Raw genomic sequence first — 271,219 nt, 5'->3', positions numbered from 1 at the left:
GTAAGAAGAAAAAAAGTGAGAGGGGGAGAAAAGGGGGAGGAAATTGGAGGAGTCAGACAGAGAGGAGGAGGAGAGGAGGAGGCTGCGTCCCAAATACAGGAGGTGGAAGAAGAGAGGAAGAATTTGAAGTGAGGGGGAGGGAGGGGAGCAGGGTGGAAGGGGAGTAGGTGCTAAAAGGAGGAGAAGGAGAAGGGGTGTAGAGAGAAACGAGATGAGGAGGAGGTGAAGAAGAGTTGGAGGTGGAGTTTTTTTTTTTTAATGAGAGGGGGAGAAAAGAGGAGGAGGAGGTGTCAGACAGAGAGGAGGATGAAGAGGAGGAGGAGGAGGATGAAGAGGAGGAGGAGGATGAAGAGGAGGAGAGAGGAGGAGAGAGGAGGAGGAGGATGAAGAGGAGAAGGATGAAGAGGAGGAGAGAGGAGGAGGAAGAGGAGGAGGAGAATGAAGAGGAGGAGAGAGGAGGGGGAGGATGAAGAGGAGAAGGATGAAGAGGAGGAGGAGGAGGATGAAGAGGAGGAGGAGGATGAAGAGGAGGAGAGAGGAGGAGAGAGGAGGAGGAGGATGAAGAGGAGAAGGATGAAGAGGAGGAGGAGGAGGATGAAGAGGAGGAGGAGGATGAAGAGGAGGAGAGAGGAGGAGGAGGAGAATGAAGAGGAGGAGAGAGGAGGAGAGAGGAGGAGGAGGATGAAGAGGAGAAGGATGAAGAGGAGAGAGGAGGAGGAGGAGGCGGCGTCCCAAATACAGGAGGTGGAAGAAGAGAGGAAGACTTTGAAATGAGGGAGGAGGGGGGAGGAGAGGAGGTGCTAAAAGGAGAAGGAGGAGGAGGAGAAGGGGTGAGGAGGTGTAGAGAGAAACGAGAAGAGGAGCAGAGCAGGAGGAGGTGAAGAAGAGTTTTTTTTAAAAAAGTGAGAGGGGGAGAAAAGAGGAGGAGAGGAGGAGGAGGAGGAGCAGAGCTGGTGCTGAGAGGAGGTGTTCAATTCTCCTTCTCTCTTTTTTGATTTCCTTTTGTTAAATATTTACTGATCGATCCATATTCCATCATTTATTGATCGATGTTTTTCCAGTTGAGTGAGTTAAACTTTTATTTTGTGAAACTGGGGGAATATTCCTCTGCCTTTCAGAATAAAAGCACAGCTGCAGCTGTTGGTTATGTAACCGTCAGTGCAATAACAAACCCATCACATCTCAATGATCCTGATCGGTATAAACTTACTGCATCATCTTCTTCACATATATAAGCTTATCAATATTATTATTATATAATCACCGGGTCACATGACTGGTCAGAAATGTAGCCGGTTTGTCTGTGAAGGGCAATCAGGTCGTCACGGAGACGAGCAGTTTTTAAACACAGCTCAGTCACCATGGTTACATCACATCAGAGCGTCATCACCTGGTGTCAGTCTGACCAGCTGACCTGTGACCTGCTCCAGTCGTCTGCACCGAGAAAATTCACTTTAGCAGAAACGTTAAGAGAAAAAAAAAACAGACGCATCGACCCACTGTGATGTCATCATGTGTGGGAAAGGGGGCGTGGCCTCATCCTCCTGTGATGTCATCATGTGTGGAAAAGGGGGCGTGGCCTCCTCCTCTGTGTCTCTAACCCTCCTCTCCTCCATGTGCGTTTGTTTCCAACAACGATGAAGAAGCCGGTGAGAAATCAATCCATGGAGCGGTGGACAAGGTTATTTATCATCAGAGATGGACAGAGTACTCCACCCCAGTACTTGAGTAAGAGTACAAATACTACTGGTCAAAATTTACTCCGTTACTCGAGTAACATGTCGACTGAGCTACTTTTACTTGTAACGCCAGGTTCACACCGGACGCGGAAGCGCCGTGAAGCGGAGCGGCCGCGGAAATCGCGCGCGAGCCGCGTCCCTCCAGTTCACACCAGACGCTGATTTCTCCGCGGCGGTCGCGAGCGCCTCTGCTCCTCAGCTGTTGTTCACTCACATTCAGAGCTGTGTTTTTTACATCATGGATAAGTAAATAACCTCATATAATTATAACACCATGTGCTGTGGGTCACACAACTCCCTGTACTTCACTTCCAAGATTAATTTCACGTCCTCCTTCACTTTACAACAACTCGTCTCTGCCTCTCTCTCTCTCTCTCTCTCTCTTTCCCTGTTTGTTTGTGTGTTTTGACCCCCCCTCCCCCCTGCAGCCAGCCCACCGTGTCTCCCTATCCCGTGTGTGTGTGTTTTCATCTCTCTTGCTCTCTGTTGAGAGTCTGTAAAATATAAATACGGTCGCATTTGTCAATCGCTGTATTTTATTTTGAAAAGTGTTTTATTTTGAAAATTGACCGGATTCTCTTGTTGTTTCATGTGTGACTTCCTGCCAAGATTGACGCGATTGCTCGCGGCTCGCGCACAAAATAGAACAGACGCCGAAACGATAAATGCACGGCGCGAGCAATCGCGGCGCTTCGCGGCGCGTCGCCTCTGGTCTGAACTACACAACCTGTTAACTTGGGCGCCGAAGGGAAGCGGTCTCCGTTCCGCGGCTATTCGCGGCGCTTCGGCGTCCGGTGTGAACCCGGCGTAAGAGTAAAAAAGTACTTGCTTATCCAAAAGTACATGCTTTTAAATTTACTTTAAAAGGGACAATGAGGAGTTTCTATTTGGTTATAAAAAAGTCTCACGTTAATGAGGATGAATCTACGCTACCCACACTAGTTAATGGGCCCATTTTAGATAAATCTATGGTTTTGTCTCTATCGTTATTTTGTTATTATTAGTGGTGGTGGAAATGCTGGGCGAGCCGACCAGCGTTTCTTTACTTTCGGTTTCGTGGCGAGTCATGAGAATAACGCCGCCGAATCTCCGTTTATGGTGGGAACTACGACGGTATGTGATCGTCTTCCAACCTCTGACTTTAATTCTTGATGAATGAAAACATGAGTCTGTCTTGCGCCGGTCAAAGAATTTCACGGTGCGGAGGCTCATAAATGTAGTGAGAAAACACTTCACTTTTCCAAAACTCCTCGTTGTCCCTTTAAGGTGGAAATGCTACAGAGTTAAGGTGGAAATCCTCTTTAAGGTTAGTAGCAGTTAGAGGTGGGTGGAGTTAGTTCATGATGGTTGTTCAGGGTTAAAGGTTTGATCTCAGTTAACGACAAACAGCAGACAGGTGTGTAACAAAAAGGCTTTTATTTATTTTTTATAAACAACAGAAAAAACAGTGTGTGTTTATGTGTGTGTGTGTGTGTGTATGTGTGTAGCTGTGTGTGTGTGTTTATGTGGGCTTTGTGAGCAGCTGACTGGAGAAATCGTACAAATCTTTGTTGATTTTCTTCAGAGTCTGAACTTCTTCTTCCAACTCCGCAACTCGAACCTTCGTGTTTTCACCGTCGCCGAACACGGACTAGAACCACACACACACACACACAGACAGACACACACACACACACACACACACACACAGATACACAGATACACAAACACACACACCATTAAAAACACCACAGAGATAAAAAACTTTCCAGATTTCTTTGACATTCTGTTTATGTTTTGGTCCAATTATAAACTAAAAGAAACTTAAAGGTGTTTAATGTCAAAATAAAAGACAGGTTCCTGACACTTCCCACAATGCAGTGCGTTTGGTTTCATGTCCTTGTTATGATGAACTCTGACCCAGTCTGAGGCATCAGCGCTAAAAACCGCTGCTGTGTCTGACATTTACAGAACTTTAGAGACACCCCTGAACGTAGCGCCGCAGTTTTAGACTTTATGACCCAAATGTTTTATTTTGAAGAGTTCACGTGGCAAATCTTTGTCATGTGACCTGTTGCATTGTGGGATTGAGATCACGCTGGACTCTAGAGTCCAACATGCTCTCACCTAAGGGTTTAAAGGGACAGTTCAACATATTGGCAAATCGGCCCATTGCCATAATCAATCAATCAATTTGTTTATTTCGGGCATGTCAATTAAATCATCACCATCACACTTCATGTTAGTTCAAGTAATACAATACACACAATCCCTATAGTCATAGCAGTAGGTTTGTTACCTTTAATTGTCGGTGCAAGCTATTTTTAGAACAGCGGAGCAGAGCCGTGAGCTGCTCAGAGCTACACTACGGAGGCTCATTATGGGATTTCTTGGTTTTTTCCTCATCAAACTCATCAAATGCACAATCCAACAACTCCACAACGCTCTGGTGGACAAGTTGTGAGCTGCACATTCACCACACTATGAGATAATAACACAACGTTACCACACAGAGTTGTTTTAGAGGGAAATACAGAGACAGCTTGATGAAAAACTGTCCCTGAAGGCAACGCGCATCAGCGGTTTTGCATGAATTTACCTCTAAAACAACTCTGCCGTTCTAAAAAATAGCTTGCACCGACAATTAAAGGTAATGAACCTACTGCTATGACTATAGGGATTATGGCAATGGGCCAATTTGCCAAAAATGTTGGAATATCCCTTTAAGCTCCGCCCCTTCTCACCTTGTCAGTCACAGCATTCATCAGCGAGTTCAGCCTCTCAGCTTTCTGCAGGTACGTGTCCTCTTCCACCTGAAATGGACACAAAAAAAAACAAAAAACCAATCAGCGACATTCTTCATATTCACGGACAAAACAACATCTTCACTCTGACATTTCAGAATAAAAACTCGACTACTTGAGCAGTCGCCTACGTGCAGAGGCGTTTCAGCAGGGCAAGCAGCCCAGGCAACTGCCTCAGGCCCCGAGCTGGAAGAGGGCTCCCAGAGAGAGCTGACATTTGGTCCATATCAATGACAACATGATGAAACCTTTAGACTAAGCTTGTTTGGCATAACGCTACTAAAATGGCACCGAGGTACTAAAGCCAGAGTTTTTTTTCCCCTCAGTGTACAGCCAGTGCCAGCACTTTTGAGGATTTCTACTACTTTTCACACAGCCACAGAATATGTTGTGCTGTGACTAAAATGAAACAGAATATCTTAAATGAAAGGAGAGACTCTCTACTTCCACCAGGGTTGAAAGTGAGTTCATAGCATTTTCCACTTTTTAGTTATCCTCATTTGAATACAGCATGTTTTCTCCGAATTCACCATTCTGGGAGGATAATTCTGAGGAAAAACAGGTTTAAAGTGAAGGAAGCAGAACTCTCTTTTGAACCTTTTATTTTTGACAGTTTTTGACTTTGTGATGATTCTCTCCATCTCCATGTCTGTCTCTCTCTCAAATGACCTGAAGAGGCTAATCTTTTTTTCTATTGATGGGATGGTGGATCAAAGAAAAAAATTGGCTTAGCCTTTGACAAGGGACAAGATGCATTTGCCAGTTTGTTTTGATATCGTGAATAACTGATGAAGATGATCATCCGCAAAGAGCAAATATGCAGATCTGAGGTTCACCCAAAACGGACACTATCCTCTTTGTATATATTTCGGCCCGAACCAGCCTGTCCAGTTGGGTTGGTCTGGCCAACCCAGACACTAATCCACTATCTTACAGAACCAAAATGTGGCACCATTTGATTTAACATGAATCGATACTTGGGATTACTGTGGGAATTCGGTTGGTACCAATAAAAGCACCAAATTCAGTACTCGTCCATAGTCGTACCCCGGCTGTCCTCTTGTCCCGGTTTGCTCCGTTTCCAACTCTTAACTCTTTGGATCCTGCCTTCAGGTCCAAACTCAGTCCTTTTGTACCTGGTGGACGGACCACAGTGTGGTTTTGACACAGCACACATTTAAATAACTCTAGTGAAAGAACAACACCACAACAGCCTCAGGACAGACCAGTGGGCGCTGTTGTCGGTGTGTTCTTAAAAATAGCAGGTTTGATTCTTGGCCAATCGGTATCGGCTCAACTCGCTTGGAACCTCGCCAAAGGTGATACCAAAAAAAGACCCAGGCACCAGGTACTATCCCTAGTGGTGATCTGGCAAACAATACAAAGCACTTGTATTGTTTGCCAGATCACACTGAGGAAGGGCTAGACCCGAAACGTCTGTGTGGCAAATAAATGTTTAAACTTGGAGTGCTGTTTCTTACATTTTCTGAACCTTATACCTCATTAGGAATTCAGAACCCAGTTTTTGTTTTTGTTCATGTGAGTTGAGCGCGTTGTCTCCCATTTATAACTAACCCTAATGGAAAATAGTAGAGCCAGTGGACCAACTAGTCCACCAACGCCGTCCCCTCCAGAAAGGACATGTTAGTCCGGTTCAGAGGTTCCTTCCACAAAGTGTTTTCTCTTCACTGCCAAACAACATTGTCAGTCCGGGTCAGCACTTTGTCTTCCTTGTACTGAGAACAGCTCTGCTTCCTGTTCCTGAGTCACCACCAAATGATTTGCCAGAACTTCCCTCGAGGCGAAGCGAAGCGCAGGCAGGTCGTCCTCCATCACCCCGCTGAACTCTGCCCACGCTGAGCTTCCGCAACAACAGAGAAAAGCACTGCAGTTTGTGACAGCGCTCATTTTTTATTAATGTAGATATTATTTATATTTCCTGTTGTACTTTGAAATGAGACCGGCAAATATATGAGACACCTCAGGAAACCTCATTCCAGACTTTATTATGCAGCTCTGTGAGTGTGTGTGTGTGTTGTAATAATCTCCGCTTTATTACTCTGTGTGCGTGAATATGTAAATATGCAAATATCCTCCAATGTGTTTGACTTCAATTTGATTCATGTGTTTTATTATCCAGAGCTGCGACTGTGACTTCGTGGATCAAGGAGGAGGAGGGGGGGTCAGACTCACTCGGAGAGACGCGGCTACGGCAGCGCGGAGCAAACAGCTGGATCCAGGTTTAACCCTTCACGCCTGCAGACTCACCTGTGTGTAGGGGCCGAGGCGGACGCACACCTCTCCCAGCTCGCCGCCGTCTCCCTCGGAGGCGTGGAGGTGTCGGCTGAAGCGCGGCAGCGGGGTGGAGGGCCGACTGTCCGGCAGGAACATGTTGGCCGGAGCCGGCGTGATGACCACGTTCATCACGGGACCTGAACACAAAAACAGGAGGTGATGTCATGATTACTTGTTTTCACAATTAATCACGGTATTAAACGCCACAATTGTTATTATTATCGTAAAGGTTACTACTGGGTTCTTACAGCTTAAGCCAAGTTAAATTACTTTTTTAAGTGTAGTGTTGTGTAGTTGGGCTGCAGCGTCATCTCCATGTGTGTTTATTGACAACAAGACATCGTGTAGTGAGAACATGCGGCTGAAGGAGAGGGGATGATCAACTAAAAAAGGACACGTTTGCTCGTCGGTACTGTTACCCGACTCCGAAGCAGCGGCGGCATTAATGACACAGCTGCCGTTCACCACCACTGAAACGCTCGATCGAAGCTCCAATTAAATACACTGAGCCGTGAGCGTTGTGTATCTCACTTGGTAGAGCACGCCTGCTGCAGCGAGCCTGGGTTGGATTGTGTCTCTTTCCATAATATAAATGCATAAAAAGACCGGGAAAAAAAACACTGACTCGGAGCTGGTGGCGGTGAGAAATGTAGCGGTGACGGCCGCCACTAACTTCTCTATGTCGGAATGTTACCAATTATTTTGAGATTTGAGACTAATTATAATCATAAAATCACACTTACCATGTGTTAAAGCTAACTTGATTTAAGACATTTTAATGCCAATGAAGGCCTTGTTTTTAGACTTTTTAAGTCCCCTGTACCAAATACCGTCACTTTCCAAAAAAGATGATGTCGGAACCATGTTAGAGCAACACGCACAGAAGTTACACAACAACCGCGTGCGTAACCTTGTTTACGTTCCGTGTCAGTTGCAGACAGAGACGTGGTACAAGTGGAAAAGTTTTGCCAGAGGAAACTGATTCCCTCCAAACAACCAAATTAAGTCAGAGACTTCAGACAGAGTTGTTTTAGAGGTAAATACAGAGACAAAAAATGTCCCTGAAGGCAACGTGCATCAGCGGTTTTGCATGAATTTCCCTCTAAAACAACTCTGTCTGGTAACGTTGTGTTATTATCTCATAGCGTGGTGAATGTGCAGGTCACAACTTGTCCACCAGAGCGTTGTGGAGTTGTTGGATTGTGTATTTGATGAGTTTGATGAGGGAAACCAAGAAATCCCATGAGACTCCGTAGCGTAGCTCTGAGCAGCTCACGGCCGTTCTAAAAATAGCTTGCACCGCTAAATGTTAGCGCGTCATTTGTTAAAAAAAAAAAAAAAAAATTTTAAAAACTTCAAACATCTCCTCTGAAGAATTAATAATTGGTCCTATATCAAGAGATACTTTAAATATTCAGTTTATATAATTAGTTATGCAGTTATATTTTGACTGTATTACACATTCATAGTGTTGTAACATTATTTAATATAATAATTGTGATTATTTCTCTGACAATAATCGTACCATCCCTAGTCAGAACTACAGGTATCAGTTTCACCTTGTATCAGTTGACAATCATGTGAAAATAAACTGACGACCTCAACATGGTGGACGGCCATGTTGACTCCTACTTCCCCTTTAAAACAGAATGAAACTGGTTCTGAATCAGTTTGAAGCTACGTCCCAGTTCAGTTCAGGGTCTCATCCTGCATCTGAAGAATGTTTGCGTCACAGCAGCACAGACTGTGGTTGCTAGGCGACAGGAACAAGGATGTTTATAATGCAATGGTACCGGTGGACACATGTGATGACGCACGGCTTAAATCCTCTGTAGACCATTGGCTGATTTCTATTCAGCCTTCGAGGTTCGTAGAGCGAGTTCCCTGAACGGACTCGATTCAAGTCTTGATGCTGAAACGAGGAATAAAAGACGAGCTACGAGAGGATTAACGAGAGTTTGTTTACCGAATCACAGGCAGGTCAAAAGGTCGTCAAGTCGTCAGCTCAGAAATGTGGTTGTGCTGTGTAGGTTAGGTGGAACTCCCATTTAGGTGGAACTAATTTTATTTTTGTGAAATCTTTAGAGGAACTTTTTTTTATTGTATGCTGCCAAAATGAAATAAATATCCAAGTCCAATGTACCTGCCAATAAAAATAAAAATACATCTTCAAAAATAATCTCATACAAAATAATCTTCGTACATTTACCCATAGAAAACTTTGTGCTAACATTTGGACCAAGACCAGCTGAGTTAAAGGAGAATTCTGGCCATTTTTGGCTCCTAAATCTTTGTAGAGAAATCATCACAACAAGGACAAAGTGTTAGTTTCTGTGGCGGGGAGAGCAGGCGCTCTGTGATGGGATAGTAATGTCTTTCAAGGACGTTCCAGAGTTCGGCTATCTGATGTCAGTGACTACATGCAAAAACACAAAGTTTATACTGTTTGTACTGTACACTATATGAGTTGAGCCGTGTCTCTAAGGATTTGAGTCATGTACCAGAGATATCTGATTGTTTTTTGAGTGTTTGTTGTGGTTGAAAGAATTGCCCCCATGGGTTAGCGTTGTCGCTATCCCTAGCGCCGTCCAGCCATGGTAACTCCGGTTTGCCTGCATCAATTTTAGTCGCGTGTTTTGCTCCAACGTACACTGGGTGACCATCAGGACAACGATTTAGGGGTTAAAAATGACCGGAATTCTCCTTTAACTAACTAACTAACTAACTAACTAACCATCCAACAATGAGTCATTAGGTTTGATTTTGTGTTTGTAGAACAATCAACGACCGATCACGATGTAAAGACAACAGAGATCCGACCACGTTAACAAACAGCCCTCAGGTTGGAGTGGCTGATCTCACCATGTCAAACATCTGGACAGATGTGTGACAAGAGAATCGCTGAATACTTGAGTCTGATTGGATATAGAGTCGTCGAGCTGAGACTTCTTCCATAGTGTCCGTTCATTCGGTTTTGGGCGGTTTGGACGGCGCACCAAAGTTTTTCCATGACAGGGAAACTCTGCACGTTCTCATCACACGGGGAAAATGAGATGAGATGAGATGCAAAGATCCATGTTGAGAGTGAAGCAGAGAAAATGTCAAAATGGGATTTGTGTCTAATCTGCGTCCAGATGAGCTGAGGGACGGTTGATCCTCCGTCAGACAGTAACGTTAAGACTTCAGGCTCATGACGACGGTGAACTCAGGTGTTGGGATCGTCCCCAGAAGCTTTAGAAAGTAAATCCTGCTGAAGGACTGTCTTGTAAAAACACGTGTACTCATTAGCGGGGAGATAACTGATGACCTCAGGGACACCACCTTATCAATACTTAATGATCAGTCCCTCAGACAGGCAGCGGTTCTCCTGAGACGCTGCTGCTGCTAATGCCTCGACATGTACAGTTTAATTCCTTACAAACGTAAACAACAGAGAATCAGATGTGAAGAAACAAAAGAAGCGAAGGCAGCAGCAGCGGCAGCGGCAGCGTCGATCTCAGCCACCGCTACGCCTCCGATCGGTAAATCAGAGCTGAGCTGATGAGGCGACGCTCTGCCAGACTCATCTCACGCCAACAAAAGCTTCGGATCACAGCGAGGAAACAACATGTGGGAGTCGATTTACTGCTGCTCACGGAGCAACAACCTCCAGCCCCTCAATCCCCTCCACTGAAACACTACTAGCACTTCAACAGCGGAGGATTTCCTGCGGCGCTGAGCCTCGGCCCGCTGTCACTCCAACTTCCTGTCTGGGGAATTTTCAAATTAATTTTCCCTCAGATTACCACAAGGATCAATTTAAGAGGCAGTGAGACAACAGAGCGCTGGGGAGCGGGAGGATGTAGCAGTAATGACTGAAGGAGCAGAGTCACGCCCGCTGACAAGACGTCGAATAATTAAAACAGGAGGCTTCTCATTTCCATACATCGGCCGAGAGAGAGAGCGGACCGTCGGCCAGACCACAGAGCTCAGATCAGCTGTAACGGGGTGAAGGCTTTATTAGCCTGCTGGAGCTGATCCTGTCCGGTATCTGGTTCTGGTTCTGACAGTTGCTTCTGTCTTCTGGTAGCTACGCATTGGGGGGGAAAAAAATGTGAAGCACCAAATGATAAATTATTCTCTCCTCGATCTTTTTGTGAATTCAGGAAGTTTCTGTTCACTGGTCGATAAAAGGAAAAGCAGACAGACGCCAGTGGAGCGTTCATGACCTCCAAAAAAGAAAAAGTGAAAACAAAGGAGAAATCCATCACAAACTTCATCCAGGTGGAGGAGTGTTAACGTCATTTACACCTTGGTTTTTCTGGTTCCTAATCTGGGGGCTTTTCTCGGATCTTTGTCTTTTGTTTTCCGTGACATTGGATAATTTCTCATCTTTGGCTCAAATCAATAATTTAAATTAAACCATCTGACAGGAACTCTGTCATTGATGGATCTGCATATCTTAAACTTTGGACAAGGCCCGCCCACTTCAATCTGTACTAATCCTCCAGTGCCACAGTTCAACTCGGCATCACTGCCGCTACCACAGCCGAGCACGATCTCCCCTCAGGTTTGTTTTCCACAGATCCCACGCCATGTGTGTGGGCGGTGACGTGGCGACAAAATCCTCTTTGTGAGGAAACAATGAAGTCACAGTTTGACTGTTTTAACAGAGTCAGATGAGTCTGTGAGAAATAAACAACAAAAAACCAGAGAGACCATCATCGTCATCCGCCTCCCCTTGACTCTATGTTGTTATTCTTCATATTCTCTGTTTGGACACTTGAGATCATTTTCAAAGAGAGAGTCCTGCGGCTTCAGAGATTCAAAATAAAAAGGAGATGTTGATTTCTTGTTTCAAAATAAAGCGCAGGCTGTGTTGACCGAGGACAGTGAAGTTTATCTAAAGAGTTTGATGGACGACAGCTCAGGTTGTTTCTGACAGCATCATCAGAGCAACGCCGCAGACATCATGTCCGTCCTCCGGTACAGGGTCAGTCACTCCGTCTTTGCCCTAATGATCTTTTAATGAGCATCTCCTGGACTGACCCCCCCTCGACCCCCCTGCAGCTCCTCACAGCTCAGTCTGATCTGATAAAAACAAAACACTCAGTACGTTTACATGCAGAGCTGAATCGAGCTATGCTCAAATTCGATTTTGGCGTCTAATCGGACTTCTGTCCTTGTCTCAATTTACATGCAACTGAGAAAACCGAATAACTGACGGGGTCCGCCCCCTCATGCGGCGTCACCCGTTGTTTCAGCGGGTTAATACGGCCCCTGTCCTGTTGACTTTTCTGTCACCTCGTAAAAAACTGAATATAAGCAACTTAGTAAACTTAATAATAAATTCCCGACCAGACGCGCCAGTCTGGGCCGGATTCGCGCTGAGAATAGGATACGGGCTTCCTTTTTTTCCTCTCTCTCTCTCTCTCTCTTTTTTTTTTTTTTTTTTTTTATAAAACACTCTTGCTGGTTGCGCTGTGTGAGTTCTCCAACTCCGATTTCAGTCGGACTAAGGTGTTTACATGCACTTCAGTTGTCCACTTATAGTCGGATTAAGGGAATAATCCGTTTTTTTCAAGTGTCATGTAAACGTACTGACTAACTGATAAACAGGTCCGGTTGTTCTGGACCGGACTCTGTTTTTGATGGACCACCACCACCCAGAGTCTGTCTCCGTGCCAACGTGTCCATCAGCAGTCGTGTGCCCTGCCGAGGTGTCCTTGAGCAGGACTCTGACCCTTAACCTGCCGCCTCATTAACAGTCTCAGAGGACGAGGCTGAGAGACTCAAATGTAAATGTGAAGAGACAAGAGGACATCGAGGACACTCCCCCTCCATTAACATCAGAGCGGGTCAATGGAACAATGCTTCGGTCGCCTCGGCGACACAAGAGGAATAATTAACAGAGATTGGACCGCAGCACAAAGACAGACATCGCCCCCTCGGTGCCGTCTCACAGTTACTGAGGTCATCGACGACATGGTTTGGCAGAACACAGAGGTCTCACTCTCTGACTCGGTCGACTTCCCACAGTGCATTTCTCATGAAGCAGCAGTGAGTCTGAGTATGAACTGCTGACTGACAGTAAAGTCTAACAGCTGGACCGGCTCCCAATCACAGCCCAAGGTCGTCAACCAGAGGAGTGTCTGTTCTGCAGGTGAGTCCAGGTGTGTTGTCCAGGTAAGTGGACCCAGTCTAACAGCCAGTTTAGGGCTGACTCAGAGTATCTGCAGTGTGCTGGCAGCTCTTCAGCCTCGAAGTCTCTCAGTCTGATTTACGTCTCAATGTTGGACCAGATTTGGACCATTAGTGTAATTCCAGCAGCCGCAGCCAAGCAGCCAATCAATATTTGTAATTGAGTGGGAGATAATTAGCCGGTTTCTATTACCACAACAAGCAGGAAATATACTTTCCCTATTCAGTACAAACCCTCCATCAGACTGTGGTTTTCCTCAGAGAGGAAGCTTTTACTGCTGATTTACAGCAGAGGACAGTTGGAGTGAGAAACCCTTTTAACAATGTGATAAAAACCAACCTGGACAAACCATAACGATCGTTTATCTTTAAAGTACTTTTCAAGCTCTTCGCGCCGTCTAAAACACCTCCATAAGTAAAAATCGGAGACACCAATTAAATGTTTTATTGAACCAGGTCAAACATAAACAGGTTTGGTTTTAAACACAAAAACCTGCAGCTCCACTGTGCAGCTTTCAGAAACCAGCTCCCAATCCTGGTCCAGGAGTCTAAAACTCAATCGACAATAAAGAACAGGCTTCAAATAAAACTGTTGATGATACTTAGAGTTAGAGCTGAATCAGATTCCTGAACAGCTGTTACAGTGATGCTGCCGTAGCGGTCTGAGAACCAATGAGAATCCTGGTGACAAGAGATTGGGATCCCTGGCATTGAGGGTCTGAGGACAAGTCCTAAAGGTCTGAGGACTAGTCTTAAGGGTCTGAGGACGAGTCCTAAGAGTCTGAGGACTAGTTTTAAGGGTCTGAGGACTAGTCCTAAGGGTCTGAGGTCTAGTCCTAAGGGTCTGAGGACAAGTCTTAAGGGTCTGAGGACTAGTGTTAACGATTTAAGGACTAGTCTTAAGGGTCTGAGGCCTAGTCCTAAGGGTCTGAGGTCTAGTCGTAAGGGTCTGAGGACGAGTTTTAAGGGTCAGAGTACAAGTCCAAATAGTCTGAGGACTAGTGTTAATGGTTTGAGGACTAGTCTTAAGGGTCTTATGCCTAGTCCTAAGGGTCTAATGCCTAGTCCTAAGGGTCTGAGTACGAGTCCTAAGGGTCTGAGGACTAGTGTTAACGGTTTGAGGACTAGTCCTAAGGCTCTAAGGACTAGTCTTCAATCAATCAATCAAACAACTTTATTTATCCCAAATAGGGCAATTCAGTTTGCAGCCTCCAGTCAGATAGCACATAAAAAACAGGACAACACATATCAACCAAACAATTCCCTCTGTCAGTGGCAACAAATTAGTGTGAGGGTAGCAATAATATCCAGTCTCCTAAAGACCATAGTGCAATGAATCACACAGGGATAAATGAAAGGAATAATAATAATAAACACATTTTCACATTATGGCTGGATTAAAATGTCTAATTGAGTCTAATTGCTGCTATCAGCAGCATTTAGCAGCATGATAGCTGAAGGAATAAACGAACTGGCGTATCTATTTGTTTTCCTTAGGGGGCCAGACACCGCCGTCCCGAAGGCATTAAACGAAACTCCTGGCTAAGGATATGGATGACCCGTGACCTATCTGGATTTCTGGACTCCTCGTTTTTATTAGAGGGAGTTAAGGTCTGTCACTTGAACTCCAATGATCTTGGAGCAAACTTTAACAATGCTGCTGAGACTATTCTTCTCCTTTACTGATAATCCATAAAACCAACTAATAAAATAAAAAGTCTAAAGACATTCAATAAACGAATGATAGAAGCTACACAAAATGCTCTTAGAAACATTAAAAGGATTCAGCTTACGCAACAGATCCTTTGTTGACCCCTTTTAACTCTGTGTTTATATCAAACTAAAGTTTGGAGTCAAACATGGTTCCCAAGTACTTATAGTATGTCTCAACGATCTGAACATCATCTCCATGGATGGTTCTAGAAACTGGCTTAGGGCAGTTCCTCCTGAAATCAATCACTAACTCCTTAGTTTTTGTCACATTTAGATCCTTAACAGTCGGAGGACTCTTTTTAAAGGTCTGAGGACGAGTCCTAAGGGTCTGAGGCCTAGTCTTAACAGTCTACTCAAGTGGTAGAGGTTTGAGGACTACTCGATTGTTCGTGAGGACTAAATGTAAGGACTAGTCTGGGGCTCTTAGCACTTGTCACACGATTCTGAGAACTACTTGTAAGTGGTTGAGGACTAATTTGATAAAGTCTGAGGACTAGTTTTATAGATTCTGAGGAGTACTGATGTGGGGATGTTCCACAGCCAGGTGTCCTGATGTGAAGGCACTAAATTAGTAGGAGTGAGTTCCTGTGTTTCCTCCCGCCCAGCTGGACATTTTAAGACAATACCACTGCCCTTTTCCCAAAGCAATAGGTGTGAACAGGCACAGGGAGGACCAGTTGTCTATTGTGATGCATTTAGGTGTCTTTGTGCCCTCGGTACTGTCCTCCTTACTCCAGAATGATGTGTTCAGGTCCCCTTGGAGCTGTCAGCGTCTCTCGCCCAGTCACGGGGAGTAATGAGCGCTGAGATGAGGAGCAGTTCAGTCGGTGTCAGAGCTGGTTTCTGAGTGAGGAGGTCTCGCTCTGATGCCTGCAGCAGAGCCGGATGTTTCTTAATAACAGTCGCACACATCTGACACGTCGGGACTCGACAGCCTCGAGGAGGGAGAAACATTCGGCTCTGCAGCGCTGCACAGATCAAACTGTGGAACTGATTCATATCTTCCACTCTGATGAACTGTGACTGAACCTCCCGCTTTACATGTGTTGATGAGCGTCACTGACGAGCAGTGATATTAACACACAGGCAGTTATCAAATCTATGATTCTGTTTCAGCAATTAATGAATAACGCGTTTGAAGATTCACTTTGTAATCAACAGGAAGCTGGAACCAGCGCAAGAAAGCGTGAAACTTTTGACGTGACTGGAGGTGTTTGTTGACTGACAGCTCCACGGTGCCGCCCACGCAGAGATGACATCAGGACAGACTGTCCATGTTTGGATTATTAGGGATGTTCTGGTGAACTGGGACATCAGAGAGCCAACAACAGTCAGACTGACAGCTACACTGATCTGATTCACACTCATCAAACATTCATACCACTCTCAATCTCAACGTCTTCCTGCTCGTTTGCTAAGGATACAAATAATCAGTCAGGGCTTCTGAGCTGAGACAATATTAAACAGCAGCTGAGCGCGAACAGATTGAAAGATCAGAGTTTGGTTTCTGGGTCTGTATCAAACACAGAAATCAGACATATTTTATTTATCAGCACTGATGTGTTTGAGTCCACGTGTCTGTGTCTCGGAGGAGTGAAGCCAAACACTGACATCACAACCAGACATTGACGTTTCATCACAGTCTGAGACAAAGGAAGGAATAATCAGCCTGTGGTTTTCATTCATGCACTCAAGTGAATCAGATTACGCATCTGAATCCGCTCGGCTCCAGCCGGTTCCTCTGGTATCTGCTGCTCTCATCTGATATTGGTTGGTGGTATTTGGAGACTCCTGATGGTATTTGATGATACGTGGTGGTATTTTCCCAACATTCAGACAGATGTGAAGCAGCTGAATCTGTTCCGCTGAGACGAATCAGTTTGAGGCGCCACTGTCATGGAGGATGAAGCTTTTCTTTTAACGCTCACTCTGCTTTTATTGTGAGAAGCGGCGGCGGCGTCAGGAAGAAAGTCTGAGAACGTGACGGAGGCGGGGGACAAGTCCGTTGGTCCAGCCAAAGGAGGGATTATCATCTCCTGACGGTCCGTTTGAAGTGAGACAGCGGCCTTCAGCACAGAGAGGATTTGGTTAATTACAAAGTGCCAGTCATGATCACGGCGGGGCGTTTCTTCTTCATGTTCCTGTCAGCTGCTGCACGATTGCTCATTATGAATGAGATGGGAAAGTAAAAGCTCCTCCGCAGAGACGACGCAGACGGGGGTCAGGAGATTCATTAATAAACCAGCAGCAACAGCAGAGGAGGACTTACCTCAACACCTTCACCTCTGATTCACACGGGCTTCAGTCTGTTCTACTGTCCCTCTGAAGGTCAAACCCCGACCCTCAAGGTCAAACGCTGACCTGGACCCAACTGCTGCTGCTGCACGGCTAAACAGATCCACTACAACAAACCAGTCAATCATCAAACTGGAGGTGACATGAGCTCTGATCAGTGAGCTCATCGTTTAATGAGTTTGTGATTGATGGATTGACGAGTTTAAAGCGAACACAGATCAAACCATGTGAACGTGATTGAAACACTTTCAGCCAGTCAGGGAAAAGACTCATCTGTTGAACACACATAGCTCAATGGGATAGTGCAATTTAAATCGATCCTGCACTTTATTGGGGCATCGTGCAATTCAATTCAATTCAATCTTGCACTTATGCACTCGTCACTTTAGCAAACAGCACTTTAGCACAAAGCACTTTGACCAAAGATGGTTAAAAGAGTGGGTAAGGGGACCAAAAGATTACTGAGAAGTTATAAAGTGCTACAGTGCTAGTTAGTTAACTGGTGGTTTACGTATGTCGTTCATATATGTTTTGTGTAAGATGTCAAGGTGTTTTGTTGTCCTAGTCCTGCCTCTTGTACTTTTTATCGTCATTGTTTTTTATGTCTAACATCAACCTGCCAATGGGACTGGGGATGGAAATTATCCACTTGGCTACAATCGCACATATTTACATGTCAATGTCCATCAATATGTACTGTTCCCATTTAAAAATAAAAATAAAAATAAATCTGAAATCTGAAATCAGTCTTGAGCTTTTATTTTGAAAGAGCTTCTAGTCTGAACAGCTGTGAGGACTTTCCTGCTGCTTTTATTGTGGCAAACTACAAGAAGTTTTTTTTTCTACTGGTGCAGATAGAGGGCTTTAAATTTGAAGCACTACAGGGACTTGTGAAGAAGCTCGAGGGCTTTTATTTTGATAGTTCGACAGATTTTCCTGGTGTACTGTATCTCTGTAACGACCATTTAGCGCTGCACTTTTGTTATACTGAGAGAACTTCAATAAAAAAAAAGAAGATTTTGCTGAGGTAGTGGGTTGGCTCTCTGTGAGGAAGCTCTAGGGCTCTTATTGTGAAGTAGTTGGAGAGCTACGACTGAGCCGAGTGGAGGCGGTTGGACGCTCGTTGGTTTTAGATAAAACCAGAACCTTGAGTACCAGGGTTCAGGGTATATGCCTGAGATAAATAATCAAATATTAAGGTTGCTGCATATTAACTATTCAGTTCCTGTGTATTTCTGAAAACAGTTAAATACACTGTATAGTCAACTGCTGTTGTTGTTATGTTGCGTATAGAGGTGTAGCTCAGGTTACAGGTTCGAGGTGTGTGAGTTGTACGAGTGTGAAGGAACGGTGTCTGGTAATAAAACATATTCTTTACATTTCAGGAAACATGTGTTGTGTTTGTTGTGCATTTTGACATCGCAATGACGATGAAAATAAGATTAATCAGTCAGCCCTATTTAACCCTCCTGTTGTCCACCTGGGTCAAGGAAGGAAGGAAGGAAGGATGAAGGGAAAGAAGGGAGGGAAAAAGGAAGGAAACAAAGATGGAGGAAGGGAACAGATTCATTCTAGGAAGGAAGAAGGAAGGAAGGAAGGAAGAAGGGAAAGAAGGAAGAGAAAAGGGAAGGAAACAAAGATGGAGGGTCAATTGGATCAAAAGAGGAAGGAAGAAGAAGTAAGGATGAAGGAAGGAAGGAAGGAAGGAAGGAAGGAAGGAAGGAAGGAAGGAAGGAAGGAAGGAAGGAAGGAAGGAAGGAAGGGAAAAAAGATTGTGGAAAGAAGGAAGGGAGAAAGGAAGGAAAGAAGGAAGGATGGAGGAAGGGAACAGATGAAGGACAACAGGAGGTTTAAAGACCCCCTCCCATGAAAATCGTGTTTTTCGTGCTTTTCACATGTTCCTGTGGCATTTTTCTTGTGTTAGAGGACATATCAGCAGAAAAGGAAGTGCAAAATTGCATTTCTGAGTTTTTCTGCCTTCAAATTGCTGTGAACCAAATGGCAGACAGCAAAATGAGCAAGGACTATACTCCAGTCTGGGATCGAATCCCAGTGTGCAGTTTTACGCTAAACGCGCTGAATCGGTCATTGTACAATGTCAGCGAGCGGGGAGGGGGTGGCTGGGCGGGGCAGCGTAGTCTCCGCCCACCCTCCAGAGGTGCATTGCTAATGAGCTGCTGGATTTAAAATAACCAAAAAGGGTCGCGGGAGGGGGACTTTAAGAGTCTCCGCTCCAGCTGTTTGATCAGGACTTTTCAGGACGATCTGACTTACCTTTGTGTGTGAGGCAGCGGATGCTCTGTTTACTCTGGATGTCCCAGAGTCGAACCGTCTCATCGTGAGACCCAGAGGCCAGCAGAGTCCCGTCCATGGACACGGAGAGACACGTCACCAGGTTCCTGAGGAGAAACACACACTTCAGATCATCGACCAACACCTACAACCCTCTGGAGAAAGACCCACAACACCACAACACCACAAAAACACAGCCCTACAGCCCTGCAGAGGCTGCTGCAGCCGAGCTGAGCTGGGAAAACCCACTGGACACACTGTTGCCTTTTAACTACCTGGACTGTAGCCACAGTTTGTTAATGACCTCAAAGTGTTTCCACTCTTCGTAATAACGTAGGAGCTCTGTCCCATGATGCTTCACTGCAGATCTCGCAGCGACCCAGTCTGACTCTTTTTGTTCTGCTCTCTTGGAAATGAGAAGCGAACATCCCTAATTCCCTAATCCTGAGTCCCCATTGTCTCTGTAACACTGCCTTTCCACAGGAGGCGTTCAGCTCTTCAGGATTTCCACCTTAACTCTTTAGGATTTCCACCTTAACTCAGCTCCATGTGTCCCTTGTCTCTAGTTCTGGTTAAACCAGTGACTAGTAACTAGTTCCAGGGAGAATCGAGCCTCTCTTGGCTGAAAACCAACCTTGTAAGATCAGAGCCTCCGACCCGGTGTCCCAGTTCTCGTCTCCATGGCGACACCACCACGCAAATATTTGTTCTGAGACTGAAGAACGTTACTTTACTTTTTTAGTTAACGTATATGTTCAGATTAGGGCCAATGGCGTGAATTTGTGGAAATGTTGTTGAGAAAATTCAGCAAATAAGACTTTTAGAAAAAAAGTGATAAAATTTTAAAAAAAAATGAAAAAAAAAGTTTTAAAAGAAATTCTAGGAAAAAGTGGTAAGATTTCTAAAAAAAAAAAAAAAAATTTAAGTAAAATATTTTCTCAAAAAAGTGGTAAAATTTTCGAAAAGTTTTTAGAATTTCTAGGAGAAACTGGTAAAATTTCTCAGAAACAGGTTGAAGAAAAAGTGGTTATATTTCTATTTTAAAAAAGTAAAATATTTTCTAGAAAATAGTGGTAAAATTTCTCAAAAAAAGTTTAAAGAAAAATCTAGTGGTTACATTTCTAATAAAAAAAAGGAAAAAAATAAAAAATAAATTAAAAAAAGTGGTAAAATTTCAAGAATAAGTTGGAGTAAAATGACATCCGGTTGGTTTGCCGGCGGCCGTCTGCCTGACTGCACCTGAATGCAACACCAGTGCCTCCGTCCTTCCTCACACTACACAGTGGTGACAGTTTTAACAGGCCGTTTCCGTGGTTACCTACGGTCACGATGCAACATGGCCGCCTCGGTTCGGTGCGTCGCCCACTTATGTATTTGTAACGACTTGTAACAACTCATTCTAAGGAACCAGAAAGCTTTCATTTGGATGCAGCTGTGATTCACCTTCAGTGAAATACGGATTTATGAAAGACAGATTTGATTTTTGCTAATAAAAAGCCAAATAAGTTACACACTGGGGCTTTAATATAAAGAGTGTAAAAGACAAATAATAAATAATAAACACTAAACTCAACACTAAAGGGGAGAATAACTTGCAGCACTGTGCAGACAAAGTCTTTTCTGCTGCAGCCTCTGGAATATCTGGATTTTCACTCTTTCCAAACACACTGTTGATTTCCTCCCTCAGTGGCTCAACACATTTGTCTGCTGTTTATTTCAGCCTGTGCCAGTCAGAGTGAGGAGGAAGGTCTTTTGTCTCTGAAGCCACCATGTGACCCAGAAACCGGCTGCAGAGCCAAGAGAAGATCCTCGCGGCTCTGCTCAGAGGAGGAGGCCGCTTAATGAACAAGAAGGAAACAAACTGCTTTCACATGTTTGAACTGAATGTTGTGTACAGGGTTCCTACAGCTTAAGTCAAGTTAAATGTAAGACTTTTTAAGACTTTTTTAAAAGCCACTTGAAATGAAATTTAAGACCGACTTCATAATAAACACAAATGCAGAAAAATAAAATATATATTACATAGGGTTAGGGACAATTTTACCCACTTCCAAGGTAAAGTGACTGCTACATGAACATTGGATTGTGTCTCTTTCCAGCTGTCCTTTCAAAATAAATGCATAAAAAGTCCAGAAAAAGAAAAAAACACTGACTCGGGAGCTGGTGGTGGTGAGAGATTTAGCGTTGACGGCCGCCACTAACTTCTCTATGTCGTAATGTTACCAATTATTTTGAGATTTGAGACTAATTACAACCATAAAATACCACTTACTATGTGTTAACATTTTTAAGACCTTTAAAAAATTGATTTAAGACATTTTAATGCCAATTAAGGCCTTGTTTTTAGATTAATGAATTCAATGCCTTTTAAGACTTTTTAAGGATCCGTAAGAACCCTGTGTGTAACTTGTGTGACTTGTTTCACCTGTGTCCCTTGAAGACCTGGTTCCCGTCGTTGTCGGACTGGAAGGACTTGTCCCGACTGAGAGTCTGCAGAGGAAACAAAACTGGTTGAACCGGTTCATCTTTATCGACAGCACACACAGAGACAGAGACAGAGACAGAGACAGAGGCAGCAGCTGCACTTCTTGTTCTTCTGCCGTTTAAAGTTTCTACTGACTCTGAGTATCTGAGCTGATCAATAACTGATGATCTGCTCTGGTCTCAAGACCTCGCTGGTTCTGGATTTGACCTGTATCACATTAGACATCACCATTAACAAATGATTACATTACAATATCATGGAAAAGTCCATTTCCAGTAGTTCAGCCCCAACCAAGTATTGATTGATTGATTGATTATAGATGGACATAGTTTTCAGAAGGCCAACATTTCTATATTAAAAATGCTTAAAAAAAAAAAGATCCTTTGCAATATTTCAATTTTGGAGATACTGAATTTTAGGTCTTCATTGAATTTTAGGTCTTCAACGTAGGGAACCGTGCATGTCCGCGACACACAGCTCCACGGACATGCACGGGGGGGAAAAAAAACGGCGTCACCGTCGCACCGAATGCACGCGGCTACGCAGCGCTTTGGGAAACGAGCGCACATGTCACGCATCTACATTGGAGGTCGGCTGTTATCAGTATAATCAGAGGCAAATCGCCTCAGTTTCACGTGATTGTCACTGTCAGCCTGTTAGAAAAACATTTTACTGACCCCAGTAGTCACCTAATTGGTCATGAAAAAAGCGAGTTTCGCTTTTCGGCGCACTGTTTGCATCCCTGTGAATATGATACATTGTGATTTATTAGGATACTGTAAACAGGGATGTGTATTGCATTTTTTTTTCTCCAAAAGTCTATTTTTAGAAAAACTCACAGCACCGCTCAGCTACGACACGGGATCCATAATAATAACACAAAACTTTTGCACATTTAGATTTGCACATTTGCACATTTCAATTGACCCTTTGTCAAGGCCCCGCCCCCCACGGTTACTGTTGCTAGGTTGGACAAACAATGGTCACGGAAGGGTTAACTCCCATTGGAAACCATTGAAAATTAGGCAGATTTAAATTGCTTGTAAGGAAAATTTGAATTAACTTATACATCAGAAAAATAGTGTCCATGATAGAGGACAGACGTGGCTCAATAGCGGTTGAACGGGCATTACCTGACTTTTCCGAAAAATGGGGGAAAATCATTGTTTTGGTCACTCACTAGCTAGTAGCTAACGACGCTAGCTAACGTTAGCTACAAGCTAATCTCCGCCGATCTCCCGTTTCTCCTCGTAAAACTTCACAAAGTTCAAAAGACATTAGTAGCGGTAATGTTACGTTTGCTAGATAACTTTGAAGGTATTAGATCTTCTCTGTCTATGAACACGACCTAGAGTGGACTGGAGAATGAATGAGCTTAGCACTTCAGTACAGCCAGGGAAAACGGCTCACTTCTCATGAGGACTGCACACAACAACAAACAAACCTATGCAATTAACCCCTGACCTATGCCTACAGCTCCCCCTAGTGGACCACCCCCAAACCCTATTATTAAGCTCAACTAAATACATAACAGAAGGTTAAAGTAATATGTATACAGTAGCCTACATGTTTATTGATGTCTTAGGTTTGGGGAATGGGATAAAAATGACTCCATGAATACGTTCCAGATATCGTGAGTTGCTACTGCAGGAACCCCAGGCACATTTTAACTATATTGAAAAATTATAAAGTAGTTTTTGCCGAAAAACTTGCTGTCTACCTATCTTGTTTCATAGGGTTTCATTCCAGGGTTGTCCAACCTTAGAATGTTGCGCAACACGTGACATGGGGAGGAGCGCTCTGATTGGTGGATCAGCAACCAATCAGAAGGCCAACAAAGGGTCAATTGTCTTTTCTATGTATTCTTTCTTTAGTATCTTATATATACATAACATTTGGATGTATAGTGTATATCTCTTTATCTTACTGCTCACAGGGTGTTCAAATGTGAGCTTGTGTTATATTGCATGTTTTTTTTGTTTGTTTTAAATTGAGGTATTGTTGTTACTTTATTATTTGCAAATGTGCATGTGTAATCACATCTGCTCTGGTCTCAACATTAGATCCAGGTTTACGTTTAGAAACTAGTCAACTAATTGTGATTTATTAGGATACTGTAATTTTTTTTTCCTCCAAAAGTCTATTTTTAGAAAAACTCACAACACCGCTCAGCTACGACACTGGATCCATAATAATAACACATTTATATTTGCACATTTGCACATTTCAATTGTCTTTTCTATTTATTCTTTCTTCAGTATCATATAACATTTGGATGTATATAGTGTATATCTCTTTATCTTACTGCTCATAGGGTGTTCAAATGTGAGCTTGTATGATATTGCATGTTTTTTTTGTTTGTTTTAAATTGAGGTATTGTTGCTACTTTATTATTTGCAAATGTGCATGTGTAATCACATTTGTAAATGTGTAAACTAATAAAATTTCTTATATGCGTATTCAGATTTGCAAGTGAAGACAAATCTACAAATGCACACAGATCTGTAAGTGTGCAGAAATCTGTAAATGTAATGTAATTTTTTTTTACACGTTTACAAATCTGATTATGCACATACACTGATTGTGAATTCACATTTGCGAATAATAGAGTAACAATAACACCTCCATATGTCTTTATATTTCTAATTTGACGTCTTGTTGCTGCTACTGGATGCTTGAATTCCTCTCGGGATCAATCTACTTTCTGTGTCACCGTCGCTCAATCTGTGCGTGCGTAATCATCAGATTTGTAAATGTGTAAAACAATCTGCAAATGTGTATTGAGAATCTGTGTGTTGAGTAATAATCAGATTTGTAAATGTGTAAAAACAAATACAATTTCTTATATCTGTATTCAGATTTGCAAGTGAAGACAAATCTACAAATGCACACTGATCTGTAACTGTGCATAAATCTGTAAATGTGTAAAAAGATATATAAATATATACAGATTTTCTTTTCTTTTTTTACACATTTGCAAATAATAGAGTAACAATAACACCTCCATATGTCTTTATATTTCTAATTTGACGTCTTGTTGCTGCTGCTGGATGCTTGAATTCCTCTCTCGGGGGATCAATCTACTTTCTGTGTCACCGTCGGTCAGAGGCTCAACCACGACACAGAACCGCCGTCACCATGGCAACATATGATGAAATATTAAACACGCTAAGATAAGATATTCCACTCCGTGATGTGACGGGCACAAATAAAGGAATAGATTTAAATTCTTCGTACATACACAAACACTTTTTTACTGTACTGATATTTTAATCTGTCAAGTCGCAGTCACACTGATCCTCCGTAAAGCTGGAACTTTGTAATTATAATAATAATAATAATAACCATAATAATTATAATAATGATAATAATAATGATGCGTTTGGGACTCAGGTCTTCAATTTTACAGTTTGTGAAGAGCCGAGACCAGAGACCGGATCAGTTCTGGTTCAGGTTCAATGAGACGTAGTCGGAGAAGCCTCAGTTCACAGAACAGAGGTTTAAACCACAGAGGAGTTTGTGCGTGTGTGTGTATGCGTGTGTGTGTGTGTGTGTGTGTGTGTGTAGACGAGCTCTGTGGTTTGTTTGGGGATTAACTCAGTGAAGCTTTAAAATGTAAATCTGCTGTGAAAAGAAACAACAGTGTCTGAGTCACAGAGGAGGAAGAAGAGGAAGAGACGGAGACGGATGAGTGGAGACACTGATCACCACCAACTCTCCTCTAATAGCAACGTCAATAATCGATCAATATCACACACACACACTCACTGATCTGTAGAGTAACAACCAGGATCGACGGTGTGTGTGTGTGTGTGTGTGTGTGTGTGTGTGTGAGACTCACCTGGCTGCACAGAGACACCTGGAAGATGTTCCCGTCGCTTCCTCCACAGAACAGGAAGTACTCGCAGGGGTCAAAGGTCACCGACATGATCTCCACGTCAAACAGGACGGAGAGGAGCAGCTCGCCTGAGGACAGCTCCCACACCTGGACACAGAACACAGACTCTTTATTCATCACGGTGTCGGTGTGTAAGGGTCTTGAGGTTGGACACCTAATGTTAGAGTTAGGGATGCAAACAATTAATCGACTATCGATAAATTGTCGATAAGAATTTAATCGATTAAATTAAATTACTTGCAATTAATTGTTCCTTTTCAATGGGAGTTTTACTGTGAAATGTAAACAAGCAAAGCCGACGTAATGTAGCGGATCTCTGTGTAAACGTGTGCAGCGCACTGCAGCACACAAGGGAGAGAGGGAGAGGAGGTGAAAAGAGACAACAACACCTGTTGTAGCTTTACGGGACTCAGGCTGCACCATCGCTAACACACAGACGACCAGTGAGTAACGAGTCAAAAAGCCGCCGACACGGAGCTGCCTGAGGAGTTGTAATGCAGCCTGAACGCAGCTCAAACCCACGGTGCCTCAGCACGGCGACCAAGCTTTGATAAACACACCGGATCCGCGCTGGTTTACAGTATCCTTCCATAGTTTAGCCGGTCGCTACCGGAGCTTAATTTAAAAAAAAAAGAAAAAGAAAAAAAAAGCGCTCGTTGCGGAGCCGCGGAGAACAGCGCGTGTGTCCACGCTGTGTTGGTTTATGTAACTTGAGGGGACAAATTAACCACATATTTATTGTCATGCATTGCTGACCTGGGCATTGTTTCTCATTAAATTAGAAAACCCTTTCCTATCATTCCCCTTTTCCGTGCATGGTTGAAGGAGACTGGCTCGCATCCACACTCCCACTCCCTCCTGCGCCGACATGTCACCTTAGGTCACATAAACCTGTACGGGTGTGTGGACACAACCACCTATATTGTTGTCAGCGCCTCATCACCGCTGGTGTTAAAAGGCTCCGTTCTTTCTGCAGTCAGGTTAAAGCGCACATCCGCCGTGTTGGTAAACAAATAGTCCCTCTGTATCAACGGAGGAAACCGTGCTTGAGCAGCTTGGGTTGGAGGTGGTGTGAGTGCGGGCCAGCGAGGGACAGAGGAGGGGGCATTAGAGCTTCAGCGCGGTACAGAACAACTGGCCCGTGTGAGTGCGCCCTTACCTGTGGCCGCTGCAGCGCCACACGGGCTTTGCCTTTCAGCAATCAAGCGCTGTTTTTGTCAATGTTAAAAACAATAACAGCAACAGCTGTCGGCAGCTGAGATCGCTGTGCCGTCACCATAGAAACGCAAGACGCATTACGGCTCATTAGCAAAATACCTTTCAATGGAAACACCCGCAAATGGCAATTGCACTTTTTCGAAGTTTCAGAAATATCGCTTTTATTTTGCAAAAATCTGTAATGGAAACGCAGCGGTGTCTCTCATCTCATCTCATTATGAAAGGACTTCAACCTCAGAGCTCTATGTCCCAATAACGTGCTACTTAAACATTTTCATTGTGCTGTGCTCTTAAAATAAACTAACAAATACTAGTGTAAGTCCATAAGGAATGTTGATCTTAAATTTTCCCCTAAAATTTAGGTTCTCAGGAAAATCGCCGCTTATCAATTAATCGATCATCGATCGATAAGGTCTATCAACTATCGATTAATGAATTACTCGATAATTTGCATCCCTAGTTAGAGTGCAAATTAATGAAGCAAAGGCCGTGGTGTAGGCTACTGTTAGTTGTATTTTATTGATCTATTAGGGACTAAGGATGTAAATTAGCGGCTCGGCTACAATCCGGCATATTTACTACAGTATTTTATACCAATGTTCATTAATATGCACTGTCCCTGCTCAAATAAAGTATTTATTATTATTATAATATTAAGGCTTCACTTTCAATGCACACTGTCCTTGACATGTTAACTGAATGCACAAGTTTCCGATCGTCATCTATGGTCAAAACTGGAAGCCGGTTTTGCATTTCCGGTTGCATTTCCATGGTTTTCAGTCGTTGTCATAGTTGCGGTAAACGCATGTGTGATATCCATTTGTTAAAAGCTGATGTGATGATCCATGCGTTTTACAGATTTTCAGTGAAAAAAAAAAAACTACTACTACTGAAGCCATGGAAACGTAAACATAAAATTCCACCGGAAGGGCAAAACCGGCACACGTTTTTGACATTTGGAAAAAGGTGGATAACATGCATCCACACACACACACACACTATTCTGCCTCTTTTTCCTACAAAATAAAAGTTTTTGTTGTGCTGCAATAATCACATCAAATTTAATTCTGTTTAGCTGCATTATGCAGATGAACATGATTTCTATTCTATTTCATGTACTACTACTACACTGTTAATGTGCAGGCTGCAGATTTAACAGTAGAGTAGGTTACACCACCATAATCTCTTTAACGCTTAGAAATTATGACAAATGTATCATAGAACAGCACAAACATGTTATTTTGAAATCCTCAGCAGGGTCTGAAAAAGTCCAGCTGAGCCGTGGAAGTTGATGTCATGATGTTACTCTCGTTACTGTATGAATGAATGAATGAATGAATATTTTATTTTCGTGTCATGCCACCACTGTGGCCCATCCCATATGGGATTACAAGACACAATAACAAATACAAAAAAACAAAAACTAGACAGTCCTTCCTGTTGGTGTTACTTGCCACACAGGTGTGACATAAATAAACAATTTCAGATTACTTTCAGTACTCAACAATATATCGCTCTTCGTCTCATTGCCCAAGCCTTTTCAAGAAATAAAGAAAATGCAAAAATATTCAAATAAAAAAGAAGTTTTAGCTTCTCAGCATCGTCCAACCACACAAATTCATTATTTGGATCTACTTTACTAAATAATTTTTGTCTTATAGAGTCATAGAAAGGACAGTAGAACACAAAATGCATTTCATTCTCCACCTCTTGGATGTCACATAAGTTACAAATTCTATCATCTTCTGCTGTGCCAACATATCTGCCTGTCTCGATATGAAGACCAAGAATACCAGCTCTCAATTGAGCACACAGGGATCTTTTCTTTTTAGACAAATTATACAAAACATAGTTTTCTGGGCCAAATACCTGTTTTATTTCACAGTAAGTACGCAGCTTTGGTTTACCCCAAGTATCTAATGCCCATCTATCTTTACTTTGTTGAAAAATAATTTCTTTTAATACGTTAATCTCAACTTTCTCTTTGTTATAATAATGGTCTTCATATCCAGCTCTCAGCAAGATGTCATATATGTCCCTATCCCAAGCCCCATTGGTCAGAGTGTCCCACTCAAAGATTTTTCTTGCAATCCTGTTACGATTTAATCCTAGTATCCTATTCCATAAACGCACCATATATACACTCCACCGTACCTCATTGGGTTCCCAGCCCATATCTCCCATAACGGCTAGTGTTGGTGTGAATTTATGTACGCCAAGAAAATACCGCATGGCTCTGTTTTGCACAGCCTCACATTTAGGGTACTGTTTGAATCCCCATACTCCTACTACATAATCTAACACTGGACACACACAACTCTGATATAATTTGGAGTAGGTGGAGTACCCAACATCCCTCAGAGTCTTTATTTTAGCTATAACACCCCCTAGTGCCCGATTTGCTGACTCAGCCAGTAGCGATGATCCCTTCATGAAAGTCATATGTTCATCCAAATAGAGACCCAAATATTTGTAGCTTCTTGAATAATTCAATTTTGACTCTCCAAAATGAAATTGGAAATCACTTGTTTGCTTAACAGGGTTCTTAAAATGCATAATTTCTGTTTTCTTTTCATTTATCAAGAGTCTCCACTTTTTACACCAATCGCTTGCACATGTCAACATTCTTTGTAAATCAACCTCTGTTTCTGCCATCAAAATAATGTCATCCGCATATAATAAAATACTAACTTCCTCTCCTCCACATTTTACTCCACAATGCAGATGTTTGATTTGCTTGGCTAGATCGTTAATGTACACAGCAAATAAAGTAGGAGACAGTGCATCTCCTTGCTTGACTCCTAATAGTGTGGGGAACCAGTTGGTATAGGTGTTGTTTACCTTCACACAGGCCTGGGGTGCACTATAGAGAGAGCAAATGGCCTGATAGAACTTCCCATCTATCCCTATTTCAGCCAGTCTATATGCAAGGAGGTCTCTGTTGATGAAATCAAAGGCTTTCTGAAAGTCAATGAAACATGCATATGTTGATTTGTTTTCCTTAAGTCTATTCCTTACAATAGTACATACTATATAAATATGATCAATACAAGCTCTGGCTTTACGGAACCCATTCTGCTCCTCTACCAATAATTGTTCTCTTTCCAAATATTCCATCAATCTCTCATTGAGTAAAGATGAATATAATGTATAGACTGTGCTCATTAGACTAATCCCCCTATAATTAAGTGGGACTCTGGGGTCTGTTTTCTGTGATTTTGGTATGGGGCTTATGATGGACTTAAGCCAAACTGATGGTATTATGCTATGTTCAAAACAGTGATAAAATAAATTAAACAAAATTTGAGCTAACTTAGGTGATTTCAACAATTCATTTGGTAAATCATCTATACCTGTAGCTTTGCCTGCCTTTGCCTTATCAATAGCCTTCCCCACTTCCCCCATATCAATCTCCACATTAAGCTCACTATTACTTTGAAAATTAACTTCTAGCATGTCTTTTTCCAGACTACCTTTTAATAAACACATATCTTGTAGGAATCCTTCATCAAATCCTTCCGCGTCATTTTCAAATAAACTAGCAAAATCCTTCTCCCATTTAACCAACACTTGTGTTGTCTCTCTAATTAAATGATCTCCTTCACCCCATATTTCCATTGGGATACATTTTTTACGTTTTGGCCCTAATTTATTTATTTCGCTCCAAAAACGCTGTGGATTGGATGATTGAATTTCCTCCAGATATAGTAGTTGTCCTCTTTGATATCTCCTTTTATACAACCGTAACCTCTTATCAAATACATGCTGACATTGTCTGAATTTCTCTAGAAGTTGCTGCTTGTCTCCTCTGGCTCCTTTACATCTTAAAAACAACTTTTCTGAGTTATGCATAGAATACCATAAGTCCTGTAACTCCTTGTTCCAATAAGGTTTGCTGATTTTATATTTTCTCTCTGTTCTCTTATTATAATGCTTGTTCTGTGAGTGTTTTCCCATTTCATCATACACCAACTGACAAAAATCTTCATACCATCCATCTAATAATTCTTGTGTTTCAAAACATAAGTTCTGCTTATCTGCCAGAGCCATCAGCTCCCTGTGACTCTTATCAGAACAAAAAAAATCATTTGGTAATTTTCTGCTTATCCCTCTTTTACATTGTTTTGGTTGATCACTCCCCCTCTCTACATCTAACCTAATCCCTTCCCCAACAGTGAAATTCAATTTTAACAGAGAGTGGTCAGGCAATTTACTACGTTCTCCCACAAGGTCCATACAACCTATTACTTCTACCATTTGGTTCGCTGTTATCACTTCAAACATGTTGCATGTTCTCAAACATTCATAAGAAGTTGCTATATAATCTACAACTGCCTTACCCCTTCTAGATACCGAGGTATAGTTATCATTAAGTGGACATATTCTCCCATTTACGAGACACATTTTAGAATCTTTAAGAAATTCTATAAATGCTTCTCCATGTTTATTTACCACCTCTTCTAGGGCGGCTCTCCTTGGTACCTCATCTATTTCCATAACATAATCTTCTAAATTACCCACCCTACTGTTTACATCTCCACATAGATATATAGCATCCACAACTGAATATAAATAAATCAAACTCAATAAATAACCAAAAAAGCTGGATGCATCTCTTCCCCATGTAGATGTCTCAGGTGGGAGGTAACATGAGAAAATAATAAAACAATATTGTGAAGACAAACTACTAAACTGTAGTCCAAGGATTCCGTCCACATCTTTACTTATTACTTTTATTTCATAGAGAGTTAGTAAGTCACACTTGACACAAATACCTACGCCCCCTGAGCCCTTGGGTGCTTTAACATGCTTCTCTCTGTTGTTACCATACCAGATGTACCCCTCAATGTCAATAGAACCCTCTCCAATCAGATGTGTTTCATTCAGTGAGATTACATCTGGTTTTAGGTGATTTAAAATCACAGTTCTCAACTCACAGTTGTTTTCAGTCCATCCGTTGACATTCCAGTGAATTAAAGATAGATTTAAGTCAACCTGTGTAGTTGTGGATGCAGCTCAGTCCTCTCCTCTCTCCTCCTCTCGGTGCCTGCCGCTGTGTCCTCCGCCCGCTGCAACACGTTCCGAATCCCGTCTCACCAGTCGGCCGTTCCCTGTAATGAAGAAGTCTTTTCCAGAAGGCATCTCTCCCAGGATGGTTTTGAAGTTGAGATCGATCAGGCGCTCCGTGTGTGATTTAGCGGATCTAATATAGACCCCGCGGAACATCTCACTATGCTTCAGCTCCTTCTTTTGCCTCAGCACTGTCACCTTCTCCTTTGTTGTGTTCAGTTCCACCTTTATCAGCCCCGGGCCCCGTCCTCTCGGTGCTAGGCGCTGCACAGCCACGGCTGTCGGTACCGGGTCGCATTTCAGTCCCTCTGCCAGCAGCCGTCTCGCTCGCCGCATCAAGTCCTCGCCGTCTTCAAAGGGGAGGCCCGAGATAATGATGGAAACATCAGGGTCAAACTCGGCCCGTTTAACTTTCTTGTTGAAGTTGGTTTCCATTCTGTCGATTCTCGCTGTCACATGTCCTATTTCCGTATCCACGTTGGCCAGAATTTCCGAGTGCTTCCTTTGCAACTCTGCTTTCATGTCCGCTTGATTTTGCGTAATCAGTTCAACCATTGAGTCTCGCATATTGTTGATTTTACCAACCATCGAGTCCCGCATGCTGTTGATTCTGCCATCCAGCTGTTTTTCCAGAGATGATTGTTCTTCTCTATTCGGTCTCTGAATGTTTTCTCCAAGGAGCAACGCGTCTCCTCCATTTTCTCATTGAGTTTTTTCAACTCTTCCATGACCGACGTCTCAGAAGTTTTTGCGCTCCTGAGTTCTCTACTGTTGTCCGTCATGCTTGGCGCTTAGTTAGACGTCAATTTAGTTTTGCTTTCTCAATTTATCTTAATTTGTTGTCTCAATTTGTTTGGAGCACGCCGCGAGGTGTGTCTCCCTCTCACCCGGAACAGGAAGTATCTGTAATTGAGTAGCTTTTTTGGGTAACACTTTACTTGAATAGGTATTCATAAGTTTGACATAACAGCTGTCATAACCATCAATGAATACTTATGACAGCTGTAGTTAAGTGTCATTCGGTAAGTTATGTCACTTTTAATGCAAAGTTGACATTGTTTGAGATGTTTTTGTTCTGACAACTTGACATAAAGACAATTTAAACTGTCATAGCAGACCTAATGGCCAAACTTTAAAAGTTATGTCAAGTTCTCATAACAAGGAACATCTCAAATAATGTCAACTTTGCATCAAAAGTGACATAACTTACCGAATGACACTTAACCACAGCTGTCATAAGTATTCACTGATGTTTATGACAGTTACCCTTTTTTGGTACTCTTTCCAGCCCTGGAGATAAATCATTTTCAACGACAACTCAAGCTTTTCCAGGACATTTGACTCATTTTCCAAAATTGGTCAACCATTTTCCAGGTTTTCCAGGTTTTCCAGGACACGTGGGAAACCTGAATTCAGAAAGAGAGAGGAGGAGGAGTGTGTGTTTGTCCGATCGATCGCCCGATGAGCTGCAGCACCGACTGTTTATTCACACTGCAAAAACTCAAAATCTTACCAAGAATATTTGTCTCATTTCTAGTCAAAACAAATCTCATTCTACTTAAAATAAGACTCATCACATAAAAAGTAGCTTGTTTCTAGACAGTTTTTCCTTCTTTCAAGCAGATTTTCACTTGAAATAAGTAGAAAAATCTGATAGTGGAGCAAGTTTTTCTTTCTTATTACAAGCACAAAAAACTTGCTTTCACTGGCAGATTTTTCTACTTATTTCAAGTGAAAATTTGTTTGTAACAAGTGAAAATGATCTAAAAACAAGTACATTTTTAGGTGATGAGTCTTATTTTAAGTGGAAAGAGACTGGAAAGTTTTGACTAGAAATGAGACATTTTGACAAGAAAAAGGACAAATATTCTTGGAAAGATTTTGAGTTTTTGCAGTGTAAAAACAAAGCGCGACCTGAAGGAAAGAAGGCAAGAAGGACGAAGGGAAAGAAGGAAGGAAGGAAGGAAGGAAGGAAGGAAGGACAAAGGGAAAGAAGGAAGGGGAAAAGGAAGGAAAGATAGATGGAGGGAGGGAACAGATTTGTTCTAGGAAGGAAGAAGGGAGGAAGAAGGGAAAGAAGGGAGGAAAGAAGGAAGGGAAAAAGGAAGGAAGATAGATAGATGGAGGGAGGGAACAGATTGGGTCAAAGGGAAGGAAGAAGGAAGGAAGGGAGGGAGGGAATAAGGAAAGAAAGATGGAGGGAGGGAACAGATTTGAAGGGAAAGAAGGGAGGAAAGAAGGAAGAGAAAAAAGGAAAGATAGATAGATGGCAGATTTTTCTACTTATTCAAGTGAATATTTGTTTGAAACAGGTGAAAATTATCTAAAAACAAGTACATTTTTAGGTGATGAGTCTTATTTTGTGAAAAGAGATTAGTTTTGACTAGAAATGAGACAAATATTCTTGGAAAGAGTTTGAGTTTTTGCAGTGTAAAAACGCGACCTGAACAGAGCCAATTGGTCCCGACTGGAGGTGTGTGTGTGTGTGTGTGTGTGTGTGTGTGTGTGTGTGTGTGTGTGTGTGTGTGTGTGTGTGTGTGTGTGTGTGTGTGTGTGTGTGTGTGTGTGTGTGTGTGTGTGTGTGTGTGTGTGGCTGCCAGCTGCCCCGTGACCCCGGCCGGTGCTGCTGGCGCTGCAGACGACCGGCCCATCGGACCATCATCCGTTATGATGTCACAGACGTGTCGTCGCCACGGAGACGACGGTGATTTACGCCGCCGGAGATTTTACTGAAATTAAAAACTGATCTGAGCAGAAGAAGAAGAAGAGGAAGAGGAGGAGACGATCAATCACTCTGATCGATGACGTCACCGCAGCAGATCCATCGATTATCTGCAACCGTCGGTTCAGACAAAAACAACAACACCTCCTCTTCTTCATCTTCATCATCATCTTCTTCTTCATCTTCATCAACTTCTTCTTCTTCATCATCCTCATCCTCCTCTTCATCATCATCCTCCTCCTCTTCTTCATCATCCTCATCCTCCTCCTCTTCTTCATCATCCTCATCCTCCTCCTCTTCATCAACTTCTTTTTCTTCTTCATCTTCATCATCCTCCTCTTCTTCATCTTCATCATCATCTTCTTCTTCATCTTCATCATCATCTTCTTCTTCATCTTCATCAACTTCTTCTTCATCATCATCCTCATCCTCTTCTTCATCATCCTCATCCTCCTCCTCTTCTTCATCATCCTCTTCATCAACTTCTTTTTCTTCTTCATCTTCATCATCATCTTCTTCTTCATCTTCATCATCATCTTCTTCTTCATCTTCATCATCTTCATCCTCCTCCTCTTCTTCATCATCCTCTTCATCAACTTCTTTTTCTTCTTCATCTTCATCATCATCATCATCATCATCATGATCTTCATTTTCATCGTCATCTTTTTCTTCTCTATCATCTTAATCATTTTCCTCTTCCTCCTCTTCTTCATCATCTTCTTCTTCATCTTCATCATCTTCATCCTCCTCTTCTTCTTCATCATCATTCTCTTCTTCATCATCATTCTCTTCTTCATCATCTTCATCATCTTCTTCCTCTTCATCATCATTTTCTTCTTCATCCTCCTCTTCTTCATCATCCCTCTTGTTCTTCTTCATCTTCATCATCATCCTCCTCTTCTTCATCATCATCATTCTTTTTCTTCATCTTCATCATCTTCTTCCTCTTCATCATCATTTTCTTCTTCATCCTCCTCTTCTTCATCATCTTCATCTTCATCATCACTGGACTGATGGCGGATCTGACCGTGTTAGCTTTAGCATTAGCTTTAGCATTAGCTTTAGCATTAGCTTTAGCGTTAGCGTTAGGTGTGTGTTGATCCGAGAGGACGCGACCTGCTCCACCTGTCTCCCATCGCCACGGTAACCGCCCCGTTATCTCCCGTCGCCACCCAGCGGCGCCGTAACGAGCTCATCCATCACCATGACGGAGACGCCGAGGTCGTCACGACGACGGCTCGACAGCGAGGTGGGAGGGGGGGGGGGAGGGGGGTCAAATAACGATCAGCTGTGGTGGAGTTCATCTGTGTTTCTACTGCACGACTGTTTGACTGACTCACACACACACACACGCACACACACACACACACACTAACACACACACGCAGACACACACATTGATCAGATAAACATTGAACAGTTTATCTGACTCGCACACGTGTGTTTGTTTTGTTCACAGGAAACAAACTGACCTCTAAAGGTCACCGTGAGCTTTTAATTTGAAGGATCTTTGAGATCAGTAACTTCTGTATTGTGTGTGTGTACTAGTGATGCGCGGGCTGACCCGGCGGAGGTGTGAGGGAACCGGATGAGACGACGGCTGGCCGCATCAGCAGAGCAGGGTTGGTTTCACAGAGAGCAGAGACTGGGGAGGACGAGAGGCGGCGGCCACCGCGGCTGCTACACGCTGCACTGTGACTCTCTCACTCCTCATGAGCTCCACAGTCCACACTGACAAGCTACCGGCAACACAGCACCTCTGTCTGCCCTTTCAAAGTAAAAAAGGCCGCTGTCTGACGTTTAATAGCAGCGGGGCGGGTTGGGGCGGGTTGTGAAAATAGATGCGGTGGTGCGGGGCGGGCTGGGGCGGGTCAGAATACTTCATAGATGCGGGACCCGCGGGTTGGAAAAAAACCCGGCCCGCGCATCACTAGTGTGTAGGTACTATCAACATTTTCCCTTATCTTTATTTCTTTTCTTTTCTTTTTCTGTTTCCTTTTTAATTTTGTTATTTCTCTACCTTGAACAAGGTATGTGATTATTATTTCTTTACTGTGCTTCAATTATTTGTTAGATCAAGGTGAGGTCATGTTAAGCCTTTCAGGTTTCAGACCTCACCTGCACATTTCTTTTGTCGTATCTTTCTTACTAGTAAGAGAGATAAGTAAATGTTTTGTTCTATTTTATATGTGCAAATAAATAAAGTCTAAAGAAAAAAAAAGTCTAAAGTGTGTGTGTCTGTATCTGCAGCAGCTTCACTGACTCTTTTTACCCACAATGCATGGAGGTAAAGGTAAATATTTCAAAATAAAAGCCAGGAGCAGAGGCCAAATTATATGTTATGTCCTATAATAATAATATTAATATAAATAAATAAATAAAAATAATAAGCTTAAAGATGCAGATATTGATTATGATCAATATGGCTGATCACATTTCAGAGTTCAGGTGAATAATATGAAGTGATGTGATGAGATTCTCTGTAACCACGGCGACCTCTGCTGGTCACTGTCTGAACTGATTTTTTTTTTTTTTTTTTTAATCTGTGCTGGAGGAGCTCACACACACACACACACACACACACACACACACACACACACACACAGACTCCACCCGTCCCAGCAGCTCAGGTGTGATGAACGTTGAACTCACCTTGACGGTCTGGTCTAAGGACGCCGTGGCGACGCGGGCCTGAGCTCCCATCAGGCCGCAGTGCAGGTCGGTGACGGGCAGAGAGTGGCGGGACAGGACGTGGCGAGGCTCGGGGGTGTGGCTTAAATCCAGCTGGATCACACTGACACACACACACACACACACACACACACACAGAGTCAGAAATGAGGAAGACATGTTCATGTTCAAATAATTTGAATTTGATATTAAAGCTGTTGGTCTGTCCAGGAGTCTCATTTATTAAACTGTGCGTAGGATCGTTACTAGAAGTGTGCGTGCATATGACAAAAAATATACAGATTTATAAAACCCTGCGTATGCACATCTAAATAAACATAAACTTCCCTTCATAGATCCCAGATCCACTCTAATGCTGAACTCGCTTCAGCACATAGGCTACTGTGTTTACACGGACACGATCTGAACAGAAAAGACAAAAGTGGTGTTGCGTTCTCACTTTTTATTTCACTTTTAGACGAGCGTTTTTCGGGGGAAATCTGCGTGCACACAAAGGTTTGTGGAATCCGACATGTTTGTTGTTATTGTCCTGTACTGGCGCCTTCCTGTGACGTAAACGTGTACGCAACGTGAGCAGATCGGAGCAGACTTTTGCGTTTTTAGACGGGAACGCGACGGTGGAGCGTTTTTTAAAATTCCACTCTGGAGGGTGGTTTCACTATTTTGCTTTTTGGGCCTTTTTCGCCTTTAAAGACCCACTCCCGTGAAAATCATGTTTTTTCGTGCTTTTCACATGTTCCTATGGCATCTTTCTTGTGTTAGAGCAAATATCAGCAGAAAAGGAAGTGCAAAATTGCATTTCTGAGTTTTTCTGCCTTCAAACTGCTGTGAACCAACAGCAGACACAAACTGTTTCAGGGAGACTGGAGCTGACGTGTCACAGCTCCAGGGGAGGGCACTAGTGCTACAAGCTCCCGCCCCGCTCTGCATCTGGCTCAGAGGTGAAAGGCTTCACAGCTCGGTGAAGTTGTCAAGGTATAACAGGTATAGCTCACCTGGTAGAGCAGCTTGCACCGAGAGCAAGGACTATGTTCCAGTCTAGGATCGAATCCCAGTGTGTAGTTTTACGCTAAACGCGCTGAATCTGTAATTGTACAATGTCCAGCTGTCAGCGAGCGGGGGGTGGGGTACGAGGAGGTGGCTGGGCAGCGCAGCGCAGTCTCCGCCCACCCTCCAGAGGTGCATTGCTAATGAGCTGGTTTTAAAATGACCAAAAAGGGTCGTGGGAGGGGGACTTTAATGGAAAGTCACAGTTGAGAGAGAGACAGGAAATGGGGAGGCAGAGAGGGGGGAATGACATGCAGGAAAGCACACACATGGGGCGGCTGCTCTACCAACTGAGCTAAACACCACCCCGCACTATTTTGCATTTTTAAGCCCCAAAAACGTCTAAATCTAAACGAAAGACGCATCCCATAAAATATTCTGTCATTTTCACCCGTGAGCGTTGTCATGTAAACAGAGCCTTAGTTCCAACCCAGAGCTCAACTCTAGGGAATCTGAAACGAGTTATTAACCAGTCGTCACCATCATGGGCCAGAAAGAAGATCCTCTGCCTCCATGGTGCAGCGTTACGCACGGGGCTCGCCGCTGCATTTATACATTTAGATGCCTCAATCAGTCATCCATCGACCGCCTTCAACTCATCCAAAACGCAGCAGCCAGACTTCTCACTAGGTCAAAAAAGTCCTGTCACATCACTCCCATACTCGCCGCTCTGCACTGGTTACCAATATCCTTCAGAATTCAATTTAAGGTTTTACTGCTCACATACAAAGCTTTCCATGGTCAAGCCCCCAGCTACATTATTTTCTATTTCTCTGGAGCGGCCTGGCAGAATAATTTCCTTCGAGATGAATAAAGTTTTATCTAATCTAATCTAATCTAATACATCTGTGACCTCATTCATCACCACACCCCCAGTCGTTCCCTCAGATCAGCAGACCAGGACCTCCTGTCAGTCCCTCGGACCCGTCTGAAAACCAAGGGGGACCGGGCCTTTGGGGCAGTGGCCCCGAAGATGTGGAACGTGCTCCCACTGGAGATGAGATTTGCCCAGTCGGCAGACTGTTACAAGGGTCAACTGAAGACTCTTTTGTTTAAAAGGGCTTTTGGGTGTTAGGTGTTGTGGGATGTGACTCACCTCTCATTTAATATTGTTTTGGCTTGATCCCTCGGGTCGGTCAAGTGCCACATGATGTTCTCCTGTGTTTTTATCTTTGCTGTTCCTTTGTAACATGCACAGTATTTTCTATTTTTATTTGCGTATTGCTATTTATTGTATTATGGTTTTTATGTACGCTGTGAAGCACTCTGGGAAGGGTGCTATATAAATAAAGTACTTACTAGAGTGATTAGACTGATCGATTAATTAAAATAATTAGCAGAATCAGTTAGATTCTGAAGAATGAATGAACATGACACTTTTCTTTATGTCGGTTTTTGTGATGAACGGCATAAAGTAGGACTGATAACAAGGAAACAGAGTGGAATGATTGTGTGAACAATTACTGGTTAATGCTTTATTCCGTCTTCTTCTCCTCCTGCGCTCCGGGAGTGGACAACATGACGGAGACACGGTGGTGATTAAATATAAATAAAAGAAGGAATTTTGATTTTGAAGTTCTAGTTTGATTCCAAGAAGATGTTTCTGAAACAATGACTCAGTCCAAAGCAAAATAACACTGTTGAATTAAATCATGGCTTTAACGCATGATACGGGTTGAAATTAACTGTGTGACGGGCGGAAATAAAAACATGATCGTTCAATCTGACGTCAGTTCACCACCACAACGCGTACGCATGGGGCAGAGTTTGCTTCTAGGCCCCGGTTTGTGCGAACAACACGTTTATAAATGAAGCCCCAGGTGTGTGTGTGTCCAGGTGTGTGTGTGTCCAGGTGTGTGTGTGTGTTACCTGCACAGACTCCACACCAGAGCCAGGTTGTCTTTGCCTCCAGACACAAAATGGCTGCTGTCGTCGGTGAACTTCAGACAGGTGACGTCCTGGTAGTGACGGCTGAGGACGGACAGCAGCTTCCCTGTGCACACCTGGACCAATCAGAGAGAGAGACAGTTTGACCCGACAGGTTGCCATGGAAACCAGACACCTCTAAGCAGAACATACCATAATCAAAAAGGGCAAAGAAGCCTGACCTCCCACAGGTAGACGGCCTCGGCCACGCCGGCCGCCAGGTAGTGGCCGCTGGGTGAAGCCGTCAGACACGTGACCACACCGGGACACATGATCTTCTGCTGCAGCTGGTCCTGCAACACACACACACACACACACACACACACACACACACACACACACACACACACACACACACACACACACACACACACACTGATCAATCATCAATATTGGTTTGCTCAGGTGTGATCAGGTTTCACTTCCTGACCACCAGGCCCTTTCAAAATAAAATGCTTAAATAAAAAATAGAAATCTAGAATTTTTTAACTTTTTTTTTAGATATTTTACCACTTTTTGACATTTTTAAACTTTTTTTTTTAATTGCATCACCTTTTTCTAGAATTTTTTATTTTTTTTCTTAGAAATGTTACCATTTTTTTCTAGACATTTATAAACTTTCTTTTTGAGATATTGTTACCACGTTTTTTCCAGAAATTTCACTAAAATGTTTCCAAAGATACCGTACATATTCAATCCAATTCCACTGGCCCTAATTTGAACATCCAACAATGTTCTTTAGTCTCAGAACAATAATTTGTGAATTTCTGGTGTTTGTTTCAAAATGTTGTCCAATGTGGGTCCATGATCTAATTTGTGTTAGTTCAGGGTCCTTGATGTAAAAAAGTTTGAGAACCACTGGTTTAGATAAACAGAAGATAGAATAACTTTATTGTCATTGCTCATGTAGGCTACAGTGAGAATTTGTCTGGCAGCTCTCTACAATCTCTAAATGCAACAAAAGAAAACAACATTAATAAATAGAAACTATAAACAATGGAGTATCAATCCATCTTGTGTAGTATAGGTGTATGTGTAGGCTAAACGGTGTAATCTCAACAATAGTGACCCCTGCTGTGAGTGCAGAGTCAAGATCAAGAATGTATAGACCCTTTCAGAGAGTATAAACAAATACAGGTGTGGCTCATTAGAAAACGCTCTGGTACACTAAATGTAATGGAGCCTTAATTAGTATCCTTGGTGACACCTGTCTTTGTTTATACTCTCTGAAAGGGTCTATATGCAAATGTGTGATTATTGTATATTTATTGTGGACCTATTATGGCTTTTATATCATGTCTGTAGGCTACTTTACTCTTATCCGTAAGTAGCTAATAAGTAATAACGGCTATTAATAATAACAATAATAACAACTAACAGTGAGCAGCAATGTGTGCAATATAGGCTACACATATTATTCAAATAACGCCAGGTAAACAGCAGGTCGCGTGCTGTTTTTAAAACGACAGCTTGTCTGAATGAATGAGGTCCACCTGTGACTCCACGCGCGCAAAGAGCGGTGTGTGAGTGTTATTACAGTTTTTCTCGATTGCTAAGACACATTTCTCTAAAGCTGCTCTCTCTCCTTTTCTCTAAACTGTGAACACAAACCCCAATTTTCAAGCTACATTCACAAAACCTCAGACTCTTCTTGCAAAATCAAACTTCAAAACAGTTCTATGTTGTCAAATCGTGCCCCGAGTCAATCAAAATTAAAAACACTAACTGAGCAGTCACTAAACACAACGCTCAGGACATGAAGCTGTAGAAATAAATGTTTATTGTTCACTGTAAAAAACCTGTGCATTTCGCACTTCTCTCCTTCCCTTTCTTTCACCCTCCTCCCTCCCTCCCCACGTCCATTTCATCCCCTTTTCCTTCCTTCTTTTTTCTTCCCAGTTCATCCCTCCCTCCCTCATCCTCTCTTCCTTCACCCTGTCGTCTCTCATCTTCTGCTCTTCCTCTCCTCCTCCTCTCCCTCCATAAATGCATGTTGCAAAACAAAAAAACTGTGCATTTAGCACTTTTACAGCACAAAAACAAACAGAAATCTTGTGCATTTAGCACTTGTATGAAGTAAGCCTACGTAAAAATAAAGTACAAAAATATAGAAATGAGAAGTGCAAAACTCAGCCACAGCATCATTTCTCTGTACTGGGTCAGGCTACAGGACTTCACCCTGAACTGGTTTATATATGTGCCCTCACATCATTGGACACAAGTGTTGTGTTCAACCGGTGAAACCTGTGCTTTAGTTGTGTTTGACTTTTGCCACCTGTGCTCAGCATTATGCAACACAGGTGCATCACAATGAAAATGTGTTGGTGAGTTGTGTCTAAACAGGTGAAAAGTGCTGATGGTTTTGTCAAAAGAGAGTGACTGGTTCAATCAGTGGGTTCAGACAACCGAGCACTTGGTTCAGACAACAGGTTTTTCAAAGGAGGTTAAATTAAATCGAAAGCAACTGGACTTAGTTAAATGTCCAGGAATATAACTAAGTCCAGTTGCTTTCGATTTAACCTCCTTTGAAATACGGTACTATGACCTGGACAAATGAGAATATGCACCGGCTTATTCAGACAACAGGGTTTAGTGTTTTAGCAGGTGAGAAAAGCTGTATTAGTGTGGTCATGTGCATGCAGCAGGTATGTCCACAGATGTGTCCAGATGTGTCCAGGTGTGTGTGTCCAGCTGTGCTCCCTCCTACCTTCCTCTGGATCTCCCACACGTTGATGAAGTTCTTCCCGAGCTGCGCGGACAGCAGGAACTCCCCGCGGAGCAGCGCCAGCGTGCGCGCGGAGCTGTTGCCCCCCCGGTAGGACAGCAGGCTGGAGCCGCTGTGGGGGTCGAACACGGTGCTGTTCCACAGCTGAGAGCCGCAGTCGCTGCTCAGCACCACCTCCAGAGGAGCCGCCATGTTCGGCTCAGTCAGACAGGCAGAACAACAGCACAGCAGCACCACGAGGAAACACGCCGGCTGTCCGCGCGGCGCAGCCCGACGTCACGTCCGGCTGGCTCCCGGTGCATTGTGGGAGATGTAGGAGCGGAGTCGCAGATGGATAAATAGGTGGTTTTTCTTCTCCAACTTCATTTACATTCAAATTAACAGTTAAGTTTTAGATTCTTTTTCATTATTCATATTTTATTTCATGTTAATAATATTCATATTGTATTTATTATTTTATTTTATTTTATTTTTTCTAGATGCAACAGTTTAGTTTTAGATTTTTCAGCCGTGACTGATCACAAACAGTAAATCACTTGTCCAATACTTCTATGCTACTGTTGCAAGTGAATTTTCCACATGTGAAATCAATAAAAAATAGTCTATTTATGTAGTTTTTTTTTGTTCTTCTTTGTTCATTTTATCCCTGACTTATCTTTATAGATAGATAGATAGATAGATAGATAGATAGATAGATAGATAGATAGATAGATAGATAGATAGATAGATAGATAGATAGATAGATTGACAGACACCTGAATATCCTTCGGGATTAATAAAGTCTATCTATCTATCTATCTATCTATCTATCTATCTATCTATCTATCTATCTATCTATCTATCTATCTATCTATCTATCTATCTATCTATCTATCTATCTATCAAATCATTGTGAAGTCAAATAAAAATAAGTAAGGGATAAAATGAACAAAGAAGAACAAAAAAAACTACATAAATAGACATTTTTTTAATTGATTTCACATGTGGAAAATTCACTTGCAACAGTAGCATAGAAGTATTGGACAAGTGAAGAAGTAAGGAATAAAAATATAAAAAACTTTACTATACAAAAATGTATATAAAACAAAAATATGTAGGCTACTGTTATGTACAAAAAAAATCGGATAGAGAAAAAACTAAAAAATATATACATGTTGTTTGATCGGAGATATTGCACAGCGGGGGTCGGCATGAACGTACAACCTGTAGGCTATGAACTGAGCAAAGTAAATTACACAAGGATAAATTATGCTGGAAAAAAGATAGACAAAACTACCATAATATTTAAAAAAAATTTAATAATACGACAGTTGTATGTGGGTGGTTGATAGTAAACTAATCTACAGTTGATTAAAGTGAGTATTACAACAGTGACGTCGTGTATATCAATCAATATCAGTATCAGATCATTATTAGAGTAGAAACACAATTTAAACAGAAATGTATTAAATCTATGAACAGAACCAGAACCAGGAAGTAAAGTCACAGCCGACTGAGCTCAACTCAACATCACACGTCAGCAGTTTGTTATGAGCAGCCGACTGTGTGTGTGTTTGACCAGGTGTGATGACTTACTGTTACCTGCTGTCGTCCAGGTGTCCAGGAGTCAGGTGTCTCTCTGGCTCCGCCCTTTGTTGGTGATGAAGACTTATTGGTAGTTTGGTAACACTTTACTTGACACCTATCTCTATAACACATTATAACCATACTTATAATGAGTTATAATGCAGTTATAGCGCTGTATAACTATAGTTATAAACACTCATAAATGATCATAATGCTTTATAACAATAATCATAACACACTATAAAGCATTTTATCATGACTTATAAGGTCAGGTATTATAATACATTATAATTGTTAGTAACTCACTGACAATGACCACATCGATAATGTATTATAAATATAGTTATAATGTGTTATAATTGGCTTATAAACGTGTATAACTATCATTATAAACACTCATTAATTATCATAAGGCTTTATAACAATAAGCATAAGACATCATAGAGCATTTTATAATGGCTTTTAAGGTCTTAGTATTATAATAGAGTTATAATGCTCTATGATGTGTTATGCTTATTGTTATAAAGTCTTATGTGATTTATGAGTGTTTATAATGATAGTTATACACGTTTATAAGCCAATTATAACACATTATTACTGTATTTATAATGCATTATAAATGTGGTCATTGTCAGTGAGTTACTAACAATTATAATGTATTATAATACCTGACCTTATAAGTCATGATAAAATGCTTTATAGTGTGTTGTGATTATTGTTATAAAGCATTATGATCATTTATGAGTGTTTATGTCAACAAAATAAAACAAGAATTTTGAAAGGGGCTTTATTGTTCAGACTTCAGTTCTGGAAATTAGCGCATATTTTATTAGATATTGCCTCATTTACATATTTAAAGCCCCAGTATGTAACTTATTTGTCTTTTTATGATCAAAAATCAAATATGTCTTTCATAAATACGTATTTCACTGAAGTGGAATCACAGCTGCATGAGTTGTTACAAGTCGTTACAAATACATAAGTGGGCGACGCACCGAACCGAGGCGGCCATGTTGCATCGTGACCGTAGGTAACCACGGAAACTGAGCGGAGCTGTCGGCTCGGCCTGTTAAAACTGTCACCACTGTGTAGTGTGAGGAAGGACGGAGGCACTGGTGTTGCATTCAGGTGCAGTCAGGCAGACGGCCGTCGGCAAAACCAACCGGATGTCATTTTACTCCACCAGAGAAAGACGGTAAAACAATACCACATCACCATGACAACATATTGTCAGGCCTGTATTGTTTTGCCTCGTGCTGGCGGACCACTTGTTTACATAGACGCTTGTTTATCCTGTTACATGCAGCGTCTGTTGTCTGTCTGACGTCTGCCCCATTTCACGTGAATGCAACATCAAGAATACGTTCAGATATGCAACAGCACCGCTAGATGGGGGGAATTCCTACATACTGGGGCTTTAAACATAAAATTTGACAAAACTTGTAATACAAAAAATATTTGTCTTAATGTGAGTAATAAATTTGGGAAGTTTCATGGTGAAATCTGTTAGTTAAAATTTTTACTTTATTTTTACATTAAAAAAAACCCATTGGACATTTTTGTCCAGCGAAGGGTCATGGGAGTGGTAAAAAATTCATTACGGGTCCAAAAATTTGACTTTCATTCTGAAACTCGGGACATCCAGAGTTTACCCAAAGATACACCTCCTACCCAAAAATGAGCCCCCAGTGACCTTACATTTGACCTGGGGGGGGAGTTGGGAAAGTGAGAGAGGTGAACGACAAAAACGGACAAAAAAGGACATTTCAACCTCTGACCTTTAAACTCTGAACCTGAGTTTTACCAGTGAACCTCTCAGTCGGTCGGTGTCCTCACAGAGCAGGAACAGCCTCACAGTGGTGGAGGCCAGCTCTCTCTCACACACACACACACACACACACACACACACACACACACACACTGAGTCAGTGTGCTGATGTAAACAGTCTGTGGTCTTGTCAGGTTAATTAGTCCTGACGAGCGGCTCTGTTTAATCCTCCTTCCTCTGTCAAAGCGACCAATCAGGAGCTGCCGATGTCATCCTCACCCCTCCCCCACCCCATGTGTGTGTGTCTGTGTGTCTGTGCATGTGCATGTGTGTGTGTGTGAGTGTTCAATCTCTTTGTGTCAGCCCGGTTGCCGCGGCAGCAGCAGTGTGAGGACGGAGCTCGTATGAAGCGTCGCTGTGTTCCTCTGAGAGGAGACCACAACCTGCTGACCCCCGACACACACACTCTGTGAGTAACACACAGACACACACTATTAAGTAACACACACACACACACACACACACACACACACACACACACACACACACACACACACACACACTATAAGTAACACAGACACACACACTATGAATAACACACACACCAGTTATCTGACCACTAGTAATAAGTAAATAAATACAAACTGTTTCCTCTCTGACTCTGTTTTACTCAGGGAAACGTTTTGTATTTTCCTTGATCCTGATGAAACACTTTGTCTTCTTGGCCAAACGCTGAGTCTCTGACTGTGTTCAGGTTCTGACAGGCTGAAGATTTTATTGTCATCATGTTGAACCAGAACCAGAGCCAAAGCTTGTACCACAGTTTCAGGAAGTGTGTTTGTTGTTGAGCTGACGTCATCCTCTGCCATGTGACGACTTGAATCCAGTTTGTTCTGACCGACGTGATGCCAACTGGACTGAACCGGTCTCATTGAACTGGACTGAACCGGTCTCATTGAACTGGACTGAACCGGTCTCATTGAACTGGACTGAACCGGTCTCAGGCTGCTTTCAGACAGACACGGTTCTGGTTCTGAGAGTCTCAGAGCCTCGGTCCTTTCTGTTGAACCAGCAGCAAAGTGGGAGGACGTTACTCTGTTTTTGTCGGCTCTGTAATCGTTTTTCAGGTTTTTTAAGTTTATAATTATTTGGTTTGGCGTTGGAGTTGAACAAACACTTTTTCCTTGTTGTGATGATTTGATTTCTTTATCACAACAAGGACAAAGTGTTAGTTTCTGTGGTGGGGAGAGCAGGCGCTCTGTGATGGGATAGTAATGTCTTTCCAGGATGTTTCAGAGTTGGGCTATCTGAGGTGAGTGGCTACATGCAAAAACACAAAGTTTACACTGTTTATACTCTACACTATATGAGCTCAGTGGTGTCTCTAAGGATTCCAGTCATGTACCAGAGATATTTGATTGTTTTCTGGGGATCATCCCTATATTCCCCAGGTCCTATGTTCCCCACTTTGTATGGGACAGGGGAACATAGAATCCTTTTTGTAAAAAAAGGTCCTATGTTCCCCGCTTTTCCCCAAAAGGACCCGGGGAACATGCAGTTTTTGGTCCCATACCTGGAAGTTGAGTTGTGACTTGGCATATTTTTGCCTATTTTTGAGTGAGAAGTTGAGTTGTGACTTTGAGTGAGAAGTGTAGGCTAATTGTCCCATTGGTTGGGTTTAGGCAAAGAAGAAAGGACTTGGTTAAGTTTAGTAAAAAGACCAGATAGAGGCTAGACAGGCCAGATAGAGAGAGAGTCCAGATAAGTAGAGAGAGTCCATCGACCAGCAACAGTGGGGAACATAGGACATTTTGGGGGTTCTGGAACATAGGTACACTCCCGTTTTCTGAGTGTGCGTTGTCGCTACCGCTAGCGCCGGGTAGCCATGGTCTAACTCCGGTTTGCCTGCATCAATTTTAGTCGCGTTTTTTGCTCCAACCAACACTGGGTGACCACCAGGACAACGATTTAGGGGTCAAAAATGACCGGAATTCTCCTTTAAAGGGATAGTTCAACATTTTGGCAAATTGGCCCATTGCCATAATCCCTATAGTCATAGCAGTAAGTTTGTTACCTTTAATTGTCGGTGCAAGCTATTTTTAGAATGGCGGAGCAGAGCCGTGAGCTGCTCAGAGCCATCAGGAAAAAGATTTAGGAGTCAAAAATGACCGGAATTCTCCTGGTTAGGGTTAGTGTGAATGCTACTGGTTCACTGGAAAGCACAGAGGTTCTGACACTGAACCAGAACCAGAGCCTGAAGCAGCTTCAGTGAACCAGACCCCGGTGACCTCTGACCTCTCTGTGTGTGTGTGTGTGTGTGTGTGTGTGTGTGTGTGTGTGTGTGTGTGTGTGTGTGTGTGTGTGTGTGTGTGTGTGTGTGTGTGTGTGTGTGTGTGTTGGCAGGTCGGGGGTCAGGCTGCCTCCCGTCTTCCAGGTGAGGTTGGAGGGTGTGGCCTCTCATCCTCATCATCATCATCTGAGCCTGAGCTCAGACTCGCTGGCCGTGGCCGCGGCGGCGGGGTTGCCGAGGCGACGTCATCATCATCACCACCAGGAGGCGTCGCCGACCCGGCGGCTGCGGTTCGAGGATGAGACGGAGACAGAGGCGGAGTCGCGCTACCTGGAGCGGCAGCGGCAGCGGCGGTGGGTCGGGCAGCGCGGCGGCACCGGCGGCGTGCTGCTCTCCAAACCGGACCTCAGCCTGTACGTCAGCGGCCGCGCGGAGGAGGCGGAGCTACAGCTGCAGGGGGCGGAGCTTGTTGAGCAGAGAGGACGAGCGCCGCCGCCGTGCGACACCTGCGTCGGAGTCGTTGATCTGAACCTACCTGACGGCCGGGGGCGGAGCCTGTACCGGCCCCACGTCAACCTGAGGACTGAGCCAATCAGAGAGACCTACATAGGCGCCATCACGCTGGGGGGCAAAGCCACGCCCCCTGGTGGCGGCGGAGGAGGAGGAGGAGGGGGCGGGGCCACGCAGGCGAGGAGGAGGAGGAGAAACAGCCAGGAGGGACTTAAAGCAGAAGTAAGTGGAATATTTGTGTTAAAGGGACAACGAGGAGTTTCTATTTGGTTATAAAAAAGTCTCACGTTAATGTGGATGAATCTACGCTACCCACACTTGTTAAAGGACAATTCCAGGCGAATTCACCTGGGGGCTGTATTTTCCTACATTTTAGGTCTAAAAGAAAGAATCTGAAGATTTTCAGTTTAATTGCTCCTGTTTTGCGGTAGTTGTGTCTGTCCCCGCATCGCCACGGCAACAATGAATGGGAGTGGATGCAAGTTCCGCTGGTTAGGCTGTTTACATCCCTCAAAGCCGCAATTTTTTCCACAGACAGCGTCAGATGGAGACTCAAACATGCACCCAGAAGATTATTCACTTCAAGCAAGTCCAGAGTTGATATTCCTGTGTTTATGACACCAACGGGAGCTTCCCACTGCACCTGAACACACCGAGCGTCAACTTGGGTCTCGACTCCGCCAGACTTTGAATTAGATCTAGTTTTACAAACATGTCGGCTTGTTGAAGTAAATAAACTTCTGGGTCTCCATCTGACACTGTCTGTGGAAAAAAATTGTGCCTTTTTGAGGGATGTAAACAGTCTAACCAGTGGAACTTCCATCCGCTCCCATTCATTGCTGCCGTGGCGATGCGGGGACAGACACAACTACCGCAAAACAGGAGACATTAAACTGAAAATCTTTAGATTCCTTCTTTTAGACTTAAAATGTTAGGAAAATACAGCCCCCAGTTGAATTCGCCTGGAATTGTCCTTTAATGGCTCCATTTTCTATAAATATATCGTTTTGTCTCTATCGTTATTATTATTTTGTTATTATTAGTGGTGGTGGAAATGCTGGGCGAGCCGACCAGCGTTTCTTTACTTTCGGTTTCGTGGCAAGTCATGAGAATAACGCCGCCGAATCTCCGTTTATGGTGGGAACTACGACGGTATGTGATCGTCTTCCAACCTCTGACTTCAATTCTTGATGAATGAAAACATGAGTCTGTCTTGCGCCGGTCAAAGAATTTCACAGTGCGCGGAGGCTCATAAATGTAGTGTGGAAACACTTCACTTTAACAAAACTCCTCGTTGTCCCTTTAATATAAGTCTTAAATAGTTGTATCTTCCGACAGCAATCACTTCTATAGAGTGTTTGGTCTGAAACACGGGTCTGTGAGTCACTCTGCTCTGCTGTAAGCCGAGGAGAAAACTTCATCGGCTGACAGAAAGTTAGCCAAAACCACCGGATCACGACTTACTTCTGCTTTAATGGTAACCAGGTAACGCCACCGCCACCGCCACCGCCATCGCCATCGCCATCGGACCTGCCAATCAACCCCTATGCCCCCGAGCAGCTGGCCACGCCCACCCCCAGATGCCCCTACTCCTCCTCCTCCTCCTCCTCCTCCTCTTCATCTTCTGCTCTGGTGACGTCATCAATGATGCCGCTAACACAGAGCGTGAAGCTCAACGGCACCAAGGCAGCACAGACTGTGACCACGCAGCACCAGGGGGAGCAGGGGAGAGCGGCAGCAGCCAAGCCCCACAGGGAGCTCCGAGCCGGGGCAGAGCGGCGGACGAGGAGCCCCGGTGTGGAGGAGGAGGCTGGAGCTCTGGAGCTCAGGATGAAGAACTCCTCCTCATCCTCTTTAGAGAGGAACGCAGACTCAACAGGTGAGAATATTTACACTGTCAACATGTTAATCATAACCCCTATAGTCACAGCAGTAGGTTCATCATCTTTAATTATCGGTGCATGTTGTTTTGAGATCGGCGGGGCAGAGACGTGAGCTGCTCAGTGAACTCAATGGAGGTGAACGGTACTTTCGCCTTTCCCTCATCAAACTCATCAAATACACAATCCAACAACTCCACAACGCTCTGGTGGACAAGTTGTGACCTGCACATTCACCACGCTATGAGATAATAATGTAATATTATGTAACATTACAACACATGAAGCAAATACTCTGAACTACTTGTGTTTTTTGAAATCCCTCCGCCCAGCAGCCGTGTCTGGAATGTAGTTCCAGCTGCATTTGCCTCTAAAACAACTCTGTCTCGTAATGATACATGATTATTTCATAGTGTGGTGAATCAAAAATTTCGTACAACTCGAGGTCCGAATCGAAATTTGGGAGAAATAGGAATAGTAAGAAGAAAAAATCCACCGTATAATAATAGTGCCTCGGTGCGTTTGCCCCGTGGCCCTAATAACGGCGTTACTAACGGCGCTACTTTTTTCAGTAACAAATAATCAAAAAAGTTACTGTTTCCCCGTTACAACGCCATTACCGTTACTGACAATAAAATGTGGCATTACTTGACTCAAAAAGTCCCGTCACAAAATAATAATACACCCATCATAGTGTACATTATATACCCATTTTTTTCAGTCCATCAACTGAAAAAAAATATGTCAACTCACTAGTAGTATTCCTGAATGTGTGAAGGAATACTACTAGTGAGTTGGGTTAGTTCCAGATAAATGGGGGGTTACAGGGGCATGTCCAAGTAAATTACATGACAATGTCAAGACATAGCCAAGAAATAACAATGAAAGGGACAACGAGGAGTTTCTCCAGCGGCAGAATGAAAAATTCCGCGACAATAAAAAAGTCTCATATTAATGTGGATGAATCTACGTTACCACTTGTTAATGGGCCCATTTTCGATAAATATATCGTTTTGTCTCTATCGTTATTTTGTTATGTTTACTAACTCAGTTACATTTTGGGGAAAGTAACAAGTACCTATTACCAATTACTTATTCTAATATTGTGATGTCATCTGCAGATTACGTAGGCTACGTAACATCAAATTAAATGTAAACACACTGACGTCGCCTCTTGTCTGATTGGTTTACAGCCGACTGCAGAGCCCCGCCCCCCTCAGAGAGCAGCAGTGACAGACAGGTCAAAGACCCAATCATAGCTGAGCTCCAGCGTGACGACGTTTCACTTCCTGAACGGTGAGTTGTTGTTGTTGTAGTATGGCAAGCGGATTTAACATTTAAAAGCAAAGTTTGACTATCCGGAATTAACATTGTAGATATCAACAACTTCTTTCTGACTAGTCGTAATTACATTTGGAGTAGTTGGATTTTTCATTCAAGATATCTGTAATTCAGTTTTGCCTCGTTAAAAAGAACATTTCAGATATCTGCAACTACATTCTTCCTAGGACAAATTACGTCACTTTAACCATTCATGTGTATGGGGTTTGTCATTACAGATATCTACAATTCAGTTACAGATATCCGCTATGTGAATTACGGATATCTGTAACTGAATTACGACTAGTACTAATTCCAGTTTGAGATATCTTCAACGTCATTCTGACTAGTCAAAACTTAATTTAAGATATCTGAACAGGGACATGAAGATATCTTTAATTGAGGTGAATTACCTTGAACTGGAATTATGACTAGTCAGAATCAAATTGTAGATATCTCAAACTGGAATTAGTACTAGTCATAATTCAGTTACACATATCCGTAATTCACATAGTGGATATCTGCAACTGAATTATAGATATCTGTAATGACAAACCCCATACACATGAATGGTTAAAGTGACATCATTTGTCCTAGGAAGAACGCAGTTGTGGATATCTGAGATGTTCTTTTTAACGATGCAAAACTGAATTACAGATATCTGCAAGACATATCTAGTCTGGCTTTTAAATGTTAAAATGGCTTGCCATAGACCGAATCGCCTTGTTGTTTACATTCTACTTCCGGGTAGAAAACCAGCACGTAACTTGAATGAGATCAATAGTAACGAACGAGAGTTTAGCTATAAATATCATATTTCTCACGCCCTATCACCGTTTAGACAAATCTGAAATGATTGAAGAAACATTACTATTTCTGTGTGTGTGTTTTGTGTTGCTATGTGTTGTATTTATTCAGTTTGGGGGAATCACAGTGTCTAGAAAGCATCAGTGGCTCAGCTGACAGGGACAGCTAACGGTAGCTAAGCTAACGGCGGTAGCTAAGCTAACATCAGGACGTCAGCTGTTAAAACCCTCCCGTTGTGGGACACGACATGAAACTACTCCAGTTAGCTCAGTCATGTTGTAACTCAGATATCCGCTGGAGAAAATATTTGTTCATGAACCGTTTATTGAGTCACTGAGTTATTAAAGTTAAACAGGTAGCTAACCGTTAGCCCGGCTAATCTATGATAACCATGACTAATTACAAAAATGTGCACACGTAAATAGTAATGTTTGTCCAATCATTGGTTTTATAAACTTTACAAACATCAGATTAGTCTAAACGGTGATATAGTAACGTGAAAAATTAGATAGGCTATACTAGCGAAACTCTCGTCCGTCACTATTGTTAGAATGCTGGTTTTCTACCCGGAAGTAGTTGTAAACAAAAAGGAGATTAGTGGCGACTCCCCTTATTGGACGTCTCCATAGCGACAGGTGTCTGATAATCTCTCTCTCTGTCTCTGTCGTCGTCCGACAGCTTCGGCAGCAGAGACGAGTCCTCGAGACTTTCTCTGCGTCGTCTCTTCTCCAACGTCAAACTGAGCCGGACTCGAACCCGCAGCCTGGACCGGCTCAGCAACAGGCCGCGCCCCTCGGCCTCAGACCCCGCCCCCTCCTCCGGCCTGCTGAAGAAATGTCCGTCAGTCCAGTCGCTGAACGAGGTGAGAAAACCTGCAGCGGTCACCGCTCCTCCTCTTCTTCTCCTCCTCCTCTTCCTCCTCCTCCTCCTCCTCCTCTTCTCCTTCTCCTCTTCTCCTCCTCTTCCTCCTTTTTTCTCCTTTCTACTTTTCTCCTCCTTCTCTCCTCCTCTTCTCCTTCTCTCCTCCTCTTCTCCTCCTCCTCCTCTTCATCTCCTCTTCTTCCTCCTCCTCCTCCTCCTCTTCTTCTTCCTCCTCCTCATCCTCTTCCTCCTCCTCCTCCTCCTCTTCTCCTCCTCCTCTCCTCCTCCTCTTCTCCTCCTCCTCCTCTCCTCCTCCTCTTCCTCCTCTTCTTCTCTTCTCCTCCTCCTCCTTCTCCTCCTCCTTTTTTCTCCTTTCTACTTTTCTCCTCCTCCTCCTCTTCTTCTCTTCTCCTCCTCCTCCTCTTCTTCTCTTCTCCTCCTCCTCCTCCTTCTCCTCCTCTTCTCCTCCTCCTCTTCTCCTTCTCCTCCTATCCTTCATCTCCTCCTCCTCCTCTTCTCCTCCTCCTCCTCCTCCTCCTCTTCTTCTTCTCCTCCTATCCTTCATCTCCTCCTCCTCCTCTTCTCCTCCTCCTCCTCCTCCTCCTCTTCATCTCCTCTTCTTCCTCCTCCTCCTCCTTCTCCTCCTCCTCCTTCTTCCTTTTTTCTCCGTTCTACTTTTCTCCTCCTCCTCCTCTTCATCTCCTTCTCTCCTCCTCCTCTTCCTCTCCTCTTCTTCTCCTCCTCCTCCTCCTCTTCATCTCCTCTTCTTCCTCCTCCTCCTCCTTCTCCTCCTTCTTCCTTTTTTCTCCTTTCTACTTTTCTCCTCCTCTTCCTCTTCTCCTCCTCCTCTTCATCTCCTCCTCTTCTTTTCCTCCTCCTCTTCTCCTCCTCCTCCTCTTCTTCTCCTCCTCCTCCTCCTCTCATCTCCTCTTCATGTTCTCCTTCTTCTTTTCTCCTCCTCCTCCTCCTCTTCTTCTCCTCCTCCTCCTCCTCTCATCTCCTCTTCATGTTCTCCTTCTTCTTTTCTCCTCCTCCTCCTCCTCTTCTTCTCCTCCTCCACCTCTTACTTTTTTCTCCTCCTGCTCTTCTTCTCCTCCTCCTCTTTTCCCCTTCTTTTTCTTTTTCTTTTTCTCTTCTCCCCTTTTCTCCTCTTCTTCTTCTCCTCATCTCCTTTTCCTTCTCCTTCATCTTCTTCCTCCTCCTCCTCCTCCTCCTCCTCTCTCCTCTTCTTCCTCCTCCTCCTCCTCCTTCATCTTCTCCTCCTCCTCCTCTTCCTCCTCCTCTCCTCCTCCTCCTCCTCCTCCTCTCCCTCTGTGACCGGTGTGTTTCCTGTCTGTCCAGCAGGTGTCGCCCTTCCTGCATCTGAAGAAGTTCTCGTCAGTGCAGAGTTTTGTGTCGGAGCAAAAGAGGAAGGATCGTTCCACCGACTACAGACCGGCGACCGACCGGTAACTCTCACCTGTTCCGGCTGTAACCGGTTCTTCACCTCCACCAGTCAGAGTGTCATCATGACCCACACTGGAAAAACCCCAAATCTTTCCAAGAATATTTGTCTTATTTCTTGTCAAAATGTCTCATTTCTACTCAAAACTAACCTCTTTCCACTTAAAATAAGACTCATCACCTAAAAATGTACTTGTTTTTATATCATTTTCATTTATTTCAAACAAATTTACACTTAAAATAAGTAGAAAAATCTGCCAGTGAAAGCAGGTTTTTTGTGCTTGTAATAAGAAAGAAAAACTTGCTCTAAATTTTTCTACTGATTTCAAGTGAAAATCTGCTTGAAAGAAGTAAAAAGTGTCTAAAAACAAGCTGCTTTTAATGTGATGAGTCTTATTTTAAGCATAATGAGATTGTTTTGACTAGAAATAAGACAAATGTTCTTGGTAAGATTTTGAGTTTTTACAGTGCATGTTCTCTCGTTTCTCTTCCAGGTTTCTGCGGCGGAGCCTCAGCGTCGAAGACGTCGGTCGTCCCTGTTCGTTACGCTCCGTCGGTCGAGTTCTCGAAGCCGGTTCAGACGGGACGTTTCTGCTGGAGCTGAGTCGACCCACGACCGGGAAGTACGGATTCGTCATCAGCCGAGGGAAAGGACGGCCCGACTCTGGTACCCAACTCCTTTAAATCTGTACAAGAAAAAGAAAATTGAATTTGAGCCCACTCTGGGTCATAAAATTAGTGTAATAACTCATCTATCAGACGATGTGGGCCAAACTTTGTGCAAAATTCTATAGGAGTAGTAATGTTTCTTCAATCATTTCAGATTTGTCTAAACGGTGATAGGGCGTGAAAAATATGAGCTAAACTCTTGTTCGTTACTATTGATCTCATTCAAGTTACGTGCTGGTTTTCTACCCGGAAGTAGAATGTAAACAACAAGGAGATTCGGTCTATTTTTGATTAAATCCAGGATGAAAGTGTGGTATTTTTTTTTCGCATTGGATAATGCAGGCGCACGGATTATACGTCAGCCTGCTCACGATTCATCAGCCACTGATATTGGATCCGTCATCCGTCAATCAAACGTCTGAGACACACACACACACACACACGGAGCTCGGTCTCGCCCCAAGCTTTGAATATCCCGCCCGCTTGATAACGACCAATCAAATTTGTTTTCCTTACTCGGGTAAACTCGTGTTGCAGCTCGTGACAACTCGGCACGACAAACAGGACAAACGGCCATTTCTGTACACCTTTAAATATTCCTGAACCGTGTACATTTCTCAGCTTTTCCCCAAAACTCCCAACACAAAACTCAATCGTCAAAACCTGTGACTCTTCCTGCAAAACTAAACTTCAAAACATTTCCATCTGTGCTCAAAACAAACAGTGTTGTCAAATCAAGTCTGGTGTCTCCTCCTCTGTGTCTCTAACCCTCCTCTCCTCCATGTGCATTTGTTTCCAATGACGAAGCCGGTGAGCCGACGAAGCCCGGTTTTACCTGAAAATAAATACACAGTTCCATTGTTCGCTATAATATAATTTTTTCCAGCCCTTCAAAGTGCAGGAAAAACACAGTTTTTATTTGGACCTAACCAACTGCTGATCGGCAGGCGCTAACCCTGGGCGGAGGGATACGTGAGTTGGTTAGGTCCAAATAAAAACTGTGTTTTTCCTGCACTTTGAAGGGCTGGAAAAAATTATATTATAGCGAACAATGGAACTGTGTATTTTTTTTCAGGTAAAACCTCTTTAAGGCTGTTTCTTTGGGTCCGTTCACAACAATGTATGTTGTAAATCTCTGGTCTATTATGGGCTGGCGTTGCTAACGGGAGGAGTGCAGAGAGTCTTCTACTGCAATTAAAGTACTTAGGGGCTATTTGTAGATCATACAACCACACTTTAAAAAAAAATGCTACTATCCCTTTAACTGTGTGTGTGTGTGTGTGTGTGTGTGTGTGTGTGTGTGTGTGTGTGTGTGTGTGTGTGTGTGTGTGTGTGTGTGTGTGTGTGTGTGTGTGCTGCAGGTGTGTATGTGGAGGACATGGTGGACAGCAGCACCGAGAAGCTCTACGCCGGTCTGCTCTCGGTCGGAGACGAGATCCTGGAGGTGAACGGGGAGAAGGTGGTCTGTCTCGGTCTGGACCAGGTGATGCAGCTGCTGAGCCAGAGCGCCACGGCAACGGTCCGAGTCCTCAGACACCTGAAGACGTTTCCACGGTGACGAGTCCACACCACCACCTGCTGACTGACCACGCCACCTGAGATTCTGGTCCAACCGGAACTTTTTTTTTTAAACTCAACACAACAACAACAACACACTGAACAGAAAACAGAACCGGTCCAGAGTTTAAAGGGATAGTTCACCCAAAATTCTAATTTCACTCGCTCAGTACGTTTACATGCAGAGCTTAAAGCAGAAGTAAGTGATATATTTGTGTTAATATAAGTCTTAAATAGTTATATCTTCCGACAGCAATCACTTACATAGAGTGTTTGGTCTGAAACACGGGTCTGTCAGTCCCTCTGCTCTGCTCTGAGCCGAGGAGAAAACTTTCCTTGTATCCTACAAGTTTTATCCAATGAGGAGAGAGAACGGCATGAAGGGCTGTGTGTGCAGCCAAGGGATGCGCCTGAATGTGGTGACGTAGGGACGAGGACCAATAGATCCATGACGAGGGCGGGGGCTGCTAACTCCATCGGCTGACAAGACGTTATGGTGCGTTCAAGGCAACCCGTAACTCGTGTTTTTCCGACCTGTGAAGTCGTACCAGTTCGATCTGGTGCGAGTTCACGGGTCAGAAGTTACGAGTGGCCGTTATAGTGACTTTCACAGGTAAAACAGGTCGGAAAAACACGAGTGGGTTGCCTGGAACGCTACAAAGTCGTAAGTCGTGACTTGAAGCTGTAATTTACGGTTTCAAAAGCCTGCCTGGAACGCAGCATTAGCCAAAACGACCGGATCGCTTACTTCTGCTTTAATCGAGCTCAAATGCTCAAAATTCGATTTTGGCGTCAAGTCGTCAAGACTTCTGTCCTTGTCTCAATTTACATGCAACTGAGAAAATGGAATAACTGACGGGGTCCGCCCCCTCATGCGGCATCATCCGTTGTTTCAGCGGGTTAATACGCCCCCTGTCCTGTTGACTTTTCTGTCACCTCGTAAAAAACTGAATATGAACAACTTAGTCAGCTTAATAATAAATTCTCAACTGCAGTTCCTGACCAGACGCGCCAGTCTGGGCCGGATTCACGCTGAGAATAGGATACGGGCTTCCTCTTTTCCTCTCTCTCTCTCTCTCTCTCTCTCTCTCTCTACTTGCTGGTCACGCTGTGTGAAATGCATTGAATCGGCGCTGATGTTGGGTTTGGTTTTCATTCGTTTTTATATGTTTTTTCTTGACATTTTAAGTTTAAAATGGTCAAACGGTGTGCATGGGGTACATGCAACTCCGCTGGGCGACGGGGTGTTTTTTTTTTTTACCTTTTCCTAAGCCACATCTCAACCAAGAGAAGTGTCTGCTCTGGATAAAGTTATGCAGTAGACCACAACACCAACTAAACGTGGATAAACTTAACAAGGATGTCTACATCTGTTCTAAGTTATACAGTTTTTATCCAATGAGGAGAGAGAATGGCATGCAGGGCTGTGTGTGCAGCCAAGGGACGCCGTGAATGTGGTGACGTAGGGACGAGGACTGTTATGGTGCGTTCAAGGAAACTCGTATTTTTCCGACCGTGAAGTCGTACCAGTTCGATCTGGTACGAGTTCACCGGTCGGAAGTTACGAGTGGCCGTTATAGTGACTTTCACAGGTAAAACAGGTCGGAAAAACACGAGTGTGTTGCCTGGAACGCTACAAAGTCGTAAGTTGTGACTTGAAGCTGTAATTTACGGTTTCAAAAGCCTGCCTGGAACGCAGCATTAGCGAAAACGACCGGACCACTTACTTCTGCTTTAAGTCAACAACGTATTTGAGGCAACATATTGTCAGAGATGTTTAGATGTTAGCCAGTATCACAACTAAGCAGGCTAGCAGCTTCTGTTAGCGACAGGCTAACTTCTGTCAGCCTGTCGCTATCGGCGTTTCGCGGCAACCAACAGCCATAGCAGTAAAGTTAAAGCAGAAGTAAGTGGTATATTTGTGTTAATATAAGTCTTAAATAGTTATATCTTCCAACAGCAATCACTTACATAGAGTGTTTGGTCTGAAACACGGGTCTCTCAGTCCCTCTGCTCTGCTCTGAGCCGAAGAGAAAACATTTATCGTATCCTACAGTTTTTATCCAATGAGGAGAGAGAACGGCATGCAGGGGTGTGTGTGCAGCCAAGGGACGCCGTGAATGTGGCGACGTAGGGACGAGGACTGTTATGGTGCGTTCAAGGAAACTCGTGTTTTTCCGACCTGTGAAGTCGTACCAGTTTGATCTGGTACGAGTTCACGGGTCAGAAGTTACGAGTGGCCGTTATAGTGACTTTCACCGGTAAAACAGGTCGGAAAAACACGAGTGGGTTGCCTGGAACGCTACAAAGTCGTAAGTTGTGACTTGAAGCTGTAATTTACGGTTTCAAAAGCCTGCCTGGAACGCAGCATTAGCGAAAACGACCGGACCACTTACTTCTGCTTTAAGTTAAGTTTTGGTGACTTCGAGGTGATATTTAATCTTTCTGTCTCCAAAAATCATCAATTGCCTCCTGTGAAATGTGACAGCTGCCATAGCAACTGTCACCGAATGTTGACTGTTTGTCCGAGTGAGTGGAGGGGGCGGGGCTTAGCCATAGGTCAATTTCTCATGTCAGGGCTTCAATACAAGAGGGACATTACAGACGAGCAGCATAGAGGTATTTGGATGTTTTTTGGTGTGTCTTTTTGGACGAAGAAAAGTGAGCACCATTCACAACCATTATATGGACAAATACTGCTGCGCGGAGCCCCGCTGTAACTCAGAGAAGCCACGGAGGACTCTGAAACTTCTCCCAGCCTTTAGTCGACATGAGGGTGACTAGATAATGAGTGAAATTTGAATTTCGGGTGAACTATCCCTTTAAACGTTGACACTGACGCTGGTTCCTTTTGCTGTGATCGACTCTTCCTGGTGAATATTTAATTATGTAACAAAAAATGATGTGCAGTCGCTTTGTCTGTTTCTGTCTGTACAGTTTTCGTATGTTTGTTTATATTTTCAGACATATTAAAGAAGAATGAACTGAGTTTTAGTTTCTCCGTTTTGGTTTTTCAGGGTTTATGCAGGAATCTTGAAGTTAATTCTAATACCTTTTTAAGACTTTTTCAAGACCTTCTCAATATTTTTCAGTACCTCACCACCACTTCAAGCTGTTACCATTTACATCCGTGACACTTTTAACTTAAAGGGATAGTTCAACATTTTGGCAAATTGGCCCATTGCCATAATCGCTATAGTCATAGCAGTAGGTTCGTTACCTTTAATTGTCGGTGCAAGCTATTTTTAGAACGGTGGAGCGGAGCGGCAGGCTGCTCAGAGCTACGCTATGGAGGCTAAGGGAATTTCTTGGTTTCCCTCATCAAACTCATGAAATACACAACCCAACAACTCAAAAACGCTGTCGTGGACAAGTTGTGAGCTGCACATTCACCACGCTATGAGATAATAACGGAACGTTACGAGACAGAGTTGTTTTAGAGGTAAATTCATGCAAAACCGCTGATGTGCGTTGCGTTCAGGGACAGTTTTTCAGCAAGCAGACTCTGTATTTACCCTGTATTTACCTCGAAAACGGCTCCGTTTCGTAACGTTCCATTATTATCTCATAGCGTGGTGAATGTGCAGGTCACACCTTGTCTACGAAAGCGTTTTGGAGTTTTGGGATTTTGTATTTGATGAGTCTGATGAGAGAAACCAAGAAATTCCATTAGCCTCCATAGCGTAGCTCTGAGCAGCCTGCCGCTCCACTCCACCGTTCTAAAAATAGGTTACACCGACAAATAAAGTTAACGAACCTACTGCTATGACTATAGCGATTATGGCAATGGGCCAATTTGCCAAAATGTTGAACTATCCCTTTAACAGTTTTAGTTTGTGATAAAGACTATAGACCACTATGATACAACAGTATTCAAAATAGGCTGGGATAATAAATAAAAGGCAAAGTTTATAATAAAAAATAAAAAAAATCTTCTTTTCTTTTTCATGTACCGGTTCATCTTTGTTTTTTAATAAAATGAATAAATTCACACACTTTCACAATGTTTTTTAGGACTCAAACTCTTGGACAGCTAATCCAGAAAAAATACCTTCAAAATTTAAGACTTTATAAAGTTGTGAAAAGACTTTTTAAGGGTCTTAATTTTCCCAAAATTGATTTATCACCTTTTAATACTTTTCAAGACCCCGCGGATACCCTGTTTTTTTAACTCGCTGACGTCAACAAGACAAAAATAAAGACAGACACAGTTTCACGGCATAATTCATTCATTCATGTTCAGTTTATACATCATCATCATCATCTGGATTATCGTTGTCTCAGTAACTGAAACGTGACACCTTCAGAAAAAACACTGAATGAATCAGATTAAAGAGAATAAAACAGTGTTTTCCTGTTTAAAGTCAAACAGGAAATAGTTTGACCTGCTGTTCTCATCTCCTGCTGCTGTCGGTTGTGTAACAGTTTGTGAAGCTGAGATTTTTCCCGCCGCCATGCGTACCGTACGTACACCTGATGATGAGGGGACGATGTGATTGGCTGCTTCGTCTATAAAAACAGCAACAACCGGTTTTTAACCCGTTCACCTGATTTCAGCCAATTCATATCAAACATGCAGTTCAGTCCGTCGCAACCGACCCTTTGGGATCACGTTCCCTTCACAATAAAAGCCTTGCAGATGTCATTACCTGCAGAGAGGCTTTTATTTTGAAGGCAGTGTGAGGTTTGTACTGTACTTTGTAACACTGATTGATTAAACTGTTGATCTCTGTCAGTCTGTTGATTGATATGGTAACAGGAAACAAACGAAAACAAAAAGTCTCAAACACGGCATCAGTCAATTAAAAACAAAAAACAAACTGTAAACGACAAAAACATAAACACAAAGTTTTAGTGTTATTAAACTGGAGTTTAAATAAGAGTTAAACCGGGATTGAACCGGGCTTTAACTGGAGTTTACGCGGACTTAAAAGTGCTGGTCGAGTCTAACACGGATTAAATGGAGAAGGTTAGACTGGTTCTACAGTAGCGTTTAAAGTAGAGTTATACAGGAAGTCAAACCAGTATTGAAGCTAAATGACAAAGTAGTCTTAAAGTAGAGTTAAACTTGTTTTTAAAGTAGTGTTAAACTGGAGTTGAACTGGTTTTTAAACTTGAGCTAAAACTGCAGGTAAAAGCGTTTTAAACTGGAGTCAAACCAGTATTGAAGTTAGATGCTGAAGTGGTCTCAAAGTGGAGTTAAAGTGGTTTCAAAGTAAAGTTAAACTGGACGTAAACCAGTATTGATCAAACTGGGTTTTTTTTTTCGTCACTGGGATTAATCCAAACAGAAACATCATTTCCTTCAAATGTTTCAGACACTAGAATAATACGACGTCGTCTCAGTAAGTCCCAACACAGCAGGAACAGAGCATCCAGTGGTTCTTCCAAGTCCAGTTTTAAGGTGATACCGAAGTCCAGGTGAGTCCAGAGTCCTTGGGGGGTTGAGGACAGACTGTGAGACATGTCTGGACTGGAGGAGGAGGAGGAAGATGATCACACCGATCAGAGAGTAGAGACTCCAGTAGAGTCCAGTAGACACACAGGTAAGATGATTTCGGTGCCGACAGGAGGAAAAGGAGGAGGAGGAGGAGGAGGAGGAGGAAGAGGAGGAGGAGGAGGCGTCGATCAGAGGATGAAGAAGAGGAGGAGGACGACGAAGAGGATGGCGAGCAGCACGCCGATCGCACACCACTGACGCCGATCTGTAACGACACACAGCGTTAACAAACTCTAACAACTCTCTAAACTATAAACACAGTTAACTAGAGCCACTGCTAACTACAATCAACTATAAATAACTACTAACTGTAACTGTCTCTATAAAAACCTAGAACTATAACTTTTATTACTACAATTAATTACAACTAAACTATAAAACATGACAACTAATATAAATTCTAACTACAGCTGACTATAACCAACTCTAACTACTTATAAAACTAATTACTACTAACTTTAACTCCAATAAACTGTAACTATAACTAACAATACCTACAACTGACTGGAATTACTAAACAATTACAACTAGAACTGACTAGAACTACAACAGAACTATAACTTCTATTACTACAATTAATTAACAACTAAACTATAAAACATGACAACTAATATAAATTGTAACTACAGCTGACAATAACCAACTATAACCAACTATAACTACAAACGACCATATTTAGCCTCAACTAGCTATAACTAATTACTACTCCAATAAACTGTAACTAACTATACCTACAACTGACTGGAATTACTATAAATTATAACTATAACTGACTGGAAAATACAACAGACTGGTAGTTAATATCTGGAGTTGCACATTAACTTTGACAAGAATTATAAACCATTACTATAACTATAATAAAAATAAACTCAAACCACTGACAATCATCTGTAATGAAAGAGCAACTAGATAGGTCCAGGTGTTGAACAGGTAACTGTGGTAAAACTCTACGGACATCACTGTTTCTCATTGGTTTTTAGTAGAAACGCTGTTGCCGGGCAGATTACCACTGGTCATGTGGGAAACTTTGGCCAGTTTCTTCATGACGTTGTCCAGTCTGGAGTGGGTGTTGTCCATCTCATGGCTGAAGTCGTCCAGCATCCTGTGGGAACATCAAACCACTCGAGTTAACACAGGTCGACTTTTACATATTTTCTTAAATGTATCTTTTTAAGATACTTGCAGATGTAACAATACTCAAGTGTTTAGTGTTTACCTCCGCTGTAAGCACACTGAGGCCAGTTTGTCCTAGAACACTGTATAAAGGAATAATTTAGGCCAATGCTGGAAATTTGAGGTCTGCTTTTTGAAAAATTTCAAATCCCTTGTGAAAACACTCCTTCAGTCTTGAGAACGAACTGTTTTTTGGTGCTTGAAATAGGATATGAATACAGTAATAGATAAGTGTAGAAAACAAGTCTAAAATGAAATTTTGTAAAATTGCTTTTTGAGCATAAATGTTGTCATTTATTTCTGCCGTTCTATTTTCACCAAATGTCTCAAATGTGAGATAAAGAAGCTGAATATTGACTTCACATTACATATAAAGCTCATAGCTGCACGTGCAGACCTCAGGATGTTTAAATGACTTGAATGAACCCCGGTACCTTTCTGATCATGTGGCCCCCCACGTAACGGCTGTGGCCCTAAACAACCGCATAGAGTGTTTATGCCAGCGGCCCGCCCTGAGAACCAGGACCAGGACCAGGACCAGGTTGAACCCCCCTAACCCCCTCAAAACTGGTTGAAGATGTGTTTGGCTCTCATTGAGTTCTTACACGGCCTGTTCGTCCAGCTCCATGCCGATCCTCTCCGACATGTTCTTCAACACTCCAATGGTTCCAGACACGAGCTCCAGCTGCTCATCCTGCTGGTCCGCCATCAGCTGGAACAAACATCTGGACGTTACAAGACTGGATTTTCTTTAATTTACCACAAAATATTATCACATCTGTGTAACTGTACCTGCTGCTGAACCTGCTGCTCCTCTATGAACTGAGAGTTGGCGGTCTGCAGCTGGCTGTCCAGGCGGGTGTATTTGTCCGGACCAGGCTGCCAGACTGGACCCTGAGCACCACGATCACCGAGCAGAGCCTGGACAGAGATATTCAATCAAGAGATATCTATTGTCCACAATGGACCTCCAAGAACCTACCATACCTTGACCCTGACCTCCAGGACTCTATCAAACATTCGCCCTGACCTCTAAGAACCTACCATACCCTCACTGTGACCGCCAGTGACCAACCATACCATCATCCTGACCTTCATGGACCAACCATACCCTCACTGTGACCTCTAAGAACCTACCATACCTTCACTCTGACCTCCATGGACCTACCATACCCTCATTGTGACCTCCAGTGACCAACCATACCCTCATCCTGACCTCCAGGAACCTACCATACTTGACCCTGGCCCCAAGGAACCAACCATACCCTCCCTGTGACCTCCAGGGATCTGCCATACCCTCATCCTGACCTCCAAGAACCTACCATATCTTCATCTAGACCTCCGGGACTGTACTATACCTTAACCCTGACCTCTAGGAACTTACCATACCCTCACTGTGACTTCCAGGAACCTACCATACCCTCATTCCAACCTCCAGGAACCCACCATACCATAACCCAAGGACATTAAAGTTTATTTTGATTGATTTGATTGATTTGAACCCTAACCTCCAGGGAGGTTCAATGTTCAACATCTGCCATACTCTCACTGTGACCTCCAGGGATCTGCCATACCCTCATCCCAACCTCCAAGGAACCTACCATACCTTAACCCTGGCCTCTAGGAACTTACCATACCCTCATCCTGGGATCTACATACCTTCATCCTGATCTCCATGTCTCTTCCATACCCTCACTGTGACTTCCAGGAACCTACCATATTGACTGTTATCTCCAGGAATCTGCCATACCTTCAACCTGACCTGCAGAGATCTACATACCTTCACCCTGATCTCCAGGAACCTACCATTCCCTCACTGTGACCTTCATGTGTCTCCCAGTGGTTCTTTTCATTCTCTGAAGAGATCTCAAGGATTTCAAAAGTCTTTCAATGTGTCCATCATCCTTGGATATCAAGATCTTCTCTGGGATATTCAGAAAGTCTCTGTGGTTCTCAGAACAAGGAACTTCAGGTGTTTTTAAGGAGGTCTCAAAAATAAATGAGCAGTTACCTGTTTGTTCTTTCTCTCAGTGGAGGCACCAGCTGGACTCGACATCAGTTCTTTCATTTCCTTGAAGAGAAAACAGTCGGCAGCCAGTCAGATCAGACCAGACCCAGTTTCACCTGAGCAGGTGAGCTATGAACTGAAACTTTACCTTGACTGTCTGTCTGGTGCTGGTGATGAAGGCTTTCCTCTTCGACAACTCGGCAGCATCTAGGTTGAACTTCTTTGGGTTCGATTCAACGATGCGTTCGCTGACCGTTAAGGCAATAAATTCATCTCTAAACATTCACACTTCAAATCACCACCAGACGTCTTCTCGGCTGACCAGCTGATCCCACCTATGTGTTGAAAGGATATTAATGGTCTCATCGAGGTCCTCCAGGTCCCACTCGATGGACCGCAGGCTGTTCCTCAGCTCATTGGTCGTCCAGTCCATTTCCTCCTTGGAGGCCCCGCCCCCTTCCTGCAGCAGCTCGCACCATCTGTGATGGAGGCTCTGTGCTGCATTCACTGCCTTCTGCACCTCCCTGTTAACAAAAATAAAAAGCTGTTGTTATCATTGTTGTTAAATTATCACTATAGTTTACTTTAGTTTAGTTTAGTTGAGTTTTTCCAAAGGGGGGAGGATCTACATTGCGTTTTCTCTTATGAGCCAGTCGATTATTAAAGAATTTGATTAGGTTGTCAAAACTCAAAAGTTTATATTTAGAGAGTATGTTTTAGTGATGGTGACGGTGCAGTTTCTTGGCCTGTCCATAGAGTTAGTGATGGCAGTCCGACACTGAAGCTTCGATACGTGCTTCAAACCAGTAACATCGAACCACTGTTTCAAAGCTTGTTTCGGTGCGGAAAAAAATCACGTGACATATGACGTCCGAAGCAGTAACTGCTTCACTGCCTGAATGAATCACCTGACTGGACCAAAGCTGGTTCACCGACTGACTGGTCTCGATTCTGAAAGCGTGTACCCTCATCCGTTTCAAACGCACACAAGCATCATCTGTTTCTTGCAAACGAGAATTGTGGAGAAATTGTGTACAAAAAACAAACACTCATCAAATCTTCATTTGTAAATAGTGTGTGCGCGCATGTAACGAAGGTCCGCGGATATAGCCACAGTTGCGAGGTACCAGTGAAGCAGAGAAATGATTTGGCGAAGCGGTTAGTATTGCCGCCTGCGGTGTGGGAAATCCAGGTTCGAGACCCGTGCAGGTCATATCAAATATAATCTAGCTAACGCAGCAGTACGTTTTTAAATAAAATATTCTTTAAATCCAAGGGTGATCGAAGCGAAGGCACTTTAGAACAATAGTGTTATCTACTAAAATAATTTCACCAACTCTGCTCATTGAGGTGTGTGCGCATGTGTGAGTGCGCAATTAAAACCCTCCAGTCCACCCACTAGACTGCCTAATTTTGACTGCAGCCTCGCACTTCGCCAGGAGAGGTCACTCTAAATTAAGCTTTGAGTAATGAACCCATTTTCGAAACAATTGGCTCAAGTGGTTCAGTGCTTCACAAAAGCTTCATTTGCCCATCACTACATAGAGTGATCCTACAGTGTTAAATACGGTTTTGTTTGCCTGTGGTCTTTGCAGCATCCGTTGTCAACGTGTTTCTGATGTGACGGAAATTGGCAATGTTAGATTTTAAGATATGACACATGTTTTTAATGTTTTTTATAGGTCAGAATGGAGTCTAGGATTACCCCTAGATATTTGAACTCATCAACATTGTTTTAAACCTACATAAACGTTGGGATAGTCTAATTCATATTTGAAGAACATGGTTACACAGTCTTCCCCATATTTAATGTTAGACAAGATGAATACAGCCATCGTGGTTTCTACAACGGACTAGTTGTAGATGAAACCAGAGGTTCTAATAGTAATAAATCACACATACGTTTTTAAAACATAAAAAATATTCTATAACCCACACCCACACAAAGCAGAATACCAACATTGATATTTATTTATCCGACATTTTTCCATCTCATGTAAGATGAATGGACAATAAAGTTTTTCTGAGTTCTGAGGTTCCCACATCAGCTATTTTAAATGTATTTATTTGCTTTTATTCTGTTTCAAATGTGTAAAAACGTATTTCATTATCGAGCCCTGATCTCTCTCTGTTTCTCTCTCATACTCAATATGAAAACAATGATGTAACTACTAAAGACAATGACGTAATGGAGAAGGAATAGTTATAGCCTAAACATATACTATATCATAAATGTGTCTTCTGTGATGTAGAGGAATCTATCACTCATGTGTTTTACAACTGTTGTGTTGTGCATGATTTTTGGATTGACCTGAGAAATCATTTTTCTAACTTTTCTTAGTGTCTCATACCTGTTCACCAAAAAAGATGTTCTTTGTTATTTTTCTCATAACAGCAAGTCTGTTGAATTCGTTACTTAGCCTAATTCTTTCCTGTAAATTCTTTATACACAAACACAGATTTCTCAAAACTAAACCGAAGTTTAAGGTGTTTCTACTTGAATTCAACTTTCATCTTAAGTCTCTCAGAATTATAAATGACAAAAAAATGATCTATTTCTGCAGTATTACGACAGACCAGCCTGATGAATGTCTAATCTTAATGTTATTTCTAATGACTTTATGGATTTTTGTTAAATCAATGATTATAGTCTCTGTGTACTCTGTATTCTATGCGTGACCAATGTATGTAGTATGTACCCTTTTTCTTTTTTCTGTTTGTTTCTCTCCTCTTCTAATTGTTATAGTTTTGGTTTTTTTATTACAGTCTCGCCTTATTATTACCTTGTTTCATATCTATTTTTTGTCTAAAAACATTATTGTACTCTACTTGCTTGTCAATAAAGAAAAAACACCACATAACAACATCACAGTACAAGCACATGACAACGACAGAACACCAATCGTACGATGACATACAGTAGCAGCGAAAGCAAGGAATAAAACTATTATCACATTGCCAAGAACATTATTATTAGTGTTGAAGATCTTCCCTAGATTTTATATAGAGCTTGTGTTTTATAATTGTTGCAATATTACAGAATGTTCCTAACATTTTTGAAAACACTTAAATTTCACCCTCAAAGGCCTCCTACAACAACATCTGAGTGGTTAAAAAAGTTTTCTTTTCTTTTCTTCCTTTCTTCTCTAGGTTTTACTATATTTGGGTTTGACGAAGTTAAATATATAATTACAAGACAGGGACAGAAGTGGGATATGTTTTGGGTTTTATATGCATTGCTATTTATATATCAAATGACTTGTTTTTACAGTCTATGGTTGCACTAACACAAACTCTTTTAATTCAACTACTCTGATCTCCATTTATAAGTTACTCATCATTAGACTTTACTTTGAACAGTGTAACTCCTGTTTACAGACCAGCTCTGTGCTAACATGCTAAGTTAATTAACCTGCTATAAAGTTTTCTTTTCTTTTCTTCCTTTCTTCTCTAGGTTTTACTATATTTGGGTTTGACGAAGTTAAATATATAATTACAAGATGGGGACAGAGAAGTGGGATATGTTTTGGGTTTTATATGCATTGCTATTTATATATCAAATACCTGTTTACAGACCAGCTCTGTGCTAACATGCTAATTAACCTGACAAGATTACCATCAAACATCAAAAATAGCACATCAGAGATGAGAGAAAGCTACTTGTCACTGAGCTGTTAGCATCCTGGGTAAGAGATCATGCAAACTCCTGTCAATCATGTCAAATCTGGGATGTACCATTGTCTTTCTAGGGTTTTTTGGTTAGGGTAACACGGTTGACATAAAATCAGGGGACACCGATAAATTGGTAAATATTTATAATAATTAATATATATTATTACCAAAAACACTGTTTTACAATAAGATCATACTTAAAACAATATGTAAATGTGAACATTTTAACATTTTGCCAACATTTTACATATTAAAAGTCCTGTTGATGTACAACAACAACAGTGAGGGACAGGCCAAAAACCTCACCCTCATCAGCATAAAAGTCATTTTAATTATTTAAAATTATATTTAATTGACTTGAATTTGATGTTATAGTAAGGAGAGAAGACATGGTAATGTTATTATTATTATTATTTTTACATATTAATTTGTTGTTATCATAATTTTATAACTGATTACTTCTTGGGGACGCAAAAGTTACCAATTTCATGGAATGACCCATATATCAAATGACGTGTTGCACTAACACAAACTCTTTTAATTCAACTACTCTGATCTCCATTGATAAGTTACTCATCATTAGACTTTACTCTGAACAGTGTAACTCCTGTTTACAGACCAGCTCTGTGCTAACATGCTAAGTTAATTAACCTGCTATAAAGTTTTCTTTTCTTTTCTTCCTTTCTTCTCTAGGTTTTACTATATTTGGGTTTGACGAAGTTAAATATATAATTACAAGACGGGGACAGAGAAGTGGGATATGTTTTGGGTTTTATATGCATTGCTATTTATATATCAAATATATCAAATGACGTGTTGCACTTATTTTTACAGTCTATGGTTGCACTAACACAAACTCTTTTAATTCAACTACTCTGATCTCCATTGATAAGTTACTCATCATTAGACTTTACTCTGAACAGTGTAACTCCTGTTTACAGACCAGCTCTGTGCTAACATGCTAATTAACCTGACAAGATTACCATCAAACATCAAAAATAGCACATCAGAGATGAGAGAAAGCTATTTGTTACTAAGCTGTTCGCATCCTGGGTAAGAGATCATGCAAACTCCTGTCAATCATGTGAAATCTGGGATGTACCATTGTTTTTCTAGGGTTTTTTGGTTAGGGTAACACGGTTGACATACAATCAGGGGACACCGATAAATTGGTAAATATTTATAATAATTAATATATATTATTACCAAAAACACTGTTTTACAATAAGATCATACTTAAAGGGATAGTTCACCCTAGAATGATATTTCGCTCATTATCTACTCACCCTCATGTTGACTAAGGGCTGGAAGAATTATCAGAGTCCACCGTCCCTTCTCTTAGTTACAGGGGGTCTCGGCGTAGCAGTGCATTTCAATGCAACGGTTGCAAAGGGACACCAGAGCTCTTCGTAAAAAAAACACACACAAAAAAACATCCAAATACCTCCATGATGCTCGTATGTAATGTCCGTCTTGTGCTGAAGCCCCAAATTGCGTAATTGTCCCGAAAAAAATTAAATAAGTCTATCTTTTAAGCTTGTTTGTAGCGGAAGCTTCTCGTCTTCTTCTTCTTCTCCTCTTCTCTGGTCCGTCCAAATATCGCGTGATTCGCAGTAACCGCAATGACGCCGGCGCAAATCACGCGATATTTGGACGGACCAGAGAAGAGGAGAAGAAGAAGAAGACGAGAAGCTTCCGCTACAAACAAGCTTAAAAGATAGACTTATTTAATTTTTTTCGGGACAATTACGCAATTTGGGGCTTCAGCACAAGACGGACATTACATACGAGCATCATGGAGGTATTTGGATGTTTTTTTGTGTGTGTTTTTTTTACGAAGAGCTCTGGTGTCCCTTTGCAACCGTTGCATTGAAATGCACTGCTACGCCGAGACCCCCTGTAACTAAGAGAAGGGACGGTGGACTCTGATAATTCTTCCAGCCCTTAGTCAACATGAGGGTGAGTAGATAATGAGCGAAATATCATTCTAGGGTGAACTATCCCTTTAAAACAATATGTAAATATGAACTTACATTTTGCCAACATTTTACATATTAAAAGTCCTGTTGATGTACAACAACAACAGTGAGGGACAGGCCAAAAACCTCACCCTCATCAGCATAAAAGTCATTTTAATTATTTAAAATTATATTTAATTGACTTGAATTTGATGTTATAGTAAGGAGAGAAGACATGGTAATGTTATTTTTTTTTTTATATATTTTTACATATTAATTTGTTGTTATCATAATTTTATGACTGATTACTTCTTGGGGACGCAAAAGTTACCAATTTCATGGAATTACCCATGTATCAAATGACGTGTTGCACTAACACAAACTCTTTTAATTCAACTACTGTGAACTCCATTGATAAGTTACTCATCATTAGACTTTACTCTGAACAGTGTAACTCCTGTTTACAGACCAGCTCTGTGCTAACATGCTAAGTTAATTAACCTGCTATAAAGTTTTCTTTTCTTTTCTTCCTTTCTTCTCTAGGTTTTACTATATTTGGGTTTGACGAAGTTAAATATATAATTACAAGATGGGGACAGAGAAGTGGGATATGTTTTGGGTTTTATATGCATTGCTATTTAGCCTATATATCAACTATATCAAATGACGTGTTGCACTAACACAAACTCTTTTAATTCAACTACTGTGATCTCCATTGATAAGTTACTCATCATTAGACTTTACTCTGAACAGTGTAACTCCTGTTTACAGATGCTAACATGCTAATTAACCTGCTATAAATACACCACACACACAAACAGCTTCCTAACGTTAACGTGGCTGTTAGCTTGTTAGCTCCCCGCTGGTCCGTCTACAACAGCCCCGGTGTTGTGTGTCTGTGTGCGGATGTATCGATCATGGATCAGCGCTGTAGCCGTTAGCAGCTGTTAGCCTGGTTAGCAGCTGTTAGCCTGGTTAGCTCGACGCTCTGACCCTTTGACGACGAAGAACGGGTCCTCCATCGACATGATGATGATTCTGGTTCTGGTTCTGGCTCTTGGATGATCTGGTTCAGTCCCCCCGGAGCTCCATAGCTTCACACTCTCGGGTCCCGGGTCCGTTTGGACAGATTTAGATCTTTTGGTGACTTTATATTTTAGTGATTTCCGACTTTATCTTCATCGCCGCTTTGTTTACATGCAGCTCCGACTTCCGCAGCGGAAACCACCGGTGACGTCACACGCACGTGGTCCTGACGTCACGAACTAGTGAAGAGAAGAGCAACAAAACAGAAGATATGTTTTTTGTCCATGAAAAAAAGGACATCACCTTTATTATAAACTTATTCATTTTGTATGGCAAATTTCACATACATAAATGTAAACACTCCAAAACTTCACCCAACTTCAGAGGTTTCTTGCATGAGTTCAAAGAGTACGGTACATGAAATCTCTTACACTAATTGACACTAAACAAAGCATCACATCCATAGATATTTATGAGAGATTTTTCAAAGAATAAGGAAGTAGAATAAAGCTTACACATTATATTTCCCTTTTTTTCCTTTTTGTTTCTTCCGTCATATTATGTTAAATTTATATATTATATTTTCCATGATTTTATGTTTTCTAACACTGCTTAAAATAACCTTATTTTATTTAAATGTATTTATTATTTATGTTTATTGATACATATTGGAGCACCTGTCTGATGTTTCATGATTGATTGTATGCACAACCTTGTTCTCTGTACATCCGTTTGTATGTACAATATTTTCAATAAAACTCATTGAAAAAAAAAACGAAAAAAAAAACAGAAGATATTCATTTGTTTTGGCTCTGCCCTATTGTGCAAAAACTATGGAGTGATATTTGTAATTTCGTTGCTATCAATGTTGATTTATTTTATTGTTGTTTTATTTTGTTTTGGAGGAATGTTCTGTTTGGGCTCCCTGACCTGAAAAAAAAAACAAGGAAAAAGCTAACATAACTTTTATTATCAACCTTATTATTTTAATGGCAAAATTTCATATTCACAAATGTAAGTTTATTTTTTTTAAAAACTTCCTTTACTGCTTTTAACGGTGAGCTCAAGCAATACATAACCTCCATCAAATTTTCAAACAACCAGAAAGCGATTAAGACTATCAATGTGAAAACTTGAAAATTTTGTTGTAAACTTATAAATTCCCCCTGCTGGCGTATAATATAAATGTGCTTTAGTAATTGCATTTTACCATGAAAAACTGTTTTTGTATTGTGATACAAAGTTTTGAATAAAAAAAAGAAAAGAAAAAAAAAACAGAAAATATTATTAAATATTACAATGCATAACCATCTAAGAAAAAGTAAATAACATAATATAACATAATATAATATAATAGGAGATGGAGTCCTACATTAAAACTCCATCTACCTCTTGTAGATAGAGAGGATGAAAACGTTAAATGTGCTCCAAATTTAAACACACACACACACACACAATATAATGTGTGTGTGTTATAATGAATACCTTTATTACCTTATTTTAGGTAAGGTAATAAAGGTATTTTTTATAACCTTATATTTATATACATATACACACATATATACATACAGCTCTGGAAAAAATGAAGGGACCACTTATAAACTACTGACAACAATTCTTTAAAAGTATTGTTTATTGGCAGAAAACAAAAACAAAACAAACAAAAAACAAATTGATCTGGAGAAGAAGATTGATCAATGATAAACTAATCAAATGTTGATTGAAATTAATTTATCATTTTCTGCTCATCACACCACACACAGTCATAACAACATACGTAATGTGAAATGACTCATAAATTTAAAAAGAGAGAGAAAAGATTTTACACATGAACTGTCGTTAAAAAAAAAGGAAAAGTGTAATAATGAGACAGCAGGAGGACAAGTGCAGTTTAACAGGTTACATTTAGGGCTGCAACTAACGATTATTGTCATTATCAATTAATCTGTCGATTATTTAAACGATTAGTTGTTTGGTCAACAAAATGTTAAAAAATATTGAAAAATAGGCTATCAACCAGTGTTTCCCAAACCACCAGATGACGTCCTCAAATGTCTTCTTTTGTCCACAAACCAAAGAGAGACTCAGTTAATTGTCATAAACGTACAAAGAAACCAGAAATATTCACATTGAAGAAGATGGAATCAGAGAATTTTGACTTTTTTTCTTATATAACTATTCAAACAATTCATTTAATAATCGATTATTGTTTGATTAATTGATTAGTCGTTGCGGCTCTAGTTACATTAACTGACTTTTCCCTTTAAATAACATGATAAATATGATCGTCCTCTTGATCTCTAACTGCTCTGCTCCACTGTCACTGACACCTTCACTGGCAACAGCTTCACTGGGAGGTTACTAGCAGTGTCAATCCATGGAAACATCTTCTGAGTGAAAGTGTGTGTGAAGGTGTGTATGTGTGTGTTAGTATCAGGATCAGAGAACGACAGTTTTCCTCTGTTCAAGTCCAGATTCACTCTGATCCTCTGGAGCTTCTTCTGCACTGGGAGAACAATGCCTGGACCTGATGGTGAAACTGCTCCGTATTTACCTTTATCAAACCCTATTCCCCATAATCCAGACACTATCTCAGCTCCCTTCCTCTGCACAGACTCTGTTAACACACCCAGTACCCAGTGTGTACTGTCTCCAACCTCGACATCCCAGCTGTGAGTCCCAGAGTTAAAACCCTCAGAGCCCAGGATAGAGGAGAAAGGATCAATCCTCTCTGGATTGTCAGGAAGCTGCTGTTTGTTTCCTCGTCCCACACTGGTCAGATCTTCAGACAGGATGAGTTCTGGATGAGCAGTGTTTGGGTCCAGAACCACAGGACTGTAGGAGACCATGTCCTTCATCTTGTTCCAGATGTTGAAGGTCAGGTTGCCCAGGTGTTTGGCCTGGTCTATCAGAGCTCCTGAGTCCAGCTGTGGATCCTCCAGCAGGGGGCGCTGCTGGACCCTTTCCACTGCAGCCTTGTAGTTGAGCAGGAATGAGACGTCTTCAGCTCTCAGCTCGTCCTCTGTGGCTCTGACTGTGTGTGAAAGAGCTGCTATCTCTCTGCTCAGAGCCTCCATCTTCTCCTTCATCCTCTGACTCTTCTGCTCCTCTTCCTCCCTCAGTGCAGCCATCCTGGCCTCCTCTTCCTCTTCTAGAAACTGGTGAAGCTTCTTAAACTGCTCCTTAATCTGCCTCTCTGTGTGTCGGGCCTGGACCTTAATGTGTTCTGCTGTTTGACCAAACTTCACGTCCAATAAAGTTGTTCATGGGACTTTGTCCTCACTATTAATAACTATCTTGGTTTATCTCAGGTGAAGCCAGGAGAGGGGGCAGAGCTTTGAAAAATGACTCAGTGTTGAACAACTCAGTCCAGATTCATTGTAGAAAGATTGTAGAAAAAAATTCAGGAAAAAGGTGGTTCAATTTCTCCAAAAATGTTTACACGTTTCTAATTCTACAAATGGGTGGTAAAATTTCGAAAAAAAGAAAAAAAGAAATGTATATAAGTATATAAAATAAATAATATTATATAATATATAAATATTATTGTTGTATACTGTGACAGTTCCCCCTGCCACCGGTGACACACCACACCAGCACCCCACACCACCATCCATTTCACATGCCACATGTTAGCCAGGTAGCACGCTACTGCTAGTTTGGTGGGTGGGGTCCTTCCATGGGGGTGGTGCTGGCTTTGTTAGACAGTGGGAGTACCATGTCACTGATTAAGAAAAGCCATCTGTCCGACAGTAACATTGACTATGGGAACAAAGCTGACATTGAATGTGTTCATGGCGACCAGAAACGTTACCCCACTTCTGAGGTTACCATAGCTGTAGATGGACAGGCATTTTTGCTTCAAGTGGGGGTCGTGGACCATCTGTCTGTTGATTGTGTAGTGGGTCCCATAAGGACCTTGAACGCACCCTATGAAGTCTCCTCCCTCCTCCAATCAGGGGTGGTATATAAGGCTCAAGATGGCTGAACTCAGTCTCAGCTGGTTGGCCTTCAAGGGTGGTGAGTGGGTCCCCCAGATTTTAACTTATTTGGATTTCAGTTGGTTTTCCTTTATTAATTTGTGTTTTCTGTTTTATAGGATCCCCTGCTGCTGTTCTGTTTTCATTTGTTTTGCTTAGGTTTGCTTTTGGTTTATTTCCTCTTTTACTTTTGGACCAGTGGTTTTGTTAGGCCTTTAACCTTTCTGTTTATTTGGTCATTTTTGCTCTTTGTAATCTTGATTTGTGTTTATGGTCCAGTTTGTTTCATTTAGTTTGTCAATTGGGTTGTTGGTTTGTTTAACTTTTTGTTTTATGTTCCAGGGCGATCCTTTTTCCTTTGTTCTTTGGTTTGCAGTGTGGCCTGGGTGCCATCAGCTGGGAGGCTAGGCACCGTGGTGAATACCTCACTTCCGTTGCATGCAAGTAGACACTGGGGCTCCTTAGTGCATGATTTTGTTGTGTTTGGTTTTATTTCTTTTGTGTTAACACCCCAGGCTAGTGGGAAGCATCACCTAGATAGTAGTCTGCCTCCCTCTGAGGCCCCAGCCCACTGATTTTAGTTTTCTGTTATAATTATTTTGAGTGATTGTTTAGCTCACTTTTTAGACTTATTTTCACCGTTAAAATTACTTTTAGATTTTTGTTAATAAAATTATTCTTCTACTTAACCTGTGTTCTCCCTCTTTTTACAGCCTCAGTTCCCTCAAGTTTATCATTAATTATTTTCACAATAAAAACATTTACTTTATTTACTTGTCTCTGCCTCCTCAGTCTTTTCGAACCTGTGTCCTTATAATTTGTTTATGTTCTGTTTCTTTATTTCCTGGGGTGCAATTCCCCAGGTGGCGTTGTTGGTCCCTCTTAGTTACTCCCCCTTCCCCTTTAAAGTTTGAGTTACAGTAAGCCCTCGTCACAATTGCATCCTGGGGAGGGATTTGCCAATCCTGCAAGACCTAATTGCAAAACAACCAAAAGCTGAAATGTGTGCTGTGGTAACGAGGTCCCAGGTAAAAGCTGGCCTGGAGCCCCTCCCAGATCTTGATGGTGATCTGTGTGAGGGTGGTTCCAAAGGCCCAAGAAAATCACGGCGACGTCGTCGCGCCGAGAAAATACAAGGCACCCTCACTAAGGCGGAAGCCTACCCTGAGCTTGGGGGTGTCATTTGGGACATTCCCAGTGACATTAGTCAACTGCAAATGTCTGATCCTTCTCTGTCTCTCTTGTATAAGATGGTTGAGGATGGGGAGGGGAAACAAGATTCTGGTCCAAGGTTTGTGGTTGAAAATGACATTCTGTATGCAGTGGGGGGTGCAGGGAAGCGCTTGGTGGTACCAACCAGTTGTAGGCCTCTTGTTTTACACCTAGCCCATACAATACCTTGGTCAGGCCATCTAGGTCAGCAGAAAACCTACTTGAGGTTGGGGTCAAGGTTTTACTGGCCCACAATGTTTAATGATGTCAAACATTTCTGCACTACATGCCCAGAGTGTCAGGTCACCACACACATCAAAACCAAGCCAGTTCCATTACATCCAGTACCTGTCATCAGTACCCCTTTCCGGCGCATAGCCATGGATGTGGTTGGTCCTCTGGAGAAGAGTAGCGCTGGTTACCAGTACATCCTTGTGATCTGTGACTATGCCACACGATTCCCCGAGGCCTTTCCCCTCCGAAGCATAAAGACACCAAAGATAATCGGTGCCCTTGTCCAGCTTTTCTCTCGTGTAGGAGTGCCCGATGAGATGATCACGGACCAAGGTAACAACTTCACTTCCGGCCTGATGAAACAGCTGCAGAAGGAACTAGGCATCAAAGGCATCCGGACGACCCCATACCATGCCCAGACTGATGGCCTGGTTGAGCGTTTCAACCAAACGCTAAAGCAGATGTTACGTAAGTTTGTCTCCAATACCGGCCGTGATTGGGACAAGTGGTTACCTTTTGTCCTGTTTGCCTACAGGGAGGTGCCTCAAGCATCCACTGGCTTCTCCCCATTCGAGCTCCTGTTTGGATGGCCGGTACAGGGACCACTGGATCTCCTGAGGAAGGAATGGGAGGCGACCACGAAGCCGTCACCTGACGGTATCCAGACCTACATCCTCCAAATGCGCGAACGCCTCGAGAGGTACCGTGAGGAGGCCCAAGTCCACCTGGAGAGGGCGCAGCGGTACCAGAAGTGCTGATATGACAAGTGGGCTCGGCAGAGGGAGCTGATTCCAGGTCAGCGGGTCCTGATTCTACTGCCAACCAGCAGCAACAAATTGCTAGCCAAATGGCAGGGGCCTTATGAGGTGCTGAAGAGGATGGGACCAGTGACGTACGAGGTGGCTCACCCAGACAAGGGGAAACCGTCCCAGGTCTACCACATCAACCTGCTCAAAGAGTGGAAGGAGCGTGAGCCTGCCAAGGTGTTACTGGTGCGCCAGGTTAAGGAGGAAGATGGTGAGTCCGGCTCTAACCTGCAACAACTCCTCCAGCCCAAAACCCCTCATCCGGAGCACCTGCCCCTACAACACCAACAAGAGTTGCAGAGGCCGTTTCAGGAGGTGCCGGAGCTATTCCGAGGTGGTCCAGGGCGGACGACACGAATCCAGCACACCATCCGACTCCAAAAGGCAGATACTCTTCCCATTCGTCAGATGCCATACCGCATCCCGGAACGGGTGGTGGGGTCTCTGAAGGATGAGGTCCAGAAGATGCTTGACCTCGGGGTGATAGAGCCATCTGAGAGTGAGTGGTCCAGTCCCCTGGTAATGGTGCCGAAGAAGGACGGCTCACAACGGCCCTGTGTTGACTTCCGGAAGGTTAATGCAGTCCCCTGCTTTGACGCCTACCCCATGCCTCGCATAGATGATCTGGTGGAACGTGTTGGGACTGCCACCTACATCACCACGCTGGACCTTTGCAAGGGGTATTGGCAGATTCCACTGGAGGAGACATCAAAGAGGTACACCGCTTTCCGTACACCAACAGGACTGTACCAGTTCACAGTAATGCCGTTTGGACTGGATGGAGCGCCGACGACCTTTCAAAGGTTGATGGATGCTTTTCTCACGGGCCTTGAATCCTTCAGTGCTGCTTACCTGGATGACGTCGTCATCTTTAGCCATTCCTGGGAGGACCATCTCCATCATCTGAGACAGGTCCTGAGCCGCATCGAGAGGGCAGGCCTGACCCTGAATGCTCAGAAGTGTGAGTGGGTCAAGAGGGAGGTCCAGTATCTGGGGTTCCAGCTTGGAGGAGGTCATATCTGCCCCCTAGTGGACAAAGTTGAAGCAATCCGTCATGCCCAGCGCCCACACACCAAGAAGCAGGTGAGGTCATTTGTAGGCCTTGTCGGGTGGTATTCCAACTTCATCCCTCACTACTCCACTCTTGCCACCCCCCTGAATGATCTGACTCGGAAAAGTGAACCTAACCCGGTACGATGGTCCCCAGAATGTGAACAGTCCTTTTCTGCTCTCAAGAATGCCATGTGTTCCTCTCCTGTTCTCTGTAGTCCTGATTTCCAGAAGCGCTTCCTGGTCCGGGTGGATGCCTCAGAAACAAGCATTGGAGCTGTGTTGACACAAGGGGACGAGGGGGAGGAGAGACCGGTGCTGTATCTCAGCCGTAAGTTGGAACCTCGGGAGACCAGGTATTCCACAATTGAAAAGGAGGCCTTGGCCATTAAATGTACTTTAGAGAGTCTGCGTTATTATCTCCTTGGAAGGGAGTTTGTTGTGGATCAACACAATGAATCGCAATGCTAGGATCACCCGGTGGTATCTCGATTTACAACCCTTCAGTTTCAGGATCCGGCACCGACCCGGCAAGACCAACCAGTTGGCGGACTACCTGTCTCGGCTGCTCACCACGGCTGCGCCAGGAGAGGGGGGAGGTAATATGACAGTTCCCCCTGCCACCAGTGACACACCACACCAGCACCCCACACCACCATCCATTTCACATGCCACATGTTAGCCAGGTAGCACGCTACTGCTAGTTTGGTGGGTGCACACACTAGACTACATTTAACAACGCTATTTCCTCCCATGAGGTTACAGAAACACAGACAAACACATGTTCTGAGTAACACACACTAACACAGTTTTGGGTTACCTTTTTTATTGTTTAAATATTGGAGATCATTGTCTGTTTCTTTTCACACCACAGCACTTCCTGGTTCTGGTCAGTGGCAAAGGACCTGAGCATTGTGTTTGGCCGGCTTTTGTGGTGCCTGAGTGGAGTGGAAGCCTGCTCGGTCCCTCCCCCTGCACCGAACCAACTGATGGGGGTGCTCAAATGTGGTTATAGGTTTATTCCTTGCTCTGTATATTATGTGAATGTTTTGATGATTCCTTTGATGTGTGTTTAGTAAGCGTATGATGACTTTGGGTGGGTTTCTGATGGGGAAACAGCCTGTGGGGTCGAATTGAGTACTTAATTGAATCCATTGAAGATGGTGTGGTCCAGTGGGAGGGGCCTGGTCTTCAAATGGTGGGAGAGCTGCACTGCCACGGCAGTTAGAGAAGGGTTGTGATGCTGGGCAGGCCTAACGAAGTTTCTGATCAGATAATTGTACATATATTTTTCCTGCTGAATGTTTGCTTATTTTTATTTGTCTCAAAGGACAATAAAAAAACTTTGTCTCGCTACCTGCCATTGACTTTTTCAGTCAGCCTTTCTGCCAAACTACCTTCACTCAGGTCAGAGTGTGACATATACTTTTAAAAAAGGAGATGGAGTTCTGCATTAAAACTCTATCTACCTCTTGTAACATAAAAGCTATGAAAACGTTAAATGTGCTCCAAATTTAATTAAATACACACACACACACACACACACACATAATATAATGTGTGTGTTTAATAATAAATACCTTACCTTATTTTAGGTAAGGTAATGAAGGTATTTTTACCTTATATTTACATATACACACATATACATACAGCTCTGGAAAAAATTTAGAGACCACTTGTTTTATTCTATAAACTACTGACAACAATTCTTTAAAAGTATTGTTTATTGGCAGAAATCAAAACAAACAAAAAACAAATTGATCTGGAGAAGAACTTAAAATAAAGATTAATCAATGATAAACTAATCAAATGTTGATTGAAATTAATTTATCATTTTCTGCTCATCACGCCACACACAGTCATAACAACATACGTAATGTGAAATGACTTGTATATTTAAAAAAAGAGAGAAAATATTTTACACATGAAATGTTGTAAAAAATAAAAAAAATAAAAAAATAAAAAGGAAAAGTGTAATAATGAGACAGCAGGAGGACAAGTGCAGTTTAACAGGTTACATCTAGGGCTGCAACTAACAATTATTGTCATTATCAGTTAATCTGTTGATTATTTAAACGATTAATCCATTAGTTTATTACTATTACTATTTAAACAATTCATTTAATAATGGATTATTGTTTGATTCATTGATTAGTCGTTGCGGCTCTAGTTAAATTCACCGACTTTTCCCTTTAAACAACATTATAAATATGATCGTCCTCTTTATCTCTAACTGCCCTGATCCACTGTCACTGACACCTTCACTGGTAACAGCTTCAATGGGAGGTTTCTACCAGTGTTAATGTATGGGAACATCTTCTGAGTGAAAGTGTGTGTGAAGGTGTGTATGTGTGTGTTAGTATCAGGATCAGAGAACGACAGTTTTCCTCTGTTCAAGTCCAGATTCACTCTGATCCTCTGGAGCTTCTTCTGCAATGGGAGATCAGTGAATGAAGCTGATGGTGAATGTGCATAGTATTTACCTTCATAGAACCATATTCCCCATAGTCCAGACAGTATCTCATCTCCCTTCCTCTGCACAGACTCTGTTAACACACCCAGTGTCCATTGTGTACTGTCTCCAACCTGGACATCCCAGCTGTGAGTCCCTGAGTTAAAACCCTCAGAGCCCAGGACAGCGCAGTATTCATCAATCCTCTCTGGATTGTCAGGAAGCTGCTGTTTGTCTCCTCCTCCTCTCACACTGGTCAGATCTTCAGACAGGATGAGTTCTGGATGAGCAGTGTTTGGGTCCAGAACCACAGGACTGTAGGAGACCATGTCCTTCATCTTGTTCCAGATGTTGAAGGTCAGGTTGCCCAGGTGTTTGGCCTGGGCTATCAGAGCTCCTGAGTCCAGCTGTGGATCCTCCAGCAGGGGGCGCTGCTGGACTCTTTCCACTGCAGCCTTGTAGTTGAGCAGGAATGAGACGTCTTCAGCTCTCAGCTCGTCCTCTGTGGCTCTGACTGTGTGTGAAAGAGCTGCTATCTCTCTGCTCAGAGCCTCCATCTTCTCCTTCATCCTCTGACTCTTCTGCTCCTCTTCCTCCATCAGTGCAGCCATCCTGGCCTCCTCTTCCTCTTCTAGAAACTGGTGAAGCTTCTTAAACTGCTCCTTAATCTGCCTCTCTGTGTGTCGGGCCTGGACCTTAATGTGTTCTGCTGTTTGACCAAACTCCTCTTTAACTTCTTCAAAACCCTTTAACTTCTTCTTTAAGGGCTTCAGAGTTTTCTTAAGTTCCTTCTTGAGTTTAGAAGCTGCTTCATCGATGGGTTTGAATCTGTGGTCGGTGTGTTTGTCTGAATCTCTGCAGATGAGACACACTGGCTGCTGATGGTCCAGACAGAAGAGTTTGAGTTTCTCAGAGTGCAGCCTGCAGAGAGCCTCTGAAGATCTCTGCTCTCTCTGCTGTAAGAAGCTCTCACACAGGTTCTTCAACACCAGGTTACAGAGTGGATGTTCCTTTGAAGATCTTCTCTTACAAACTGGACACAGTGGATCTTGTTTCTCCTTCCACCAGCTCTTCAGACAGTCTTTACAGAAGCTGTGGCTGCAGGACAGAACAACAGGATCTCTGAAGACCTCCGTACAGACCGGACAGCAGAGATCCTCCTCTAATCTGGAAGCCATTTAGTCTGTGAGTGGAGCTGAAAACACAGCAGACAGGAAGTAGAGTCAGTCATGGCTCCCCTCCCTCCTCTACTGACTTGACTGAAGTTTACTGTGACTCTGAGTCCAGGTTTTAGTCAAACTCACCTTCAGTGTGTGGAGTGTCAGCAGGTTGAAGCAGCAGTGTTGTAGCTGGACTCACTCACAGGAAGTTGTTGGTTTGGTCCGAAGCTGAATCTGATCGTCTCTTGTTCAGTCTGCGTCTCTGGGACTGAAGAGGAAGTGGCAGTGCAGCGGTTTCCTGGTTTTTGAGCCATGTGAGGGGGCGGAGCTTTGTCAAACTGAAAGTTCAGCAGGATGATGCAGCAGCTCTGTTTAGTTTCTCTGTGTGGATCATTTAACGTCTAAAGAGTCTTAATTCATTAGTGGAGAACTTCAAACACAGGAGAAGTTGGAAACACTGCAGTGAATAAATGAGTAAACTGATCAGAGAAACTGGTCAAATTTTTAAAAAAGTTAAAAGAAAAATTCTAGAGAAAATATGTAAGATTTCTGAAAAAGAAAATGTTAAACATTTGTAAAAACAAGTGGTAAAATTTCTTTTTAAAGGAAAATAAAAAAAGTTTAAAAAAATTCTAGAAAAAGTGATAACATTTCTAAAGAACAAAACAAAATTATAGTACTAAAAAGTGGCAAAAAAGTCTTTTAAAAAAACTTTATAAATTCTAGAGAAGACAGTGGTTAAATTACAAGAAAAAGCTGGGGACCCTGTTGAACCCTCTCAAGGACCCCTTGGCGTCCCCGGACCACACTTTGAGAACCACTGGTTTACAGCAAATGCATTGTCTATAACTGTAAAGCAGGCCAGATGACATTCACTATCCCACTTAGTACCATATCACCTTTCAATATTAAGTGTAAAAACTCACCTTCAGTGTGTGGAGTGTCAGCAGGTTGAAGCAGCAGTGTTGTAGCTGGACTGACTCACAGGAAGTTGTTGGTTTGGTCCGAAGCTGAATCTGATCGTCTCTTCTTCAGTCTTCGTCTCTGGGACTGACACAGTCCAATAAAGTTGTTCATGGGACTTTGTCCTCACTGTTAATAACTAACTTGGTTTATCTCAGGTGAAGCCAGGTGAGGGGGCGGATCTTTGAAAAATGACTCAGTGTTGAACAACTCAGTCCAGATTCATTGTAGAAAGGTGGTAGAAAAAAAATCAGGGAAAAAGTGGTTCAATTTCTCCAAAAATGTTTACACGTTTCTAATTCTACAAATGGGTGGTAAAATTTCTAAAAAAACAGCTACAACACCAACAAGAGTTGCAGAGGCTGTTTCAGGAGGTGCCGGAGCTATTCCGAGATGGTCCAGGGCGGACGACACGAATCCAGCACACCATCCAACTCCAAAAGGCAGATACTCCTCCCATTCGTCAGAGGCCATACCGCATCCCGGAACGGGTGGTGGGGTCTCTGAAGGATGAGGTCCAGAAGATGCTTGACCTCGGGGTGATAGAGCCATCTGAGAGTTAGTGGTCCAGTCCCCTGGTAATGGTGCCGAAGAAGGACGGCTCACAACGGCCCTGTGTTGACTTCCGGAAGGTTAATGCAGTCTCCTGCTTTGACGCCTACCCCATGCCTCGCATAGATGATCTGGTGGAACGTGTTGGGACTGCCACCTATATCACCACGCTGGACCTTTGCAAGGGGTATTGGCAGATTCCACTGGAGGAGACATCAAAGAGGTACACCGCTTTCCGTACACCAACAGGACTGTACCAGTTCACAGTAATGCTGTTTGGACTGCATGGAGCGCCGGCGACCTTTCAAAGGTTGATGGATGCTGTTCTCACGGGCCTTGAATCCTTCAGTGCTGCTTACCTGGATGACGTCGTCATCTTTAGCCATTCCTGGGAGGACCATCTCCATCATCTGAGACAGGTCCTGAGCCGCATAGAGAGGGCAGGCCTGACCCTGAATGCTCAGAAGTGTGAGTGGGTCAAGAGGGAGGTCCAATATCTGGGGTTCCAGCTTGGAGGAGGTCATATCCGCCCCCTAGTGGACAAAGTTGAAGCAATCTGTCATGCCCAGCGCCCACACACCAAGAAGCAGGTGAGGTCATTTGTCGGGTGGTATTCCAATTTCATTCCTCACTACTCCACTCTTGCCACCCCCCTGAATGATCTGACTCGGAAAAGTGAACCTAACCCGGTACGATGGTCCCCAGAATGTGAACAGTCCTTTTCTGCTCTCAAGAATGCCATGTGTTCCTCTCCTGTTCTCTGTAGTCCTGATTTCCAGAAGTGCTTCCTGGTCCGGGTGGATGCCTCAGAAACAGGCATTGGAGCTGTGTTGACACAAGGGGACGAGGGGGAGGAGAGACCGGTGCTGTATCTCAGCCGTAAGTTGGAACCTCGGGAGACCAGGTATTCCACAATTGAAAAGGAGGCCTTGGCCATTAAATGTACTTTAGAGAGTCTGCGTTATTATCTCCTTGGAAGGGAGTTTGATGTGGAAACCGATCACAGGGCTTTGTCGTGGATCAACACAATGAAGGATCGCAATGCTAGGATCACCCGGTGGTATCTCGATTTACAACCCTTCAGTTTCAGGATCCGGCACCGACCCGGCAAGACCAACCAGTTGGCGGACTACCTGTCTCGGCTGCTCACCATGGCTGCGCCAGGAGAGGGGGGAGGTAATGTGACAGTTCCCCCTGCCACCGGTGACATACCACACCAGCACCCCACACCACCATCCATTTCACATGCCACATGTTAGCCAGGTAGCACGCTACTGCTAGTTTGGTGGGTGCACACACTAGACTACATTTAACAACGCTATTTCCTCCCATGAGGTTACAGAAACACAGACAAACACATGTTCTGAGTAACACACACTAACACAGTTTTGGGTTACCTTTTTTATTGTTTAAATATTGGAGATCATTGTCTGTTTCTTTTCACACCACAGCACTTCCTAGTTCTGGTCAGTGGCAAAGGACCTGAGCATGGTGTTTGGCCGGCTTTTGTGGTGCCTGAGTGGAGTGGAAGCCTGCTCGGTCCCTCCCCCTGCACCGAACCAACTGATGGGGGTGCTCAAATGTGGTTATAGGTTTATTCCTTGCTCTGTATATTATGTGAATGTTTTGATGATTCCTTTGATGTGTGTTTAGTAAGCGTATGATGACTTTGGGTGGGTTTCTGATGGGGAAACAGCCTGTGGGGTCGAATTGAGTACTTAATTGAATCCATTGAAGATGGTGTGGTCCAGTGGGAGGGGCCTGGTCTTCAAATGGTGGGAGAGCTGCACTGCCACGGCAGTTAGAGAAGGGTTGTGATGCTGGGCAGGCCTAACGAAGTTTCTGATCAGATAATTGTACATATATTTTTCCTGCTGAATGTTTGCTTATTTTTATTTGTCTCAAAGGACAATAAAAAAACTTTGTCTCGCTACCTGCCATTGACTTTTTCAGTCAGCCTTTCTGCCAAACTACCTTCACTCAGGTCAGAGTGTGACATAGCCTACTTTTAAAAAAGGAGATGGAGTTCTACATTAAAACTTTATCTACCTCTTGTAACATAAAAGCTATGAAAACGTTAAATGTGCTCCAAATTTAATTAAATACACACACACACACACACACACACATAATATAATGTGTGTGTTTAATAATAAATACCTTACCTTATTTTAGGTAAGGTAATGAAGGTATTTTTACCTTATATTTACATATACACACATATACATACAGCTCTGGAAAAAATTTAGAGACCACTTTTTTTATTCTATAAACTACTGACAACAATTTTTTTAAAGTATTGTTTATTGGCAGAAATCAAAACAAACAAAAAACAAATTGATCTGGAGAAGAACTTAAAATAAAGATTATAGCTGCTGCGCAGCAATGGGTCGGGTCCGGGCTACTTTTGGGCAAATTTAGGCAATTCTGAGCAACAAACAGGAGAATAGGAAGACAAGACAGTTGTCCTTATAATGTTCAATTTGCATCAGTTGAGAATTGATCCCACAACCTCGGGAACCAAAGACCGTTGTCTATCGCACTGAGCTAATTGGCAAGTGGCATTCAACAGTGGCTTCACAAATTGAGTAAGCCATTCACTGTCGTGTAGGCAGATTTGAAACCACTGTAAAAAGAAAAATCTGTTTTTGAGGTAAAATAATGATATGTATTTGTCAAACATCTACTGTGAATCTAAGATATTAGGAGCCTTCGCACATGGTCCAGTCCAAGCTATTTGGATTTTTAAACTTAGAGGCTTGCTGTGAGACATTGTCTTGTGTTTCGTGTTGAGGACAACTGACATTTTGATCTGTCATCATCATCATCATCATCACCCTTGCTGGGTCTCGAACCTACAACCTCTGACACCAAGAACCAGCTCCTAACTCGCTGAGCTAATTGGCTGGTAGTGAGACCAGCTGTGTAGCTTAATTTATCGATTCAGGGGGTCAATGCCCGGGCAGCTGTTGTCAAGGCAGATTTCAAAAAGTCAGAAATTCTGTTATCTAAACAAAAATCTGTTAATACATAAATTGCATTTAGACAGCAAAACAGCTCAATGACATCTGACATTTTGGTCTGTCATCATCATCATCACCCTTGCTGGGTCTCGAACTTACAACCTCTGACACCAAGAACCAGCTCCTAACTCGCTGAGCTAATTGTCTGGTAGTGAGACCTGCTGTGTAGCTTCATTTATCCACTCAGGTGAGTCAGTGCCTGGGCAGCTGTTGTGATGAAATGGTCAAAATTTCAGAAATTCAGGTATCTAAACAAAAATCTGATAATACATAAATTGCATCTTGACAGCATGGAAATGTTGGTGATTTGTTTTTAATGATAAGTGTTTTGCTTCATAAGAGAAAATATGATGTTTATAAATTCCAGTCTCACATTGACTGCAGTTGTTCCCATGAGAGCAGAATTCAAAATGTTCTCAAAAATTCAGTTTTTGAGATAAAATTCTGATATTTGCCAAACTTCATCAACCATGAGTCCAGAATATTCTCATTTTTTTTCAGGAAGATTGAAAATGTATTTATCAAGAATTTGATGGTATATGTTTACAGTACTGTTTACAGTCAAACGTTTTCATGCACTGTAGGCTCAGTTTTTGCTTAATCAAAAATCCGAGAAACAAGTTTTGTGGAGGACGGTCTGGTTCAAGGTTCAAGGTTCAAGGTTTTTTATTTGTGTCCCCGTAGGGCAATTATTGTTGCAACAAGTAAAAAAGAACACAGATACAAACACACAATTAAAAAGGGGGGGGGTAAAATACAATGTGCTGAAACAACAACAGTGGCACGACTAAAAGAGTCCAATAAATAAATAAATGACCGAAAAAGTGCATCAGTGTGCGTCAGTGCAATCCTCCATATCTACATCAACATCAACATCACAAGAAACAAGAAACAGAGCCACAGAATATCATTCAAACAATCAGGTACGACTGAAACTTCCCTGGACAGAGTTCAAGAGGGAGATGGCTGTAGGGATCAAGGAGTGCTTGTACCTGTTACTTTTTATACAAGGAAGTCTGAATCTGGAACCAGAAGGCAAAAGCTGAAATTCAGAGTGCAAGGGATGGGAGCTGTCAGAAAGAATGGCATTAGCCTTCCTAATTATCTGCCTGTTGAACAGATCTGTTAGTGTACACTGTTGGACTCCCAAAATCTTGCTGCTTGTTTTTATCACTCTGCTTAGTGCATTTTTTGACTTGATGTTAAGGTTTCCAAACCAGCAGAGGAGAGAAAAGGTCAGCACAGATTCAATATATGATTTGTAAAATAAAATCATCAGGGACTTATCAATCTGAAACTTTGAAAGTTTCCTCAAACAAGACAATCGTTGCTGGCCTTTCTTTTGCAGGTTATCTGAGTGGCAAGTAAAGTTTAACTTATTATCCAGAATAGTTCCAAGATATTTATAAGTTTCAACGATGTCTACTGTCTGGCCTTTGATGATGGTTTTTTGGTTGATGTTTTGGGGCTTACGTCTAAAATCAATGCACATGTCCTTAGTTTTCTGTACATTTAATTGCAGAAAAGCGCTATCACACCACTCCACAAATTCATCGACCACCGGACCATGGGAATATTCACCATCATGAAGGAGGCTGACTATTACAGAATCATCAGCAAATTTTAACATGAATCTGTTGTCATGCCGACTGCGGCAATCATTTGTATACAGAATATAGAGGAGAGGGGAGAGGACGCAGCCTTGGGGAGACCCAGTGGATGATGACATCTCCCCTGACATGCATCCGTTCACCCTCACCCTCTGTGTTCTCACAGTCAAAAAATCAAGAATCCAGCCTGCAGTATTAAAATCTAGATTAAAGTTGTTCAAAAGTTTGTCGATTAAAATATGAGGCTGGATTGTGTTAAAAGCAGACGAGAAATCTGCGAATAGCAGCTTGACATGGTTTTTGTTACCTTCAAGGTGTTTAAAAACCCAGTTTAATAAAGTGGCGGTGGCGTCCTCAACTCCACGACCGGCCCTATAGGCAAATTGTAGGGGGTCGAGTAGGTGTTCAGTCTTATTAAGGAGATCTCTCTTTACCAATTTTTCAAGGGACTTCATAACAAGGGAAGTCAGTGCCACGGGTCTAAAGATGCTCTGGAGATGCATCTGGAGATGCTCTGTAGCAAGTTTGGTGTCAATTGAGCAAAAATTGTGGGAGGAGATACATTTTAAAAGTTTTACAGTTATTGAAAATAACAGAGTGATGGACTTCATAATTTGTAATGAGTTTAAGTGGACAAAAGTTTCAGCAGTATTGAGGCGACATTGTGGTGAAGTTTCAACACTGTAGCATCTACCGTTGGTTTGGTAGGAATTTTTTAATTTTTTTAATTTAAACGCTTATTGTGCCCCCCCTACGAGGGGGGGGCACATGTCCTTGGAGTTGAGTGAATCTGGCATGGGGTTGGATGTTTCTGTAAAGTTTGGTGAGTTTTCACCCATGGGAAGTATGACTTCCTTGGAAGAAGAAAGAAAGAAAGAAAGAAGAAGAATTCCTCGGAATACAATAGTGTCCCGGCAGCTTAGCTGCCCGGACCCTAATTAATCAATGATAAACTAATCAAATGTTGATTGAAATTAATTTATCATTTTCTGCTCATCACGCCACACACAGTAATAATAACATACGTAATGTGAAATGACTTGTATATTTTAAAAAAGAGAGAAAATATTTTACACATGAAATGTTGTAAAAAAAAAAAAAAAAAAAAGGAAAAGTGTAATAATGAGACAGCAGGAGGACAAGTGCAGTTTAACACGTTACATCTAGGGCTGCAACTAACAATTATTGTCATTATCAGTTAATCTGTTGATTATTTAAACGATTAATCCATTAGTTTATTACTATTACTATTTAAACAATTCATTTAATAATCGATTATTGTTTGATTAATTGATTAGTTGTTGCGGCTCAAGTTAAATTCACTGACTTTTCCCTTTAAACAACATGATAAATATGATCGTCCTCTTTATCTCTAACTGCTCTGCTCCACTGTCACTGACACATTCACTGGTAACAGCTTCACTGGGAGGTTAACAACAGTGTCAATGTATGGGAACATCTTCTGAGTGAAAGTGTGTGTGAATGTGTGTATGTGTGTGTTAGTATCAGGATCACAGAACGACAGTTTTCCTCTGTTAAAGTCCAGATTCACTCTGATCCTCTGGAACTTCTTCTGCTCTGTGAGATCAATGTCTGAACCTGGTGAAAATGCTTCATATTTACCTTCATAGAACAATATTCCCCATAATCCAGACCATATGTCGAATCCCTTCCTCTGCACAGACTCTGTCAACACACCCAGTCCCCAGTCTGTACTGTCTCCAACCTCGACATCCCAGCTGTGAGTCCCTGAGTTAAAACCCTCAGAGCCCAGGACAGACCAGAAAGAATCAATCCTCTCTGGATTGTCAGGAAGCTGCTGTTCATCTCCTACTCTCACACTGGTCAGATCTTCAGACAGGATGAGATATGGACCAGCAGTGTTTGGGTCCAGAACCACAGGACTGTAGGAGACCATGTCCTTCATCTTGTTCCAGATGTTGAAGGTCAGGTTGCCCAGGTGTTTGGCCTGGTCTATCAGAGCTCCTGAGTCCAGCTGTGGATCCTCCAGCAGGGGGCGCTGCTGGACTCTTTCCACTGCAGCCTTGTAGTTGAGCAGGAATGAGACGTCTTCAGCTCTCAGCTCGTCCTCTGTGGCTCTGACTGTGTGTGAAAGAGCTGCTATCTCTCTGCTCAGAGCCTCCATCTTCTCCTTCATCCTCTGACTCTTCTGCTCCTCTTCCTCCCTCAGTGCAGCCATCCTGGCCTCCTCTTCCTCTTCTAGAAACTGGTGAAGCTTCTTAAACTGCTCCTTAATCTGCCTCTCTGTGTGTCGGGCCTGGACCTTAATGTGTTCTGCTGTTTGACCAAACTCCACTTGAACTTCTTCAAAACCCTTTAACTTCTTCTTTAAGGGCTCCAGAGTTTCCTCAAGTTCCTTCTTCAGTTTCGAAGCAGCTTCATTGATGGGTCTGATTCTATGGTTGGTGTGTGTTTCTGAATCTCTGCAGACGAGACACACTGGCTGCTGATGGTCCAGACAGAAGAGTCTGAGTTTCTCAGAGTGCAGACTGCAGAGAGCCTCTGAAGATCTCTGCTCTCTCTGCTGTAAGAAGCTCTCACACAGGTTCTTCAATGCCAGACTAAAAGGTGGTAGTTCCTTTGAAGATCTTCTCTTACAAACTGGACACAGTGGATCTTGTTTCTCCTTCCACCAGCTCTTCAGACAGTCTTTACAGAAGCTGTGGCTGCAGGACAGAAGAACAGGATCTCTGAAGACCTCCGTACAGACCGGACAGCAGAGATCCTCCTCTAATCTGGAAGCCATTTAGTCTGTGAGTGGAGCTGAAAACACAGCAGACAGGAAGTAGAGTCAGTCATGGCTCCCCTCCCTCCTCTACCGACTAGACTGAAGTTTACTGTGACTCTGAGTCCAGGTTTTAGTCAAACTCACCTTCAGTGTGTGGAGTGTCAGCAGGTTGAAGCAGCAGTGTTGTAGCTGGACTCACTCACAGGAAGTTGTTGGTTTGGTCTGAAGCTGAATCTGATCGTCTCTTCTTCAGTCTGCGTTTCTGGGACTGACAAAGTCCAATAAAGTTGTTCATGGGACTTTGTCCTCACTGTTAATGACTAACCTGGTTTATCTCAGGTGAAGCCAGGTGAGGGGGCGGAGCTTTGAAAAATGACTCAGTGTTGAACAACTCAGTCCAGATTCATTGTAGAAAGATCGTAGAAAAAAATTCAGGAAAAAAGTGGTTCAATTTCTCCAAAAATGTTTACACGTTTCTAATTCTACAAATGGGTGGTAAAATTTCTAAAAAAAAAAATGTGGCAATATTTCTCAAATGTCTGTATGTATGTAGATTTTTTATTATATAATATATAAATATTATTGTTGTATACTTTAAAAGAGGAGATGGAGTTCTACATTAAAACTCTATCTACCTCTTGTAACATAAAAGCTATGAAAACGTTAAATGTGCTCCAAATTTAAACACACACACACACACACACACACACACACACACACACACACACACACACACACACACACACACACACACACACACACACACATATAACATAATGTGTGTGTTTAATAATAAATACCTTACCTTATTTTAGGTAAGGTAATGAAGGTATTTTTACCTTATATTTACATATAGACCCTTTCAGAGAGTATAAACAAAGACAGGTGTTACCAAGGATACTAATTAAGGCTCCATTCAATTTAGTGTAGCAGAGCGTTTTCTAATGAGCCACACCTGTCTTTGTTTATACTCTCTGAAAGGGTCTATACACACAGCTCTGGAAAAAATGAAGATACCACTTGTTTTATTCTATAAACTACTGACAACAATTCTTTAAAAAGTATTGTTTATTGGGAGAAAATGCCTTTAAAAAAAACAAAAAACAAATTGATCTGGAGAAGAACTTAAAATAAAGATTGATCAATGATAAACTAATCAAATGTTGATTGAAAGTAATTTATCATTTTCTGCTCATCACACCACACACAGTAATAACAACATACGTAATGTGAAATGACATGTAAAGTTTAAAAAAGAGAGAAAATATTTTACACATGAAAAGTCGTAAAAAAAAAAAAAAAAAAAAAAGGAAAAGTGTAATAATGAGACAGAAGGAGGACAAGTGCAGTTTAACAGGTTAAATTTAGGGCTGCAACTAACGATTATTGTCATTATCAGTTAATCTGTTGATTATTTAAACGATTAATCGATTAGTTATTTGGTCAACAAAATGTTAAAAAATATTGAAAAACATCAATCGGTGTTTCCCAAACCACCAGACGACGTCCTCAAATGTCTTGTTTTGTCCACAAACCAAAGAGAGACTCAGTTTATTGTCATAAAGGAACAAAGAAACCAGAAATATTCACATTGAAGAAGATGGAATCAGAGAATTTTGACTTTTTTTCTTATATAACTATTCAAACAATTAATTTAATAATCGATTATTGTTTGATTAATTGATTAGTTGTTGCGGCTCTAGTTAAATTAACTGACTTTTCCCTTTAAACAACATGATAAATATGATCGTCCTCTTTATCTCTAACTGCTCTGCTCCACTGTCACCGACACCTTCACTGGCAACAGCTTCACTGGGAGTTTATCAATAGTGTTAATGTATGGAAACATCTTCTGAGTGAAAGTGTGTGTGAAGGTGTGTATGTGTGTGTTAGTATCAGGATCAGAGAATGACAGTTTTCCTCTGTTCAAGTCCAGATTCACTCTGATCCTCTGGAGTTTCTTCTGCACTGGGAGAACAGTGTTTGGACCTGATGGTGAAACTGTTCCGTATTTACCTTCATTAAACCCTATTCCCCATAATCCAGACTCTATCTCTTCTCCCTTCCTCTGCACAGACTCTGTTAACACACCCAGGGTCCAGATGGTACTGTCTCCAACCTCGACATCCCAGCTGTGAGTCCCTGAGTTAAAACCCTCAGAGCCCAGGACAGAGCAGTATTCATCAATCCTCTCTGGATTGTCAGGAAGCTGCTGTTTGTCTCCTCCTCTCACACTGGTCAGATGTTCAGACAGGATGAGTCTGGGATAAGCAGTGTTTGGGTCCAGAACCACAGGACTGTAGGAGACCATGTCCTTCATCTTGTTCCAGATGTTGAAGGTCAGGTTGCCCAGGTGTTTGGCCTGGTCTATCAGAGCTCCTGAGTCCAGCTGTGGATCCTCCAGCAGGGGGCGCTGCTGGACTCTTTCCACTGCAGCCTTGTAGTTGAGCAGGAATGAGACGTCTTCAGCTCTCAGCTCGTCCTCTGTGGCTCTGACTGTGTGTGAAAGAGCTGCTATCTCTCTGCTCAGAGCCTCCATCTTCTCCTTCATCCTCTGACTCTTCTGCTCCTCTTCCTCCCTCAGTGCAGCCATCCTGGCCTCCTCTTCCTCTTCTAGAAACTGGTGAAGCTTCTTAAACTGCTCCTTAATCTGCCTCTCTGTGTGTCGGGCCTGGACCTTAATGTGTTCTGCTGTTTGACCAAACTCCACTTGAACTTCTTCAAAACCCTTTAACTTCTTCTTTAAGGGCTCCAGAGTTTCCTCAAGTTCCTTCTTGAGTTGTGAAGCAGCTTCATCGATGGGTTTGAATCTGTGGTTTTTGTGTGTGTCTGAATGGAGACAGACGAGACACACTGGCTGCTGATGGTCCAGACAGAAGAGCTTGAGTTTCTCAGAGTGCAGACTGCAGAGAGCCTCTGAAGATCTCTGCTCTCTCTGCTGTAAGAAGCTCTCACACAGGTTCTTCAACGCCAGACTAATAGGTGGATCAGCCTTTGAACATCTTCTCTTACAAACTGGACACAGTGGATCTTGTTTCTCCTTCCACCAGCTCTTCAGACAGTCTTTACAGAAGCTGTGGCTGCAGGACAGAGCAACAGGATCTCTGAAGACCTCCGTACAGACCGGACAGCAGAGATCCTCCTCTAATCTGGAAGCCATTTAGTCTGTGAGTGAAGCTGAAAACACAGCAGACAGGAAGTAGAGTCAGTCATGGCTCCCCTCCCTCCTCTACTGACTTGACTGAAGTTTACTGTGACTCTGAGTCCAGGTTTTAGTCAAACTCACCTTCAGTGTGTGGAGTGTCAGCAGGTTGAAGCAGCAGTGTTGTAGCTGGACTCACTCACAGGAAGTTGTTGGTTTGGTCTGAAGCTGAATCTGATCGTCTCTTCTTCAGTCTGCGTCTCTGCGACTGACAGAGTCCAATGCACTTTTTCCTGGTTTATCTCAGGTGAGTCATGTGAGGGGGCGGAGCTTTGAAAAATGACTAAATGTTGAACAGGTTAGTCCAGATTAATGTAGAGGAGCAGTTCTAGGCATGTGCCTCGTTTTAAAAAGGGTCCTTCTGTGTGTTTTTTGATGAATACATAATTTACTGTTGTTCATAGGGATGTAAAATAAAAAAAAAAAAAAGTTATCTACCATACACATTTCCTTGTCATACCATGTTGTCTGTGTGGGAGTTAAGACATATAAACTCATGTAGATTAATAACACAAGCTCTGACAGCTTTGAAACTTGACATAATTGTGGTCAGGAAGCTGCTTAAGTGTTTAAGTGCAGTACTTGTACCTGTGCAGAGTATTTGTACACAGTGTGGTGTCAGTACTTCATCTCAACACTTCCTCCTCCTCTGCTGCTAATTATAAAGAGAATGGGATGTTGTGTAGATGCAGGAGACGTTAAAGACGAAGCTGAATATTATGAATCCAAGTCAAGACAACATTTTATTATGTTGATGAAAAACAGGAACGAATCTACATTCAGCTTTTGTGATGAACTGACACGTTGATACATTTTAGATCATTTCATGTGAACAGATACAAACTTTTTACATATGTAATGAAACAAGAATCACTTTTCAACTTTTCATGTTCGGCATTTTTTCATCTGGAGAATAACCCCAGGTCTTCTTCTGGAGAAGAAGTATCAAATGTTCAGTAATTGACTGATAAGAGTGAAAATATTTTACACATGAAAAGTAGGGAAAAAAAGGATAAAAAAGAAAAGTGTAATAACGAGGCAGCAGGAGGACAGGTGAAGTTTAACAGGTTCAATTCACTGACTTTTCCCTTTAAACAACATGATAAATATGATCGTCCTCTTTATCTCTAACTGCTCTGCTCCACTGTCACTGACACATTCACTGGTAACAGCTTCAATGGGAGGTTTCTAGCAGTGTCAATGTATGGAAACATCTTCTGAGTGAAAGTGTGTGTGAAGGTGTGTATGTGTGTGTTAGTATCAGGATCAGAGAACGACAGTTTTCCTCTGTTCAAGTCCAGATTCACTCTGATCCTCTGGAACTTCTTCAGCTCTGGGAGAACAATGTCTGGAGGTGATGGTGAATATGCTTCGTATTTACCTTCATCAAACCCTATTCCCCATAATCCAGACCCTATGTTGAATGTGTTGAGATCCGCTCGTGTGGATCTCACCCAGGTCGGGAGGCAAGACACAAAGTGGAGGAGGCGAAGGTTGAATCAGATAAGTGTTTAATCGCAGTCTGCAGAGAGCGGAGATCATACAGTAACACATAGACAGTGTTACCAGGAAGAGCTGAGAACGATCTGGTCTGTGTATGTTTCTGTTCCGCCTTACCCACTGTGGGTTTGGTCCCTCCCAGCATGCAAGGCGTGTACTACTGTGATGGTCTATGTGAGCTCTGACGTGTGCTGATGTGCAGGCCTATGGTCACATGATCTATGTGTAGTGAAATTCTGTGTGTAGCTATCTTAGAGTCATGGTGACTCTCAGTTCTGCTCTTTCTGGTACATCCTGTTATGCACATGTCATTTTGTAACATAGTTATTATTATTATTGACAATCCCCCTTTTGATCTCTGAACAGAGATCACACAAATGAAAAGAAAAACATCTCAAACAACCTCAAAACCAACACCACTTATAAGGCACTCTGTGAAACTGAGCTGTAAGCAAAAAATCAACACTCATTCACTTTATTATTCCATTCAGATATATCACAGACCCCTTGGTAGAGCCACACATGCTATCTGTGTCCCAACAGAGGTTTCCATTTCCCATATTGTAACATTTTAGCAAGCAGTAAAAACCTTCAGTGACGAGAATTTTCCAACAAGTAGTCCAGGGCAGGGTTACTCCCAAGACAGATTCAAACTCTCTATGTATCTCAGTCACACAACTCTTTTAGCAATATGCGCAGTACTTTTAAAACATAATAAGGTAAAATATGACAAGAAGATAAAATGTACCCATCAAGATGTAATGCTATAGGTATTATAATGTAGTTGTTCCTGTGGTGTACAGGTGGTGGAGACTCCAAGCAAAAACCAACATTACCACAAACCAACAGATGATGAGGAAGGTGAGCGGCATGTTCTTCTGGGCGCCTCGACGATCCTGGTTGGTGGTTTGGCACACCACTTGTTGGAGAGGAACGCTATTTCACTTCCTCCCTAGGGGTATTGGTTAGACTACCTCACCCTTTTGCCACCAGGGGATTATTCTGCCCCTTGTTGATCGGTGGACTTTGCTCCTTTGTTCTGCTCACGCAGTGTTTCTCGGATTTCCCCCAGGGTTCTGGCGGGGGCTTCAGCTGCTGCACATTGGCTCCAGTGGAACCACGTGTCTCCTTTGCCGTTCAGCCGAACGGCGTGTGAGGTGCGCTCCTTTACCTGGAACGGACCTGTCCAGCGTGGCTCTGTCCACTTTCTCTTGGTCACTTTCAGCAGTACCCACTCGGAGTCGGGAGTTGTTGTTGTTTCTCCTCCAGTGTTTTCACCAACCTGCTTTGCGTATTCTGAAACAAGAGTCTGCAGAGCATGAAAGTACTGTTTTGGGGTTAGAGACTGATCATTCAAAGTTAACCCCACGAGCTTTGTTTGTGGCCCTGGAAACATTCTTCCAGTAGATAACTCGAATGGGGTGAACCTTGTACTCTGATTCACTGAGCTACGTACCGACATAAGTGCCAGTGGGAGTGCATCCAGCCAGTTCATCTTGGTCTGGGCACAGATTTTAGCTATTTTACTTTTAAGGGTCTGATTCATCCTTTCAACCTTTCCCTGTGACTGGGGATGATATACAGACCCAAATTTGTGTTTGAGTCCCAGTACCTCCTCCACCTTCTGCAGATCATGGTTTTTAAAGTGTGTGCCATTGTCAGACCTAATTCGTTCCGGAAAACCATGTCTTGGAATGTACTGATTAATGAGGAACTTTATCACCGTCTTACTGTCTTCCCTCCTTGTGGGAAGAACCTCTGGCCAACCTGTATATGCATCAACACATACCAACATATATCTACAACCTTGAACCGAGTTTACCATATCTGTGTAGTCTATGATAATTTCTCTTCCTGCTTTTGTTTCCAGAGGGTAACGTCCAGGGTGGGGTCTGACCGTTGGTCTGGCGTTGTACATCGTACATTCAGGACAAGTATTTACATGATATTTACACATTTGTTTCATAAAAGGGTGCCACCAATTTTCCAAATTTCTCACCATCTGTGCTGCTCCGACATGCCCCACCCCATGTGCTTCTTTTAGTGCTATTTCTCTGATTCCTGGCGGTAAAATGATCCTTCCATCAGGACCTCGCCACAAACCTTCTGTTTCTGTACAACCCCTACTTTTCCACATAGATTTCTCCTGTGGTGAGGCTTTTCTTTGCTCAGTTTTTATATGTTCGATTTCAGCATGTTCATTTATGTCTGTGTCAATGTCTTTCTCTGGACAGACCATCATCATACTATGTACATATCCTGCAGCTTGTTTGGCTGCTAGGTCCGCGGCGTCATTTCCGCGCTTTGTGGCTGTATTTAGCTTTTCATGCCCTCTACACTTTATTACTGCCACCTTCTGTGGCAACATCAAAGCTGCTGCGAGTTGCTTCATCTCTTCCTCATGTTTAATGGGTTTGTTGGATGCTGTGAGGTATCCTATTCTCTGCCACTGTGGTAGCTCTAGATGTACTGCGCCTACCGCATATGCTGAGTCTGTGTAGATGTTAACTACCTGTCCTGCTCCTAGTTTTAATGCTTCTATAACTGCCAATATTTCTGCTCTCTGAGCTGACTGTTGTCCTGAGACTCTTTCTGCTTTCAATGTGCGTGTGTTCTGTCCTATCTGTTCTATTACTGCATAGGCTGAGATTAATCCTTGCTTCTCATGTCTGTAGCAGCAACCATCTGTGTACAGTTCTCTAGCCTCAGTAAGAGGCTCTGCCTGTAGGTCTGGTCTGACTTTTTCTTCCTTCTGGACCTTATCTACACACTGGTGGGGCGTACCTGTTCCCATTTGATCTGCCATGTTGGTGCCTTCATGCGTGAATGTGAGGTTGGGTGCTTCTAAGATTTTTGACAGGCGTCTTTGTCTCAATGCTGTGAGTGTGAATGTGGCGGAATTGACGTACGCTACAACGCTGTGTGTTGTTAGTACATGTAGTGGGTGGTCCATCACTATGTGTGCTGTTTTTTGAATGACTTTTGCGATTCCGGCCACGTGCTGCGTGCATTTTTCCATGTTGTCAAGCATCGTACTGATGTACATTAATACTTTCCTCTCTCCCCCTTTTTTCTGGAACAACACCCCGTTAACACAGTGTGGTGTTCCAGAAACATCAAGGTAGAAAGTGCTGGAGTAGTCGGGAACCGCGAGTTCGGCGGCCGTGGATAACCTTCGTTTCAGATCAATGAAGGCTTTGTCTGCCTCTGTGGTCCATGTTAGTGGAGCTGTTAATTTACGCATGCCATGTTCACGAATGAGGTCACGAAGGGGCGTGGTGAGAGAGGTGTAGTCAGCGACGTAATTCCTGCTGAACCCCGTGAGGCCAAGGAAAGAAAGCATTTCCTTGACCAGATGAGGTTTTGGGTGGTGCAGGATGGTGTCTCTGTGTTGAGGGGAGAGGCTGGAGCCACTCTGAGATATCTGTCTGCCTAGGAAAGAGACGGCTCTTCTGGCTAACTGCAGCTTAGATTTACTAACCTTGAAGCCTTTCTGAGACAGATGTAGTAGGATCTGTTTGGTAGCTTGGAGGCACACAGCTGCCGTGGGTGCTGCTAATAGCAAATCATCAACATACTGCACTAAGGTGGTGTGTGGTGGCAGGGCACATTCTGACAGTATGTCTTTGAGTACTTGATTGAACAGACCTGGTGAGAGGGCGAAACCTTGGGGCATACGCGAGTACGTCAGCTGTCTACCGCGATAGGTAAATGAGAAGATGTCTCTGCAATCTTCAGCTAGAGGAAGACAGAAAAAGGCATTAGCCAGGTCAATGCAGGTGAACCACTGGTGCCGGGGGTCAAGATTGGTGAGAGCAACGTAGGGGTTTGGGACCGGTGTCGTGGCGGTACGTAATGCACTATTAATGGAACGCAGGTCTTGAACCATCCGATATTTGCCGGTACCTTTCTTTTCCGTAGGTAAGATGGGTGTGTTCCATTGAGAGTGTGAGTCAATCAACACCCCCTTTTTGTACAACCCCTCAATGGTGTCTGCAATACCGAGTTCGGCCTGTAGTTTATGCGGATATTGAGGAAGCCAGATTGGATCCGTGGTGTTCAAAGAAAATGTGACAGGTGGGCAGTCTACCAAACCCACATCAGTGGGACCAGTGGCCCACAGAGAGTTTGGGAGAGAGTCCAACATGGCGGCGGAATCTGGGTGATCTGTCTTTTCACGGCCGTGGTGACGGGAGATCTGAACATGTTCCATGAGTGCCTGATCTGTGCAAGAAACCTGTATTTTATATGTTTTAGCAGTAGAGGAATACATTATTTGTGGCGTCAGCTGTTTCCAATCTGTCTGTTGTTTTGCAGTTTTTACAATAGAACCTAATTCTTTAGCTTGGTGGTCAGGATGGAGAGCGAGGGAGACATGTGGTGCTGCCTCATCCTCCATCATGTACCATTGTAACTGTGCAGGTAGTAGGTTAACACTGGCTACTACACCTATGGGAGCAACATAGATGCTGTCTGTGGCTATACTCCAATCAGTACCCTCTATCTGACTGCTGAACTGTTCTTCATACCACTCTGTGTTTTGTCTATCATAAAACAATGTAACATGCGGAGGATCAGGAGGGGGTGTAGCTGGGCTATCCAGGGCTTCCACTGTAGGTAGGCCGACAGGATCCCGCCATGCTCTCGTGTTTCACTATGTAGTAAGCCCCAGTAGATGTCTGCCGACATGTCCACTACAGGAGACATGAGGTATTGTCCAGAGCGTGCTGTGTTGGTGCTGTTACAGTTCATCTGGGTACCATCAGGGAACGAGACAGTTAGACCATCAGGGGAGCATAGAATGTTAGCTCCCAGTCTGGTCAACAAATCTCGGCCCAGTAGGTTTGAAGGGACATCAGGAGAGACCACGAAGGGGTGCAGCACAGTCTGGTTCCCCAGCTGCGTGGTGAGAGGCTTGGTATATGGCAGAGTAGTAGGAACCCCAGAGAAACCCATGACTGTGATGACTTCAGATGAGAGCAAGTTCTTTTGTACAGTCTGTATAGTGGAGATAGTAGCACCTGTATCCACTAAAAATGGCAGCGTGTCGTGGTTGACCGCCACTGGCAACACTGGTTCTGCCGTTAAGTGTTGCTCAGGACTTCTCTGTGGGGTGTGTCACTCTTCGAATAGCTGGGGGAACTGCCCAGTAGCTCCCCCTGTGGTGGGTTGGGGATCTTGTCTACCCCTGCCTCCTCTGTTTTGAAAGCCTCCCCTCTGCTGACGGCCGCCCCTTTGCTGGTTGTCATTGTTTTGTGGACATTCCCTCGCCCAGTGGGACGGATCTCCACATAGGAAACAAGCAAGGCTTCTTCTCTGTGACCTCCCCCTGTAAGCTCCTCTCAGGCCCCCACCCCGTGAGCCTCCCCTTCCCCTACGCATGTTATTACCTCCCCTATGGTGCGGCTGTGACTCCCACGGGGGAGTAGGATTCATGTCAGGAAAAACAATATGATCATCCCATTCCGGTCCCTGTGCTGACTGCATCATTACTTTAACTTGCTCCTTTTTCTTTTTCTTATCATTGACGTCATCCCTAGCCTTGGCTAGTTGCAGTTTAAGTAGCTGAGCTTGGAGGTCAGAATGTTCTTCCTCCTCTTTCTGTGTTTTATCTTGAAAGATAGTGAGGTGGTGCACGAGGTGCTTCTCCCACGTGGAAGAGTCACATCCTAACATGTCAGGGTTATTTTTCATGATGTTTTGCACAGACTCAGGGAGGCCGTTCAATACAGCCTGTCGGTACCACTCAGTTTGGGAGCCCGAATTCTTAGGACAATGTCCTGTCTGGTTCGTCCACATATCTTTAGCGGCGTTCAGGAATTGACGTGGATTTTGTTTAGGATCCCAACGAATTTTGGGCATAGCTGTAGAGTTAGGCAGAGGGAATAGCGCGCGCATAGCTGTGCCTATGCTATTTATGTGGTTGGTGAGTGGGGAGTCGTCTGGGAGCCTGATGGTTTGAGCGTCCATTTCTATGTCTCGTTTGTTACTTAAGGTCATGCATCTACCGGCAACCGCGCGGAAATCACCTAAGGCCAATGTTTGTCCTGCTGTCAGGGAGTCCAATTTGCTGAGCCACAAACTGCCTCCATCTGTGACAGGGGGCAGTTTGTCGACCAGAGCCTGAAGGTCACCGAACGAGAACGACTTGTATTTTGGTTGTTGACTCCCCGGGACCGTGGTTAAAGGAAGAATGGTATGAGGAGGAGGGGGTAGGGTATAGAGCGTGCCTGAACGCGTAGCGCCGCGCTGGGCATCGGGAACATATTGCAATATTCTATCTCTGGCGGGGGACAGGGACTTCATTAATTTCTCTCTTACAGCTTGACGCTCTAACCGCTGAGCATCAAGGCATTCATTAGCCCGTTGTACGTTCTGATGGTCTTTTATCAGTAATTTTTCAAAGTAATCACGGGCCTCGAAGTCATTCACCGATTCCTCTTCTAATTTTGAGTATTCAGCTTCTAATTCAAGGAGCATGCCGAACTCGTTAGGGTCGTCATCTCTCTGGACTTCGGCTGCCATTGTGATTGTGTGTGGTGCACCAGGTGCCTTTTCCTGAGCTGGCTGTGACCTCCAAACACTCCTCTTACCGTTAGGGGATAGTTCCTCGACTGGTCTGCGGGCTGAGGGGGAGAACTGGCTAGCTAACTGCCCTGTAGCTGCTCCTGAAAGGGTCCTTAGCCTAGCTCCCTCAACCTCTCTTTCTAACAGCTCTGGAGTCGTAGCCTGTAGCTTAGCTGCGTGTTCCATCAGAATTTCATAGTGTTCTGTCTGTTCTGCCTCCAATAGCACTTTCTGCTCTCGTTCTACTCCTGCTCTGTCTACCCTATCTTGAAACGGTGGGGGCTGTGAACCGGCTGATGACGCCTGGGAGGGTGCAATCGATGCTGGGCAGACGGCGGTGGGTGCAGCCGACGCGGTGATGGACGGTGGAGACGAGTTAAAGGCGGAGGTAAAGACGGAGGGCGGAGCCGACTGTGGGTGTAATGGCGCAGCCGGTGAATGGGCGGATGTGAAAGGGTTAGTGTGTACGGCCTGGTGTGCATGCAACTCAGCAGTGGGGTATAACTGGGCCGTCCCCGTGCGTTGTTGGTCGGCGTCATCTAACTCATCTTCTAATGTGGGCCCACCTACGGGCATAATATGCATGGTACCTTTACCAATCCTATATGTGGGAAACATGCCAGGTGGGTTTAGTGCATATGGAGGTGGGCATGTGGGCGAGCATGAGAGGATGTCAGGTGCAGTTACCATTTTGGAGGGAGTTGGACTCCTGTGTTTGTGTTTCATCCCTTGCCAGCAGATAGCCAACTCAGACCAACCTCGACACTCCTCCTCCCACGCGTCCTCCTCCTTTTTCCACCCATTCCTGTGAAACCAATTTGCTGTCTTTCCCTGCTCTACAGCCTCTTTCTTTTTTTCTGTTGCTGCTTTTACTTTAGCTACTAAGAGAGTATGTAAAGGCTCTCGATGTTGCAATGTTTTCCCCATATCAGTGATTAATGTATGCATCTTTTGTTTGGCTTTTTCAACCTTCTTTTCTCTACTGCCCTGTTTTGTGAGGGCGCCTAGGGCGTCTGCAGTGGTGTCTACTTGGGCTAAGAGGGTCTGCCAGGGACCCCAACCACTGTCATTCATTTCTGTATCAAATTCTCCATCCATATTTTGTCTAGACTCTGAGCTCCACAGCTGGTACGTTTGCAGGGAATGAAGTGATAGCTGCGTTAGCCCCTTGCAAATCCTCAGGAGACAAGCTTCTAGATCACTCTATAGTGACCCGGTCTCACTCTGGGTGTTCTAATCACAAGGATTTTGCAAAGTTTACACTCATACCCCACACCGTTTATCAACTGGGTGTTTTAGCCTCCAAAGCGCACAGCTGGGCTGCAGAGTGGCTTTTACGCACTCGCTGCCCTAAACAACAGTGAACTGGTGGCGTTTGTTAACACCGCAAGGTTACCCCGCCACTGAGACCATACACTGCTGACGCTGAGCAAAATGGATATTCACACAACGAGTTTTCTCAGAGTCTTATTCTTCCCCACCCATATATTGCTCACAATAACTCCAACAACACAGACAAGTTAGAACTTTTTCATAGAAAAAAATAAATTTCAGTACTTTCACAAAGTCATATCAAACTGTGCATGCTTCAGAAGTATTTGTAAGAAATTATTTTGTTTTTCCTACGGGCCTCGCACCCTTTAATTTTAGACAGACAGACGTGCTTGGTTTGGAAGCCTGTTCTTCCTCCCCGGGCCTTTCACCCTTACCGCAATAATTTAACCAATAGATAATTTAAATATCTCCAAGATATTAAGGCCTTCAACCTACTTTTAAATGTTGATAATTCTCCAAGAATGATATCAACAAGTATAATTAGGGGACCTCACCCCCGGGAATCCAACCCAGCCGCGGTATCAACCGCTCCTGGACCCCGTCGGGTCGTCAGGTGGAGTTACGCCACTCTCAAGGTTTTATCGTCTGCTGTTTTATGTCTCTATTTTCTTTACCTTTGTCTTTAAGTTTTAAAATACTTTTCTGATTCTTTTGCTACTTTACTTACATGTACATTGGACAGGACACAGTTCTAGTGATAGTCAATATGCAGAATTCGTTATAACAGGTTTTCTGCTTACCTTTTATGTGCCGGCTTGTGTCCTTATCCTCTGTCCATGAAGAAAAGCTTTTAGGTCGAATGGCCCATCCACTGTCCTGCACCCCCTTCAGCGCGGACGAGCCCCCATTTGTTGAGATCCGCTCGTGTGGATCTCACCCAGGTCGGGAGGCAAGACACAAAGTGGAGGAGGCGAAGGTTGAATCAGATAAGTGTTTAATCGCAGTCTGCAGAGAGCGGAGATCATACAGTAACACATAGACAGTGTTACCAGGAAGAGCTGAGAACGATCTGGTCTGTGTATGTTTCTGTTCCGCCTTACCCACTGTGGGTTTGGTCCCTCCCAGCATGCAAGGCGTGTACTACTGTGATGGTCTATGTGAGCTCTGACGTGTGCTGATGTGCAGGCCTATGGTCACATGATCTATGTGTAGTGAAATTCTGTGTGTAGCTATCTTAGAGTCATGGTGACTCTCAGTTCTGCTCTTTCTGGTACATCCTGTTATGCACATGTCATTTTGTAACATAGTTATTATTATTATTGACAAATGCCTCCCTCTGCATAGACTCTGTTAACACACCCAGTCCCCACCATGTACTGTCTCCAACCTCGACATCCCAGCTGTGAGTCCCTGAGTTAAAACCCTCAGAGCCCAGGACAGAGTAATAACCACCAATCCTCTCTGGATTGTCAGGAAGCTGCTGTTTGTCTCCTTGTCTCACACTGGTCAGATCTTCAGACAGGATGAGACGTAGACCAGCAGTGTTTGGGTCCAGAACCACAGGACTGTAGGAGACCATGTCCTTCATCTTGTTCCAGATGTTGAAGGTCAGGTTGCCCAGGTGTTTGGCCTGGTCTATCAGAGCTCCTGAGTCCAGCTGTGGATCCTCCAGCAGGGGGCGCTGCTGGACTCTTTCCACTGCAGCCTTGTAGTTGAGCAGGAATGAGACGTCTTCAGCTCTCAGCTCGTCCTCTGTGGCTCTGACTGTGTGTGAAAGAGCTGCTATCTCTCTGCTCAGAGCCTCCATCTTCTCCTTCATCCTCTGACTCTTCTGCTCCTCTTCCTCCCTCAGTGCAGCCATCCTGGCCTTCTCTTCCTCTTCTAGAAACTGGTGAAGCTTCTTAAACTGCTCCTTAATCTGCCTCTCTGTGTGTCGGGCCTGGACCTTAATGTGTTCTGCTGTTTGACCAAACTTCACCTGAACTTCTTCAAAACCCTTTAACTTCTTCTTTGACTGCTCCAGAGTTTCCTCAAGTTCCTTCTTGAGTTTAGAAGCTGCTTCATCGATGGGTTTGAATCTGTGGTTTTTGTGTGTGTCTGAATGAAGACAGATGAGACACACTGGCTGCTGATGGTCCAGACAGAAGAGTTTGAGTTTCTCAGAGTGCAGACTGCAGAGAGCCTCTGAAGATCTCTGCTCTCTCTGCTGTAAGAAGCTCTCACACAGGTTCTTCAACACCAGACTAAGAGGTGGATTTGCCATTGAAGACCTTCTCTTACAAACTGGACACAGTGGATCTTGTTTCTCCTTCCACCAGCTCTTCAGACAGTCTTTACAGAAGCTGTGGCTGCAGGACAGAACAACAGGATCTCTGAAGACCTCCGTACAGACCGGACAGCAGAGATCCTCCTCTAATCTGGAAGCCATTTAGTCTGTGAGTGAAGCTGAAAACACAGCAGACAGGAAGTAGAGTCAGTCATGGCTCCCCTCCCTCCTCTACTGACTTGACTGAAGTTTACTGTGACTCTGAGTCCAGGTTTTAGTCAAACTCACCTTCAGTGTGTGGAGTGTCAGCAGGTTGAAGCAGCAGTGTTGTAGCTGGACTCACTCACAGGAAGTTGTTGGTTTGGTCCGAAGCTGAATCTGATCGTCTCTTCTTCAGTCTGCGTCTCTGGGGCTGACAGAGTCCAATAAAGTTATTCCTGGGACTTTGTCCTCACTGTTAATAACTAACCTGGTTTATCTCAGGTGAAGCCAGGTCAGGGGGCGGGGCTTTGAAAAATGACTCAATGTTGAACAACTCAGTCCAGATTCATTGTAGAAAGATTGTAGAAAAAAATTCAGGAAAAAAGTGGTTCAGTTTCTCCAAAAATGTTTACACGTTTCTAATTCTACAAATGGGTGGTAAAATTGCTAAAAAGAAAAAAAAAAAAGAAATGTGGCAATATTTCTCAAATTTTTTTAAAGTATATAAAATAAATAATATTATATAATATATAAATATTATTGTTGTATACTGTGACAGTTCCCCCTGCCACCGGTGACACACCACACCAGCACCCTACACCACCTTCCATTTCACATGCCACATGTTAGCCAGGTAGCACGCTACTGCTAGTTTGGTGGGTGGGGTCCTTCGTGCTGGCTTTGTTAGACAGTGGGAGTACCATGTCACTGATTAAGAAAAGCCATCTGTCTGACAGTAACATTGACTATGGGAACAAAGCTGACATTGAATGTGTTCATGGGGACCAGAAACGTTACCCCACATCTGAGGTTACCATAGCTGTAGATGGACAGGCATTTTTGCTTCAAGTGGGGGTCGTGGACCATCTGTCTGTTGATTGCATCCTGGGGAGGGATTTGCCAATCCTGCAAGACCTAATTGCAAAACAACCAAAAGCTGAAATGTGTGCTGTGGTAACGAGGTCCCAGGTAAAAGCTGGCCTGGAGCCCCTTCCAGATCCTGATGGTGATCTGTGTGAGGGTGGTTCCAAAGGCCCAAGAAAATACAAGGCGGAAGCCTACCCTGAGCCTGGGGGTGTCAGTTGGGACATTCCCAGTGACATTAGTCAACTGCAAATGTCTGATCCTTCTCTGTCTCTCTTGTATAAGATGGTTGAGGATGGGGAGGGGAAACAAGATTCTGGTCCAAGGTTTGTGGTTGAAAATGACATTCTGTATTGAATTGAATTGAATTGAAAGTCTTTATTCAGTCGCATCACACAATAACATTATCGACACAAAACATTATCGACAAAATAGTGACTGAAAAGGCACAGGCAGAAGCATAATGCTTATATTAATGCCTGTCCTACATACCAAATTAAGCTACCCAGCATTTTTTACCAAAGAAGACATAAAACACAAACATAAAACAACAACTAACAAACAAACAAGCTAATGAACAAACTAACCTAAACCAGAGGAAAAAAACAAACAGTGGGGGGTGCAGGGAAGCGCTTGGTGGTACCAACCAGTTGTAGGTCTCTTGTTTTACACCTAGCCCATACAATACCATACAATAAAGCCCATCTAGGTCAGCAGAAAACCTACTTGAGGTTGGGGTCAAAGTTTTACTGGCCCACAATGTTTAATGATGTCAAACATTTCTGCACTACATGCCCAGAGTGTCAGGTCACCACACACATCAAAACCAAGCCAGTTCCATTACATCCAGTACCTGTCATCAGTACCCCTTTCCGGCGCATAGCCATGGATGTGGTTGGTCCTCTGGAGAAGAGTAGCGCTGGTTACCAGTACATCCTTGTGATCTGTGACTATGCCACACGATTCCCCGAGGCCTTTCCCCTCCGAAGCATAAAGACACCAAAGATAATCGGTGCCCTTGTCCAGCTTTTCTCTCGTGTAGGAGTGCCCAATGAGATGATCACGGACCGATGATCACCGGCCGTGATTGGGACAAGTGGTTACCTTTTGTCCTGTTCGCCTACAGGGAGGTGCCTCAAGCATCCACTGGCTTCTCCCCATTCGAGCTCCTGTATGGATGGCCGGTACAGGCACCACTGAATCTCCTGAGGAAAGAATGGGAGGCGACCATGAAGCCGGCACCTGAAGGTATCCTGACCTACGTCCTCCAAATGCGCGAACGCCTCGAGAGGTACCGTGAGGAGGCCCAAGTCCACCTGGAGAGGGCGCAGCGGGACCAGAAGTGCTGGTATGACAAGTGGGCTCGGCAGAGGGAGCTGATTCCAGGTCAGCGGGTCCTGATTCTACTGCCAACCAGCAGCAACAAATTGCTAGCCAAATGGCAGGGGCCTTATGAGGTGCTGAAGAGGATGGGACCAGTGACGTACGAGGTGGCTCACTCAGACAAGGGGAAACCATCCCAGGTCTACCACATCAACCTGCTCAAAGAGTGGAAGGAGCGTGAGCCTGCCAAGGTGTTACTGGTGCGCCAGGTTAAGGAGGAAGATGGTGAGTCCGGCTCTAACCTGCAACAACTCCTCCAGCCCAAAACCCCTCATCCGGAGCACCTGTAGGGACAACACCAACAAGAGTTGCAGAGGCTGTTTCAGGAGGTGCCGGAGCTATTCCGAGGTGGTCCAGGGCGGACGACACGAATCCAGCACACCATCCGACTCCAAAAGGCAGATACTCCTCCCATTCGTCAGATGCCATACCGCATCCCGGAACGGGTGGTGGGGTCTCTGAAGGATGAGGTCCAGAAGATGCTTGACCTCGGGGTGATAGAGCCATCTGAGAGTGAGTGGTCCAGTCCCCTGGTAATGGTGCCGAAGAAGGACGGCTCACAACGGCCCTGTGTTGACTTCCGGAAGGCTAATGCAGTCTCCTGCTTTGACACCTACCCCATGCCTCGCATAGATGATCTGGTGGAACGTGTTGGGACTGCCACCTACATCACCACGCTGGACCTTTGCAAGGGGTATTGGCAGATTCCACTGGAGGAGACATCAAAGAGGTACACCGCTTTCCGTACACCAACAGGACTGTACCAGTTCACAGTAATGCCGTTTGGACTGCATGGCGCGCCGGCGACCTTTCAAAGGTTGATGGATGCTGTTCTCACGGGCCTTGAATCCTTCAGTGCTGCTTACCTGGATGATGTCGTCATCTTTAGCCATTCCTGGGAGGACCATCTCCATCATCTGAGACAGGTCCTGAGCCGCATCGAGAGGGCAGGCCTGACCCTGAATGCTCAGAAGTGTGAGTGGGTCAAGAGGGAGGTCCAATATCACGGGTTCCAGCTTGGAGGAGGTCATATCCACCCCCTAGTGGACAAAGTTGAAGCAATCCGTCATGCCCAGCAAGCAGGTGAGGTCATTTGTAGGCCTTGTCGGGTGGTATTCCAACTTCATCCCTCACTACTCCACTCTTGCCACCCCCCTGACTAATCTGACTCGGAAAAGTGAACCTAACCCGGTACGATGGTCCCCAGAATGTGAACAGTCCTTTTCTGCTCTCAAGAATGCCATGTGTTCCTCTCCTCTTCTCTGTAGTCCTAATTTCCAGAAGCGCTTCCTGGTCCGGGTGGATGCCTCAGAAACAGGCATTGGAGCTGTGTTGACACAAGGGGACGAGGGGGAGGAGAGACCGGTGCTGTATCTCAGCCGTAAGTTGGAACCTCGGGAGACCAGGTATTCCACAATTGAAAAGGAGGCCTTGGCCATTAAATGGGCTTTAGAGAGTCTGCGTTATTATTTCCTTGGAAGGGAGTTTGATGTGGAAACTGATCACAGGGCTTTGTCGTGGATCAACACAATGAAGGATCGCAATGCTAGGATCACCCGGTGGTATCTCGATTTACAACCCTTCAGTTTCAGGATCCGGCACCGACCCGGCAAGACCAACCAGTTGGCGGACTACCTGTCTCGGTTGCTCACCACGGCTACGCCAGGAGAGGGGGGAGGTAATGTGACAGTTCCCCCTGCCACCAGTGACACACCACACCAGCACCCCACACCACCATCCATTTCACATGCCACATGTTAGCCAGGTAGCACGCTACTGCTAGTTTGGTGGGTGCACACACTAGACTACATTTAACAACGCTATTTCCTCCCATGGGGTTACAGAAACACAGACAAACAAATGTTCTGAGTAACACACACTAACACAGTTTTGGGTTACCTTTTTTATTGTTTAAATATTGCAGATCATTGTCTGTTTCTTTTCACACCACAGCACTTCCTGGTTCTGGTCAGTGGCAAAGGACCTGAGCAACACAGTCTCACCCCTTTGCGTCAAACGGTTGACGCTTGGTCAAGGCCCCTTACGTCAATATACTGACATGGAGGGGGTACCCTCGAGGTCGTTTCTCGACGAATAGGGCCACTCATAGACTTGAATGCAAATCCCTCATCCTCGGATTTTGACGCAGGGGGGCGGGACCGTTTCTCCCTCGACGTTGCTCCAGAACGCAAAGGGCCACTCATAGACTTGAATGCGAATCCCTCATCCTCGGATTTTGACGAAGGGGGGCGGGACCGTTCGCGTTGTTTCCAGACGCTCAAGGTACCCCTCAGCGTGGGACCTGAACGCACAGGGATTTCAATTGATTTTAATGCAATCCCCTCCGCGGCGATATGTGACGCTCAGAGCAAGTGCTCCAGCCATCCATTCACTCCTATTCAGATCCGGCCGCGGTGCTGAAAGACGCCGTGAGCTCCCCTCCCATTGGATAACTGATCCTCGTACCATTTGCAGCTGAATTCGTATATTTATACAGCAATTTGGCCGCAAAAATAACATTTCAACATATTTTTATGACATTTCTAACGAGAAATGTGTGTTTTACTTTCAAAATCTATGTTGAACGAATTCAAATTATATTTTGTTTGGCAAATTGAATCTGTTAAAATGTGTACAATATGTTCATTCAGCTTTCTGGCCATAAAAACAACATTTCGGGATATATCTGGCATTGTTTGAGGACATTTCTAGCGAGAAATGTAAGTTTTACTCTCTAAATATATGTTGAATGAAAGCAGATTGTGTTTTATTTGTCCTGTAACGATATCACAGCTTGTGCTTGTGACTGTCGAGCCGCTTTGGGCGTCATGTTGCCATAACAACGGCCCGCAGACCTATTTCTCCAGCCGACAGGCGGACAGCTTCCGCGTTGTTGCCGAGGATGTGACGTCATTGCAACGGCGCCACCGGTCGCGACCATAGCCTGCGACACTGCCATCTACGGCGTCTGGACGGAACTACAACACCTTGTGTGTTTTGTTAGTCAGTTGTGATCATGAGGAGTGGAAATTAAGCGGGTTAATGTGAATAAACAGTGAGGAATCAGAACAGTTAGACAGCTCTTTTTCAACAAAGTCCAAATAATTCAAGTAACTCAAGTCATATAGGCCTTTTTTTTTTAAATTCCAGAAAACAACATTTCTCCCCCCTTCTCCCTCCTCCCGCCCAGGAACCTTAGTTTATAATATAGTGTAGAATGAACCCGTCCACTGTAGTAATGTTTATGCACAACTGCACCACTTTAGCCAGCTCCTTTATTTCTGGTTTTACATTGGACAAACTGATTAAGGCTCCATTTTCAGGAGACACAGCTATTCTTTAATAACTTCCACATTCGTTGGGTTACGTTCAGAGGTTTATCAGGGCAGGGCCTAGGGTCATCCAGTGTTAGCAATTACAGACCCATCTGACCTTCACAGGGGTCACAGGTCAACTTTTCATGTGAAATTTGACGATTTTTGCTATCAATTCAGGCATAAAACACCAATACTTTGAGCCGAGAAGCTGAAATGTTAGCTTCTAGTCCAGACCTTTGAGCAGATTGAGCGTGCCAAATATCAGGGCTGTGTTCCACTCAGAAGTGTCCAAAATGGCCAAAAAGCAGTGTTCATTTCTAATCCTTCATTGTGTACAAGACTAAATTCAACAGATATTCTTTAATAACTTCCACATGCTTTGAGCTGGAAGCCTGAAAGTTTCTGGGTTTTATCAGGGGCCTAGGGCCATTCATCATCTGCAATTTCAGACCAATCCCACATTCAGAAGGGGTCAAAGGTCAAGGTTTAATGTGAAATTTGACGATTTTTGCTATTATTTCAGGCATAAAACACCAATACTTTGAGCTGGGAAGCTGAAATCTTTAGATTCTAGTCCAGACCTTGGAGCAGATTGACGGTGCCAAATATCAGAGCTGTGCTCCACTCAGAAGTGTCCAAAATGGCCATGGTAAGTGTCAAAGGTCGCAGGGGTCAAACATCAAAGTGAGTCCTAACAAAACACACACGCTTTAAGTAATCATCATGAAATTTAGATGAGTTGTATATCAGAGAGTCCTCTATCAAAATATTGCGTTCCCGTTGCGCTGGGGGCCCCTGGAGGCCCCTGGGGGCCACTTGGCTTTCCCATGCTCCCATAGAGTTGGGTGTCGGGGTGATGGATAAGGGCCTCACAATGAGTCCACAGGCCAAGTTTCAAGTGATTCGGTTGGTTTCTATGGAAACAGCGGCCTCCTGGAGACAGAGGAATGCGGCTGTTTGAAGCCCCGCCTCTCGAAAAGTAATGGCTCAATCAGGACCGAACGCACATCAACGCGTTCGTCTTGGGCCCCCGGAACCACTGATATCAAATTCAGAACTGTACGACTTTTAGAAATATATTTCATCCATTTCAGCTTTTCTGACTCAGAAGGTCTCTCAGGCATTAAGTCTGAGAGGCTTGAGTTACTTGAATTATTTGGACTTTGTTGAAAAAGAGCTGTCTAACTGTTCTGATTCCTCACTGTTTATTCACATGTTGTTGAATTAAATCAACATGGCTTAATTTCCACTCCTCATGATCACAACTGACTGACAAAACACACAAGGTGTTGTAGTTCCGTCCAGACGCTGTAGATGGCAGTGTCGCAGGCTATGGTCGCGACCGGTGGCGCCGTTGCAATGACGTCACATCCTCGGCTACAACGCGGAAGCTGTCCGCCTGTCGGCTGGAGAAATAGGTCTGCGGGCCGTTGTTATGGCAACATGACGCCCAAAGCGGCTCGACAGTCACAAGCACAAGCTGTGATATCGTTACAGGACAAATAAAACACAATCTGCTTTCATTCAACATATATTTAGAGAGTAAAACATACATTTCTCGCTAGAAATGTCCTCAAACAATGCCAGATATATCCCGAAATGTTGTTTTTATGGCCAGAAAGCTGAATGAACATATTGTACACATTTTAACAGATTCAATTTGCCAAACAAAATATAATTTGAATTCGTTCAACATAGATTTTGAAAGTAAAACACACATTTCTCGTTAGAAATGTCATAAAAATATGTTGAAATGTTATTTTTGCGGCCAAATTGCTGTATAAATATACGAATTCAGCTGCAAATGGTACGAGGACCAGTTATCCAATGGGAGGGGAGCTCACGGCGTCTTTCAGCACCGCGGCCGGATCGGAATAGGAGTGAATGGATGGCTGGAGCACTTGCTCTGAGCGTCACATATCGCCGCGGAGGGGATTGCATTAAAATCAATTGAAATCCCTGTGCGTTCAGGTCCCACGCTGAGGGGTACCTTGAGCGTCTGGAAACAACGCGAACGGTCCCGCCCCCCTTCGTCAAAATCCGAGGATGAGGGATTCGCATTCAAGTCTATGAGTGGCCCTTTGCGTTCTGGAGCAACGTCGAGGGAGAAACGGTCCCGCCCCCCTGCGTCAAAATCCGAGGATGAGGGATTTGCATTCAAGTCTATGAGTGGCCCTATTCGTCGAGAAACGACCTCGAGGGTACCCCCTCCACGTCAGTATATTGACGTAAGGGGCCTTGACCAAGCGTCAACCGTTTGACGCAAAGGGGTGAGACTGTGTTGACCTGAGCATGGTGTTTGGCCGGCTTTTGTAGTGCCTGAGCGGAGTGGAAGCCTGCTCGGTCCCTCCCCCTGCACCGAACCAACTGATGGGGGTGCTCAAATGTGGTTATAGGTTTATTCCTTGCTCTGGATATTATGTGAATGTTTTGATGATTCCTTTGATGTGTGTTTAGTAAGTGTTTGATGACTTCGGGTGGGTTTCTGATGGGGAAACAGCCTGTGGGGTCGAATTGAGTACTTAATTGAATCCATTGAAGATGGTGTGGTCCAGTGGGAGGGGCCTGGTCTTCAAATGGTGGGAGAGCTGCACTGCCACGGCAGTTAGAGAAGGGCTGTGATGCTGGGCAGGCCTAACGAAGTTTCTGATCAGATAATTGTACATATATTTTTCCTGCTGAATGTTTTCTTATTTTTATTTGTCTCAAAGGACAATAAAAAAACTCTTTCTTTTTGCACCAACCCAACTTTGTCTCGCTACCCACCATTGACTTTTTCAGTCCGCCTTTCTGCCAAACTACCTTCACTCAGGTCAGAGTGTGACATATACTTTTAAAAAAGGAGATGGAGTTCTGCATTAAAACTCTATCGACCTCTTGTAACATAAAAGCTATGAAAACGTTAAATGTGCTCCAAATTTAATTAAATACACACACACACACACACACACACATAATATAATGTGTGTGTTTAATAATAAATACCTTACCTTATTTTACGTAAGGTAATGAAGGTATTTTACCTTATATTTACATATACACACAGCTCTGGAATAAATTTAGAGACCACTTGTTTTATTCTATAAACTACTGACAACAATTCTTTAAAAAGTATTGTTTATTGGGAGAAAAAAAAAATTGATCTGGAGAAGAACTTAAAATAAAGATTGATCAATGATAAACTAATCAAGTGTTGATTGAAATTAATTTATCATTTTCTGCTCATCACACCACACACAGTCATAACAACGTACGTAATGTGAAATGACTTGTAAATTTAAAAAAAAAGAGAGAAAATATTTTACACATGAAAAGTCGTAAAAAAAAAAAAAAAAAAAGGAAAAGTGTAATAATGAGACAACAGGAGGACAAGTGCAGTTTAACATGATAAATTGAGGGCTGCAACTAACAATTATTGTCATTATCAGTTAATCTGTTGATTATTTAAACGATTAATCGATTAGTTATTTGGTCAACAAAATGTTAAAAAATATTGAAAAACATCAACCAGTGTTTCACAAACCACCAGACGACGTCCTCAAATGTCTTCTTTTGTCCACAAACCAAAGAGAGACTCAGTTAATTGTCATAAAGGAACAAAGGAACCAGAAATATTCACATTTAAGAAGCTGGAATCAGAGAATTTTGACTTTTTTTCTTATAAAACTATTTAAACAATTCATTTAATAATTGATTATTGTTTGATTAATTGATTAGTTGTTGCGGCTCTAGTTAAATTAACCGACTTTTCCCTTTAAACAACATGATAAATATGATCGTCCTCTTTATCTCTAACTGCTCTGCTCCACTGTCACTGACACATTCACTGGTAACAGCTTCAATGGGAGGTTTCTACCAGTGTCAATGTACAGATGTTACTGGTTCAAATTTGCGGGGTTTGTCCTGCACTGCAGGATCGCGTGAACGCGTGTCTTTTCACCACAACTGTTTTCCTCTAGGTGGCAGCACCGTACTAAATACTGCTCAGACGTTTTGGGGACAATGATGACACGTCACACAATGTAGCCGCGATTAGGAGTGGCGCTGTTCATGATACAGAATACAAGAGGATGAAAGGAGAACTAGCTGCAGACAGTAAATAATATAGAAGCCTAGTTTTTCAATGACAAAATGTAACGACGGCAGCTACATAGCCCACGTCTCACTCTCTTTTTTCGGTCATCTGTCTCGTCATCTCCAAAATGTGTTTTTAAAATGAGCCAACTACAGTACTGTGCAGTAGTGCCGCAGATTTCTCACTCCGCACCTTGTTTGAGAGTGCAGCTGGATGATTTCTTGTGAATGAACGGGTCTGTGTCACTTTGGGGCTGGGCGATAAAACATAGGATAAATAACTTTCCCTCGATAGAAGACGCGGCCGATACAAAGTGACACCGTCAGCCATGCAGCCGGCCTGGACTTTTTATTTTTAATTATGAAGGATCATCTGCGCAAGGCAAAGATGATAGCATCAACAAAACACGGCGTAACACACGCGGCTGTATGGGACAGGCTTTTATTTAATTCAGAACAAACCGCTTAGCAAAAATGGAAAATATAGTCTATAATAATTAATTGATCTGTTGTTTGGCCACTGTTTGAAAATAACCCGAATTATGAGCAAATAATCTGATCCAGAACAGCAGTCATAATCAGACTTCTTCTAAATAAACCTAAACATTAAATAACTGGGTCAGGTCGGACCATGGGGTTCTTTTTTCTCTTCTTCTTCACAGGAGAAAATGAGGTGCGCTGCGCTCACGGACGCGTTGATGTTTTGTGAATTATCTGCTGCCTTGACTCTGCCCTTTATACATGTGCGTTCAGATTAACAATAAGACAAGCCATGGTTGAGTTTATTGAGTTTTAGCTGCTCAATCTCATTGTTTCAAAGAAAAGGGATTGATTTTTATAACGAAATGAAACGAAAACAATATTATATTGATACATTGTTGTAAAAAAAATCCAAAAGAAACGAAAATGAACTAAAGAAAATAACTTTCACACACACATTAAAACAGTGCGATTGGTTGAAAGCTGATAATTAGCCATGTGCTTATAAGCTGATTGGCCGAAACCAAGAACAAAGCCGCGTGAATGGCCAATCGCCATGTGTTAACGGCCGACATGTAAATCAGCTGTTTCGATGGGCGTTATATGAATAGAGATGTTAACGTGTCTCACAAGGTACTTTGCACATAGGCTACTTTCTGTAACTGGAAGAAAAACAGCCAGCTGGAAGAATGTGTTGCCTAAATCTTTTACTGTGTGGGAGATCTCCACCAACGTAGCCGGGGAGAAAGCAAGTGGGACCGTTCTGCTGCGGGGGGAGGGAGGGGGGCTGTCGGGGTGGAGGTGCTGAAATGGAGAGCTGTCCCCCACAAGGTGCTAAAGTGAGGGAGAGGAGTGGAGAGACTGGCCGTCCTAAGAAACGCCGGTTGATTTGAGCGATTTAAGCAAAGCAAAGCCTGGGCTTTTATTTGGTTTTATTATATGCTTGTGGTTTTTCTCTATTTTTGCCTGTTTTCACTCTGCACCTGCCCTAATGTGTGTCTCCCTTGTCTCTAGTAAATGAATATTTCCCACAATAAAATGAGTCTTTAGAACAAAGAACTGATTTTTTTTCTCTAGCTTTATAGAGCTTTATAGGCTATAATAACCTTGCTTACTGCTTTTTGAATCACTTGACAAAATAAGATGCCTTGAGCAAACTTGGATATGAAAACATTTTATTGAAGAAAAAACACACACACATTGTAGCATCAAGTACTGTAGGCTACTGTAGGCTACAGTAGGGTGAGGATAGGACCCTCAGATGATCTTCTCGGAGTTCGCAAGAACTCGTTGATCTTATCTATGCAGTATTTCAAGTCCTTTCTGTCCATGCCTGGAAACTCTGTTCTCAGTGACTGCACTACAAAGTTCTTCACATTTTGGGCAGTTCATGTTTCCCCCGGGATCCGTCCCAGTTTGTCGTTTTGGCCCAGGCTCGGTAATTGTCCTCTGAAATGACTCTCCGGAACAGTAGGCACCCAAAACGTCCCACCTGGCCGTGGCTCTGGTGACGGACTTGAGCATGGTCTTCAGGTCCGACATGCCTCAAGCTTACATCGGGGTGTTGGTGAGAGATGTTAATGCTGTCCGAGGTTGAAGATAGAACCAGCGGAGACATCAAGGCTTGCGACGAGGAAAGATCAGGAGTCGATGTGTGTCGTGGGATCGGCCTGACGGGGGTAAGGGGCGTAACCGGGATGCGAGTTCACTGCTCGCGGAAAGCATCTCGCAGTTCTCCGATCCCAGCTCGGATCTCCTCCATGAAAGCCTGCCCTCTTCCTTCGGAGTTCCCGCTCTCTCTGAGGTTTTGATTTTCCTGCCTCAGGGTTGCCAGTTCATCCTCCATCCGGGTAATTTTTGCGAGCAGGGTCTCTTTTTCTGCCAGAAGCTTGCCTTTTTCCTCTTTCTCGCGCTGCAGCTGCTGCGTTCTGTGGTCCAGGAGCATATTCAGAGCAACATCACCAGGAACACGAGGAGCCACCAAACGAGAAACCTCTGCCTGTGGTTTGAAAAACAAACAAGTAATGAGTCATGGTTTACGGTATAATAAACAAGGGAGATAGAGTAGTATACAGTACACGGTATAAAGTGTAGTCTAGGCCTATGACACTTACCGCTTTTTTTTGGATGAGACGCTTTGCTGGCGGGGCAGACGATTGTGCGGTTTTTGCTGCAACCTGTAACAAGGAAAAATAGCAAAGAAATTAGAGACTGAAAATTAAAAACGTTGATCTCTTCCATTAGGTTGACAAATGTTTGATTCTCGCTTGTAAATGTAATGGGAAAAAATACCTTTTTGCGCCCCCGTGCAGCAGGTGGTGAGTTCTCATCTCGGGGAAAGAGAGCCTTGCTGACCTTGGATGCTCCGTAGAAACGTGCGCTCTTCATCTTGAAGCAGTTGAATTCGGTCAGCTAAAGTAATCAGTAGGTCGAGTCGAGTCGAGTAATCAGCAGGGGGCCATATAGCCCATATGGTACAGAACTGAGGACGTGATTGAACAAGGCAGCAGAGTTACAGTAGGGTAGCCACGCCCATTAGGCGAATGTGAGACCCACAGTAAAAGAAAAAAAATCATTTTAGACCAGACACGCCCCTTGGGAGAGGCATCCTAATCAACGCCCACTCAGCAAGAATAAATTGTTGTAGCCTACATGGACTACATTTGGTTAGTCTTCATTGAGTTGGACTTCGATTTACTCAGAGATGGCTATGATCGACGCGAAAACGAGTGAACTCATCAAGACTCTGCGGAGGAAAGGCTGGACTGCACGAGCCATCGCTGCACATCTCAAGTCGGCCGGAGTCTCAGCCTCCCTGCGCACAATTCAGCATCATTTCCTGCATGCAACTGTGGAGAAAAGAGTCTGTAAACCACGTAAACTGACAAGGTATTGCCAATATAGTTTTTTCATTATTATTATTATTATTATTGTTATTGTTGTTGTTGTTATTACCCTAACAATGTCTCTCTATCAGTCAGGTGGTGGAAAGACTAGATGCCATCCTGAAAGCAAACGACGAGTTACTTGCAAGAAAATTGAAAGAGATTCTTTTGCGTGACCACAACATAAACATCAGTTTATGGTCGGTGCGGAAGGCGTTGCATCAGCTTGGCTGGAACTATGGGAAGTCAAGGTAAAACATTAGGCTCTTTTGCATCTTGCATTGAAATTTGAAATTATGTTACATTTATTAGTAATGAACTGCTCGCTTAAGCCTAATTTCTACATATTCTGCAGATTTGTTCCTATGACGAGGGACAAAAACAAAGAAGCACGTCTACTCCAGGCTGAGAAATGGAAAGCTGCTGGGGAGAAATTCGACGATGTCCTCTTCACCGACGAGTCGACTGTGGCCCTTGAGCGTTTTGCCTTGAAGTGCTGGAGGAGGAGCAACTTTGCAGGGACGCCAAAGCCTAAAGCTAAACACCCCCTCAAGCTTCATGTCTGGGGTGGAATTTCACGCTGTGGCCCTTGCCCGCTTCTCATTTTCGACGGTGAGTGGGGAAAAAACGTAGTTTGAATATATATAGACCTACCTAACAATTTAGTCTGAAACAGAGTTAAAATAAAAAAAATAAAAAAAATGAAGAATAAAAAATGTTGAAATTAAGCCCGTTATGTCACCCACAGGCATTATGGACCGACACTTTTACCAAGAGGAAATCATCCGAAAAGTTGCTGGTCCATACCTCAGAGAGCGGTATCCGATGCGCACACATCGATTCTTCCAAGGTATCATCTTAACACTTTTTTAAAACCATCCTTAACATTCTTAGGCTACAATAAAGGCAATGTAATGATGATTTAGTTGGTGAAATCTAATGTTTTCTTTATTTTCCCTCCACCAGACAATGATCCCAAACACACTGCAATCAGTGTCAGAGCCTGTATGAAGACAGAGGGAATCAACTGGGTGCCAACACCAGCAGAGTAAGTTAGTCATAAATTTGGCGTGATTACCTGCATTAATAATGATGCATTTATAATTGGGATAAATTAATAGCAGGAAATAAGTGCTAATCTATCATATTCTTCTGTTTAGGTCACCAGATCTAAACCCGATAGAGCTGGTCTGGGCTTCGATGAAGCACTACATCCGCTCTGAGGCGAAACCAACTAACAGGGAGGAGTTGGAAGCAGCGATCCAGACATTTTGGATGGAGAAGCTGACCATCAGCGTCTGTAATAAGTACATCGATCATCTGGACAGTGTCATTGAGAAAGTTATAGAACTGAAGGGAGGAGCGACTGGCATGTGACCGTAATCGATAACCTGTCCTGGGGGTGCTGTTTGTGTGCCTGCTGGTGACTGTAGCCTAATATAAAGCTGCTGTATATTTTAAATAAAGCTAGAGTGCAGTCACTGAGAACGGAGTTTCCAGGCATGGACAGAAAGGACTTGAAAGACTGCATAGATAAGATCAACGAGTTCTTGCGAACTCCGAGAAGATCATCTGAGGGTCCTATCCTCACCCTACTGTAGCCTACAGTAGCCTACAGTACTTGATGCTACAATGTGTGTGTGTTTTTTCTTCTTCAATAAAATGTTTTCATATCCAAGTTTGCTCGAGGCATCTTATTTTGTCAAGTGATTCAAAAAGCAGTAAGCAAGGTTATTATAGCCTATAAAGCTCTATAAAGCTAGAGAAAAAAATCAGTTCTTTGTTCTAAAGACTCATTTTATTGTGGGAAATATTCATTTACTAGAGACAAGGGAGACACACATTAGGGCAGGTGCAGAGTGAAAACAGGCAAAAATAGAGAAAAACCACAAGCATATAATAAAACCAAATAAAAGCCCAGGCTTTGCTTTGCTTAAATCGCTCAAATCAACCGGCGTTTCTTAGGACGGCCCGTCTCTCCACTCCTCTCCCTCACTTTAGCACCTTGTGGGGGACAGCTCTCCATTTCAGCACCTCCACCCCGACAGCCCCCCTCCCTCCCCCCGCAGCAGAACGGTCCCACTTGCTTTCTCCCCGGCTACGTTGGTGGAGATCTCCCACACAGTAAAAGATTTAGGCAACACATTCTTCCAGCTGGCTGTTTTTCTTCCAGTTACAGAAAGTAGCCTATGTGCAAAGTACCTTGTGAGACACGTTAACATCTCTATTCATATAACGCCCATCGAAACAGCTGATTTACATGTCGGCCGTTAACACATGGCGATTGGCCATTCACGCGGCTTTGTTCTTGGTTTCGGCCAATCAGCTTATAAGCACATGGCTAATTATCAGCTTTCAACCAATCGCACTGTTTTAATGTGTGTGTGAAAGTTATTTTCTTTAGTTCATTTTCGTTTCTTTTGGATTTTTTTTTTACAACAATGTATCAATATAATATTGTTTTCGTTTCATTTCGTTATAAAAATCAATCCCTTTTCTTTGAAACAATGAGATTGAGCAGCTAAAACTCAATAAACTCAACCATGGCTTGTCTTATTGTTAATCTGAACGCACATGTATAAAGGGCAGAGTCAAGGCAGCAGATAAATCACAAAACATCAATGCGTCCGTGAGCGCAGCGCACCTCATTTTCTCCTGTGAAGAAGAAGAGAAAAAAGAACCCCATGGTCCGACCTGACCCAGTTATTGAATGTTAAGGTTTATTTAGAAGAAGTCTGATTATGACTGCTGCTCTGGATCAGATTATTTGCTCATAATTCGGGTTATTTTCAAACAGTGGCCAAACAACAGATCAATTAATTATTATAGACTATATTTTCCATTTTTGCTAAGCGGTTTGTTCTGAATTAAATAAAAGCCTGTCCCATACAGCCGCGTGTGTTACGCCGTGTTTTGTTGATGCTATCATCTTTGCCTTGCGCAGATGATCCTTCATAATTTGTGATACATAATCATCAAGTCATAAAGCAAGACAGGCTTTATCATATTACAATAGTTTCTGTGATTTAGGCAGGGTATACAGTAGTTAGTTCTAGTTTAATAGCCTAGAGTTTAAGCTGTGGATTACTGCACAGATCACTGAGTCATCCGCCTGTCGTCCTCCGTTCTCACAGATGCCACCTGGCGGTTGTTTTGGCACATTGAGGCTTTTCATTAAAACCTCTTGTCTCGCCAAAGAAAAAAAATGCATGAGTCTTGTGCCGTCTCGCGTGGACCACGCGTGAAGTCCGCAAATTTGAACCAGTAACATCTGTATGGGAACATCTTCTGAGTGAAAGTGTGTGTGAAGGTGTGTATGTGTGTGTTAGTATCAGGATCAGAGAACGACAGTTTTCCTCTGTTCAAGTCCAGATTCACTCTGATCCTCTGGAACTTCTTCTGCACTGGGAGATCTATGACTGGACCTGATGGTGAAACTGTTCCGTAATTACCTTCATAGAACCCTATTCCCCATAATCCAGACCATATCTCCTTTCCCTTCCTCTGCACAGACTCTGTTAACACACCCAGTCCCCAGATGGCACTGTCTCCAACCTCGACATCCCAGCTGTGAGTCCCTGAGTTAAAACCCTCAGAGCCCAGGACAGAGGAGTAAGGATCAATCCTCTCTGGATTGTCAGGAAGCTGCTGTTTGTCTCCTCTTCTCACACTGGTCAGATCTTCAGACAGGATGAGTCCTGGACCAGCAGTGTTTGGGTCCAGAACCACAGGACTGTAGGAGACCATGTCCTTCATCTTGTTCCAGATGTTGAAGGTCAGGTTGCCCAGGTGTTTGGCCTGGTCTATCAGAGCTCCTGAGTCCAGCTGTGGATGCTCCAGCAGGGGGCGCTGCTGGACTCTTTCCACTGCAGCCTTGTAGTTGAGCAGGAATGAGACGTCTTCAGCTCTCAGCTCGTCCTCTGTGGCTCTGACTGTGTGTGAAAGAGCTGCTATCTCTCTGCTCAGAGCCTCCATCTTCTCCTTCATCCTCTGACTCTTCTGCTCCTCTTCCTCCCTCAGTGCAGCCATCCTGGCCTCCTCTTCCTCTTCTAGAAACTGGTGAAGCTTCTTAAACTGCTCCTTAATCTGCCTCTCTGTGTGTCGGGCCTGGACCTTAATGTGTTCTGCTGTTTGACCAAACTCCACCTGAACTTCTTCAAAACCCTTTAACTTCTTCTTTAAGGGTTTCAGAGTTTCCTCAAGTTCCTTCTTGAGTTTCGAAGCTGCTTCATTGATGGGTCTGATTCTGTGGTTGGTGTGTGTTTCTGAATCTCTGCAGATGAGACACACTGGCTGCTGATGGTCCAGACAGAAGAGTTTGAGTTTCTCAGAGTGCAGACTGCAGAGAGCCTCTGAAGATCTCTGATCTCTCTGCTGTAAGAAGCTCTCACACAGGTTCTTCAACACCAGGTTATTAAGTGGATGTTCCTTTGAAGATCTTCTCTTACAAACTGGACACAGTCGATCTTGTTTGTCCTTCCACCAGCTCTTCAGACAGTCTTTACAGAAGCTGTGGCTGCAGGACAGAACAACAGGATCTCTGAAGACCTCGGTACAGACCGAACAGTAGAAATCCTCCTCTAATCTGGAAGCCATTTAGTCTGTGAGTGAAGCTGAAAACACAGCAGACAGGAAGTAGAGTCAGTCATGGCTCCCCTCCCTCCTCTACTGACTTGACTGAAGTTTACTGTGACTCTGAGTCCAGGTTTTAGTCAAACTCACCTTCAGTGTGTGGAGTGTCAGCAGGTTGAAGCAGCAGTGTTGTAGCTGGACTCACTCACAGGAAGTTGTTGGTTTGGTCTGAAGCTGAATCTGATCGTCTCTTCTTCAGTCTGCGTCTCTGGGACTGACAGAGTCCAATGCACTGTTTCCTGGTTTATCTCAGGTGGGTCATGTGAGGGGGCGGAGCTTTGAAAAGTGACTGAATGTTGAACAGGTTAGTCCAGATTAATGTAGAGGAGCAGTTCTAGGTATGTGCCTCGTTTTAAAATGGGTCTTTTTGTGTGTTTTTTGATGAATAAATAATTTACTGTTGTTCATAGGGATGTAGAAAAAAAGAAAAAAGAAAAAAAAGGTTATCTACCGTACACATTTCTTTGTCATACCATGTTGTGTGTGTGGGAGTTAAGACATATAAACTCATGTAGATTAATAACACAAGCTCTGACAGCTTTGAAACTTGACATAATTGTGGTCAGGAAGCTGCTTAAGTGTTTAAGTGCAGTACTTGTACCTGTGCAGAGTACTTGTACACAGTGTGGTGTCAGTACTTCATCTCAACACTTCTGCTGCTAATTATAAAGAATATGGGATGTTGTGTAGATGCAGGAGACGTTAAAGATGAAGCTGAATATGAATCCAAGTCAAGACAACATTTTATTATGTTGATGAAAAACAGGAACAAATCTACGTTCAGCTTTTGTGATGAACTGACACATTGATACATTTTAGATCATTTCATATGAACAGATACAAACTTTTTACATCTGTAATTAAACAAGAATCACTTTCCAACTTTTCATGTTCGACATTTTTTCATCTGGAGAAGAACTCCAGATCTTCTTCTGGAGAAGAAGTATCAAATGTTCAGTAATTGACTGATAAGAGTGAAAATATTTTACACATGAAAAGTAGATAAAAAAGAAAAGTGTAATAATGACACAGCAGGAGGACAGGTGAAGTTTAACAGCTTCAATTAACTGTCTTTTCCCTTTAAACAACATGATAAATTTGATCGTCCTCTTTATCTCTAACTGCTCTGCTCCACTGTCACTGACACCTTCACTGGCAACAGCTTCACTGGGAGTTTATCAATAGTGTTAATGTATGGAAACATCTTCTGAGTGAAAGTGTGTGTGAAGGTGTGTATGTGTGTGTTAGTATCAGGATCAGAGAATGACAGTTTTCCTCTGTTCAAGTCCAGATTCACTCTGATCCTCTGGAGTTTCTTCTGCACTGGGAGAACAGTGTTTGGACCTGATGGTGAAACTGTTCCGTATTTACCTTCATTAAACCCTATTCCCCATAATCCAGACTCTATCTCTTCTCCCTTCCTCTGCACAGACTCTGTTAACACACCCAGGGTCCAGATGGTACTGTCTCCAACCTCGACATCCCAGCTGTGAGTCCCTGAGTTAAAACCCTCAGAGCCCAGGACAGAGAGGTAATTATCAAACCTCTCTGGATTGTCAGGAAGCTGCTGTTCATCTCCTCCATCTCTCACACTGGTCAGATCTTCAGACAGGATGAGATATGGACCAGTAGTGTTTGGGTCCAGAACCACAGGACTGTAGGAGACCATGTCCTTCATCTTGTTCCAGATGTTGAAGGTCAGGTTTCCCAGGTGTTTGGCCTGGTCTATCAGAGCTCCTGAGTCCAGCTGTGGATCCTCCAGCAGGGGGCGCTGCTGAACTCTTTCCACTGCAGCCTTGTAGTTGAGCAGGAATGAGACGTCTTCAGCTCTCAGCTCGTCCTCTGTGGCTCTGACTGTGTGTGAAAGAGCTGCTATCTCTCTGCTCAGAGCCTCCATCTTCTCCTTCATCCTCTGACTCTTCTGCTCCTCTTCCTCCCTCAGTGCAGCCACCCTGGCCTCCTCTTCCTCTTCTAGAAACTGGTGAAGCTTCTTAAACTGCTCCTTAATCTGCCTCTCTGTGTGTCGGGCCTGGACCTTAATGTGTTCTGCTGTTTGACCAAACTCCACTTGAACTTCTGCAAAACCCTTTAACTTCTCCTTTAAGGGCTCCAGAGTTTCCTCAAGTTCCTTCTTGAGTTTAGAAGCAGCTTCAATGATGGGTCTGATTCTATGGTTGGTGTGTGTTTCTGAATCTCTGCAGATGAGACACACTGGCTGCTGATGGTCCAGACAGAAGAGTTTGAGTTTCTCAGAGTGCAGACTGCAGAGAGCCTCTGAAGATCTCTGCTCTCTCTGCTGTAAGAAGCTCTCACACAGGTTCTTCAACACCAGACTAACAGGTGGTTCATCTCTTGAAGATCTTCTCTTACAAACTGGACACAGTTGATCTTGTTTCTCTCTCCACCAGCTCTTCAGACAGTCTTTACAGAAGCTGTGGCTGCAGGACAGAACAACAGGATCTCTGAAGACCTCCGTACAGACCGGACAGCAGAGATCCTCCTCTAATCTGGAAGCCATTTAGTCTGTGAGCGAAGCTGAAAACACAGCAGACAGGAAGTAGAGTCAGTCATGGCTCCCCTCCCTCCTCTACTGACTTGACTGAAGTTTACTGTGACTCTGAGTCCAGGTTTTAGTCAAACTCACCTTCAGTGTGTGGAGTGTCAGCAGGTTGAAGCAGCAGTGTTGTAGCTGGACTCACTCACAGGAAGTTGTTGGTTTGGTCTGAAGCTGAATCTGATCGTCTCTTCTTCAGTCTGCGGCTCTGGGACTGACAACGCCCAAATACAGTTGTTCCTGGTCTATCTCAGGTGAGTCATGTGAGGGGGCGCAGCTTTGAAAAGTGACTGAATGTTGAACAGGTTCAGTCTAGTTGAATGAAGAGGAGCAGTTCTAGACTAGTGCCTCGTTTTAGGGTATTTTCATGTGTTTTTTGATAAATACATAAATTACTGTTGTGCATAGGGATGTAGAAAAAAAAAAGGTTATCTACCGTACACATTTCCTTGTCATACCATGTTGTGTGTGTGGGAGTTAAGACATATAAACTCATGTAGATTAATAACACAAGCTCTGACAGCTTTGAAACTTGACATAATTGTGGTCAGGAAGCTGCTTAAGTGTTTAAGTGCAGTACTTGTAACTGTGCAGAGTACTTGTACACAGTGTGGTGTCAGTACTTCATCTCAACACTTCCTCCACATCTGCTGCTAATTATAAAGAGAATGTGATGTTGTGTAGATGCAGGAGACGTTAAAGATGAAGCTGAATATGAATCCAAGTCAAGACAACATTTTATTATGTTGATGAAAAACGAATGTAGAACGAATCTACATTCAGATTTTGTGACGAACTGACACGTTAATACATTTTAGATCATTTCATATGAACAGATACAAACTTTTTACATCTGTAATTAAACAACAATCACATTTCAACTTTTCATGTTCGACTTTTTTTCATCTAGAGAAGAACTCCAGATCTTCTTCTGGAGAATCAAAGAATCAAATGTTCAGTAATTGAGTGATAAGAGTGAAAATATTTTACACAAGAAAAGTAGATAAAAAAGAAAAGTGTAATAATGAGGCAGCAGGAGGACAGGTGAAGTTTAACAGGTTCAATTCACTGACTTTTCCCTTTAAGAAATAAACAACATGATAAATATGATCGTCCTCTTTATCTCTAGCTGCTCTGCTCCACTGTCACTGACACCTTCACTGGCAACAGCTTCACAGGGAGTTTATCAATAGTGTTAATGAATGGAAACATCTTCTGAGTGAAAGTGTGTGTGAAGGTGTGTATGTGTGTGTTAGTATCAGGATCAGAGTACGACAGTTTTCCTCTGTTCAAGTCCAGATTCACTCTGATCCTCTGGAGCTTCTTCTGCAATGGGAGAACAATGACTGGACCTGATGGTGAAACTGTTCCGTATTTACCTTCATAGAATTCTATTCCCCATAATCCAGACCATTTCTTCTTTCCCTTCCTCTGCACAGACTCTGTTAACACACCCAGTAACCAGTCTGTATTGTCTCCAACCTCGACATCCCAGTTGTGAGTCCCTGAGTTAAAACCCTCAGAGCCCAGGACAGAGCCGTAAGAATCAATCCTCTCTGGATTGTCAGGAAGCTGCTGTTCGTCTCCTAGTCTCACACTGGTCAGATCTTCAGACAGGATGAGTTTTGGACCAGCAGTGTTTGGGTCCAGAACCACAGGACTGTAGGAGACCATGTCCTTCATCTTGTTCCAGATGTTGAAGGTCAGGTTGCCCAGGTGTTTGGCCTGGTCTATCAGAGCTCCTGAGTCCAGCTGTGGATCCTCCAGCAGGGGGCGCTGCTGGACTCTTTCCACTGCAGCCTTGTAGTTGAGCAGGAATGAGACGTCTTCAGCTCTCAGCTCGTCCTCTGTGGCTCTGACTGTGTGTGAAAGAGCTGCTATCTCTCTGCTCAGAGCCTCCATCTTCTCCTTCATCCTCTGACTCTTCTGCTCCTCTTCCTCCCTCAGTGCAGCCATCCTGGCCTCCTCTTCCTCTTCTAGGAACTGGTGAAGCTTCTTAAACTGCTCCTTAATCTGCCTCTCTGTGTGTCGGGCCTGGACCTTAATGTGTTCTGCTGTTTGACCAAACTTCAAGTGGACCTTTTCAAAACCCTTTAACTTATTCTTTAAGGGCTCCAGAGTTTCCTCAAGTTCCTTCTTGAGTTTCGAAGCAGCTTCATCGATGGGTTTGAATCTGTGGTTGGTGTGTGTTTCTGAATCTCTGCAGACGAGACACACTGGCTGCTGATGGTCCAGACAGAAGAGTTTGAGTTTCTCAGAGTGCAGACTGCAGAGAGCCTCTGAAGATCTCTGCTCTCTCTGCTGTAAGAAGCTCTCACACAGGTTCTTCAACACCAGACTAACAGGTGGATGGTCTCTTGAAGATCTTCTCTTACAAACTGGACACAGTGGATCTTGTTTCTCCTTCCACCAGCTCTTCAGACAGTCTTTACAGAAGCTGTGGCTGCAGGACAGAACAACAGGATCTCTGAAGACCTCCGTACAGACCGGACAGCAGAGATCCTCCTCTAATCTGGAAGCCATTTAGTCTGAGAGTGAACCTGAAAACACAGCAGACAGGAAGTAGAGTCAGTCATGGCTCCCCTCCCTCCTCTACTGACTTGACTGAAGTTTACTGTGACTCTGAGTCCAGGTTTTAGTCAAACTCACCTTCAGTGTGTGGAGTGTCAGCAGGTTGAAGCAGCAGTGTTGTAGCTGGACTCACTCACAGGAAGTTGTTGGTTTGGTCCGAAGCTGAATCTGATCGTCTCTTCTTCAGTCTGCGTCTCTGGGGCTGAAGAGGAAGTGCAGCAGATTCCTGGTTTATGAGCCATGTGAGGGGGCGGAGCTTTGTCACACTGAAAGTTCAGCAGGATGATGCAGCAGCTCTGTTTAGTTTCTTTTTGTAGATCATTTAACGTCTAAAGAGTCTTAATTCATTAGTAGAGAACTTCACACACAGGCCTGCAGTGAAGAAATGAGTTCAAGACACCATGACGACAGAAACGCAGCATTTATTTAACTTTTGCAGGATGTGCTTCAGTTACTACTTAAAGGAACTAAATTTATACTAAATACAAACTTTCATTCCAGCTCAGTTTGGAGGAACTTGTACTGAAACTACTCCACAACATTTATTGTTGTGTAGCTGCAGGAGACGAAGCTGAATATGAATCCAAGTCAAGACAACATTTTATTATGTTAAAGGGACAACAAGGAGTTTCTACATCGGCAGAACGAAAAATTCTGCGACAATAAAAAAGTCTCATATTTGGTTATTTTTTATCACACCGGTGGTTTGGACGCAAAAACATTTTTAACCGGGGTCCATAAAAGTTCGGTTTCAAAATTACCCGTGTTCGTGTGGACTAGACCTTAATGTGGATGAATCTACGCTACCCACACTTGTTAATGGTCCCATTTTTGATAAATATATGGTTTTGTCTCTATGGTTATTTTGTTATTATTAGTGGTGGTGGAAATGCTGGTTGAGCCGACCAGCGTTTCTTTACTTTCGGTTTTGTGGCGAGTCATGAGAATAACGCCGCCGAATCGCCGTTTATGGTCAGGACTACGACGGTATGTGATCGTCTTCCAACCTCTGACTTTAATTCTTGATGAATGAAATGAGTCTGTCTTGCGCCGGTCAAAGAATTTCACGGTGCGGAGGCTCATAAATGTAGTGTGAAAACGCTTCGCTTTTCCAAAACTCCTCGTTGTCCCTTTAATGAAAAACAGGAACATTCAGCTGTTGTGATGAACTGACACGTAAATACATCTTGGATCATTCTCTCTGAGTCCAGGTTTTAGTCAAACTCACCTTCAGTGTGTGGAGTGTCGGCAGGTTGAAGCAGCAGTGTCTCGCGCAATTTGCATTGACACCGGTGCAAACGCGAGATTTGGACGGACCAGGAAGAGCAGTGCTGGGAGCTTCAGCTACAAACAAGCTTAAAATATAGACTTATTTAATTTTTTTCGGAACAATTTCTCATGTTGGGGCTTCAATACAAGAGGGACATTACAGACGAGCAGCATGGAGGTATTTGGATGTTTTTTGGTGTGTCTTTTTGTTACGAAGACAGTTGGTATCCATTTGCAACCGTTATATGGACATGCACTGCTACGCCGAGACCCCCTGTAACTCAGAGAAGCCACGGAGGACTCTGAAACTTCTCCCAGCCCTTAGTCCACATGAGGGGGAGGAGATCATGAGTGAAATTTGAATTTAGGGTGAACTATCCCCTTAATATTTTCCAGAGCTGTGTGTGTGTAATAATAAATACCTTTAGGCCGTATTACCTTATTTTAGGTAAGGCAATAAAGGTATTTTTTATAACCTTACATTTACATATACACACACATAATCACATACAGCTCTGGAAAAAATTAAGAGACCACTTGTTTTATTCTATAAACTACTGACAACAATTCTTTAAAAAGTATTGTTTATTGGGAGAAAATGCCTTAAAAAAACAAAAAAACAAATTGATCTGGAGAAGAACTTAAAATAAAGATTGATCAATGATAAACTAATCAAATGTTGATTGAAATTAATTTATCATTTTCTGCTCATCACACCACACACAGTCAAAACAACATACATAATGTGAAATGACTTGTACATTTTAAAAAAGAGAGAAAATATTTTACACATGAAAAGTCGTAAAAAGAAAAAAAAAAGGAAAAGTGTAATAATGAGACAACAGGAGAATGGGTGCAGTTTAACAGGTTACATTTAGGGCTGCAACTAACGATTATTGTCATTATCAATTAATCTGTCGATTATTTAAACGATTAATCCATTAGTTGTTTGGTCAACAAAATGTTAAAAAATATTGAAAAATATCAACCAGTGTTTCCCAAACCACCAGACGACGTCCTCAAATGTCTTGTTTTGTCCACAAACCAAAGAGAAACTCAGTTTATTGTCATAAAGGAACAAAGGAACCAGAAATATTCACATTTAAGAAGCTGAAATCAGAGAATCTGGACTTTTTTTCTTATAAAACTATTCAAACAATTCATCTAAAGCAGAAGTAAGCAATCCGGTCGTTTTGGCTAATGCTGCGTTCCAGGCAGGCTTTAGAAACCGTAAGTTACGGCTTCATGTCACGACTTACAACTTTGTAGCGTTCCAGGCAACCCACTCGTGTTTTTCTGACCTGTTTTACCTGTGAAAGTCACTATAACGGCCACTCGTAACTAAAAACACGAGTTACGGGTTGCCTTGAACGCACCATAACTTCCTGTCAGCCGATGGAGTTAGCAGCCCCCGCCCTCGTCATGGATCTATTGGTCCTCGTCCCTACGTCGTCACATTCACGCGCATCCCTTGGCTGCACAAACAGCCCTTCATGCCGTTCTCTCCCCTCATTGGATAAAACTTGTAGGATACGAGAAAAGTTTTCTTGTCGGCTCAGAGCAGAGCAGAGTGACTGACAGACCCGTGTTTCGGTCCAAACACTCTATGTAAGTGATTGCTGTCGGAAGATATAACTATTTAAGACTTATATTAACACTAAAATATCGCTTCCTTCTGCTTTAATAATCGATTATTGTTTGATTAATCGATTAGTCATTGCGGCTCTAGTTAAATTAACTAACTTTTCCCTTTAAACAACATGATAAATATGATCGTCCTCTTTATCTCTAACTGCTCTGCTCCACTGTCACTGACACATTCACTGGTAACAGCTTCACTGGGAGTTTATCAATAGTGGAAATGTATGGAAACATCTTCTGAGTGAAAGTGTGTGTGAAGGTGTGTATGTGTGTGTTAGTATCAGGATCAGAGTACGACAGTTTTCCTCTGTTCAAGTCCAGATTCACTCTGATCCTCTGGAGCTGCTTCTGCACTGGAAGATCTATGACTGGACCTGATGGTGAACGTGCTGAGTATTTACCTTCATAGAACAATATTCCCCATAATCCAGACCATATGTCGAATCCCTTCCTCTTCACAGACTCTGTCAACACACCCACTATCCAGTCTGTACTGTCTCCTACCTCGACATCCCAGCTGTGAGTCCCAGAGTTAAAACCCTCAGAGCCCAGGACAGAGCCGTAATAATCAATCCTCTCTGGATTGTCAGGAAGCTGCTGTTTGACTCCTCCATGTCTCCCACTGGTCAGATCTCCAGACAGGATGAGTACTGGATGAGCAGTGTTTGGGTCCAGAACCACAGGACTGTAGGAGACCATGTCCTTCATCTTGTTCCAGATGTTGAAGGTCAGGTTGCCCAGGTGTTTGGCCTGGTCTATCAGAGCTCCTGAGTCCAGCTGTGGATCCTCCAGCAGGGGGCGCTGCTGGACTCTTTCCACTGCAGCCTTGTAGTTGAGCAGGAATGAGACGTCTTCAGCTCTCAGCTCGTCCTCTGTGGCTCTGACTGTGTGTGAAAGAGCTGCTATCTCTCTGCTCAGAGCCTCCATCTTCTCCTTCATCCTCTGACTCTTCTGCTCCTCTTCCTCCCTCAGTGCAGCCATCCTGGCCTCCTCTTCCTCTTCTAGAAACTGGTGAAGCTTCTTAAACTGCTCCTTAATCTGCCTCTCTGTGTGTCGGGCCTGGACCTTAATGTGTTCTGCTGTTTGACCAAACTCCACTTGAACTTCTTCAAAACCCTTTAACTTCTCCTTTAAGGGCTCCAGAGTTTCCTCAAGTTCCTTCTTGAGTTTAGAAGCAGCTTCATTGATGGGTTTGATTCTGTGGTTGGTGTGTGTTTCTGAATCTCTGCAGATGAGACACACTGGCTGCTGATGGTCCAGACAGAAGAGTTTGAGTTTCTCAGAGTGCAGACTGCAGAGAGCCTCTGAAGATCTCTGCTCTCTCTGCTGCAAGAAGCTCTCACACAGGTTCTTCAACACCAGACTAAGAGGTGGATTTGCCATTGAAGACCTTCTCTTACAAACTGGACACAGTTGATCTTGTTTCTCTCTCCACCATCTCTTCAGACAGTCTTTACAGAAGCTGTGGCTGCAGGACAGAAGAACAGGATCTCTGAAGACCTCCGTACAGACCGGACAGCAGAGATCCTCCTCTAATCTGGAAGCCATTTAGTCTGTGAGTGAAGCTGAAAACACAGCAGACAGGAAGTAGAGTCAGTCATGGCTCCCCTCCCTCCTCTATTGTCTTGACTGAAGTTTACTGTGACTCTGAGTCCAGGTTTTAGTCAAACTCACCTTCAGTGTGTGGAGTGTCAGCAGGTTGAAGCAGCAGTGTTGTAGCTGGACTCACTCACAGGAAGTTGTTGGTTTGGTCTGAAGCTGAATCTGATCGTCTCTTCTTCAGTCTGCGTCTCTGGGACTGACAAAGTCCAATAAAGTTGTTCCTGGGACTTTGTCCTCAGTGTTAATAACTAACTTGGTTTATCTCAGGTGAAGCCAGGTGAGGGGGCGGAGCTTTGAAAAATGACTCAGTGTTGAACAACTCAGTCCAGATTCATTGTAGAAAGATTGTAGAAAAAAATCCAGGAAAAAAGTGGTTACATTTCTCCAAAAATGTTTACACGTTTCTAATTCTACAAATGGGTGGTAAAATTTCAACAACAAAAAAATGTGGCAATATTTCTCAAATGTCTGTATGTATGTAGATTTTTTTAAAGTATATAAAATAAATAATATGATATAATATATAAATATTATTGTTGTATACTTTAAAAGAGGAGATGGAGTTCTACATTAAAACTCTATCTACCTCTTGTAACATAAAAGCTATGAAAACGTTAAATGTGCTCCAAATTTAATTAAACACACACACACACACACACACACACACACACACACACACACACACACACACACACACACACACACACACACACACACATATAACATAATGTGTGTGTTTAATAATAAATACCTTACCTTATTTTAGGTAAGGTAATGAAGGTATTTTTACCTTATATTTACATATACACACACATACTGTATACATACAGCTCTGGAAAAAATTAGAGACCACTTGTTTTATTCTATAAACTACTGACAACAATTCTTTAAAAAGTATTGTTTATTGGGAGAAAATGCCTTAAAAAAACAAAAAAACAAATTGATCTGGAGAAGAACTTAAAATAAAGATTGATCAATGATAAACTAATCAAATGTTGATTGAAAGTAATTTATCATTTTCTGCTCATCACACCACACACAGTCATAACAACATACGTAATGTGAAATGACTCGTAAATTTAAAAAAAAGAGAGAAAATATTTTATACATGAAAAGTCGTAGAAAAAAAAGAAGGAAAAGTGTAATAATGAGACAACAGGAGAATGGGTGCAGTTTAACAGGTTAAATTTAGGGCTGCAACTAACGATTATTGTCATTATCAATTAATCTGTCGATTATTTAAACGATTAGTTGTTTGGTCAACAAAATGTTAAAAAATATTGAAAAATAGGCTATCAACCAGTGTTTCCCAAACCACCAGACGACGTCCTCAAATGTCTTGTTTTGTCCACAAACCAAAGAGAGACTCAGTATATTGTCATAAAGGAACAAAGGAACCAGAAATATTCACATTTAAGAAGCTGGAATCAGATAATTTTGACTTTTTTTCTTATACAACTATTCAAACAATTCATTTAATAATTGATTATTGTTTGATTAATTGATTAGTTGTTGCGGCTCTAGTTAAATTCACTGACTTTTCCCTTTAAACAACATGATAAATATGATCGTCCTCTTTATCTCTAACTGCTCTGCTCCACTGTCACTGACACATTCACTGGTAACAGCTTCAATGGGAGGTTTCTACCAGTGTCAATGTATGGAAACATCTTCTGAGTGAAAGTGTGTGTGAAGGTGTGTATGTGTGTGTTAGTATCAGGATCAGAGTACGACAGTTTTCCTCTGTTCAAGTCCAGATTCACTCTGATCCTCTGGAGCTGCTTCTGCACTGGAAGATCTATGACTGGACCTGATGGTGAACGTGCTGAGTATTTACCTTCATAGAACAATATTCCCCATAATCCAGACCATATGTCGAATCCCTTCCTCTTCACAGACTCTGTCAACACACCCACTATCCAGTCTGTACTGTCTCCTACCTCGACATCCCAGCTGTGAGTCCCTGAGTTAAAACCCTCAGAGCCCAGGACAGAGCCGTAATAATCAATCCTCTCTGGATTGTCAGGAAGCTGCTGTTTGACTCCTCCATGTCTCCCACTGGTCAGATCTCCAGACAGGATGAGTACTGGATGAGCAGTGTTTGGGTCCAGAACCACAGGACTGTAGGAGACCATGTCCTTCATCTTGTTCCAGATGTTGAAGGTCAGGTTGCCCAGGTGTTTGGCCTGGTCTATCAGAGCTCCTGAGTCCAGCTGTGGATCCTCCAGCAGGGGGCGCTGCTGGACTCTTTCCACTGCAGCCTTGTAGTTGAGCAGGAATGAGACGTCTTCAGCTCTCAGCTCGTCCTCTGTGGCTCTGACTGTGTGTGAAAGAACTGCTATCTCTCTGCTCAGAGCCTCCATCTTCTCCTTCATCCTCTGACTCTTCTGCTCCTCTTCCTCCCTCAGTGCAGCCATCCTGGCCTCCTCTTCCTCTTCTAGAAACTGGTGAAGCTTCTTAAACTGCTCCTTAATCTGCCTCTCTGTGTGTCGGGCCTGGACCTTAATGTGTTCTGCTGTTTGACCAAACTCCACTTGAACTTCTTCAAAACCCTTTAACTTCTCCTTTAAGGGCTCCAGAGTTTCCTCAAGTTCCTTCTTGAGTTTAGAAGCAGCTTCATTGATGGGTTTGATTCTGTGGTTGGTGTGTGTTTCTGAATCTCTGCAGATGAGACACACTGGCTGCTGATGGTCCAGACAGAAGAGTTTGAGTTTCTCAGAGTGCAGACTGCAGAGAGCCTCTGAAGATCTCTGCTCTCTCTGCTGCAAGAAGCTCTCACACAGGTTCTTCAACACCAGACTAAGAGGTGGATTTGCCATTGAAGACCTTCTCTTACAAACTGGACACAGTTGATCTTGTTTCTCTCTCCACCATCTCTTCAGACAGTCTTTACAGAAGCTGTGGCTGCAGGACAGAAGAACAGGATCTCTGAAGACCTCCGTACAGACCGGACAGCAGAGATCCTCCTCTAATCTGGAAGCCATTTAGTCTGTGAGTGGAGCTGAAAACACAGCAGACAGGAAGTAGAGTCAGTCATGGCTCCCCTCCCTCCTCTATTGTCTTGACTGAAGTTTACTGTGACTCTGAGTCCAGGTTTTAGTCAAACTCACCTTCAGTGTGTGGAGTGTCAGCAGGTTGAAACAGCAGTGTTGTAGCTGGACTCACTCACAGGAAGTTGTTGGTTTGGTCTGAAGCTGAATCTGATCGTCTCTTCTTCAGTCTGCGTCTCTGGGACTGACAAAGTCCAATAAAGTTGTTCCTGGGACTTTGTCCTCAGTGTTAATAACTAACTTGGTTTATCTCAGGTGAAGCCAGGTGAGGGGGCGGAGCTTTGAAAAATGACTCAGTGTTGAACAACTCAGTCCAGATTCATTGTAGAAAGATTGTAGAAAAAAATCCAGGAAAAAAGTGGTTACATTTCTCCAAAAATGTTTACACGTTTCTAATTCTACAAATGGGTGGTAAAATTTCAACAACAAAAAAATGTGGCAATATTTCTCAAATGTCTGTATGTATGTAGATTTTTTTAAAGTATATAAAATAAATAATATGATATAATATATAAATATTATTGTTGTATACTTTAAAAGAGGAGATGGAGTTCTACATTAAAACTCTATCTACCTCTTGTAACATAAAAGCTATGAAAACGTTAAATGTGCTCCAAATTTAATTAAACACACACACACACACACACACACACACACACACACACACACACACACACACACACACACACACACATATAACATAATGTGTGTGTTTAATAATAAATACCTTACCTTATTTTAGGTAAGGTAATGAAGGTATTTTTACCTTATATTTACATATACACACACATACTGTATACATACAGCTCTGGAAAAAATTAGAGACCACTTGTTTTATTCTATAAACTACTGACAACAATTCTTTAAAAAGTATTGTTTATTGGGAGAAAATGCCTTAAAAAAACAAAAAAACAAATTGATCTGGAGAAGAACTTAAAATAAAGATTGATCAATGATAAACTAATCAAATGTTGATTGAAAGTAATTTATCATTTTCTGCTCATCACACCACACACAGTCATAACAACATACGTAATGTGAAATGACTCGTAAATTTAAAAAAAAGAGAGAAAATATTTTATACATGAAAAGTCGTAGAAAAAAAAGAAGGAAAAGTGTAATAATGAGACAACAGGAGAATGGGTGCAGTTTAACAGGTTAAATTTAGGGCTGCAACTAACGATTATTGTCATTATCAATTAATCTGTCGATTATTTAAACGATTAGTTGTTTGGTCAACAAAATGTTAAAAAATATTGAAAAATAGGCTATCAACCAGTGTTTCCCAAACCACCAGACGACGTCCTCAAATGTCTTGTTTTGTCCACAAACCAAAGAGAGACTCAGTATATTGTCATAAAGGAACAAAGGAACCAGAAATATTCACATTTAAGAAGCTGGAATCAGATAATTTTGACTTTTTTTCTTATACAACTATTCAAACAATTCATTTAATAATTGATTATTGTTTGATTAATTGATTAGTTGTTGCGGCTCTAGTTAAATTCACTGACTTTTCCCTTTAAACAACATGATAAATATGATCGTCCTCTTTATCTCTAACTGCTCTGCTCCACTGTCACTGACACATTCACTGGTAACAGCTTCAATGGGAGGTTTCTACCAGTGTCAATGTATGGAAACATCTTCTGAGTGAAAGTGTGTGTGAAGGTGTGTATGTGTGTGTTAGTATCAGGATCAGAGAACGACAGTTTTCCTCTGTTCAAGTCCAGATTCACTCTGATCCTCTGGAGCTTCTTCTGCACTGGGAGAACAGTGTTTGGACCTGATGGTGAATATGCCGAGTATTTACCTTCATAGAACCATATTCCCCATAATCCAGACCATATCTCCTTTCCCTTCCTCTGCACAGACTCTGTTAACACACCCAGTCCCCACCATGTACTGTCTCCAACCTCGACATCCCAGCTGTGAGTCCCAGAGTTAAAACCCTCAGAGCCCAGGACACAGCAGTAAGGATCAATCCTCTCTGGATTGTCAGGAAGCTGCTGTTTGACTCCTCCTGGTCTCACACTGGTCAGATCTTCAGACAGGATGAGATGTGGCTGAGCAGTGTTTGGGTCCAGAACCACAGGACTGTAGGAGACCATGTCCTTCATCTTGTTCCAGATGTTGAAGGCCAGGTTGCCCAGGTGTTTGGCCTGGTCTATCAGAGCTCCTGAGTCCAGCTGTGGATCCTCCAGCAGGGGGCGCTGCTGGACTCTTTCCACTGCAGCCTTGTAGTTGAGCAGGAATGAGACGTCTTCAGCTCTCAGCTCGTCCTCTGTGGCTCTGACTGTGTGTGAAAGAGCTGCTATCTCTCTGCTCAGAGCCTCCATCTTCTCCTTCATCCTCTGACTCTTCTGCTCCTCTTCCTCCCTCAGTGCAGCCATCCTGGCCTCCTCTTCCTCTTCTAGAAACTGGTGAAGCTTCTTAAACTGCTCCTTAATCTGCCTCTCTGTGTGTCGGGCCTGCACCTTAATGTGTTCTGCTGTTTGACCAAACTCCACCTGAACTTCTTCAAAACCCTTTAACTTCTTCTTTAAGGGCTCCAGAGTTTCCTCAAGTTCCTTCTTGAGTTTCGAAGCAGCTTCATCGATGGGTTTGAATATGTGGTTTTTGTGTGTGTCTGAATGGAGACAGACAAGACACACTGGCTGCTGATGGTCCAGACAGAAGAGTTTGAGTTTCTCAGAGTGCAGACTGCAGAGAGCCTCTGGAGATCTCTGCTCTCTCTGCTGTAAGAAGCTCTCACACAGGTTCTTCAACGCCAGACTAATAGGTGGATCAGCCTTTGAACATCTTCTCTTACAAACTGGACACAGTTGATCTTGTTTCTCCTTCCACCAGCTCTTCAGACAGTCTTTACAGAAGCTGTGGCTGCAGGACAGAACAACAGGATCTCTGAAGACCTCCGTACAGACCGGACAGCAGAGATCCTCCTCTAGTCTGGAAGCCATTGAGTCTGTGAGCGAAGCTGAAAACACAGCAGACAGGAAGTAGAGTCAGTCATGGCTCCCCTCCCTCCTCTACTGACTTGACTGAAGTTTACTGTGACTCTGAGTCCAGGTTTTAGTCAAACTCACCTTCAGTGTGTGGAGTGTCAGCAGGTTGAAGCAGCAGTGTTGTAGCTGGACTCACTCACAGGAAGTTGTTGGTTTGGTCCGAAGCTGAATCTGATCGTCTCTTCTTCAGTCTTCGTCTCTGGGACTGACACAGTCCAATGCACTGTTTCCTGGTTTATCTCAGGTGAGTCTTGTGAGGGGGCGGAGCTTTGAAAAATGACTGAATGTTGAACAGGTTAGTCCAGATTAATGTAGAGGAGCAGTTCTAGGTATGTGCCTCGTTTTAAAAAGGGTCTTTTCATGTGTTTTTTGATGAATAAATAATTTACTGTTGTGCATAGGGATGTAAAATTAAAAAAAGAAAAAAAAGGTTATCTACCGTACACATTTCCTTGTCATACCATGTCGTGTGTGTGGGAGTTAAGACATATAAACTCATGTAGATTAATAACACAAGCTCTGACAGCTTTGAAACTTGACATAATTGTGGTCAGGAAGCTGCTTTACCTGTTAGAAAAACTTGGGTGTGAATATCTTAATTCTTTATGTAGAAGGAAGCAACTGTTTAAGTGCAGTACTTGTACCTGTGCCGAGTACTTGTACACAGTGTGGTGTCAGTACTTCATCTCAACACTTCCTCCACCTCTGCTGCTAATTATAAAGAGAATGGGATGTTGTGTAGATGCAGGAGACGTTAAAGACAAAGCTGAATTTGAATTCAAGTCAAGACAACATTTTATTATGTTGATGAAAAACAGGAACAAATCTACATTCAGCTTTTGTGATGAACTGACACGTTGATACATTTTAGATCATTTCATATGAACAGATACAAACTTTTTACACATGTAATTAAACAAGAATCACTTATCAACTTTTCATGTTCGACATTTTTTCATCTGGAGAAGAACTCCAGATCTTCTTCTAGAGAAGAAGAATCAAATAATGTTCAGTAATTGAGCGATAAGAGTGAAAATATTTTACACATGAAAAGTAGTAAAAAGGGAAAAGTGTAATAATGAGGCAGCAGGAGGACAGGTGAAGTTTAACAGGTTCAATTCACTGACTTTTCCCTTTAAGAAATAAACAACATTATAAATATGATCATCCTCTTTATCTCTAACTGCTCTGCTCCACTGTCACTGACACATTCACTGGCAACAGCTTCACTGGGAGTTTATCATAAATGTTAATGTATGGAAACATCTTCTGAGTGAAAGTGTGTGTGAAGGTGTGTATATGTGTGTTCGTATCAGGATCAGAGAACGACAGTTTTCTTCTGTTCAAGTCCAGATTCACTCTGATCCTCTGGAGCTTCTTCTGCACTGGGAGATCAATGACTGGAGCTGATGGTGAACATGCTCTGTATTTGTCTTCATAGAACACTATTCCCCATAATCCTGACCATATGTCGAATCCCTTCCTCTGCACAGACTCTGTTAACACACCCACTATCCAGGTACTGTCTCTAACTTCGACATCCCAGCTGTGAGTCCGTGAGTTAAAACCCTCAGATCCCAGGACAGAGATAAACCTATCAAACCTCTCTGGATTGTCAGGAAGCTGCTGTTTGACTCCTCCTGGTCTCACACTGGTCAGATCTTCAGACAGGATGAGATATGGATTAGCAGTGTTTGGGTCCAGAACCACAGGACTGTAGGAGACCATGTCCTTCATCTTGTTCCAGATGTTGAAGGTCAGGTTGCCCAGGTGTTTGGCCTGGTCTATCAGAGCTCCTGAGTCCAGCTGTGGATCCTCCAGCAGGGGGCGCTGCTGGACTCTTTCCACTGCAGCCTTGTAGTTGAGCAGGAATGAGACGTCTTCAGCTCTCAGCTCGTCCTCTGTGGCTCTGACTGTGTGTGAAAGAGCTGCTATCTCTCTGCTCAGAGCCTCCATCTTCTCCTTCATCCTCTGACTCTTCTGCTCCTCTTCCTCCCTCAGTGCAGCCATCCTGGCCTCCTCTTCCTCTTCTAGAAACTGGTGAAGCTTCTTAAACTGCTCCTTAATCTGCCTCTCTGTGTGTCGGGCCTGGACCTTAATGTGTTCTGCTGTTTGACCAAACTCCACTTGAACTTCTTCAAAACCCTTTAACTTCTTCTTTAAGGGCTCCAGAGTTTCCTCAAGTTCCTTCTTGAGTTTCGAAGCAGCTTCATCGATGGGTTTGAATATGTGGTTTTTGTGTGTGTCTGAATGGAGACAGACAAGACACACTGGCTGCTGATGGTCCAGACAGAAGAGTTTGAGTTTCTCAGAGTGCAGACTGCAGAGAGCCTCTGAAGATCTCTGCTCTCTCTGCTGTAAGAAGCTCTCACACAGGTTCTTCAACACCAGGTTATTAAGTGGATGTTCCTTTGAAGATCTTCTCTTACAAACTGGACACAGTGGATCTTGTTTCTCCTTCCACCAGCTCTTCAGACAGTCTTTACAGAAGCTGTGGCTGCAGGACAGAAGAACAGGATCTCTGAAGACCTCCTTACAGACCGGACAGCAGAGATCCTCCTCTAATCTGGAAGCCATTTAGTCTGTGAGTGAAGCTGAAAACACAGCAGACAGGAAGTAGAGTCAGTCGTGGCTCCCCTCCCTCCTCTATTGTCTTGACTGAAGTTTACTGTGACTCTGAGTCCAGGTTTTAGTCAAACTCACCTTCAGTGTGTGGAGTGTCAGCAGGTTGAAGCAGCAGTGTTGTAGCTGGACTCACTCACAGGAAGTTGTTGGTTTGGTCCGAAGCTGAATCTGATCGTCTCTTCTTCAGTCTGTGTCTCTGGGACTGAAGAGGAAGTGCAGCAGTTTCCTGGTTTTTGAGCCATGTGAGGGGGCGGAGCTTTGTCACACTGAAAGTTCTGCAGGATGATGCAGCAGCTCTGTTTAGTTTCTGTGTGTGGATCATTTAACATCTAAAGAGTCTTAATTCATTAGTGGAGAACTTCAAACACAGGAGAAGTTGGAAACACTGCAGTGAAGAAATTAGTTGAAGACACCATGACGACAGAAACGCAGCATTTATTTAACTTTTGCAGGATGTGCTTCAGTTACAACTTAAAGGAACTAAATTTATACTAAATACGAACTTTCATTCCAGCTCAGTTTAGAGGAACTTGTGCTGAAACTACTTCACAACATTTATTGTTGTGTAGCTGCAGGAGACGAAGCTGAATATGAATCCAAGTCAAGACAACATTTTATTATGTTAAAGGGACAACGAGGAGTTTCTACATCGGCAGAACGAAGAATTCTGCGACAATAAAAAAGTCTCATATTAGGTTATTTTTTATCACACCGGTGGTTTGGACGCAAAAACATTTTTAACCGGGGTCCATAAAAGTTCGGTTTCAAAAATACCCGTGTTCGTGTGGACTAGGTCTTAATGTGGATGAATCTCCGCTACCCACACTTGTTAATGAGCCCATTTTTGATAAATATATCATTTTGTCTCTATCGTTATTTTGTTATTATTAGTGGTGGTGGAAATGCTGGTTGAGCCGACCAGCGTTTCTTTACTTTCGGTTTCGTGGCGAGTCATGAGAATAACGCCGCCGAATCGCCGTTTATGGTCGGGACTACGACGGTATGTGATCGTCTTCCAACCTCTGACTTTAATTCTTGATGAATGAAAACATGAGTCTGTCTTGCGCCGGTCAAAGAATTTCACGGTGCGGAGGCTCATTAATGTAGTGTGAAAACACTTCGCTTTTCCAAAACTCCTCGTTGTCCCTTTAATGAAAAACAGGAACATTCAGCTGTTGTGATGAACTGACACGTTAATACATCTTGGATCATTCTCTCTGAGTCCAGGTTCACCTTCAGTGTGTGGAGTGTCGGCAGGTTGAAGCAGCAGTGTCTTGCGCGATTTGCATTGACACCGGTGAAACGCGAGATTTGGACGGACCAGGAAGAGCAGTGCTGGGAGCTCCCGCTACAAACAAGCTTAAAATATAGACTTATTTAATTTTTTCCGGAACAATTTCTCATGTTGGGGCTTCAATACAAGACGGACATTACAGGCAAGGCAAGGCAAGGCAATTTTATTTGTATAGCCCGTTTTTACAAACAGTTTGTCTCAAAGGGCTTTACATGGCATCGTAGCAACATCCTCTGTCCTTAGACCCTCACATCGACTGAGGAAAAACTCCATGGAAAACCCTTTTAACAGGGAAAAACAGGAGAAACCTCAGGGTGAGCAACAGAGGAGGGATCCCTCACCCAGGACGGACAGACGTGCAATAGATGTTGTTACAGACAAGAAAACAGTTTACAGTTTGTCACAGAATGTGCGGAATATGGAAATGTTAGCAGGGGTTGATGAGGGCAGTCTCTGGTGAGGGGGAGGGGGGGGGGGGGCAGGGAGCCCATCGAGCCGGTCAGCTCGATGGGAGGACTGGGTGGTAGGCTGGTCCATGGGAAGGGAGGGGAGGCCGGTCTAACAGCAGGCGAAGGGGTGGGAGGGGGGCGATGTAGGCGGCAGCTGGTGCAGAGAGATGGAGCTCCGGTGGATCTGCGGAAACACAGAGAGAGTGCGAGACACCAAGGCCAAACTACAAAGTACAACAGAAAATGACAGTTCAAAAATATACTGAGGAGAGGAGAGGAGGAGAGGAGAGGAGAGGAGAAGAGAGGAGGGGAGAGGAGGAGAGGAGAGGAGAGGAGAGGAGAGGAGAGGAGAGGAGAGGAGAGGAGAGGAGAGGAGAGGAGAGGAGAGGAGAGGAGGAGAGAGGAGGGGAGAGGAGGAGAGAGGAGGAGAGGAGAGGGCTCTGTGTATCCAGATGTGTTCCCAGCAGTCTAAGCCTATAGCAGCGTAGCTATAAAATGGTTCAGAGCTACCTGAACCAGCCCTAACTAAAAGCCCTGTCATAAAGGAAGGTCTTAAGTCTAGACTTAAATGTAGTTAGAGTGTCTGCCTCTTTGACCCATGGAGAGAGCTGGTTCCACAGTAAAGGAGCCCGGTAACTGAAGGCTCTACCTCCCAGTCTGTTTTTAGAGATACTGGGAGTCACTAACAGACCTGCGTTCTGGGAACGGAGTGCTCTGGTAGGACAGTAAGGAATGATTAGTTCTTTCAGATAGGTTGGAGCTTTATCATTAAGAGCCTTGTAAGTCAGCAGAAGGATTTTGAAGTCTATTCTAAATCCTACAGGAAGCCAGTGGAGAGAAGCTAAGGTGGGAGAGATGTGCTCTCTCTTCCTAACTCCTGTCAAAACTCTCGCTGCGGCATTCTGGACTAGCTGGAGACTCTTTGAGAGTTTTTCGGACATCCTGACAGGAGAGAGTTGCAGTAGTCTAGCCTAGAAGTGATAAATGCATGCACTAGTTTCTCAGCATCACTCTGGGAGAGGATATTCCTAATCTTAGTGATACTGCGCAGATGGAAGAAGGCGGTCCTAGTCACATGTTACAGATGAGCAGCATGGAGGTATTTGGGTGTTTTTTGGTGTGTCTTTTTGGATGAAGAAAATTGAGCCCCATTCGCAACCGTCATATGGACATGCAGTGCTGCACGGAGCCCCGCTGTAACTCAGAGAAGGCACAGAGGACTCTGAAACTTCTCCCAACCCTTAATCCACGTGAGGGTGAGTAGATAATGAGTGAAATTTGAATTTTGGGTGAACTATCCCTTTAATATTTTCCAGAGCTGTATGTATATACAAAAGGTTATAAAAAATACTTTACATATTTAACGTTTTCACAGCTTTTCTGCTGCAAGAGGCAGCAATGAGCCATTCTCATCTACAATAACCCTCCCTGGCGTTGTATATTTGCATTATTTATTCATTTTTCAATATTATCGTTTTTTTTTTAATTATTATTATCTTAGTATTCTTGTTTTTGTGTGTGTGTGTGTTTCCTCCCTTTCTATTGCTATCCCAGCACATTATTACTAATGTCATCTCGGCACTATGGTAGGCTATAATGTGCAACAAATAAAGTTTTTTTTTTTCTTTTTTTTAATCCTGTGTTATTAGAGTTTAGAGTTTATTTATTTAGCACACAAATTTCAATGGTGCAAGGAGGGAACGAAGCCGGTTGGCTTGTACATAGGTTCCACCCCTATAACAAATTACAGGAAGACAAATTTCAATGGCTAACAAATAAACATAGAGAAAAAAAAGAGACAAAGTGCATACATAATCAATGTTATATGAGCAAAATGAACAGAAATGAGAAAAAAATAAAGAGATAAAGTGCAAAGTGATTCGGTAACAAATAGAGACAATAGAGATAAGGTACACAAACATTTTTTTAAAATTAAACTCATAAAGAGACAAAATGAGGATGTGGGATATTATGTTTGTGTCCATAAATACACATGATCAAGTAAAATAATTGAATACACCGAAATAATAGTAGTGATGTACAACTAGTATAAAGATGAACCAGTAGGTGGCGTTGATGATTGAGCCACACGGACGGAAGAAGAGGAAGAAGAAACCCCGTCGGTTATCTCGCGATATTTCCCTCGACGAGAGTTCGTTCGTCCGTTTCCTTTGTGTGTGCGGTGTGAATGTGAAGCGAGGAGCCGCTAACAGCTAGCGTTTCATCTGCTGCTTCAATTAAAAAAAACAAACCCGGCGTGTTGTCACAGCATCGACACAGGTCATCCATCTGCTGGTCGACAGAAGACGGACCTGCGAAGAAACAAGTCCACCTGTCTGCCACCGTCACAGCCAGGTAAGAGAGAGAGAGAGACGTGACGTCGGTCAGCGGCGTTAGCATCGTTAGCTTAGCACAGCGAGGCCGCGCGAGCTAACACGCTAACACCGTTAGCATCAGCGGTTAGCGGCGAAAATAGTCTTTAATTCGTTGAAATCTGCTGCGGTTTTCACACACAGCGGGTTTACACGGCACAGTCCGCGGGATTCGGACCTGGTTCTGGTTCGGAACAGTTCTGGTTTTGGATTCTGAGTTCGGATCGTCGTTTTTTTTTTTTTTTTTTTTTTTCCCTCCCTCCTCAACGCGTTTGTAACGAGATGGTTTTAGCTCTAAACTCTGAGTGTAATCCAGATTGAAACGTTAAAGTTGTTCTGAACCAGACCTGATCCACATCTAAACCGAAACCAAACCACATTTTTATTTTATTCTTTATTTTTTTTACGTTGCTTGAAATTTTACGTATCCTCCTGTAACCCTAAAATAACCCCTCCCCCTCCTCCTCCCATCCCGCGCTCACCTGATCAATACTCAATCACCAGTCGATCATGATCAATAAATAACATAATAATTGGTTGTTTGGTTTTATTTTTATTCCAGACACAAGTCAAACCCCCACGTCGTCTCCATGGCACTGAGAAGAGGACACATCAGGTACCTGAAGGTGAGTCCAGTCAATCAATCACTCAATAAATCAATAACTGATCTGATCGATTACATCCAGAAACCTGTGTGGACGTGACGTCATCTTGTTGTGTTTAGATAGATAGATAGATAGATAGATAGATATACTTTATTGATCCCAAGCCTGGAAATTATAGTTTTTTTTATGTGTGTGTTACGTTTCAGGTGTTTTTTAGTTTTTTTTACTTTATCATCAAATAGTATGAACAATTGAAAAAGGAACAAAATAAAAAAGCGACAGACATCACAAAGGCACAAATCGAAATGATATAAGGACAAACATGATCAAAATATTTAAGTAAATAATATATAGTAGATAAATAATATACGAAATATAGAAATGATCAAATAAATAAGTGAATAAATTACATAAATAAATAGGTCCAATAAAAGAAATAAATTACAAAAAGGAAATTCAATTGTTTTTGTTGGATTCAACATATGACAGACTCAAAATATGTTTTTAATTCAATTAACCCATTTAGGCCTAAAACGCCTGGAAAAAATGCCTGTAAAACCTATGGACGATTTTAAAATAACCCCCTAAGACCTGAAGTTTTTCTGGAAATTCAACATAAGTGTCAACGCCTACTAAATAATTGATTTCTCAGGCTCTGTAGCAGATAGAAATGAAATTCAAAAAGTATTTGAGAGCTTATACCTGTGGCTTTCATGAGAAGTTGAGTTTATTTGTCCAAACCTTCAATAAAGTTTTTTAAAAAATCAACAAACTCAGCAAATTGAGAAAAAAAAGGCTTTTTCGCCTTTATTGAACAGGAGAGTTGACAGGAAATGGCAGTGAGAACCATAGCCTCAACACATGGGGCTAAACACTGCCCCAAGCAGCACTATTTTCAATCAAAAATGTAAAAAAAAATAAAGTGTCAGTACAAGAATAAGTGCCTGGGATTGGGCAGTGAGGTAGTTCAGGAACCAGCACATTTTCCAGAGCTTGTCATCTCTGTTCACATCTGCTGCCTGGTTGTTCTGGAGGTGTAGATACCTGAAAAAATATAGACACAGGTAAGCTACCTTGGATGAAAGCATAATATAAAACATAATATTTATATATTCATATAAAACATAATATTCATAATTCTCATGTGTTGTCGTGTGACTATGTGACATGTAGGCTACTGTCTATATTGTAAATTACATTGGACTGTAAGCTACTGTTTACAGTTGAATAAAAATCCTATGCATAATATAGGCCTACCATCTATATTGAAATTACATTGGACTGTAAGCTAACGTTACTGTTTATACTAGTACTGTATGTGATGATGACTGAATAAAAATCCTATGCATAATACGAATACATGCCCATTAGCAAGATGTAAACATGATACAACATAGAAAGAAATAGACATACGGTAGCTCTCATTAGCCTAGGCTACTGTAATAATAATAAACAATAATAAATACCTCCATCGGTGATCGGTGTTGCATCTGCAGGTGACTTTCGCCCCTGGGGTGCGGTTGAATCGCCTTCGAGGAGTAGTTACGTTAGGGTGGTAATTATTCGTCCTACTCGGTTTCAAAACCTACAAAATCATCGTCCTCATCTTCGTCGTCTAAAAACATATTCTTCGTCCATAAATACCGGTCAATTGGTTCCAAGGGTTCAAAGTCCGGATCAGCAATAAAACTGAGTGAATAGTTTTCATCAAGATCGCTTTTTTCACTCACTTCGGAGCTCCCTCCGTCTTCCGCCATGATTTCAAAGTTTTTTTTTTTTTTTTTTAAAGTCCCATGTGGCATTGCGACGCTCCTACGTGTATTCTGATGCATTTCATTGGCCAAGAGACCGGAAATAGGCGGAAAAAACTACAAAGACTACAAAATGACGTATCCGCTTTCCCGGTTTGAAAGGTAGAATGACGCAACAGCGCCCCCGGTTTTAATGGTAGAAATGCGGTAATGCTGTCCCGGTCTAAATGGGTTAAAGATAATGGGAACGAAGGTGTTGCCTTGGACATTTTGACTTTATGTATATGGAATTTACCTAGTAATATGAAGAGCCAAAAATAATAATTTTCTCATCGAAGTGATACCTAACTGTAGTTTTAGCGAAAAGAAAATTTTCCAAATCTTTCCACATAGTGATACAAAATGGACACTTATAAAATAAATGAATGATACTTTCTCTATCTTTTTTTTTTTTTTTTTTTACAAAAGGTACAGCTGTCATCAATGTCAGACAATCTGGAGATGTATGCACTAGTAGGATAGATGTTATGTAAATAGCTTGAGATGTAATTCTCTAATTTTGTTAGAGATTAAAACTTTAAACGGGACAAGCCAAGCTCTACTCCAGTTTCTATCACTGAAGAGGGAGCTCCAATAAGTCTCTCCATGTTACGTTTCAGGTGTGCGAGGTCCAGTCATCACAGAGTGACGTCAGAGATGGTCAGCACTCCTCCAAAGGATCGGTGAAGGTGAGTGCTGCGCTCTGATTGGCCCGAATATACTTACTTAGTTATTATCACGGATGACGTCACGGATAAGTAGGAAGTGATGTATTCTGTATATATCTTTATTCTGTCTTGTATGATGATGAATCTATTGCACATTTTATTTTTTCACTGTTTATATTGTCAAATGTTTTGGTTGAATGTACAAAATTTTATTGAAAAGAAAACTGGACATTCAGTAGGCTACATCTATCTGCATGAAAAGGACATTTTTCTTTACTTTGAAAACAACCAAATGGAAAATGATTTTAATTTATTTAGTACAACTTGTTTTATTTTTAGGTAAATTTCATATCCACAAAAAGAAATGGACTGACGGCAAACCAAATTTTACACTTTTTTTGAAGGAACTTAATCAATACAGCACCGACATCAATGGACTAAAAATGCCAAAGGCTTTAAAAACCAACTTTATTTTAATTAATATGATTTTCTTTACATTAATGCCTTTTGTATACATGATACTTCTATACTCTTTGTATATTTATACTTTTATATTTTTTTCTTCCCCTGGCTCAACAGTTTCGTTATGTGTATATAATTGTTAAAGGGACAATGAGGAGTTTAAGAAAAGCGAAGCGTTTTCACACTACATTTATGAGCCTCCGCACCGTGAAATTCTTTGACCGGCGCAAGACAGACTCATGTTTTCATTCATCAAGAATTAAAGTCAGAGGGGGGTGGTGCGTGGTGCAGTGGTTAAAGCGTCCCCGGTTCGAGTCCCGTGTCGGGCAGACCTTTCCTGCATGTCATTCCCCCTCTCTCTGCCTCCCCCTTTCCTGTCTATCTCTACTGTGCTATCCAATAAAAGGTGAAAAAGCCAAAAAATTTACTTAAAAAAAAAAAAGGAATTAAAGTCAGAGGTTGGAAGACGATCACATACCGTCGTAGTTCCCACCATAAACGGCGATTCGGCGGCGTTATTCTCATGACTCGCCACGAAACCGAAAGTAAAGAAACGCTGGTCGGCTCGCCCAGCATTTCCACCACCGCTAATAATAACAAAATAACCATAGAGACAAAACCATAGATTTATCTAAAATGGACCATTAACAAGTGGTAACGTAGATTCACCCACATTAATATGAGACTTTTTTATAACCAAATAGAAACTCCTCGTTGTCCCTTTTAATAAAGTTTAAAAAAAAATATATATATATATATATCTTTATTCTGTCGTATGTAAATCCTAAATTGTGTATGTTTTGCACTAGGAAACTTAATTATTTCTATTTTAACTCATTTTATTTAGTTTTTATTTAAAGCAGAAGTGAGTGATATATTTGTGTTAATATAAGTCTTAAATAGTTCTATCTTCCGACAGCAATCACTTACATAGAGTGTTTGGTCTGAAACACGGGTCTGTCAGTCACTCTGCTCTGCTCTGAGCCGAGGAGAAAACTTTTCTCGTATCCTACAGTTTTTATCCAATGAGGAGAGAGAACGGCATGCAGGGCTGTGTGTGCAGCCAAGGGATGCACGTGAATGTGGTGACGTAGCGACGAGGACTGTTATGGTGCGTTCAAGGCAACTCGTAACTCGTGTTTTTCCGACCTGTGAAGTGGTACCAGTTCGATCTGGTACGAGTTCACGGGTCAGAAGTTACGAGTGGCCGTTATAGTGACTTTCACCGGTAAAACAGGTCGGAAAAACACGAGTGGGTTGCCTGGAACGCTACAAAGTCGTAAGTTGTGACTTGAAGCTGTAATTTACGGTTTCAAAAGCCTGCCTGGAACGCAGCATTAGCCAAAACCACAACCACCGGATCGCTTACTTCTGCTTTAAATTTTATCGCTTTTATCGCTTCCTGGTGCTGTAAAGTGGTACTGGTTGTGATGATGATGATGATGATGATGATGATGATGATGATGATGATGATTATGTCGTCACGGGGTGCTGATGATGATGATGTCATTGTCCCCGTGCACCAGGAGCTGTACGACAACGGTTTCGCCGACCAGATGATGGAGGACGAGGACGCGCGGACGAACCTGATCGTCAACTACCTGCCTCAGAGCATGAGTCAGGACGAGCTGCGCAGCCTGTTCAGCAGCGTGGGCGACGTGGAGTCGGCCAAGCTCATCCGGGACAAAGTGGCAGGTAACTCCCCCGCCGCAGTACTACTCTCTCTCTCTCTCACTACTGCAGTACTACTACTATACTATACTATACTATACTATACCACTGCAGCAGTAGTAGTGCTCGACTCGTAGTGTAACACGGCGCTTCACTCACCAGCGTGTGTGTGTGTGTGTCGCTGTCGTAGCAACGCTCCTCTCTGTTGCTTGTTGCTTCGTTAACACCAGTTAATACTAATACTGCAAGTGACAGAGCTGGTGGTAGTTGTAGTTTTAGTCGTAGTAGTAGTAGTAGTAGTAGTAGTAGTAGTAGTACTTCCTGTGAACTCTCTTTCCAGCAGCTTTTCTGTTTGTTTTTTTGTTTTTTTCCTTAATTAAAATTTTTTTTTTTTTTTTTTTAATTTTTCTTTAAATTTGAATTTTTTTTTTTGTGTTTTCACTGCATTTCATTTTATTTTTTTCTTTGTTTTTTTAAATGAAGTGAAATGTTTTTTTTTCTCTCTTTTTGTTTTTCTTAAAATAACACAATGGTTCTTAAACTGTTTGGGCTGTGACCCCGCCCCCCTTGCCCCCCCCTCCCCCTTCCCCTTCCCCCTCCCGTTGTTGTTGTTGTTGTTGGCTAGCTTTAGCGCCCGCCGGCTGCTGATCCTCGGTCAGCGACGACGTCTCACTCTGACCAATTTTTTGTGTAAAAGATGTTTTCATGGATAAATAATTTATTATTAACCAAAAAAAATATTAATTTTTTTTTTTTTTTTTTTGGTAACTGCAGATGATGTCTCGACCCTGGGGGGGGGAGGAGGTGGGTTAACACTAGAACCGCCGACATTTCAACACCCCCTAGAACCGCCGAGGGGGTCATTTTTACCCCCCCGCCTCCACTCCGTCATCAATCACAAGGATGTCCTCTTTTTTTTTTAAAGCAGTAAAGTTGTTCATTTTCATCATTTCTTTTAACCCTCTATGGTACCATGTTGCCCTCAGGCAACATACCACTTTCTGGCCTCTCACATCTCCACAATTCATCCCATTTAATGCTGTAATACTTTAAAAAAAGAGAAGAGACCTTAGAGAACCAATAACAATGCTTTAATTTATCACATGACTTTCAAGAAGCCATACGACTGAAACCCTTTTTTGCAGACTTTTTCAAAGGAAACAGGTTTGCCATTTTGCTCCACTAAAACGGTCTGAAAACATACAGTAACTTCCTGGCCCTTTTTCATCTGGAAAAAAATATATTTACACTAATAGATTAGTAAAGTTTAATTTTTAATAGTTCCATGCAATTTATTTACTTATTAAATAATGGAAACTTGTTAAAATGCACCTGTTGCCCCAAAGCAACAACGTACCATTATAGAAAATTGCAAAAACACTGGACCATTATGGAATCAAAATTGCATTATGAGACTATGGTAGTGTGTGTTTAGGTGTAAATATAATGTTCAAAAACATATAATTCATCATAATTTTGTTTTTATCTTTAATAAATGTGATTTTGGATGCAGTAAAGTAAACATCAGGCTATTATGATGATGATGAGGAAGATGAGGGTGAAGCCAGTGAAGGTGAAAGTCTACAGAGACTGCTGTTTCTAATACAGTAGATGATGAACTGTAATGGTATAATGTTGCCTACAGTCAAAAAATCCCAAAAACGTCCAAAAATAAATATTAAAAAAAAAAATGTCTTTAGATTATGTTTATTTAGTCTATTTTGAGACATAAAAACACTCCAAACATTTTTCCCCCACTGGCATCATAATGCAGCGTACCATAGAGGGTTAAATAATAAGTAGTGCTTGATAAAAATACTTTTAAAATTTGAATCTGTGGGGATAGTTGTTAATTTTACAGTTGCTTTGGCCTAGAGACTATTTCGTTATGAATCGAAAAAAAACATCGTCAAAAATACATTTCGCCGTTTTTTCTCTCCCTCTTCCTCTCTCTCTCACTCACACACTCACACACGCAGGCACACACACACACGCAGGCACAGACTCAAACATTACCCCTCGGCGGTCCTAGGTATAAATGGTCATATTTTTTTTTCTTTTTTATCCCACAGACTTCAAAATTCACTAGATGATTAATGAACTCATTTTAGTTAAAGTCATGAACTGAGAGAAGTGGAGGTTTTTGTTTTAACAGAGTTACACATATTTAAAAACACCAGGGGGGTAAAAATGACGCCTTGGCGGTTCTAGTGTTAAAGGATGAGTCTGTGATTTTTCTCTGAATATTGTTTTATTTTCTGCACTGTTGTTGTTGTTGTTACTGTTGTTTTTTATTTTTCACACCAGGTTTAATGACAACTGTTTTAACAGGTATCTGATGACCAGAGCGACTTGATCAATAATCAGTAATCGATCACTTAACACAGTAAAAATATTTCAGAAATGCTAAATAGTAGAATAATAGATGATGATATTGATTAAGACGTAACAAGTCTGAGATGTCAATATGTTTATTTTCTTTTTCATGTGGCTCGACCTTTAATGAACTCTTTTTTTTCAGTTTTTCAGTCAGTAACTAATTTGACAAAATGTACAAATGTTTTAATTCTGTTTTATTTTTATTTTTCAGGTTTTGAAAATGTGTTTTTCTGTAAAGTTTGGTTAACAAATGTATGAAAAAAAAAAAAACCTGAACAAGTCCAGAAAACGCCACCAGCTCAGACCGGCGCCGTGAACCGGGTCCGACCCAGAGATCTCACTAGGGATGTCACGATTAACTTGTTTTCACAATTAATCACGGTATTAAACGCCATAAATAATTGATCGCAGATTTCTAAATACCGTCACTTTCCAAAAAAAAGATTATGTATGAACCGTGTCGGCAGATGTGGCGCCAAAGTAAAGGTGAATGCACACAACTGGTCCATTTAACTAACGTAACATTGAATTGATAGGAATTTAAATGCTAGAGTGTCATTTGTAATTTAAAAAAAAAAAGATTAATATTAACTTAAACATTTGGTATCGATGACACTTCCCCTGGCGGATTAATAATTGGTCAAATTTTAATAGATGTTTAAAATATTTTATAATTAGTAATGTATATGTATGTCCATTTACATAACGTTACATTGAATTGGTAGGAATTTAAATGCTAGAGTGTCATTTGTAATTAAAACATTTTTTTAAATTAACTTAAACATTTGGTATCGATGACAGTTAATGACTTCAATATTTCAAACGCTTCATCTGGCGAATTAATAGGTACAATTTTAATAAATGTTTAAAATGTTTTATAATTAGTAATGTATATTTTGACTATATTTGATTTTACGCATTAATAGTGTTGTGAAATTAATTAATGCATAATAATCGTGATAATCGTACCAAAGAAATCTCTTATCGTGACATCCCTAGGTCTCACTCTGTCCCAACTGTGTTGCACATCTCACACAGACACGACGCTCACCATGAATATTAATTAATTTAATTAAATTAAAGTCTGGATGGGTTCACGCTGGCGCTTAACGCTGAGTCTTCTGGGTTTGTTCAGTGCAGCGATGCGTTTGAGGCACTGTGGAGATTTGTGTTTCGACGGTGACTCTGTATGTTTGTTTGTTTGTTTCTATCTATCCAGAAATGTTGTGGCAGCTGCTCCACAGACAGTTTTGTTATTTTATTTTGTTGTTTTCCTTTGTGTTTCTCTAGGCCACAGTTTAGGTTACGGCTTTGTTAACTTTGTTAACCCTAGTGATGCAGAGAGGGCTATCAGTACCCTCAATGGCCTGAGGCTACAGTCTAAAACTATCAAGGTAAAGTGCCACAGGTGCTCTTTGATTTTCCTGTCTCACCTGATAGATGTGTTATGTTCCCTGGACAGTAGAGGGCGCTCTCTCTCTCTCCTGCAAACTGTCACACGGATGAAGGTATTTTTTTTAAACTCTGCTGTCATGTCGTTTGTTTGTTTTTTCCACATCGACACATGTCGACACTGAATCTGTGAGTTTCTTCAGTTCAGTGTGACGATGTGCTGAACCTTTTATTTTTTACAAATTGATGCTTTTTATTACTTTTAATACAAAAAGTGCCCAATGATCTTGAGCCTATTTGATGCTTTTTTTATTTTTAATTTTTTTATTTATTTATTTATTTGGGGCCAATTTGGATAAATGTTTAATGTTTATTTATTTTTAATGAGCATTTTAAACACATTTAAATATGTTTGGATTTTTACTGTGAGACTCGATGTAACTTGTATTTTTTATTTTGTTCAGTTGTTGCTTTTTATTTATTATTATTATTATAAAGAATCGTTCCGGTTGTTATGGCGACGGACTAAAGCCCTCTCCTCTGGCCTCCTCAGGTGTCGTACGCGCGGCCGAGCTCAGACATGATTAAAGATGCTAATCTGTACATCAGCGGGCTGCCGCGGACGCTGAGCCAGACGGAGCTGGAGGACATGTTCACGCGCTTCGGCCGCATCATCAACTCCAGAGTCCTGGTGGACCAGGCCTCGGGTGAGTGGCGCCGCCGCCCGGTGACCGCCCCCACCGCTGCATCCCAGTTCAGTGCTGCCGACTGAGCTTTTTAATTGTAGATCCTGCCGTTTCAGGGCTCTCCCGGGGCGTCGCCTTCATCAGGTTCGACAAGCGCTCCGAGGCCGAGGACGCCGTCAAGCACCTCAACGGCCACACCCCGCCCGGCAGCTCCGAGCCCATCACCGTCAAGTTCGCCGCCAACCCCAACCAGGCCAGGAACTCCCAGATGGTGTCGCAGATGTACCACGGCCAATCGCGGCGCTTCGGAGGACCGGTGCATCACCAGGCGCAGCGCTTCAGGTACCACAACCGTCTTAGATGTTATTTTAGACTTTATTTATTTGCAAAAACATTTACTTATCTCTCTTACTAGTGAGAAAGATACGAAAAGAAAACTAGCAAACCCGCTCTAAAAACTAATTAAAACCAATTGAATTAGAGGAAAAAGAGGCAAAACTAAACTATAACGAAAAATCCCAAACTAATATAACCTTGCTGTCCACCTGCGTCTTTCTGTTTTTACTCCTGTTGTGTCTTTGAAAGACGGAAATACGAAGCAGAATTGAAGTAAAACGTGATCGTGACTCACGTTTATCAGACAAAAAACTGTTTCCATCAGGATTTATCCGATAATAAGCTTTTTATTCATCAAGAAAAAATCCCATGAGATGGACAGGACAAACCTTTTATTGATATTCATAACATTTATACTTTTTCCATGAGATATTTTTTATTCAAGATGACTTAGAGCTGTCATTTTGTGGTGTTTTTGGCGCTCCCCTGTGGACAAAGGCGGTATTTTGTTTTTGCTGGAATGAAGACTACATTTCCCATGAGCTCTAGCGCATATTGTCGACACATCCAGTTACAGGGTTTCCGCGGGTCATTAAAAAGCATTAAAAGTCATTAAATATATTTTGCTAAAATTAAGAATTCATACAGTGAGATTTTGATATCATTACATCCCTATAGAGCACAAAGAGCAGAAAAATATGGGGATTATACAGTTAATCTAGTCAAATTAAACTTGGGTGAAGAAATGGAGAATTTTCTAAATTAATATTTTTAGGTGGTGGTTTTTGTTTTAATCGCTAATGGCAAAAATCCGAATTGGCAGGTCAGACTTTTTAAAAATCGGTGATAGGCCAGAAAATTGCAGTCGGTGCACCCCTATTGGTGTGATAAACATGCAGGACCAAGTAATTGGGTAATTGTGTATGTGTAGGTAAGTGTATCTACGCACACATATAGTATTTGCAGTCACGGCATTAAAAATGTTTGAAATGGCATTAAAAAGCATTAAATTAGATTTGCTGGTACCTGCAGAAACCCGAGTTAAAAGTTCTTTGTAGGTGCTTTAATGCAAATAATTAGTTAATTAGTTCTGACGGAGCTGAACCGGATCCTGTGGTTCTGGTCTGACATCTTGTTTCTTGTTCCCTTGTTTCCTGTTTGACTCCAGGTTTTCTCCGATGAGCGTCGACCACATGAGCGGCGGCGGCGGCGTCTCCGGGAACTCGAACTCGGGCTGGTGCATCTTCATCTACAACCTGGGCCAGGACGCGGACGAGTCCATCCTGTGGCAGATGTTCGGGCCGTTCGGCGCCGTCGTCAACGTGAAGGTGATCCGCGACTTCAACACCAACAAGTGCAAGGGCTTCGGCTTCGTCACCATGACGAACTACGAGGAGGCCGCCATGGCGATCCACAGCCTCAACGGGTACCGGCTGGGGGACAAAGTCCTGCAAGTGTCGTTCAAGACCAGCAAGGGACACAAGTAGAGAGGAGGAGGAGGAGGAAGGAGGAGGAGGAGGAGAGAGGAGGAGGAGGAAGGAGGAGGAGGGGGGGAGTGTCTCTGAAACAAACACGTAAATACTGTTTCTCAACTTTTGTTTTTCGTTTTTTCTGTCACTTGAGCCGAAGAGTTTCAGACAGTTCTGTTCGTGTCACCATCAGATTTCTGTTTTGTTTTTTTTGTTTCGTTTAGTTTTTTCCCAGCATGCCTGGCTCTCTCTGACATCATCACCCGTTTTTGTAAAAATGTTGTTTCTGTGTTAAAAAAAAAAAAAAAAAAAACCCGAGACGCTGGCGATGGCGACAGATCATTTTAATATTAAAGCGTTGAGTTATTAAAACGTATCACCGGAGCAATTTCTCATAATTTTCTTTCTTTTCTTTTTCTTTTTTTTTTTGCTGAGGTCCTCGGTTCAGTATTTGATAGATTGATTGACAGCTGACGTGTGGGCCAATGAGCACGCAGGAGGCGGGGCTTGGTCGCATACGAAGGTGTAGTTTGATTTCATGGAGAAGAGGAAAAAAAAAAAAGGATTTTATTTCAAATTTTTTTTTAAATAAAAAGCTTCCAGGCAAAAACCAACCACGCGTTTTATTGTAGTGATGAAACTTTTTTTTTTTTTTTTTTTTTTTTTTCATTTGTATTTTATTTTTGTATTTCAGCTTCTCAGTGATGTTGATGTTTATTCACTAATAAATCTGTTCTGGAAAACTTTAACATGATGGTCTGTACTCATCAATTTATACTTATCAACTCATTTAAAAAAGTCTTGTCTTTAAGAAATGCAGCGTCACATTTATTGTATTGTAGTGTATTACAACAACCGACTTACAGTAAAGATTTGCCATATTTACAGTATGGCACTGTACTACAGCATTTTACAAGTAGTAATTGTACACTACAGTATATGGGTTAATGTAGTATATGTATGTACTTAACATTACTGTAATTTTACTCTACACCACACATGATTGCAAGACAGAGGTGGAAGAGGACCCTTTTTACTCTGCAACAAGAAGCCATTTGTGCAATGGTGATTACAAACAATGACATAAGGTTGAGTTTAGTTTAGTTTTTTTTTAGTTTATAAGTTTATTTGAAAACAGGGACAGTGCACATTAATAACATCACTGTAAATGCGCCAGAATTAGCCAAGAGGTTATTTTTCATCTGTAGTCCCCAGACGGATGTTAAAAAGTCACCCTAAAAACAGAATATGAATATGATTAAAATTACAAAGTTATTAGCCAAGGCAATCTACAAACATGCACAGCAATTAACAACTTGACAAAAGAACATACAACATGACAAGAACATACAACATGACATACACATGACTCACACATTGAGAGATATACAAAGCAATATTGAATCAGTTTGTAGATGAAAACATGTGGTCAGACAGACAGGAACGTCTGGATATGCAGGAATGATTTACAGTACAGTAATATTGTTTACAGGGACTGAAACTGGACAATGTGCGCTGCTCCACAGACGGCACAAAGTAGAGCAGAGAAGCCGCAGAACCTGACGGGTAAAGAAAAACCCCGGCGTCAGCGCCCAGCGAGAGGATGTGTGTTTTACCAAAGTCTTTCTAGGACGTATCTGGTTTTACTAAAAAAGAAAAGAAAAGAGGAAGCCAGTGAACACGTCATTTCCCCGGTTACACCCCGCCTTTCCGAAGCCCCGCCTTTCCGACAATAGACTTCCATTCATCGTAATAGCGGGGTTTTCTATTTTTTCTAAAGACCCCGCTACTCCGAAAAGGCTATTGGGGGAAACCCCCAGTGCGCAGTGCGCATTGATCCTTTTTTCCTTTTTGGGGTCAAACGGATCATGTGCATAATTAACTGCAAAACAAGCAAATACTTCATATTAATGATAATGTTCATTATGCTTCTAGCCTGTCTAGCCTCTACCTGGTCTTTTTACTAAACTTAACCAACTCCTTTCTTCATTGCCTAAGCCCAACCAAAGCATCTCCCTCAGTCAGCTGTCAGCACGAGCGGCGGCTGCAGCAGCCTCGCGCCCGTGTGAGCTCAGGCCGGCTTCAGCCGCGCTCGAGCAGAGCAGGGGGGGAGAAAAAGAAAAAAAGTGTACCGGTATTTCTTTTACTGTGTGGGAGATCTCCAACAACGGAGTCGGGAAGAAAGCAAGTGGGACAGATCTGCCCAGTCCCTGAGCAGCGCACGTTTCACAGACAAGCCGCAACACAGAGTGTAAACAACGTCACGCGGTTCAGCACCTTGGACAGCTGCGGGGGGGTGTCGGAGTAGCGGTGTTTCGAAGTGGGGGTATTTCGGAACAGCGGGGTGTCGAAGTGGAGGTGTGTCGGAATGGAGAGCTGTCCCCCATTTCCCCCCCTCCCCTCCCTGTTTAAAGTTTACTTTCACTTTGACTGGGTGTGACCATAGACGGGAGTGACGCAGTTTATTTCCTTGTGCAGGGTGAAGGTAAGGTGAACAGTCTGAATGTTTTCCTCGTTAACGCCTGTTGTTACCTGAGCTCTCTGCCCTTCACCTTGTCCTTGTCGTTGTCGTTGTTGTTGTTGTTGTTGTGTTATTATAATGTTACTGTAGCTGCTGCTGAGTCAGAGCTGTCCGCCATGTTGTGTGGATGTTGTTGTTAGAAGAGCTGGAATAAGAGCAGAAGCTGAGTCAGTGGATGGTCAGTAGTTGAACACAGAGTGGTTGTTTGTGTGAATCAGCCTGGGGACGAGGCGGAGAGGAGCCGCTGCTCTGCCGCTGTCTGAGCCACTAAACGCGGCCTGAGCTCGGAGTCGTCCGGGACAGCCGCTGGAGAACAGCTGGGACTTTGTCTGTGGTGAGTGGTCTGTCATTAGAGTTACACTACAGGACTGATGTGGACTCAGTGTGGCGGGCTGAGGGGCTCACAGGGTTAGTTCTCCGTCAATGGGAAAAATGAGAGGGGTAAAAAAGGCTACATGTGTTTTTGTTGTGGTTTAGCCTACTAATGTTGCTCTCACCAATAGCCAAGACCGTTGTCTTTGCCCAGTGGTTATCAACCGGGGTGTGTGTGTGTGTGTGTGTGTGTGTGTGTGTGTGTGTGTGTGTGTGTGTGTGTGTGTGTGTGTGTGTGTGTGTGTGTGTGTGTGTGTGTGTGTGTGTGTGTGTGTGTGTGTGTGTGTGTGTGTGTTATGTGGCCAAGCGTGTGGGGGGAGATTTAAAAGCAATCGGGACAAACTTGACAAGTGCAGCCAGGCTGTGCCATTGCGCACAGTAGCACAACTACGACACACACACACACACACACACACACACACACACACACACACACACACACACACACACACACACACAGCAACAGTTTTAATAAACAGTGCTGCTGGATCACAGTCTCATCTACTCCAAAAGTGTCTCTATGCCAGGGGTGGATTGGCCATAGGGAGTACCGGGAGTTTTCCCGGTGGGCCGGTCACTAATGGGCCGATAGGCGGCCGTTTTTTATTTATTTATTTAACTTTTTTTTTCGCCATGCTTGCCTGTTGTAACGGGAGAGAGACATGCATCAGCTCGGCCCACAGTGCTCAGCTGCAGACACAGCAGAGAGGTGACGATTGGCCCAGTGGCTTGTCTACCTGGCCCAATGGCCCTATGAGAGGCTACAGAGGCCCAGGAGTCCCACCCACGCATGTTCTAGACCCCCCCTCGTCCAATCACGGAGTCATGATGAGAGAGCGAGAGAGAAAAAAAAAACACACCAGCGCACGAAAACGGAAAAGAAAAGTAAACAAACGCAAAGGTGCCGCGGAAAAATGGAGGAAAGTAACAGAAAAAGAACAGCTCTAGCAGCACAGACTGCTAAAAGTACAACAATTAAGCAGATGTTTGCTGCAGGGGCCGCCTGGCCTGCAGCTTCAGCAGCAGGTCCTTCACGTGAGTCCGAAGAGAGTGAGGCATTAACACTGCCCTTATGGTGCAGGAGGAGGCTGAAAAAATAAGTGTTGAGGAAGACTCTCCCCCATGTGAAGGAGGTAGTGATAACCGTGTTAAGCAGGTATGTGCTTTCCAGAATGGTGTTGTAAACATTCATTAAAATACTGTAAATGGTCCAGAACGGTTGCTATGAACTTTACTTGACATAATAAATAGCTATAGCTAACAACTCTGATGGTGTGGTGTGTTACAGCTAAATCTAGTTATCTAAAGTATTGGAAAACAATAACTATATTCATATAGCCTACTATCCTGATTAATTGATTAGTTGCTTTTATTAAAGGGCCCTCATTCAAATTTGGTCATGAAGGACATTGAGCTAACAACTTAACAAATGCTTTCCAAATTTTTTTCAGTTAGTGTTTATTGTCCTTTCAACAGTTTAACATTATACAGTTAAAATTAATAAAACACTGATTAACTACTGTTACAGTAAAACATCATTCTGCATACTTTCCTGTCATGCTTCATTGTCTATACATTATGTTGAGCTGTACTGTCTTTCTAAGATAAAATCAGTGTTTGTCCATTTTTCAGATCATTGTACTATTGTTTTCCATACTTTAGCCAACTAGCCAAAGTTCTGATTGCATGCAGACTGATTATGTGCATGTAATCTTGTCCAAACTTAACTTATTCCACACTATTCCTCTACTTTGTTGTATATTGTATATCGTTTAGTAGTGGTGTTATTAAGAGCTTGTGTGTTTGTACATCAACGGTGCTAGTTGGCAAAATATCTGCGCGCAGATAGTGGGCCGGTCTGGACCAAAAAGTCCAGGGCCAAATTTTTGTCCCAGTCCACCCCTGCTCTATGTGCAAGATTCAGATCATAAACATGTAAGCCCAACTCTGTAAGTAAATAAAACAAACAAGAAAAACGAAAAAATAAAAACATGAACAGAGCATGATGAATATAAAATATGACATTAAAAAGTCATAATTATGAGATAGAAAGTTAATTTCATTTTATTGAGATTACAGTTTTTTTCAATTGCTAACAAGCAGTGGTCGAAACTGAAGTCACATTTTCAAAACTCTTAACACAGTTTGCAAAACACAAGTCCATGTGGACCAAACTGTGAACCACTTTTCATTGCTTTCACACAAAATGCATTGAGTGACCACAGTCACCAAAACTCATGGACTCTTTTCTCAGTTACTAGTTCACCACCTGCAAAACACTAGACTTTTACAGCACATTTTTCAAATGCTAACACACTTTGTTCAAAACAGTTAAAAACACAATCAAAACAGAATGATGGGAGGGAGAGCATGGGGAATTTCTGTTGCAGGAACATTTGAAATCAAAAATAATTTATTGAATAAAATAAATAAAAATATTCTGCAACTCCAAACACAGGTGAGGTTAGTTTCCAGCTCAAAACCGATCCAGGTGATCTGTGTTTGGCCTCATTAGAAACCATATGAAAAGACGGGGGGGGGGGGGGGGGGGGGGGGCAAGGAGAGGGAGAAGAGGAAGGAGAGGAAGACCAGAGTTGTGTTGTTGTTGTTTTTACTTACATTATTCTACCTCTGGAGATTCTGCATTTTTCAGTTTACAGTAAACTTTTTATTTTTTGTAAGTCCACAGAGAAAATCCATTTTCTTGACGTAATTACAGTACTGCATTCCTGATTCATTCTTGTTGCAATATATTATCTAGAACACTCAAAGTGCAAAGATATTGCAGTATTTATTTTATAATAAAACTGATTTACTGATTTTGAAAAAAAAAATACAAACTTCAAAGATCAAATTTATTTGAAGTAATGTTCTTTGTTGTTAGTGTTTTGTAGTTCAGTGTGCCAAGAGTGACCGTGCTTGTTTCCACAGTGATACTATGTGCTAGTGTTGTGGTTGAATGAGCTTATTGTGAGACATGTATGAAGTGTTTTGTTGGTGAGGCACCGTTTTGGGGAAGAGATGAACTGTTTAGCTGAGATGCCTGATGGAAACGCTGGCTGTGTTAATAGTTTTGAACATGTGACTTCAGTTTTGACCACTGCTTGTTAGCAATCGAAAAAAACTGTAATTCAATCACATTTCCTAAACGGGCTTGTGGCTCCCGGTGACGGCGGACTTCACCGTGGTGCATTGTGGGATTTATACTTGGCCAAATACCGCTCGGATGCGGTCTTACCTTTAGTGTGGGTAAAGTGCAAATCAAGCGCACTGCACTTTCAGTCGTTGGAGAAACGGGACACACTGAACACTGACACTAAGAACATGAACACGCATGCCAAGTGGCCAAGTGTGTAAGTGTGATCGAGTGTGGCTGTATTCGAAACCGCATACTATACTGCTAGTACGTACTGATTTGGCCAAAATGTAGTATGCAGTATGCAGTATGCGAACAAAAGCTAAATCTGCAGTATGCGAAAAGTTCCCGGATGTCGTACTGATTCGGAAAATATCTCCAGTATCTGACCAGTCTACATCGCGTACTGTATCCCACAATGCAACACTCCCCTGACGTCCTAACCGTAACCAAAGACGGTAGTGTAGCCGTGTACCGTAACTATAGTTTAATAAAATAAAAGTTAATGCAGACTGATCGGTTCATTGTAAAATATTTATTTATTTTTTGTAAATGTGGTGATTTCTGTACGTAACGTTAGGCTCCAGAGCCCCGAGGCAGCGCTGCTCCTCTGTCCAATACACACAGGAAGCTTCACTTTACATTCAAACTAACTAATGCTACTGATACAGGTGTTAGATTTCATCAATGAGACCAACATTTATCTCCTGAAAATAATTTAACCAGCCGGTGGTAAACCTTTAAAAACCTGCGGGTAAGTTAAAGCAGAAGTAAGTGATATATTTGTGTTAATATAAGTCTTAAATAGTTATATCTTCCGACAGCAATCACTTACATAGAGTGTTTGGTCTGAAACACGGGTCTCTCAGTCCCTCTGCTCTGCTCTGAGCCGAAGAGAAAACAAACTCGTATCCTACAGTTTTTATCCAATGAGGAGAGAGAACGGCATGCAGGGCAGTGTGTGCAGCCAAGGAACGCCGTGAATGTGGTGACGTAGGGACGAGGACTGTTATGGTGCGTTCAAGGAAACTCGTATTTTTCCGACCGTGAAGTCGTACCAGTTCGATCTGGTACGAGTTCACCGGTCGGAAGTTACGAGTGGCCGTTATAGTGACTTTCACCGGTAAAACAGGTCGGAAAAACACGAGTGGGTTGCCTGGAACGCTACAAAGTCGTAAGTTGTGACTTGAAGCTGTAATTTACGATTTCAAAAGCCTGCCTGGAACGCAGCATTAGCGAAAACGACCGGATCACTTACTTCTGCTTTAATTAGCGTCCGTTTTCTCCTCCGGAATGACGTCGTAGTGCTGGCCGGCCGAGCACGTCAGGAGCCGGGCTGCTGCCTCTGTGATGTCCCGGTCGCTGCGGAGCTTCACTTCTCCGAAAAACATCGGAGCAAACTTTTAAACAGCCGTCATTTGGATAAACTGGCCGTATATTTGGGGTCTTAACAGTTACTTTCTCGCCTGAAAAAATATTAAAACTTAATAAAGTTACATAATAACAGTGCTAGAGCGAGAAATAAAACCGCTTTTAGCCTGTTTTACAGCTACTGCTGCCGGTTGCCGTGAAATGCATTCTGGGAAACTCGTATACTGCATACTGCGATGATAACGGCGTCGGTCTGCTGAAGTAGTATACTGAATCCCACATTCAGTATGCAGTATACAGTACATATAACGCAGTATGTAGTAGGCAGTACGGTAGTATGCGGTTTCGAAAACAGCCCTGAGTGTGCATATTGGGACAGGCCCTATGACTCAGTCACTCGCTGGAGGCAGTGATGCCGCTGTTGACGTCGGTACGAGCGGACCTGTTGTTCCGAGTGGTCGCGGTCTGAGTCCGAGCGGACGTGGCGGCGCGCATTCTGCTTTTTTTTTTTTTTTGTGCACGTCCGCGGTGCACCGCTACACGGACATGCCCCCCCCCCCCCCCCCATAGCAGAGGAAACGGGCCCTTGAATGGCTGGTCCAGTACCCTAGATTTAAAATATGAGATATGTTTTTGCTCCCCTAGACCAGTTCTGAGTTCAGGTTAAGTTTCATACACTCCAGCCATTCTTCCCTTGTTGCCTTACAATGATAGGAACCTACTCAATGTGCTTTTTTATCTGAAACAAATGTTCCCTTCATGTTCTTCTCAGAGTACACCAGAATGCTTCATTTATGTGTTAAAATCATAATTTTTTTCTGGGGGGGAATGCTCCCCCCCCATACAAGATCACACAGTTTATAAAAAACATTATGTTTTGATTTTAGTTTAAAGGAGTTTGAGGCAAGATCAAGGAATAAAACTCATTAGTGATACAACGGCCGTAGCGGCCGTCAGGGTTACTGCAGCCATCAGCCAAGCTGGTGCGGGAGCGCGCATCAACTCTCCACAGCAGCAGTTGATGCTGTGACAGTGACACTGTGGCTGAATTGGAAACGGCATAACGTTACTATACCAGTGTTTTCCACTAATCAGCCGCCACAGTTTCGTTTGGGTCCGCCGCAGCAGTCTCTCACAGAAAAAAAGAACAGCTTTCACTATCTCTCATCTCTGCCAGTCAGCCCCTCTACCTGCTGTCTCTCTCACGACACACACACAGACGTCGCGCTTGGCTGTTAATGAACAGTAATGCACCATGCCGCGCTCATTGTACAGTGCTCAATTTACCGCGACACCCGGAGGTTGACCGCCCAGGCATCAGGTCAGCACCGGCCGCCGCCGCCGCCTTTGTGAGCCGCTGGTGCCGCTCGGCTGCTTTAGTGGCTCTGCGCTCCTCCGAACACGTCGGAGAATTTCCTTACAGGCGTTGTTTGGATAAACTGGCCACGGATGAATCAATCGGCTCATTGTAAAACTATTTATTTATTTATTGAAGTAGCCTAAATATGGTGATTTTTGTACGTACAGAGCCCCAAGGCTGCGCTGCTCACACACACCTGAAGCTTCACTTTTCATTCAAATGAATTAATGTGACTGCCACAGTGCCACTGTTAGATTTCATCAATGAGACCAGCATTTATCTCCTAAAAACAATTCAACCAGCCGGCAGAAAACGTATAAAAACCTGTGGGGAAGTTACTCGGCTCGTTTTCTTTCCTGGGAGGAGGACAGAGGTTGCCCGGCCGATGAGCTCAGCTCCCCGGCTGCAGCCTCTGTGACGAGCCGCTGCTGCTGCTGCTGCGTGTGTGGCACTGCACTCCTCCGAAAAATGTCGGAGCAAATCTAGTACTTACAGACGTTATTTGGATAAACTGACAACAGATTGGGACTCTAAACTGTCACTTTCTCGCATGAAAAAATATTAAAATGTAAGAAAGTGACGTTATTTCTCTACTCGCTGCTCACATAACTGTTCAGGCTGCAAGACATCCGCCGACCGCTGGGCGCAAGCGCTGGAAAGCCGAAGCTGTCGAGGACGCGCATGCAGCGTCATTTGACGTCACATCCGCAGGACAGCGCGGGAAATTCGGACCCAGAATTGCAGCGCATTATGCAGCACACAGCCTGTTCAAGGCAACGGAGAGATACGCGAGTGGGCTCATTCTTTTTGGTTTTGAACGCTTCATCGCCCATTAGCAGTAAAAAACTTAAAACGCATGTGCATTTCTTGCCTCATGAACCTTTAAACAGTTTTACATATCAGAGGACTACCATATTCACACACAGGGTACCTGAGAGTGTCTATTATCGTAATCTGTAAAAAAAAAAAACGGTTTTGACGAGTTTACTCGTCAATGGTCGCGAAAGAGTTAAAGAGCAACTAAAAGGACATGGACATTAACTTTAAAGGAGGACGTGGATCAGCTGATCAAATGTAAGAGACAAAACTAAACTTCAAAGCTTTTGAGTTTCTGTTGAACGTTCTTCTTGTGGAGTCGATTTCAATGATTCTCCATAAAATCCGAGTTATAACTCATACACCTGTTGTTCAGCTGCAGTAAAGAGTCCCTGCCTGAACATCCACATCCACATCCAGTTCTAAGTTTTTCTATTAAAATCAAGCCAATAATGACATTTTTTGTGTTTTCTTTTTATTTGGAAAAGTATCGAAAAGTATCGAAAAACATGTTGGTACCGATACCGGTACCAAAATGTTGGTATCGTGACAACACTAACTGCTAATAGACGCTAAATCTCCTTAATCGCGCTAATTGTACAGCATTGAAATTACTGCGATCACCCCCCCCCCCCCCCCCCCTGCACACCATGGTCTCCTTTGGGAAATTCCTTTGGGAAACACTGATCATGGTTTACAGCTTTTATCTACAGGAATAAGGAAAAACAAGTCAAGGATTCTTTTTATTAAGGTATCAAGGTTCATGTTATTTCTGTGTTGTTTTTTTTGGAAACCTAAAACTAGTTAACTATTTATTCAGTTGTGTTGTTGTTTCAGGATCCAGCAGCAGAGACCAGACTCTCCTGAACCCAGCTGTCTGTCTTTAACGAGTGACTGGTCAAAGGACATTGACATTGACTTTAAAGGAGGATGTGGATCAGCTGATCAAATGTAAGAGACAAAACTAAATTTCAAAGCTTTTGAGTTTCTGTTGAACGTTCTTCTTGTGGAGTCGATTTCAATGATTCTCCATATAATCTGAGTTATAACTCATACACCTGTTGTTCAGCTGCAGTAAAGAGTCCCTGCCTGAACATCCACATGTTAATATTCAGTGATGCTCACAGTGCAGCCCAGTAGCAACAGGAAATATGTCAGCACCTTCTACTTAAAACAGGAAGTAACCACTAGGTTAAAATCATCATTTCATTTGCACTAAATGTTCACTGTGAAGCAAGTTTAGTGGGTTAGCGAGGTATGTTGAATCTAAAGCCAGGCTCTCCTGTACTACAAAGGTGGCTCTCTTTTAACCTGGCTAGATCTCCATGGTAATTTATGCTTAGCTCATAACCTGGTCCCGACCAGGTTATGTTCAGAGTTTCATCTTAAAATCGGCTATAAAAGCGCCGCTGTTTCACTATTTAACTCATTTTCAGCTGCCGTCACCTTTACTTTGAAAGTCCAGTGGAGTCCAGCGGTCCAGCGGAGCGTTTGACCGGAGGGAGAGACCGCGCTGATCCGCTGCTGTTGACTTTCTCTGTCCAACAGCTGCTGTTACAGTTCAGTTCAGTCTGTCCAACATGGATCTGATGTTTGGCTCCATGGTTTTAGTTTGATGCTGTCACTCATAGAGTTTCTATTCCAGTTGCTGGAGGTGAACATGGTCACCTTTGTCAAGAACGAGCTGAAGAAGATCCACAAGGCTCTGAGTCCAGATTACCCAGAATGTTCAGGGAGTCAGAGGGAGGATGAGGAGGTGTTGGACGGTGAGGATGAAGAGCAGAGGAGGAGCAGTAGAAAGCCATTAGTGAAGATCATAGTGAACTTCCTGAGGAGGATGAAGCAGGAGGAGCTGGCTGAGCGTCTGCAGAGGAGTAAGAGGATTTCTTTAAAGATTCAACACGTTCATTGACATCAACACATGGAGGGATACATTAATTAAAATGTTTTGTTTACTTATTGATCTTTTTTCTTGTGTTTTCATTCAGAATATTTTGCTACAGTTTGTGGACGTAAACTCAAATCTTCTCTGAAGGAGAAGTTCCAGTGTGTGTTTGAGGGGATCTCTAAAGCAGGAAACCCAACCCTTCTGAACCAGATCTACACAGAGCTCTACATCACAGAGGGAGGGGCTGGAGGGGTCAATGAGGAACATGAGGTCAGACAGATTGAAACAGCATTCAGGAAACCAGACAGACCAGAAACAACCATCAGACAAGAAGACATCTTTAAAGTCCCACCTGGTAGAGACCGACCAATCAGAACAGTGATAACAAAGGGAGTGGCTGGCATTGGGAAAACAGTCTTAACACAGAAGTTCACTCTGGACTGGGCTGAAGACAAAACCAACCAGGACATACACTTCACATTTCCCTTCACCTTCAGAGAGCTGAATGTGCTGAAAGAGAAAAAGTTCAGCTTGGTGGAACTTGTTCATCACTTCTTCACTAAAACCAAAGAAGCAGGAATCTGCAGCTTTGATCAGTTCCAGGTCGTCTTCATCTTTGACGGTCTGGACGAGTGTCGACTTCCTCTGGACTTCCACAACACTGAGATCCTGACTGATGTGACAGAGTCCACCTCAGTGGACGTGCTGCTGACCAACCTCTTCAGGGGGAACCTGCTTCCCTCTGCTCGCCTCTGGATAACTACACGACCTGCAGCAGCCAATCAGATCCCTCCTCAGTGTGTTGACATGGTGACAGAGGTCAGAGGGTTCACTGACCCACAGAAGGAGGAGTACTTCTGGAAGAGGTTCAGAGATGAGGAGCAGGCCAGAAAAATAATCTCCCACATCAAGAGCTCACGAAGCCTCCACATCATGTGCCACATCCCAGTCTTCTGCTGGATCACTGCTACAGTTCTGGAGGAGCTGTTGAAGACCAGAGAGGGAGGAGAGCTGCCCAAGACCCTGACTGAGATGTACATCCACTTCCTGGTGGTTCAGGCCAAAGTGAAGAAGGTCAAGTATGACGGAGGAACTGAGACAGATCCACACTGGAGTCCAGAGAGCAGGAAGATGATTGAGTCCCTGGGAAAACTGGCTTTTGAGCAGCTGCAGAAAGGAAACCTGATCTTCTATGAATCAGACCTGACAGAGTGTGGCATCGATATCAGAGCAGCCTCAGTGTACTCAGGAGTGTTCACAAAGATCTTTAAAGAGGAGAGAGGCCTGTACCTGTACCAGGACAACGTGTTCTGCTTTGTCCATCTGAGTGTTCAGGAGTTTCTGGCCGCTCTTCATGTCCATCTGACCTTCATCAACTCTGGACTCAACCTGATGTCACAACAACAAACAACATCCAAGAAGACTGAAACAACAGAAGTCAAATCTGCAGAGACAATCTTCTACCAGAGCGCTGTGGACGAGGCCTTACAGAGTCCAAATGGACACCTGGACTTGTTCCTCCGCTTCCTCCTGGGTCTTTCACTGAGGACCAATCAGACTCTCCTACGAGGTCTGATGACTCAAACAGGAAGTGATTCACGGTCCAATCAGGAAATAGTCCAGTACATCACAAACAAGATTGAAGAGATTCCCTCTGCAAAGAAAAGCATCAACCTGTTCCACTGTCTGAATGAGCTGAATGATCATTCTCTAGTGGAGGAGATCCAACAGGCCCTGAGATCAGGACGTCTCTCCACAGATAAACTGTCTCCTGCTCAATGGTCGGCTCTGGTCTTCATCTTACTGTCATCAGAAGAAGATCTGGACGAGTTTGACCTGAAGAAATACTCTGCTTCAGAGGAGGCTCTTCTGAGGCTGCTGCCAGTGGTCAAAGCCTCTAACAAAGCTCTGTAAGTGTAGAGATAGTTGGATTTATTCATTATTATATAAAAAGACTTGTGTCTTTTCAACACGATAGATCATAAAATCCCTTCTTCTTTAATTCCTCATGATCATCTCTTCAGACTGAGCAGCTGTAACCTTTCAGAGAGAAGCTGTGAAGCTCTGTCCTCAGTCCTCAGCTCCCAGTCCTCTAGTCTGAGACACCTGGACCTGAGTAACAACAACCTGCAGGACTCAGGAGTGAAGCTGCTGTCTGGTGGACTGGAGAGTCCACACTGTAGACTGGAGACTCTCAGGTGAGGATCCATCCAGCTGTTTATCTGATGACACTTAAACACAGCAGCAGGTGTTAACAGAGGGTTCCTGTGTGTTGTTGTGTGTGTTCAGTCTGTCAGGATGTCTGGTCACAGAGGAAGGCTGTGCTTCTCTGGCCTCAGCTCTGAGCTCCATCCCCTCCCATCTGAGAGAGCTGGACCTGAGCTACAACCATCCAAGAGCCTCAGGAGTGGAGCTGCTGTCTGCTGGACTGGAGGATCCAGACTGGAGACTGGACTCTCTCAGGTTTGGAGAGGCTGCTGCAGCCACACACACTGTCTGATAGAGGAGGAGGAGCTGGAACATTTTCTATGGCCCTGTTCACACCTGGTATTAACATCTGTATCAGGTGACTGATGCATTGATGACCTCAGATCCCATCACTCAGACCATATACAGAGGTGGTGTAGGCAGTGTTTCCCATACATTCATTTATTTGTGGCGCTCCTTCTGTTATTGGCATTCACACACACACACACACAGAAGCGCACATGCTGTTGTGGTTAACGAGGAACCAGGACACAGTTCTGGCAGGTTGAAGCCCAGGGGCACCTTTATTCAGAGAAACCCTCACGGCAGGGAAAGGTGGGGAAAACCTCACGGCAGGGACAGGTGGGGAAAAACCTCACGGCAGGGACAGGTGGGGGCGTGCGTGTGGGGGGAAATCCTGGCTGGGTTCGGCTCGAGGAGCAGTGTGGGGCAGAGGGAGAACGCCGAGGGCACCGACAGCCTGAGCCCAGGAAGCCGAGCGTCCTGGATCGTCTGGAGGAGAGAGGCTTTGATTAGATACAAAACTAGTCTCAGGGTCACAAGAGAGCAGAAAACACAATAGTCTTGCTATCACGAGTTACTACCGGGACTAGACGGCACAATCTGGCACTGATTGCACGGCAGCGTCTCCTCTTGTCACCTCTGGTGCGCTAATTGCAGATGCGTCTCTGGTGTGTCGCTGTGATTGTGACCGGACCACAACACATGCATGACAGCAGTGCACGGTAAAAGCCAAACTCATACGGTCCGATCCTCCCCCACCCCACCACCCCGCCAACCATCCGCCACAGTCTCCTTGCAAACCTGTGGGAAACACTGTTAGGCCACAGTGAAGCTCCGCTCACTCCTCTGTCTCAGTCTGACTCGTCCCAACACTGTTTATACTGAAGCCAAACAGCTGTGCAGCTTCCATCAGTCACAGTGATGTACTACTGGGATCAGGAGTTTCTCCTCATGATGACTTCAGTGTCAGTCATCATGAGTAATGACTCACTGTGTCATATTCAGGAGAAGAGATGTCAGTGATGAAAGCAGCTGTTGGCAGTTGTGCTCTGAGCTGCAGCTTCAGCTGCAGCTGGTTGAACTGCTCCTGAACCAACAGAGTGTTTGACCTGAACAGTCCCAGAGACTGTAGACACCTGTTGAGTGTGGACACACTAATAACAACACAGCAACAAGAATCAAACCATGTCCACTGCTCAGAGACATTCGTCTCCCAGCCTCTCCAACCAAGGAGGAAATAAGAGACAGAAATCAGGCGGCACCATCAGTTTTCTGTCTGGTCAGATATGGCTGCTTTATTCCACATGATGTGACTGATCACAGTGAGTCAGTGTGTTGCAGCTGATCTGTGTGAAGAGCAGAGAAGAACATAGTCATTAGGTGAGTTTCCATTACCCCTTGAAATGCGCAAAACCTAAATATCGAAATTAAAAACTGGTAATGGAAACACCTACATTTCGAAAAAACTCTCAAATATCGCAAAAAAGTTTTTACGCTCTCATGAGGTGGTTTTTGAGACGTATCGATACAAACGTGTATCGCAAAAGTGTAATGGAAACACTTTTTTCACTTTTCTACGCGTCACCAGCGTCAACGGAGTTGTGTGTGTCCACGCTGTGTAGGTTTATGTAACTTGAGGGGACAAATGAACCACATGTTTATTGTCATGCATTGCTGACCTGGGCATTGTTTCTCAATAAATTAGAAAAACCTTTCCTATCATTCCCCTTTTCCGTGCATGGTTGAAGGAGATTAGCTCCACGCTCCCACTCCCTCCTGTGCCGAAATGTCACCTTAAGTCACATAAACCAGTACGGGTGTGTGGACACAACCACCTATATTGTTGTCAGCGCCTCATCACCGCTGGTGTTAAAAGGCTCCGTTCTCTCTGCAGTCAGGTTAAAGCGCGCATCCGCCGTGTTGGTAAACAAATAATCCCTCTATATCAACGGAGGCAACCGTGCTTGATCAGCTTTGGTTCGAGGTGGTGTGAGTGCGGGCCAGCGGGGGACAGAGGAGGGGGCATTCGGGCTTCAGCACGGTACAACTGGCCCGTGTGAGTGCGTCCTTATTTGTGGCCGCTGCAGCGCCACACGGGCTTTGCCTTTCAGTAATCAAGCGCTGTTTTTGTCTTTGTTAAAAACAATAACAGCAACAGCTGTAGGCAGCTGAGATCGCTGTGCCGTCACCATAGAAACGCAAGACGCATTACAGCTCATTCGCAAAATACCTTTCAATGGAAACACCCGCAAATGGCAATTGCACTTTTTCGAAGTTTCAGAAATATCGCTTTTATTTTGCGAAAATCTGTAATGGAAACACAGCTAGTGATCATGAGATCCTGATCCGTCCTGTCACTGTGATCAGATGGTTTCTATTAGAGCTCCTTCATCCACTCACTGCTGCTGTACCTCCTATGGAAACCTGCTCACAGCCTCATTCTTCAGCTTCCTGTGGAGTTTTCTTCAAACAAACACAAGTTGTGTTCACACTCAGTGTTCCCCCTTAACTCACTGTGTTTCACTGAGCTCTAACAAACATGTTGAGTGTGTTTCCTTCCTCATCAAACATTGAAACCACCCACTGTTCACAGCTGCACTCTTCTTCTTCTTCATCTTCTTCTTCCTCTTCTTCTTCTCCTCCTCCTCTGTCTTTCTTGGTGCGTTGTGGGATATCTAGGCTGGTCAGCTCCACCTGTTGTGTCTTCATCTTATTTGCTGTGACGTGTGTTTGTGCAGCTTGAGAGTCAGAGAGTTAAAGTGTATGTCTCACACTGCAGTGACATCACATGGAGAAAAGACATGATGAAGTGTTTCCTCCTCGTCTCCTCCTGCTCTGTATCATCACTAGATAAAGACTCCAGCTCCTTCTTCTCTGTGCTCAGTGTTCATCCATACATACAAGCCTCCATGTGAACACAGTGATAAAACAGTGTGTGTGTGTGAGAGCCATGTAATGTCCATGTGTGCATGCTGACAGAGAACGTGCTGCTCTGACCCCCCTCCTCCTTTCAGGGTGGAGCCTGCTGGAGTCCCATGGTTGACACCAGGTCTGAGGAAGTGTAAGTCTGTTTTTACTTTGAGCAGCACATTCAACTTCTGTCTTCACACTGTCACATCACTGACCTCATGAGTCTTCATCAAACTGTCAATAACTGATCACATGATCAATAACTGCAGCTGTGTCTTGTTCTCTCCATCAGATTCCTGTCGACTCACAATCGACACAAACACAGTGCACACAGACATCAAACTGTCTGACAACAACAGGAAGGCGACACGTGTGGAGGAGCATCAGTCATATCCTGATCATCCAGACAGATTTGACCGGTGGTGTCAGCTGCTGTGTTCAACTGGTCTGACTGGTCGCTGCTACTGGGAGGTCGAGTGGAGAGGATGGGTTGATATATCAGTGAATTACAGAGGAATCAGCAGGAAAGGACGCAGTAGAGACTGTTGGTTTGGAAAGAACGATCAGTCCTGGAGTCTGGAGTGCTCTGATGGTGGTTACTACGTCGGGCACAATGGCAAAAAGAAACCTATCACCACCACCACCACCTCCTTCTCCTCCATCATCTCCCCCCTCCCCTCCTTCTTCCCCTTCCCCTTCCCCTTCCTCCCCCACTCCCCCTACTTATTCTCCTCCCCCTCTTTCCCCTCCTCCTCATCCTCTGTCTCTAACAGAGTAGCAGTGTTTGTGGACTGTCCTGCTGGCTCTCTGTCCTTCTACAGAGTCTCCTCTGACTCACTGATCCACCTCTACACTTTCAACACCACCTTCACTCAACCTCTATATCCTGGGTTTGGACTCTTCATGTCCAGTCCTTCCTCAGTGAGTCTGTGTTGAATGCATCAAGAGTCCTTCTGAACATTTGTGGGTGATGCTGTAAAGCAGGGGTGGCCAACCCGTGGCTCACAAGTCGCATGCGGCTCTTGGCCAATATGAATGCGGCTCTCCAACTTTCAGTAAAAAATTTAAAGAAATACGGCTCGCTCTAGCTAGAGCATCAGAACCTCTGCTGTTCCTCTTTCTTCAGCCTGATGTTTGGCTACTTTGTATAAAAAGAGTTCAACATGTGAAAATCTAACCTCCACCTGAGCACCGTCAAAATGGCTAAATGCAAAGCTAAGCGCAAATATGAAGACAAGAACAGGACACTTCTTGAGGACTGGGAGAATGCTTGGCACATGTCAAAGCTTCAAATCTTCAGCACCATTTCAGTACACTCCATTCAAACATAATAAACACAATACAATAAAACAGCAATTAGTTTAAAAAAAACAAAAAAAACTTTTCTCACACATTCTGTTTTCTGGATGCTATTGCAAATGTTAGGGAGGACTTGCAGTGTGATGTGAATCTGGCTGAGCAACATGTGTGCATGTATTGACAATAACTGGCCTGTAGTCTTGGGATGAGTTTAAGCCCTTTTCTGTAAATATCGTGTTTCATAGTGTTGGGACTCAGCCCAGTCAAAATGGAGGACAAGGCCGCATGGCTTCTTTGTCTCTCAGACAAAGGAAAACCATGGAACTCAATCCTTCACCTCTTCGCACCTAGGTGTGAAACCTCCACTACTGCCCCCCCATTGGTCAGGTATGGCCCCAGGACCTGTGAGGTCACAGGCCATATAAAAGCATAAGTGCTTTTCCTTTTCGCACTCTTCTCTTGCCCACTCTTCAGAAGGAGCTGCCGCTCCTCTCAGCTCCTCACCTGGAGCTACTGCTATAGCTCTCCAACCTCCGTGAGGCCTGCACAAGGCAGACGCCTACACTGGAGCAACCCTTGGCAGCGACGCGAGTGCCTACCAACGGATTAAAGAACAAGAACCAACTAACACAACACAAGGTCTGCTAGTTGAGTCAACAAGGAACGGAGCCACAACGCCAAGCGGAACAAAGAAAAGTAAAATAAAACTCACCACAACCATCTCAGAAACTCTAGATGCAGGCTAAATATATTCTGGCTCAACAACATGCTCTTTATTCATGTTGCTGGTCTCATCTAGTTGTGCTAATGTCATTGACATTAACAAAATAAAAAGTAAAAAAAAAAAAAATTAAAATCTGTATTAGCCTCTCTGATCAGTGGCATTGAAAATCACACACTGTCACTCTTGCAGGACAACTTGCAGAGCAAAAGTCGGATTTCACACACCCTCATATCACTGTCACCACTGTATCCAAGCAACATCCACTGCTGTCACATCGCTAGCATAAAATGCTAACATCAGAATAAACGTTAAGACTCTGTAATTAATAAAATAGCTGTAAATTGATCCTATTGCTTTGATCGGGACTGTAACTATGCATCCTTGATCGCTGATCCGAGCTGACATTTTCGTCTTATCTAAGTTACAGTTAATAAAGGTTATCTCGGATGATAACGCTAGCGCTAATGCTAACGCTAAAGTTATGCATCGATCTTTTCACATCCTATTTATGAAACAAAAGTACTGCTAACATTCCCACGAAACAAACTGGTAAAAGCTTGTTTAATAACCTCGGAGTGAACACCAGTTGGGTAACTGTTACAAAGATTAGATAAATGCTTACCTGATATTAAGAAATTATGTGCCAGTTGCAGAGGTCAAACTGCCACTCAGTGGTCTCCGGGGAACAATGACTCCGTCACTGACCTGGCTCCCTTAGAAAAATGACGGGGGTCTGGTAAAACGCGCTACAAGCAGGCAGCAGCCGTTAAAAAAATACAGTATCATACCAAATTAAAATACAGTATCATACGTATTTTTTTGAAATTACAGTACAGTACTGTATATTGTGAATGTTCCCACTAAAACTTCCCATGATGCACTGCAAATTACAGTAATTTACTACAAAAGGGGTTTACAGTATTATACTGGCTGATATATGGTAAATAACTGTATATATTACAGATCTGTCTAACAGTGCACTTCACACCTCACAGACACATGATCACCGACACATAGCCATACACTCTCACCAACACACACACACACACACACACACACACACACACACATGTGTACATAGTGTATGTAGCTTGTCTTAGTTTCATGTTTTGTTATCCCATTTTCTAGATGTGTCCAATAAACTTCCTTGAAACTTTGCTCGTCTGTTAATGTTGTACAATAGTGAGTCAGCGCGAGTTGTTTAGTAGAGCCGTGGAGTGAGGGACAAAGGAAAACTTATATTTGTTTTTCCAAAAGGAATAAAGAAGGAATAAAGTAATATTTCTTACATTCCTTTATTTCTTAAATTGTACTGTTAAACTGTTTTGATGGTGGTATGCTATGGTTATAATCATGTATGTTCAAAATGTATCTGAAATTAAAGGTGTACAGAAATGGCCGTTTGTCCTGTTTGTCGCGCCGAGTTGTCACGAGCTGCAACACGAGTTTACCCGAGTAAGGAAAACGAATTTGATTGGTCGTTATCGAGCGGGCGGGATATTCAAAGCTTGGGGCGAGACCGCAGTGTGTGTGTGTCTCAGACGTTTGAATGACGGATGACGGATCCAATATCAGTGGCTGATGAATCCTGAGCAGGCTGACGTATAATCCGTGCGCCTGCATTATCCAATGCGAAAAAAAATATACACACTTTCATCCCGGATTTACTCAAAAATAGAATTTTGCACAAAGTTTGGCCTCCACCGTCTGATAGATGAGTTATTACACTAATTTTATGATCCAGAGTGGGCTTGAATTCAGTTTTCTTTTCTGTACACCTTTAAACAAATAAAATTCCAAATCTGAAAAGTTTATTGCAAAACAACTGTCACAGTTGCGTGGCATACAACATTCAAATAAAACAGCATTTTTGTAGCAACATAAACAGCACCAAAATAAATTACTAAAATTAAAATGAAAACAAAATGGTGTCTGTAGTAGCCTACCAAAATAAAATTTCAACACACAAACAAAACATTCTCATCACCATGAGTCAACAAATAAATTGTCACCAAAATAACACCAACATCTTCTGAACATCAACTAAATCAAATGAACTAAGTCAATAACTGTGAAACTTAGCACAAAAATGAAACATAACTAACACAGTGGAAAGTCTGTTTACATGATTACTTGTACTTCAGAGTGAACAGCTTTCTCTGCTTGACCTCTTTCCATTTGGCCAGTGCCTCTTCAAAAGGGAACTCAGACCTTTTGGGCCCCAAGCTGACCTTGAGAAGCTGCTCTTGATGTTAGATGACAGCCTGTTCCTGTTCCTGTGAGGGGTGAGGATGAGGTTCTGAGCAGAGAACCCTCATTCACAGCCAGCTGACTTTCGGAGTTCCCGCTCGGAAATTTCATCTGGAACGCACCCTGAAGTCAGAAACCTCACCAGCCCCGACTTGACCACAACATCATAAAAACATCATCCAGAATGGCTGCGCCATACATCAACAATAGTGAGAGCTCTTATAATGTATTATTTATTAGCACGTCTGTTTTGTTTTTGTGAAATTAAACAAGTGGTAAATGTAGTACTGTCCAACGTCTATGTGGACATGGTACGGTTTAATAAATACCGTTCTATGCGTTGTTTTCAACTGGTATTGCTAACAACGGCTAACAACAACAACAGGAGGCGTTGATGATGTTTTCTGTTTTTTTGTTGAATACCGTCAACTCGGTTGTGACGTAATTCCCAGCTCCGACTTCCGAGGTAACTGGAACGCACCATATGCACAGGCAGGGTTGTGGCCAGCTGAGCAAGGATGGTGAGGTTGGGGAAATCTTTCAGGTGATATTTTGTCACCAATGCCCAAAGCTTCCACATGCTGTCTCTGGGGTAGTGCTGTGCTTTTCTAACCAAGGTGAGTTGGCACAAGAAGGAGGAGAAGGATTTGTGTGATTGAGTGTTCACATGCATTTATTTGGCCCAAACCTGCGGGCGACAATTCAGATACCACATTTGTCTTTTTTTCACACATGTACATTTTATCTACACAAACATACAGAACGACACTCATCACACACACACACACACACAAAAAAGAACCACAGTCTCTGTATGTAGCTCTAAACGAGGCAGCCGAGTGGCGCCGATATCTGTAATATAAAATAGTTTGTAAAACTTGTTATGAACGTAAAAACTACTGAAAACAACTGATAAACATATTTACATTCTCTGTTTACATCTTCCATCACACATTCAATAGGTTAAATCCACATTTACACCGAAAACAACATAAATTGTTGGTGGGATTTCCTGGCCGAACTCACCCTCAGCCATTGTAAACATCACTGAGGGGAAGAAGGGAGGACTACGGGGGCTCAGGAGGAACAAAAAGAAAGCAAAGTGCAGCAAAATGTCCTCTCACAGGTAAAAAGAAAAGAAAATTGATAACTATAGTAATGTGTCAGGATATAAACTAAATATACAGAAGTGTGAAGCAATGGTTCTAGGACTAGGAGCCCCAGTAAGCAGAGAGGTGAAGAGTAACTACCCATGGCAGTGGGACAGGGATAGAATTAAATACCTAGGAACTGTGCTACCAGAGAATAACAAATTATTGTATCAGTTGAATTACAAAGACTTGGAAGCACATGTTAGACAGGATATGCATAGGTGGAAATTAGCCATATGGTCTTTGGGTAGAAGAATAGATGCAATCAGAATGAATGTACTCCCTCGTTTTTTTTTATTTTATTTCAAACAATACCACTATATATATATATATGTGTGAACACTTTCAAGATCTGGGATACAATGATTGGTAAATTTATATGGGATGATAAGAAACCTAGAGTTAAGATGAAGACCATGAAAATGCCCAAAGAGAGGGGGGGACTTGCTCTCCCAAACTTGAAGCATGATGATTATATGGCAGCGCAAATGAAGCACATATGCACCTGGTTAAATGACAACTCAGAGGCAAAGTGGAGATCAATAGAGATGTTTATGTGTCATGGTTCAATAAAAACGATTCCTTTCTGTACAGAATACCAACGAAAAGTACCAGTAAAAGATAATATATCACTTAGAAACACTCTAGAAATTTGGGCTAGAATTAAAAATGTTGTTGAAATAAAGAAAGACTTACTGGCTCTGAGAGAGATAAAAAGAAGACCCTGAATTCATGCCTAACAAAACGGATGAAGCCTTCGACATCTGGGCACAAAAGGGACTGACCATTTTTGGGCAGTGTTTACATGAGAAGGGAATAATACAATTTGAATCTTTAAGTAAAGCGTATCATTTGCCGCATTCCCACTTCTTCCGATATTTACAAATAAGAAGTTATATCCAAAATAGTGAAATAAAAAATAAGACCAGCAGAAACTTACATCCACTGGTACAATTTTTGATAAAGAATTATGAAAAAAATTAAAGTCCCACATCAAACCTCGGCTGTATATACTATTTTGGAAAATAACTGTAAATATCAAGATAGAACGGCAAAACTGAAATGGGAAGAAGAATTGAATATAGACCTATCAGAGGAGAGTTGGAAGGAAATGAATCAACAACAACTGTATCGCCGTATTGGAGGGAATATGCATGGAAAATACAATCACGATACTTCATAACACCGGTGCAGCAAGCTAAATATAATAATAAAATATCAGCAAGCTGCTGCAGGGAATGTGGCGAACCATACGCTAATGTTCAACATATATTCTGGTCATGTCCCATTTTGCAAATATTCTGGGAAAAGGTACAGAAAGAAATCAGTCATATTTTAAGATGTGCTGTACAACTAAATATGGATGATATGCTATTGGGAAGGACCATAGACACACCCCATGAGGAAAATGATAACTATTTGCTCAGGGTGCTGCGTATAACTGCTCTAAAACAAATCACCAGAAACTGGCTTCAGAAAAGCCCTCCAAAAATAGAAAAATGGAGCGACACCATTCAACAGGTACATCAAATGGAGTATGTAACATATAAAATGAGGGGTAACCTCAGACTATATGAGATAAGATGGGCCAAGTGGTCAACCTACTACAATTCATTTAACCATAATGTTGTTGTAACTGTGATTATCCTGCTTGTTGTAATTTTTTATTTTTTTATTTTATTTACTGAGTGTTTGTTTATGTGGTTGTTGATGTTATATGTTTTCTTTCTTTTTTTTTCCATGTGTATGATGTTGTGACTGTTAAAAAACAAAACAATTATTGATTTATACTGATCGACTCATTTAAAAAAGTCTTGTCTTTAAGAAATGCAGCGTCAAATGTTCTGTATTGTAGTGTATTACAGCAGACTACTTACAGTAAAGAGTTGCTATATTTACAGTATGGCACTGTACTACAGCATTTTACAAGTGGGAAGCACTGTTATTGTGCACTACAGTAATATGGGTTGATGTAGTATACGTATGTACTTTACATTACTGTAATTTTACTCTGCACCACATAACAGGACTGCAACAGAACCTCCCACAAGTGGAAGAGGACCCATTTTACTTTGCAACAAGAGGAAGCCCTTTGTGCAATGGTGATTACAAACAATGACATAAGGTTGAGAGAGATACAAAGTGAGGATGACAATATCTTTGGGAATATTTAATCAGTTTGTAGATGAAAACATGTGTCCAGACACACAGGAACATCTGGATGTGCAGGAATGGTTTACAGTACACACTAATATTGTTTACAGTTGTGCACAGCTCTGCCCAAAGGGTGTTTCTTATGTTTGGTGTAAATAGGCAAGGCAAGGCAATTTTATTTGTATAGCCCGTTTTTACAAACAGTTTGTCTCAAAGGGCTTTACATGGCATCGTAACAACATCCTCTGTCCTTAGACCCTCACATCCACTGAGGAAAAACTCCATAGAAAACCCTTTTAACAGGGAAACGACTGGAGAAACCTCAGGGTGAGCAACAGAGGAGGGATCCCTCACCCAGGACGGACAGACGTGCAATAGATGTTGTCACAGACAAGAAAAATAGGTGACTGTAGTGTATCAAATTACTGTAGAACTGCAAAGAGTAAAGTAAAAAAAATATGAAACATATGTATTCAGCATCAGTTACTCCACTAAATACACTAATGTGTAACTTAACTATAGTTTTCACATGGCTGTACAACTAGTGTATAGTGCTGTCTAGAGCATTTCCAGCTAGTGTCACTGTAAATGACAGTAAAATTGTTGTGAGCTGCCATCTCAGCCTTCCTGTGTCTGCTGATTCCCCCTTTTTCCTTCACTCAAGTGCCTGTAAATGTCAGTGAATGAAATGACTGCCATCTAGTGGTCAGTCTTCTTGTTGAGGGAGCAGGATGTGAAAGGAGCAGACCATTGTCACATGTAAGCTCCACCTGTGTGTGTGTCTATGTGCCCACCTGTGCGCATCTCCATCATTTCTTCCTTTGTTCTCCTCTGGCTGGCGCAGCGGTTTGTGCTGCTGACCTTTTCTTTAGTTTGGACCATGTTCGTGGCACTTTGGGTGAGTTTCTCTGGAGTATTGTAATTATTTACAATCTTTGTGTTGGTGTGGTCTCCTCATAGTTTGGTATTGTTTATTGTTATTAGGAGACACAAGTAGAGACGGCACCTTCCATCCTGCATTAGCTCCCTTGGTTGAGTGGAACAAGGTATGTGTGACCTCAATTTTGGGTTATTATTTAAAGCAGAAGTGAGTGATCCGGTCGTTTAATGCTGCGTTCCAGGCAGGCTTTTGAAATCGTAAATTACAGCTTCAAGTCACAACTTACGACTTTGTAGCGTTCCAGGCAACCCACTCGTGTTTTTCCGACCTGTTTTACCGGTGAAAGTCACTATAACGGCCACTCGTAACTTCTGACCGGTGAACTCGTACCAGATCGAACTGTTACCACTTCACGGTCGGAAAAATACGAGTTTCCTTGAACGCACCATAACAGTCCTCGTCCCTACGTCACCACATTCACGGCGTTCCTTGGCTGCACACACAGCCCTGCATGCCGTTCTCTCTCCTCATTGGATAAAAACTGTAGGATACGATAAATGTTTTCTCTTCGGCTCAGAGCAGAGCAGAGGGACTGACAGACCCGTGTTTCAGACCAAACACTCTATGTAAGTGATTGCTGTCGGAAGATATAACTATTTAAGACTTATATTAACACAAATATATCACTCACTTCTGCTTTAACTCTTGATGTCTTGTTTTATTTTTTGTTTTGATAATCAGGTTTTAGTAATATTTTAATGGTTTAGTAAAAAAACAATTTTATTTTATTTTATTGGGATGGTGATAAGTTTGGCGCATTTTGAATCTGTAGGCTATTGGGGAATTCTAACTGAAGTGTTTAATGTGTTTAACTTTTTCTTATTCCTCTGCATAGTTTTCACGGTGCTACACTGAGGGCAATAAACTTAATCGGACTGAAACTGGACACTGCATGTGCGCTGCTCCAGAAACGGCACAAAGTAGAGCGGAGAAGCCGCACGAACAAGGAAAAACCCGGCGTCAGCGGCGATTCAGTGCATTTTTTTTTCACACAGTGCGACCAGCGAGAAGTTGTGTTTTATTAAAAAAAAAAGAAAAAAAAAGGAAGCCATCTGTTTCCGAATGAGACAAATGACGGTTCACTGGCTTCCTTTTTTTTTTAAGGAACACTGGCTTCCTTTTTTTTAACTGGACTGGAGTTGAGAATGTATTAAGTTATTAAATTGTTCATATCCAGGTTTTTACTCAGTGACAGAAAAGTCAACAGGACAGGGAAATACATAATGTGTAACTGGGGGCTGTATTAACCTGCTGAAACGACGCACAGCGCCGTCGTTGCATGTAAACTGGGACAATGACAAAGTCTGATGAGACGCTCAAATCGAGCTGAGAGCAGAGATCCATGAGGCTGTGACTGTTAACCTCCCTGAGACAGGTAGGTGCTTTTGTGATGTTAAACTCCCGCCCATCTTATCTTATCTGATCTTATCTATAATCATTTGCAATAAAAAGTCTAGGACTTCCAACTGGTTTTCCCCTGTGGTTTTCCCCTCCCCCTCCACTTCTTTATTGTGTAAAGTTACTTTCACTTTCATCCAGCGGGTGTGTCGCAGTTCATTTTCTCGTGTGAAGGTAAGGTGAACAGTCTGAATGTTTTCCTCGTTAACACCTGTCGTTACCTGAGTTCTCTGTCCTTCAACTTGTCGTTATGTTGTTGTTGTGTTGTGTTATTATAATGTTACTGTAGCTGAGTCGGAGCTGTAACTGTAAAGTCTGGACCGACAGAGCCGTGTCCGCCATGTCGTGTGGTTGTTGTCGGTAGACGCGCTGGAATAAGAGCAGAAGCAGAGTTAGTGGATGGTCAGTAGTTTGGTCTGTTACAGGACTGATGTGGACTCAGTGTGGCGGACTGATAGGTCACAGGGTTTTTAAGGCTCTAGATCACATTATGTCAAACTCCCGCGATGGATCTTTGGCCCGCGTGATAATATCAAATTACTATTAGAGCTGGTTGCACGTACCACTATACACTACAAATCCCACAATGCATTGCCAGTGCGTTGGCACCTTGTGTATGGTTGGCACATAGACTGTAGCGTTGGCACGTCTATCAGAGTCCTTGTCCAACTTGTTTTGTTTGTTTGTTTTATTATGGATCCCCATTAGTCCTCACCTTGGTAAGGACTATTCTTCCTGGGGTCCAGACACTCATATGTGACAATCAAAACATAATACAATAACTTACAGAATTAGATAAATGACAAACAACAAAATAAAACAAAATAATAAGAATAAAAAAATATTTTACAAATACAAACCAAATTTGACTTTTCAAAACCTTAAAAAAATGTGAGTTCTTTACTAATAATGGCCTCTTTTATTTTCTTTTTGAATCTCCATTTATTTTCAATGTTGGTCATATATGGTGGGAGCCTATTCCAATATGTCACTGCTCTGTACATTACAGTTCTCCTACTTACTACTTGTTCATCAGCATATTGATGATATTGTGTGATTCTATCTCTGAAACAAGATGTCTGCTCTTGGTGAATTTTTGACACAGATATAATATTTGCCTGACTAGTTTGTAAATGCACTTGTTTGCAATAAAGAGAAGGAAAAAAAACAACTTGTTCATCAGCACCAGCAACCTAGCAGCATGTGTCTGCAGACCCGGAGACCTGCAGTCAGTCCCCCTTCTTGCTGCGAAATGACTGATATGACTGAAGGCACGAGTGTAAGTCTGCACGTGTCGGCAAGGCCCCATGAGTTGACAGCATAAGTAGCTAAAAAAATATATTAATGATAGTCAAAGTTCTTGATATTGGTTAAAGCAGAAGTAAGTGATATATTTGTGTTAATATAAGTCTTAGGGTGTATTCACACCTGCAGTGTTAGTGCGCACTAAATCTGGTGCGCACTAAATTTGGTCCAGTTTGGGTTGGTGTGAAAGCACATCGCACTCTAATGCGCACCAAAACTAGTGCGGCCTGAGGAGGTGGTCTCGGTTCGGCTCCAGCCGAACTCTGGTGCGTACTAGTTTAGGTGTGAAAGCAACCGCACTCTGGTGCGAGCCAACTGCCAGGCCAACTCAACACGTTTGAGCTAAAAGGGCTCCCGTAGTCGCTGACAACGGGTTAACGCAGCGGGGAGACCGCCCGGTGCTCCGGTCCTCCTCCGGTCCTACGCAGCTCTGTCCCCACAAACGAAGCAGCAGCAGCAGGGCAGCCGGTTGGTGTGTGTCCGCTGAGTCCGCTCAGACACCGGACAGGTCGGCGTCCGTCCTTCGGGTCCGCGGAGCAGCTGATTACCGAGCTGCAGCAGCAGAGGTCCGCCGTGTTTAATGTTTAACCGGGAACTAACGGGACCGAGCTGGGTGAACGCAACCGGAAACCAGCCGGAAGTACCAAACAGAGTTATACATGCAAACAATATAGAAATAAATGACCAGAGCTACTAACAACCGGCTCTACTTGAGTCTCCATCATAAAAGTTTTATCAATCAGCGCTTCCAGATTCCAGCCGGTAGTCATGGAGACGTGACGTTCTCCAAGTTTGGTCCCGAGTGACAAAAAGCAGGTGTGAACGCAACCGCACTAACTGAAAAATGAAACAATGTATCATTTTAACATTTGGTGCGCACCAGGGTGCGCACTAAACAGATGTGAATACACCCTTAAATAGTTATATCTTCCGACAGCAATCACTTACATAGAGTGTTTGGTCTGAAACACGGGTCTGTCAGTCACTCTGCTCTGCTCTGAGCCCAGGAGAAAACTTTTCTCGTATCCTACAAGTTTTATCCAATGAGGATAGAGAACGGCATAAAGGGCTGTGTGTGCAGCCAAGGGACGCAGTGAATGTGGTGACGTAGGGACGAGGACTGTTATGGTGCGTTCAAGGCAGCCCGTAACTCGTGTTTTTCCGACCTGTGAAGTCGTACCAGTTCGATCTGGTACGAGTTCACGGGTCAGAAGTTACGAGTGGCCGTTATAGTGACTTTCACAGGTAAAACAGGTCGGAAAAACACGAGTGGGTTGCCTGGAACGCTACAAAGTCGTAAGTTGTGACTTGAAGCTGTAATTTACGGAATGCAGCATTAGCCAAAACGACCGGATCGCTTACTTCTGCTTTAATGGTTAATCACGTGCATCCCTAATTTAGAAATGACTATGTAAAGCTGCAGATAGAGCCATTAGAAATGAATGCAACTGATTAATGATGTTTTATAATATAACTTACAGGCTTTGTTAGTTTTAGGTTCAATATGTGCAAAAAAGTCATTTCAGTAAGTTCTCAATAAACAACCAGTCTGGCCCTCTACTTGTACCAATTTTTTAAATTTAAATTGGCGTATCAAAAAAAGGAAAAACCACACGCACATCCGTGCCAAAATCTTTGGGCAGGTGCTGAGCCGGTGACGTACAAAGATAAAAAAGAAAATAGAACGGCTCGCACACCACAGGGCCCCAAAATGCAGTCCATTTATTCACAGGAGATAATGTTTAACGTTTCGAGCAAAAACCGCTCTTCGTCAGACATGAGTCATGACATGACATTTAAATTGGCTCCTGCTTCAACAGCTACAGTCTATTGATGAACATTAGTCTGATCAACACTCAAATGACTGTATTGATTATTGATTTTCCAGTGTTGATCAGTGTTCAGTAACAGGTTCTTCACAGTAGTGAGTATATTTAGTGCAGTACAGTTGTGAGGTACTTGTACTTTACTTGAGTATTATATAGCATACTGCAGCTCATGTACCTGACAGGTGAAGCTACTTTCCAGCTGCAGGTTGTAGATGTAAAAACACCGGATGAGCTCAGAAACACATGATTAAAGATGAAACCACAGCATGTTTGTCCTGTGACTCTGTAGGTTACATCAGCTCACTGACTCATGTCTGTGTTTACACAGCAAACACTCTCTGGGTTAATCATTGGACACAAAACATCAATATTGTTGTGGAAAATATTTTAGAGCTGCAAGAGTTCAATCAACATTTTCAAGCAGAAAATGTCAGTTTTCAGCCTGAAAAACTGAAGATTTCCTTGTTTTCTCTGTTTGATTTGACTGTAAACTGAATATTTTTGTCTCTTTGATTGTTGCTGTGACAAAACGAGGCATTTGAAGACGTGGCCTCAGACTGAGAGGAACTTGAACGCATCATTTGTCTGTATTTTGTGACATTTGATGGAGCAGACGATGAATGGATGGACAAAGACAATAAGTGTCAGTGGCAGCTGGAGAGTGTTTTTCTCTCTTTGAATTTCCAGTGTGAGTGAAATGACTGAATGTTGTGATAGTGGAGCTGTGAGGTGAAATAAGTCTTGGCCCAGTTGTTGTGTGTGTAATAATCAACTGTAGCTTGTTTGATCCAGTGGTTTTCTACAGGGACGCTGTCCACACAGAGACTGTGTCACATCAACTCAGTGGATCTCAGTCCTTGTGTGTGTCAGTGGATGGAAACAGTGGTCCATGGATCATGTTGCTGGGCTGCAGCTTCATGACGCCATCTAGTGGACTGATAGTAGAAGTACAGCAGCTGATGGCAGCTTCCTCTTCCTCACTGCTGTGTGACTGCATTCAACTGACACTGATATAGTCTGGGGCCGTTGACTCGCTGTTTTTGTAGTAAACAGATCCAGGGCGAGAGAGACAGACCTTTCCTTCAAAATAAAAGCACCAAGCTAATAAAATGCGGTAAAAATCTTTAATTTAAGGAATATAATTTACAAGAAAGTCCCAGAGCCATTAAGTTAACATTTTGCTTTTATTGTATTACAAGTTCATGTTTATTTTATAAGTTTTATTTTGGTGAATCTGGTGATTTCGGTATCCGCTACAGACAAGAACCAGAATGCAGACTAATTCGGAGGTAACAGACACCAGGCTCTTCGCTTGTCTGAAGAGCCTGGTGATGCGAGGCTAACACTGATATGAAGCAGAGAAGAAGAGCCAATCAGTGGAGGAGCAGCTGGAGACATGATGGACATGTGAGCTGATGTGCAGATGAATGATGTGTGTTTCCTCTGCAGGTGAAGCTACAAAGTGTGTGTGAGCTGATGTGGATGTGACCTCAGCAGCATGGATCAGTGTGAGGACAGAGAGGAGGGAGCCCCTCCCTCTAAAACCAAAAGCCACACCACAGGTCAAAGGTCAGAATTAAAACTGTCAGACTTTTTCTCTTTGAAAGTTAGTTGTTGTGTTTATTAAAAGATTGAAGATATTTGTCATCAGTTTTTCTCCAACATGCACATTTATCATCAGTTGTGTTGTTGTTTCAGGATCCAGCAGCAGAGACCAGACTCTCCTGAACCCAGCTGTCTGTCTTTAAAGAGCAACAAATCAAAGGGCTTAGGTGCTGACTTTAAAGGAGGACGTGGATCAGCTGATCAGATGTAAGAGACAAAACTACATTTTAAAGCTTTTGAGTTTCTGTTGAACGTTCTTCCTGTGGAGTCAAATGTCAATGAGTCTCCATAAAATCTGAGTTATAACTCAGACACACGTTGTCCAGCTGCAGTAAAGAGTCCCTGCCTGAACATCCACATGTTAATATTCAGTGATGCTCACAGTGTAGCCCAGTAGCAACAGGAAATATGTCTTGATATTGGTTAATGGTTAATCATGTGCTTCCCTAATTAGAAATGACCAAGGAAAGCTGCAGATAGAGCCATTAGAAATGAATGCAACTGATTTTATTTATTTAAAGGTACATTGTGTAAGAATTACTCCCATCTAGCGGTGCAGTTGTAGATAGCAAGCAACTCAGTCGTATTTGTCATGCTGCATTCACGTGAAATCGGTTAGACGGCAGACGGACAACAGCCACTGCAGGTAATGGCTTAAACAAGCCTGTAAACAAGTGGTCCGTCAGCACGAGGCAAAACAATACACATGACAATATGTTGTCATGGCGTGTTTGAGTTTGACACCCCTGCTCTAAAACCACTCTGTATGGGGAACATCAGAACCAGACCACAGGTCAAAGGTCAGACTTTAAAACAGTCAGAAAGACTTTTCTCTCTAAAAGTCAGTTGTTGTGTTTATTAAAAGATTGAAGACATTTTTCATCAGTTTTTTTTCCAACATGCACATTTATCAGTTGTGTTGTTGTTTCAGGATCCAGCAGCAGAGACCAGACTCTCCTGAACCCAGCTGTCTGTCTTTAAAGAGCAACGAATCAAAGGACTGGTTCATTAACTTTAAAGGAGGACATGGATCAGCTGATCAGATGTAAGAGACAAAACAACATTTCAAAGCCTTTGAGTTTCTGTTGAACGTTCTTCCTTTGGAGTCAAATGTCAATGAGTCTCCATAAAATCTGAGTTATAACTCAGATACCTGTTGTCCAGTTGCAGTAAAGAGTCCCTGCCTGAACATCCACATGTTAATATTCAGTGATGCTCACAGTGTAGCCCAGTAGCAACAGGAAATATGTCTTGATATTGGTTAAAGCAGTACTAAAGAACTTTCAGTTTTGGTTGAGTTTGGCGGCGCCTGTGGACCAAAGCGGTAGTGTTTTGCCTGAAGGAAGACTCCATTTCCCATGAACACTAGCGTGAAGCCCTGTAAATATCCTGCATTGAAATTAACAGAAGACATCAAAACTAAGTTTCTGTTTCCAGTGGATCATTTCAAAGTGAAAACACAAACATAATCCATTGCTAAAGTGCCGTTTTGCCTGTTCCCTCCTTGTTGTGACTCGCAAAAGTGAAAGTAAAGTGAGCGCTGGGTTCCTACCATGCTCCTCAAAGCTGCTTAGTGCCAGAGAAAGAGATACAGACCCCCTCAGACCACGACAGAGGTGTCATTCAACTTGTTGTAAGTCGATGTATCATCACAAAAGTTATGAAAATATTTTATGAAGGTTGAAAAGTTACTTAGTGCTGCTTTAATGGTTAATCATGTGCTTCCCTAATTAGAAATGACCAAGGAAAGCTGCAGATAGAGCCATTAGAAATGAATGCAACTGATTTTATTTATTTATTTATTTATTTATTTAATGATCTATGTTGTTTTAAATGCAATAATGTACAGGCTTTGTTAGTTTTAGGTTCAATATGTGCAAAAAGGTCATTTCAATAAACAACCAGTCTGGCCCTCGACTTCTACCTATTTTTAAATTTTGGCCCACGGCATATTTGAGTTTGACACCCCTGATCTAAAACCACTCTGTATGGGGAACATCAGAGCCAGACCACAGGTCAAAGGTCAGAATTTAAAACAGTCAGAAAGACTTTTCTCTCTAAAAGTCAGTTGTTGTGTTTATTAAAAGATATTTTTCATCAGTTTTTCTCCAACATGCAAATTTATCAGTCTCAAACTTGGAGATAAAAAGAGGCTGGAACACATTGTCAAAGTGGCCAGTAAAATTATCGGGGTTACATTACCCGATCTGTCCATAATTTTTCACAGGAGGATAATGTCTAAGGCTCAGGACATCATTCAGTGTCCTGACCATCCTCTCCATGCCGAGTTTGAGCTCCTTCCCTCTGGCAGGAGATTTAGATTGCCAAAAGCCAAATCAAATAGACTGAAAAACTCATTCATAACACAAGCCATTACCCAACTTAATTCAAATTCTAAACAGTCATGATACACCCCACTTACTTATCTATTTATTTATTTACTTACTTATTTATTTTCGATTGTATGGAACAGCTCCCAGTTTGCCCTCTGGGATACTTGTCGTTTCACTGTTGTGTGGATGTACTCTATATGTTCTGTGTTTTTTTTTTTTTTTTTTTTTTACCTTTCTGCAACATGAATTTCCCCTAGGGGACAGTAAAGCTGAAGTTGAAGTTGAAGTTGAAGTTGAAGTTGAAGGATCAGTTGTGTTGTTGTTTCAGGATCCAGCAGCAGAGACCAGACTCTCCTGAACCCAGCTGTCTGTCTTTAAAGAGCAACGAATCAAAGGACTGGTTCATTAACTTTAAAGGAGGACGTGGATCAGCTGATCAGATGTAAGAGACAAAACTACATTTCAAAGCCTTTGAGTTTCTGTTGAACGTTCTTCCTTTGGAGTCAAATGTCAATGCTTCTCCATAAAATCTGAGTTATAACTGAGACACACGCTGCAGTAAAGAGTCCCTGCCTGAACATCCACATGTTAATATTCAGTGATGCTCACAGTGCAAACAGACCCTCACATTGACTCGGAAAAACTCCATAGAAAACCCTTTTAACAGGGAAAAATTGGAGAAACCTCAGGGTGAGCAACAGAGGAGGGATCCCTCACCCAGGACGGACAGACGTGCAATAGATGATGTTACCAGTGTTGGGAGTAAAGTGTTACAAAAGTAACGAAATTACACTAATGTATTACTATTTGCTGTAACAAGGTAATATAACGCATTGCAAATAAAATTTTGGTAATATTTTACCCGTTACAATCTAAGTAACGCACGTTACAACGCATTTTCATAAAAACGTGTGAAAACTTATGAGTCGTGGGGACTGTAGCTGTGTCCCAATTCAGGGGTTGCAGCCTTCGGAGGACCCAGCCTACGCGGTCTCCGGAGGCAACGGCTTCGGAGGCTCCTCCGTCGGCTGCATCAACGGTCGGTAAATGGGACGGTCTAGCCTTCAGAGCATTTCCTGATCTGAACGTAAACAACGGCCGAACGTAAACAACGGCCGGACATTAAACATTTAAAAGTGCCGCTTGTAACGGCTCAACCGCTCCTCCTCCTCCTCCTCTTTTTTTTTTTTTTTTTTTCAAGAAGTAGAATCAATACAAGGGCAGTTATCATTAATATACTAATAAACAAACCATTGAACAGCAGCCAGGGGGGGGGGGCTTCAGGCTATTAAGTGAATAGAGAATAAAGAGCACAAGTAATGTGTTTTCATAGCTTTCTTATTAAAAGTTGTCACACACACCTCCGCTCCTCACCTGTGCAGCCAGAGCAGAGCAGAGCAGAGCTCAGCAGCGGGCAGCCACCTCCGAGCTGGCCGCAGAGCCGGGTTACCGTGGCTACAGCACAGAGCTGCTCCGTTCGATAGCTAACGGCTAGGTTGCTAATAACAACAACGGTGCAGCAAAGCATCTTGGGATACGGGAGGCCGCGAAGGATGGTAGCGATGCATCCTCCGAATGCAGGGGAAAGGAGGACGCATTTGGAGGACCCTTCGAATTTGGACGAATTGGGACAGCCTTCGCGCAGCGCTGTGACGTAATCGGCCTTCAAATGCACCCTCCGAAGGATGCAGCCCCTGAATTGAGACACAGCTTGTGACTGCATCTGAATGTAATACTTTGTAAAGGAGGTGATAATCAGCGCAGCATTACAGGCAGTAGCAGAGTAGGATAAAACGCTTCTCACGTTTACAAAAAGAACACATAATACGAAAGGAAAACATATTTCATATCTACCGACAGGTCGGTTTGGAGCCACTACTCACACGAATGAGTTAATGCCGTGGCAAAAATTATTTCCTCACGTCTGGGTCACTCCAGCTGCTGTAGCACACTGGATGTTACAGACAAGAAAACAGACAAGAAAACAGTTTGGAACAGAGAATGTAGGAAACATGAAAATGTGATAATAAATTATTGCTCTGGAGCTTTTGCTGGTGTGCGGATTTTCGGTATGTGCGTGCTTTTACTATGTTTCCAAACATGGAAGTGTTGACAAGAGCTGATGGAGGCAGCTTCTGGTGGGAGGAAAGACAGGGAGAGCAGGCCAGCTTAATGGGAGGACTGGATGGCAGACTGGTTCATAGGAAGGGAGGGCAGGCCGGTCTAACAGCAGGGGAAAAGGGGGGGTAGGAGGGTGATGCAGGCGGCGGTTGGTGCAGAGAGATGGAGCTCCGGTGGATCTGTGGAAACACAGAGAGAGTGCGAGACACCAAGGCCAAACTACAAAGTGCAACAGATAATGATAATTCAAAATGTACTGAGAGGAGAGGAGAGGGCTCCATGTAACCAGATGTGTCCCCCAGTAGTTTAAGCCTATAGCAGCGTAGCTATTAAATGATTCAGAGCAACCTGAACCAGCCCTAACTAAAACCTCTGTCATACAGGAAGGTTTTAAGCCTGGACTTAAATGTAGTTAGAGTGTCTGCCTCTTTGACCCATGGAGGAGCAGTAATGTAAGCAGTAATGGCAAACAAACACTGCATATCTCCAAAAACAGGCAGGTTTCCAGGATGCCAAGTAGCCTAATCATTTTAATGTAACAATTGCCGATGAGAACCGGTGTCAAAAAGGAAAAAAAAAAAATCGATCACGGACTTCACGATCGATTACCATGGCAATGAACGAAGCTTCAACTTTTTTGGGTCAGGCCTAATCTGGGTCATCCCTAATCTGAACGTTGGAAAAGGACATATGCCACGTTTTTGTGCGTACGCAACCTTCATACATGAGGCCCCTGGATCTAAGCCATGATGTTTTACCAGTTGAGAGGGCTCTTGGCATACAGTGGGACACAGAAACAGACACTTTCACCTACAGCATGAAACTACAAGACAGACCGATGACAAGAAGGGGCATTTTATCCATTGTCAACTCAATCTACGACCCTCTTGGTCTTGTCTGCTAAACTCCTGCTGAAAGAGCTCTGCTCTGGGGGGTCGATTAGTCGACTAATCACTATAAATGAAGACCACTGGTCAACCAAGAAAATCTTTGGTCGGGGGCAGCCCTAGTCGCCTCTTCAGCCGTGTTGTAAACGCGGATCTCTCCCTCATAGAACACCCTTAGCTTTGCTGGAAATGGTGTTTGGAAGCGTATTTTCTTCTCTCTCAAAACTTTTTTTGCCTCTGTATATTCTTTGCGTTTTTTCAGTACGTCCGGAGCTTAATCATGGTCGAGAAACACCTTTCTCCCCTCGTACTCAAAACCTCTTTTCTGGAACGCGATTTTTATGATCTCTTTGTTTCTGAAGCTCATAAATCTCACCATTATGGATCTCGGCGGAGAATCCGGGGGGGTGGGGGGGGGGGGGGGGGGGGGCGTGACGCTAGAGCCCGGTGAGAGAGCTCACCACGGTGACGGTGGCATCACCAGCTTTTCCTGTGGAAGCGTTTCAGTGAAATCAATCATAGAGCTGGCGTTGTCCTCCGCTCCTTCCTTCACCCCATGAATCCTGATGTTTTCCCTCCTTGACCGTCCCTCCTGATCCACCAACCTGTTTTTGAACTGTCTCTGTAGCTCCAGCAGTTCAAATGTGGCGTCCTCAATGTGCTGCAGGCGCTGCTCAGCTTCCACTATCCACGTCTCAGCATTGTCGATCCTGTTATTTGTTTCCCTGAGCTCTTCCTTAATTTCCTTGAGAGTGTCCGTGTTTTCACGACGAAAATCACGTAGTTCTCGCAGTATTGTCTCCAAATTTGCCATTTCTTGAGTGGACTGTTCCACTTCTTTTTCACTGCTCGGGGTCGTCTCCCCCGACCGTGCAGCCGCTGTTAGCTCGTGTTCCTCTCCCGCTAGCTCTGATGCTAACATATATTGTTCGTCGTCTTCGTCGACGTTTAACTGGGGTTTTTGAGACTTTTTGCCCAATTTCCCTCTCGTCATTCTCTTTGCCCTTTCTGTTCAATATTTGTCACGTACTATATCTACCTACTGACACTTATCCAGGGCATCCCAAATTTAAAGCCGGGGAGAACACTCTTTACGCTGCTGCCATGTTGGAGGTGCACCCGGAAGTCCCCAGCTGTCTGTCTTTAAAGAGCAACTGGTCAAAGGACATGGGCAATAACTTTAAAGGAGGACGTGGATCAGCTGATCAGATGTAAGCCGTAACTGACAGTCAGACTCAGGTTATTGTACAAAAGAATCAGTTTGTACGACGTGTTGTTGGACCAGGTCTGAAATCAAAGTGTCTCTGTCTGTTGTGAACGTTCTCAGGGGACATATAAAGTCCATCTTGTATTATCTCTCTGTACTGATGTTCACTTGACACTGATTCCTCCACAGAGTGGACCAGGAGAGCTCAGAGGTTCCCAGTGGTCAGTCTGCCCAGCGGCATCAAACACACCTGGACTCCATATTTATGGTGAGGACATGTCCAACAGCTGCTGTTACATCTGTTGTGTTCACCATCATCTCCATGCTGCACTTTGACACCAGTGGATTGTCAGTCTGTCCAACATAGATCTGATGTTTGGCTCCGTGGTTTTAGTTTGATGCTGTCACTCATAGAGTTTCTGTTCCAGCTGCTGGAGGAGAACATGGTCACTTTTGTCAAGAACGAGCTGAAGAAGATCCACAAGACTCTGAGTCCAGATTACCCAGAATGCTCAGGGAGTCATAGGGAGGATGAGGAGGTGTTGGACGGTGAGGATGAAGAGCAGAGGAGGAGCAGCACAGAGGCATTAGTGAAGATCACAGTGAACTTCCTGAGGAGGATGAAGCAGGAGGAGCTGGTTGAGCGTCTGCAGAGCAGTAAGAGGATTTCCACAAAGATTCAACATGGTGGACAAATGAGACGTTCACTGACATCAACACATGGAGGGATACATTAATTAAAATGTTTTATTTACTTATTGATCTTTTTTCTTGTGTTTTCATTCAGAATATTTTGCTCCAGTTTGTGGACGTAAACTCAAATATTTCCTGAGGAAGAAGTTCCAGTGTGTGTTTGAGGGGATCTCTAAAGCAGGAAACCCAACCCTCCTGAACCAGATCTACACAGAACTCTACATCACAGAGGGAGGGGCTGGAGGGGCCAATGATGAACATGAGGTCAGACAGATTGAAACAGCGTCCAGGAAACCAGACAGACCAGAAACAACCATCAGACAAGAAGACATCTTTAAAGCCCCACCTGGAAGAGACCGACCAATCAGAAGAGTGATGACAAAGGGAGTGGCTGGCATTGGGAAAACAGTCTTAACACAGAAGTTCACTCTGGACTGGGCTGAAGACAAAGCCAATCAGGACATACATTTCACTTTTCCATTCACTTTCAGAGAGCTGAATGTGCTGAAAGAGAAAAGGTTCAGCTTGGTGGAACTTGTTCATCACTTCTTCTCTGAAACCAAAGAAGCAGGAATCAGCAGGTTTGATCAGTTCCAGGTCGTCTTCATATTTGACGGTCTGGACGAGTGTCGACTTCCTCTGGACTTCCACAACACTGAGATCCTGACTGATGTGTCAGAGTCCACCTCAGTGGACGTGCTGCTGACCAACCTCATCAGGGGGAAACTGCTTCCCTCTGCTCGCCTCTGGATAACTACACGACCTGCAGCAGCCAATCAGATCCCTCCTCAGTGTGTTGACATGGTGACAGAGGTCAGAGGGTTCACTGACCCACAGAAGGAGGAGTACTTCAGGAAGAGGTTCAGAGATGAGGAGCAGGCCAGAAAAATAATCTCCCACATCAAGACATCACGAAGCCTCCACATCATGTGCCACATCCCAATCTTCTGCTGGATCACTGCTACAGTTCTGGAGGAGCTGTTGAAGACCAGAGAGGGAGGAGAGCTGCCCAAGACCCTGACTGAGATGTACATCCACTTCCTGGTGGTTCATCTAAAACTGAAGAAGGTCAAGTATGATGGAGGAGCTGAGACAGATCCACACTGGAGTCCAGAGAGCAGGGAGATGATTAAGTCCCTGGGAAAACTGGCTTTTGAGCAGCTGCAGCAAGGAAACCTGATCTTCTATGAATCAGACCTGACAGAGTGTGGCATCGATATCAGAGCAGCCTCAGTGTACTCAGGAGTGTTCACACAGATCTTTAGAGAGGAGAGAGGCCTGTACCAGGACAAGGTGTTCTGCTTCGTCCATCTGAGTGTTCAGGAGTTTCTGGCTGCTCTTCATGTCCATCTGACCTTCATCAACTCTGGAATAATCCTGATGTCACAACAACAAACAACTTCCAAGAAGACTGAAACAGAAGTCAAATCTGCAGAGACAAACTTCTACCAGAGCGCTGTGGACAATGCCTTACAGAGTCCAAATGGACACCTGGACTTGTTCCTCCGCTTCCTCCTGGGTCTTTCAGTGAAGACCAATCAGAATCTCCTACGAGGTCTGACGAGTCAGACACGAAGTGACTCACGGTCCAATCAGAAAACAGTCCAGTACATCACGAAGAAGATTGGAGAGACTCGCTGTGCAGAGAAAAGCATCAACCTGTTCCACTGTCTGAATGAACTGAATGATCGTTCTCTAGTGGAGGAGATCCAACAGTCCCTGAGATCAGGATGTCTCTCTACAGATAAACTGTCTCCTGCTCAATGGTCGGCTCTGGTCTTCATCTTACTGTCATCAGGAGAGGATCTGGATGAGTTTGACCTGAAGAAATACTCTGCTTCAGAGGCGGCTCTTCTGAGGCTGCTGTCAGTAGTCAAAGCCTCTAACAAAGCTCTGTAAGTGTAGAGAGTTAGATTCATTCATCATTATATAAAAACACTTGTGTCTTTTCAACAGGATAGATAATAAACTCCTTTCTTCTTTAATTCCTCATGATCATCTCTTCAGACTGAGTGGCTGTAACCTCTCAGAGAGAAGCTGTGAAGCTCTGTCCTCAGTCCTCAGCTCCCAGTCCTCTAGTCTGAGACACCTGGACCTGAATAACAACAACCTGCAGGATTCAGGAGTCAAGGTCCTGTCTGGTGGACTGGAGAGTCAACACTGTAGACTGGAGACTCTCAGGTGAGGATCCATCCAGCTGTTTATGTGATGACACTTGAACACAGCAGCAGGTGTTGACAGAGGGTTCCTGTGTGTTGTTGTGTGTGTTCAGTCTGTCAGGATGTCTGGTCACAGAGGAAGGCTGTGCTTCATTGGAAATGTTCATGGTTTTAGTGAACGTTGAACTTAGGCCTGGGACGATAATCAATAAATCAATTAATCGCACGATAAATGAAAACTCGATAATTTTTTTGCAAGAAGTTCAACAGAGCAGATCGCACCAGACAGGAAGTCCGACACAGAATCAACATAATACACTTCCACCCCCTTACGCCCAGTTCATATAGATAATCACAACTTCATATCAACATTACGTCAGGGTCTCGGACGAGAGATTTATTGTGGAAGTTGAAAACACACAATTATTTATGACAATAAAGGACTGAAGATTATAAAAAAGTGATTTTAAATTAACTTAACAGAAACTACCTTTGAGTAGTATGTAGGATTATCGCGTGACCTCACGTGAATACGGCTGGCTCACAAGGCAGCGCTGCGCTGCCGTGACACACCTGGTGGAGATTGCCGCTGGCCAGAGGACGGAGCAAAACTGTGGCGCTGATGGACCCAGTGGTTGGCCACCCCTGCTCTAGTATAAGATAAAAATCAATATGATAACTAGGGATGGGCATTTGAAGAAATCTTTTTGATCGATCTTCGGGAAAATTAACGATCAATTATCGATTAATCGTTAATATTAATATTGATATTCATAATTAAAAACAAAATGCGTGCGGCTATGGCATGTGCCAGTAATTCAGGGTAGTCCCCGTGAAGGAAGAAGGTCAGACAACAACGTACACGGATGTCTGTGTGCTTATGCTTCAACTGTGGGGACGGTACCGGTGCCGGCATCATTTAGGTTAAAAAAAAAAGTACCGTTGCGCTGCCTGGCGCACCTGCAGCTGAGCTGGCAGAGCAGCTCTGCTGTCCCTCCCTCTTCAGCCTCGTGTTTGGCTGCACTTGTACAAAAAAAATCACAAGCAGCGTGTGTTTTATTGTTTTTACTGTGGCCAACACACCGCGGAGCGGCGCTCTGATCAGCGCGGCACAGAAAAGAGAAACAAACTATGCAGGATATTTACCTTAAGTTTAATTTTAACCGTCGTTAAACAGCTTCGGACTAATTGTGATGTTAGATAAATGACTTGTAGCTTGTAACTTACAGAGAGAGTGGAGGCTCCTTCCACACTGCTGCCGAAAACCAAACCTGCTGATCAGAGCGGGCGGAGCCGCGGGGTCACAGCTCATGTCCGCGACACAAGCGCCCCGTCATATTTAATGAATTATTTCACTCTTAAACCATGTAATAATAATAATAGGCCTATATAATAATACTTATATGGAGTTTATTGGTTGTTATGAAAAAATAAACCTGTGGTTTATTTCTCCATGACAACCTCTGCCCTCTACATGATCCCTTATAATAAATCGATAAAAAATTTCTGTGATCGATAAAATTCTCAACGATCAATAATCGATTAATCATGCCCATCCCTAATGATAACATTCAAACAACATGTGCAACCTAAACAAAGGAAGTTAGGGCAGTACAGTCACGTTGTCTTCAGGCAAATGTTTTGAGCGAAAGAGCAGGTCAAAGGTCAGAGGGCGAGGTTATATCAACTTAGGGGGTGTGGTTAGGTGTGACTGTGGTAATGCAGGCATGATGGAGTCTGATTTTAACACTGACTGTATATATACAAACAACAAAAATATACGATGAGTGAGAGATCACAGCAAATAATCAATCTATTAACTCATTGAGTGCCAACCACGTAATTTCTCGTTTTTCGTTCCCATGCGTTGAGTGCCAAAAACGTAATTTTACGTTTTTTGCTTTTTTTTTTAATTATGAAAATAGACACTTTAATACACATTATATGTAAATTTGGGGACTCTACGACGAGGAGAACTGAAATAGATGACGATCAAAGTCACATGACAGCTCATGATCTGGAAGTTTTTATCATAACTCGGCTTCTGCAAACGAGTTCTGCATGCAGATGCAGCGCAGCTGCTCTGCTCTCACCCGCGCTGCTGCTCCAGCTGCTCGAGCTGCTCGGAGCAGAAACAGGAAGCTCTCAGCCGACAGTCCGCCCGGTCTTCATCTGGAGCAACACCGTGTCCTCCCCAAAGTCCTCCCGCGGTAAAATCTGATGGTCTCTGGGCCAAAGCAGACCGGCATCACCGACCCGAACCACAGAAGGACCGCGACCACCGGCGGGACCGGTCTTCCCGAGCCGCGGTGGCCGACTGACCCTCACGTTCCGCGGGGAGAAGCTGTGACACGGCACGGTGCGTCTGTGTTATTGTTGTTTAGTGGCGCCCCCCCCCCGCCCCCGCTGGTGGTTTTGTGAATAGAACAACAAGTGTTGTATATATTTATCTTATACGAGCCCTTTGATCCAGAAATGCGAGTGTGAGAAGAGCGACAGACACAAACAGCGCACCTTTCATAAAAGACGCTCTATCTCCTTTTCTAGAAAAAAAGGAGGGATTTTGGTGAAACCCAGCCATGTTTAGCTTGACTTTTCTCAGGAACAGAGGCACGTAGAAACAAACGGTTTGTGGCCACTTGAAGCATTAAGTTAAACCTTTCAATTGAGCCACAGTATGTGTTGGTGGCAATAATATAGAATACACTGTGGCTCTACATAAAAAGTCAAAAATGGTCTAAATTGCCGGTACACTTGACTAAAACTTTGGAAAGGAGCGCGGCACTCAATGAGTTAATATATTTATACAAACTAGAACATGTTGAGTAAGAAACACTGTAAACTCTCAGGTTTGTGTTGTGAGTTTATGATTCTAAACTGTTTCCTTCATATTGAGTGAGTGTTTTCCCTTGAATTCCTCTTCAGATTGAGTGGCTGTAACCTCTCAGAGAGAAGCTGTGAAGCTCTCTCCTCAGTCCTCAGCTCCCAGTCCTCTAGTCTGAGACACCTGGACCTGAGTAACAACAACCTGCAGGACTCAGGAGTGAAGCTGCTGTCTGGTGGACTGGAGAGTCCACACTGTAGACTGGAGACTCTCAGGTGAGGATCCATCCAGCTGTTTATCTGATGACACTTGAACACAGCAGCAGGTGTTGACAGAGGGTTCCTGTGTGTTGTGTGTGTTCAGTCTGTCAGGATGTCTGATCACAAAGAGAGGCTGTGCTTCTCTGGCCTCAGCTCTGAGCTTCAACCCCTCCCATCTGAGAGAGCTGGACCTGAGCTACAACCATCCAGGAGCCTCAGGAGTGAAGCTGCTGTCTGCTGGACTGGAGGATCCAGACTGGAGACTGGACTCTCTCAGGTATGGAGAGGCTGCTGCAGCCACACACCCTGTCTGATAGAGGAGGAGGAGCTGGAACATTTTTTATGGCCCCGTTCCTGGTCACACCTGGTATTAACATCTGTCTCAGATGATCAATGCATTGATGACATCAGATCCCATCACTCAGACCATTTCCAGAGGTGGTGTAGGCCACAGTGAAGCTCCGCCCACTCCACTGACTTCCTCTGTCACAGTCTGACTCGTCCCAACACAGTTTATACTGAAGCCAAAATCTCAGAGTGTTTCAGACATGAGCTGTGATCACAGTGATGAACTACTGGGATCAGGAGTTTCTCCTCATGATAACTTCAGTGTCTCAACATGACTCACTGTGTCATATTCAGGAGAAGGGATCTCACTGATGAAAGCTGCTGTTGGCAGCTGTGCTCTGAGTCTCTCCAGATGTTTGGATCAGACCTTATTTCAGAGTATATCAGGAAACATTTCAGCTGCAGCTGGTTGAACTGCTCCTGAACCAACAGAGTGTTTGACCTGAACAGTCCCAGAGACTGTAGACACCTGTTGAGTGTGGACACACTAATAACAACACAGCAACAAGAATCAAACCATGTCCACTGCTCAGAGACATTCGTCTCCCAGCGTCTCCAACCAAGGAGGAAATAAGAGAAAGAAGGCAAGGCAAGGCAATTATATTTGTATAGCCCGTTTTTACAAACAGTTTGTCTCAAAGGGCTTTAAATGGCATCATAACAACATCCTCTGCCCTTAGACCCTCACATCGACTGAGGAAAAACTCCATAGAAAACCCTTTTAACAGAGAAGAATTGGAGAAACCTCAGGGTGAGCAACAGAGGAGAAATCCCTCACCCAGGACGGACAGACGTGCAATAGATGTTGTATACAGACAAGAAAACAGTTTATCACACAGAATGTGATGAAGACAGCTTCTGGTGGGAGGAAAGGCAGGGAGAGCAGGCCAGCATAATGGGAGGACTGGATGGCAGACTGGTTCATGGTAAGGGAGGGCAGGCCGGTTTAACAGCAGGGGGGGCGGGGGGGGGTGTTGATGCAGGCAGCGGTTGGTGCGGGGAAATGGAGCTCCGGTGGATCTGTGGAAACACAGAGAGAGTGCGAGACACCAAGTGCAACAGATAATGATAATGACAGTTCAAAAATGTGCGGAGAGGAGAGGGCTCCATGTAACCAGATGTGTCCCCCAACAGTCTAAGCCTATAGCAGCGTAGCTAAAATGGTTCAGAGCTACCTGAACCAGCCGTAACTAAAAACTCTGTCATAAAGGCAGGTCTTAAGCCTAGATTTACTGTGCGTTCACACCAAAAGCGACTTGAGCAACCGCGGCGACCAGCTGCCATTCATTTTCAATGTACGCTGGCAACGATGAGCGATGCGATTTGAGCGATGGAATGCGAGCGACAAAAGTTGACAGCCGCTCAACTTTATGCAAATGAGCAGCGGCGCTACCACAGCGACAGCCAATTGCGGTCTGGGATTCTCACAGCAGGAGAAATTGAGAGAGCCTGAATGGACACATCTGCAGCGCAGCTTGAAAGTCCCGCCCCTTTGGTCGCTTGGTGCAAGGGCCTGCTAGAGCTGGCAAGCGGCGCAATAGGAGTGACCACAAGCTATTTTATTGCTTTTGGTGTGAACGCACAGGTAAATGTAACTAGAGTATCTGCCTCTCTGACCCATGGAGAGAGCTGGTTCCACAGTAAAGGAGTCCGGTAACTGAAGGCTCTACCTCCCAGTCTGTTTTTAGAGATACTGGGAGTCACTAACAGACCTGCATTCTGGGAGCGGAGTGCTCTGGTAGGACAGTAAGGAATAACGAGTTCTTTCAAATAGGATGGAGCTTTATCATTAAGAGCTTTATAAGTCAGCAGAATGATTTTGAAGTCTATTCTAAATCCTACAGGGAGACAGTGGAGAGAAGCTAAAGTGGGGGAAATGTGCTCTCTCTTCCTCACTCCTGTCAAAACCCTCGCTGCAGCATTCTGGACCAGCTGGAGACTCTTTAGAGAGTTTTTTGGTCAAAAATGACTCCAAGGTTCCTCACAGTTGTACTCGGGGTCAGGGTGATGCCATCTAGAGTAACAATCTGATTAGAGAACGTGTCCCTGAGGTGTTTAGGTCCAAACACGATGACCTCAGTTTTATCTGAATTCAGTAGCAAGAAGTTAGAGGACATCCAGGATTTAAAGCAGAAGTAAGCGATCCGGTCGTTTTGGCTAACTTCTTTTCAGCCGATGGAGTTAGCAGTCCCTGCCCTCGTCCCTACGTCACCACATTCACACACATCCCTTGGCTGCACACACAGAGAGGACCGCCCCTTTATGCCGTTCTCTCTTGGATAAAGGTTGTAGGATACAAGGAAAGTTTTCTCCTCAGCTTACAGCAGAGCAGAGTGACTGACAGACCCGTGTTTGACCAAACACTCTATATAAGTGATTGCCGTCGGAAGATATTTAAGACTTATATTAACACAAACATTCCACTTACTTCTGCTTTAATGTCTTTCTGACCGGCTCGTGACTAGGGAAAGATTGATTTGGTTCAGTATAGAAGTGTTAACTAAGGGGAAGTAGTCTTGTCGGGACGGGATCCAGCAGACAAGTGGCTGACTTGGAGGAAGTAATTGCAGAAGTGAAGTCTGACAGGTTGATGGGGGAGAAGCTGTCCAAGTATGCGCCAAGTCTGGGAGGTGCTTCTATGGGTACTGTAATCTGTGGTCCATTACTGGCCATCTTTGTTCTAATATTCACAATCTTTTCGGTAAAGAAAGTTAGGAAATTGTTACTGCTGAGAGTCACTGCTGCTGTGCCACATGTGGAAACCTGCTCACAGCCTCATTCTTCAGCTTTCTGATGAGTTTTCTTCGAACAAACACAAGTTGTGTTCAGTGTGTGTCTCACACTGAAGTGACATCAAATGGAGAAAAGACATGATGAAGTGTTTCCTCCTCGTCTCCTCCTGCTCTGTATCATCACTAGATAAAGACTCCAGCTCCTTCTTCTCTGTGCTCAGTGTTCATCCGTACACACAAGCCTCCATGTGAACACAGTGATAAAATAGTGTGTGTGTGTGTGTGTGTGAGAGAGCCATGTAATGTCCATGTGTGCATGCTGACAGAGAACGTGCTGCTCTGACCCCCCTCCTCCTTTCAGGGTGGAGCCTGCTGGAGTCCCATGGTTGACACCAGGTCTGAGGAAGTGTAAGTGTGTTTTTACTTTGATTCATGGAAACAAAGTAGCACATTCAACCATCTTCACACTGTCACATCACTGACCTCATGAGTCTTCATCAAACTGTCAATAACTGATCACATGATCAATAACTGCAGCTGTGTCTTGTTCTCTCCATCAGATTCCTGTCAACCCACAATCGACACAAACACAGTGAACAGAAAGATCAAACTGTCTGACAACAACAGGAAGGTGACATGTGTGAAGGATGATCAGTCATATCCTGATCATCCAGACAGATTTGACTTCTGGTCTCAGCTGCTGTGTTCAACTGGTCTGACTGGTCACTGTTACTGGGAGGTCGAGTGGACAGGAAAGGTTTCTATATCAGTGAGTTACAGAGGAATCAGAAAGAAAGAGGAGAGTTATGACTGTGAGTTTGGAAGGAACGATCAGTCCTGGAGTCTGGAGTGCTCTGATGGTGGTTACTACGTCTGGCACAATAACAGATCGACAAAGATCACCTCCTCCTCTGTCTCTTACAGAGTAGCAGTGTTTGTGGACTGTCCTGCTGGCTCTCTGTCCTTCTACAGAGTCTCCTCTGACTCACTGATCCACATCTACACCTTCAACACCACCTTCACTCAACCTCTGTATGCTGGGTTTAGACTCTTCAGGTCCAGTCCTAGTTCCTCAGTGAGTCTGTGTTGAATGTATCAGAGTCCTTCTGAACATTTGTGGGTGATGATGTAGGTTAGGTAAGGTTAGGTTACTTTATTGGTCTCCACCAGGGAGAAATTTGTCGCGGAGACAGGGAACGAGTTGCATACATAAAAACACATACAGTGCAAAACGTACATCAGGTTAAAGGACTGGTGGAGTAAAAACAGACCACACTGGACAATCCCGCACATACAGCAAACTGATGTGAACGTCCACTCAGGCCAGCATTCACATGCATCCACACTGCTACACTAACTGGAATCATAAATATACATTCATATCAGCATCACATAACCTCAAACGTACATTAATCCATTCACTCAAATATATCCCTAGCTTGAGTCATAATACATTCATTTCCATATACACATATGTTCGTATACATACAGAAACATTCCTGCTCTAAAGGCATGTGTGAGCAAAAAGGCCCACAAACTTGTTTCAGTTCCACCAGTTCTCTGGAGAAATGGGCCAACAATCCATCCACGTCTGATCCAAGTTTAACAGTTTCCTGTTAGCTGCCTCAAATGTACTGTGTCCTCTGGCACTGGCCTTTTAACCATACCAAAAGTCAGATCCAAAACGACCATAAACGGCGATTCGGCGGCGTTATTCCCATGACCCGCCGGGCAGCTTCCGCGAAACCGAAAGTAAGGAAACGCTGGTCGGCTCGCCCAGCACTTCCACCATTAATTAAAATAACAAAATAACGATAGAGACAAAACAATATATTTATCGAAAATGGAGCCATTAACAAGTGTGGGTAGCGTAGATTTATCCACATTAACGTGAGACTTTTTTATAACCAAATAGAAACTCCTCGTTGTCCCTTTAAGGTTGTGGGTTTCCCATGTTGACAGAGATGGCAAACCGGCCGTAGCTCCCGTGGCCCTCTCAGTGGCCCTCAGTTATTATTATTATCCTATATTATGGTGAGTTGTAACAAATAACTATAATAACTATAATATGTAACACAAAACCATGTGACCGTCCATGATCCTTTTTATACTATGTGTGTAATGTAAATAGTAATGTAAACAGGCGAACGTACGCACCCCCCGGCAATAGAGTCTGAACTTGTCAGAAATGTAGGAGGAGTTTGCAAGGAGAAAGGCCAGGAAAAAGGTCATAAGGTAGAACTACTCTAATGTGTGCATTCTTGCCTCCCAAGAATTGTTTATGTAGGCTTAGTGCATTGATTTTTATGACTTTCGGAAACCATTTGTTGTGTTTCTGTCAGGATGTTCGATATTGTGGTCAAAGTGTGGAAGCTGATGCACACCTAAAAAATCTTGAAAAACAGGTGCGTCGGAGCATGGGTAGGGAGTGAACAACGATATTGTGGAAATACTTTTTAAAAAACAGGTTATGTTGTTTGCTATACTTCTAACTGTGTCAGCATATTTGAGTGTGTTGATATAACACACAAATACACCAACATGTGGTGAGGGTCTTGTGATGAATTTATCTATAGCTATGATATGTGATCTTTTCTTATATTTCTTTAAGGTATATTGTGTAAGAATTCCTCCCATCTAGCGGTGCGGTTGTAGATCGCAAGCAACTCAGTCGTATTTTTCATGCTGCATTCACGTGAAATCGGTTAGATGGCAGACGGACAACAGCAGGTAACGGCTTAAACAAGCCTTTATGTAAACAAGTGGCCCGTCAGCACGAGGCAACTGTATATAGCCTATTCATGTATGTTCAAAATGTATCTGAAATTAAATAAATAAAATTCCAAATCTGAAAGTTTGTGTTGTTTCACAGTGGCATGACATACAACATTCATATAAAACAGCATTTTTGTAGCAACATAAATAGCACCAAAATAAATTACAAAAATTCAAATGAAAACAAAATGGTGGAATTCTGTAGTACCAAAATAAAATTTCAATAAAAGTGCTGACTTAAACACACAAACGAAACATTTCCATCACCATGAGTCAACAAATAAATTGTCTATATAAGTCATAATAAATCTTCTTGTCTGAACATCAACTAAATCAGATGAATTAAGTCAATCACTGTGAAACTTTTACCACAAAAATGAAACATAACTAACACAGTGGAAAGTCTGTTGAGAAAAATAAAATTATGCAGATATGTTTTTGGTGTATTGTAAGCAGCTTAATGTGAAGTCTAGAGCATATATCATGATTACTTGTACTTCATAGTGAACAGCTTTCTCTGCTTGACCTCTTTCCATTTGGCTAGTGCCTCTTCAAAAGGGAACTCTGAGCTTTTGGGCCCCAGGCTGACCTTGAGAAGCTGCTCTTGATGTTCTGATGACAGCCTGTTCCTGTGAGGGGTGAGGATGAGGTTCTGAGCAGAGAACCCTTGTTCACAGCCAGCATATGCACAGCCACGGTGGTGGCCAGCTGAGCAAGGATGGTGAGGTTGGGGAAATCTTTCAGGTGATATTTTGTCACCAATGCCCAAAGCTTCCACATGTTGTCTCTGGGGTAGTGCTATGCTCTTGTAACCAATTCAGATACCACATTTGTCGTCATCCGTCTTTTATCTCATCCCTCAGCCATTGTTAACATCACTGTCACTTTTTTCCCTGTAATTTTCCAGTAACATTTCCAAAGAAAATTACAAAAATAAAAGCTATCTGTCTTGAACAGAAGCAAAACATGGGGTGTGAACTAAATTAACAGAGAGTGCCATCCCGTGGCCAAAAACACGCAGCATTTGCTACGTCTAAAACTTAAAAAGTAAAATCATAACCCTGCGGGTGACAATTCAGATACCACATGTTTCATCATCCGTCCTTTATCTCACCCTAAACATACAGAACGACACTCATTGCACACACACACACAAAAAAGAACCACAGCCGAGTGGCGCTGATATCTGTTATATAAATGGTTTGTAAAAACTACTGAAAACAACTGATAAACATATTTACATTCTCTGTTTACATTTTCCATCACACATTCATTAGGTTAAACCCACATTAACACCGAAAACAACAAAAATTGTTGGTGGGATTTCCTGGCCGAACTCACCATCAGCCATTGTAAACATCACTGTGAGGGGAAGAAGGGAGGGGCTACAAAAACCTGGAGGACTACAGGGGCTCAGGAGGAACAAAAAGAAAGCAAAGTGCAGCAAAATGGCCTCTCACAGGTAAAAAGAAAATAAAACTATTTGACTAAGATAAAAAACCCACAAACCAAATACAACATAAATATAATAAATAGTAAAGGTGCATTTTTTAAAAACTCTGTTACACTTTGACAACTTTCTTCACCAGGGCCCACTCCTCTCGAGTTTGTTCAGCGTTGATGAGGGGATGGGTAGTCATCTGGTGGTCTTCGGCGCCCTCTGTCCATTCGTGGGTTTGCTCATGCCCATAGTGGGCAATACACAGTTCTAATTCCTCCTCTCCATAGGTCTTCAACTCTTCTTCACTCATAAAGCAGATGGGACGGAGACTCATCACACCAAACGCACACAACAGCAAGATGTTTGGAAACCTGTATGTGCATGTTACTTATCAAGCTGTCAATAAATCTGATGCACAACTACTTCAGATTAAACGTGGCTTTTGTGATTTGATGTTCACCCCTGTACATGTTGCTCTGGATGTCGCTTGCTAATGGTGTGAGGTTGGGAGAGGTCATTTCTTTGATCTTTTCCAGATCCTTGATGGCAAAACCCATGGTTGCTTTTACCAATGCTACGTCAATGTTTTCTGTTTGCATTAACTGGGATAAGGTTGTAACCATGGCATCCATCATCAGAGCAGTGATGCTGATGAACTTCAGTGCCGATCTTTTTCTTTAGGCCTTTGGATCTTTGCTGACATTCTGGGTCACTTCAGTGAATTATGTCAGCAGGCTGTCAATTGTCCTGTGCACAGTTTGAAGAGCACTGAAGTAAGATAGCCATCAAATGGAAGGCAGCTCCTTGTAGGTGAGCACTGGGTCTTCCAGCAGTTTTTGTATTTCTCTTATTTTGGGTCTTTGAGTTCTGCTATTGCCTCTGCTGCTTGAGATGTGCACAAGGCCAGGGAGTGGGCAACACAGTGCACATTCACCATATGGGGGTTGGACCGAAGCAGTATGTCTGTGCAGCCTTTGTTTCTTCCCGTTATGACTGCAGCTCCATCTGATCCCATGCTCATCACTTTGGTTAATGGGACAACCAGCTCTGACATCACTTCCTGGATGCATTTAGCAATCCCTGCACCTGTTGTATCCAGACACTCTTTATTTGCAACAAAATGAGTTCTTGGTTGAAATGATTCAGTATCAGTGATTCGGACATATACAACAAGGCGTTTGTGGTTGGTGATGTCTGTAGACTCATCTGTGAGCACAGTCACAAATGGAGATTCATTCAGTTTCTTTTTTTAGAGCTGCATGCACAGTGTCTGCTATACTGGACAGCAGTTCTGTGGCTGTTTATCGTGAACTGTAAGAAACAGCTTTTTGCTGCAGAGGTATGAGATCACCAACCTCTGCCAGAAGGTTGTGTAATGTGTAACTCGGATCCCCAGGTAAATGTAACTGATAACTAATTTTATTAGCTATGAATTAAAGCTGGGCTAATATCAGAAAACTCTAGGTACGACTACGGAGCCTGAAGTAGTAAAAGGTCAGCAGAGAACAGACAACACAAAACTGGTTAATTTGATAAATGTATTATACAAAATTATGAACAATAATTTACACTCCCTGCCTACCTAAGCCGGCTTCCTATAGGTGCACAGGTGCACATTAAAGGGGCGCCAAAATAAAAACCTTAACAGAAAGTGTCCCTTTGTGTGTGTGTGTTTCTTGAAGTATGTCTGTTCTTTTCACTACCAGGGTAGGTTTACGTGTGATCTTATCTGTATCTCAAATGAAGGAGCAGGATGATGATGGTTCCAAAGACGCCATGGCTGGCCACACCAGGCTCTTGGTCCGTTCACTATCGACTTCTGAGGTTGGCTCGCCACTGACCGCCAGGGTCAGGTTCAGATGATCTCTCTGTCATAAAAAAAACCTATCTATGCATACAGTACAGAGTGCATTAGTTACTATCGTCTCTTTTCTGTTTAAATTAGATCAACTTATCTCCATCATTCAAATGTCCAATCAAATATAACCAATTGTAAAGGATATAAATACTCTAATCACTATGTAAATGAGTAGATACACCACATAAGATAGGTCAGTTCCAATGAACAATCAATCAGTCAATCATGTACTTTCATCTCACAGCATAGAAATAAAATCATGAGGTTTCTGAAACCAGATATTTATGTTTTTAATTTTTTTAATCTATTTGTGCATCTTAATAACATTTTAATATATTCATTCTTTTAACATTGGCAATTAAAAGAACTAGCCTACCGTAAATCACCCTTATCTTTTGATAAACTCCCTCATTAAAATGACTTCTAAGTCAAGAAAACAGAGTATTAAGGCACTTTTTAGCAGTGTAAATGCTATCAAAGATCTGCTACAGTGGTGACTAGCTTAACTGAGCTAGCAGCAGAGCTAAAATCAAAACAAATTCACATTGCTAGTGATTAGCTCGATGCTAGCGCGATTAGCACGCGGCTAGCGCGATTAGCGATCTTTTATAAACATTTTCAACAACATAAAACAATCTGAATCTGTGTCTATATGATATCAAACACCAAGTATCGGGGTCACAACTCCAAATAGTTTTAAAAGAACAATATTTCACGGTGTAATGGAGCTAGCACAGTTAGCATAACACTCTGGTTAGCATTAGCATCCTTACCGGAGGTATCCTGAGGAGCTCGCAGATTCATGCGGCTCAACTCTCTCTCTCACTGCTTTCAACCTGATGGACAGACACATTTCAATACATGGTACGAGATTTTATGAATTTCTATCCCCCAGAGGATATTTCCATAACGTTACCAGTCCTTGATGCTTTCTGGCAACGTCTCCACCGGAGGAAGGGAAAAGTTTAGAAAATTCCCAGATATATGTGCGCCACCCTCTGGCGGAGTTGAGGATTGCACTCCAGTAACCTTGTGCGCCGTTACAAATGACTAAAACTTTGGCATATAAATTAATGTTGCTATATAAAAAATAAAATAATAATTCCTAGTGATCACAGCTGGTCCCCCGCTTGTCGTGCCCCACTTGTCAGAGTCCAGACCTCAACCCAACTGAACACTTGTTGGATCAGTTTGGGTGTTGATGTACATGTAGTCTCGTTTGCCAGACCCTCCTCCAGAGAAGAAGGGTTAGTAGTAATGTCATGTTTTTCATAAAGGCAAAAGATTACACATGCTTTTCATGCTTTGAATTTTTTGGGGAAAGGCCAGAATTTTTCTCCACCAAGTCTTTGCAATTGTCTGATATTTCTGGGCTATTTCTACACAATCAATCCTTCTCTTGGCGATATTTCTGGACATTACTGTGAAATCGACTGTTATTTCTGGGCTATTTCTAGACATTATGACGCAATTAACAGATATTTCTTGACATTATCACACAATTAACGGCCTGTAAATGAAAGTTTTACAGAAAAATGATTTACTACAAACCTTTTTTGAGGAGTTTATTCATCAATAATGTGTAATAATATGGTCTGAATCAAAAGGACTGTTCGTAAAGTGAAATGTAACTTTCTGATTGAACAGTTTGTTTGTTGGTCAGTCTGTTGTTGTTGTGTTTGTTGGTCAGTCGGTTGTGGTGTTTGTGTCAGGGTTCCTACAGCTTAAGCCAAGTTAAATTTAAGACTTTTTAAGACTTTTTTAAAGCCACTTGAAATGAAATTTAAAGGAGCATTATCGCAAATCCAAATTCTTAATTCGGCCACTAGATGGAGCCAGGCGGAGCATATCAGATATAAACAAGTGGGCAGTTGTCAGAGAGAGAGCAGCCTCGTTTAGTGTGACTCTGTTGTGGTGTTTGTTGGTCAGTGTGACTCTGTTGTGGTGTTGGGAGCGAGCGCAGCAGCAGAAATGACAGACGTGGACACAGATGTGTGCAAACAGCTGGAGTTGTGCACTGGTTTTTACTGACAGTTAAATACACTTTGATGAGTTTCAGGCTTCAGATCAACTAAAGAGGCTACAGCCGTCCAGCAGAGGCACAAAGAAGAACAACTCCCTCCTCCCTCCATCCCCCACAATCCTTCACAGCCCATCAGCTGCCTGGGGGCGGGGTCACGCCTCAGGCTCCGCCCCCCTTTTCACAACAGTGTCATAACCTGGGCAACGGTGCGTTCAGGTGACTTTATTACTGATTAGTGACTGTTCGAGGATCAATAACTCCCAACTGACTGGATTTACTTCACCGACCAGAGGGGGGGGGGGCGGAGCCTGAGGCGTGACACAGCTTGCATCATTCTGCAACAACCAATCAGCTCGCTGGGCTGCTGATAACTCTGACGCATGGATCCACAGACGGCTCGGTCTGAGGATTTATTGATAAGGCATCCGTTCTGAGACAGGAAGTCCTGATCCACCAAGATGCTCCGAAACAAACTTCCTGTTCTAAAAGAGTCTTTTTCTTCAAAATAAAAGCAGGTGGAAACAAAGAATCAACACAGTCGAGAGTTTGTGCTTCAGTCTGTCAGAGTCAGGGTTGATTGATCGACTCAACGGATCAATAACGATCACCAGGTTTTTGTTTTTTTTAAATATCTTGTTCAGTTGGATTTTAAGTTTATATTTTTTTTTGTAATAGATCAGTAGATCCTACAGCTGTTAGTGCGTCTCTCAGATCGTTCCCCCTGGTCCGAGGCTCTCCGCTCATTGGTTCCTTCAGAACGTCTGGAACTATAGTAGAGATCAATAGATTTAATCATTGATTAATTGTTTAGTCTAAAAAAAAACAACAACAAAAGAAAAAACAAAAAGAAAAAAAACAACACACGCTGGGGAAACTGAGGATGTGTTGGTCCGTCTCTAAACCCCCCTCCCCCCCCCCACATTGGTTCCTACTGATCAATATTTTACAGCTGATCAGTTAACCCCATCTCCATGACGACCAGTTAGCCCGCAGGTTGAGGAACTCTGGACTAATCAATCAAAATCAATCAATCAATCTGATATTAGTTTAAATTTAGAAATAAAGTGTGACAGGAGTTCTGGGTCCTGGTCTGAGGACAGATGAGGATCAATATCCCCCTCCCCCCTTTTCCCCCTCCTTCACTTGAAAACTAGTTGATCACTGATCAATGAGCCTGATCAGCTGACAGACTGGGGCACAGACAGGTGAGATGATGTCATCAGCAGCTGGACCACACCTGGACTCGGGACTCAGGACTCAGGACGGGCTCAGTGAGGTCGTCTGCTGCTGCTGCTGCTGCTGCTCGGCTGCTCTGCAGTCCCAGTCTGTAGCTGGACTCTGTGGGGGGGGGCAGTCTGTCTGTGGTGGCGGTGGGGGGGTGGGGGGAGCGGGAGGGGGAGGAGGGGGAGGGGGGGGCTGCGATGGCCCCGCCTCCAAAAGCTCCGCCGCCGCCGCCGCCGCCGCCGCCGCCTGCAGCCCTCTGATTGGCTGTTGGCCGTCGGCTCCTGATGTGGTTTTAATTTCTACTGAAAGGACATTTGGGTCTTCACCTCCTCCTCCTCCTCCTCCTCCTCCTCCTGCTCCTCCTCCTCCTCCTCCTCCTCCTCCTCCTCCTCCTCCTCCTCCCATCCAGAACTCGGCCACCACACTGATTTCTCCCTGACCACCTGCAGCTGCTGCTCCGCCCGCTCCGCTGATGGCGAGCGGATCAACGGCGGCGGTAGCGGTGGGGCGTTGGCCCGAGGACGACGACGACAGCGACTCTGCGATGATGGCGGCCGTCTGAGCGACCCAGTTCAGCTCCGCTCTCATCTCCCCTGCTGCAGAGGAGGAGGAGGAGGAGGAGGGCTGGGCGTCGGCCTGAGGCTCGGTGGCGCCGCCCGGTCCGGGTTGTTGTTGGGAGGTGGAGGTGTTGGGGGGTCTAGGTCCGGGTCCAGCGGCTCCAGCAGCAGCAGCAGCAGCGGCGGCGGCGGCGGCAGCAGCAGCAGCAGCAGCAGCAGCGGCGGCCGTGTGGTTGTTGTTGAGGTTGTCCTGCAGCGCCGTCTGGTTGGCCTGACCCGCCTGCTGGTTCTGCAGCAACATCTCCTGGATCCGGATCTGCTGCAGGATCGCAGGGAGCTCGTAGTGGTGGAAGAAGTAGATCATGGAGTGCTGGGGGGAAGAGGAGGGGGAGGGGGGAGGGGGGGGCAGGAAGTTAGTTCATCTGATTATAAATAAACGTTCTGCTCCAACCAGTCAGTACTACGAGCATGTTTCCATCCACACGTTTTTATTCGCATTAAAGCCATATCGAATTAAAAATGCCTCATGGAAACAGTAAAACTTATGACCGAGTATTAGGGCCACATTGCGGGGGACAAAAAAAACACAGACTTCGAGAATTAAGTCATAGTTAACGAGAAAAAAGTCATAATTTAGCAAGAAAAAAAGTCATAGTTTAGCAGAAAAAGTCATAGTTTTGCGAGATAAAAAGTCATAGTTTAGCAAGAAAAAAAGTCATAGTTTAGCAAGAAAAAAGTCATACATTAGCATGTCAAAGTCATAGTTTTGCAAGATTAAAAAAAGTCATAGATTCGCAAGAAAAAACTAAATTTAGCAAGAAAAAAGTCATAGTTTAGCAAGAAAAAAGTCATAGTTTAGCAAGAAAAGTCATACATTAGCAAGAAAAAGTCATAGTTTTGCGAGATAAAAAGTCACAGATTAGCAAGAAAAAACTAAATTTAGCAAGAAAAAAGTCATAGTTTAGCAAGAAAAGTCATACATTAGCAAGAAAAAAGTCATCGTTTAGCAAGAAAAAAGTCATACATTAGCAAGAAAAAAAGTCATCGTTTAACAAGAAAAAGTCATACATTAGCAAGAAAAAGTCATAGTTTTGCGAGATAAAAAGTCACAGATTAGCAAGAAAAATGTCATAATTTAGCAAGAAAAAAGTAATAGTTTAGTAAGAAAAAAATCAGTCTAGTAAGAAAAAAGTCATAGTTTAGCAAGAAAAAAATCAGTCTAGTAAGAAAAAAGTCATAGTTTAGCAAGAAAAAAGTCATAGTTTTGCAAGAAAAAAGTCACAATTTAGTAAGAAAAAAGTCATAATTTAGCAAGAAAAAAGTCATAGTTTTGCAAGAAAAAGGTCATAGTTTTACAAGATAAAAGACTCATAGTTTAGCAAGAAAAAAGTCATAGTTTTTCAAGATAAAAAGTCATAGATTAGCAAGAAAAAAGTCATAATTTACTAAGAAAAAAGTCATAGTTTTGCAAGAAAAAGTCATAATTTAGCTAGAAAAAGTCATATTTCAGCAAGAAAAAAGTCATAGATCAGCAAGAAAAAGTCACAGTTTTGCGAGATAAAAGTCATAGATTAGAAAGAAAAAAGTCATAGTTTTGTGAGATAAAAAAAGTCATAGTTTTGTGAGATTAAAAAGTCATAGTTTAGCAGGAAAAAAGTCATAATTTAGCAAGAAAAAAGTCATAGTTTTGCGAGATAAAAGTCATAGATTAGAAAGAAAAAAGTCATAGTTTTGTGAGATAAAAAAGTCATAGTTTAGCAAGAAAAAAGTCACAATTTAGTGAGAAAAAAGTCAGTTTTACGACCAAACAGTCAGTTTTATGAGAATAAAGTCATAGTTTACGAGGAAAAGTTTTGTGAGAAAAGTCATAGTTTGGAGAGTATAAAGTCATGATATTACGAGAATAAAGTAATAGTCTTGCGAGAATAAAGTAACAGTTGTACGAAAATAAAGTCATAATATTACGAGAATAAAAGTTATTACGCACGGCTTTTTATTCGATTTAAAGTTCTTAGATAATTCGATCATCAAGTGGATGGAAACATGGTTAGTGACTGTACTGGTCCACATTGATGATGATGGTGATGATGTTGATGACGTGTCTCGCTGATAATGGAGCTTTTATTTTGAAGGTTGCGACTGACCTGGATGAAGAGCCAGGAGGTGACGAGCGCCAGGCTGCTGTACTGGCCGTTGAAGCGGTAGTGGTAGGCGTAGAAGGCGAAGTGGTAGAGATAGAAGAACCTGAGACACAGGAAAGAGAAGCACAGAGAACGGTTGTTAGAGCTGCAGAGAGGAACTTCTTCATGTCCGTCACTAAATTAACTTTTGGCATCAATAAATCGTGTAGGTATGAAAGTATTTGAATTGAGACGCAGCACAAGTCAACAACACGTGTTTGTTTGTCACCTCAGCCAGTGGCGCTTGCTGGTGTTGGTGTGGCAGCAGATGGCGTCGTACTGATCGGCCAACCAGACGATGAGGATGATGTAGAACGCCGTGGTCGTGTCGTTGAAGAACTCCGACATGATGGCCTCCATACCTGCAGACAGGAAGTGACAAACTGACATACCAACCGCTCCTTTTGCACTAGTATTGTATATAGTTTTTATTGTTTTAGACGTTGTAGGATATATTTTATTAGGTATTTCTGTCTTATTTTTAGGCGTTGTTCCTCTTTGTATTTTATTTCCTTTTGGAGCAACCTGGCATGAGAATTTCCTTCGGGATGAATAAAGTTCTATCTCGTCTAATCTAATCCAACAAGTCAATGCAGGTCAATTTGAACCAATTAATGAATCATTCAATCAGGTGGTGGAACTCATCAGAGCTGATCCACACCGAGACTGTCGCATAAAACCAGGAAAGCGGATTAAGCCGGGATTTTTTTCGGAGTTCTGGTTTTGTGTTAAAGGGATAGTAGAATTTTTTTAAGTACTTTAATTGCAGTAGAAGACTCTCTGCACTCCTCCCGTTAGCAACGCCAGCCCATAATAGCCATGCCCAGAGATTTACAACATACATTGTTGTGAACAGACCCAAAGAAACAGACTATTTTCATGGCCTAAAAGAGGTTTTACGTGAAAAAAAATACACAGTTCCATTGTTCGCTATAATATAATTTTTTCCAGCCCTTCAAAGTGCAGGAAAAACACAGTTTTTATTTGGACCTAACCAACTCACGTATCCCTCCGCCCAGGGTTAGCGCCCGCCGATCAGCAGTTGGTTAGGTCCAAATAAAAACTGTGTTTTTTCTGCACTTTGAAGGGCTGGAAAAAAATATATTATAGCGAACAATGGAACTGTGTATTTTTTTTTCAGGTAAAACCTCTTTTAGGCCGTGAAAATAGGCCGTTTCTTTGGGTCTGTTCAACACTGTATGTTGTAAATCTCTGGGCAGGGCTATTATGGGCTGGCGTTGCTAACGGGAGGAGTGCAGAGAGTCTTCTACTGCAGTTAAAGTACTTAGGGGCTATTTGGAGATCATACAACCCCACTTTAAAAAAAAGGATACTATCCCTTTAATAACTTCCTGGACTCTGGACTCTTCAGGTTCTGGTTCTGGGGTGTGAGCTTACCGACGAGGGCGAGGATGACGGTGAGCAGAGGGGCTGCTGGGAAGGCGATGGTCATGTTCATCTCCAACATCTGGAGCAGATCCACTAAAAAAAAAATTTGAAAAAAAAACAGAAACCAGATCAACACCAAGTGGATCCTCCAGGTCTGGTTATGTAACATCCTGAACTATACGAGTTTATTCACTTTAGTTATTTATTTATTACCTTTAAATGTATTAAAATCTAATATTTTAAGATCTTTGTAACAGGAACATGGACAATTTAAAATGTTTTGCCATATTTTGTATCTGTATCATTTTATGCATCAGGTTTTCCTTTGTATTTCAGATTGTGGTGTGTGTCTGTTGTGTAATCTATTACATGTTGGGGCTGCAGATGGAAAGTAGCAGCTGTAGATGAATCTGGTGCAACTATCTCCTCATTTCTTACAAATGATTAATGTCATTGCACACATCGTTTTTGAATCTTTGCGTGTTTTTCGGGGAGGTATTCTGTATAAGCCCATGTAGGGTTTTTAACCTCTCCTACACTTACTACTGTTTCATTTCTGTCCTTGATTTCTATGGTGCAAATAAATAAAACTAAAACACTGTCCCTTAATTAATAAACTAAATAAATATTTAAACTTCTACCCAGACCAAGACTAGACTGGACTGAGTTATGTGATAGTGTTTGAGAGGAGACCGACCGATGAAGACGAAGATCTGGTGGTGAGAGTATCTGAGCAGCATCGACACCGAGAGAGTCTGAAACCACGAGACACAAAACAGCAGATCAGTAATCAATAATAATAATAATCATAATAACATAATAATAATTATCACAGTGTTGGATGAGGTTCTGACTTCCTGACTTACGAATATGACCATGATGACGAAGGCGGCCAGGTACGAGGTTCTGGCCATCCACATGCTGACGAAGCGGTAGTGTTCCCCAGAGACCACGTTCCTCAGGAATCCTGCACACAACCACAGATAAGAGGGAATTCTTCTTATTAAACTTTTTATTTGAAGAAAAAATAGAGTTGTACTTGTTTTTCTTAATGTTGTATACATGTCATCAAGTCGTATTATTAAACTAGATAATAAAAGAACAATAGATAAGTAAATCAAAAAGAAAGGAAAGAAAGAAAAATTCACATCACTTCAAAGGCACCTACACTCTCTCCTATACAGGTTCACTTGTATCCAAACTGAATTTGAAAAATAAATAAATATACAGCAGTAGATAAAAATAGACAATAACAGCTGCAATATTAATACGTTTTTTAGTGTTTTTTTTTCCTTCAATGTCTTTCAAACAGCCAAATAAATAAAAAAGCAAATATAAAGTACATTAGTCAAATACATTGTGAATATTTTTCCATGTGTTTCAAATTCAAACTTGAAATTTTCCATTTCATTTTAATATCCAGTAGTTGGGGGAAAGTTCTTCATTTATCAAACGATCAGAGGTTAATTATATTTACTTTATCACTGTGATGGTTTAAAAACCAAGTGCAAAATATAAATCAACACATTATAAATGTTGTTTATTTGACCAGTTTGAATTTAATTTAAATCCCATTTTGTTCGTGAATCCACCAAACTGCTGGATCAGAATATTCCTGATGTTCTGGATCAAAGTTTTCCTGATCTGACTAAAAAGTTTTGAACGACACAAACTGAGAGTTTGATCCAGATTAAAACCAAGACAGGATCTGGACTGGACTCAGAATCCGGTTTTGGTTTTGAAACAACACATTTTCTAGATTTGATCCGGTCCGTTTACCTTTGTTCTCCTCGTTCTCAGCCAGAGCCTTCACGCTGGACATCAGGATGTCGTCGTAGCCCAGGAACTCGTCCAGCAGGAAACGACTGAAGCCGTCGCCGAAACACTCGTCCTTCGTCGGATCTGAAAGGTTAAAAAAACAGGCGGAAGTCATGTGACCGTGTGTCAGGTGTGTGTGTGTGTGTGTGTGTGTGTGTGTGTGTGTGTGTGTGTGTGTGTGTGTGCTGACCCAGAGTGACGACCATGATGGGGATGTTGAGTCTCTGCCTGGTGCTCTGAGACAGACGCAGGAAGCCGTACTCCAGAGAATACTCCACGATGTATTCCTCCTGAGGCCAAACTGAGGACACACACACAGCACAGCATCGATCGATCAGGTTAAGATGTCACAGGGATGATCAATAACTAATCATTTTTTTACATGAAAATTACAAAGAAAGAACATGAGGTCATCCTGGGTGTTACAGTTAAGGTGCATTCACACCGGACCTTTCATTTTTGTCGCTGTCGCTCGTGTCGCTCCAAAAAAAATCGCTCTGTCACTCAGCTGCAGTCGCTCGTCCGTTTGAAACAATTCAACAGATTGCTCTGATGACGTCATTGAAGCGATTCCAGTGAATTTCACCTCGCTCGGCGGTGCTCTTTTCTTCCTGTTTGTATTGGTCCAGCACGGCTGATATTGTAGCCTACCTGCTGCCGCCGTTTACCTGTTGTGGAAGTCCCACAAGCGCTGTACAACGTCAAGCCGGCTTTGCTCTGCCGGACCGGTGGAGTTGTATTACGTTTCCATGATTTCAGTACCAGTAGTTGTCATAGTTACAGCCAATCAGTGCTGAGCGATGAGCGACTGACGGCCGGAGAGTTGGGATGTCTCATCTCGACCGACAGAGCGAAAAATCGCTCGACCACTCGATCGCAGTCGCTTGGAGCCCCAGCGATTTTTCGCCTAAGAGATTAAACGCTCAGTCGTTCGTTTGCATTGACTTAACATGTAAACTTGTCGCCAGCGACAAAAATAAAAGGTCGGGTGTGAACGCACCTTTAGAATCGCAATATATTTTCCTACATACATCATGGTATAATGGTATATTCTTCAATCATCCTCCTCAGAGGGTTCAGGAGGAGTTTCCTTCTCCGTCTCATCGCCTCATCGTCTCGTCGTCTCCTACCTTTAGTGGTGTGAGCGAAGGAGACGTCCTGGCTGTCGTTGACTCCTCCTCCTCCTCCTGAAGCTCCGCCCACTCCTGCTCCTCCTCCAACCAGAGAAGGCTTCAGACGAGGCTCCATGTCCAGCTCGAACTGAGGAGACGAGACACACGGATGAGGACAGGTCCAGGTGGGAGGAGCTGGATCAAATAGGTTTAATCCGGATCTAAATGATCTGGATTGTTATTAAATCCCTCGTTTTTCCATCAGGGATCAATAATCCATCTTTACTTTTATCCCAGTTGTTCAAAGCTCAGTTGGATTGGATCAATCTGGTTCAGATATAAACTTTTCAGGATTAACAAATCCAGATAATGAGTGTCAAATGTGACTGTGGATTTATTTGAAAATGGGCCGTTTGTATTGCTTTCTGTGCTGTTTTTTGTTTCTTCCATGTCTTTTAAACAGCCAGACCTGATCTGACCCACAACAAATGAATAAAATAGCAAATACACAGTACATTAGTCAAATACATTGTGAATATGTTTCCATGTGTTTCAAATTTCATTTAATTATCCAGGGGTTGGGGAAAAGTTCTTAATTTGTGGAATAATCAGAAGTTAACTTCATCTACTTTAACACTATATTTAGAGATCAGGTACAAAATATAAATGTATACTACATTATAAATTGTTTATTTGACCAGTTTGAATTTAAAAGTTTTCCTGATCCGACTAAAAACAGGGTTCTTCCTACACATTTGAAATGTCAAAATTCCCTACTTTTTCCAGACCCTAAATTTCCAGACTTCCTGGTAAAAAAATTTCAAATAATTTGTGACATTTGAGTAATTAGATGTGTATCATGTAAATAAATTATGCAATAAATCATATTTTTCTCATTGTTCTGAATTTGTATGTCATTATGTCACCAAATCATTTCCAGGAGATTGTAGGTCGGTACAATAGCGCATACAAAAATAATTAACCAAAATAACATCAGATAAGACCAAAGCCAGATAAATAATAAGATTAATATATTTCCATGATAGTTTCCATTTTCCATACTTTTCCAGACCTTATGTTATGTGTAGGGATGTGTAGGGACCTTTTATGTTATGTGTAGGGACTACAGATGGAAATTAGCTGGGAGCTAAATCTGGTGCAACCATCTTTTCATTTTTTTCCTTTAAATGATTAATGTAATTGCACATTGTCCCTTATTAAACTAATAAAAATTAAAAAAACAAAAAAAAAACCTGGAAATGTATAAAATCAAATTTCATACTTGGGTAGGAAGTGAACCCTGTAAAAAGTTCTCAACAACACAAACTGAGGATTTGGTTGCCACTGACCTGCACCGAGCTGTTGTCGAACATCTCCAGCGTCATCTCCTCCTCCTCCTCTTCCTCCTGCAGCGCTGCCAGACTCAGCCCCACCCCTCCTCCTCCTCCTCCCTCCTCGGCGTCCAGCTCCTCCTGCAGCGCCGCCGAGTCGTAGTACTGCAGGAAGACCGGCGCTCGGCTCGAGTTCCTCTGGATCTCCACGCGGAGGATCCCGTCCCGCGGCCAGCGCTCCCTCACCGCCTCCAGACAGTTGATGGGCGAGCGGGAGAAGGCGATGTGGATGTAGGCGAGGATGAAGAGGACGAAGAGCGCCTGTGGAGAAGATCGTGATCAGCAATTGTTCGGTTAAAGGAATTCCCTAGGATGAGTTTACCACAGGTGGTGTCTACTTGTTCTGTTATTGGTCAGTGCAGCCTAAACATTAACTTAATATTTTCAGTATTTAAACTGTTCGCTACACTAAAATGTGAATTTAAAACATTATAGTTTCTGCATTTATCAAAGAATTTATCAGTAATACAGTGAAAATTAGAGGAAATGTGAAATTTTACTTTGCAAGTCGATTTCGGTGTGTGCACCCCTAAATTTTCTGTGTGTTCCTTAAATTTTAAGTTAGGGGCCACTGTGCTCCTAGTAAAAAAAAGTTAGTCTGGAGCCCTGCGTGGCGATGCAGGGACAGACAGAACTACTGCAGGACAGGAGACAGTAAAAAGAAAATCTAAACATTCATTCTGTTGGAGCTGAAATATTAGAAACTAGACCCCCAGGTTGAATTTGACTGGAATTGTCCTTTAAGTTAAGGGGATAGTATCATTTTTTTTAAAGTGGGGTTGTATGATCTACAAATAGCCCCTAAGTACTTTAATTGCAGTAGAAGACTCTGTGCACTCCTCCCGTTAGCAACGCCAGCCCATAATAGCCCTGCCCAGAGATTTACAACATACAGTGTTGTGAACAGACCCAAAGAAACGGCCTATTTTCACGGCCTAAAAGAGGTTTTACCTGAAAAAAAATACACAGTTCCATTGTTCGCTATAATATAATTTTTTCCAGCCCTTCAAAGTGCAGGAAAAACACAGTTTTTATTTGGACCTAACCAACTCACGTATCCCTCCGCCCAGGGTTAGCGCCCACCGATCAGCAGTTGGTTCGGTCCAAATAAAAACTGTGTTTTTCCTGCACTTTGAGGGGCTGGAAAAAATTATATTATAGTGAACAATGAAACTGTGTATTTATTTTCAGGTAAAACCTCTTTTAGGCCGTGAAAATAGGCCGTTTCTTTGGGTCTGTTCACAACACTGTATGTTGTAAATCTCTGGGCAGGGCTATTATGGGCTGGCGTTGCTAACGGGAGGAGTGCAGATAGTCTTCTACTGCAATTAAAGTACTTAGGGGCTATTTGTAGATCATACAACCCCACTTTTAAAAAAAAAATGCTACTATCCCTTTAAAAACTATGGCTCAGAAGCCTGAGGTGGACTTGGACCTGGTCCTGGTCCTGGTCCTGACTGAACCCTGGAGGACTCAGCAGGTCTTGACGTGGACCCGCTGGTCCCGGACCGGTCCGACTCACCTTGAGCAGGACGAAGAACTCGAAGACTCTCCTGAAGGACGGCGGGAAGAGTCGGGCGTAGGTGACGGCCATCTTGAAGAAGAGGGCGTGGAAGAGCCGGTCTCGGACGTTGATGAGCGGGTTCTGGTTCATGTTGGGGTTTCGGATCCTGTTGGGTCCCACGTTGTTGTTGTTGTTGTTGACGGGGACATTGTTGTTGTTGTTGGCCTGGTTCTCAGACATGGTCTCTTCTGGATCGGGATCGTTGTCGTGCTCGGTGAAGTCAGAGGAGCTGGTCCTGGGTCAGCATGGTACAGAGGAAACTCTGAGCCCAGATCAGAGGAGAGTCTGGATCACTGACGAGGACGACGGAGCTTCACACCTGAAACATACACACACACTCTGGTTCACACACTCTTCTCTGAATCAAGTTTGTCTGACAGACATCAGTTATCAAACCAAACCAAACACATCATCCTGTCCCATTCATCCTTTTCTTTTCCACAGTTGTGTTACTTTACTTTGTACATGATTGTTTCTGTGTTTATTCCTTTCTAACCCTACCTGTGGTACCTTTAAAGGGACAACGAGGAGTTTTGGAAAAGCGAAGTGTTTTCTCACTACATTTATGAGCACCGTGAAATTCTTTGACCGGCGCAAGACAGACTCATGTTTTCATTCATCAAGAATTAAAGTCAGAGGTTGGAAGACGATCACATACCGTCGTAGTTCCCACCATAAACGGAGATTCGGTGGCGTTATTCTCATGACTCGCCACGAAACCGAAAGTAAAGAAACGCTGGTCGGCTCGCCCAGCATTTCCACCACCACTAATAATAACAAAATAACCATAGAGACAAAACCATAGATTTATCTAAAATGGAGCCATTAACAAGTGGTAACGTAGATTCATCCACATTAATATGAGACTTTTTTATAACCAAATAGAAACTCCTCGTTGTCCCTTTAATGCATAAAAGTACCACAAATATTTGTTTTTTCGTCAAGGCTTTTTGGCTTTGTCTGGAACCTCTATTTAAACAGAATAAAACAAAACAAAAATTCACAAACTTCTAAAATGCTCTGGTTAAATAGTGTTGTTAGGGTCAGTTTTGACCGTGTTATAACGATAAGAACAGTAATGAGAGTTAAAACTGAAATCATAAATGCAGAACCAAGGTTTTCATGGATAAGGAACCTAGCAACGTGACCAAGAGATGAGAAAGAAATGGGATGATGAATAATTGTTTTACAACTGATTTAAGATTCGGGTCAAAACCAACCCTAACTAAATTTTACCACTTTTATTATTATTTTACTTTTTAAAAAATGTTTATCTTTTTCTAGAATTTCTTTCTTTTTTTTTTAAAGAATTTAACCACTTTTTTCTAGAAAATCTTTAACGTCATTGAATTTTTTTTTTTTTTTTTTTTTTCAGGGTTATCATCACTTCTTTGGAGAAATTGTACCACTTTTTCCCAGAAATTTCTCTACAGTATTTCCACAAATTCACACCACTGGCCCTAATTTGAACATACATTGACTAAATAAGTTTTGCTTCATAATTTTGTCCAGTGGGGGTCCGTGGTCTAATTTGTGTCAATTAAGGGTCTTTGATGTAAAAGAGTTTTATTATCACCTCCTTTATTATCACCTTTATGTAGGCCTATTCTTTGGAGCTGCGTCTGGTGTGTGGACCTTGCGTTTTGCCAACCCTGACAATGAAAACGTCAACAGAGCGTCCTCTGCTGAAATCAGCTGATCTCAGACATGATGTCATCGTTACTACAAATGTCATGTCATGAGTTAATAAACAGTCAGGACTACGCTCGTTTAAAAGCAGCTGCAACGTGTTTGAACACACAGTCAGTCACACATTAGTACCAGGAGTCTTTTTTAATCAACGCGTAGTTTCATCTTCTGGAATTTTTTTATCAAATAACTCCATTTTTTTCTTGATCAGGAACTTCATCATAATGAACCTTTAACTCTTGTCTGCAACTCTCACACGTCACATCATTATTATTATTATCATTAACGTGCTGTTATTAATCAACCTGAATCTGTTCATTGTTATTTTTTTCAGGTGTAATGATTACTTTAGATATTGTTAACGTGTTCAAGACCAAGAGTCCAGTAATGTCGACTCGTGACTGTAATCTGTAATTACCTGCACGCTGAACTCTGACCATCCTGCACTTCAATTTGCCATTTTTTGCACCATTCACACATTTCTAGTGTTTTACTCATCCCAGTTGTTATTTCTTTATTTTTTTTATTATTAATGTCCAACAGTTCCATTTTTGTATACAAACAAACTGCACATATTTCTGCTTTTCACTGACATACACAACTGTGCAATACTTTCTTATGCCTTACGACTAACAACATTGTATATAATTGTATTCTAATCTTGTAAATAACTGTATATACACTAGTGCCCGTGCAAAAAAAAAAGTCACACACTCTAATATTTCGTTGGACCGCCTGTAGCTTTGATTACGGCACGTTTTTGCTATGGCATCGACATTTATTTCCGTCCAGAGTTGCATTCATTTTCAAATATTCAGGTCTGGACTCTGTGGTCACATTGGACCACATTTCTTCCTTGAAGATGATGCTTCCCCACTCTCCTTCCCGTCTTTAATGCTTGGACAGTTATTAACTCAATTTTAGTCTCAGCAATCTCATTGGATGTTTTTATTTGCTTGATGCCAATAATGTGACCCTTCTGAAACAGATTAACATCTTTTCCACAACGACCACAGGATGCGTCTTCTGACATGGTGGTTCTCAAACCTTTTTATATCAACGACCCTAAATTGACACATATAAGACCACGGACCCCCATTGGACAAAATTTTTTAAACAAACACCAGAAACACACAAATACTTGTGTAATTCTGAGACTGAATAATGTTACTTTCTTGGTAAATGTACGTTTAAATTAGGGCCAACTGTATGAATTTGTGGAAACATTTTAGTATTTTAGAATTTATTTTAGAAATTTCTGGGCATAAAGTGGTAACAATACCTCCAAAAAAGAAGTTTAAAATTTCTAGAAAAAAAAGTGGTAAAAGTTGGGGACCCCCTTGTGCCGCCTCAAGGACCCCACTTTGAAAACCACTGGTTTAAGAAGTGAGACTGCATCAGTTAGGGTTAAATAAGTTGTTTCCAGCTGAAACATAATTATCCATGGAGTTATTTTCCAATGGAAGACTCTGACCTGTTAACTTAGTTAAATCCAAGTGGTGACTTTTTTTTGGACAGGCAGTGTGTATATTACTGAAACATTTTGGTATAACTATATGCCTGTCTTACATCGTTTTGATTATATCTCTATATTTGCTATTCTTCTACTTTTTAACCTTGTATGTTACAAATACTACTGTAACAACTAGCCTAAATTTCCCACGTTTGGGAATAATAAACAGTCTTATGTCTTAGGCTAATTATTAACATCTTTTCCACAACGACCACAGGATGCATGTTCCGACAAGGTGGTTCTCAAACTTTTTTACATCAACGACCCCTAAATTGACACAAAATAGATCACGGACCCCCATTGGACCAAATTTTTTTTTAGACAAACACCAGAAATACACAAATATTTGTTCTGAGACTGAATAATGTCACTTTCAGAGTTAATGTACATTCAAATTAGGGTCTTTGGTGTGAATCTTTGGAAACATTTTAGTGACATTTCTGGGAATAAAGTGGTAACAATATCTCCCAAAAAAGAAGTTTAAAATTTCTAGAAAAAAAGGGGTAAAATCTCGAGGAAAAAGTTGGGGATCCCCTTGCACTTTGAAACCCACTGGTTTAAGAAATGAGACTGCATCAGTTAGGGTTAAATAAGTTGTTGCCAGCTGAAACATAATCATCCATGGAGTTATTCTCCAATGGGAGGCTCTGACCTATTAACTTAGTTAAATCCAAGTGGTGACTTCTTTTTGGGACGGGCAGTGTGTATTAGTGAAACATTTTGGTATAACTATATGTCTGTCTTACATCGTTTTGATCATATCTCTATATGCTATTCTTCTACTTTTTTTTGTAACTTGTATGTTACAAATACTACTATAACAACTAAATTTCCCTCGCGTGGGATTAATAAACAGTCTTATGTCTTAATTAACGTGTCATTATGACGCAGACAGGTGAGTGTCAGGTGGTTTATTGATTTATTCCTCTGCTGCTGCAGCTGCTGTTGTTGGTTATTATAACCTGAGTTTTAATGATGACGACAGCTTCTAGTTATTATGGTTTGTGCCTCCGGCCCCTTGGGTGGATGGATGATGGAGCAGCCAGGGAGGGAGGCCGCGGTGTGTCAGGTAAACACCCCGCTCCCCTCAGCCCCACCCCGGCCTCACAGCACCGCCACCACCGCTGTAGCAGCTCCACGGTCCCGGCGGCTCTCACCTGTTCACTGGCTCCGCTGCAGGTGTGTGTCCATGCTGCTGCTGCTAACGCCACGTCCTCTCTGTTGCTGCTGTTGCTGTCGTTGTCGTCGTTTTCATCACAACCAGCGAACTAATTAACAAACAAAACAAACAGACGCTGCTGAGCCGAGCGGAGCGGCGGCTAATAGCAGTTAGCACCGTTAGCACCGTTAGCCTAGCGGAGCTCCAGGGGCTAGCGGCTAGGCTAACGGAGGCTAGCAGCAGCCGCTAACGAGGGAACTCTTTTCATTTTTCACCGAGACTCTCGGACTCGTTCAACAGCTTCGTTTCTGTTCTGGAGGTTAACGATGAGCTGACACCAGCTGACAACCCGTTAACGGGAGCTAATGAGGAGCTAACAGCCGCTAACGGGAGGAGGCTGACGGCTGCTGTTATGAGACGGAACACACAATCACACCGGAAGTACGGAGCAACGGCTGGGACGCGTTTACCCCTGAGTTTAGTCTGACAGGTGTCGAATATAATATGCTTTATAACAAATCTTATGCTTCTGATGGGTAAACTTCTCATTCATATAACGAAGTTTTCCAAGTCCCTTCCAAACTTTGATATCTTTCAAGTGGAATTTAATTTTTATATACGGTAACCACTTTAGAGCTAATGTCAAACAAGAAAAGTGAAAGCACATTGTTGTACTGTACTTTAAAGACTCATATTTTGTACTCACTCAGTGTAATATTTGTACTGATATGACTCTATTTTTATAAACATGCTGAATGTCTGTATCCAAATGTTAAATAATAAATAAAGACTTGATCTCTGGATGGACAGATCTCTGTCCATATAAGGATTCTTTAAGCAAAATAAGTCGGTGTATGTGTCCTAATGCGAGGAAGAGATTAAAGCAGAAGTAAGCGATATTTTTGTGTTAATATAAGTCTTAAATAGTTATATCTTCCGACAGCAATCACTTACATAGAGTGTTTGGACTGAAACACGGGTCTGTCAGTCACTCTGCTCTGCTCTGAGCCGAGGAGAAAACATTTATCGTATCCTACAGTTTTTATCCAATGAGGAGAGAGAACGGCATGCAGGGCTGTGTGTGCAGCCAAGGGATGCGCGTGAATGTGGTGACGTAGGGACGAGGACTGTTATGGTGCGTTCAAGGCAGCCCGTAACTCGTGTTTTTCCGACCTGTGAAGTCATACCAGTTCGATCTGGTACGAGTTCACGGGTCAGAAGTTACGAGTGGCCGTTATAGTGACTTTCACAGGTAAAACAGGTCGGAAAAAAACGAGTGGGTTGCCTGGAACGCTACAAAGTCGTAAGTCGTGACTTGAAGCTGTAATTTACGGTTTCAAAAGCCTGCCTGGAACGCAGCATTAGCCAAAACGACCGGATCACTTACTTCTGCTTTAACTATGATATAAGGACAAGGCTCATTTATCTCTTTATTTTGGCATATTTGTTACAGTAGTAAAGCATATTTCAGTCATTTACCAGCATTATTCTTAAAGCAGAAGTGAGTGGTCCGGTCGTTTTCGCTAATGCTGCGTTCCAGGCAGGCTTTTGAAATCGTAAATTACAGCTTCAAGTCACAACTTACGACTTTGTAGCGTTTCAGGCAACCCACTCGTGTTTCTCCGACCTGTTTTACCGGTGAAAGTCACTATAACGGCCACTCGTAACTTCCGACCCGTGAAATCGTACCAGATCGAACTGGTACCACTTCACGGTCAGAAAAATACGAGTTTCCTTGAACGCACCATAACAGTCCTCGTCCCTACGTCGCCACATTCACGGCGTTCCTTGGCTGCACACACAGCCCTGCATGCCGTTCTCTCTCCTCATTGGATAAAAACTGTAGGATACGATAAATGTTTTCTCTTCGGCTCAGAGCAGAGCAGAGTGACTGACAGACCCGTGTTTCAGTCCAAACACTCTATGTAAGTGATTGCTGTCGGAAGATATAACTATTTAAGACTTATATGAACACAAATATATCACTCACTTCTGCTTTAATGCATTTTTATTTAGTTGTTAATTATTTGTGGTGATAACACATTTATTGAGACAGGGCTAATGCTTGTTGTTATATAATTAATGAATCATCACTGCATCTATTTCTTACCAGGCGGATGAACTAATGACACAATTTGTGATTTAGGAATTTATGAATATAGCACCTCACCTTGTAATTAATACAATGTAAAGGCCAAATTTGATTCAGAGAGAAAAGTTGATCAATTCTCAGATCAGCTAAATCCTACACGTGCATTTCTGTGGCGTCTTCCTCTAGCTTTACCTTTGTACCACTATCAAACTATCAACCAGCTAACTTTAATTCACTTGCTAACTCAATGATACCTCCTTTGGACAGTGTTTTTTTTCTCATTTTATATTATGAACCAACTATTTAAAACTGTTTGTTGGTCTTGTGGCTCTTTTCAAAGATACAGTACCTTTACCTGTACCTTTATTATGTTTCGGAGCAAAATATTGACCAATTACGGGCAGTTAAACGTCAACACTGCAATATTCTCAGATGGAAGATTTTTTTTTTTACCGTTTCATAAGCCCAGGTCAAATTCACAAAGCACCATGAAACCATTAGTAAATGTGTTGAGGCGCCTGTGAGACTGAACTCAGGGCAGTAGAGGAGTCAAGGCTCCCATCGGGCTGCCCGCGGCGCCATCAGAGATAAAAACGTAAAAACAGAAAAAAGTTTACACGTTTAACGGCGGTAAAATAAAAGTATAAAGAGAAAATACATAACACGAAGATAAAAGCTGCGGTGAAACACACACAGTGTCCGCTCACAGCTCCGACACGATGGAGCAGATTTACCGTCAGGCAGCGACAGAGACAGCCCCGGGGGGTCCTAACACATCCATGGGTCCTGGCTCTCCCTGTGTGTGAATGAACAGAGCGGTTTGTTTGTTTGTTTTGCTGTTTTTGTCCCCTAAATGTTCCGGTAAATGCCCGGTGAACAGCTGCAGGACCGGCTGATCCAGGGGGCTTTTATTTTGAAGGGTCAATTAATTTATAGTCTAGTCGTTTAATCGATAATCTGATCGATCGTTGCTTCCAATCAGCGTCTGAGGAACTTGAGTCAAACAGTGAGGTGAGCTGTCGCTGCATATTAATTAAAAACAGTCCTATTAAAGGCATTGGTGTGTTAATTTAATAACTGTTCTGTGACTTAACTTTGTAATATTCCTTTTAGAAATTCTATTATTTACATCGGTGTCTAAATTACTAATAAAAAAACAGAGGCAACTGAAAGGGATAGTTCAACATTTAGTCAGATCCTCCTCTCACCATAACCCCTATTGTCATCATAGCAGCAGGTTCATCATCACCTATAATTATCGGTGCATGTTGTTTTGAGATCGGCGGGGCAGAGACGTGAGCTGCTCAGTGAACGGTACAGGTCCCCTGTCCCTCATCATCAAACTCATCAAATACACAATCCAACAACTCCACAACGCTCTGGTGGACAAGTTGTGAGCTGCACATTCACCACGCTATGAGATAATAACACAACGTTACCACACAGAGTTGTTTTAGAGGGAAATACAGAGACTGCTTGATGAAAAAATGTCCCTGAAGGCAACGCGCATCAGCAGTTTTGCATGAATTTCCCTCTAAAACAACTCTGTCTGGTAACGTTGTGTTATTATCTCATAGCGTGGTGAATGTGCAGGTCACAACTTGTCCACCAGAGCGTTGTGGAGTTGTTGGATTGTGTATTTGATGAGTTTGACGAGGGAAAGGTAAAAGCACCGTTCACCTCCATTGTGTTCACTGAGCAGCTCACGTCTCTGCTCCGCCGTTCTAAAAATAGCTTGCACCGACAATTAAAGGTAACGAACCTACTGCTATGACTATAGGGATTATGGGGAGAGGAGGATCTGACTAATGTTGAACTATCCCTTTAATGTACTGTTTGAATTTAAATAAAGGAAACTTAAGTGCTATAGTAACTAAGTAACGATGGATGGAAACAGGTGAACCTCCATCGCCTCAGCTCGTCCTCTCATGTCTCCACCTGTCTGTCCGTCTCCAGGTGCGGCGTCCTGCGGCCTCTTCTTCTTCTTCCTCTTCTTCTGTGGTGTGAGTCATGGAGTTGGCGTACGTGTGCGAGTGGGAGAAACGTCCCAAGAGCACCCACTGCCCCTCCATCCCTCTGGTCTGCTCCTGGTCCTGCAGGAACCTGGTGGCCTTCACCACCGACCTGAAGAGTGACGACGACGACAAAGGTGCACACACACACACACACACACACACACACACACACACACACACACACACACACACACATATTTGTATCTCAGTTTTTTTTTCTTTTTAAAGTATTTTTATTGGCTTATTCAAGAAAAATGAACAGCTCAACATAAAGGGACAGTACAAGAAAAACAAGTATAGTAACAGACATGGTAAAAAAAAGAAAAAAACATTTTGCAGTTGCATAAAATGAAAATGAAAAAGATGGAGACAGGATATAAAGTTGTAGAGGTCGATTACATCAGAAGAATCGGTTTTTAACTCTAACTTATCCAATTTACCTGAACAAATTATTGTTAATCCAGAAAAGATTTCTAAGAACGATCTCTCGGTCCAGTAGACTAGAACCATCTGCACCCCTTTTCACGAAATATTCAGTATTGCCCATTCACAAACTGAATGTCTTCCACTCATGTTTGTTTGTGCATAAGTTTATCAACGGTGAACAAAATCTCCCTGACACTTTTCAACATTTTTTTCTTCAACAACTTTTTCATCTGACCTTCATTCATATTCAACTAGGCATAGTGGCAATCTTCATTTACCCTTCTGTCGAACATCTGGGCATCAATTTAAAGCAGAAGTGAGTGATATATTTGTGTTAATATAAGTCTTAAAGGGATAGTTCACCCAAAATTCAAATTTCACTCATTATCTACTCACCCTCATGTCAACTAAGAGCTGTGAGAATTTTCAGAGTCCTCCGTTCCTTCTCTGAGTTACGGGGGGGTCCGCGCAGCAGTATTTGTCCATATAATGGTTGTGAATGGACACCACGTTTCTTTGTCCAAAAAGACACACCAAAAAACATCCAAATACCTCCATACTGCTCGTCTGTAATGTCCCTCTTGTATTGAAGCCCCGACATGAGAAATTGTTCCGAAAAAAATTAAATAAGTCTATATTTTAAGCTTGTTTGTAGCGGAAGCTCCCAGTGTCTCAGTTCACTGCTCTGCCTGTGTAAGTGCAAATCTCACGTGATTTGCACTGACCGGCGGAACAATTTCTCTTGTCGGGGCTTCAATACAAGAGGGACATTACATACGAGCAGCATGGAGGTATTTGGATGTTTTTTGGTGTGTCTTTTTGGACAAAGAAACGTGGTGTCCATTCACAACCATTATATGGACAAATACTGCTGCGCAGACCCCCCCGTAACTCAGAGAAGGAACGGAGGACTCTGAAAATTCTCACAGCTATTAGTTGACATGAGGGTGAGTAGATAATGAGTGAAATTTGAATTTTGGGTGAACTATCCCTTTAAATAGTTATATCTTCCGACAGCAATCACTTACATAGAGTGTTTGGACTGAAACACGGGTCTGTCAGTCACTCTGCTCTGCTCTGAGCCGAAGAGAAAACTTTCCTTGTATCCTACAGTTTTTATCCAATGAGGAGAGAGAACGGCATGCAGGGCTGTGTGTGCAGCCAAGGAACGCCGTGAATGTGGTGACGTAGCGACGAGGACTGTTATGGTGCGTTCAAGGAAACTCGTATTTTTCCGACCGTGAAGTGGTACCAGTTCGATCTGGTACGAGTTCACCGGTCGGAAGTTACGAGTGGCCGTTATAGTGACTTTCACAGGTAAAACAGGTCGGAGAAACACGAGTGGGTTGCCTGGAACGCTACAAAGTCGTAAGTTGTGACTTGAAGCTGTAATTTACGATTTCAAAAGCCTGCCTGGAACGCAGCATTAGCCAAAACGACCGGATCACTCACTTCTGCTTTAATATCACATTTAACTCTGGAATGGTTCAGAGGTGGTTCTGAGGTCAACACCTTTCTTTTGCTGTTTATGTTTTATAGTTTTTCTATGTTGCACTGTACATTTTGTTGTTTATCTTGAATTTTTCTATGTTGTACTTCTTATTGTTTATCATCATGTCATTCTTAGATGATGGGAGTGGAACTTCGTACCTCCAGGCTTCGTTCCCTCTCTGCACTGTTTTTCTTAACTTGTGCTAAATCAATCAATCAATCAATCAACAGAGTGACACATTTTCTCATTTTCAGCTTTGTTCCAGAAAGATTTTTTATTGTATCTCAGGTTATTGATCCGAAATGCATTAACTGACACCGTGTGTGTGTGTGTGTGTTTGTGTGTGTTTGTGTGTGTTTGTGTGTGTTGCTGTAACAGAAGTCAGTCACATGATCCACATCATCGACACCGAACACCCCTGGGATGTTTACTCCATCAGCTCTGGACACACCGAGGTCATTTCCTGTCTGGAGTGGGATCAGTCAGGTCGGCAGTGGGTTTTATTTCTACATGTTTGTGTTTGTGTGTGTATATGTGTGTGTGTGTGTTGCTGTAACAGTGTGTGTGTGTGTGTGTGTGTGTGTGCAGGCTCGAGGCTGCTGTCTGCAGACGGCGACGGTCAGATCAAGTGCTGGTCGATGTCCGACCACCTGGTGAACAGCTGGGAGAGCGTCCTCTCCAGCTCCCTGGACGGAGACCCCATCGTCGCTCTGAGCTGGCTGCACAACGGAGTCAAACTGGCGCTGCACGTCGAGATGGTAACAGACACCTCAGATCAGATAGATAGATAGATAGATAGATAGATAGATAGATAGATAGATAGATAGATAGATAGATAGATAGATAGATAGATAGATAGTAGTAGTTTTTATTGAAATTGAGTTGCAGCAGATCACACTCTTGACATTTCATCTAAAAAAAAAAAACAGCACGGATAAAAACAGCGCAGTACAACTTTCACACATCATTAACACTCATCATCAGTGAGTCACACTCTTTATGTTTATCTCAGCCTTAACCTGGTCAGACCAGCTGAGCAGCCTATAAGCTGACCAACACTAACAGTGACTATCGATTATTATTAAGGGATTTAATGGCCTGGGGCACAAAAGAAAATTTTGCTCTGTTTTTAGTAAACAGAGGGGGGCGATATCGTCGCCCGGATGGAAGAGGGTTAAATGAGTGGGCAAGGGGGTGCCATAGATAGATAGATAGATAGATAGATAGATAGATAGATAGATAGATAGATAGATAGATAGATAGATAGATAGATAGATAGATAGATAGATAGATAGATAGATAGATAGATAGATAGATAGATAGATAGATAGATAGAAGAAGACTGGTTTGTTATGAACGTCAGAAATGCAGTTATGATACTACATTAGGGTTATTATACTTAACTAAGACTAAAACAAAAACTAGCAGTGAAAAAAATATTAATATATAAAGATTTTTTTTCAAAAATGAGAATTAAATAAAAAATAAAAACTACAATGAACAGTGTAAAACTAAAGTTTCATCAGATAACAGCAGCTTAGTTCATGTCCACATCCATCACAATTAAAATACATCATAATACATGGAACCGTATCTGTAAGAACACATGGAAATCTCAATATACCAACTCATCATCCAAATGTAGTTGCAATAAATAATTAAAATAAAAAAAGAAGTAATCAGAATATACAAAACAATATAATATTAAAGTGCTGCTCGAGGTTTAAGAAGGGGAATCATAAAGTGCTGTTGCTTTTGTTTCCATTCAATAAATTAATGGAGACGGAAATAAATGAGTTTTTGTACCGATTCAGTTTGCAACTAGGAAACTAGGGCAGGCTCTCAAACTCTGGGCCTCCCTGAGTAGAGAATAATAATAGTAACATTATGCAAATAGTTAAAGTAGTAGTTATGTACAGTCAAAATTTCACAGAGTTATGAGATTTATTAAGATGATGACTGGTTAACTCTGGAGATTTCATTAATTAACGGAAGAAATCAACATGTTTTTTTCAGATTTCTCTCTCTTTACACACACATTTTTTTTTTTTCATATATATTTTTATTGAAGAAACTACAGAGCAGGAAACATGTGAAGATATCAGTGGAGAAAAGCTTCCTTTTGGTTTTCTACTTTAACACAAAAACAAATAGAAACCTTCACACCCATTCCCTTCCAACAACTTGCTTGAAATGTTGTGAGGACAAAAAAAAGGGAGAAAAAAATATATTAATAGTCTTTAAGAGCAGGGAAGGTGAATAGATAAGGAGATGGGAATGAGAGAGAAAGACAAATGAGGTCGGTTAAACAAGAATAATAATGATAATGATAAAAAAATAGAATAAAATAATTAAAAATAAACTAGAAAAAGATAGCATTTCCTGCAGAAAATGCGTGTGAATGCTGAAAGCAGCTGAACGCTATTGCTGAAACAATGCTGAATGAGCTGAAGAAATTGTTGAATCAACGCTAAATTAGCTGAAGAAACTGCTAAAGCAATGTTGAAAAAGGCTAATGGCAAAGCTGAAACATATAACTTGTACAGACATGTTCTATATTGACTTGTAGTATGAGATGAATGCCTTTTCAAGGTAAAAAGCAGTATACTGTAAATGTTAAAGGTAGAAGAAAACATTGAAATCCTGCATGTTTAAGATTAAAAGGTTGAATAGTTGAAATCTGCAGCTAACCTGATAGGAAGGAAAACTGATGAACCAGCACTAACATAGCTGAAGCAATGGCTGAGAATAGATTTAAAAGTGGCTTTCAGCATTCACACTAATAAATAAATAGATAAATCATGAGTATTTACATGAGAAATAAATCAGATCGGTGCAGAAAATGACAACTAGTCGAAATAACAAAACATTTTAAGTCTTCTCAGACCTTGAATATGAATAATGAAGGAAAACAATGTTCATATTCATTTCTAAGCAACACAACATGAATAATTTAACATAGGAAGAGTTTATAAATCAATTTTCAGATGTGGTTCAGGTAGAATGAGTAGAGTGAGTTGTGTTCGTGTTGAAAAAAAAAAAGAAAGAACTTGACTGAAATGAGTGCTGTACATGCAGAGAAGCACACTAATAAATGAATTGATGAATGGTGAGTATTTAAATGAGAAATAAATGAGAGATGTGTATATAGTTCAACAGAGTGATGTGTGACATCGTGTGTTCTTCTTGTTTCCTCCTCCTGCTTCAGTCCGGTTCTACGAACTTTGGAGAGAAGTTCTCGCGGGTGAAGTTCTCTCCGTCCCTGACGCTGTTTGGCGGGAAGCCGATGGAGGGCTGGCTGGCGGTGACGGTGAGCGGCCTGGTGACGGTGTCGCTGCTGAAGCCCGGCGGCGCCCTGCTGACGGCCAGCGAGAGTCTGTGTCGGCTGCGGGGCCGCGTGGCGCTGGCCGACATCGCCTTCACCGGCGGAGGAAACATCGTGGTGGCGGCGACCGACGGCAGCAGCTCGTCACCGGTCCAGTTCTACAAGGTCAGAACCAGAACCAGAACTTCACGCTTTATTTATTTAGTTTTTATTTAGTTTATTGAAACAGGACAGTACCATTAGTCAATTGAAAAAGAAACAATGAAAAGATGGTCGTACCAGATTTAGCCCATGGGCTAAATAGAATAGAATAGAATAGAACTACTTTATTTAATCCCAGAGGGGAAATTTAAAATGTCACAGAGCAGCAGCAAGACAATACAGACAACAACACAGATCACAAACACTGAGTAAAAATACATAAAGACATAAAAACACATAGTGTATTAAAACACAAAATAAAATAAATATATGAATAAGAGTTGTGTGTAAAAGGTAAAAAAGTTAAGAAAAGAGTAAAAAAGTAGTCCCGACACTCACAATACAAAACACAATAAAATACAGATGCCAAAGAATACATAGCATAATGCAATACAGAAAAGGCCCAAGTTCACCGGGTTTCGTCTCCAGTGGCGACGTGATGTTTGTGTGTGTTCTTTGGGGGTTATTGAATCTAGATGAACGCCTCAACGGGTCTAATCATATCGATCTCGACTCCAAAAGATCCATAAAGATACTAGGCATTTTGAGGAAAGTTCAACATTTTGTCAAATTGGCCCATTGCCATAATCCCTATAGTCATAGCAGTAGGTTCGTTACCTTTAATTGTCGGTGCAAGCTATTTTTAGAACGGCGGAGCAGAGCCGTGAGCTGCTCAGAGCTACGCTACGGAGGCTCATTATGGGATTTCTTGGTTTCCCTCATCAAACTCATCAAATACACAATCCAACAACTCCACAACGCTCTGGTGGACAAGTTGTGAGCTGCACATTCACCACGCTATGAGATAATAACACAACGTTACCAGACAGAGTTGTTTTAGAGGGAAATTCATGCAAAACCACTGATGTGCGTTGCCTTCAGGGACAGTTTTTCATCAACAGTCTCTGCATTTACCTCTAAAATCAAACGAGGCTTAGTAAAAACAGCTTATTTTTACCGTCTTCCCGAACATCAAGTCATCAATTCAACATTACTTATAGAGACCCCAAGCTTTGGACTGAATTAAACTCACCACTCTCCTCCCATTGCATTCTTTTAAAGAATATGAAGGAATTTTTACTTTCCTCAGGAACCTAATTATCTTTCCCTACTCGCTCTTTAACTATATTTTCTCTGTCATTGTTCTGCTTTTGTCACATATTTTTTTTGCTGTTAGTTGCTTCAATCACCTTAATTCCTAGGACTTCGTTCCCTCCTTGCGCAGCGTTACACGCATTTTTTTTTGTGCTAAACAAATAAACCTAAAACCTAACCTGTGTGTTTGTGTTGTGTTGTGTTGTGTTGTGTTGTGTTGTTGTCGTGTTGTGTTTGTGTTGTGTTGTGTTCAGGTGGTGGTGAGCGTGGTGAGCGAGAAGTGTCGCATCGACACCGAGCTGCTGCCGTCGCTGTTCCTGCGCTGCACCACCGACCCGCTGAGACGGGAGAAGTACCCGGCCGTCACGCACCTCAAGTTCCTCACCAGGGAGAACTCTGAGCAGGTAACCAGGGCAACCAGGAGGGATGGAGGAGAACCACACACATGTTGGACCGGGACAAACATTGCATTCAGTCATTAGTGACTCCCCCTCATGCTGATGAATATGAGTAGTTTTTTATTCCTCAAAGGTCATCTGGAGACCCGGGAGGCCGGTTCCTAGTCCAACCAAAACTTTATATGAGAGTCAATAGCGCCCGACACAAAAACGTCCATAAAACTACACAAAAACCATTTAATATTCCTCCACACTGCTCGTCCACTGTAATCCAAGTGTCCTGAAGGGAGACAGTCCAGAGTTTACTGGAAACGTGCGTGAAACGTCTGTTTAGGCTGTAAAAATGTCCCAAATGAGGTAGTTTGGGGTAAACTCTGGACTATCTCCCTTCAGGACACTTGGATTGCAGTGGACGAGCAGTGTGGAGGAATATTAAATGGTTGTTGTGTAGTTTTATGGACGTTTTTGTGTCAGGCCCTATTACTCTCATATAAAGTTTTGGTTGGACTATATGAACCGGCCTCCCGGGTCTCCAGATGACCTTTGAGGAATAAAAAAACTACTCCAGAGTATTCATCAGCATGAGGGGGAGGCAATAATGACTGAATATCATTTTTTGGTGAATTATTCCTTTAAAAAGGGCTTCATGTAGCTATGGCATAAAAACATTACAAAGGGCACAAAAACATTTTAAAAAAAGAACGTTTCAATCTATTTTGGCATTGAAATGCATTTTAATTGATGATTTATTATGGTTGACGGTGTGGTTCTGCATGGGTGCAGGTTGTTGTGTGACGTCAGACAACTGAACCAGTGTTTCTCCCCATGTGTCCTGCAGGTTCTGCTGTGTGCGTCCAATCAGAGCGGCAGCATCGTGGAGTGCTGGTCTCTGAGGAAGGAGGGACTTCCTGTCAACAACATCTTCCAGCACCGCTCGCCAGTTGGTAAGACCAGTTGTTGGGCACGTTGCTTTAAAGAAGTAATTACCGTATTGACCCGAATATAAGACGATATTTTTTCCGTCAAAAAAAGTCTTATATTCGGGGTCTAGATATTTATACATGCATATCAGCGGGTGACATGAAACAACGTCTGTCCAAGCAAGTCAGGGCTTTTCTTCCTCTCACACTCACACACACCAGTGACCTGGAGAGATGCAGCTGCATCTGAGAGGATGATCGCGCGTGTGTGCGCCAAGTGTGTGTGTGTGTTGCCCCTTCGCCACACAGCAGAGCGCTGCCACAGTTACAGCTCAACTCGACTCGGTTTAGGTCCTTTTAATCACAGCTGACTCCTTCACAGTTCCTCCGGGGGTGGGGTCGTCATATCACAGCGGCTACGGCCGCGTTGTCGCCGGGGACAGGGACACACCGGACACGGAGGCGCCGAATAGCTGCGAAGCGCCGAGAAGCTGAGCCAGTTTCCTCTCGGGGCTCATGTTAAACGATTGTGTCGTTCACACCAGACGTCCTGCAGTCAACGTTTCGGTGTCTGGTCTATTTTGTGCGCGAGCTGCGAGCGATTGCGTCGAATGGTTAAAAGCAAAAAAAAAAAAACTGCAGCTCAGGTCAAACAAAGAAACACGAGAGAATCCGCTCAACTTTCAAAATCAAAACAATTTTCAAAATAAAACACCGCAATTCACTTTATGCACAGCTACACTACTTCCTGAAATAAGCCAGCTCGTTTAATTCCTGTCTTACATTATTGGACCAATTGATTAATCCAGGTGTGTCTGACCACTGTGACTACTCAGACACACCTGGATTAATCAATTGGTCCAATAATGTAAGACAGGAATTAAACGAGCTGGCTTATTTCAGGAAGTAGTGTAGCTGTGCATAAAGTGAATTGATGCGTGTGCCTTTTTGTGTAAACAGAGCGCAAGAGAGATGGACACACACCTACACACATTCAGAGAGATCAGTGGGCGCTACAATCTACCAGAACGTTATTTCACAGATACTGAAAACATGATTTTAAAAAGGTAAATTTTTTCTTTGATTTTGTCTGAAAAAGGTATTTTTCCAAAGACAGGTCTTGAAAAAGGGGGGTCGTCTTATATTCAGGGTCGTCTTATATTCGGGTCAATACGGTAGTTCTTTTTTCCGCCAAAAAGTAACTGAGTTAGTAGCCGAGTGAATACATTATAACTGTAAACTTAAATTTACTTTTTAATAAATATTAATAAATATCATGGGAAAGTTTATTTCCAGTAATTCAAGTCAAACAGCCCCAATCAAGTATTGAGTGCATATAGATGGACATACTTTTCAGAAGGCCAACATTTCCATATTGGTCTTTTGTAATAATCTTTTTTTTTTTTTTTATTGAAATTTTAGGTCTTCATAAAACGTGAGCCATAATCATTACAATTAAAAGAAATTAAATAATTAAAGACATGAAATGTTTTATTCTATGTGTAATGGATCTATATAATGTCTTAAAGTTTCACTTCTTGAATTGAGTTACTGACATAAATACATTTTCCCAAGATATTCTAATTTATTGAGATGCAGCTGTATAACGTTAACATTTTAACAGGTTGATTATTATTTTGTGACGGGACTTCTTGAGTCACATAACGGTACATTTTATATATTTGTTTCATTTTATTATTTTTTACTGTGTGTGTGTGTGTCAGTGGGGGAGAAGCAGCCCACCATCCTGAAGTGGAGGATCTTGACCACCACCAACGACCTGGAGCGAGTGTCGGCCGTCGCTCTGCCCAAACTGCCCATCTCCATCTCCAACACCGACCTGAAGGTGGCGTCGGACACCAAGTTCTGCCCCGGACTCGGTGAGGAAGAAAGACTCTTAAACCTGTATCGCCTGTAAAGCCACTACCCCTTTTTTTTTTTTTTGTGACAAACTTTTTATTGAACAATTTGAATATTACATTACAAACATAATGTGATTGCCTTGCCATTAAAGATTTTAGTAAGAAAAAAAGGGGAATGTAGACAATACAGATACACAAAGACAGTATAATTCACAGTAACACCTTATTATATGCGAGCAGTAAAGTTGCGTCAGAAAGAGAACCAATAAGGGTGTCCGAGGCCTGCACTGTAGATGCTCGCGCTTTGTGTATGACAGCCAGTAGGGCTGGGACGCCCTTATTGGTTTTCTCCCGATTCGATTCTTCTACGATTTTTTGGATGGCGATTCGATTTAAATTGCGATTCTACGATATTGCCGATTCTCTCGATTTTTAGTCTTTAGCATTTTTAACATTTATCTGCACACAAATACTGTAGGAGCCTATAAATTAACATACTCCATTATAAAGTGAACTTAAACCCTTTTCAAAACCTGGACTCTCTGTATGTAAAAAAGGCTAACAAATGCACATTACACAATATTTAAAAAAATAAATAAATAAAAAAAATTTCAAAAAAAAAAATCGATTTTTGAAAAAAAAATCTATTTAAAAATCGTCAAAAAAGATATTGCGATATTTATGTGAATCGATTTTTTCTCCCACTCCTAACAGCCAGTGACCTTTCTAAAAGAGCAATGTCTCTAAAGCGACTTAGCCATTCTTTTGCTGATGGGGTGTCTGGGGAAAACCATGAGTGTATTGTTCATTCATTCAGAAATTTTATTTAATAGAATAAACCCCTTGAGAGGAATCCTCTCGTTTTCGAGGGGGTCCTAAATTATTATGTAGTTATTATTACTGTACTTAATTATTATTAAGTATTATGGTTTTCTTAGCAGCAGTCAGTCCTGCAAATTTAATTTTCCTCTGTGCCAATCTGGTATTGCCACTAGCCACGCCCCCCTTTGACCACCTCAGGGCTGATCTACTGCATGTTCTCACCTGTCCTCTCACCTGTCCTCTCACCTGTCCTCAGGTCTGGCTCTGGCCTTCCACGACGGCAGCATCCAGATCCTCCACCGCCTGTCCCTCCACACCATGGGCGTCTTCTACGGCTCGTCCTCGTCCTCGGGTCAGAGGCCCGGGGACGAGTCGGCCATCAAGCGGCAGCGGACCGGAGGCCCCGCGCTGCACTTCAAGGCCCTGCAGTTCTCCTGGACCTCGCTGGCTCTGGCCGGAGTCGACAACCACGGGAAGGTGACGAGACAACACCTGTTACCTGCAGTTACCGGCAGTGATCTGGCTGCTCTGGCTGTTTCTAAATGTTCTGAGATGTTCTGGATGCCCTGGAGGTTCTCTGATGTTTTAGATGTTCTGGATATTCGAAGATGTTTTAGGGTGTTTTCACACATGTTTAGTGCGCACTAGGGTGCACCAAATGTTAAAATGATACATTGTTTCATTTTTCAGTTAGTGCGGTTGCTTTCACACCTGCTTTTTGTCACTCGGGACCAAACTTGGAGAACGTCACGTCTCCATGACTACCGGCTGAAATCTGGAAGCGCTGATTGTTAAAACGTTCATGATGGAGACTCCAGTAGAGCCGGTTGTTAGTAGCTCTGGTCATTTATTTCTATATTGTTTGCATGTATAACTCTGTTTGGTACTTCCGGCTGGTTTCTGGTTGCGTTCACTCAGCTCGGTCCCGTTAGTTCCCGGTTAAACGTTAAACACTGCATTAACCCGTTGTCAGTGACTACGGGAGCCCTTTTAGCTCAAACTTGTTGAGTTGGCCTGGCAGTTGGGTCACACCAGAGTTCGGTTGCTTTCACACACCAACTAGTGCACCAGAGACCGAGACCACCTCTTCAGGCCGCACTAGTTTTGGTGCATTAGAGTGCGATGTGCTTCCACACTGACCCAAACGGGACCAAATTTAGTGCGATCTAAATTTAGAGCGCACTAACACTGCAGGTGTGAAAACACCCTTAGATGGATATTTTAGGATGTTTTAGATGTTCGAAGATGTTTTAAGATGATCTGAAGGTTCTTAGATGTTTTAGGTGTTCTACGATCTTTTGGACATTTGAAGATGTTTTAGATGTTCTAAGATGCCCTGAATGTTTTAGGATTTTATGAATGTCCTGGATAATCATGGATGTTCTTAGATGTTTTAAATGTTCTAAGATGTTCTCTATATTTGAAGACGCTCTGGATGTTTTTTTTTAGATATTTTGAGATGTTTCTAATGGGGCTTTTCCACTAGCGCGGCACAGAACGGCCCACTTTTTTTGCTTTTCCACTAGCCCTAGTACCTGGTACCAGGTACCATTTTTAGTTCCTCCTCGGCCCTGGTTCCAAGCAGCCGAAGCGATACTATAACGTGACGTCAGCCGACTGCCTTCCACTGATTGGACAGAGCGTCCTCACTGGACGAGTTGTGAGCGTTACGTCCGACATGAGAATCAAACCTGGAAATTTCAAAAACAGAGCGGCAACAGCACCCGCTGATCTGTACCGAGACTGTTGTTATTCTTTCACCTGAGTTAAATGTTGCTGTGTGTAAAACCACTGTGGTCTGGTAACGAGCTGCAGACGAGTGAGTTTGGAGCTGACGAGAGGATCGAAAAAAGAGAGACGGACAATGCGACCCCGCGATCGCCTCCACTATCCCCTCCGTGCCGACCCCGCCCCCGCTGAGGAGGAACTAGAAGAACTCAGCTGTAGTGGAAAAGCGCCTTTACTGAGCCGAGCCGTGCCGTGAAAGTGTAGTGGAAAAGCGCCATAAGGTGTTCTGCATTTTTGAAGATGTTTTAGATGTTTTAGATGTCCTAAGATGTCCTGGATGTTGACGGTGCTCTGGATGTTCTCAGACCTTCTGGGTCTTCTTCTCTCTCTGCTGCTCCGGTAACTCCCGGTGTTCCCGTTGTTCCGTCTCGTCCTCAGCTCCACATGCTGCGGGTGTCTCCCTCCATGGGCCAGGTGCTGGAGCTGAACACGACGCTGCGCCACCTGCTGTTCCTGCTGGAGTACTGCATGGTGACGGGCTACGACTGGTGGGACGTGCTGCTCCACGTGCAGCCCACCATGGTCCACAACCTGGTGGAGAAGCTGCACGAGGAGTACATGAGGCAGAACCAGGCGCTGCAGCAGGTTAGCAGCACCCTCAACCAGCGGTGTAGTCTAATGTTTAGTAGTGGTAGATTATAGAGAAATTTCTGGGAAAAAGTGGTACAATTTCTCCACAAAAAAAGTTAAATTTTTTTCAGAAAAAAGTGGTAAAATTTAGCTTTTTTTTTTTTTTTTTTTTAAATCTGGTAGACTTTCTAAAAAAAAAAAAAAAAGTTTTACAAATTTTAGAAGAAACTGGTAAAAATTCTAGGGAAAGTGGTACAAAAAAAAAGTTAAACAATAATAAAAAAAAAGTGGCAAAAATAGTATATAGTAAAAAGTTGTTTTTTTTTAATTGAGAAGAAACTGGTCAATTTACTCAAGAATTATAGAAAAATGTGGTAAAATTTCTCAAAAAAAGGGGGGGGGCAAACAATAATACAAAAAGGGGTACAATCTCTTAAAAAAATATAGTAAAAAGTAGAAAAGAAAAATTGAGAAGAAATTGGTAGAATTTCTCAAAAAATTCTAAGAAAAGTGGTAAAATGAAAAAAGACAATCAAAGAAGTGAAAAAAAGTGAAAAAAATTCAAGAAAAAGTTGGGGACCCCTTGAACCCTGTCAACCCATTTTTTTGTAGTGGGTAAACTGCTTTTTAGGTGGTAAACTGTACATACTTGTATCACATAGACGGGTGGTTCTCAAACTTTTTTACATCAAGGACCCTAAAATTGACACAAATTCGACCATGGACCCCCATCGGACAAAATTTTGAAGCAAACACCAGAAATACACAAACAATCAATGTACGTTTAAATTAGGCGTACATTTTTGAAAGATTATGGAGACATTTCTGGGAAAAAGTGGTACAATTTCTCCACAAAAAAGTAAAAAAAAAATTCAGATAAAAGTGGTAAAATTTTTCTTTTTTTTTAGAAAAATCTGGTAAAATTTTTCAAAAAAGAAAAAGTTTTAAAAAATTTAGAAGAAACTGGTAAAAAATTCTAGGAAAAGTGGTAAAAAAAAAGTCGTAAAATGTTGCTTTTTTTTGTTTTTTTTTAGAAAAATCTGGTGAAATTTCTCAAAAAAAAAAAGGTTTTAAAAAATTGGTAATAGTAAAAATAGTATATAGTAAAAAGTTTTTTTTTTTTTTTTTATTGAGAAGAAACTGGTAAAATTACTCAAGAATTATAGAAAAATGTGGTAAAATTTCTCCCCAAAAAAGGGGGGCAAACAATAATACAAAAAGGGGGACAATTTCTTAAAAAAAAAAAAAGAAAAATTGAGAAGAAACTGGTAGAATTTCTCAAAAAATTCTAAGAAAAGTGGTCAAATGAAAAAAGAAAGAAAAAAATCAAACAATAATCAAAGAAGTGGGGGAATAAAAGTGAAAAAATTCAAGTAAGTAAGTAGTTAGATAGTTTTGTTGTACTGGGTGTACTGAAATATTTATGCATTTTCAGTGGGTCTACTGAGTATAGGCTACCTGTGTATCACATAGACTACACCTCCGCCCTGAGTTACTACATTTCCCATGATGCCTCTGGTGGCACCGACCCCCTAAAGCCGAGCGCCGGTCTCCGTTTCGTTTCAGGTTCTGGCGACGCGCATCGTGGCGGTGAAGGCGTCGCTGTGTAAACTCTCCAACGCCACGGCGGCCCGAGCCTGCGACTTCCACGCCAAGCTGCTGCTGATGGCGATCAGCTCCACGCTCAAGTCGCTGCTCAGACCGCACGTCCTCAACACGCCCGACAAGAGCCCCGGGGACCGGCTGACGGAGATCTGCGCCAAGAACACGGACACAGGTGAGGACGACTGCAGGGGGGGGGGTTATTGATCAGATATCGATCGGTGGTGGGGCGGCTTAGCTCAATATATCACAACAATCGTTCATTTTATGATAAAAGCACAGAATTTGGTTGATTTGTTGGCGGATATGTTTCAAACAAATCTGGATATTGGGCCTAGGGGTGGGCAATCAACAATTATCACGATATTAATGATTATAAAGATTATAACGATTATCACGATTATAACAATTTTCGATGCATCTTCTCTCTCTGGTCTGGTCTGGTTTAAAGAAAGAAGGAAAAGAAGGAAAACTGTTCAAATCTATCTAACCAACCAACCTGTTTTCAAGACTCAAGACTACTTTATTAATCCCTTAAAGGGCAATTCCATTTGGCGGCTCACACACCACATGCTCATATCACAAACACATAACATAACAGAGAAACCAGGAAAGAAAAGAGAGGGTCGGCAGCTGTGTGCAAAGTCTGCTAGCTACATGTAAGAATATGAATAAATACCTCTTTAAAAATAGGAATTTTAATAAATATCACCATTAAAAGTACATCTCTATGTCTCTGAATAAAAGACATACAGAAAAAGTACACAGTACCTATTGTGTTTGTGCAGGAGTCAGTGACCACAACGTGTTGCTTCGTTTGTTGCCTTTACTGAACTGACGCACACCTTACATTTTACGACCTTGCCATACATCACTGCTGAAAACCTTAAAGACACAGTAACCTGTCAGTTGCAGTGCATAACCTACCAGAGTCCAACAGGAAACATTATGAAGACAAACTGCATGTTTTCAGACATAACAGTACCCAGTACACACCACAAGCATCGCACTATTTCAGTTAAAAAATTCACATAGTCACCTCGCGCGATTTGCGCCGGCGTCAGTGCAAATCGCGCGAGATTTGGAACAATTTCTCATGTTGGGGCTTCAATACAAGAGGGACATTACAGACGAGCAGCATGGAGGTATTTGGATGTTTTTTGGTGTGTTTTTTTGGACGAAGAATAGTGAGCTCCGTTCGCACCCGTCATATGGACATGCAGTGCTGCACGGAGAAATATTTTGTGAAAACGAAGAGTAATGTAATTATATTTTAACTATATTTTATTTTACACATTCATGGTGTTGTGAAATTAATTAATGCATAATAATCGTGATAATTGTAACACCGTGATTATTTCTCTGACAATAATCGCACCAAGAAAATATAATAATAATTGTGACATCCCTGGCAGTGAGTGAACCAGATCTGATGCTTTCATGGTGTTGGTCTCCTCCAGATATTGACAAGGTGATGATCAATCTGAAGACGGAGGAGTTTGTGCTGGACGGCCCCCCCCTCCAGTCGCTGCAGCAGCTCATCCAGTGGGTGGGCGACTTCGTCCTCTACCTGTTGGCCAACCTGCCCAACCAGGTGAGCTCTGGAGAGCAACGCAACGTCCAGGTGAAGAGACCATCATCAGCAGTAACACATCCACATCCACATCCACACCTCGGTAACACTTTACTGGAATAGGTGTTCATAAGACTGACATAACACTGTCATAAACATCAGTGAATACTTCTGACAGCTGTCGTTAAGTGTCATTCGGTAAGTTATGTCACTTTTGATGCAAAGTTGACATTATTTGAGATGTTTTTGTTCTGACAACTTGACATAAAGACAATTTAAACTGGCTGCATCCTGACTCCCCCACAATAGAGGAATGGACCGATATTGTTAATGAAATATTATAAAATGGAAAATATTACTTTCTCACTTCGGCTACAAATGGATAAATTCACAAGGTCATGGTCAAAATGGGTCTCCTATGTACAAATGTCACAGTTGCATCCTGGAAACTAAATTACTTGTCTCCACCCACTTACTTTTTTTGTCATTTCCCTGTTGGTTTGAAGGACTGCCAGGTCTTATACGATTTATACGTACATATCAAAACTCTTATAATGTTGTTGTTTGGTCTCCCTACAAATGAATGCAGCCGCTGTTACAAGCCCATACATCCCGTTTTGATTCATTATTGTTTTTTTTCTTTTGTCTGTCTTTAGTTAGTCTTGTTTGTTTGTTTTTTTCTCTTAAAAATATAAATATAATATGCAGGTTTTGTTTCTTTTAAAATTATACAACTACAATATGGCAACAGCTATGTTTTGATATGCTGATGTTTTCCTTTCTTCTTGACAAAAATTGCAAATCAAGAAATCAATACCAACTGTGTAATGCAGGGCTATTCAATTACAAATTCAGTGGGGCCAGATTTTAAAACCGAGACCTTAAGCCGGGCCGGACATTTTCAGCGGTCAATAAGAAGGTTATGACAAATGAGGGGCATTTTTTAAACCCAGCATTAGCTATTAAAAACAAATCTACACAGCCAGAAAAAAGAGAATGAGTCAATAAAAGTAGTAGTAGTAAAGGTGTAGCTGTTAATGCTTTGAATTGGAGGGGTTTTTTTAGGAACTAAAAGTTTCCTGAGGCCTACTGTCCTCTGAGTTTCCACTGAGGTTTACAGCAGGGGGTTATGTAAATCACTAAATGTAGCCTAGTCTTAAAATTAGGCCTAAAGATGAACAAATATTTCTTTTCTAACATATTTTGATTGGTGAAAAACAAGGCGCAAAAAGCCATTTGGGGCAAATTACTCTGGGAAAGTATTTGATTACGGATTATTCCTTTGAAAAGTAGCTATCCTAATCAAGTTACTGTTATGATTCCATTGCAAGTATTTAGTTGCGTTAAAATTTAATTATTGGTTACTTCATTCCCTCAAAAAGAAAAAAGAAAAAAAAAGGACAGAGGAGCATGGCGTGCTGTCACTGCGTGGACGGTGCTCATGTGTGGCTGAATGGAGTGGACTAGTGGAGTATTAACCAGCCACCACGGTTTATTGTTGGCTGATGGGAGGGCTGAGGGTAGGGCAGCGTGCTCTCCAGTCCAGAAACACCGTGTCGCGCCACAGCGGCCCGGTGTGGAGTGAGGTCCGTCAGCCCCGGACGGACGGGGAGACTTGTCTCTCGCTGACCTGTAGCACCACAGGACCACGGAGAGCAGCCTCGGCCTCGGCCGTCCGGACATCCGCCGTGGTGAAGCCTCCCGCTCCGTGACGAGCGGCTGTGGCCCGACACGGTGTTTCTGGAGAGCAGCTGACCGACCAAGCCTCGGTTCTACCGGTAACTTTCAAAACAACGCACTGACTGGGTGGGTGGGTTGTGTGTTGCTAGGCTGCGTTGAGTGGTGCATTCACTGTCTGAACAACAGTAGGGATTTGGAGTTCTCGCAAAACGTGTTTCCCTCTGTGTCTTTTTTTTTTTTTTGGGGGGGGGGGGGGGGGGGGGGGGGCCACGAGCCGGGCCACTCGGACATTGGTTCGGGGCCGGATGTGGCCCGCGGGCCGCCAATTGAATAGCCCTGGTGTAATGTATTATGTGAGGATAACAATAATAAAGAACATTGAAAAAAAAAAAAAAAGAAATAAAATAAAACAAATAAACAGTACAATGAAAAACACAGCAAACATAAAAACTAAGACTTTAGAATGAGAAACAAACCTGTTTTATAAGAGATAAAAGCTGAATAAAAGAGTTTTTCCACTTGGGAGAAAGAAAAAAAAAGACAATTTAAACTGTCATAGCAGACCTAACTGCCAAACTTTAAAAATGATGTCAAGTTCTCATAACAAAAACATCTCAAACAATGTCAACTTTGCATCAAAAGTGACATAACTTACTGAATGACACTTAACGACAGCTGTCATAAGTATTCATTGATGTTTATGACAGCTGTTATGTCAATCTTATGAATACCTATTCAAGTTAAGTGTTACCGACACCTCCATCGCTGCACCGTGGTGTTGACCTTTGACCTCTGACCTCTAACACCCCCCCCCCCCCCCCCCCCGCTGCAGGGCTCCATGGTCCGGCCCGGCTTCGGCTTCATGCGGGACGGAGCGTCTCTGGGAATGCTGCGGGAGATGCTGGTGATGATCCGGATCTGGGGTCTGCTGAAGCCCGGCTGCCTGCCGACCTTCACCGCCACCTCGGACAACCAGGACAGCATGCAGCTGCTGTTCAGGCTGCTCACCAGGCTGTGGCTCTGCTGTACGACGCACACACACACACCGAACACACACACACACACACACACACACACACACACACACACTGAACACCATCAGACACACACGTTTAGATATTACACATAACTGTCTCTATGTGTGTGATGTGTTGTTCTGAGATGTTCTCGATGGTCTGGATGTTCTGGGTGCTTTAGGTGTCTAAAACGTTCTGGATACCAAAAGTTCTAAGATGTTCTGGAAGTTCTTGGATGTTTTAGGCCTGGACTACACGTATACGATATATTACTAAACGCACATTTTTCTGTCCAATTGGGCCTCTCAACCACACGAACACGGCGATTTCACCCACATAAACAGAGATATTTTTAAACAGATAAAAAAGTGGAGAAATAAACAGAGATCCGTGTAGCGATGTTAAACGGAGCCGTAGCCTAGCGACAAGCCGTTCGCACATGCATGGAAGCAAAACGGTTGTCAACAATGGTACACATGTAGCCTACCAGGCTATCTGTGCTTTGCACTGCAGTGTTTTCATTTATTCGTGGCTTTTCCGCCGTTCATTCATGTCCGCATAGCGCTGTTTCTCCGTTATTTACGTTCTCACACACAGAGAGAGAGAGAGAGGCATGCATGACAGTAGTTCACGGTTTAAAATCCGCCGTTGACTGCTTCTTCTGGACCATGATTTGACTGCGCTCATAGCGTTTTTCTTCTGTGATATTTTACATGTTGCTGATCGCCACCACCGGCCGGGTGGCGTGGCATTTCAGGCTTCAGAGGCGATCGTTTTCAATTTTGCCTCTTCGTATGGACAGAGATATTTCTGTGGTGTGGACAGAGTTTTTTTTTTAAAAACGAAGACGAAAATATCCACTTAAAAAAATATCCATGTACGTGTAGTCCAGGCCTCAGAGTGAAGGTTCTTGGATGTTAGATGATGAGGATCTGTGGTCTCCTGAAGCCTCCAGGTGGCATACAGCTGCTGTTCAGGCTGCTCACCCCCCCCTTCCCACTGAACACCACCAGACACACAGTGTAGTTGTTACACATGTGTAGTAACAACTGTCTCTATGTCTCTCTGTGTTGCAGCGCGGGACGACGGCCCCCCCCAGGACCCCGATGAGAGCCTGATAGACGAGTGCTGCCTGCTGCCCAGCCAGCTGCTGGTTCCCAGTATGGACTGGCTGCCGGTCAACGACGGCGTCATCGTCAAGCTGCAGGGGAAACACCCGCTCCGGCTGCAGTTTGGAAAAGCCTCGTCTCTACCCGGGGGAGGAGCCACCACCGCACTGGAGGTCTTCACCAGGTAACACACACACACACACACACACACACACACACACCTGCAGCTGGACCTGGACCTGGGGCCTCAGTTATCAACCGTGCGTACGCATAGATGTGTGCGTAATGAGTGCGTAAGAACATTCCCACACAAAATATGGAATTTATCAACTTGTACTTGTGCTTAGGAACGTGTGTAAATTGAAGCACGACTCTGACCATGTTTAGCTTACACACAAAATCTAGTGGTGTATAAAACTACAAACAGAACCCAGTGGAGGAGTCACAGTGTTCAGCAATCTCAAACTTCACACATGTTCCCTGTTTCCTAATGAATAAAAATTCTCAATTAGTAATTTACCAGACATTTTGAATGATTGGTGTGACAAGTTATAAAAGACAGCTTTTTTTATTTCTCCCAACAGAATTAACAGCTGTTGTTACTTTCTCCTACGCAGTGTTTTTTCTTTTGTTGGTCACACCTGCATTTAATGTTCCCAGCAGTATTTTTTGGTTTGTTTCAACTTCATCTACAAGTACCTCAATCTCGGTATCAGAGAAACTCCTCGTCGCCTTCTTTGGCATGATTTTGGTGTGGGGGAAAAATCCATTCACGCATTAATAAAGGGATTGTTGCTACTGTAGTGTATTGAACAGACTTATTTTATTTCTGTTGTATCTTTAAGTGGGTAATGACATCATTATCTTGTTATATCCTGTTCCGGTTGTATGCTAAGAGAAGCTCAAGTAAAAAGCAATAAAACGTCTCTGCCGACTCCTTTATTGTGTTGATAAACAAGTAGAAAACACAACAGCTACCATATATGGTCAATTGGAGGCGTTTCTGAATGCAAATGACCCTAACCACGCACAAGCATGGTAGTTAGGAACAAAGCGGGATTTATCATCTCTGATTAGTTTCATTCCTACAACAGAATTTAGAACCTTTTCTACACACGGTTGATAAATGAGGCCGTCCACACATTTTCTGATCTGCATGAGTCCTGATCATGTGTGTGTGTTTATGTTTTTCTGTGTGTGTGTCAGGAGTCCTGGCTCTCAGAAGATGGACAACCTGCGCTGCGTTCACATGGGGGTGTGTCCCACCGAGGAGAGTAAAGCCTGCACCAGGTCAGTGTGTTTCAACAAGAGGAGAGTCAGAGTCGAGTCCAGCTGTAGGTCCGGTACTCACCTGTCTGTGTGTGTGTGTGTGTGTGTGTGTGTTCAGGTGTGGCTGCGTGACGATGCTTCGTTCTCCCAACAAGACCAACGCCATGAAGCAGTGGGAGCAGCGCTGGATCAAGAACTGTCTGTGTGGCGGTCTGTGGAGGAGGATCCCCCCCACCTCCCTCACCTGAGCTCACCTGAGCCCGACAGCAGCCGACCAGGTGACCAGGTGACCAGGTCGACTCCACCTGAAGCCGTCGTCTCAACCAGCGACTCAATTCATTTTCTACCTGTAAATAATGTGTTTTTTTTCTCTCATTTTGTAATAAAACTGTCACAAACTAAACTTCTCTCCTTCACATGTTTGGTTTTTATTCATGAGCCTAAACTCCATTGATCCTCACAGGAAGAATAAAGAGACATACAGTGGGGGAAATAATTTTATACTATATAGAGCTATTGACATGAAATTTTCACCAGACGTCGGCAACAACCCAAGTAGAGCACACATACAACAAAATCAAAACGTTTATTTCCATAAATTAAAGCAGAAGTAAGTGATATATTTGTGTTAATATAAGTCTTAAATAGTTGTATCTTCCGACAGCAATCACTTACATAGAGTGTTTGGACTGAAACACGGGTCTGTCAGTCACTCTGCTCTGCTCTGAGCCGAGGAGAAAACATTTATCGTATCCTACAGTTTTTATCCAATGAGGAGAGAGAACGGCATGCAGGGCTGTGTGTGCAGCCAAGGGACGCCGTGAATGTGGTGACGTAGGGACGAGGACTGTTATGGTGCGTTCAAGGAAACTCGTGTTTTTTTTTTTCCGACCTGTGAAGTCGTACCAGTTCGATCTGGTACGAGTTCACGGGTCAGAAGTTACGAGTGGCCGTTATAGTGAATTTCACAGGTAAAACAGGTCGGAAAAACACGAGTGGGTTGCCTGGAACGCTACAAAGTCGTAAGTTGTGACTTGAAGCTGTAATTTACGGTTTCAAAAGCCTGCCTGGAACGCAGCATTAGCCAAAACGACCGGATCGCTTACTTCTGCTTTAAGTCATGTGTAATAAAGTGAAATGAAACACACACGTCTTGAAGCAGAGTTGATATTCCTGTGTTTATGACACAAACGGGAGCTTCCCACTGCACCTGAACACACCGAGCGTCAACTTGGGTCTCGACTCCGTCAGACTTTGACTTTGTCGGCTTGCTTGAAGTAAATAAACTTCTGGCTGCATGTTTGAGTCTCCATCTGACGCTGTCTGTGGCTTTGAGGGATGGAAACAGCCTAAGCAGCAGAACTTCCATCCACTCCCATTCATCGCTGCCGTGGCGATGCGGGGACAGATACAACTACCGCAAAACAGGAGCAATTAAAGGTACAGAAAAGAAATTGAATTTAAGCCCACTCTGGGTCATCTATCAGACGATGGAGGCCAAACTTTGTGCAAAATTCTATTTTTGAGTAAATCCGGGATGAAAGTGTGGTTTGTTTTTTTTCGCATTGAATAATGCTCGGGCTCGCCCCAAGCTTTGAATATCCCGCCCGCTCGATAACGACCAATCAAATTCGTTTTCCTTACTCGGGTAAACTCGTGTTGCAGCTCGTGACAACTCGGCGCGACAAACAGGACAAACGGCCATTTCTGTACACCTTTAAACTGAAAATCTTCAGATTCCTTCTTTTAGACCTAAAATGTTATAGGAAAATACAGCCCCGAGTTGAATTTGCCCGGAATTGTCCTTTAAGGTGTGTGTTCTCTGACTGTGGTGATGGACATCATGTGACCTGTCCAGGTGAAGCCCCGCCCCCCTCCCCCGACACAGAGCTGTGATCAAGTGTGAACATTTATGTCCTTATTATATTAACCATATTTAACACACCTGCTTTAACCACGTGTCGGCGTGACGTCGCAGAAGGACACACACACACACACACACACACACACACACACACACACACACACACTGGAAGGAGGAGGAGGAGGTGGCACGAATCACCCTCCATACAGATTCTAACGCCTCCATGTTTCACTATTGTCTCTCTCTCTCTCTCTCTCTCTCTCTCTCTCTCTGACACACACTGACACACACACACACACACACACACACACTGACACACACACATGCGCGCGCGCACCGTGCAGCAGCAGCGGCAGCGGCATCAGACCTCCAGCAGGAACGGAAACGGTCGCATCAGGATCTCATCAGTGTTTTTTTAGGGATAGAGAACGGGACCGGGACCGGGACCGGAACAGGGAATCGAACCGGGTCCAAACCGGAGGAACCAGAACAGAACAGCAGGTGTGTCCGTGTCCGCGTGCGATCTGCAGCAGCAGCAGCAGCAGCTGGAGCGGGAAACGTGACGCGAATCAAAGCGGATCGATGGTCTGAGGTGTGTGTGTGTGTGTGTGTGTGTGTGTGTGTGTGTGTGTGTGTGTGTGTGTGTGTGTGTGTGTGTGTGTGTGTGTGTGTCTGTGTGTGTGTGTGTGTGGTTATGCAGATCTATAATGGGAGCGTTAGACAAATCAAACACGGACATTTCATACAGAGCTGCAGTGTGTGTGTGTGTGTGTGTGTGTGTGTGTGTGTGTGTGTGTGTGTGTGTGTGTGTGTGTCGGACGGTGACTGCAGTCTCCAGGCTTCACGGCTCCACCGCTACCTGTCTGTCTACCTGTGTGTGTGTGTGTGTGTGTGTGTGTGTGTGTGTGTGTGTGTGTGTGTGTGTGTGTGTGTGTGTGTGTGTGTGCGTGTGCGTGTGCGTGTGTGTGTGTTTTAAACGTTCTGGTGGTTACATGTTTAATCTCTGAGCTCTGATTGGATGGATTTTTAATTGACGGCTGCACAAACACGATCAGGACATAATGATGATGATGATGATGATGTGTGTGTGTGTGTGTGTGTGTGTGTGTGTGTGTGTGTGTGTGTGTGTGTGTGTGTGTGTGTGTGTGTGTGTGTGTGTGTGAGGTTCCTGCTCCTCCACATGTTCTGTGTGTGTTTTCCAGTTGTTCATGTACAAAGTGGTCCGGGGTCAGATCACGGCCCTGGACCAGCTGCAAACCTGTGACTATGTTGCAGGTAGACCAGGACCAGGACCAGGACCAGGACCAAGACCAGGACTAGGACTAGGATCAGGATCGGGACTAGGACCAGGACTAGGACTAAGACTAGGATCGGGATTGGAATAGGGACTAAAATCGGAATAGGGACTAGGATCGGGATCGGGATCGGGATCAGGATGATGACCTCAGAGAAGATTAAGAAGAAACCTCCAAAGGACAGTCTGACCCTGCTGCCATGTTTCTACTTCGTGGAGGTGACGGGACAACGACACAAACACACACACACATAGTTAGGGATGTCACAATTACATGTTTTCACAATTAAAGGGATAGTTCAACATTTTGGCAAACTGGCCCATTGCCATAATCCCTATAGCAGTAGTTTTGTTACCTTTAGGGACAACGAGGAGTTTCTGTTTGGTTATAAAAAAGTCTCACATTACTGTGGATGAATCTACGTTACCCACACTTGTTAATGGCTTCATTTGCGATAAATATATAGTTTTGTCTCTATCGTTATTTTGTTATTTTAATTAGTGGTGGAAATGCTGGGCGAGCCGACCAGCGTTTCCTTACTTTCGGTTTCGCGGACGCTGCCCGGCGGGTCATGGGTCGGAACTACGACGGTATGTGATCGTCTTCAAACCTCTGACTTTAATTCTTGATGAATGAAAACATTCTTGGCAAGACGTCTGTCTTGCGCCGGTCCAAGAATTTCACCGTGCGTGCGGAGGCTCATGGTAAATATGAGAACACTTCGCTAAACTCCTCGTTGTCCCTTTAATTGTCGGTGCAAGCTATTTTTAGAACGGCGGAGCAGAGCCGTGAGCAGCTCAGAGCTACGCTACGGAGGCTCATTATGGGATTTCTTGGTTTCCCTCATCAAACTCATCAAATACACAATCCAACAACTCCACAACGCTCTGGTGGACAAGTTGTGACCTGCACATTCACCACGCTATGAGGTAATAACACAACGTTACCACACAGAGTTGTTTTAGAGGGAAATTCATGCAAAACCTCTGATGCGCGTTGCCTTCAGGGACAGTTGTTCATCAACAGTCTCTGTATTTCCCTCTAAAACAACTCTGTCTGGTAACGTTGTGTTATTATCTCATAGCGTGGTGAATGTGCAGGTCACAACTTGTCCACCAGAGCAGAACCATTTAGGTAGATCAGCACAACTTGCATGAACGGAAAAGAAGTTACACAACAACCACCTGTCTTACTTTGTTTTCGTTCCTTAAAGGGACAGTGTGTGACTTATTTGGCTTTTTATTAGCAAAAATCAAATATTGCTTTCATAAATACATATTTACCAAAGTCTACTCACAATTAGCTTGTATGAGTTGTTTACAAATACATAGATGGCGGTGCACCCAACCGAAGCTGCCATGTTGCATCGGCATGTTTGAATACGGTAGCCGAAAGGGGACAAACTTGTTTCACCTGCAATCTAGAATCTGAACACTAGATGTCACGGTTGTCTTCCCACTTTACACACTGGACCTTTAAATTACGTTAATGTCAATTTACTTAAAGCAGAAGTAAGTGATATATTTGTGTTAATATAAGTCTTAAATAGTTATATCTTCCGACAGCAATCACTTACATAGAGTGTTTGGACTGAAACACGGGTCTCTCAGTCCCTCTGCTCTGCTCTGAGCCGAAGAGAAAACATTTATCGTATCCTACAGTTTTTATCCAATGAGGAGAGAGAACGGCATGCAGGGCTGTGTGTGCAGCCAAGGAATGCCGTGAATGTGGCGACGTAGGGACGAGGACTGTTATGGTGCGTTCAAGGAAACTCGTATTTTTCCAACCGTGAAGTCGTACCAGTTCGATCTGGTACGAGTTCACGGGTCAGAAGTTACGAGTGGCCGTTATAGTGACTTTCACCGGTAAAACAGGTCGGCAAAACACGAGTGGGTTGCCTGGAACGCTACAAAGTCGTAAGTTGTGACTTGAAGCTGTAATTTACGATTTCAAAAGCCGGCCTGGAACGCAGCATTAGCGAAAACGGCCGGACCACTTACTTCTGCTTTAACATAATAATGAACTGGTAGGAATTTAAATGTTAGTTTGTCATTTGTAATAGAGAAAACGATTAAAATTAACTTAAACATTTGGTATAGATGACAATGTGATGAATATTTCCCCTGGGCGATTAATAATTGGTCATATATTAATAGAGACTTTTTATTATAATATTTTGTATAATGAGTAATGTATTTAACTCAGTTTGATTTTACACATTCATAGTGTTGTGAAATGAATTAATATATAACAATTGTGATAATAATCGTACCAACCAAGAAAATCTCTAACCGTGACATCACTACACAGCTGCCCATCGTGGCTTCTTCTATGGTGTCGCTGTACTTCCTGGAGCTGACCGACGTGGTGCAGCCGGCCCAGGTCGGCTTCCGCTGCCACGACCGGGAGCTCAGCATGCCGTACGTGGACGGCGGCGACGAGCTGATCCCTCTGCTGATGCTGCTCAGCCTCGCCTTCGCCGGACCCGCTGCCTCGGTAACGACACTGTTCTGTTTATGTACTGATATGTTTATTTTAGTTTTTGCTTCTTCTTTTTTTCTGATGTTTCCGATCAATCACCCCCGACATGGAGTGTTTTTGCCTTCTATGTGTGTTTGTTTGTATATTTATTTAGTATATACAAAGTTTCCCTTGGTTGTAATTTATCTTACTTTATTGTGTATGTGTCTGTGTGGGCATATGTGCGTATGTATGTGTACGTGTACATTAGGGCTGGGACGATACGCTTTTCTCCCGATTCGATTCTTCTACGATTTTTTGGATGGCGATTCGATTTAAATTGCGATTCTACGATATTGCAGATTCTCTTGATTTTTTAGTCTGCATTTTTAACATTTATCTGCACACAAATACTGTAGGAGCCTATAAATTAACATACTCTATTATAAAGTGAACTTAAACCCTTTTCAAAGCCTGGACTCTCTGTATGTAAAAAAGGCAAACAAATGCGCATTGCACAATATTTAATTATTTTTCAAAAATCGATTTAAAAATCGTCAAAAAAGATATCGCGATATTTATGTGAATCGATTTTTTCTCCCACCCCTAGTGTACATGCATATATGTGAAAAAATTTGTATAATGTGTGTATATGTGTATGTATGTGTGTGTGCGTATATATATACATTGTTTTTTTTGTTCCTTTTTGTTTTTTTCTTTTCTGTTTTTTGTTTTATTATATATTTTTTTTAACCATTAGAGTGTGGAGGGAATGTCTGTCTTTGTTTGTTAATTGGAAAAATAAAAAAATAAAAAAGACAGCGATGAGAACAGATGAGATCCAATAGCTGAGGTTTGTTTTGTTGTTGTGTGTCAGATCATGGTGGTGGAGGGTCTGATCTACTGCCTCCAGTCCAGAATGAAGCTCCGCCGGCCTGAGGGAAGCATCAACGCCGGCGGCTGCAACTTCAACTCCTTCCTGAGGAGGACGGTCCGCTTCGTAGGTACAGACTAGACCATGACACGGGAGTGGATTTCTACTCCCGTCCCATCCCACTCCCAGAGAAAAAATCCCATCCCATCCCAATCCAAGGCCGGAGTAAAAAAATAAATCCCATCCTGTCCCACTCCTGTAGAATGACTCCCAATCCCATCCCACTCCCACCCAAAATTACTCCCACTCCGTTTTTTTTTTTTTTTTAATTAATAAGTTAGTCACTTTCACGTTCCACTCTCATAAACCTTTGCAATATTTGCGAAGTTCTGTTAACAAGGGCGCCAAAAGGAAGCGGGCTCTGTTCTGCGACGCTTCAGCGGCGTCCAATGTGTCTACGTTTGTAGCCTATTTGCGTTTATTAATCTAAACAGAGCGCGAGAGAGGAACACACACACACACAGCTGAGGGGCAGAAGCGCTTGTCGTTCGGCGCGGAGAAATAAGCGTCTGATGTGAACAGGGGGGCAGCGGACTTCCGGTAGTGGCCGGCCCGGAAGTCAAAGCACTGTTGGATGTGTAGTTCTTGCTAACGCATTCTTGTGGAGTTTTAGTAAAAAGCAACTGGACTTCTTTTCTTTCTTGAAGACGTTTCACCCCTCATCCAAGAGGCTTCTTCAGTTCTGAGACTAATGCCGGAAGCCCAGGTATTTAAACCCAGAGTGGGTGGTCCTATGTCTCATGACCACACCCCCGAAACTGGAGGGGGGTCATGTGACTAGGAGTCACATGTCTCCAGGTGTGTATGGGGTTTAAACTTCCTGGGGAGAGCTCCCAAGACGGCATTGTAGGTGGCAGATAGATTGTGTCTTAGGCCCTTACCTCTGTTTAGGGAAGGTTTCTCCAAGTGGACATAGATGGCTTCCTTCACCCCTCTCTCAAACCATCTGTCCTCCCTGTCTAAAACAAGGACATTGAAGTCCTCAAAAGAGTGACCTTTCTCCTTCAGATGCAGATGTACAGCTGAGTCCTGTCCCGATGAGGTGGCTCTTCTATGTTGTGCCATGCGTCGGTGGAGGGGCTGTTTGGTCAGAGCACTCCTCGCTGCATTGGACTGCATACACAACATTACTGAGTTTGTGCCTGGGTGTTTTGTCCTTTGGGTGGACAAGTCTCTGTCTTAGGGTCTGGCCCGGTTTGAAATTGATGTGGATATTGAGCTTGTGGAGATCCTCCTGAATTTCTCAGACAGACCTGCCACGTATGGAATGACAATGTTCTTCCTATTTTCCTTTTTCGCCTCAGGTGTTCCTTTGTGGCGTCTCTTTGATGATTTGACAAAGGTCCACTTCGGGTAACCACAGGTTTGGAGCGCTGTCTTGACGTGTGTTAGTTCCTTCTGTTTGCCATCTGCACTCGAGGGAACCTCCTGGGCCTGGTGTTGTAGGGTTCGAATAACCCCCAGTTTGTGCTCCAGCGGGTGGTGGGAATCAAACAGAAGGTACTGGTCTGTGTGAGTGGGCTTCCGGTAAACCTCAATGCTGAGGTTGCCATCCTTGTTTAAGGACACAGCACAATCCAATTGCTAACGCAAGTCAAAATAGATTTGGCTCACTGAAAGATGACTACAAAAATGGACGCGTCTGTCCTTTTGGTTGTTTAACACGGCTGAAAATCATCATCTATTAATGGCGTGGCTGCTCCTGCCCGCTCCCGTTGATTTTTTATTCCCGTCTCGTCCCAATCACGGGATTAATAAAACGTTGACTCCCATTTGGGGAATTCCAGACAAATGTCATTCTCTAGTACAGACCCGCCCACTGGCCATTGGCTCTTCTCCAGGTGTTGCTGGCTTTGCTCACCTGTCTCTCTCTCTCTCTCCAGGTGTGCACGTGTTCGGTCTGTGTGCGACGGCGCTGGTCACTGACATCATCCAGCTGTCGACAGGTTACCACGCCCCCTTCTTCCTCACCGTCTGCAAACCCAACTACACCCAGGTCGGAGTGTCGTGTGATAAGAACCCGTACATCACGAAAGACATCTGCTCGGGACACGACCAGCATGCCATCATGGCCGCCAGGTGAGTCGCCGTCACTCACCGCCACCGCCGCCACCTCACCCTCTTCTCTCTCTATAACTGTCTCTCTCTTTTTCACAGGAAGACGTTTCCCTCTCAACATGCAACTCTCTCCGCCTTTGCTGCAGTTTACGTTTCGGTGAGTACGATTCTGTCTGTGGCTGAACAGGTGAAGAACAGGTGGATGATCAAGTGAAGACAGGGGCATAGCACCAAATTCTGGGCCCTGTACACTCATAATGTCAGTGGGCCCCTATCTATGCCATTGCATGAAGGGCAGAGTTGTTTTTGAGGTAAATTTATACAAAGCCGCCAAAGCCGCGTTTCCGTCGGGGGCAGTTTTTCGGCAAGCAATCTGTTTTCGGCACTATACTGGCTTTGCATTTACCTCGAAAACAACTTGTAACGTTCTGTTATTATCTCATATCATATCTCTGCCAATCTAAAAACAGCTTGCACCGACAATTAAAGGTAACAAATCTACTCCTAAAACTATAGGGATTATGGCATTGGGCCAATTTGCCGAAATGTTGAATTATCCCTTTAACAGTTGCTTCCCCTAATTCTGCCTTCTTTCTTTTTCTTTCCACTCTTTCTTTTTCTGATACCCCGATTTATGTTTTTTGGGCGGCATGATGAAAGCTAGCCTCATTCAATCTAGGCTCACTGACGTTTTGACCAATTAATTTGGGGGCCCAATTCATTTGAAATAAAAACATCACACACACAAAAAAAAAAAAATCAGGATTTTCATTGGCCCTCTCCCTACTCGGGCCCTGGGTAGTCAGGTCCCCTTTTCCCCCCACTACCACTACTGATCTCCTCACCTGTGAACACCTGTTTCCTTCCAGATGTACTTCAACTCGACCATCTCCGACAGCACCAAGCTGCTGAAGCCGGTGCTCGTGTTTGCGTTCGCCATCGCAGCGGCGTTGACGGGTCTGACTCAGATCACTCAGCATCGCAGCCATCCCATCGACGTCTACGTGGGCTTCCTCATCGGAGCCTTCATCGCTGCCTACCTGGTGAGACGTTCACTGTCACAAATACTGTTTTACCAGCCACTCTGGTTGGATGGGAGTCCAGTGCTGTGTCTCAATTTAAATACCAACTAACTATTTTGAGTGTGCAAGTGCGTTCACACTGACAAGTACATCCAAACACAGTCTACTGTAAGAACCTACTCATCATAACGGTCAAAAAGTTGAGTGTGGAACGATGGACACTTCCCACCCTCAATGATCGCCGTCAGGACTACATAGCAGAATATAATATATGTAAATCAACATACCAGCAGGCCAGTGTTTTCTGCCAGTAAAAGCCGGTTGATGCGTAATCTCCGCCTCGCATTAAACAGGTGGCTCACACAAGCAAAGAATATAGTACAAGTAGGGTGTTCATTATTGCTAATTTAAATTACAAACAAAACAAGCCAGTAGATGAGTTGACGGGCAACAAGAGCATCCAAAAAAGAAGATGACGTTGGCAACTGATGTGATTGTTAGTTCCCACTAACTAAGTGCGCAACGACAGTATTCGATTTGAGACGACACTTAACTGTCGAAATTCGCGCCCTACAGAAGCAAGTTCATGGTGTAGATAGTAGCTAAACTACATGACAGTGAGTTCATACAAGTATTCAAATTGGAATGTGTAAATCTACAACCCGTCCATCATAGAGGCTGACAATGTTTCCATTTATACCAAATAAGGTTGCCACATCTCTGTAAAAGTATTGTAGTCTCAAGTGGAACACAACTATTAATTTCTGAAACCCATCTTCCTATAGAAAGTTGGGAGTCAGACTTCCATGTGATGGTGATGCACTTCCTGGCAACACACAACTTAGGCCAATGAGAGAAACTTCTTTTGAGCTTTTCTTAATCGTGCATCAATATTTGTAGTAGTATCTCCTAATAAACAGGTTTGAGGATCTAATGGAAGATGCACTCCTAGAAGTTTTCTCATGATGTCAGAAAAATCGTGCATAACCAAGTGCAGTGTAGGAATGAGCCCTCGATTTTTATATATTTTTTTAAAGATTTAAAAAAAAAAAAATTTGGGACGACCAATCTTTATTGTACGATCATGTATCCTGTGCCATTACACTCAACAAAGTCAAACCGGCCTGTTGTGTTCATTTGTTCACAGATATCTATATGAACAAACGAACACAACAGACAAACTGATGTGATGTGTGTATTGTTTTTTGTAAACATGACTTATGATGTATTGTCAAGTGTTTGGTTTAACCTGCTCTTGTTTAAGGAAAGAAAATCACAATAATTGAAATATAAAATCGCAATACTTGGTAAAATCGAATCACAATACGTATTTAATCAGAATCGCAATTTAAATCGAATTGGGACCCAAAAAATCGTTAGAGAATCGAATCGCCACAAAAGCATATCGGCCCAGCCCTACTATCCACCACTTTCCGGTGTCGCCATGACAAGCACCTGAACCTTGGACTGATTGAGTACCTGGTGGTTTTTACTGTCAGACTCTGACCTGTTTTTTTTCTATATTTTTCTCCTTTTAAGGCGTTTCACGCTGTGGCCAACTTCAAGTCCTCCGATGACATCACTCTAGCTCCAGCTCCTCTGGCTCCAAAAGAAGATCCTCTCCGTGCGCTGACGGAGCGAGGACACGAGTCCGTCTACAACAAAGGCCCCGCCTCGGCCTCGGAGAGTAACGACGAGATCGCGGCGGCCCCGGCCCCCATGGACCGGCTGGAGGGCCTGGGGCCGCTGCAGAGGGAGAAGAACTCCATGGGGAGCCTGAAGAGGGCCAGCGTGGACGTGGAGCTCCTGGCTCCTCGCAGCCCCATGGGGAAGGAGACCATGCTGACCTTCAGTAACACGCTGCCGAGGGCCAGCATGAATGTCAACGGCGTGCTCGGGACCAACGAGGCACTAGAGCTAGAGGATCAAGTCCAGTCGGTGCAGCTGGTGCAACCGGTGCAGCCAGTGCAGCCGGTGCAACGGCGTCTCAAGGCCGTGCAGGTTCCCATGGACCCGATGCGCTCGCAGCAGCTGGTGTCCGAGTGGAAGCAGAAGTCCATGGAGATGAGAGGCCTGAGCCTGCGCGACGAGGCGGCACAGGAAGCCAGCGACGAGGGCTCGGACGGCGGCTCCGTAGGGACCGAGGACGGCGGCTCTCAGGCAAGGGGGGGGGTCGGACTACACGCAGGCGTAGCTCACGGTCGGCCATAACACCCCGTCCTGACATACAGCGACGCGAGCAAGCGAGCGAGGAGAAGTGATTAGAATTCATACTTTTCAATCAGCCTGTCCTGACGTGCCGCAAGCGGCATCGCGCCGTCCAGCGATGTCGCTCAACCCTGAAATTATCGTTCACGTTGTCTCTATCTGGACGACATTTCGCGGCACTGTCCCGCCCCTAAACACTTCTTATTGGTTGAAAAGTACACGCTGCTTTCTGGTGACAAGCAAGTTATCAGAGAGACGAGAATATGAGAGGAAACAACACTCAAAGATGTGAAAAACGGCAACCAGGAAATGCCAGGAATCTCAGAATAGCGCCTCAAGTTTGTGTACGTCCCTTGATAATTTGATTGGTTTGGATTCTGAACCAATAGAATATACTCGCGACAAAATCGTCACGATGCATATCAGGACACCTTCGCGCAAGTTTTCGTTGCCGCTTGGCTTGCTTGCTGTAAGTTAGGACGAGGTGTAATGGAACGGGCAAATTGCTCTGACTCTGGCTGCAGTTACAGTGCAGTAGATAGGTGATCCAGTCATCTGCACTAAAAAAACGATTCATAACTCTTGTGTAAAATAAATCAGTATGTAGCTATTACTTTAACTATTTGCATAATGTCACTATAATGTTACTTTTACAAAAAAAGATACATGATTAAAATTATCCGTGATTCTAAGTATGCTGCATCATAAGTGCATATGTAGCCAATGTCATATCTGGCTCTCTGCGTTGTGTTTTTTCACGGCTTGCCCTAGTTGGGGTTCGATCCCACGATCTCCCGCACCGGAGGCGACGATGCTAACCTCTTCGCCAAGAGGTTGACAACCGCTTGGCAAGTTGGTTAGCACGTCCTTTATGGGTGGAGTGAGTGCACATCCGTTACACATAGATGTTCATAAAAAATCAAAATCGTTTTGAAATCGGACAAAAACTGAGCAAGTTCTGGTCATTATAGCAGAACATGCACCAGAGGCTTAATGCTCTGAGGGAGAGAGTTGCCCGTCCGTACTGGCTACACTGTGTCATTGGGCAGCAGCGGAGGGTGAGTCATCTAGTCTTCTTATATATATATCTATGCTCTCAGGCGCCTCTCTACCAACCCGCGGTGCATTCTGGGAGATCAGCCGCCGCCAGTCACAACCGAACTCCATCTCCATCTCCGGGAGCCGCCAAAGCCGTGGCGACTCCGAGACCGCCACAGATCCCCGAGGCCGGACCGCCGCCAGTGTCCCCGAAGAGCGCCCTGACTCGGGCCAAGTGGCTCGCCATACGGGAGAAGACCAGCGGCGGCGGGGAGGCGTCGGGCCGCGGCGCCGCCAACCAGCCGCGACTCATGCAGGTTGTTATGAACTCCCCTGGGAGATGTGAAGCAGGTGAAGTGTAAGGGCCAGGTGAGGTCAAGGTAGACTGATCCACAAATACATAACACAGAAACATATCACGAGATGGGAGGTAGCTCACTTGACCCAATGAGTGGGCGGAGTTTGGTTGACCCATATCACCTGGGCTGGAGAGGTGGAAGGGGGACGACTTCCGGGTTTCGAGACGAAGAGCGGCAGACACACCGCACCGGAGTCACACACCAAATGAACTAAGAACCAAGTGCCGAGTCGAGCGAGCTGGCCGGCTGTGGAGCTGCTGTGGCCGTGTAGCGATGGGGACGCCCTGAGCTACGGCCTCACCGAGTCCGGTCGCGCCGGGTCGTACCAGGCCTAGAAGCGGTAACTACGGGGCGGGTAAGTGAAGCAACTCCCATGCTCAGGTAGATACACACACATACGGACAGGTACACAAACTCACGTCTGTGCATACACTTGAGAGAGAGATAACCACAGGAGCAAGCGGGAGGTTTCAGGACAGGCATAGTTTAATAAACAAGCTAACGTAACATCATGTTTCATGTACCAATGCAGTCCTGTTTGTCCGCGTGTGTTACACAGGTCATCGCCATGTCGAAGCAGCAGGGCCTCCTCCCCTCCTCCTCCTCCGGGGAGAAGTCCTCCGAGACGACTTCCTCCACCGGCTCCGGCGCCTCCTCCTCCATCGCCGACTCGCCTCACTACCGCCCGGCCTCGGAGCAGCAGCGGGAGAGGGAGGGCTCGGGCATCGTGACGGTGGAGGCCCACGCCCCCCACCATCCTGTAGTCCAAGCCATGCCCCCTCCTCAGGGCCCATCCCTCACAGGTAGGGATGCACATTTTGAAATGTTTTTCTGACCGATAACCAACGCTTGTTAACCGATCATTAACCGTTAGAGGGATAGTTCACCCAAAATTCAAATTTCACTCATTATCTACTCACCCTCATGTGGACTAAGGGCTGGGAGAAGTTCCAGAGTCCTCCATGGCTTCTCTGAGTTACAGGGGGTCTCGGCATAGCAGTGCATGTCCATATAACGTTTGCAAGTGGATACCAACTGTCTTCGTAACAAAAAGACACCAAAAAACATCCAAATACCTCCATGCTGCTCGTCTGTAATGTCCCTCTGGTATTGAAGCCCCGACATGAGAAATTTAGGTCCAAATAAAAACTGCGTTTTTCCTGCACTTTGAGGGGCTGGAAAAAATTATATTATAGTGAACAATGGAACTGTGTTTTTTTTTTCAGGTAAAACCTCTTTTAGGCCACGAAAATAGGCCGTTTCTTTGGGTCCATTCACAACACTGTATGTTGTAAATCTCTGGGCAGGGCTATTATGGGCTGGCGTTGCTAACGGGAGGAATGCAGAGAGTCTTCTACTGCAAATCAAAGTACTTAGGGGCTATTTGTAGATCATACAACCCCACTTTAAAAAAATGCTACTATCCCTTTAATGTTTAGATTACCATACCACATTGCCATGTTAAAAGTTAGAATGCCCTCTATCTGCAGGTTCTTATAAACTGTTTCCATCATAATCATGTGCATCCTTACTCACAGGGAACAATAACCCGTGGGAGTGGGCGGCGGCCTCTAACACCGGCGACCCTCAGGACTCCTACGACCTCAACAGCCTGAACCGAGGAGACTCGTCCGCCCGCGGCAGCAGCTTTCGGCCGCACCGGTCCGCGTCGCCGTGCGCCAACATCAACCTGGACGCGGCCTCGCCCCCGCCTCACCCGCAGCAGTTGGAGATGTCCGTGGACTCTAAGCGCAGAGAGATGGCCATGAGACGCAAGACAGCGCTAGTCCTGCTGGATCGAGAGATTCGTAACCAAACTGAACAGGAAAACTACTATAAGAGTCTGCAGGGACGCAGGTTCAAGGATTAGTCTCTTAACTTTTCAAAACAAAAGCCTTATTTTGAAACTGGTCACTATCAGCACAGCACCTGGACAGCAGTGAGGACTATGTCACTATGCACTTCAATCGGCTAAATGTGATGGAAGGAAGGAAGGAGCTGCAAGAAATAAGGGTTTCTATTCAGGAGGGTCCGACCGGATGCTCAGAGGCTCAACACTCCAGATGGGTTTCGGATCTAACAGAGTCCAGAACTCTAACAGAGTCTCTGTTAGATCCTGTTTATCCAACAGTCCAATGGTTAGACTTATCATAATAATAATAATAATTACAATGTTAACTTCAGTTTTAGCACCTGATTGACATATTGGTGCAAGGACAATACACAATCGACAGCCATGAAAAAGTTAAAAGATGAGTCTTTCATTCTGGACGTACAGTTCAGTCTAGGGTTTTATTCCTGGGTCTGGAGATGACGATGAGATAATCTTCAGGTTGTGATCTCAATGTGAGTGTTGGTTGTCCTGAAGGCTGAGGAGGCCGTGGAGAGAGAGGTCTGGTATCATCAGAATAGAGAAAACATTACAACAGGTGCTAGTTCTGGAACCGTAAGGAAACATCTACCTAGTCTGAGCAGCACTGGGCCTTGGGACTAGGGCTGACCCGATTATCATATTTTGATAATCGAAGCTTCGCGG

General features: G+C 43.0%; 18 protein-coding genes across 22 annotated transcripts; 5 read left to right on the top strand and 13 right to left on the bottom strand.

Moving 5' to 3' along the window:
• Positions 1-3,188: 3,188 nt before the first annotated feature.
• Positions 3,189-43,296, bottom strand: wdr18 (WD repeat domain 18). Its single transcript, XM_083970321.1, has 10 exons — positions 43,062-43,296; positions 40,537-40,647; positions 40,298-40,431; positions 37,343-37,484; positions 25,624-25,767; positions 21,723-21,787; positions 19,280-19,404; positions 6,791-6,954; positions 4,463-4,531; positions 3,189-3,369 (listed from the first exon to the last, which is right to left on the bottom strand). The coding sequence occupies exons 1-10, from the start codon at positions 43,269-43,271 to the stop codon at positions 3,241-3,243; spliced, it is 1,293 nt and encodes a 430-aa protein (XP_083826447.1). The 5' UTR covers positions 43,272-43,296; the 3' UTR covers positions 3,189-3,240.
• Positions 43,297-61,776: 18,480 nt separating this feature from the next.
• Positions 61,777-73,297, bottom strand: stx6 (syntaxin 6). Its single transcript, XM_083970384.1, has 8 exons — positions 73,055-73,297; positions 66,786-66,955; positions 66,580-66,674; positions 66,435-66,494; positions 65,216-65,344; positions 65,029-65,135; positions 64,258-64,352; positions 61,777-63,455 (listed from the first exon to the last, which is right to left on the bottom strand). Exons 1-8 carry the CDS (start codon positions 73,087-73,089, stop codon positions 63,379-63,381), a joined length of 768 nt encoding a protein of 255 aa, XP_083826510.1. The 5' UTR covers positions 73,090-73,297; the 3' UTR covers positions 61,777-63,378.
• A 9,301-nt stretch (positions 73,298-82,598) lies between these two features.
• On the bottom strand, positions 82,599-83,999 carry LOC310984396 (nuclear factor 7, brain-like; the record flags this gene model as incomplete). The annotated part of the gene is made up of 1 exon (XM_083969588.1): positions 82,599-83,999. The coding sequence occupies one exon, from the start codon at positions 83,997-83,999 to the stop codon at positions 82,599-82,601; it is 1,401 nt and encodes a 466-aa protein (XP_083825714.1).
• A 7,502-nt stretch (positions 84,000-91,501) lies between these two features.
• Positions 91,502-92,911, bottom strand: LOC310984402 (nuclear factor 7, ovary-like; the record flags this gene model as incomplete). The annotated part of the gene is made up of 1 exon (XM_083969595.1): positions 91,502-92,911. Exon 1 carries the CDS (start codon positions 92,894-92,896, stop codon positions 91,502-91,504), a length of 1,395 nt encoding a protein of 464 aa, XP_083825721.1. The 5' UTR covers positions 92,897-92,911.
• Positions 92,912-94,640: 1,729 nt separating this feature from the next.
• On the bottom strand, positions 94,641-96,038 carry LOC310984399 (nuclear factor 7, brain-like; the record flags this gene model as incomplete). The annotated part of the gene is made up of 1 exon (XM_083969591.1): positions 94,641-96,038. The coding sequence occupies one exon, from the start codon at positions 96,036-96,038 to the stop codon at positions 94,641-94,643; it is 1,398 nt and encodes a 465-aa protein (XP_083825717.1).
• Positions 96,039-119,712: 23,674 nt separating this feature from the next.
• LOC310985375 (uncharacterized protein) lies at positions 119,713-120,437 on the bottom strand (the record flags this gene model as incomplete). Its single annotated transcript, XM_083970950.1, has 3 exons — positions 120,300-120,437; positions 120,122-120,184; positions 119,713-120,006 (listed from the first exon to the last, which is right to left on the bottom strand). The coding sequence occupies exons 1-3, from the start codon at positions 120,393-120,395 to the stop codon at positions 119,713-119,715; spliced, it is 453 nt and encodes a 150-aa protein (XP_083827076.1). The 5' UTR covers positions 120,396-120,437.
• Positions 120,438-122,706: 2,269 nt separating this feature from the next.
• Positions 122,707-125,488, bottom strand: LOC310985374 (nuclear factor 7, brain-like; the record flags this gene model as incomplete). The annotated part of the gene is made up of 2 exons (XM_083970949.1): positions 122,707-122,713; positions 124,155-125,488. 2 exons carry the CDS (start codon positions 125,486-125,488, stop codon positions 122,707-122,709), a joined length of 1,341 nt encoding a protein of 446 aa, XP_083827075.1.
• Positions 125,489-126,641: 1,153 nt separating this feature from the next.
• LOC310984395 (nuclear factor 7, brain-like) lies at positions 126,642-128,306 on the bottom strand (the record flags this gene model as incomplete). The annotated part of the gene is made up of 2 exons (XM_083969587.1): positions 128,169-128,306; positions 126,642-128,059 (listed from the first exon to the last, which is right to left on the bottom strand). The coding sequence occupies exon 2, from the start codon at positions 128,040-128,042 to the stop codon at positions 126,642-126,644; it is 1,401 nt and encodes a 466-aa protein (XP_083825713.1). The 5' UTR covers positions 128,043-128,059; positions 128,169-128,306.
• Positions 128,307-129,033: 727 nt separating this feature from the next.
• Positions 129,034-130,601, bottom strand: LOC310984400 (nuclear factor 7, brain-like; the record flags this gene model as incomplete). Its single annotated transcript, XM_083969592.1, has 1 exon — positions 129,034-130,601. One exon carries the CDS (start codon positions 130,599-130,601, stop codon positions 129,204-129,206), a length of 1,398 nt encoding a protein of 465 aa, XP_083825718.1. The 3' UTR covers positions 129,034-129,203.
• A 3,105-nt stretch (positions 130,602-133,706) lies between these two features.
• Positions 133,707-135,107, bottom strand: LOC310984397 (nuclear factor 7, brain-like; the record flags this gene model as incomplete). The annotated part of the gene is made up of 1 exon (XM_083969589.1): positions 133,707-135,107. One exon carries the CDS (start codon positions 135,105-135,107, stop codon positions 133,707-133,709), a length of 1,401 nt encoding a protein of 466 aa, XP_083825715.1.
• Positions 135,108-136,744: 1,637 nt separating this feature from the next.
• LOC310984398 (nuclear factor 7, brain-like) lies at positions 136,745-138,145 on the bottom strand (the record flags this gene model as incomplete). The annotated part of the gene is made up of 1 exon (XM_083969590.1): positions 136,745-138,145. The coding sequence occupies one exon, from the start codon at positions 138,143-138,145 to the stop codon at positions 136,745-136,747; it is 1,401 nt and encodes a 466-aa protein (XP_083825716.1).
• A 1,595-nt stretch (positions 138,146-139,740) lies between these two features.
• LOC310985372 (uncharacterized protein) lies at positions 139,741-143,793 on the bottom strand (the record flags this gene model as incomplete). The annotated part of the gene is made up of 4 exons (XM_083970946.1): positions 139,741-141,188; positions 141,298-141,331; positions 141,920-141,927; positions 142,404-143,793. The coding sequence occupies 4 exons, from the start codon at positions 143,791-143,793 to the stop codon at positions 139,771-139,773; spliced, it is 2,850 nt and encodes a 949-aa protein (XP_083827072.1). The 3' UTR covers positions 139,741-139,770.
• A 3,953-nt stretch (positions 143,794-147,746) lies between these two features.
• Positions 147,747-160,152, top strand: LOC310984690 (ELAV-like protein 1). Of its 3 annotated transcripts, XM_083969993.1 has the most exons (9): positions 147,747-147,939; positions 148,519-148,582; positions 150,972-151,040; positions 153,008-153,176; positions 153,927-153,956; positions 156,822-156,925; positions 157,477-157,630; positions 157,711-157,951; positions 159,114-160,152. In XM_083969993.1, exons 2-9 carry the CDS (start codon positions 148,547-148,549, stop codon positions 159,430-159,432), a joined length of 1,122 nt encoding a protein of 373 aa, XP_083826119.1. In that variant the 5' UTR covers positions 147,747-147,939; positions 148,519-148,546; the 3' UTR covers positions 159,433-160,152. The 3 variants fall into 3 exon arrangements, with proteins under 3 accessions (XP_083826119.1, XP_083826120.1, XP_083826121.1); XM_083969994.1 differs by lacking the exon at positions 153,927-153,956; XM_083969995.1 differs by lacking the exons at positions 147,747-147,939; positions 148,519-148,582; positions 150,972-151,040; positions 153,927-153,956; positions 156,822-156,925.
• A 10,498-nt stretch (positions 160,153-170,650) lies between these two features.
• Positions 170,651-177,774, top strand: LOC310985371 (NLR family CARD domain-containing protein 3-like; the record flags this gene model as incomplete). Its single annotated transcript, XM_083970945.1, has 6 exons — positions 170,651-170,864; positions 170,979-172,788; positions 172,903-173,076; positions 173,168-173,341; positions 176,383-176,429; positions 176,571-177,774. 6 exons carry the CDS (start codon positions 170,651-170,653, stop codon positions 177,212-177,214), a joined length of 3,063 nt encoding a protein of 1,020 aa, XP_083827071.1. The 3' UTR covers positions 177,215-177,774.
• Positions 177,775-186,332: 8,558 nt separating this feature from the next.
• LOC310985282 (uncharacterized protein) lies at positions 186,333-208,164 on the top strand. Its single transcript, XM_083970841.1, has 14 exons — positions 186,333-186,368; positions 190,778-190,897; positions 191,027-191,140; positions 191,865-191,978; positions 193,595-193,708; positions 197,671-197,749; positions 197,910-198,138; positions 198,269-200,069; positions 200,182-200,355; positions 203,259-203,432; positions 203,521-203,694; positions 206,859-206,905; positions 207,058-207,639; positions 208,026-208,164. Exons 2-13 carry the CDS (start codon positions 190,827-190,829, stop codon positions 207,585-207,587), a joined length of 3,621 nt encoding a protein of 1,206 aa, XP_083826967.1. The 5' UTR covers positions 186,333-186,368; positions 190,778-190,826; the 3' UTR covers positions 207,588-207,639; positions 208,026-208,164.
• A 6,416-nt stretch (positions 208,165-214,580) lies between these two features.
• tmem259 (transmembrane protein 259) lies at positions 214,581-230,622 on the bottom strand. 2 transcript variants are annotated; one of them, XR_014595348.1, is made up of 13 exons: positions 230,189-230,622; positions 225,788-226,148; positions 224,224-224,526; positions 222,893-223,022; positions 221,953-222,063; positions 221,724-221,846; positions 220,811-220,911; positions 220,642-220,699; positions 219,954-220,037; positions 218,785-218,917; positions 218,520-218,619; positions 214,937-216,745; positions 214,581-214,768 (listed from the first exon to the last, which is right to left on the bottom strand). XR_014595348.1 is itself a non-coding variant. In XM_083970526.1 (12 exons), exons 2-12 carry the CDS (start codon positions 226,007-226,009, stop codon positions 215,852-215,854), a joined length of 2,259 nt encoding a protein of 752 aa, XP_083826652.1. In that variant the 5' UTR covers positions 226,010-226,148; positions 230,189-230,622; the 3' UTR covers positions 214,581-215,851. The 2 variants fall into 2 exon arrangements, 1 of the variants encoding a protein (XP_083826652.1); XM_083970526.1 differs by having other exon boundaries at positions 214,581-216,745.
• A 2,456-nt stretch (positions 230,623-233,078) lies between these two features.
• Positions 233,079-255,847, top strand: med16 (mediator complex subunit 16). 2 transcript variants are annotated; one of them, XM_083970300.1, is made up of 16 exons: positions 233,079-233,293; positions 234,239-234,431; positions 236,594-236,701; positions 236,804-236,973; positions 239,424-239,705; positions 241,091-241,240; positions 242,073-242,178; positions 243,879-244,034; positions 245,095-245,315; positions 247,005-247,211; positions 248,763-248,973; positions 250,259-250,392; positions 252,884-253,076; positions 254,144-254,360; positions 255,383-255,466; positions 255,564-255,847. In XM_083970300.1, the coding sequence occupies exons 2-16, from the start codon at positions 234,293-234,295 to the stop codon at positions 255,691-255,693; spliced, it is 2,508 nt and encodes an 835-aa protein (XP_083826426.1). In that variant the 5' UTR covers positions 233,079-233,293; positions 234,239-234,292; the 3' UTR covers positions 255,694-255,847. The 2 variants fall into 2 exon arrangements, with proteins under 2 accessions (XP_083826426.1, XP_083826425.1); XM_083970299.1 differs by having other exon boundaries at positions 250,259-250,422.
• Positions 255,848-258,744: 2,897 nt separating this feature from the next.
• Positions 258,745-270,553, top strand: plppr3b (phospholipid phosphatase related 3b; the record flags this gene model as incomplete). Its single annotated transcript, XM_083970306.1, has 10 exons — positions 258,745-258,822; positions 260,915-261,100; positions 261,942-262,068; positions 263,882-264,077; positions 264,156-264,213; positions 264,926-265,099; positions 266,618-267,238; positions 268,387-268,641; positions 269,243-269,486; positions 270,222-270,553. 10 exons carry the CDS (start codon positions 258,745-258,747, stop codon positions 270,551-270,553), a joined length of 2,271 nt encoding a protein of 756 aa, XP_083826432.1.
• Between the last annotated feature and the right edge of the window lie 666 nt (positions 270,554-271,219).

This window comes from Trachurus trachurus, assembly GCF_905171665.1.
Source record: "Trachurus trachurus genome assembly, chromosome: 4".
NCBI classification, from domain to species: domain Eukaryota; kingdom Metazoa; phylum Chordata; class Actinopteri; order Carangiformes; family Carangidae; genus Trachurus; species Trachurus trachurus.
The sequence above is the reverse complement of the archived record's forward strand: the minus strand, read 5'-3'. Positions and strand labels throughout refer to the sequence as shown.

What these genes read in the sequence shown, in the direction of transcription:
- stx6 (XM_083970384.1), bottom strand. Translation starts at nt 73,089, where the DNA reads ATGTCGATGGAGGACCCGTTCTTCGTCGTCAAAGG. An exon ending in CTGAGAGAAAGAACAAACAG is followed by an intron (nt 65,345 to 66,434) that starts GTAACTGCTCAT and finishes ATCTCTGTCCAG; the next exon opens with GCTCTGCTCGGTGATCGTGG. An exon ending in AGCAGCAGGTTCAGCAGCAG is followed by an intron (nt 65,136 to 65,215) that starts GTACAGTTACAC and finishes TGTTTGTTCCAG; the next exon opens with CTGATGGCGGACCAGCAGGA.
- LOC310984690 (XM_083969993.1), top strand. Translation starts at nt 148,547, where the DNA reads ATGGCACTGAGAAGAGGACACATCAGGTACCTGAAG. An exon ending in TACAGTCTAAAACTATCAAG is followed by an intron (nt 156,926 to 157,476) that starts GTAAAGTGCCAC and finishes TGGCCTCCTCAG; the next exon opens with GTGTCGTACGCGCGGCCGAG. An exon ending in CACCAGGCGCAGCGCTTCAG is followed by an intron (nt 157,952 to 159,113) that starts GTACCACAACCG and finishes GTTTGACTCCAG; the next exon opens with GTTTTCTCCGATGAGCGTCG.
- tmem259 (XM_083970526.1), bottom strand. Translation starts at nt 226,009, where the DNA reads ATGTCTGAGAACCAGGCCAACAACAACAACAATGTCCCCGTCAACAAC. An exon ending in AGCAAGCGCCACTGGCTGAG is followed by an intron (nt 218,620 to 218,784) that starts GTGACAAACAAA and finishes CCTGTGTCTCAG; the next exon opens with GTTCTTCTATCTCTACCACT. An exon ending in CCTCCTGGCTCTTCATCCAG is followed by an intron (nt 216,746 to 218,519) that starts GTCAGTCGCAAC and finishes TCTTCCCCCCAG; the next exon opens with CACTCCATGATCTACTTCTT.
- wdr18 (XM_083970321.1), bottom strand. Translation starts at nt 43,271, where the DNA reads ATGGCGGCTCCTCTGGAGGTGGTGCTGAGCAGCGACTGCGGCTCTCAG. An exon ending in AGGCCGTCTACCTGTGGGAG is followed by an intron (nt 40,432 to 40,536) that starts GTCAGGCTTCTT and finishes TGATTGGTCCAG; the next exon opens with GTGTGCACAGGGAAGCTGCT. An exon ending in AGGTGTCTCTGTGCAGCCAG is followed by an intron (nt 21,788 to 25,623) that starts GTGAGTCTCACA and finishes TTTCCTCTGCAG; the next exon opens with ACTCTCAGTCGGGACAAGTC.
- med16 (XM_083970299.1), top strand. Translation starts at nt 234,293, where the DNA reads ATGGAGTTGGCGTACGTGTGCGAGTGGGAGAAACGTCCCAAGAGCACC. An exon ending in AGAACCAGGCGCTGCAGCAG is followed by an intron (nt 247,212 to 248,762) that starts GTTAGCAGCACC and finishes GTTTCGTTTCAG; the next exon opens with GTTCTGGCGACGCGCATCGT. An exon ending in GAGAGCAACGCAACGTCCAG is followed by an intron (nt 250,423 to 252,883) that starts GTGAAGAGACCA and finishes CCCCCGCTGCAG; the next exon opens with GGCTCCATGGTCCGGCCCGG.
- LOC310985282 (XM_083970841.1), top strand. Translation starts at nt 190,827, where the DNA reads ATGGATCAGTGTGAGGACAGAGAGGAGGGAGCCCCTCCCTCTAAAACC. An exon ending in AAAGCCTCTAACAAAGCTCT is followed by an intron (nt 200,070 to 200,181) that starts GTAAGTGTAGAG and finishes TCATCTCTTCAG; the next exon opens with ACTGAGTGGCTGTAACCTCT. An exon ending in TGTAGACTGGAGACTCTCAG is followed by an intron (nt 200,356 to 203,258) that starts GTGAGGATCCAT and finishes ATTCCTCTTCAG; the next exon opens with ATTGAGTGGCTGTAACCTCT.